Source organism: Primulina eburnea, chromosome 7, assembly GCF_022965805.1.
Source record: "Primulina eburnea isolate SZY01 chromosome 7, ASM2296580v1, whole genome shotgun sequence".
Classification (NCBI taxonomy): Eukaryota; Viridiplantae; Streptophyta; class Magnoliopsida; order Lamiales; family Gesneriaceae; genus Primulina; species Primulina eburnea.
The window spans coordinates 2,941,968-3,179,164 of NC_133107.1; the positions used below are offsets into that span (position 1 = coordinate 2,941,968).

Genomic DNA, 237,197 nt, shown 5'->3' on the forward strand with positions numbered 1-237,197 from the left:
GGGAGCTAAAAGAAGAACCACATCATTGGTGGTCCATAACAATGTTTAAATAAGTTTTACTTTAATGAACACTGTAATTAACTTACGGTTGAAAGGAATTATTCATTTTTTATTATTATTATTATTATTATTATTATTATTATTATTATTGTTAATCGATTTTATAGAGGGAAATATATGGGTGAGATCTCCGACAGCCAGCTGGCGAAGTGGTGGCTTCCCAACATCCACAGCTTCCTCCGCGTGAAACCTTTTAAAAGGCCATTCAATTATGCACGCTTTTATTTCAGGACCCCCCCAAACACATACAATATCATATAAATTAATTCTCTCTTCTCTTCCCCTTAAAATAAATCAAATCGAAAAATTCGACTATTTCGGTCGATAATCGAATTAACATAACTTTTAGAATTTTTTAAAAAATCAAGTTTTAATTATAATTTGGATTAAAAATAACTTGATAGTTTTTCATTAACCGAGCATCTAAAAAAATTGAATAAATGATTATATTCGAAATCTCATAATTATTCAATTTTTCAACATAATAATTCTAAAATATTTCAATCAAATGATTATTTTTCCCAAAATCCGCAACAAAATAGTATTAAAGTAAAAATCAAAACTTGAAAATTCACATGTATCATAAGTCAATATTATCATAACTCAAATAATAACAATTAAATATTCGATATAATTTTAGAGTTGTCGAATTTTACCTCAAAGTTGTATAAAAAAAATAGGTGGAGCTCGAACTCACCCTAGCCAACTGTGATTCCGCCTCCGCCCATGTGTATACATGATAGCGTCATGTTGCATAAACACATGCATATACAATTGTTTTTAAACTTAATTATTTAGTTTAATCAAACATCTGTAATTAGTTCGTGAAGTGGGTATGAGTAGTTTTGTAATTTAGTGTGGAACATGACAATATCGACATCCATATGTTATAGAATTGTGACAATATGATCATAATTTTTCAAAGTTGTACGACATCGTACGATAATTTAATAATTGAGCATAAAAATACGATACATATAAAAACTTGAAAATAACCTATTGACAAGGGATCATAGCAAAAAACCAAATTTTAGTTTTTAAGATGGTTAGTAAATTGAAGTCAATTAGAAACAAATAAACACAATTAAACCAAAAGAAATTCAATCATATAAACAACTGAATCAAATTATCGTATCAACAAAGATACGTCATCCTCTGAAATAGAAACTTAGTTCATAACAAAATGTAAACAAAAACAATACATGTTCGGAAGTTTAGACATCGCAACACAAGAAAATAAAGGTGGAGGAGTCAGATAACAAATCAAAAGTGGCGTCTCTGTCCTCAGATTCGTCGTTCTTCATCTTCGTGATCGATCTTTGCACTCCAGACCATCTTCAAGTGTGTGCTCTTGTTATCTCCTTGCGTTTCTTTTCCAAAACGGCAGCGTCTCTTTGTGAAACCATTTCCTTCTTTTATCTTTTCGTATGGGCTTGTAGATTGAAGCACATTCGCCTATTCTCGCCGTCAGTAGTGCCGCACCACTATTTGTGCAGCACCTAGGCGCCCGTTTCTCCAGTGTGTGGCGCATAGGCGCTTGTTTCTCGGCCTGGTAGCACCGCGGCTTTAGTTTACAACACCTAGGCGCTTGATCTTCGGCCCTCTTGGTGCAGCGGCGCCATTTCCTCAATAGTTCAACATCCAAAAATGCCCCTAACCATCCTCACTCAACTAATAGTCGTTTACCTCCTCCACGACACAAAAACAATGAATAGCAAACGTAATTATGTCCGAAACTAACATAATTCAAATGGATTCTCATATAAATTAAGTTCAATTATTGCACTTATCAACACACATTCCTTAAGTAGTTGTCACGATGTATATTATGTTGGAATTTTGATGCTTAATGAATAAAAATTAAGCAAATAAATCACTGTGTTTGATTGGAAAAATTCGAAACGAAGAAAGAAGCTTAATGAACGAATATTAAGTTCGATGGTTCTGAATAAAACTCGAGAACAAGTTCATTAAATGTTGAACGAACTTAAAACGAGTAGTCGGAATATGTAAGGGACGAAAATCGAAAAAAAAAGGTTGCGCATGAACAGTAGCAGGCGTGCACCCGCGCGCGTTTCTGCGCGCAGGTGTGCTTGCCTGTCGAGCGCTCTCGGCAGACGCTACCGAGAGCTGCTCGGCAGCGTGCGAGCGGGCGTGCGCCCCTGCGCGCACAGACGCGTCCCTTTGGATTTTTTCGAATTTCTGATGTTTTTTCATTTCTTTTGGCATTGTTTGATGATTGTGGTCAGTTACAAAGGCTAAGAGACACCCATATGAATGAAAGATCGTGTCTTTTGTATGAAAAACATTAAATGCTTGATATTTTGAAAATCAAACATTACATACACAACATATCATCATTTTGCATCTTCTTCTTCTTCCTTCTTCTACAAGAGAGAGTTCATCCATTTCTTTGTGATAGAACTTGAATATTTGAGTGCTCATTATTCAAGTGTTGTAGTTGTATCTTGAGAGAAGATTGCCACCAACCTCTAGCACATTGTGAGGGGCAAATTCTTCTTAAGGACAAAGTGTTCAACACTTGCCTCTACAAAACCATTCCTTTGATTTCTTCTTACTTATCCTCTCATATTTGAATACCACAAAGGACATATTCCATATTGAAATTGAGGAAATATGCTTATAATTTTGCCTTACAATTGAAACTACGTGAGAGAGCAGAGATGAGAATATTTGAATTATATTCTTGGTTTTTTTGTCGTGCATGCAAGCAAAGTTATCGGTTAACCCCTCATCTTTATTCACCTTAACTTTTTCAACCTGTGTTCTGGAAAATAATTTGAGATTTATATTTTTTATGATGAATCTATTAATGGGATTTTATACAACCACATACACACACCAATATATAATTAATTTTTTAAAAATTAATTATATTAATAGCTACGATAGTAGGTGTTTTCATTAAATATACAGTAAAGACATGTTGAGATATACATATGCGTAATATTAGGAATAATATGTCGATATATTTTAGTCAATTTATCAAGAATTAATATTGGGTGATGCAATGATATTAAAGCGGTATATCATCGACATATATTCTCAACTATTGAGCAACTCTCGAGTTACTCAAATAAAATATATAGTTTTCTTATTTTATTTACAGACATGATAGATATTTAACTTTTCGAGTAATCGTCAATCAATCAAATTTCATAATCATCGATCCAATTAATTAAATCTTGCAAACATGTCATTTAACCCCATTTTTCACATCTGCTCTTCTACTTAAGCAGCTATTAATCAAATTTCTCTATCCCTTTATTAGTTATTATTGAATTATACACGATCTCAATTTATTTAACAAGTAATCATAAAAAGAACTAAATTGCACTACAGTTTGGAAGCCCAATCGAAGTTCAAATATTAACTCGATCCAACCACAAACCAATAGCACGTTTTAATAAGAATCCACAGGCATGGCAGCGGGATATATATACATGCATGCTAGCACCCAACCATTTAATAGAATCCTCAAAACATATTCGAACTCAAGAAAAATATAGCAATTGCAGGACATATCTTGCATACTAGAAGACTGTTAACCGCGTAGTAATTTTCTCGATACATTATAGACAACTCAATCTTGTGATCTTCTTCTCTTCTATTTTTTTCGGTCAAAAATAATGGACGACGTTATTTGTATCAACTTACAATCGTACTATCACGATAAAATCAAGGGCTAAAATTTTAAGATAAAATAGAAAGGCTATGGATACCAATGTCTTATTTATTTATTTATTCATTCTTTTTTAGTTTGAGGAGGAGTTTATTACATAATTAATTGAGATTTGAAATTTAGATATTGTCTCAAACTTGATATTATGATAATTTGAAAAATACATTAAATTTTATTTTGAACATTATTACCTTTAGTATTTTTATCTAATTCAAATTATCTTTTTCCATACATTTACACTATCAAACATATTTTCTACAAATACTTCGTCAAGGATAATCTTATCTATATTATTATTATATTATTAAGTTTGAGACACTTAGAGTATGTTCAACTCCTGCTTGGTCTTTTTTTTATTTTTATCCTTTTCTATTTAATTTTTAAATTTATATATTAAAATTGCAGTGTAATCATTCACTATTTCTTATAATTACATTTTGATAATCATTAAACATAAACCAAATGAACTATAAAAACTATTGTACAAGCATGCAACGCGTGCGTCGATGTACTAGTATTACATTAAAAATATAGTAATAAAATCAATCATTTACCAACACAATTAACTCGAAAAAGATATGAGTTATTTATTTTTATTAATAATCATCCAATTTTGATTTTTTCTCACTTCTCGTAATTTTCACAATTTATAAATTTAATTAACCTCTAAAAATATAATATTTGCGATCACTACCCGAAAAATACGGACCCTAAAGCGTTGGCACAAACCGTTGGATTGACAACGACTTCAGCTGAAACCACAGGAACCGCAGGGAAAGTACAGAAGATAAGTGTCGGTCACGAAATCAATCATTTCTCCAAATTTTTTCCACCACTTTTCTATCTTCTGTTCCAGTCTACCTCTTTTCGTTTTGCCATATTTTTTTACTGTAGAAATTAAAAATCGTGCGGAGTGAAAGACTCTCAGCTCGGAACAGCGATGGCTTCCTCCTCAGATCGTGAAACCGCAGTCTACACCGCTAAGCTCGCCGAGCAAGCAGAACGCTACGATGGTAAACCCTTGATTTAATTTATGGGTGTCTCTGTACAGATGCTACTGAGAGGTTATGGATCTAAATTCCAAATTCTCTTTTTGTATTGTGGGTTTAGGTGGATTCGGAGAGCTTTTCTTTCAGTTATCGCTGATATATTTATTAAGCTGCTTACTTGTTTGAACTCAGAAGCTATGGTGTCCGCTGCAATTTTCTGAGGCATTGATTGGAAAGTTATTTCCTGTGTAGATTTCACCAAGTGTGGGTGTTGATTAATTTTGTTTTGGTTCCTTTTATTCAGTATAGAAGTCGATTTCTCGTGAGATGGAAATAGCAGACTTTAAGAAAATCGAAGTTTTTTAGATTAGACCTTATCGATTGTTGTTAGTTATGGTATGTTTTTGAGATGGAGTAAAAAGATATAAACTTGACTGTCGGTTCGATGTTGGCTGGATTTTGGCAGAGATGGTGGAAGCAATGAAAACAGTGGCTAAAATGGATGTGGAATTGACAGTTGAGGAGAGGAACTTGTTATCAGTTGGCTACAAGAACGTGATTGGATCTCGAAGAGCTTCATGGAGAATCTTGTCATCAATTGAGCAGAAAGAAGAGTCGAGAGGCAATGACCAGAATGCTAAGCGGATCAAGGAGTACAGACAGAAGGTTGAAACTGAGCTCATTAACATTTGTAAAGACATTTTGGCTGTCATTGACGAACATCTCATTCCCTCATGCAGTGGTGGCGAGTCCAGGGTGTTTTATTACAAGATGTGAGTCACAGCGTATCATTTGGTTTGCCGTTGTGTTAATGTCATGTAGTTGAGAAGTTGGTTTTCTTTTTCTTCGCAGGAAAGGTGATTACTATAGGTATCTTGCGGAGTTCAAGATTGGTAATGATAGGAAAGCAGTTGCAGATGAATCACTGAAAGCATATGAGGTATAATTTTGTTCTAGTATTGGGCTGTAATAAATTTTTTGACTCCCCTATCTATTACAGTACCACTCATACTTAGATATTGATCATATTCTCATCCGAGTCAAGTCCTGAAGGTTCACAGAGCTACTGCTTCGGCACTGTTGTAATTTTGTGTGTTTATTAATCTGTACGGGCACTGTCGGTGGTGGTGCGCGTGCTCACTGTTCTTTTGTTAGAGAAGTTATTGGAGCTTGAATAGAAAAATGATGACCTAAATAACCAAAATTCAAACGATAATGGGGATTTGTACAAGAAGTCTTTTGGCTGGTTACTTTGGTTATTCCCTGTGCTGCCAAACATGTTTGCTTCTCAATTTTGCAGTTAGGTTAATCGGTCATTTGAATTCAGAGGACCAAGGTCAGTTGGCGAATAAGGGAAGTGAAAAAAATCTCATTATGAGCAATACAAAATGGATAGATGATTAGGTGTGTATATTGTCTCGTGGTCCGATATTATGACTCATGATGCAATTAATAGGGTGCACACTCTTCTCCTGCATTAAAAAGTGTTCGCTTTCTGTCTTAATTTCCATGTTATTCTCCCATAAATTTGTTGCTGAAGCTTTTTTTGTCTCTCTGAATGGAGCCTCTAAATTGTTTGTAGTGAGTTTAGAATGATCGTCCTCTTTTTGGCAATATAAGTGTCAAGAATGAAGAGTTTGACTTGAAGTATTTAGAGAGTATCATGGACTTTTGAAGCCATTTTTGAACTTTGAATATTGGCATGACGCAGTCGCTGTCAACCTAACTACCCATCACCAGTTGTATGGTTATTTTACATTTTGAGACTTGCTTGCAGGCAGCTACCACCACTGCTGAGGCAGAGTTACCACCTACGCATCCAATTCGCTTGGGTTTGGCATTGAATTTTTCGGTCTTCTACTATGAGATTATGAATTCACCTGAAAGGTGCTGTCTTTTTAGTAATTTAGTTCTCGTTAGTATCAGTATGATATGGTTTGTCACCATCAAATCATTCACTTGTTTCCCAGGGCATGCCATCTTGCAAAGCAAGCCTTTGATGAAGCAATCTCCGAGCTTGATACCTTGAATGAAGAGTCATACAAAGATAGCACCTTGATTATGCAGCTTCTTAGGGATAATCTCACCCTATGGACCTCCGACATATCAGAGGAAGCAGGTGATGTAATTACTATGACCAACTTACACAGCTCAGAGTTTGCAGTTTTTTGATTTTTTTAATATTATATTTCTTTTTGTGTGAATTTTTTCTTTTGTGTCTATGTGTTTGCGCTCGTTTAAATTTCAGTGGGATGAAAAGCCATTAATCAGAACCAGGTAAGGCATATTGATCTATGACATGTAATTTTCGCGAGTAAATTCAGCCCATTACATGATTGATATGCACGTAAAATGTACTCGTGTTGGCGATCACACTGGCTACTGGGATTTGGGAAAGTGACGTCAGTTTGGGAATATAAATGAAGCCTTGTTTCTATTCGAATAATTAATTAATGTTATATGCAATTTTAGAGTATAATTTTCGTGTTCTTTGGTGTTTCGATACCAGCAGTTGTTATGTTGGCATAATTTAGTATAAAATGATTTTCGTCACTTGAAAAAAGGGGGGTCTTAGTGCCAATAGTTTGTTAAAGATGTCTGACACGTAGCATTTAGAATTGCTTCGCACCTCCTCACACCTCCAGCTATAAAATAGATTCAAAAAACTTGGACTCCTCTTCTGCTTTTAGGTTAGTAATAGGGTAGGAGATATATGTTCGAGAACCGAACTCTCCTACTCCCTCTTTGGACAAATGATTCATTATTTTTTGGTCAATCTTTAGAAGTCTCAACGAAGGAATCATCACCTTTTAATGAAGGAACTCGTGGATTCTGTGTACTTGTAGTTCATTGTAGCTTCCTAAGGAAGAACATTTTTCTTGTAGTATCTAAAATCGCTTTCTTGTTTACAGAAGAAGGGCAAAAATATGATGCTTCCACCAAAACCGGAGAGGTGGTTACCATCTTCTATAGTTTGTTCGTGGTTGTTTTTCACGGTTTAGCATATGCTTGAATATGTTTATTTCTTGTTTCATTGCAGTGAAACTAATGGACGACTAGGGCCTTCGACGTCTGGAGGACTCGAAGAACAGCTGATATGCTTTGGGAATGTTCGCTTTAATTATTAATAGTTACTTGTTTTTATGCGTGTGATCTTTGCATGGATTGGTCAATCTTCGAGATTGTTGTGTCGTCTGTCATTCTGAATGGAACTATGCCGATTTGATTTGGCCTAATAGGGTGGTTTATTTTTAGTGACTACCTTAGCCTACATAAGAAATTTGTGTGCGTCTGTGTGTTTGGAAATCTGGTCTACTTTTGTCCTCATTTATTGAACTCGACTGTCATAAATCCATCATTATTCACCAAAATAATAACTGGTTTTTCAGATTAAATGTTCGAACAATCCCTGCTTGTATAAACCAAAGGAGATATTTCATTTTGGCCCTTTCCCATTTGAATTCAGTCTTTCTTTTATTTTGTTCTCGACTCTTGTACATTATCACTAAGGCCCATAACGCTTTCAAATCTGATAAAGTAGATTTTATTTCATTTTTACTATAAATAAATGTAGGATCAATTTCATTTTCCTGCCTTTTAACTATAATAATCAACGGCGGACGCCCAAAAAATCTCTCGAGCTATTGATTAATTGATGTGGTGAAAATAGAAATACTAATGCAAATCAATACACGACAACCTCAAGATGAAAATTGTAGTTCAAACGTTGGATTCTTCCAACAGCGTTTGATTTCTAAGCAAGACTGTACATTTAGAGATGAAAAAGAAAACAAGTTTTCCCGACCATTTGATAAAAATAAGATTTTTTTATCGGATTATATGCGGGGTAAGAAAAACAAAACGCCATTTTGGAACAATATTCTGAACGTTAAAACAAGAAGCATGCAATGATAGTTACAAGTTGTATGTAAGATAATTAAGCAGTACTTCCTACTTCACGCTATACCGAGTCCCAGAACATAATAACTAAGCAAACAGAAGCTTAAAAATAAGCAACTATTCTAAACTCACTAAACCTGTACGTATATGCAGAGCTAACTGGAATAAACAAGCACTTTCGAGATTGATCGATGGCAAACAAATTTTTCCTGAGATTGATAGCCATTAGGCAGCCAAGTGTTTGCTGTTGCATTTACAAGTAACTGTCTGCTGCATCGAAAAAGAAACAGCGTCCAGAATTAGTTGTTAAACCAATATAGATAATGTAGAGAATGTTCCGGTTGTGTTGTCTACTCATATCGTCACTCTACCTCGTTCATTACTATGAAACCGTCAACAGATATGAGATGACAGAACATTGTCAAAAGGCATGACTGTCTAAAGAATGCTTATGTCTAAATAACAGAATTCGATTGATCACACCAATGATCCAAATCATCAACAAAAGTATCGTTCGAGTAAGGACCTTTTATTGCCAACACAACTAATCAAAAACTTGGAACTTTAAAACGCGTAAGAATGAACAATAAGAGGAGTCCTAAAGACAAGATATCTACGGCAACAACAGCAGAGTTGGGCGAGAAGAACAGGGGATTAATATCAAATTTCACATCTAAAATTCTCGATGAATTAAAGTTTTGAACCTCAAAAAAAAAAAAAATACATTAACCCATCAAATCTCTTCTAAATCATGCGTGTCACCCCAACTTAGTAGTAACAGAAAAAGCACCAATTCATATTTCATCAGTGGGCATGGTATGTATCAAATTTTAACACTCCTCAATCTAAACATTTTACATTAGGACCTGACATTGTTGACTAGAAATGAATTCATCAATGGGCATCATTCGAAACTATACGATTAGAAACCGAAGAAGGATTAGCAAAATCCGCTTGTGTGATTTCGAAAACATGAAACATAAACTCGAGCTTTAGAAAATCGGTTGGTGCTACAAAATGCAAGGTTAAATGGAGGTTCTTTAAGACTTACTACGTAAATCGTTGCTCTTAACTCGCTTAAGCTTCTCGAGCTGGACCATGAAGACCTTCATTCTCTGGATCTCTAAATCCTTGGCAAATTGCATTCTTTGCTTCTCCAACTCCAACATTTGCCTCTGCTTGGCCTCTTCCACCTTCTCATATATAGTTCCTAACCTCCCTATTGCATCCGCTAACTTCCGGTACCCCTCCACCGCCGTTGTCCCCTTCCTTTTGATCCCCACCGCTGGCAGCCGACCACCCCAATCATCAGAATCCTCATCATCTCCTTCTTCATCCTCTTTAGCCTTCATTGCTGCCGCGGCTGCTGCCATTAGTGAGAAATTCCTCTCAGTCAAGCTCGGCGGTCCGGAGCGCTTCGTCCTGGGACCTACCGGCACAGACCACGGGACCTTAAGCTGACTCGGTTCCGGACCTTTTATAATGTGGGGGATCATGTCCGGTGAACTTTCACGGTAATGGGTCAAGGTAGACGGTAACCGCGGTGGAGATGGAGAGACCTCCGGCGAATGGGAAACTCTCCGGCGGAGGTTTCTTCTATGACCATTAGAGTTGCTGTTGTTAATCTTGACGAAGGTGTCGCCGATCAGCGAGTCAAGGCTGTCGAAGTGTGGCCACGTTGAGGAGTATCGTCCGTTGGATTGGACGACCTTGGACTTCTCGATCTTGTACTTCTTCTTGATGGTGTCTACACGGTTCTTACACTGGACGTCGGTGCGGCGGAGCTTGAAGGACGCGCCGTGGACGCTGTTGACGGCGTCGGCGACTTCCTGCCAGTGCTTCTGGCGGAGGTTTCCTCGTTTGAGCACCAGGTAACGGGACCCCCAGGCTTCAACGAGCGTCCGGCTTGCATCCTCCGACCAACAGTCTTCTCGGGTGGGAAAAACAGAGGTTCGTGTAGCCGGCTGTGGAAGTTCCGGTTTTGCAGGTGAGGAAGGGGAAGAATTGACGTTTTTCTCGTCGTCGGAGATTGGGGAAGTGGCGGCAGAGAGAGGAGGAGAAGGGGTACGCGAAGGTGACATGTCGGCGGCTGGAGGCGACGTTATTCTCGGAGTTAAATTTTTTGGCCTTTGAGAAGGAGAAAATCAGCTGGCGGCCAGCACCGGTAACGGGTAGCCCAGGCCAAAATATTAAGGTGGGCCTTTCAATTTTTGCCATTCTTCCTAATATTTTAATTTAATTAATATGTATATAAATGCATACGTCCATATCATAACAATTTAAATATGATAATTTCATTCATTCAAAAAAAAAATTAATATTATATTATTATTTTGTAAATAGTTTTTTATAAAAGCAATTTTAAATTGTTTACGTGCCAATTCCATTTTATTTTCATTGAATCCATCGTAATATTTATAGTGAGATAAATAACAATTTATTTTAAATGAATAAGTAAGCAAGAGTAAATTAAGCCTTTTGAACTGAATGGTTTAATTTGAGTTTGACATGTAAGCATTTTGCAACTTTATCAAAATCATATTATTGGTAATGATATATCTCAAATATTTGAAATGGTATAATAACTCAAATATCAAGTTTGATTATTTTGAACAATCATAACACAAAAAATTTAATCGGCCTAACCTGCAACTAAAGATGAGCTGGGTCGGACCCTTTTGAAAATTTTAGTACATATATATTGATTGTTCAACTCACACTTAACTTACATATCAAATATAATATAATAAAAGCAAAAATTTGTATTAGACGGTCTCACGGATCATATTTTGTGAGATGTATATCTTATTTGAGTTATCCATGAAAAAGTATTACCTTTTATGTCAAAAGTATTACTTTTTATTGTGAATATCGGTAGGGTTGACCCGTCTCACAGATAAAGATTCGTGAAGTCGTATCAGAAGAGACAATAATAAATTACACGACATATTTTTATTATTCTTATTACACATTCTTGTCTTTCAGTCATCCCATATGCAAAATTCTTCGTTGTGCGATTTTATTTTCTTCACAACCAAGTTGAGCTTCGCTTTCAACGGAAGGCTACAAGTCTTAGTTCATTTGAACTTTGTATCTTATAAATTTTACTAAACATTATTCTAAAACAAATGATTTGAATTATTTCAATTAAAATCATATAAAAATCAATTGGTTCAGGAATTAATTCATCCATCCATGCAATCGAAATCAACCTGACGAATTTTTTGTATACAAATGAACCAATGCTTCTTCTTTAGTGCCGAAACATCATCCTTAGAGCCAACATTATATTGATGTTCTGCCGCCCATCGGGCAAAGCTGCCAGATTGTCACCGGTCTCTATATATTCATGTAATAAAAATGCTCGAGTTTGTATGATGATCCCTGCGTTTCTTCAACCATCGGGCACAAATTTTATTTTTAGTACAAAAAATAAATGCGCGTGTTCATACACAGTAATTCGACATCGATGGTGAACTTGGACAGCAAGTTGGATTTTCCAACGCGGGAATCCTCGATCAGTACAATTTTGAACAAGTAGTCGTATTCGTCGTCTGCTTGGTATGCGCCAATAAATGCGCGTGTTCATACACAGTATCTGCTTCACTCGATTTAGTAAGAGGGACCATACCGACAAATCTTTCCCCATGAACATCTATGGCGCTTCCATAGAAACAAAAAAATCACATGTATAAGAAGAAACCCCCGAGGTGTACGCACTGGATATTTCATGAGATAAAGTCCAAAAACTTCATGCAAAAGAGAGAAGGAAGGAGAGAGATGTAACAAATACAGCTGCAAAAAGATTGGAAATGATTGCTATAAATATAAATAAATTATTAATTATCTTTTATTTCTTTTATATTAACATATAAATAGTAGTCGGTCACTTCTGATTACAGAATATACATATGGTACATCACCTTGTTATTGCTAACATGAGAGAAAACTGTGGTCAATCACCACGTGTGTAATCCAAAATTGGAAAACATAAAGGGAGTATAGGTTACGGATTATTCCATCCTACCCTTGCAGGCACTGCCTGCAGGCCCATAAAGTGGAATCTCAACCATTGATATGGAGTGTGGACATTAACCTACACCCAGATCGAACTAACCTAGGCTTACTAAACTGTCGTACATTCAAACATCGCTATTTTAGGTCTTTTACTCATTGCCTTGCGATTGTTGACGTACGTCTAGGTATTTCTTCCTTAACCGGATAGCAGTAGGACTAACCTGAGTAGCAAAGAACGTGATTCCGATGAATTCATCTCAGTATACCCTTTTGCAAAAAGCTACTACGTACAGCAAATAGCGTAAATAGCTAAAGGGGTAAAAATCCCTCACAGAATCCCCGTTTATGTGAATGTTGTTCATAGAAATGTTATTATCGATGTCATCGAAGTTACTATTATCGTTGTCGTTGTTATTGCTCACGACGACCTTATTAATATTCCACCCCGTTTGTCCTTGTGTAATTGGTTTGTAAACTAGACTCCCTTGAGTAATCGGGACTTGGCAAAATTGATTTTTGTATAGCCTAAGCTCTTCTATACTCTCCGGTAGTCACCGTACGGGCCGAGCGCGGGATCTTTTTTCCACCTCTATTTTCTGATCTTTCTCCTTGAGATTCCTCATGATTTTCATCACTTTGCTCACGCCAAACACCTTGTGAATGGCTTGGAATTCGACGGTTTTAGTAACCGGGAAAATGGCACCAATATACACTTATCAGTGCATTTCTTTCTCTGATGCTTGCACGATGAGCATGCAGATGTAGTATTTGTTGTTCTTTGCATAATTATAACTATATAAAATTGATCCAAAAAATGTAAAAATTTTGTAATATAATAAGGTTTCATATATAGGAGAAAGATTGATGTCATAATTATTGAAGGGAAATATATTTTCTTTATTTAATTGATATAATTTCTTTATCTTAAATAATTTCCCTGATATTATCTTTGCTTGTTAATTTGATGGTCTATAATATTTAATGGGATTTTGTCTTTCTAGATAATGAGATAAGTATGCAAGTATTATCATAATAGGGTATCAATGTTTAAAAGAGGAGTTGATTTTTTAATCAAATTGTTACCTTATCTTATAGATTTGATTGTGAGGAATGTGATAAATAAGAGAAGCGATGATACTGATGCACGGACGCACTATCGATCAAACATACACTCATGCTCGTGCTTTGTGGAATTTCAGAGGAAAACATTCTTCAAGAGACGTGAAGTTTTGAAGTGTGCAGATACTACGTGTTGCCTTGAATGTTAGAGACATCTACATACAACATTTGTGACGAAGTTGGCTGAATATCGTTTTTGTTGCTCCTGTTGTGGCATCACATTTTTGTTTGCTTTTTTGACTACATTTATTCTAGTTATTTGTTTCATAAAGCTATTTATTTTTCCAACGTATTGAGGAAATTGATTTTAGTCATAATCACTAATGATTGGCTTTTTGTAAACGATTTAGTTTTCTAGTGATTAAGTTTTGCCATTGAGGCATCGCAATACTTGTGCATATTTAATCGTGTCTATCATATTTATTTAAAGTCAATTTGTGCTATAAATTTTAATATCCCGCTGCATGTTGTCTTAAATGTTGTAATATTTGATACAACACTTAATTCTGATTAAACACAAATTTATAATTTACACACATCTATCAAGCAATATTCTTAACAATTATGAATCTAAATAAATAAAATGAACCTCATTTAAATACTTTGTTCGTGTGAAAAGAATTGAAAGAGTGTCAAAATCGATAAGGCATGACAAGTAGAAGACTGGTAGTGCTCCAAAAATTGTTTAATAGAGAGCATGAAAGATGGTCATTCATTAAAGCCAAACTTCTTTTTTCTGAGTTGTAGGTGACACAAATGAAGAGCAACCAATCATAATTTTTCTACTTTCAAGAGATTTTAAGATACAATGTATTATGTCAAAATATAAATATTTTGGCAAATTTAACCATTTCCTATATATAGTATATAACTATATATTAGATAGTGTACTGTCAATAGTCGAAGCTATTTCCAGTCTCTGGAACTTGTTTACAGATTTACCGTATAAAATTAGCCATGAGACTAACGGGGTAGATTATGTTTTACGTTTTCATATTAAAAAATTCATATTTCTTTCTTACTTATAAATATTTCAATATTTTTTAAAACACAGACCACGATAAATTTATACAGGGAAAACATTTTAAATGTCCATGGACCTGCTGTTTTTAATCATATAACGTTAAAATGGCTTTGTTACAATCATCACTGTCTAGATTTTGGGATGATGACAAAAACTTAGAAGTGATCAGTTATGGTTCATATTTAGTCTTTTTCGATAAGACTATGCTCTGGTATTGAAGGCTTTAGCATTAATGCGGGTATCCGTTGATTAATGCTTTTTGAAAGTTTCCTTTGAATGTAATGAAAAAATGACCTAAATGACGACCCTTCGAGGTTATCTTTCTGACATGGCTGAGGACTAAATTGTTTATGCTGAATCAACGTCCAGATCACGGGCGTTTAAAAGGATCGAGGATCGTGGTAAAGGCTAGAGATTTAGAGTCTAATTTCGGGAAAAAGGATAATCTAAAGCAGCTAAACTGCGATACCTTTTGGCTTTTTGAAATGCGAATTAAACAACCATCGATTCATGCATGGATGAAAATTTCTCTTACTGATTGTATAGGCTAATCTTAATTTTTACGGCTTAAGATTAGAGTGCAAGTGGTGGTCTAAGTATCCTAGTTGTCCTGTCATGTGGTTCTCATGTGGTTTTGACCAGGCATTGAGAGCATATTCTTATGTTGCTTCAGTGGTTTCGACTTGTGTAGATTCTTTCTGGCACAAAAGAAGAGTGTGTGTAAGCACTTTTGGGACTTCCAAACCACAAAATTTTTTGTTGCATTATGCCTAGCTACTCTACTATTGTCTACTTTTATCGTGGCACTATTTCACCGCTTATTCTTTCGGTCTACAAAATTTTTTGGTCATCAAATGCGAGGGACGTTGGAACTCTTTAGCATAAATTTTAACTTGATTAATACAAAATGTTTATGCTTGGACAAATTAACAAAGAAGAAAAGGGTGCACAGAATATTCAAATGCATAGATTTTTAAAATCTTGGAAGGTGCTTTATGAACCTCGACATCATACTATTTATTTTTTCGCAAGCTGCGTGATTTTGATTTGTATGCCCTTGAGAAATTTATCTCCTGATTAGCTCCTTTGGCCTTTCATTTTGGCCTTTCATTTTGGATATCTTGGGCGAGGTGTTCTTACAAGAGCACAGTTATTAGATGCATAACACTTGCAATTTCTGGCAACTCGGTCATGAATAACGACTCTGACGGATTTTCTGCTTGATCTCAATTTAGTCAAGGATTTTTCAGTCGACATGAACTACCAAGTAGTACTTTCTTGTATCGCACAATCCCCAGCACCAATTTCCATGCCAAAGCGTTCCTCTTTGTCCGGGAGTGTCACATTTGTATGTCACCATACATAGCAATACGATATATGTCCTGGCCATCATTTTCCCCCCTAAAAATATCAGAATTTTTCTGTAGCCATCTGATAAAATCGTTAAGCAGTTTGTGTGTCTTGTGAATATTGGATTTATTTCATTAATTAATTTGAAATGTCACGAAAGAAAGCTAACACGTACATATACTAAAAATCACCGACCCCAAAAACTGATTCGCTATTTTTCTCTTATTTCTGTCTCGTGTGAAAAGAGACGACGATCACTGGAGTTATATATGATGACTGCTTGATTTTTTTTAGTCGGATGCTAGCTATACTACGTATGATCTTGGTTGGATTCCTCGGTAATGTCCCGTTATATTCATGAATTCCATTAATTACGACATTTTTATTTTTGTTGGAAGTCATAAATATTTGGATGCACACAATATTTCTAATAATAGCTTCTTTTAGTTGAATTGTTCATTTAAATGTCTCCTAGTTTTGAGTATTCATCTCACTGTTCCTTTAAATTCTCTTGATGTGTCTAACTTTCGCTATTTTAAATATATTTTCTACTTTTAAACATCTCACTATTTCCAACATTTGATACTTCTAATGATATCATTATTTCTTAAATTTTAACCAATTTAAACAGCAAATGTGTAATCAATTTTAAAATAATACTAATTTTCAGGTAAAATAAACTTAATTGATTTTTTTAACAATTTTTTGCATGAAACGAAAAAAAATCATTAAATGGGGAATAAGATGCACACACACACATATATATATATATATATATATATATATATATATATATATATATATATATATATATATTAATTTAACTGAAAAATTGGAACAATTATTAGGGGAAACTGGATAGTGATACACATGCACACTGCAAGAAACGTGATCATTGATATCTTTTTTACATGAAGTTATGGTTTGCAATGCACTAAAGTTTGTTCCCACGGGAGGGCATGCCATGTGATCCCATCGTCCAATATTATAATCACTGTTTTCAGAACCGGTTCTGGAAACTGGTCATGATCCGAAACATCTTAAAAAATCGTTTTAGCGATCAAACTTGTCAAACTCGATAAAAAAAACCTGTTGAACCGGCTGTAATTTTTTTTATTTTGTTATTTTATTTTTTGGAAAATAAAATTTTTCAATCTTAAATTTATTATTTTATTATATATATGTATTTTAAATAAAATATATAATATAATTTTATTATCGTTACATGAGTCACACATGAGAGCGTCAATATCAAATAATCAATCGTAATTGGATTTAATGATTTCAGAGAAAAAAATCAAATAAAAAAATTCAAGTTATTAGATAAAAACTAAATTTTCGAAAAAAAATGATCAAAATTCTAATTTTTTTAAGAAATAAATATGAGGATAACCTAAATTATTTATAAGCAAAATAGGGTTGGAATTCACAGAGGCATGCACGTGGTTTATGACTGCTTTTCCAGTAAATACCGTTGGGTCTCAACTTCCCTATTATCTACCTGTTTCTGGCTGTCCCAATTCTTCCCATGTGACCCCACCTTCATTCACACAATGCATTAATATTAATTCCCATTTGCTTTATTATCAAATTCATTATTTTATATTCTATAAAATCTGTTAATACATCGTCTAAATTACTCAAATTTGTTAATTTTAATTTAATTTATTGATTTTTTTTATGAGGATCGGAATATATATAATAATATGCGAAACACATGCACACGGAATAAACCTATAAAGGACAAAATATTTTATTTAATAGGTGATAGTCCCTACCCACGTGATGAGGCCTAAGTGACGTAAAGAATAAAATGCATCATTTCAATCGATTCTGAATTTAATTAAAAGTCCTAAAAAGTATATAAGTAATATTTGAATTTTAAATTCATTTTCGATGGGAAAATATTAGATAAATAATAAATGGTAATCAAAGTAAAGCTTGTGACAAAGGCCATATATATGATTTGAAAAGCAAACTAAAGCATAAATAAAGTAATCCGAACATAATTGGTTTTGAGTGTCTGTTGCATTATATAATATGTAAATATTGAATTTAGAACTTCTGTTGTGGTTGAAAACACAGCAAATAGTGCTGTGCACTTTTTACACAAGATGATCAATTGATCATCCGATTGACCTGACATATATAGTGTCAGATAAATTTGAAAAAATGTCGGATCATCTCGTTTAAAATAATCACAACAAAGGTTCAGCCACAACAGATGATCGAAATCCGTAAATATTGCTTGCCCTTTCGTCATGAATTGGGAAAAATGGTTGGGTTCATTTTGTGTGAGACATGTTATATATACTTGATATGAATACCATATGTGTTCTAGCAAACATGGCGCAGTTGCCTCCAAAAGTGCCGAGCATGACACAGAATTGGCCTCATTTTTCCCTGCAAAACAGGTCGAGTGATCAAAACTTATCCACAAACAATATTCTCACCTCAAACCCTTCATGGAACATCGACGAGTTCCTCAACTTCTCATCGGTTCGTCGCGGATCACACCGGAGGTCCACCAGCGACTCCCTCGCATTCCTTGATCCGCCAATGGTCGAAGAATGCAGAAGGGCATCCATAGCACCGAATGGGATCAGCGTTATGCTCAACACCAGCACCGACAACATCGGTTTCGAGAGATTCGATGACGACGAGCAGTTCGTGTCCATGTTCACTGACGAGGTGGGGCCCACGATGTCGTGCTCGAACCCTTCGTCGCCCTCGCCGTCCGATCATAACAGCATGGATGATCATGATGTACAGAAACTAGTAACGTCCCATCATCTGAAGCCAAAGAGTGAGCCTCATGAGGAAGTGCAAAGTTCATGCAAATCCGACGAGCTCGATGCTGTGCACGTTACTCCAGATCATTCAAGTGAGAAGATCTTTGATCCCAAAAGGATTAAGAGGTACTGCTCACCATGCTAGCTAGCTAGCTCTTGCACAATTAAATTTCACATCCCACATACTCAAGATTTTTGCATGAATCAAGTATAACCAACTTCAAATCATCGTGATTCTTTTTTTCTTTTTCTTTTTTTTGCTTCTTTGTTTATTAACAGAATTCTTTGTTTATTATCAGAATTCTTGCCAATCGGCAATCTGCTCAAAGGTCAAGAGTCAGGAAACTACAGTATATATCGGAGCTAGAACGCAGTGTTACTTCGCTTCAAGTATGTTTATCAATTTTATTGCCAATCTACAACATATATTCATTAAATCAAGCATATAATTAATTATATGAAACTCATGTGAAGGCTGAAGTTTCCGTGTTGTCCCCAAGGGTAGCTTTTCTGGACCACCAGCGATTGGTACTAAATGTAGACAACAGCGTTCTCAAGCAAAGAATTGCAGCTTTAGCCCAAGATAAAGTGTTTAAAGATGGTAAATATTTCATTTTTTTAAACCTAAATAAATGCAAACACACACACACATACACACATATAATTGGTGAAACGATGGAGCTTAGTTCTGAAGCTTCTGTTGTTCATGCCTATAAAGGATGAAATGATTTCGCATCAATGTAGGAATCTACTTGGCCTGGACAAAAAATGTCGGTCTCATTAATAAAAAAAAATCTAATTTTTATTTTGACTAATTTGCACTTTCCTTTTATTTTATGTTAGAATTTAATCAATTCATGGTCTTAGTTCATTATTTTGTATTTTATTCATCAGAGTGATGATGTGATCATGTTATTATTCTTCAGTGTTTGATCAGTACTACTCCCACAAAATTCAAATTACAGAATAAAAAATATTTTTTGTTTTTCTTTTAATTCTGTATATGTATTAAGAAAATGAGTGGAGATGATATATACTTGAATTGGCTTGCCATGTGATTCTGGATCAGCATTTGCTTGTGATGGCGAAAGAAATAAAATTTAAAACCCCACTCCATATGGACTGCTTTTTAGTTGTGCCCACCCACCCTTTCATCATATACATGTTTAACTACTAATTCTAAATAAATAATTCGAGACCTCGTCTTAAACTTGAGTGAGTGTGTATTGAGAGTGGAGGAACTGATATGAAGGCCTTATTTTGAATTTGACAGCACATCAAGAAGCGTTGAAAAGGGAAATTGAGAGGCTGAGGCAAATATATTGTGAACAAAATATAAAGAAAATGGAAAGTTCTAACGTGCCACTGCCGAAATCACCACAGAAGACTGCTGATACTAACTGTGCTTCTGAAAATATCGAGAAACTAGTCAACTGAGGGAAGTTTTTAAGGTATGTGTTTTATTCTATTTTATTAATATTGATAATAGGCACGATCAAATTTCAGTCTTTTAAGTCTTATATATTTCGATTTTTGACAATTTTAGACATTTTTCATTAAGATGGCTGATGAGACACTACACAAGTCAATGTCATGTCGGAAAAAATGACTAAAATTTAAAAAAAGAAACAAATATAACAGAGTAAAATTGAAATTTAATATCGAAATGAAAAAACATTGTTTTAAATTATGCACTAAATGATCATCATCATGCAGGATCATCATCATGTGTAACCCATCCTGCTAGCAAATTATGCTGGAAAAGGATATTTATGTCGTCAAATTACTCGATCGATAAGAAGGCTTAATTTCTTTTACTTTCGTTTTTTCTTTTTTATCCTGGGTTTGGGTAGATTACCCTTTTTCATTGTTATCTTTTTTTTTCTTTTTAAATTTAATTTGGATGAGTGTGGTTTATTTATTTATTGTCTGCCGGTCGTCATTTACTATTGTTGGATAAAAAAATGATATAACAATTTGCACAAGAAGATATCAATTCCCCGATCACATGCAGCAATTCAAGATAGTTTGGAGCACAAAGAGAATTACGTGGTTCAGCCGAAATGGCTTACGTCCACGGGAGAACAACCTGTTGGTTTTATTTATCACAGCAAAGATACAAGAATGGAAATTACAGAAGAATTCACGCACACACTATCACACAGAAACTCTCTTTGTACAAGTCCCTATTCTCGTGTGTGTTTCCTATCAATATTCTTCTCTCATGTAAGTCCAGTCTCTTCTCTCTCTCATATATATATATATATATATATCTATCTCTCCCATGCAGAATGAAGAGATCAACATATATCTCTCCTTGATCCAACCGTAAGTTTCCTTCCTTTACTGCTGGACCCCCAAGGTTGGTTGAGTTGTTGCAACCAACAATAACTCCTTTCCCATCCTTGACTTATTCCAGAAAGAAGAGACCTCACGTGCCTTACATTTGGGAGACACTTCCCTCAACAATCTCCACCTTGTCTTCCAAATACAGGCTGTTCTCCAATACTCCTTGAGTTATTTAGACTCCACCACATTAACCAAGTTCAAGCAATGCTTAAACTTAGCTTGTGGCAACGCCTTTGTCATCATATCAGCAGGGTTCTCAAGTGTTGAGATTTTCTCTACTTTAACCAGGCCCTTTGTCGTGATGTCCCTTACAAAATGTAGTTTGATGTCAATGTGCTTGCATCTTTCATGAAAAACTTGGTGTTTTGTAAGGTGTATAGCTCCTTGGTTATCACAGTGGACTGCTACCCACTGTTGTGTAATCCCAAGTTCTTCTAGTATTCCTTTAAGCCACATAGCCTCTTTTATTCCTTCTGTGAGTGCTATGTACTCAGCTTCTGTTGTAGACAATGCGACTACAGGCTGAAGAGTAGCTTTCCAGCTGATAGCTGTTCCATAAAGCTTGAAGATGAACCCAGTGAGTGACTTCCTGGTGTCCAAGTTCCCAGCATAATCTGAGTCCACGAATCCAACGAGTGGTTGTTTCTCATGTGTCTGTTGTCTAAACATTAGTCCCAAATTTGAAGTCCCTTTCAAATATCTCATTGTCCACTTCAACGCCTCCCAGTGTAACTCTTCTGGATTGGCCATAAACCTCGATTCTACACTCATAGCATATGCAAGATCTGGTCTACTGCATACCATGCTATACATTATACTCCCTACACCATTAGCATATGGCTTGTTCTTCATGACTTCCTCTTCGTCCTTGCTGCTTGGTGAATTTTCAGTAGATAACTTGAAGTGTTGGCCAATCGGTGTACTTACTTGTTTTGCTTCCAGCATCCTTGCTCTTTGGAGTACCTTCCTTATGTATTGGCCTTGGTTTAGGAACAAGGTTGCTTTCCTCCTGTCCCTTATGATGTTCATCCCAAGTATTCTTCTTGCTTCTCCTAGTTCCTTCATTTCGAACTCAGAGCTTAATTTTTCTTTTAGAACTTTCAAGTCAGTTTGGCTTTTACTCGCTACTAACATGTCATCAACATAAAGGAGTAAGAAGATCTTGGGTTGGTTTTTGTCATTCCTGATATACACACAGCTGTCAAAGTTGCTTCTCACAAAATTTATTTGTGTCATGAACTCATCGAACCGTTTATACCATTGTCTGGGACTTTGCTTGAGACCATATAAGGATTTCTTCAACAGGCACACCTTCTCTTTATTTCCAGATGTTTTGTAGCCCTCGGGTTGTTCCATGAATATGGTTTCCTCCAGATTTCTGTGCAAGAATGCTGTTTTAACATCAAGTTGCTCTAATTCCAAGTCAAATTGAGTGACCATTGCCAGCAAAATTCTGATGGAAGCATGTTTGACTACAGGGGAATAAATTTCGTTGAAGTCAATGCCTTCCACTTGAGTGTATCCCTTTGCCACTAACCTGGCTTTGTATTGTATTTCACCCTTATCAGTTCCAGATTCTTTTAGCTTGTACACCCACTTGCATCCTACCAGTCTTTGTCCCTTTGGTCTAGTAACCAGCTCCCAGGTTTTGTTCTTGTTTAACGAGTTCATTTCTTCATCCATGGCTAAAAGCCATTTATTTTTCTGTGAGCTGATCATGGCTTCTTTATACGAGGTTGGCTCTGAGAATTCAATATGCTCTGCAATGTTTAGAGCAAAGGAGATCATGTCTGCTTGTCCATATCGCTGGGTTGGCTTTATTTCTCTTTTCTTCCTGTCCCTGGTCAGCATATAGGAGTCATCATCCTTTTCAGTGATTGTTTCATTCTCAGTTGACACTGAACCAAGGTCAGTACCTATAGGATCTTGTGGAACTTCATTTGTATTATTATTAGAATTCTCCACCTCAATCTGTATTTCCAAGGGAAGTTCACTCGACAAGTTTGATGTCTCTTTCTGTTGGATATATCCCATTTTTCCTTCGTCAAATATTACATCTCTAGAAATGAAACACCTGGGACCTTTATCTTCTAGATTCCACATCTTATATCCTTTCACTTCATTAGGGTATCCAATGAAGATGCATTTTACAGCTCGAGGCTCAAGCTTGTCTCTTTTGATGTGAGCATAGGCCATGCAACCAAACACCCTTAGGTTTGAGTAATCTGTGGGGTTACCTTTCCACATCTCCATAGGGGTCTTAAAGTTTACTGCACTTGAAGGGCACCTGTTAATCAAGTAACAGGCTGTAGTCACAGCTTCCCCCCAAAAGACCTTAGGTAGCCCTGCATTTAGTAGCATGGATCTTGTTCTTTCCAATAGAGTTCTATTCATACGTTCTGCTACCCCGTTTTGTTGGGGTGTTCCAGCAACCGTCTTATGCCTTACGATACCCTTCTTTGCACAGAATTGATTAAACATATCAGAGCAGAATTCTAATCCATTATCAGTTCGAAGGTGCTTTAGTTTTGCATCCATTTGATTTTCATATAGTACTAGCCATTCCTTGAATTTTGTATATGCTTCATTCTTTGTTTTGAGTATATATACCCAGAGCCTCCGGGAGTAATCATCTATGATTGACATAAAATACCTCCCTCCCGCATGAGTGGCTGTCCTTGAGGGGCCCCATATGTCCGAGTGAACATACTCGAATGGCCTTGAGGTAGTGTGTTTTCCAGGTTCAAAGTTCACTCTCTTTGCTTTCCCTAGTATACAGAATTCACAATTGTCCATCCCTCTGATGCTGTCTCCACAAAGTAGTTTTTGTTTAGATAGTTCCATTAGTCCTCTTTCGCTTACATGACCTAGCCTTTGATGCCAAAGCCATGTTCTGTTTGTCTTATCTTCTGCCACAGCTGATCTTCCCAAGACTGTATTCCCCAGCAAGATGTATAGAGAGTTCTTCCTTACAGCTTTCATAATCACCAATGATCCCTTGAGTACCTTTAATTTTCCATTTTCTGATTTAAAGGAGCAACCATTTGATTCAAGTGTACCCAGGGAGATTAGATTCCTTTTGAGGTCAGGTACATATCTGACTTGCTGCAGGATTTTATATGTGCCATCATCCATTCCAAGTCTAATGGAGCCAATTCCTTTTACCTTGCATGATCTGTCGTTCCCTAGGATGACCACTCCCAAATCTGTTTCATGAAGAGTTTCAAACCATGACTTTGTGGGACACATATGGAATGTACATCCAGAGTCTAAAATCCAATCAGTTGATGTCCCTTGATCTGATATGGCCAATGCTTCTGCCGTGTCATATCCATCAGATGTCACCGAGGCTTCACCATCTCCATACCCTTTTTCTTGATGGTTCTTTCTTCTTTCTGGACAATTTCTTTTGAAATGTCCTTCCTTGTGACATATGAAACACCTATATTTGATTTGACTCTTGGATCTTGATCGTGAAGTGTTCCTCCTTTGCTGTCTTTTAGAAGGTCTCCCTCGTGTATGTAGACTTTCGCCTTGCCCATAACCATGAGAGTTCATTCCCTTCTGTAGTTCCTTGGCCCTTATTGCTGATTGGACTTCCTCCAACGAGATTGATTGCTCCCTGCCATAGAGGAGTGCATCCTTGAAGTTTTCATATGAAGTTGGAAGGGAGTTTAGCAAGATTAGTGCCTTGTCCTCTCCATCCAATTTAACTTCAATATTTTCCAAGTCATCCAAGATTTTAATGAATTCATCAATCTGCTCAGAGATGTTCTTCTCGTCAGTGATCTTGAATGAGTATAACTTTTGTTTCATGTACAACCTGTTGGCGAGGGATTTAGTCATGTAGAGTGATTCGAGTTTGGTCCACATAGCTGCTGCTGATTCTTCCCTGGAGACCTCACGCAGGGGTTTGTCTCCAAGACAGAGAATTATTGCGCTTTGTGCCTTTGCAAGATTTTGCACCTTTTCTTTCGGATCACCCATCATGGCTTCTTTTCCTTTCAATGCTTCCTCCAGTCCTTGTTGTATTAGGATTGCTCGCATTTTGATTCTCCACAGGCCAAAGTCATTCCTCCCTGTGAACTTCTCGATATCAAATTTCGTAGAGCCCATCTTCTTGATTGTTATTCGTTCTTTGTCGTGGCTTCGGTTCCCACAGACGGCGCCAATTGTTGGATAAAAAAATGATATAACAATTTGTACAAGAAGATATCAATTCCCCGATCACATGCAGCAATTCAAGATAGTTTGGAGCACAAAGAGAATTACGTGGTTCAGCCGAAATGGCTTACGTCCACGGGAGAACAACCTGTTGGTTTTATTTATCACAGCAAAGATACAAGAATGGAAATTACAGAAGAATTCACGCACACACTATCACACAGAAACTCTCTTTGTACAAGTCCCTATTCTCGTGTGTGTTTCCTATCAATATTCTTCTCTCATGTAAGTCCAGTCTCTTCTCTCTCTCATATATATATATATATCTATCTCTCCCATGCAGAATGAAGAGATCAACATATATCTCTCCTTGATCCAACCGTAAGTTTCCTTCCTTTACTGCTGGACCCCCAAGGTTGGTTGAGTTGTTGCAACCAACAATAACTCCTTTCCCATCCTTGACTTATTCCAGAAAGAAGAGACCTCACGTGCCTTACATTTGGGAGACACTTCCCTCAACAACTATGGATAGTGGGTTTTTCTTGGTGATCAGCGTCAGTCTATTGCACCTTTTTCAGTATTTTTTTCCCCTGCACTGGTGCATGTATTTCTTTGTATTTGTATTCTTTTAAGAAATAAAATAAAGAATACCTCGTGAATATTCATTCAACTTGACTATAATAAATAATCAATAAACTATTACAATTAGGATGATTTTTTTTTTGAGTGGAAGAAGATGTTTGTTATAATTAAATCTCGAACTCGATATTTTATCACAAATTTGAGATCTTGATTGACTTTAATAGTTCATCTCATTGTCCATTTACATCTTTATCTTGTGTGGAATATGTGTGATTACATACACTAGCGAATCATTTCAATCGATCAATTCAACTAAAATCGCATTGTGTGTGGTTTAACGAGTTTACGATAAACTGAGGACAAAATAAAATAAAGTGTTCTATATATTAAAAAAGAATAAAGTCAATTTTAATTTAACAATCTTACGCATAATATAACACTAACGGATCATGACATATTCGATAAGTGTATTTCAATAAAAAAAAATTTAAAGAATTAAAGAAGTTTTTCCTTAAAAAAATGATAATTATTAATTTTTGAAATTGGAATAGTATAAGAAAAAATTAAAATGTAAAAAAATTTTATAGCAGACGAACAATAATAGCAGACCAAATTCTGAAGCATTATCACACGTTTTAGCAAATTCTATAGGCCAAAAGAAATGTTTCAGAGCAGAAATCATTCGATTGGATGAGGTGTCGAAGCTTCATGGAATTTGTCTTCAGTTGGTTGAACATTTCGATTTCCATAGGATTGAATAAGTTCCTTAGCATCCGCCTCTACATTTGTCAACTTCTTATCAAGAATATTGATCTTATCCATGTATGCATCAAACTCATGCATACAGTGCTCTTCCGCCTCCTTCAACTTTTGTTCCACAAGTAAACAATTCATCTTACATTCTTCCTCCCGCTTCTGCTGCAGTTTCTCTCTTTCGGTTGTGCTCAACATAAGACCCCCAGGTCCAGTATCCTTGTATGTCGATTCTTCAGCAAGTTGAGCCCTCACCCTGTACTCTGCAAATGCCTTTTGGGTTTCTTTCAAAGCCTTACGGTAACCTTCCATGACACTCTCCACTAGATATAATTCACGCTCCAGCCGAAAAATCAGACCGTCTTTCTTTTGCATCTCTTCCATTCTACTCTTGTGGAAATGATCTATCAGGGAGTCCCGTTTCTGCAACTCATCGAGCAAGATCTGTTGATTCATATTTGCCTGTTCCAGTGCCTGTCCCCTCTCCTCAAACAACATCCTAGATTTCACCACCAGTTGCTGAATTTCTTCCATGCAGCTGTTAAAATCTGGAGGTTTATGGTTCCAGGAATCATCGATCCTCAATCTCTTGTTGCCATCATTGAGTGAATGGTGGTCGATATCGGTGTCATGTTCAATAACCCTTTTACCTGAGGGGTTAAAGAAAGATGGGCTAGGATCCATGCACCTCATACCATCCCTGGTATCCACCGAAGAAGGGTCATGAAGTCGCTCCTGTGAATTAAAGGAAACCTGGTTTGCTTCCATGGCTTGAAGAAAATTACCCGTGAGCCCTTCACCATCAAGATCATTAACAGCAGGAAAAACATCAAATCTCTGATCACCGCCATCAGCTTCTGTCTCCTCTACCTCATCTTCTTTCCCATCCTCAAGGCTGCCAAAGCCTTGACCATCTTCATCCTCAAGGTTGCCAAAGCCTTGGCCATCTTCCAAGCTACAAGGTTGTAAGAAATGCTCTCCCATATTGTTCTTCCCACGCAAAAGCCACTGTACTTGCTCCTTACCCACCTCCTCCCGATCTTCATCATCAACATCAACATCAACATCAACATCAACATCAACATCATCATCATCATCAACATCATCATCACCACCATTATCCTTGCATTTATCAACATCTGTCATCTCAACATCCTGCATATTTTCTTCCTTCTCACCATCTTGTCCAAGGGTGAGTTCAATGCTTGGCGCCTCCACAACACTACTTTTCTCTCCCTGATCATCAACCATTGCGCTACCGTCAAGCACATTCTCCTCATTGATTTCTTTTTCTTCTTCCTTAGTCTCTGCTTCCACCAACAGCTTTTCAGCCACCAGATCCTCCTCCATTGTGAACACTGTCTCACGCTGAAACTTCAACAAGTATTGCACATGTGATGCATAGTAGCAATCCCTCAACTGATCCCCCTGCTTCAACTCATTCTCCACCATCAACCTAAACAACGCAGCCCAATCCACCTTCTCAGGGTGTCTATCCTTTATAAACTTCAACCAATTCATAACCTGGTGCGGTGTCATCCACGTGTCTTCGTGCAAAAGAACCCAATCCGACACAAACTCCAGAATGAATCCTATCGAATCCTCTGACACATCCTCAGCATCCAACACCACACCTTCCACCCCACCCACGTTGGCTTTCTTTTTTGAAGGCAGCTTGAACGCACGAGCAAAATCACCCCTACTGAATGAAAAGCGGAAACCATTGATGTAACCACACTGCGTTTTGTGATCATAAGTAACAACCAACTGCCCAATCAAGTCCACCCTTACATTCCTATCGAAATCAACGTGAACAAAATCCCACAGGCCAAGCTTCTTCAAAAGCTTCTCATGCTTGGAGAAATCAAGAATCTTTACTGGTATAAACGGAATGGGATTAAACTTTACCTTCAAAGATTCCAACTTTCTCCGGATGGACTGCTGTTTTCTCAGGTTGGGCTTAGCCTTCTTTCGCTTGTTGGGTCCTCGGCGAGGGTTTGTGTTGTTGGAGGGTGACGCGAGGGTGACACCGGAAACTGACAAGTGGGAGTTAGCAATAGGCGGGACGACCTCGAGATTAATACCCATCTGAATTAATGGGTTTTGGAGGGTTTCTTCTTGTTCTTCCGGTTCCTGCTCTTCTCCTTCTCCTTCTCCTTCCTCGCCGTCTGGCTCTTGGATTGCGGGATCTGGGTCAGGATTCGATGGTGGGTCGGGTTGCGATAGCTTCAGGGAAAGAGGATCCTGAAATACGTCGTCGGATTCATGGATCTGTTGCTCTTGTGGGGGACTGGACATGTTTTCACTATCCCTTTCTTTTCCTTTTCCTTTTCCTTTCTCGCCTCCACTGATGTCCGTCTAGGCAACTCACTCCTGCTTAATTGTAAGACACTGTGGAAGATTCACTTGAAGGAAGACACTACGGTAGTTTTAGGTTCGGGTGACGAGGAGGTATTGATTATTTTATTTTATTAGTCAGTCGTTTGGTTCGTGTGATTATTTAATCAAATCAGTACTTCTTATTAATGATTAGATTATATTAGGTGAGTTAAAATAATACCTCCACATCCCTTAAGATTATTTATTCAAATCTTAATCTTTCTTATTTTTCAATTTTACCCTTCTCCTATATCCAAACTCACCACCACTTCCCGTCATGACCGCCGCCATCGGCCACCGCCCGCCGCCGCCCGCCGGTTGTCGCCGGAATACCACCCGTCGCCGGCGTCGCCGGCCGCCAGACCACCCACCGCCGGCGTCGTCGTCGGACTGCCGCCGTCGCCGCAAGAGTGGAAGAAAAAAAAAAGAAGGGGCAATTTTATCCTTTCATCAAAAAATTCAAAATTATCCCACACTTAAAAATCATACCAAACATAACACCATATAATACATTCTTACAACAATTATTAGTTTATTTTATCCTCCAAACCAAACGCAGCCGTAACGTGGATTAAATGGGTGAGTCACAAATATGGTCAATATGGTAACGTGTGGCATCGGAGGGGCATAAAGAGAAATCACCTTTAATTAAATAGATAATTGGTATTCTGGAGATTTGTTGTTTTGCTAAATGGGATCGGCAGCTGCTGTTCTTGGAGCCTGTCGATGGGCATACCGTGAGAATTCGGTCCTTATCTCACATGTACTGTTAATCATGTTTGGAATGCTAGAAACAGAGCGATGTTCGAAAGTAAAAATTCGGATGTAGCAGTTATAATAAAGAAAATCAAGATTCTTATATTTCGGTGAATCCCAAATGCGATTAATGTAATAGATATGTAGTAATTAATCAAGTTAGACTATGACTTTGTGGTTAATGTATTACATGTGTTGCAATAGGTTAGTTTAGATTTGATGTTGTTTGTTGGATGTTATTTGAGAATGCTCGGTGTATTTGTACATGTACTTTATTTTTATCTTATTTAATGGAAGCAATTTCATTAAAAAATTATTATTACTAGCATTCATGAATATTGTAGTTTTTTAAAAAATAGATGGAAGAATAAAATTAAATTTACTGACATTCACAAATTTAAAAATTAGAAAGAAAAAAAAAACCAATTATATAGAATGAAATTTTGATGTGAGTGTAAAATTACAATAGTGAATGAAGTAAAATTTGAAACAAGATACTTTTTTGATATTTTATTCATAAATTATTAATTAACAATAATTATTTTCAAAATTATATATTACGTGACTGAAACGGACCAAAATAATTTCTATAAAATAGTAAAGTTTTATGATATAAAATAACATAGTAAAGATTATTATTAAGAAAATTTAACGCTCTTTCCGTTTGGGTTGGCCCAAATATAGGAGTATGGCCGTATAGACCTAAAAAAACCCAAATCTAGATTGTTTTGATCTCGTTATAATCTATCATTTAAACTAATATAACTTTATACAAACAATATCATGATGGTCATTACACCTTAGCTCCCAAACAATTTGGAAGTGGATCAAAATTTGAGATTATGAAAAATATTTCACCTTACTATTTGCTTGATTAATGATTAATAATATAAAAAGTATAGATAACAACAATATAATATTGACAAAAACTTGTGTGACACAGTCTCACGGGTCGTATTTGTGAGACAGATCTCTTATTTGGGTCATCCATGAAAAAGTATTACTTTTTATGCTAAGAGTATTACTTTTTATTGTGAATATGTGTAGGATTGACCCGTCTCACAGATTAAGATCCGTGAGACGGTCTCACATGAGACACACTCTATAATATTTACGTAAATTTGTTTAGTAGATAATTATACTTTCGTCGTGAAGAATAATCCTTAAATATCGACAAGATTGAGAGGATAAATAGTTGCATCTGTAGTCTATAACTCACATACAAAAAAAGATTGATTTGATCCTTAATATTTACTATTAATCCTAGGCATATTTTGGGGAAAATAACGTTTTGTATTCACTATTTTGTCACATTTTTGAGTTTTGGTCAACTATAAATTTAAAAGTTCGATTTTTTTATTTTAATCGTATTTCATCTGAATGTTTACGTGATATCGAGAATATTAATATGATGCTAGAAAATACTAACGTAGTGTTGGGCACCAAAATAGTTAGAAATTAAGATTTAGTGTACGAAAATCAAAGTTTGACGACTTAATAGACTAAGATATGATATGAGACATATTAGTGAAACAAAAAGTTATTTTCCCTCTATTTTGTCGGTATAAATTAATGTTTTATTTCCTTGTAAAATTTTATTTTCTCTTAAATTGTTTTTGTCTAAAAATTCAGAAATTTGTTAAATTTTATAATTAACTAGAATAACTATTTAATTCGTTGAGATGTTTGTTTACACTAAAAGAGAAAAAGGGAAAAAAAAAGATTACTAACGAGGAAAGATAAAATATAGATTTTGAGCTTACCACGATCACCATTTTATATTATTATTATTATTATTATTATACAAAACTAATATGACACTATTTTACAAATAAATTTAGAGTATAACTCTTGTGATACGGTCTCACAAATTATTATATGTGAGACGGGTCAACCCTACTAATATTCACAATAAAAAGTAATAATCTTAACATAAAAAGTAATACTTTTTCATGGATGACCCAAATAATATATATGTCTCACAAAATACGACCCTATAAGACCGTCTCACACAAGTTTTTGCATATATCAAAAGTTATCGAGGTCTCGTCTCTCATGTTAAAAGAATGGCCCCATTTTATTATAAACTTTTAAAAATAAAATTGCTATACTTCTATGAATCTTTTTTGTATGTAACAGTAATACAACACCTATATTATTCCCCCTAAAATAATATTAAAATAACTTATGAATAATAAATCTTTATATAATTAAATTTAAATGCCAAGAAATTAGTTTCTGCAAAAAAAGAAACCCGAAGAAATATATATTTTTTAAAATAATTGATCAACATTTGAATAAAAAACAAATAAGAAATCTATAAAAATTAATGACTGATTATTGTAAATTAACAGAGATACGATTTCATTTTGATTCTGTCACGTTCCTACGACTTCTCATTTCTCTGAGGAACAAGTAAAAAATTAATACATGTTCCACTCACTTGTTCACGTGTGATTCGCGTGATTGGCGTCGGGGGAGAGCGACATCACGTGCTGCATGGATTCTCCTCGCCGAAAATCATTCATCATGTTCTTCAATTATTTTCTATATTTTTTTTAACAAAACAAACGTAACTCAGTCTGTATGGAATATTTATTCAAAATACGGCTTCTTAATTTATTATTCATTTTAACCACTACTTTCCGATTTCAGAATCCATTAAACTAACATGTGCTGTACGTTTGCCAACCGAATAATACAGATTGCAAAGATAATTTAATTATGATAATGGATAGGACGTGTGAGTTTAAATTATATCTCAACTAAAAATACAAACATAGGATTCAGATTTGTCTATGCTTCTATTTGATTTAAAATCGTGAGATCTGTTGGGAAATCAAATTTGAATGGGTAAATGATCTTTTGAGAGATCGGACCTCGTTTTTGGAAGCTCAGGCTGGACCTTTGGATCTAGGAACACTAACATGAACGTTAGAAGACGGTTGTTTTTATTTTAATTATTTGTATTTGTCATAATACCATCCTCTTTTTTGTAAACTTGTTTTTAAAAAAAATTAATATAAAAAATCATCGTTTGAAAGCAGCATCATTGATATTGAGACACACATGATGCACATGTAATGCAAAATATGAATGTTAAAAATCAATATAGATGAAAATATTTTTACAAAATTATTTTAAAAATGGATTACATCAAGATACTGCTTTCCAAACGATGATTTTTTATATTAAAAAACCTACGACATTATTTTTTTATTCCAATAAAAGTGGATCGTTACAATTGTTTAATACCTTTTTCCCCCTGCCTGCCAAGACAATATTTTTCTATATATATATATATATATATATATATATATATATATGTTACCAGTACTCATGACTACATCACTGGGGTGGTTGGTGGTGTGTAAACATATATTACACATCGACCTTCATGAAATTTTCTTAGAGTCAAAATCATTCAGAAGATATTCTACACCACGCATATATAGCACATTTTAAGATAATTTTGAACCCACAAAAAAATGGAGTCGTCATCGTTTCTAGATCAAGGAGTGAATGAATCTTTGTTGAAATCACAAAAACATAAGCCACAGGTGGTGGAGGTTAGCTCGGAACTTGAGGGCATCTTGTCGGATACAACCTTGTCACGGCGGCACCGCCTCCAGAGAGCCACTGCACTCGAGCTCCGGTATCTGTTCAGGCTTGCAGGCCCTGCGGTCATTGTTTATTTGCTGAATAATGTTATTTCCATGTCTTCCCAAATTTTTTGCGGCCATCTTGGTAATCTCGAACTCGCTGCTTCTTCTTTGGGAAACAATGGTATCCAGCTTTTGACGTATGGAGTCATGGTAACTACTTGGAACTAATATGATTTTGTTTGGTTAAACGGAGTTGAACTTTAACGATCGATTTATTAAATTTTCCCTTTTAATCTCCTCTACATGAGTAGCTTGGAATGGGAAGTGCGGTAGAAACCTTGTGTGGGCAAGCATACGGAGCGAACAAACCTGAAATGCTTGGAATATACCTGCAAAGATCAACAATCCTCCTTACGCTCACAGGCATCCCCTTTCTGACAATTTACATATTTTCCAAGCAAATCTTGCTCTTCCTCGGGCAATCAAAGAGGGTCTCATCTGCAGCCGCACTATTTACATTCGGCCTAATACCTCAAATCTTTGCGTACGCTGCGAATTTCCCCATCCAAAAATTCTTGCAAGCACAGAGCATAGTGAACCCGAGCGCTTATATCTCGGCAGGGGCATTGGTTGTGCACCTTTTCTTGACGTGGCTCGTGTTGTATGTGTTCAACTGGGGACTGTTGGGTGCTGGTCTCGTGCTGAGTCTTTCATGGTGGATCATAGTGGTGGCGCAGTTTGTTTACATTTTGCTATCGGAGCGGTGTAAGGAGACGTGGACCGGGTTCAGCGTGATGGCGTTTTCAGGGCTGTGGGGGTTCTTTAAGCTGTCTGTTGCGTCTGCTGTTATGCTGTGCTTGGAGGCTTGGTATTATCAGATTATAATGTTGATTGTTGGTTTGCTGCCTAATCCTGAAGTGGCACTCGACTCGCTATCTGTCTGGTAACCCAACAGCAAAACTACTCTTCTTTTCTTGAGTACAATTACGGATAAAAAGTTTTACATATCTATGATTTTTAGTATTTTTACCCTTGATTTTTATAATTATAATTTCCTCAACTTTTCTTTGATGCAAATTGACTTCATGCATATAATTTGATCAATATGTATGCAGCATGACTATCCTCAGTTGGGTATTCATGGTGTCTGTGGGATTCAACGCTGCGGCCAGGTTAGTAATAGTACATTCATTTTCACAAACTTTGAAATCGAATTCTTAAGTAGTCCAAGTATTTTTGCACCTCCGACAACTCTATTTTAGTACAATTCCTCCATATAATACAAAGTACTTCAAATCTTATCATCCCTTTTTATTTTATTTATGTTAGTTCTTATAGTTTATTTAATATCTATTTATATATTTAATAACATAATATATAATTGACTAGTCTTCTTGTTGTTTTGAATAAATAGTGTTAGGGTTAGCAACGAGCTTGGAGCAGGGCACCCGAAATCAGCAGCATTTAGTGTGGTGGTCGTGACTCTAACCTCTTTAGTTATTTCTATCCTTTTCACCATTTTCTCCCTAGTTTTTCGTCATCAACTCAGTTATGCCTTCACCCCCGGCAAAGTTGTTTCCGACGCCGTCTCAGATCTTGCACCGTATCTTGCCGGAGCCGTTTTCCTCAATGGGGTTCAACCTGTTTTATCTGGTAAACTCACATCTATATATATATATAGTATTGATTCGAAACTCAATTAATATATCATACTCTACCAGAGGGTATCAAATAGGCTTTGCAAAAAATGAGCATCACACCGGGGAAATTCTCAAATCTGCCTTAAATAGGGTTTAGGAAACACACACACAGAGACATATATATAGGCATTTATATATTTATTTTATATTATTATATGTATTTATAATTTATGATGAAATATGATTAAGGTGTGGCGGTTGGATGTGGATGGCAAGCATTTGTTGCTTACGTGAATGTTGGTTGTTACTACATAGTTGGTCTTCCATTGGGCGCTGTTCTTGGCTTTAAATTCAACCTCGGTGCCAAGGTACACACTTCACTCTTCTTTTCTCTTTAACGAATTAAATAGCTATTAATTTGGTAAAAGAAATGGTGATATCGAACGATTTTGCTGTAATATAGGGCGTATGGTTGGGCATGATCGGAGGGACAGCCATGCAGACCATAATCTTAATATGGGTCACCATTCGCGCCGACTGGAACAAAGAGGTACGTACTCATATCCATAAGGTGGAAGAATTCGACTAAGTAATTCCTTCGTATTCATCTTCGTTTCTGTGAAATCCATCGATCGATATTGGTAGAATACCTTTATTTTATACGGAATAGCTAGGAAGCTGAAGTGACTTCAAATCCACCGAAATAGTTTAACTGAATAAACCGAAACGTTTTGTTGAATGACGAATTCTCTCAATCGGGAAGTCAATGGAATTTTTAACATCTTAATAAATGAATGATAAAGCGCTTCAAATGTCAAAAGTGATGAAATTCTCCGTCTTGTCTGAAACTGACTATAAACAGGGACAGAGCCAGGATTAAAAATTACATGGAGATGACTCCGTCTCATGTTGTATTTAATAAAATAAATTATTAACTAAAAAATTTAAAATAAAAAATATGTAAACATTGACTTTATGAAAACATAGAACAAGAGTATCTAATATTTAATACTTTCAAAAAACATGGAACTAAAACACTACTGAAGTTGTGCTCTGCGATTCTTCTTAGAATAAAACTCGTAAATTATTAAATCATTATCAATTTTTTCAAACAAAATCTCGTTCGATGTAGATTACCATAGAATCTCCGAAAAACTTCTGCTTTCATCTTGTTACGAAGAGCTGTTTTGACAAGTTTCATTGCTCAAAAATTCCTGCAAAATTCCATAAATTCGCATTTACATTTTCTATAGCATCTAAACATCCAAATAATAAATAATCAACACTGAAAATTGACAATCCCCAATATAAAATCTTGAAATTCGAAATAATGCTCAAATAAATTCCAAAAAATTATCAATAACATCAATCAGCTCAAATATAGTATCTACAATCAACAATTTAATATAAATTTATTATCATAATTCAAAAAAACCAAATACTCAAATTTCGTAACACTAAAATATGAAATTACCTTTAAATTCGAAATCTAATTAAGAACAACAAGAACGAGCCGTAGAAAGTCTAACACTAAGATTTTCTCATGATTTTCGGTGAAAACGACGACCGATGGGAGACAGCTGATTTCAAGACGACAAAGAAACTTCGAAAATTTGGTATTAAAAGAAAGCTTATGTCATGGGCTTTCCGAATCTACAATCGATTTGAAAACTGGCGACCGATGATGAAGTTACGACCATTTGGAGTAATGAAAATTGTGATAGTTTGAGATAGAAGAATAAATATGATAAGTGAAAGAGAAAGAAAAAACGGATTGGGCCTTGGGACTAATCAATTTGTTTTAAAAAAATAAAACATAATTATTCTTTAAAGAAAATTAGGTGGGGCTGGAACCCAACCCAGCCCCTTATATAGCTCCGCCCCTGACTATAAACCTTCTCTCATTTTACTCGTCTGCTTACAATTTTGATCATATATATTCGTTTTCTTGCAATTATGTTTGCTATATTATCAAATTTTATTTAATTTTAGTTTGTCATGTTTGATTATTTTGATATTCTAGTCATTTTTTCATATGACGCAGATGTGACTTCAATCACGTGGAAAAAAAAGTATACATAACTAATATTGAAATTTATCAATATAAAAGATCAAAAAAATTATATATGATCAAAATTGTAATTTTTTCTAATAAAAAAACCTTATTTTTTGCACTTCTTCTCGCCGACAGATTAAAACATATGAATTACATGCTTAATTATGGACTATCCTTAAAATATGCTTTCATTATGAAATCTAGAAGTCGATTTCCTAATTTCTCATTATATCTAATTATTCACTAGTAGTTCATCTGAGCTATTGACTTCTTTATACTCGATAAATTTTAGACATTTCCTCTAGTGGAGTCTTAACGAGTAAGTATGTCGTCTATGAGTAATTGTTCTTATATCTTAATATTATTAGATCATATGATTTGTCACCATATGTTGTTGATAGTATGGATTTACTGTACAAATTATAAAAATAAATGATTTGGAAATGAGAGGCTAAATTTTGTTAATGTATTCTATTTATAAACTATGGTTGTTCATTTTAAAAAAATTCAATTTGAATTATAGCGATAATTTTGTTCTTATTGTCTGGCCAGGTGGAAAAGGCGAAGGGCCGATTGAACAAATGGGATGACGTAAAAGAAGAAATATGTGACGGATGACATAAAAGCACAATTAATTATACAAGTGTGCTCGACTTCAATTCATATCTTATTGTTGCAAATTTTACAAAAAAAACTTATTGGTTAGATGTCCAAGACACCAATAATTTCTCACGTAAAAGTCTTCAAAACATTCTTAATTATGGAGTTGTATGATACTTTTGGCATATTGAGATTACCTCAAAGTCAAATAACATAGATATTCCAATCGATGAATTTTGAACGTTTAGATGAGAAAATTCGGAATTTGTATTCGATTAGATTTTTATTGTTCCTTATGCATGATATTAGTTTTCTAATTTCGTAATATACTTTTTTTTAAGCATGTCCTATAAATAGAGACATGGTTTTCATAAATAAAATAACTTATCATTAAATTTGTGAGTGTTTCACGATATATTTTTTTTGCCAGTTATTCTTTGTGAATCAATAGGATTATTGTAAAGATCATTAACTTAAACTAAACTTCATTCCAAAAGCTAGTGGGAGATAATTGTCCAAGTCCAAATCCAGTCGATGTGAGACGTATAGCGCATCTCCTCCATGCCCAATAATGAACAACTGAAACATAAAGTTTACAATACATTAACGAGCAGCTCATAAATACAGTCCAATATAAAACATCGGTCTTATTTTTTATATCAAGTTATGATCATTGATGCATGCCTAACTATCCAGATACTTTACTAATTAATTAATGTTTGTTAAGAAAATTTTGAGACTATATTAAAATTAAGAATTTTGGAGTTTATTTTTTTTCAAAAAAATATTTTTGATAATTAATCAGAATAACTACTTTGAATAGGTCTTTCTTGATGATCTGGGAGAATGCATCAATTGAAACTCTAATAATTCACAGACTCAGGACTTTGTTGGGAATGGTAAGCAATTCTATATCAAATCGTTGATTAATATTGAAATAATTCACGAAAATATTCTAGTAAAGGTAATTTCATTTGATTCCCTTAAAGTTCCATCAAAATAAAATTAAATATATAACCCCACAATTAAAATTAAATATATGGTGCAATCTACTGCTTCAGCTTGTGAGAGACGGTCTCACGGGTCGTATTTTATGAAATGGATCTTTTATTTGGATCATCCATGAAAAAATATTACTTTTTATACAAAGAGTATTGTTTTTTATTGTGAATATCGGCAGGGTTGACCTGTCTCACAGATAAAGATTCGTGAGACCGTCTCACAAGAGACCTACTCATAATTCTATTCCCAACCTTGTGATTAATATTGGAAAAACATTTGAAATTATTTATATTGATCATCTTTAATTTTGGAGTAACAACTCACCGATTTATATGTTTGAAAATTATATTGGATCGTTCTTAATTTGTTATGAATGAAGTTGTTTATTTAAATTCGTACAATAATTTATATAAACAATATTTTGTTAAAAATAAAAAATGTTTGGTATGAATTAGTGTATAATTACACTATAATTTGGTCAATTTAACATAGCATCGAATCTTCTAATTTATGTTTATGTTGATGCACAATATTATAAAGACATGTTTGGATTTTAACATACTTAGAAGGCTGATTTAATTAATTAACTTTTTTAAAGGCTTGATTATGAAATTCTATAGAAGGCTATTTTAAAAAACATCTCTATATAATTTGAGCAATAAAATAAATAAACATATTTATATAATTTGATTAATAACATAATATGATTATGTTGTGTGATGTGATTATATGGATAAATCATATTAAAACTATTAAAATTAACGATGGATAAACAATGACATATTTACTTTGATGGATCAACTTTGTGGATAAAATTGTTATTAATTGACGAATTACAATTTTGTCATCTGTATATAATAAATAACCTTATTTTTAGTTTGTATTTGTAAAATTTGGAATGTGATTTTTATCGAAGAATGTAAAATATAATTTATTTGTATTCACTTAAATTATTGAGTATAATTATTTTAAAAAATAAAAATAAAAATAAAAACTAAAAACAATTCTCAAGAATAAAGATAAAATGATAAGAAAATCTTCCTTATCATAGCTAAGTAAACACAATATAGGTGTATTAGTTGGAACAATCAATAAGAAATAACATATTTTGGGATGAAATATCTGCTCCCTGAGTCGTTCCATCTAAAAGAAATACCATATCTCGGTATGAAATCGTCCCCTGCAGATAACAGCATAGTCAAATGTTCTACCACAATGAGATTGAAATTTTTCACGCCTATGTGGCGCATGGGACTGCCTGTTGTAAGTGGTAAAAAAATGGACGACCGAATTTATTTTAGGGGTAAATTTTAAAGACAAAAAAATATCTTACGATAATTCAATATCAAAGGCTTGATACCATTTGAGCGCCATAATGCGAACCAAAATTACCAGTCACACATGAATATCGACCAAAGAAATGAAGATCGAACGCCAAACAATAAACGGATCTCATAAACCGAGATGAAGACATTGTTTATAAAGACAGCAGTGAGGCGAAACAGAAGGATACAAGACTGAACTCAAGTTTATTCGTCACCACCAGTTCTTCAACTTTCACGTTATGATAAACAGAGAGCTTAATTCATTCCTAACTCCAAAAAGACAGATCAGCGAGTTTACCTGGGGAGATGAATCTAAATTCGGTAGCGACAAAAATATATTTACACTTAGTAATTACTTCTTCAGACCATGAAGGTTCAGCAGCAGCTCATCAGAGTTCAAGTACACCCTATTGGTTGAGGATGCTATGGTATGTGAAATATCTTTAGATGCTTCAATTTTTCGGAGGGTTATAAATGCCGGATTGTTGGCAATAGCTTGACCAATCAGCTGGGCACTCGCAGCTTCTCCCTGGTAATTAAGAAAGAAAGTTTAGCCATGTTTAAGTTGAATATTACTGGTTCAGGCAGAAAATAGTGACAAACAACAAAGAATGACATTGTTCAACGGAACTCTTTAGCTTGAAATCATGGGATACCATAATGTTATCTAACAAGCAGCAAACGAAACAGATGCATGAGTTCTTGCATGTGTGTGTGAGTGATTCAGATTTCTGGAAATGTGATTTTACAGATGAAAGAAAATAAAGTCTAAAAAACAAAAAATAAACAACAATATGTAAGGATCCATAAACTAACATGTGTAGTATAGTTTATACCTGTGCTCGAATGATAGCACTTTGTTTGTCTTGCTCAGCCTTATCGACAACAAACTTGGCCCTTTCAGCCTCTTGTGCAGCTACTTGTTTGGCTTCAATTGCAGCGGTGAATTCCATTCCAAAGGTTAGGCCAGTAATGGACACATCATCCAAAGCCATGTTAAAGAAGGCTGCTCTTTCAGTCAATATTTTTCGTATTTCTCTGCTAACACTCTGTGACACATAAAATTACTGTCAAATTCCAACTCCATTTATTCAAGAAATTCAAATCATAGCACAAGCTCAATCTGTGTCATGCAAAGTATGATCGGAAAGCATACTAAACTTCTGAAGTACTTCACAAAAATCCAACTGTAGCCACAGCACTTACATCAGATCACAGTCACAGAGTCTCTCTACATAAATGGACACAGTTTGCTTCACTCCATATGCTACCACAAAATGTCTTGCGAATGAGTTGGTAAAGCATTAACATACTTAAATTACAACAAGATTTCTTGAGAAGTTTACAAATCCTTGATATATTTAAATCCCCACATTGAGGATGCATAGTGATCAAACAACCATTTATATAAATAAAAGTATAAAACCAACAACCGTATAATGCATCCATTCCCAATTAAAAAGGCAAAGAAAAAATATTTCTCATTGGCCTAGCCACATACCTCTCTCTGGGTGATAAGCTGGCTAGCATTGTATTGGGCAACTACAGCTTTCAGAGTCTCATGGATAATTGAAGGCAGGACCCTCTCATTATAGTTCTCACCGAGGGTTCGATAAATGGTGGGTAACTGATCCGGCAAAGGACGAGTGAGAACCCGAAGACTAATTTTTACCTGCAATAATCAATTAGTGCCAGTTAACTTAGAAATGGTACATTGCAATCCTAATTCATGGTATAAAAAGAACTCTTTGAAAGATTTCAGAACAAATTCTTTGAGGTATATTTATCAATTATAGCACACTTCAGTTGAAATGACAAACACTGAAGAAGAAGAAGAAGAAGAAGAAGAAGAAGAAGAAGAAGAAGAAGAAGAGGAAGAAGAATTAATTTTCTTAGGCCATTACAATTTTTTAATTTCAGAGGAATTCTTCATGAACTCCTAAAATTTAGGAAAAGAGGAAATATTTGCATATCCTATTACCCTGCCTCTAAACACAGAACATTTCAAGCAGCATGCCAGTAGATCTAAAAGAAACTTGCTCACTCCTGTCCTAATAAAATGAGCTTGCACACTGCAAAAGTAAGGTTATTGCAGGCTTTGCAACCTACTCAGAAAATGCTGATGCACAACTTCTTTTCTTTCCATCAATGTGGGTTATGATTATGTTGTGATTTGCTTAATATGTGTTTTGTGTGGAGAGAGGAAGAGAAAGAGAGAGGTTCACCATCTGAAGGTCACGACTGCCTGAAGTGCTTTCCACTAGATGTGGCCGTGCTCGAACATCATAGATGATCGGCCTTTCAAACCATGGGATTATCAAGTGTGTCCCTTCTGGATACACCTGTTAATTGAGATTAAAATGAAAAATATAGTATCATTTCATGCTGAGCTCTGGTAACCCGCAGTAAAGGTAAAATCACAGACGCTCTAGGCCAACATGAAAGAATGCATATTTGAGCACTGGTAACCCGCAGTAAAGGTAAAATCACAGACAACAACTGTACAACATTATAAAGTATAACATAGAAACTAATTTTAGGAATTTTTTGAACAGTGGAATTAAATAAAATCCTTCTACTCCTAATTGATACATGACATTAAACTGCTGAAAATTGAAATCCCAGTTGCAGTCATTCGTTTTTATTCCAAGTGTTTTACCAATTCATCTTGGTAAAAATTCAGAAAAGACTATGGTAACTGCATTACAACAAAACCAACAGATACTCATCACACTTAATGAGGCAGTCCATCATGACCCAACTCAGCAAATAAACTTCGACACTCTTCAATTTTATGTACTGATTGATAAGCTAATAAAACGTGAATAAAATATCGAGCCGAAGTAAACAAACTTAACAAACTATGAAATCTCCAGAAACCAAGAAACACCAAGAGAGAATGTATTACGGTCAGACAGCCATTGAATAATCACCTTTTATAAGTAAAAATCCCAAGAAAACATTACCTTTAGTTAGGTTGAAAAGAATGGATATGCAGTTTAATTAAGTTTTTCTCTTAATGTAGAATACAAATGATTATTAGCTAAATAATGCTTCTTAAGCAAAAATTGTCAATTTCAACATGGTTCTGAGCTCATGGAGAATCTTCACAGCAGATAAATGTAATACAATGAATGGTCGCTCGAAAAGGAATGTCTATAACGGACCTCACCCCTTTCAAACCTATCTATAAAAAAGTTGTTAAAAATTTAGTGGCCCATTGAGCATTAAAGGCATTTTTCTCTCATAAAGTAGTTGATAAACATTTTAGTCACCAATCTCACGGCAGGACAGTAAAGTTGTAAACACGCTAGTTAAGCATGTATCATATATTCTCTAGGAGAACACACAGGAACATTCTCAACCCTAGTAGCTTTTATAAAATTGTGATGTCAGCGCAATATTGAGAGTAAACTGCATAAAATGTCAATTCTTTTTTAAATGTGAAATTTGGATTCTCATACAATTAAGTAGTGAAACTTAAAGTTCTTTAAATCCGTGAGAGGCAGTTCTCACAAGTTTGATTTGTCCAACTACACATGATGGACCTGAATTGAATGAATTATGTCTAACTCAAATTTTTCATGCAGGCTTCATGTCGGCATTGGATGCAAGCTTGAAGCAGCAAAGCAGAAATAATGGGTGATGGTGCGCTACACAAAGAAGGCAAATTCAAGATCACAACCACAACTGCTACGCCAATTTCCAAACTGCCACAGCTGCCCCATCCACAAGCAAGCTCAAGATAGTGCTAAAATCCCAATTCAATAGAGCAAAACCTTTAGCCAATGGCGCTCTCACCACATATTTGCTTTCTACGGTTAAATTTTTAAGGAAATATTAAAATAAAAGCAGCAAGTGAGTGAATGTACATTTAGGCAAATATTATTGCAAATGACCATGGAAATTCCATCTGTGTAAATAAGGCATATTATTCCACAAAATTTACTAAATGTCATGTTCAATCCAAAATATCAAGGGCAAACCTTGTCTTTAACCCCAATGATACGGTTGAAAACAATGGCACGGTGACCTCCATCAACGTTGTAGAGGCTATTTGTCACTCCATAGACGCCAAGCCCAGCAACAACTCCAAATTTGAGCAAGGCAGATACCGCACCTCCACCAGGCATCTTGGGAACTTTAACATTGCTAAAATTCATCTTCCGAATCCTGCATTATTTCACGATGATTCAATCGTCTAAATTATCAAATCCCTCAGTGAATCAAAAACAATATGATTCTCGTAGATAGACATCGATCAATCAGTAAAATGGCTAAAAAAAAGGCCCGAATAGCATAAATAATTCAACTATAAGAATAATCTATTTTCCATACCCCTATCCCTAAATACCTCTCTCCCTGAAAAAGAAGAGAAGAAAACCAAAAAAGTAGGGGAAAAAAGAGAAAGCACAATCATTTTGAATTTAAAAAAGCGTAGTAAGCAAGCAGGTTGAATAATACCACAATTATATAGAGAGTACAAAGAGAAATTGAGACATGAATCTGCTTACCTCGAGAGATAAAAATGGAGAAAAGGATAATCTGATCTATAATTGAGAAAACCGAAATGAAGAAAGGCGAGAAGTTTTGGGAAAGAGAACTCGGGGCAGGGTTTAGGATTAGGTTTAGGTTTAGGTTGGTTTACAAATCTTTATATAATAATATAAATAAATTCTATCTATATTCATAATAAAATATAATATCTATATATATATATATATATATATATATATATATATATATATATATATAAAAACAGAATTTTTGTCAAAAATAGTAATTTTTCGTCAAAATATCATTTCTATAAAAAGAAAGATTTATCATCAATATTGAAATATGTGCACTGCGATAAATGATCAATTCAATTATTGTTTGCATTGATTATATCAATTCATTTAATTCAATTTTGAATTTAATTAATTTTTATATTAATTCAAATGTAATTTATGTATTAAATATTTTTTTTAATTTTTTACTCAAATTAAAAATAAACTATATTAAATATTTTTGCATTGATTATATCAATCAGTTTAAGTAAAAACTATATAAATAAATTTAAAATAAAAATGATTGCAATGTTCAGTATCACTCATGAAGTAAATCATTCCAAAATAAATTTTGCTATTTTAAGTAATTTATTTCTCAAAATACTTACTAAAAAAATACTATATTTAATTAGTTTATTTAAATTTTCTAAAAATAAAATTGGTTGAGTGTTAAAAATTATCATTACAACAAAATATTCCAATGGACATTAATGTACTATTTAATAATCATAAATTTTTTATCCCAAATACATATTATTTCAAGATTACCTTAATTTTAAAGAATTATTGCATTGTAGTTTTCTTCCAAAATAATATATATATTGTATATCTTGATTTGTCTTCTTAAAAATTCAAATAAGATAGCACAAGAAATTAAAAGAGATAGATTCAAAAGAATTTCAAATGGACATTAAATTACTTTCGATACACATGTATATTACCCTCAATAATCAGAAATGTTTGACATTCAATGCATCCAATTCGGGATTTCCATAATTTAAAAGAGTTAATGTATGTTGTAATTCTGTCAAAAGCATCCAATGTATACTTTTTATCATTTGAGATGTCTTATTTGAATTTTAAATTATAAATAATGCAATATTGCATATTAGAAACCAATTTTATTAAAATTTATCTTATTAAATTTATCTATTCCAAAATTGAATTATGAAATGGCTATTCTTTTAAGCACCATATATGAATTGAATCCTTTTAAAATGTAATGTTCGTTTAAATTTAGATTTGTTCGTTGTTATGAAATACCTACATATGGAAACAACGAGACATTAAGTTTGAAATCTATTTTTCATGATCAAGAAATAAAAAATATTATTCTTCTATTTATACAAAATTTTAATTATTGTTTATTACTGATATGATAATTTTCTTTTATATTACAAAGTTCACGGATACATGATAGTATAATGTCACATAATTGAAATGATTAAACCAATTCTAAAGAAAGCAAACATCTTATTAGAAGACACCTTTTAAAATTTGTTCACATTATTTTGGAATACACATAGTAAATGTGAATAAAATAATTTTTCTGATTTATATATAATCTACTTATGATCAAATGTTTCATTTTTCTTTCGGAGTAATAGGCTGTTGTGTATATTAAGAAGAGATTTTGTAAATTAAATCACAACCCATTTGGATAAAGATATTGATGAAAAAATTATTGTTATCATTCAAATGTGTCAAACACGTGTCATGTCACAAAATTGTTTGTGAATGTGGAGACGAAATTACTGAACTTTTAAAAAAGTATTTTTATTAATTTTATTGAATGTGATTTAAAAATATTTTCTTATCATATATTAAAAAATAATAATATATAACTTCTCGAAAAGTAAATAATTAAATATGTATTAAGGTTGATGGCCGACATCAATACACTAAACACGATAAACATCATGTTATTGCCTTAGGCTAATACGATCTAAAATTTTGATATATGATAGTGATTATTATCCAAAAAAATTAATCGACATGCGTTGCGCTGCATATAAGAAACTTTTTAAAATTAATGAAAAAATAGTTTTCATTTTTATTTTTTTATAATTGTATTATTTTTAAAAATTTAAATATCTATTCATTTTTCACTAATTTTTAATAATATCATCCCGTGCATCGCACGAGTTAAATACTAGTTCTTAATATAAAAAACAAGACAAAAACTTATGTGATACGGTCTCACGAATCGTATTTTGTGATACAAATCTTTATTTGGGTTATCCACGAAAAAATATTACTTTTTATGCTAAGAGTATTACATTTTATTGTGAATATTGGTAGGGTTGACCCGTCTCACAGCTTAGGATCCGTGAGACGGTCTCACATGAGACTCACTCAAAAAACAATATTTTTTCATGAATGACCCAAATAATAGATCTGTTTCACAAAATACGACCCGTGAAATCATCTCACACAAATTTTTGTCGTTTAACTTTAGGGGTTTAGGTTTTTCTTGTTCCTTGAATCGAAGTTAGTTTTATTTCTCCTTGTTAAGTTCGTCGCACTTGAAAAACGATGAGCGTAGTGAAGAGTACATTGTCTTCCTATCCTTGAGTTATTGATCCATGTCATGCAGTACAATATCACAATATCAGCTAGAAAAGAAAAGATGGGAATTCCTCAACCCGTATAGTACTATTTCGAACAGCGACCAAAGTGTGCTTACTTGCCATTTTCTCGGCTAAAGCTAGCTATGTGATATGCTTTCTTTGTTCACAAGCTCTCCTCTCTCTGTTTAGGGTCAACTATCTTCTTTCGACATAACACCATAGTAAAAAAAGATTGTTTGTTCTTGTATTTAAGGTCAATCCTTGGATACTAAGCATGATCTTATTTTTAGCTTGGTGCTAAAATAATTAGTAATCCTAAACATCGGTTGTACCATAATAAGTCTCATTCTTCTACCCTTTCTCGAAAGTCGATGACTATTAATAGTTATTACCTTGACACCAAAGCACAATTTTATTCTCCTATCCTTAACTCATGTTTGTGAACAACCGTTCTAGCATCATTTTAATGACCTATTCTTTTCAAGATTAGCCTTTTCTTATCGAAAAGAAGGGTCTGAAGGTGATCCAGAAATTTGTCTACGATTTTTTCACTGCGGGCCTTACTGCTTGAGTGAGTAAGCATTCCAGATTGTTGAGCTTGACTCACTTCAGTTGGCTATTGCTTGTTTAGAGAGATTCTCCGAGAGAAAAATAGAAATGTCTCTTACGTCGAACAAAAACGATTTCGAACATCATATACGATAATTTTAATACAACGAAACAAATAAAAGTAAGTGAAAGGAATCATTGCAGATACACAAGACAATTTAATTTAAAAAAGTTTTGATTTAAAAAAAATACATTTTCTTTCTTTCCTAAATATAAATACAACATTTTATTTTTCATATATCTCAAACATATAGTATATGTTTCATACTAAATATCATTTTATTTGTTCTTTTAGCAATCTACATCTATCATTAAATAAATTATTTACTTTCAACAATTTTTATCATATAATTCAATAGTAAATATTCTTATTTTTCAAAACAATTTCCAGTCAGGATACTTTAGTGCATGTAAGTAGCATTGATGCCTCTAAGGACATCGGCATTGGTTCTAGTTATTAGTATATCGATGCACGTGTTTCGTATTTGTACAATTTTTTTTATAATTCATTCGATTTATATTTAAATGAGAATCAAAATATAATTATAAGAAATAATGATAAATTACACTACAATTTTGACAGAAAATAATTTTAGTGTATTTGTCTATAATGGAATAACAAAAATAAATATACATATTTTGGTGTCCTAAGAGATTTCTCTTATGTGGTCAAATTTAATAAAATAGAATAGATAACACACGTCACTTCATCAAAAATGGTAAGGTCCACTTATTATATTAACTATTACATTCTCTCTCATTCATTTTAACATTAACACTCATTATTTATGTGTCTTACTATCCATTTATTCATCTTTATTTATTCTTTTTTATATTAAACAAATATATTTTCAATTTTATTTACACGATTTAAATTATTATTACTTAAAATAAATAATATTATTATTTTTAAATATATTTATTACTTAATCAACAATTTTATTTTTTAAAATAATAATAAAAAAGGACGACACAGGTAATACAAAATAATTTTTCCTTGGTAAACACTCATAAAAACACGACACTAATATAATTAATATATCTCTTTTCTCATCTCATCATGTCAGTCAATCACTTCTTAATTTACAATTTGAGGGGGTTGAAAAAAATGGTTACTTGCATAATAGTTTATTGAACAAGACATTTTTTAAGCGAATTTTTTTCAACTAATTTTGGATAATTTTGGAGTTTTAATTAGTCCATTAATTCGTCATAATTTGGTTTTGGTGTGGTAAATTTTAATTTCATGCTATTTTCATCTAATTGCTGATATAGTGTCGGACGATAACAATTTTCAATATCATATGACATATGTTTTGTTATTTTAAATCGGCACGTAAAAGACTGAAAGTAAATTAAAATTAATCTTCATTTTTTCTTAAAAGAATATCCTCCAACCTAATGGATAATAGATAAGAGATTACACTGAATTTGATTAGAAACACATAAAAAAGTCATTAATTTGAGTTAATAAAATTATTAAAAAAATATAGTTCTAGAAGTAAAAACTTTACTAACATTCAACGTTAAATATTGGAAAATTAAATATGTTAAATACAATTCCTGGTAGAGTCAATGATAGAATTAAGAAATAGTATTAGAAAAGTGTAGATTAATGCTCATACAAATAAATAATTCATAAAAACAACTTTTTTAAAACATGCCCACTTTATTAATTTCTGGATATAAGTTTTCTTTATTACAAACCAAACGGATACGTGTGTAGAAAAATGAAAATTTAAGAAAACATTAATCAATAAATTTCATGATATTCTTAAATTAGGGAAAGATCTCAATAATAGCTCTTATTCCCAAGCAAGGAGTAATCTGATAGCTCGAGAAACCCGCAGTTGAAAAGAGTTGTTTCCATTGTTTCTCGGTTCTCTCTTTTCCGGTGGTCAAACTCATCATTTGTATATCACATAAGTATTGAGTTTCTGTTGTCTCATGTTCATCGTCACAATCCACAACCACCATCTCTACTAATATCACTTTTCCGCCATTTTCTTTGTCGGGAATTGCTTCTTTGCATTTCTTCAATATAGCCACGCACTCTTCATCATTCCAATCGTGCAATACCCTCTGCATCATCATCATCATCATCATCATCATCATGTCAAATTAACAAGCTCTAGATTAATGGCGAATCACATGATAAGCGACCACTAATACATACAAATATATGCTACCAAAATTGTTTTTTTTTATGCTATAATATTGTTATCGGAACTGAGTTATAGTCACGTATCTTTCTTCGTTTTTTTGTTGGCAATACTAGTTTTTTCTGGTGGAGTGCTTATCTTAGAACGTGATACTTCACATGTATGACATCATTTTTATATGAAGATTTATTAAAATTGCTATTAAAAAAAAGTTAGCTGACTAGCTAACCCAGAAATTCGATATCATGAACAAAATTGCAAATAATAAATATAAAGAGCCAAATTGCAATTTTCTTTGAAAGTTATATATAAACAATAAATATTGTAGATAGTGATATACTTGAAGGTTGAATTGATACCTTGAGGAATACAGCATTAGCACGAGGAACAAAATCAAACATGTCTCCACCGACAAAGGCAAAGTTATCAGTCCCTTCCAAGCCAGCAACAACGTGAGGAAGATCCAAAACAATACACTTCAACCCAGGGAACGCATCAGCGATAAACTTAGCCATGATTCCTATGCCTCCCCCAACGTCAACAACTGATTCCAAACCTTCAAAAACATGTTTGCAATCTCTAGAAAGCACACTAGCCACAAAACGTGAATCGCTAGCCATTGCTTCATTAAAGAACTGATTCAACCTCGGATTGTTTCCTGAAAGCTCCCAAAATGGCTTTCCATGAGCGCTGACACATGCCGTGGGAGTGTCGTTTTTAAACCACTCTCCCAAATGATTGCATGGATATACCAAAAGAGGGTCGAGCATGGCTGCTACAAATGGTTCTAGGCTCAGGGGATCTTCTTTTACCAGGAGACGAGAGGCTGGTGTTAGCCAATAGCCCTCTTTTTCATCGTCGTTGGAGATGGAGACCTTGACGAAGAACTTCGAATGGATCAAAAGGCGCATGAGACGATCCACATCATGGGATTTTTGTTTGTTGATTGGGAGTGCATGGATTAATTCTGAAAAGGTGATTGGTTTGCCATGTTTGTGGATGATATCAAATATCCCAAGTTCCATTGCACATTTTAGAGACATGGAGTTTACGAAACTGAAAATTTGATTACATACATGATCGCGAGCGTTAAGGAGTTGCTTAGCAGAAACTATCTCATCAGAGAAGGCCATTTCTTGAGGATAAAATTGGAAAACTGAAGATCGGTAAGTACCATTTACACAAGATAATCTTGTCAATTTATAGGACTCAATTACTTAAGAATATAATTAACATAATGCTCTTTTGTAATGGAAGGCGTCATTTTAAAATTCGAATAAAATTTTGATATGATTCAGATAGTTCCGTGTCCTAATAGATTTTTATTTAATATTAAATAAATAAAGGGTATATAACTTGATATTAAATGAAAGACGTTCACGACATCAAAAAGTTGGTCTCATGTGAGACCGTCTCACGGATCTTAATCTGTGAGACGGGTCAACTTAACCCATATTCACAATAAAAAGTAATATTCTTAGATACTGTTTGGTTCAAGTACTTGTAAGTACTAATATAAATAGTCATATCATATCACTTATTTTGTACAAGTATTGTTTATCTCGATCAATCAAATTATTAATTATTTATTTCCCATCAATCAAATACGTAATAATTTATCTCACATCAATCAAATCAATAATATAAAATTACGATATCACCCTTAATAAATAATATTATTAATATTCTATTAATATTTTCAACAATGACAAAATGGTAATATCATATTATCTTAAATTTAATCAATCAAATCAATTAAATCAAACACTATATTAACTATAATTTTCTATTTATTTTATTATTACAAAATATTACTTATCTCCATGCTATATATCTCATACCATGAACCAAACAGTACCTTAGCATAAAAAATAATATTTTTTCATGGATAACTCAAATAATAGATCCGTCTCACAAATACGACTCGTGAGACCGTCTCACTCCAGTTTTTGCCGACATCAAATTGGTATTTAAGGGGTTCAAGTTTAACGATATAGTATAGGCTTAATTTAAATAAAGTAAGTAAAATGGTTTTTCAATAAATTTAATAAATTGAACAATTCGTGAATTGAATTATTTCTTAATATTACATTTTAAATTTAAAATAGATAAATTGTTGATGAATCTTGTACTCATTGAAGAATTGTATCAATACAATGATTTAATTATTATTATTATTATTATTATTATTGAAAATGGTCTGAGCGAACATATTTGAATCCTCTGGTAAAAGCCGAATTTTCCAAGAGTATTTTGAACATGCAATTAGAGCCTAACACGTTATTTTTACTATGTGATACCTACTCATTTAAATAAATAATGTTTTTCATATATTTAATCATAACTATAATATTTAATATATTTTAAAAATTAAAAAATACACATATAATCTCTACGGATTACATAGTTAATATAATTCTATTATGATTATCAAAATAATAATTTAAAACTATAACAAAATTTTATTATATATATATATATATAGTCTTGTTATCCTGCATCCCTTGGGTGCAGGGTAACGAGGGCGCCTGCACAGCTGGTGATGTGTTGGCGCCCAGCTGTTTTTTTTAATTTTTTTATTTTTTTTAATTTTTTAATTTTTTTTAAAAAAATCTTTTTATTTATTTATTTAACAGAATCACGACAAACGCTCAAAATCACAGAATCCACATAAAAAAATTCTCTTTATTTTTTGTCATTACGAGACAAATATTTTATTTGGGTTATTAATGAAAAAATATTACTTTTTATTGTGAATATCGGTAAAATTGACCAGTCTCACAGATAAAAATTTGTGAGATCGTTTCACAAGAGATATATTCATAAAATTTATATCATTATTCTTATTATATTATGCTTAGAATATATTTGACATTGACAAATATAGAAGGTACGGAAATTACGTCGGAGACTAAGTTGGATTATCATTAATTAAATAACTCGTGCACAGAATTCAACTGCCTTTAAATAAATTCTCTCGGAATCAGTGAATTACATATTACTCTAACCTTTTATTTTACTCCTAATTATTTATTTACTTTATTCATAATTATAGAATTCTGGTTCAAGAAAAATCCTCATTAGATTAAGAGAGTGTGTTTAAAAAAAATATATTATCAAATAACATGACACAAAAACTGTGCCTCAAATGGAGAAAATATAATAAAGTTTAGCAAAAACTTGTTTGAAATTACAAGACAGATATTATATTATTTTAAAATATAATATTTTATTTAAAAAAAAATAAAAAATAAAAAAAAACAACTGGGCGCCAGCACAGCGCCAAGCTGGCCACGTTACCCTGCACCCAAGGGGTGCAGGGTAACAAGCCTTATATATATATAATTATTTTATACATATATAGTGTGTGCGTCGTCAGTTAATATTTATAATGATATTAAATTCTTTAATATTATTTAAGGACACTATCAATATTCAAAGTGTTAGGATCGAGAAAGAGTTTAGAGGGGGTGAATAAACTCTTTAAAAATATTTGTTTTAAAATTTGATTTCAACCGTTTTTGGACGCGTGAAAATTTTTCTCAAAGAGTTAGAAATATGAACCACTTGACACGTGTGGAAACCGATTCAATATTTTTAATGATGATTTCAGCGGTTGGCAATCTAATCAACAAGATACGGTTTAAACTGTAAGAACTTGAGGAAAGTAAAGACACACGATTTTTGTGGATGCTCGGAGATAAAACTCCTACGTTATCCCTTCTTCCTCTTTAAGAAGAATTCCATTAAAAGACTGTAGCTTTACAAAAATATTTGCAACAATCCACTCCAATCATGACTTATCACATTGTCTGTTTTAAAACTCTTAATGATCACTTTAGACTTCTGGATTTTAAGAACCCTCGGTTCACCAGACACAACTATTAATCGAATAACCAAAAGGTTATTGATGTAAATAAACAATCTTGCTTTGGTAGCACAAATATGATCCTTGAAAGATCAGATATCTTTCTATTGAGTGCGTGCTTGAATGAGCGATTGATGTATAAAATCTTTGACTGCACTCAGATTCTTGAAGTATGCAGGCTTGGAATAATTTCGTTGTTGAAACCTTGATGGTTGTGTATCTCGTTTTCTTTCGTCTCGCAGTTGTATACTTTCAGCTCTACTTATATAAGCTGTCATTCCAACGGTCGGAAAGAGATGAGCAACGTTAACCTGTAATATTGGAATGAAATGTCACTGTCAGCTGTAAATACATTAAATGTTCTTCAGCAGAGCATTTAGTGTTCTCTTTGCTAGCACAATTTTGAATCTCGTTCCTCGAAGAATTACTTTTAATTATCCTTTTATGAGAACTGTTTTTATAATCAGAACTTATAGGACATAAATAATCATTTTCTTTTGAGATAGTGACTTAAATACAGATTGATATATGGATTTGTGCATAACATGGTTGACTTGTGGCGATGCATACCCATTTAAATGTTTTGAACCGTTCAGAGAATGTTTTTCTTTAAGTGAGCAATAAATGACTCTTAAATGACTTCAACATAATGTTCTTTGAACAACTGGTTTGAACTTCTTCTTTAAATGGTTGAAACTGTTATGCAGCCTGAATTCTTGAAGCGTTTGGAAATCAAGCAGTTGAACTGGCACCTGTTATAAATAAGACTTTGCAGCTGTTTCCTGAAACAGTCAAGTGCTTGTTTTAATTTTATCGACCGCCAAAACTCTGTGAGTAATAATAATTTTTTAACACAAAAACTTACAAATATTTCATCCTGCTGGCAGTACAATTTAGAATTCTTGTCTCAAATTTAAAAAATAGCATCTCATTTTGAATTCTTATGTAAACATCAAATTGTTGTAGTGCATGCTCCTCAAAATTAAAATTAAAATCAGTTAAAATTGTATTAACTAAATAGTTTGAAATTTATTTTTCCAATATGATATTGTATGTATATCCCCATGACCGATATAATAATAATAATAATAATAATAATAATAATAATAATAATAATAATAATAATAATAATAATAATAATAAAATATATCCAACTATGAATATATATATATATATATATATATATATATATATAAAATAATTAAATATATCCAACTATGACTATAATTGGATATGGCCGCCCACCACTTTTGAATGTAATTTAATATCCGCATCTGATTTTTTTTCAATGAGAAATTTGGACTCGATAGGGTGGCTTCTGGAATTCCTGCTGGAATGAGAGAAATCCACTCAAAATTTACTTCTAATCTCAAGTAGTTATTTTTCAGTCTTTCTTTCAAAATATTAATTCGAATTTAAATCTCCTATTCAAATGAAACCGAAGATATACTTAATTATATCAATATATTTGAAATCATATATTTCAAATAAATTTGACAATCTCGAAAGAATTTATGTTCGTAATAAATTCTCAACAAGAAGTATACATATAAAAAAACACACCATTTATTTAATAAAAAAAAACACACCATTAATTTTCTTTCATTCACACATAATATATATTCTTACATTATGGAAAAATCTCGATTGGAGATCTCATTCCTAAACAAAGAGTAATCTTGTTAAAACCAGCAGCCAAAAAGATTTCTTCCCGTTGTTTCTCAGTTCTATCTTTTCCAATGACCAAAGTCTTCATCTACGTATGAATTAAAAAGAAGAGAGTTTCAGCTGCCTCGTGCTCTTTTATTATTATTACTCTTCCTCCATTTTCTTTCTTAGGGGCTGCTTCTTTGTATTTCGTCAATATTTTATTGATTCTTCGTCAGTCCAATCATACTACATCACCATGTCAATTAATTAGTTCTTAATTCACAATCTGAGGGTAGTTCGAGAAAAAATAAGGTTACTTGCATAATAGTTTATTCAACGTAACAAGACATTATATAAGGAAATATATATTTTTTGTTCAGCCTACTTTGTCCAATTTTAGGCTTTACTCTATTACATTTTAACTCGTTAAACTTTGGTCTAAATTCTTATGTGGTGTTGGAAATATAAATATTTTCTGTTGTCGCATCAATATAACCAATGTGCCACCAATAATTATTCTTCATTCATATATATATATATATATATATATATATATATATATATATGTAACACATATATAACACATACATTATATTATTAGGGGACGTTTGGTTCATGGGATTAGGTGGGTTAATGATTGTTAAACCCACTTAGTCAAGCGTTTGGTACGATTTTTATTTAACTAACTCAATCCCTTCTATAAATGATTATGTTATATAAGTTGTGATAAAATAATCACTCCTCACCCCCTATGATTATTTATCCAACTCTTAATCTATCTTATTTTTTAAATTTTACCCTTCTCTTATAACCAAACTCACCGCCACGACCGAGCACCGGCCGACCGCCGCCGTCTTCGGCCGACCGTCGCCGTCGCTTGACCGCAGGAATACCGCAGCCGCCATAGTTCGACCACCTCCGGCCGGCCGCCGCCTACTGACGGCCGGTCACCTCCTCCGCCGACTACCACACCGATGCCGCCGCCGGAGTAAAGAAGGAAAAAGAAAAGAAAAGAGCAATTTTGTCATTTTATCAAAAAATTCAAAATTATCTCACACTTAAAAATCATATCAAACATAATACTATTTTACATTTTATATTACATTTGTATCACAATCATTTTTTTTATTATTTATATACTAATTATTAGTTTATTTTATCCTCCAAATCAAAGTAGCCTTATATACATAATTTCAATGTGATAAATTAAGTAACTGAAAAGTGATATCAATCAACCATAAAATGATGAGCAAATGTGCAGATAAAGTAAAGTGCTCTCCAAATATACTGGAGTGGCTCTGGAAGGAAATGTGTAAATATTTTCAAACCTTTACGACAATCCAATGGAAAATGAGCATGCTTATAAATTATTCCCCGTTACAAGAAATGTCGCAGATTATTTTTTCCCCTATAGATGGTGCAACACCAAGTGAGCACCATGCTGGGGTTGAAGAGTTAGAGCGGTGTAAGGAGCATGAGTATACGACTTCGAAAGTTCAAAGGAGAAACGTTGCAGTATCATAGCTATAGCCATTTTTGCTTCTAACATCGCAAATGTTTGTCCGACACAGATCCGAGGCCCCCATCCAAATGGGAAAAATATGCCCTGCTTTTTTTGAGCCTTTGCTAATCCTTCGCTGAATCTTTCTGGCTTGAACTCCATTGCATCGTCCCCCCATATTTCACAGTTGTGATGAGATACTATTATAGGCAGCATAATCTGCACCCCTGCTGGCAATGTTAATTCACCCAATTTGGTTCCTTCGAATACCATTCGGCTAAGGGCTACCACCGGTGGATAAAGCCTTAGCACCTCATATAAAATCATGGTAACCTGCAATATATATGGTGATCACATTATTAGTGCTACATTCATATGTCGTCTGAATGTTATTGGTTTATATTCACGTGTTGATGGTATATATGGGTTTTCCTTACGATTTTTAGATGATTCAACCCATCGAAATCGGGTGGTTTGCTCCCAAACACTTGTGAAACCTCCTCTCGAGCTCTAGTCTGCCACTCAGGATACCTGCTCAGCAAAATCATTGTCCAAACGATAAGTACTGAAGTCGATTCCTGGCCGGCTAAGTAGAACACCTTGCATTCTTCTACTATTTCATCTATGCTCATCCCGTATTTCTTGTTTCCACGCTGTTCGATTTCTTGGAAATTTGATTCCAATAATATGCCCAATAAGTCATCATTGCAAGCTTCCCCCTTTTCCTTCTCCTCCAATCTTTTGTGGATCATTGCCCTTATTATTGATTGAATTTCTTTCTCTATGTTCTTCATTCTCTTGTTAGTTTTGGTCGGCATAAATCTGCTTAGAAAGAAAAGATCGAGTGATGTTGTAACAAAATAACTACTCATCTTATCCTATATATATATATTTATATATATATATATATACAAACTTTTGATATTAAGTTTGGTATCAGAACCAAAATGACATGTTCGATTCCTCTTAACTGCAAAATCAATGCAATTTATTATTGGAATTAAGAATTACTGTTGTACAGTTCAAAATCACTACCTCATATAAAGTTTGCTAGAACGATAACAACGTGTGGTCTTAACAAGAAATTTCAGTAAATCGTAATTGCATTTTGATATAGGTTATATTTTGATTACCTCCATCCTGGAATATACACAGATTGTGAAGCTTTGGTTCTGTACTCACCCTGCAACCTTTGAAGTTGGAATATCCTTCTACCTTGTTCAAAGTTACTACCGAATGCTGTTCTTGATATCACATCGCTAGTTAAAATTTTCAAATAAGGCCACACGTCGATTTCATTCGTTTCGTCCACCATAATTCGCTCTTCCAATTGGTTTATGACTTCTTGGCAACTAGAAAAGAAGGCAGGCATCATAAGCTGCACAAATAATGGCCATAGTCATGAAAAGTCAGCTCTTTAATTTGATAGTAGTGTTTCCAAAAACTTGTCATGTTCGATAACTCGATAACCTTCAACTTTTGGATGTGGAAGGCGGGGCTGACGATTTTCCTGTGTTTCGCCCATTTATCAGACTCGTAGAAAAGTAATCCTTGTACGAGCAGCTTGGCTAGCGGGTTCGGGTTTTTTGGCTTCTGATAGATAAAATTCTTCGACGTCACTTCTTTTATCAGGTCAGCATCTGTAATGAGTACTGTGGGTGTTTGACCTTTCCAAATGAAGCCGCCATTTCCTGAATTTTACCGTCCTTAATGCCATGTTTAAGCAAAGGATGTCGCACGTTCAAAAAAGACTTGATCCGCATTTCCCATGAAAGTGATCATTTGATAAAAATGAGATATGAATACATACCATATTTCTTGAAGGTTCTGTAGTAAAAGGGCATGACTCTTGGCTTGATATCATCATCAAAATTGATGGGCTTAGATATTGCTTCTTCATTAACATAGGAAATCTCTTTCGTGTCGCCGTAGATGAAGCGATACGAGCTCCCCCTGAGACCCTGCTGCCTCAGGAAATTTTCCAGTTTTTTAGGCCTACACCAACCCCAATTCACCACTCTCCATGTGCAAAATAGTACAACAACAGCACACCAGATAGAAAGACCGAGACACAGAATTTCCATTGTTACTCTGTCAGTATTACGGCTCCGCCAACCTCCATATATACGTTGTTCACTGAGAATTGAATTTTTTAGTGACTCCAAATTCTGGAAATTTGTAATCTGGCGCCACTAATATGGAAAAGACATTTTAAAAAAAATTCTCTTACAAAATCAAGTCAAGAGTTGATTTAGTATATAATCATAATAATATTGCGACAGATCTTTGAATTGAGTTATATATTTTATGTCATTTTATATTTAGATTTAGTATTGTTGACCTCAAAATAATTTTGTGCAAGCAATATGAGTAGATTTTTTGCAGCGTGTATTGGTAATTGCTTGGCCTCCTTGAACTCGAAAATGTAGACTCATTTTGGAGTAAATAAATGTGATTTACATTTGCCACGTGAAATGCATATAATTGACAAAAATACAACTAGAGATGTAAACTGATCGAACTATTTGCAAGTTGGCAAAAACTTGTGTCAGATGGTTTCACATGTAGTATTTAGTTTTGTGATCCAGATATCTTATTTGAATCATCCATAAAAAAATATTACTTTTTATGTTAAGAATATTATTTTTTATTGTGAATATCGGTAGGGTTGACTCATCTCACAGATAAAGATTCGTGAGACTGTTTCACAAAAGACATACTCTTGCGAGTTATTCGGAGCTTGGCTCGGTAAAAAACTCGTTCGTTACATGAATTTGTTTACATGAACACATTAGTTATTTATACGTTTACCAATATTATCTTATTTAAATTGATGTTCGAAAATAAATATCGAGTTTTAATATTATTTTTTTCTGCTTCACCGCATTTTGGATTTTGCAGCATTTTTTTCCTAAATGTTGATTGCAGAAAAGGCCACGATTGAGTTTTGATCACATTTTCTTACATAAGTTTCCCTTCGTTCAATGCGAGATCAATTCACAAGTTGATTGTGATAGTTTGTAGCATGCAAGAATTTTTTTTTTTAAATAATTGTCAAATTAAGTGGTTATATTTTATGAACTTATATTGTGTTCATCAAAATTATTTTCCTTCTATAACCAATATTGATCTTGTTTTTTCTTTGAAAGCGGATAACTTGTCAGACTTTTTTTTTCAAAATGATAATGACATATGTACAAAACAGGATTGTCTTTAAACAAATTCATCATTTTCTCAAATATATAAAAGAATTATAGCAATACTTATCATGTTCATTATCAATAACTGGATTTGCTTTCAGATAGACAAACTCTTTAAAATCAAAATTTAAGTTGTGAAATATTGCTTGTGATTGTGTCTTGCTTATTGTTGTCTATTTACAACAACAATTCTATTTTTTCATTCACATTTGAGTACTTTTTGTTTACTTGTTGGATTATCAGGTCCTCGATAATACAACTCTTGTTCATTTTCATTTGATCTTTAAATTGTGGAATAATTTTTGAAAATATTATACCATTAATCATTGTATCATTCAACAGAAAACAGAAGCAAATTTAGTAGTTTCAAGTTAATACAACTAATAATATCAATATGATAATTTCATGTACATATTTGCATATGAAGAGTATTTATAACAATATTTTTAGGAGAATGCATAGTAAATTTTTACCATGACTTTGTTTTGGCTCCAGTATTCATTTGAAAACTTACTTTTTCTTCAATGAATATCATCTTCCCAGTTGTTGTCGAACCTTGTTTTGTGAAGGTTTGATTTCCTTGTCGAAGAACAATCACTGTAATCCTTACATTATTTTCGTCTTCTTGCAGTGAATTGATAGGGAAAATAACACTTATCAATTTTCATTGTTGAAATAAAATGTCTGGATCTGTTTTATTTTTCTGAACAAATATTGGGAACTAACTTTAAAACACTCTGAATGTGTAATAATAGTAGCTTTCCAAGTGTTCCATTTGAAGGGGAAAAAAAGAGATTCTGAACATAGTGGCGCTTCATGTGTTCCATTTGAAATAGTTCCACAATTTCTCAAGCAAAACATAAGTAATTTACATTTATTAGGACTGTAATTCAGATAATTAAAGGCAATTTTAATTGTACTTTCTAGTATGTTTTCGAGTACTGATATCAACAAAATCGTTGTCGAGATGAGTTGAACCTAGAAAATTGTTGCGAAAGCCTTCCTTTTGCTATTGTTGACTTCATTGCTATCATTAATTTCTTAGTAACATAAAATACAAATAGAACAACAACTAATATTGAAAATATTAATGTGTGCGACTCTCAAAGATACATAAGACAAGTTCTTAATATAAGAATTGAAACATTGTCACAATTTGAATCCTTGTTAAAACAATTACCATATGTGAATAATGGTGAACATATTCAAGAGCACATTAACAACAAAATATGTCAAAACAAATATTCATTTAGACATAAAATATGTTTATTGTATAATTAATAAGACATAATGATAAAGTGTAATTTACATTTATGTCATAACAATAAAAAAAATATAATTCTAAACTAATAGATTTATTGACACGTTTAGATAGAAAATAAAAAAAATCAAAACCAATTTAAAAAAAAATTAAAATTTAGTTTCCAAACTATCAAAATTAAATTTCCAAATAATTTGATTTGAGTGGATTATTTCGACTTAACCAAAGTTTTGGTTAAGCAGGAATTCCTTTTCATCGAAATAGTGTGCGGCTCGACCAACAGAAAAGCGGTACGAGTTTTTCCGGAGTACTCGATTGGAAGGTGTCCATATCCCTCTCCTTTGATTTATGCTTGGCTTCAACAATGAAAGTTTTCTCTTTTCTTTTTCTTTTCCCTTTGTTTTTAGTTGTTATTTATTTATGTTTGAAATTATGAAGCTCTGGGAAACTGAAATTGATTGTGTATTGGACCTTCATACATCGGTACTGTGTCAAACCTGAGAATCTTGCTGGGTGAAACTGAAATTGGATTTTAGTTTCTGAGTTATGCTGTCGTGAATTAGTGGTGATCTTTATGAGTGTGTTCTTGATTTTGAGGTGATCTTTGATTCCTTTTACTTGCTTCATTAAAAATATCTTTTGTTATGCACAATTCGATGGAAGAATGAACGTTTATAAATGTTTAATGCTGAGATCTAATATCTGCTTCACAATCTATGTTTTAGTGGCTTACTCGATTGGGACTGGGAGGCTTTCCCCTCTCACCTGCCAGTCTAGTGGGTTAAGAGTTTTTTTTGACTCATTACGTAATTTTGGTGCTTTGTTTGAGAGACAATGCGATGAAATGGGTGACTTGGCAATGACTATTATCATGTTAACGTGGATAATTGGGCACGTGTCGATGTTATAAATTGAACAAAGGTGCATGAGCCGAATACTAAAAGGTAATGAAAAAACTCATCTTTGGTGGGCCGCGAGAGTGAGTTTTCAAACTGTATGTAGTGTTGGGATCCCATAATGGTTCCAGCATGAACAAATTTGTAATTGTTGATGAATTTGAGAGAGGCTATCTCATCTAAAACAGCTTCTCTTTTTGGGTTCAAGCTCTACTTTTATCGATGTGGTCCAATGTTCTGCCTCCAATTGAGAATCATGGTAGTGAATGAGCAATATCGGAAAGGTTTACCATCCGTTGAGTTCGGACAGTGTGAGCAATGTTTACATCGTAAAATCGATTAAAATGTATGCACCCAAATATGGGTAACTGAGGAAAAGCCATACAGAGTGGATCTTTGTGGGTTTCCTTTTCAACTAACTTGTAACTATGCAAATCCTAGTGCTCGCCTTTTCATCTATACCATGCCTTTGGAAGTACTAGGCTGGTTCCTGCAAGTCAAGGTAAGAGAATTGAAAGTCGGCAAATTAAATCCAAACATAAATCACTGGAACCATTATGGGACCTAATCGTAGGTGGCCAAAGTGACCAAACATTTAGAAGATGATCTTCTTAATTCCAACTCAATATGATTTGAGAATACTATGAATTTCTGTTATTTGCATATGTATAGGTTTGATGCTTATGACTCAATTGCGATATTTCTCAAATTGGACCATGTAGAGTTTAAATGATTCAAGAATTACAAAGGGAGTCCATGGACATTGATAATCCTAGAAAAAATGAAGGTAGTCCATGCAGGCCAAAGGAAAACGGTGTTCACCTCTATCCAGTATCTGTTAATGATTCTGGTGAAGGCCTTCCTTATGCTCCTGAAGATTGGCCTAATCCAGGGGATAAATGGGTTTGGAAGGTCGGGAGAAGAATCGCCGTGTCTGGATTCTTTCTGGACAGATACTTATATCTTCCCAGGCGTTTTCGCCAGACTGGTCAGGGAAGATGTTTTGCAAGTAGACTCTCGTTGGAACAGTACGTCCAAAAGCATTTCCCTGATGCGGATGTTGATGCTTTTTTTTCTTCATTTAGCTGGAAGATCCCTTCTAAAGCATTTAGGGGAGGTAAGCTTATGGCTTCTTGGTATTTCTGTACTTACTTTTTATTGTTAGATACAAGGCTTTAAGTTGTGTCTTGCTGATTAAATCAACACGACCTTTTTTGTCTCTCTAATTTTAACTCACATAACTTCTTAGAGCTGACATGTAATAGTTAATGTTATGTTTCAAGTTTTGAGTCTGCAGAAATAAATTTGATACTGTAGTATTTGGCTACCACACATAGTTTTATTTTGTTCTTGACGCTGTTGTGGTAGATTTCAATGTCGGATTCAAATACAATGGTTGCTATGTGATACTCACGGGAAATTTAGGGTCCGATCTATGCAAGCGTCACTAATCCAGACACGGGCTTCAAAATTACCTTGCGCCTGAAATCACAAATAAGACCGTTAGGAGAGGGCCAAGAGGGTGTCCTGGCGTAGCCCCTCCGACGCTCCCCTCCGACGCTAAAGTCAGAGACTGAGGATATATGGGGGGAGCAGCTAAGAGCGCTGCTGAAAACAATATATTGACTCTATAATCATACGCTCAAACCTGGTATTTATAGGAGAATACTGGGCCATTCACCTGTGGACCTTAGAGATGGACCGGGAGTTTGGGCCGGATCTCGATGGGTTCATCCCTGGGGTATCACTATGTAAATAAAGATTCAGGGGATGCCAGTTTTCTATAGATCAAGTTACATTGGATAGGCACGAGAGTTTTGCAAATCTTCATACAAGCTGGATATTATCTGTTGCTCTTCTTATCTTAAATTATACTCCTTAAAAGTTTATAATAGATATGCTGGTAAGATGGGGCAACTGAGTTGTATTTTGTTTTCACATACCTATTTTGAACGCATCATTTGAACAAAGTTGCGTCCTTAGGTTACATGATATACACATTTCCTACCATAAATATCCATTTATTTCGAAGTTATTTAGACCTTTTTGGCCAATTTTTTTTTTTGCTAAATTTAACTATGGACGTGTTGGTTACTGGTGTAGATGATAAAGAAATCTTCAGAAATATCAGTGACACTTCAGAACATCCAGAATCTGATTCACCTATGGGTGGTTGTAAGGCTGGAAACAAATTTTGCAGCGGCTTAGATACTGGAGAAGACTCTGTTTTAGAAATCATGTTCTGTGATATTTGCTGCAGTGAACCCAGTTTCTGCCGAGATTGTTGTTGTATACTGTGCAGTAGGACTATTAATAAAGCTCTTGGTTCCCACAGTTACATTAGGTGTGAAGCAACTATTGATGGATACATATGTGGACACAATTGCCATATTGACTGTGCTCTCCGTGCTTATATGGCTGGGACAGTCGGAGGAGGCATTGGTTTGGAAGCAGAGTACTATTGCTGCCGCTGTGATTCAAGGACAGATCTGGTTTCACATGTTTCAAAACTTCTACAAACTTGTGAATCAATTGATTCTCGTGATGATATTGAGAAGATTCTAAATGTTGGTATTTGTGTTTTACGCGGATCAAAGAAAACAAGTGCCCATCAGTTGTTAAACAGTATTGACGAGGCCATGTTAAAGGTATCCGAAGAGACTGTTAGATGATTGGTTGTTTGTTTTCTTGAAGAAGTTTTTCTTTGTTATTTATAGAGTTTTTTAAACCATCAGCATGACCAATCTGATGTTTACGTCAGCTTAAGAATGGAACATATATCGAAGATATTTGGAAGAAGGAAGAAGTCTCTGCAGTTGCTGATGGTATCTTGTCTCTCTCCTCTTTCCAACTTTAAGCATCTTTTATTGTTACGAGCCTCAGTCTCACACTTTACTGGAAAAGATTTCCAGTATATTAATCTTTTCAACGAAACTCTCAAATTTTCTCATGTATTCGTCTTCATCACGAGCAACTAAATAATTGTTTGTAGTACAGTAGAAAATGAACCGTTGCATTAACATATACATAATATTTTTTCACCGCATATCACGACTTCATCTTCTGTCATTAGTCTAAACTCTGTTTCATTTGGAATAATACAGTTTCTCTTGATTTTTTTAGTCTTTTTGAACCTTTGAAATGGTATGGCTGTCATCAGATGAAAATGGTGTCCCAGAATCAACAGAGGATGAGGAGTTACAAGATCGCATTATGGATTTGCGTCAATCATTATCTTTAACATTTGACCCTCGGGTTGAATCTCTTAAACTTGAGGATGAAATCGATCATGTTTTGAATGCACTAAGGAAGTCTCAGGAGCTTGAGTACATACTTGCGGAGGAACGGCTTTCCATTCAGAAGGATCGCATTATAAATCTCTATCAACAGCTTGACAAAGAGAGGCTTGAGCTTTCTCTAGATGCAGCAAGGAAGGACCAAGACTCAGTTCCGGATGTTGTCCTGTGTCGGATTAAACAGATAAAAAGAGAACTATCCTCACTCAAAGACATGGAAGAAGTTTCAAAGGGATTTGGAAGAGTTCCAAAACATATTCTCGAGGAACAATTTGATATCGATGTTTAGTTGCGAGATTGTAGAGTTTTGACAAGTTATATGTTACCTTGCAAATCACCGATATATTGGGATGAAGATCTAACATCATGGTTAAAATTATTTTCTTGATTTTGGTTAATATTTTTTTCATCAATTGGTTTCACGATTACCATTTTGAAAATGGAGTGGGGTTTCGAGGCAGTGTGCCATCCATGGAGGTGGCCGTGAGTGATCTCGAAGGATAGATGTGAGCATGCTTTGGGAATGAAAGTGTGTACAGTTTAGTGTGGATGCAAAAGATTTCAAATGCAAACAACCAACTGAACTACTACTGTAAGCTATGGATCTGGAATTAGCAATGCCCTTATCAGGGAGTAATTGATGTGATGTTAAGTCATCTACTTAAATTTTTATTCTCTAAATAAAATGAGTGTAATATTGAGTATGGTCGAATCCACATGAACGATGATGATTTTTTTCAGAAAAAATAAATAACAGAGTGTTTTGTTGGATAAAAACAAAATAAAATATTAAAACTAAAATTAGAAAACAATAAATATAATAAATCTAAACGAGAATTAAATAACATTGATGAATTATTAAGGAATGAGAAAACTCAATCTTATCGAGTTCTGATTCAAAAGAGTTCTATTTTCGATTATAGCATTGGTAATAGGCTAAAAATTATTTATTCATGTATTTCCAAACAATTAACCTTAGAATTATAAAGATAGTCACTAAAATCTTTATGTTTTCTTAATTTAATTGACCAAACCCAGCATCCAGTCAAAATTTATCATTAATCAACCATGCACGATAGCATTCTATATTAATTAAGATAACATTTTTGTTTAGTGAAAACAATTATATTTTATACTTAATTTTATCATAGTACGTAATTTTATTTACGTATCTTACTTGCAAATTAAAGTAGATGTCTATGTACGGACTAACTTCTATTATTATTATTATTATATAACTTTAATGGTGAAGGGTTTTTTTTTAAATTTTTTTCCTAAAATAGCATTTTTTTAAAAAAAAATCTTTCATTCTTATCTATGTTTATAGATATATGTTATAGATCCAATCATATGTTTATCAATATTTTTAAATATATAGATTATTACATATTAATTTAAAAATAAAAAAAATAATGTTTAAATAATTATTTTAAATATATAAACAAGCAACACGTCTAATTTTGAATAAATCATATGCTGGAACACATTTCTTTTGGAAATCAAAATAATAACTCCATAAACAACACATTATTGAAATTTTAATTAACAAAAGTCAATTAAAGTACATGTATGAGCAGCTGTCTGCTTTCATAATAATGAAAAATTTGAACCTTATCCTTTAAAACAATGAGAAAACTGCTATATATATTTTATATTTTCACTTTAGATAATGATTTTTCCATGTTCTTATACAGTTTTCAGGGGATCGGAAGGGACTGCTGCTTTGAAAATGATATCGAAGGCTTTCTGAACACAAGACTTGAACTCGTGAGATTGGATGTGCCCATCCTCAGTTCCCACAGCAATTCTCAGGGTTCCCATGTAGCTTACCATCGTTATTGTAAGGCTCTGTTAGAAGATGAATATTGAACCAAATTCAAACTTAAATGCAACGAAAATCTATATTTTCAATAATGAATTAATCTCATAATGGGTTGCTTCGATCTTAGGCATGAGGTCCACATATTCAGGCAACTAACTAGGTTGGAATTTTCGATCGTAATGAGAAAGTAGAAGAGTACCTGTGGAACGCCAGCGACCATGAAGTATATGCCTTTCACTGGTTGATTCGCCAAAGCCATTTGTTCCACTGGCCCTACTACATTCGAGATTGTCATGCTCGTGTTCTTCAATGTGCTGTGGATGTATGAAGCTGTCGCCTGACAAGATTAATGAACCCAATTCCATTCATCATGCACATACTTCATTTACCAGATAATGTGTATTAATTTATTTATATAATCATACCTCAGGCCCTCTAAACTTTCTCATTGTGTCCAGCAATTTTCCAGTCAGAAGCACGGCTGAAGAATTTCTTTTCCTATTAATAGCGGCCCGTGCTTTGAACACAATGCTCAAGGGGTTTGATAACTCTTCCTCGGTTAATACAGGGACAGAAACATGAAGGAAGGCAAACTGGTTCCCCCAGGGCGATTCGGCGTCCGGTTCGATCATCTCTGGTATCGATTTGTAGCCGGCGATGTTTCTGGTGTTGAGAAGAACTAATGCTGTTGAATCTGCATTTCTTGAATCGTGGCTCATTTCTTGCATGTACAGTCTTATTCCCATGAACATGACTCCACAGATCACGTCATTTAATGTCTGTTCAATTATTCATGTAAAAAAAAATTCAATATAATATTAATCCGTAAATTATCAAAAGTTACCTACTGATCATTATATCATATATAACGTTGAATTAATGAACGACAATAAATAAGTAATGAATGCACATGTTGAAAAATAATATTTATTTTAGGTGGTGCATGGGAATTCAGTCATTATCAAGAAAAGCTTTATTTGTAAATTAATTTTTTCTAAAAAAAATTAAAAATTGGGCCAAACATAACGTGTTAGGTCAGCCCTCATCCGTCCCATTTATATTGTCATGTCACCTTTTTATTCGTCCAAGTATATAAATTTGTATCTTAATTAGCAATATTTTTTCAACTCTTTTATTAATATATCTATTAACTATACTTTGAAAATTGTGCAGCTATTTTTTGAATGAATTAATAATATTTAGAATAAAAAATCTGTATGTAATTTTATTTTTCAAATGATTTTTCTAAATCCATATGTTAAAAAATACAAATATATAATTGAGACCGATGAAATAATAAACAATACACCAAATTAGTCAGTTTAGATATTCACCTTATATAACGCATTCCATGCAATATAATTTTAATGAGATAAAAATTTGTGTTGGGCGATTTGGTCGTATTTGTCATACGTGTCTTTTATTTGGGTCATACATGAAAAATTATTATTTTTTATATTAAGTGTATTACTTTTTATTGTGAACATTGTAGGATTGACCTGTCTTACAGATAAAGATTCGTGAGACCGTCTCACGAGAGACCTACTCTTATCATAAAATAAAATTTCCGAAATTAGAAATTTCGCTACTGAACGTTCGAATTTTTTTTAAAAACAATCTTAAAAAGATTTGTGTAGCAATATTATTATTTATTTATTATTTTTAGAGAATACGTAATAAATGTTGGAATTGATAGCTCCCACCAAAGTAAGCATCTTTTTTCTTCACAAGTATTTACGAGCATTCATTTGCCTACGACCGCACCTAATTCGGTGATATATAGGTGATAGCTTTTAATTCATTATATATATAAAAAATTTTTTTTGCTGAAAGTCAAATTGCAATCTACTACCAGTTCTGTTACATTAATATTAATTGTTGTTGTCTTTTTTACAAAATAAAATAAAAAATTATTTTTTTAAAAATAATACAACTTTCGTATCTCATTTTCATTTCATTTAATGTATTTAATTATTATATATAACGACTAAATGGAACTAATCTAGCTAGTAGAAAAAGTGGATGGAAACTAACCACATGAATATTGGACTTGATTTGCTTGATTTGATGAAGGGAGAAGGACAAGGTGGTGATTGTTATAGGCCGGAACTCGACTCCATCCTCGCCGGATCTTATCGGAGACTTACAATCCTTGACAAAAGTGCTCTTCAACAAACTCCATCCAAAGTCCGACAAAGTATTAATCGTCCCACAACAAATAGTCGATAATTTACGGAGAAAACCCTCTCTCTTTTTAACCTCGGTATTCCGGTTCAATATGGGAAAAGTGAGGGGGATCGAAGGATCATCTGCCCTTTGCAAGCATGAGAGAAGGGCTCCCATTAGAGAGAAGCCATCCCCTAATGAATGATGCAGCTTGAAAATTAAATTTCCACATCCATGAATTGTGGGATATTTGAAGATGTGAATTTCCCATAATGGCCTGGTCTGTGGGAACGGCTCCATCGCTATTTTTGACAAGTATTGTGTAAGACATTGTTGGTAGTATTCTGGGGATTTTCCCTCTTCAAATATTGGGGTATTGAGGTGGTCTTGGAATTTAACTTCAACCCTTTTCCAATGTTTCACTCCTTTTTGGTCTTTCACCTGTGGAAAGTAAATCAATGGAATTAGGTTTCTTGTCTTTTCCAAATTTATTGCATAAAAAATTGTAAAAAAAGTAAAATTTTGAAAATGATGGTAAAAATTTTAGTTTTACTTTTTTTAATGTTGTCAGACGATCGCATAAATCCATTGACTAACTAAAAAAAGTCACATCATTTATTAAAGTAAGCAAAAACTTGTGTGAGACGGTCTCACAGGTCGTATTTGTAAGACAGGTCTCTTATTTGGGTCATCCATGAAAAAAGTATTATTTTTTATGTAAGAGTATTACTTTTTATTGTGAATACCCGTCTCACATATTATGATCCGTGAGACTCACTCTTAAAATAATTATTTAACAAAGATAACTAACTATATATGCCACCATTAACCCAAGAATTATTCCTTACTTATAACAAATATGAGCATCACAATAATATTGTCATCACCACCTTAATTATTTACCATCCATGAACTTTTCAAAATCTATGATTTATCAAAATAACACCAATATTTTACAAAAATCGTGGAATTTTTTTTGTGAAAATTAAGAAGGATCGAATTTCATTTGCACCTCTTCAAATACCAAATATATATTAACAAATTCAATCAGACCATGTGGATGGACAGGGAAAACGGGGAAGGGCAGAAATAAGGGATCGAATAAAGTATATGATCTTCTCCATAAAAACTACATGTAAATTACAAAATTTTCAAGAAACCGAATTAAAAAGAGAGAATCGTTAGGTACCATAACGGAGGAGAAACGAGGATTAACGGGGAGGAAGAGGTCCCTGAGAAGTTCCATAGTTTGAGAATCATCGATGGGGATTTCGGATTCCATAACCCCAATAACTGAGACTGAGATTACAGAACTTGTGAAGTATTGTCCGGTTGGGCTAACTGGTTCATCAAATGGTATCTCCATTCGATCCTCGCTGTCTGAACTGTTGAAAAAAAAAACAATTTAGGTATGATGAATGAATGGGGTTGCCATGCTCTTCTTTAAATAATGGTGGGAGTTGGTTGCCATCATTTAATGCAAACAGCTCACATTCGATTGCAAATACACAAGGGCCCAGGCCGGGCCTGGATGGGACAACAGAATTGTAATTTTCATTTGCTAATGTTGAAAAGAAGAGATGATGCAGCAGTAGGGTATTGATAAACTTGGGAAATCACCACAAAATTAATAAATTATTATATAATAATTTTAAATTATACACATATCTTATATATCTAGAGAGGGCTGTGGGTAAGTTGACGTAGATGTAGAACTGTATGGCAATTCGAATGAGCAGGAAATTTCTTGGAGGTGTTCAATGCAGATTTAATTGGGTGGGACGCTACTAATAAAGAAAGTTTGAATATATATATATATATATATAGCAATTCAATGTAAGTATTTTGGGATGTGTTGAGTAGCCACTTGTTGCTATTTATTACAGGGGCGGCACCTGTTTTTTGTGTAAAATTAAAAATGATGTTATAAATATAGACAAAAACTTGTGTGAGACGATTTCAAAAGTCGTATTTTGTGAGACAGGTCTCTTTTTGGATTATCCATGAAAAATTATTATTTTTTATGATAAAAATGTTATTTTTTATTGTGAATATCGATAGAGTTGGCTCGTTTCACAGATAAAGATTCGTGAGACCATCTCATAAATATATTTTCGCAGACTCGAATGCTCCCGAGAAACATTTTTTTTGAGCGGAAAGGAGATTGTTATAACTGATTGTCAAACTTGAGACTTCGACATCGAATGAGTCACTACAAGTCATTGGTTCCCGAGCAATATTTCAGTATATGAGAAGTTTGTTGTTATGTTCATAATCCTACATCATACGTGCATGGGTCAAATGGATTTTTGTGTGAAACTTAATTATTTGAAAATGGAGTATTTAATTAAATAACCACAATACTGAAAATAAAATGTTATAAAGTTAGTATTGATTAATCAATGTAAATTTTGCATTCAAAAAATAGTTCTCATGTTGTGAAAGGAATATAATTTATTTTTTAAATTATATTTTCTTTTTGGAAATATTGTGCATATTAAATTACAGATTTTTAATTTTCTATATTATTGAGATATTTGATAAACTCTAAAGATGGTAGATTTATTTAAAAGATTTTATTTCATAATGTAATTTTTTTCCAAGTCTTGTGGAATTTTTTTCAAGAAATAAACTCTAAGACAAAAGAAGTTTATAAATAATCAAAGATAGATGCCAAGATCGTAGAATGAATATAGACGCCGCATGAGAGCAAGAACGAGAGTTGTTGATTTACTTCGAAGAGATCAAGTGATCAAGCCAAGATGTATATATTGTTGTGTTGTCGTGGATTTTATGCAAACATAACACCTAATGACAATACTGATTAATGTGTTCTTCATCAAACAGAATTTCAGCTTCACGAACGTTGCATCCATAGTTTTAGTTATTTGATTTGATAAGCATTTTGAATGCATTTTTTCCTCACTTTGTTAAGAGATTTAACTTTTTTTTATTCACTAGTATTGATTTTGTTAACAAACAAGTTTTTCTAGTGAATATTTTGCCATGAGACAATGCACGAGTGTGTACAGTTGTGTATGATTGATTCTGTCTTATTTTATTCATTAAAATCTAATCATGAGATAAATTATATAATTCCGCTGCATATTATGTTAAGGTGTTACGACACTGCACACAACACCTACATCTGATTCACAAAATCTCTATGTATTCAGTACTTTTATGTCAAATAATTCTTTCATGTTGCATTAATTTTTGTTTTATATCTCATAATTTGGTGCACCAAGTCCATTAATTTTCATGAAAATATGCCTAAATTAAACTATGGGATATGTATATATTTATTTGAACATGTATCTATCATAAGAAAAGTGATCAAAATATAATGGATTGAGACTCTCACAAAGAAATTTCTTCGATCTAATTTAATTAAGGGCTATTCTTTTGTCATTGTTACTTAATACATATATATACGTAATGAGTGCAGGCCATCAAGTAGTTCCATAAATTTGGTGGATGGATGAGCAACTGTAACATCAATATGGTTATCAATCCGAAATGTAAGCAAATGTGTGACCGACGTTACAAGATGATAAATGGGGACTATATATGCATGCATGGTCTCACCAGTTTAATTACTCTTTCAAGATATACACACTGACACAACACGTACAGGCTTAAGCTAGTAATATATATGAGAATTTATGACTAATTAAACAAGCCTTTCACCGTGCATTAATAATTAAACAAGTTTGTTTAATTAGTCATAAATTCTCAATCACATGCAAGACTTTTAATCATTTTATACTAGGAATAGCAAATGTATCAGAACTAGTGTGCGTCCAAGCATAGTCTACGAGGTTTGAGCTAGACATGCTTAACGGTTTCGCGATTCCGGTTTTGGTTTGGTCTCAAAACCGGTTCCGGCTCAAAGGTAAAAACCTTGGAACCATTACAAACTGCCGATTGGTTCTATAATTTATGGACCGATTCAGGTTTCATATTGGTTTCTATAATTTATGGACCGATTTAGGTCCAGTTCATATTGGTTTCGAATCCGAATTTTTTTTTATTTAATGAATTTTTTTTATTTAATATTTTGAGTTGAAACAATACTGATTAATCATAAAAATAAAAATAGAAATAAAATAACTTACAATTTGATTTTTACAATTGAACATCTAAAATTAATCGTAATTTATTTAAATATCTTTGAATACTCCAGATCTTCGTCGGAGCTTGAGTTTTAAAATTCGTCTATCGCTCAAGCGGTCCTATTTTTTTCCAGTGGTAAATTAATCTTGTAGGCATGTTAGCATGCTAAGTTTTTCTTACTTTAATTAGTTTTTTGTTTTACTTTCCACCAATCAAGAACATCGAAATTCTCTCTAGTATTGATATATCGACTTATATTAATTTAAATATCATTGTATTTTGTTGTCGCTCTACTTTTGTTACTCTCTGCCAGTCTCTTTCGGCTGTGCACTCGATTCACATTTTTCACTAGCATACAAATCAAATAATTATTGGAGAGAATGAAGGATTGACTTATTTTCACCGTCAACATTCTGCTGAATAAATAATGGCATAATATTTAAAAAAAACATGTCTAACTCATCTTAACTTTGATTAGGCCTGATCAAGTAATATTGCTAATTCATGCACAATCGGATGTTATCCAAATTTTTAAAATTTTGTTTTCCATATTTGAAACAAAATCATGCATAACAACATCATCATGATATCCAAAAAATTTATAAAGCATATTGAAAAGCAAATATATAAACATGGTTGAAGTAGGATAGTTAATATTTAATAATAAAAAATTCGGTTACATCTTAAAAAATTTCTAATAAAAAAACACACTTACTCAAAATATTTCAATCATCTTCATTCGATTTTAAAAACTATATAACAATATTATTGTAATATGGAGTAATCAAATCTTTAAAACGTAACAAAGTATTAATCAAGTTATAAAATTTTTTTTATCTAGTTTCATCAGGGGAAGAATTTTTTTAAAATGATAATATGACATGCACATATAACATTAAGCAAATTACTATATAAAGCGTTTTAATGAATCTTAAACATATTTAATCGCATGAGTATTGTCACTCATATTATCTCATGTGATCAACATTTAAAACATATCTAACTATAATCTATGCATTGTGTGACGATTCTATGATCTATCACTAAAATTATTTTACATAGTTCAAATGTTATCAATCCAGTTACATGTAACAACAAGATAAAATTAATATTTCAAATTAGTCTAAATATCAGTTGTCAAACTATCTCTACAAAAAATATTTGAAAGATGCGATTTTAATATTTTTTTTATATTTCCTTATACTATCAAAACGATATCTAAAATGCAAAACCTTATTTTTCAGTTATTATAAAATATTGATAATATTCCGTAATAAATTTAATGATGACTTTTTAAGGAAATTTATTTTGTGACTGTGAAAGTTTTATTACTTGGTATATTAATTTGTTGGGTTGATTTCTTGCCGAATTGTCGTACTTTGCATAAGTGATTAAAAACCTCCCCAAGAAGTGCAAATATCTAAAACTTTTTACTATTATACAATTGATTATTGTTCGGCAGCCGAGAAAACGACATAAATTGTGAATTTATCATAGTCTGCGATTTGTTTTTCAAAAAAGATTTTTTTTTCTTTCCATTTTTGTGTGCCATATGAACCGTACTGTCGTTGTTCCCTCTAAAAAAGGGAAAGAATGGGATTTAACAATTATTGGGAAGCTATGATTCATTGAAGCCCGTGCTCAACGTGCGCGACTCAAAGTTTAATTTGAAGAGTCAAGTTATACTCACGTAAAGAAGATTAACATGATTTATTCCATGCTACCATGGACGGAACTACCTCAAAGGCTGGGGTGGACTCCAGCTTGATCTCAGTTTTTTTCGTTAATATATATAGTGTAAATTAGTCAACTTCAAAAACTTAATTCAGTTCATGACAAATCAATTTTTGGGAGTAATTTAGCTCACTACCTCCTCTCAAAATTAAGTTTTAGTTTGTCTTGTGCGTTAAAAAATCAAACTTTTCCTATTGTTGTAATTGGTCTGTTGTAAGACGGTTTTTGGACAGTGAGACAGATCAATCATGTTCATATTTACAATTGTAAGTAATTATTTTGGCAGAAAAACTAATATTTTTTTTTTATGTGTGACTCAAATAAGAAATCTGTGTCACAAAATTGACTCTATACTATTAATTTTTTAAAACAGCTTCTTTATGCAGGACCTCTGTTTAAACTTTTGGCTTCACGTGAGCTATTGGATATGCAAGGGGGATTTATTATCCTATTGTAAAAAAAGGGTGAACCCCACCCCCGAGGACCCCACACAGAGCCGCCCCAAGCTCCGGCGTGAAGGGAGGTAAATCAAGGTTATGCATCGGCAGCAGATATCCAGAGGAGAGGTTGGCAGAAGATTTATTATCCTATTGTAGTATCGAAGTACGGATAAACATCACGTGATCATATCGATTTCTGATTGCAAGTAAATACAGTGAAATTATATACTGATGGCATTATCACCGGGGAATTATTAATGAACTAACTTTGTTGGAAGATGGCTTCAAACGTAATGCATAGGTTGTTAATTTTTGTTTAGTTCTTTAACATAACTAACTTTGATTAAGGTTAGGGTAAAGTTTCGTAGATAATTATTGATACCATATCATATTATATTATATATATATACATATATCATATTCAGAAAAAAAGAAAACATAAATCGAATTTAATTAATCCAAAACACTAGCTATTTAAATAATAAGACCTAAAATAAATCAATCAAACAAAGCTAGAATAAAGAAGGGAGAGCGCAAGACTGAAGATCCCCACAAACAGAGAAAACGAAGCGCTGAAGCATGGTGCAGCCGATGGTGCAGGCGCCGGGGCATGGCGAGGATACTCCGGTGAGCTTGCATGCGGCGAAGGGGCAGGGTGGTGGTGATTCTCCACATCGTCGCCTTTCTTTGGAGATTCAGCTTTTGAGGATGGTGACGGAGCAAGATGAGCGGCTGGAGAAGGAAAAGGGGGTATCTTTGGTGTAGATGGAGGTGGCGAATGAGAGGTTGGAGATCGTGTTGGGGTAACAGGAGGAGTCGGTGCTTGATGTTGTGGAGATGGGGATGGTATTGGTGATCGAGTTGGGGAGGCCGGCTGAGGAGCTTTACCGGGTGGTGCGGAGATTGTAGAAAGAGGCGGCGGCGCGTGTGTAGGGTTTGGGGTTGGTGCGGGGACGTGGTGGGATGAAGGAGGTGGGGACTGAGAAGGCGGTGGTTTTAGTGGTGGAGAATGGGTAGGGGGTGGAGAAGGGGCGGATGAAGCATTGTGGTGGCTGTCGGAGAGGACTACGGTAACAAGCTTCTGCCCCTTCTCACAGTGTTGTGTACGGCCGCTTATGAAAAAGAATGGGCCCGATTTGTGGAACTTGAATTCGGAGTTGCCATCCTTGAATACTTGCAGAGGACTATCCTTGTTGCATGTTTCGTAGTCATCTTTTGTCACCACAAGGACAGAATCGGATCCTTTCTTGTACTTGAAAACTGCAGATTTTAACAAAATATCGTAAAAGAAAAAAGAAAATTTGTTACTAATTTATGCATAAAACGATCACATTCATAAAACAAAATAGTTATGGAGAGACGGAAAGTGGGTACCGAGAGTGTCGTTGATTTGGAAACGATTCATTTCAGCCCAACGACTGTAAGAGATATGGGATGGATGAGGAATCCAGCCTTGGTCGCACCAACGTAGAATGTATATGTCTGCGATGAACACAAATATCCCATCGAAATCACTAATACAAGGCTCATCACACGAGAGGCCATTTCCATACGAAAGAGGCTGGATTTGCACAACCACTAGATTGATTAATTTAGTCGTGTGAAGAGTTTAGATTGAAAAATAAATTTCGAGACGATAGAGATTTCTTGAAGGTTAAGGTGCCGTTTTCATGGGATATGAATAGAAATTTATATAAATATATATCGTGGAGATCTTGAGAAATTTATTGCAGGATTTAGGTCTTATAATAATTACTATCGGCCCTTTCAAATATTATCTACCAATGTATTACGAGCAGTTCGGTCTCGTCAATTCGATCGATAATTATTATGAAAAGTAATAATTTTCACTAAAAATAATATTTTTTCATGAGTTAGGTTATGTCGAAGATTTGTATCACACAATTGACTCGTGATATGATCTCATGAGAATTTTTTTTGTTTATTTATATACATACATTATTATCATTAAAAAAAAAAATAATAACCACGTAACTGGCGTTACCTTTAATAGTGACCCTTGATTTCTTTGATTTCGGTCTTTCCATTTTTAATTCGAGTTTTACTTTTGTTTCTGGGAAAAAAAAAACAAAATTGTAGAGTATTTTAAAATATATATCCCATTAATAGAAACATTTGGCTTATTTTTTGAGTTTTGAAAAGACCACATTGGAGATATTGTGTCAAAAGACTCGTGACAATTTGTCCCAAAACTTAAATTTGGATTTCATTTTTTTATATAATTTATATTTATATTTTACTCCAATAAGTTTCCCTAGATTATATTTTACATATGTTGTTTTTATTATGATGAATTGAATGCAAATGGTTTCTTAAATTGCAGTCAAAGAGGGGGTGCACTATTTTCTTGAAATTGTTATTAATTAACGACTTCAATCTCGTGTTTCAGTAATAGGCAAAGAAACGTGTAGATCATAATAAATTTGAATTAAATGTTATTAATTTAATTAATTAACAAAATTAAAGACTGAGCATGCATATTTGTTTAGGAAAAATTCTTACTACGGTTTTTCATTTCAAAGATCAGTGTCTGAAATCCGAAATATTAAAAAGACGTAATTAAATAAATTAAATTTAGAAAGTAAAAAATATATGCAACGCACATATCAGTATTAAAAACGTGGGTAAAAACAGCTACAGAATTGTTGATTTTATCGAATTATTATTTTTCACGCGACTTGTTAATAATAATAACATTGTATTGTCTTCATATTAGTTCAAGTTGATGAAATAAATGATTGTTTGATTATTGTTTAGGAATACTTCGATTATCCCCACGAAAAAAGTTCATCATGACTTGTCCAGTATGGTTTATCTGACTAGTGTAGATTGTAGTTCCAGTGCACACCAAATAATATCATTCAATTTATGAAGTGAGTATTTTATCAATGTTTACGAGTTCAATTCTGTCTACATATATCTTTTCAGACGATCTTGTCACATAAGACTTACCCGATATGATTTATTTGGCTAGTGCAGGTCGCATGTTATTACACTAACTCAGACATTTACCCAGTGTATAATGAAAACTAGCGTCTACGAATTCTCTTGTTATAAAAAAATTTAATAATAACAACAACAACAACAATAATGATTTTTAAATGCAATTGTTATCGAATTCAGTGGGTTTCACAAAAATATGTACGTGACTCCTTGTATGTATAAACTTATGATAGCCCATAATTAATAGGTGTTGGGTAATTACCCCGAAGCGATGCCGATCACGATGATAATAGTACCCAAAAAAATGCGGAATAAAACAACCAACAAGAACACAAATATTTACGTGGTTCACCCAATATAGGCTACATCCACGGAGCACTGCAACTTTTATAACCGGGAGAAATATTACAACAAGTGTATACACCAATACACTCAATATCTCACGATCCCAACCCCGAGTATACCGAGAAAATATTTTCTCTAACTCACAAAAGAGAATTCCCGCACTCAAGAAAAAAATACACTCCTTTTTTCTATGCACTCTCTTTTCATCAAAGCTGAAAAGCTTTTGATTTTGGGATACAAAAAACAAACAAGGAAGGCTCAATTTATAACAAATTTTCCTCGTTCATTTTTAGAAACTTTCGATGTGGGATTCGTGATTTCTGAATATTTTATTTTGACGTGGGCCCCACCTTATTAAAATCCCACCTAACAATTCTCCCACTTGAAGACTTGATTTCAATCATGTCTTCACACTATCAGTGCAGCAGCTCATACCTCCTTTGTTAGTCCAGGAGACCAACTGAAGTCAAACACAACTTCAGTTTTTCAATGATAACAGCCTTCGTGAGCATCTCAGCTGGATTCTTGCTTTCAGGAAACTTCTCAAGCTTCAAGACTCCATTCACCCGATCTCTAAAGATCCCCAGTCCAAAGATTTGTTTTGCAGTACCCAAATCCTTCAAAGCAAATTCCTTTGATAACTCTTTTTCGAGTTTATCAATCTCCTCCAGACAAGCTCTTGCTATCAACATATCATTTACATATATCAGTAGTATGATATAATAACCATCAAGCTTCACATAACAACAGTGATCAGCCTGATACCTCAGAAAACCATCATTATTCATTACACCATCAAACTTCTTGTACCACTGTCTTGGAGCTTGTTTGAGACCATACAAGCTCTTCTGAAGTTTGCACACCATTTTCTGTTTCCCTCGTACTTCAAATCCCTGTGATTGATTCATTTCTTCATCTAGCTCACCATGAAGAAACATCGTCTTTACATCTAACTGTTCAAGATGTAAATCTTCTTTTACCATCAATCCAAGTACAGTCCTGATAGTAGTTAACTTTACCACCAGAGAGAAAATATCAGTGTAACCAATGACTTTCTTTTCACCTTTTACAACAAGTATTTCTTTGTACCGCTTGCTACCGTCATTTTCTAACCGGTACTCCCACTTGCTCTGTAAAACCTTTTTACTTTCAGGAAGTTCTGACAACCTCCACATGTGATTGGATGACAGCAAATCCATCACATCTTCCATGGCTAACTCCCACTGTTTAAAGGTCTCATAAACATCCGATTTATTTTTCACAAAATAAACCTAAAATCTCCTGCTCGAATCGTCAACAGTAGTGCCATAATATCTTGAGTGATCTCCAAGGAATGTCACAGAAGATGGTCCACATACATCAGTATGTACCAGCTCCAAATCCGCCGATATCGGTTCTCTGACCTCTTTTGAAAAGCTCACCTTTTTCTGCTTTCCAAAAAATACAGCTTCACACAGCTTGTGCTCAACGATCTTTAATCCCGGTAGCTTTCCGTTTGAAACAAGCATCTTCATTCCCTTTTCACTCGTATCCCCAAGCCTACTATGCCATAGACTTGAATTAGCTCCAGCATTCACAACCGCTAATTTATTTCTCAAACTGGAAGTCATATAAAGTGTTCCAGTTTTCTTTCCTCGAGCAACAATCATGGCTCCCTTTCTCACTTTCCAGGAACCATCACCAAAGGTCACCTTATGGCCTTCGTCGTCAAGCTGTCCTACTGAAATCAGATTGTGTGTCAACTTTGGTACATGCCTTACTTTGTTGATTTTCCAGACAGATCCATTTGTCATCTTCATCCGGATATCACCCATACCAATTATTTCCAAAGGTTTTCCATCAGCCAGGAAAACTTTTCCGTAATCTCCCGCAATGTAATTATCGAATACATCACGATTACCAGTGGTATGAAACGAAGCTCCCGAGTCCATAACCCAAGAATCAACAGGGCTTTCCATGGATAATAGCAGAGCATCATGTACCTCCTCAGTAACAACATTAGCGTTGTTCTTTGTTGATTTGCAATTCTTTTTCAAGTGACCAGTCTCACCACAGCTCCAGCACTTCACATTCTTATCAAAGTTGCTTTTGTCTTTTCCATTTCTTGACTTGGACCCACCATGCCATTGGTTAAAACTCTTTTCGTCACTCCTGCCCCTTCCTCTATTCTCGAGATTTAGAGCAGAACTTGATGATGTTCCTTCACCAGAATCCATCTTGCGAACTTCCTCGGCAAGAATTTGATCTCTGACATCATTGAATTGTAGCTTTCATTTTCCAACAGAGTTGCTAACCGCTGCTCGCATCGGTTCCCAATTGTCTGGTAAAGACGCCAAAAGAATAAGTGCCCGAATCTCATCATCAAATTTAATTTCAACAGATGTTAGCTGTGAAACAATCGTGTTGAATTCATTGATATGTTTAGCCACCGATCTTCTCTCATCTTCAAGTTAAATAACTTCTTCATGAGATGGACTTTGTTGTTTGCTGATGGCTTCTCGTACATGTCCGATAAAATGGACATCATCTCCTCCGTTGTTTTTGCCTCCGCCACGTTATGTGCCACGTTCTTCGTTAGGGTCAATCGTATTACACCTAACACTTGTCGGTCAAGAAGCTTCCAGTCATCATCCTCCATCTTTTCCGGCTTATTTCCAGATAGAGGTTGATGCAACTTCCTGCTATACAGATAATCTCTAATCTGTAACCGCCAGAACGAAAAATCTGTTCCGTCGAACTTGTTGATTCCCGGTCCCGATCTATCATCTCCGGCCATCACTTCTCTAGCCTTAACAGAAAATCAAAAAAATCTTTTCTGATGTGGAAGATCAGACAAAGCTGCAACCACAGAGCATACTCAGAATTTTTAAGAATTTTCACAACCTGGCTCTGATACCAGCTGTTGGGTAATTACCCCGAAGCGATGCCGATCACGATGATAATAGTACCCAAAAAAATGCGGAATAAAACAACCAACAAGAACACAAAGATTTACGTAGTTCACCCAATATAGGCTACATCCACGGAGCACTGCAACTTTTATAACCGGGAGAAATATTACAACAAGTGTATACACCAATACACTCAATATCTCACGATCCCAACCCCGAGTATACCGAGAAAATATTTTCTCTAACTCACAAAAGAGAATTCCCGCACTCAAGAAAAAAATACACTCCTTTTTTCTATGCACTCTCTTTTCATCAAAGCTGAAAAGCTTTTGATTTTGGGATACAAAAAACAAACAAGGAAGGCTCAATTTATAACAAATTTTCCTCGTTTATTTTTAGAAACTTTCGATGTGGGATTCGTGATTTCTGAATATTTTATTTTGACGTGGACCCCACCTTATTAAAATCCCACCTAACAATAGGTTCATGAATATTATTAAAAAAAATTACATTCTCAACGAGTCATTAATTTCTGAATTTTTTCGGTCAAGGGAGCAATTACTATTATTATCATAAAGCCATAACCCGTTTAATAAGCTGGTGAAAAATGGGACATCAGACATGCATGCATGTAGATGGATTCGGGTGTATTTGTTGCTTTTTGTTACTTTTATAGATTTTAGAAGTCCATAGATATTCAATTTAAACTTTTGTTTATTCTACGAAAATTAAGTTTTATTCGAAATATATTTTTTGTTGAATTTTAAAAAATCAGCTTCGACTTTTAAAAATTATACAAAAATATAGAGATATTAAAAAAATTATACAATATTTTTTTCCACCCTAGTTGTGAAAAACCAACACAGATAATGATTTTTCCGAGCTTTTAGAAGTAGGCATATGTGTTTTATTTATTATGATCATGCACTGTTAGTTTTTTATCTTCTGTGGTTCCAGGCTATCTTTGGAGCTTTAGTGCTTAGTTATTTTCATTGTCATTATATTTCGTCAAGTCCCTGCATTTATAAATTCTAGACTTTTGGAACATCAAAGAGAAGGAGTGAAGTTTTTATAGAAGTTGTATGGGTTGGAGGAGTTCTAGGAAATGACATGTAAGTTTCTAGGAGTTCTGTAATTTGGCATTAATGCTCAGCACGGTTTTGTCACCAATAAAATTCTTAGTTTTCTTGGATCCTTTCATTCTTTTCGTTGAGATTCCTGTAAATGACCCACATTCCCTCTCAAACAAGTTCGTTGTATACTCAACATTTTATATCTCAATTTTATTTTAAAATGAAAATATCTGAGTTATTCCTTTCAATGTTCCTGATTTCTACTGGGGCTGGTGGCCGGTCATGGGCTTAATCTTGTCAGTGCAAATCGTGTAATGATATTTGATCCGAATTGGAATCCTGCTCAGTATTTACAAGCTCAAGATGGTTCATTTCCTTTTGGTCAAAAGCGACACGTGACGGTTTCCGTCTTCTTGCAGCCGGTTCTCTCGAAGAACTTTGTCTATTTGAGGCAGATATATAAACAACTGCTATCAAATACTGCTGTTTCCGGGAAAATGGGTAAAGTGGTAGAATTTCCCTTTTGTAGTTTCGTCAAAATCCAACTAACAATTAATCCACTTCATCGACTAACTTGGAATACCATGTTAAAGGACTGCAAAGAATTGCAAGGTGAACTGTTTGGAATCTGCAATTTGTTCCGCGACCTCTCTAATAAGCTTTTCACTAGTGAGATTGTGGAACTTCAGGAAAATCAAGAAAAAGAGAACGATAGCACAAAACTTGATTTAACTGAGCTTGGGATATGTTTTGATCACCCTCAGAAAGCAATAATGTCGGATGATTGCTCAACAGAATCTGTAGGGACTGAGGCTAAAGATAAGAGAGAAACCACATTAGAGCCAGGGCTTGAAGATCTTGGTGAGTTTACTCATTTTCCTTGAAATTTTCTTCTTCAATCTTAGCTCTTTTTACGCCACAAAAACACATAATTTCATCAGTTAAACGTATCTGTTAGTTTCTGAAGAAATGGTTCATAATTCAAGATAAATGGAATGAAAACAAAATTAAATGATGGAAGCAGTTTATGATCTAAAGTCCGCACACAACGCATACAATTGTTTGTTTAGGTACTACCATTTTAATGTCCTTCTCCGTTTAATGAATTAATTTGCTTCATTTCTCTGTAATCATTTAGCTATCGTATACACCTATCGAAATGAGGACATCGTCAACCTACGGAGTATGATTCGGAAGAAGGAAAACAGAGCGTAATTCTCAAGGAAAGTATGTGAAGAAGCCTAGCCCCCCACCCCAAGAAGCAGAGGTATCAGATGCATTGGAACAAAGGTGAGCACAGATATCGTCGGCAAGTCAATGGAAAAGAACGTAACATGCTTCTCGCAGTTCTGATGGGCACGAAGCAAGATGAATTAAACAAGTTACTTTCATGCACTCCATCTTTGAGAATCTCTATACGCATAGGTTGTGTAGTTTTTTTCTTTTGTGGCCAGGTTTATGTATATTTGTACAAAAATATACATAGTGAATTAGACAGAAATGTTGCTTTTATGCCAAATTTTACATCGTTTCGGATATGTTGTTTTTATTTTTTGGTCTTGTAAATTGTGTTAATCCGATTCATTGGATCCATCTGATTGAGAACTATCCAGTTGGCTAACCTTCCTTTATTTCGAGTAACACAGGAGGGTGTTACATGAGTAAGATTTGAAACCAAAATGGGTGTTCCTTACCATCTAATCTAATTAAACTACAACACAGGTGAGATTTGAAACCAAAATCACACGAGTGTCTCATTATTGTCACTGGATTAAAGGGATTCTTGGCAAGATCTCATTCTTGTTATTGGGTTAAAGGGATTCTTGGGAACACATACACGCAGAACAAGTTTAAGTTACACGTTCTTACGGATCTATATCCATGAGATAAGTTCGCATTTTAAAAAAAACATTAGAGAGTATTTTTGGAAGAAAAACCAGGATGTTCCAAAGTAAAAAAAATAGTGAGTATATAGATCTTTCAGTTAAACCCATAAATAATCTTAACCTTCGGAGGCATTTTTGCAGATCTAAATATCGAGTAATCCAGCAAACTACAAATAGCAACCAAAAGGTGAGAATCAACGATTTTTCCAGATCTATGGCCGACACATTTAATGGTATTTAAAAAATGGTGAACACATGATATATAACATCCAAGATCATAGGTTTCCATACAAAACTAAGAAAACAAACCAAAACATTGAAGACAATCCCAGAAATTATATCCTCATAACAATCAATGATCCACACTAAAATCAAACAAAGAACTCGAAATATTGAAAAACAAATACTAAAACTTGGAGCATATATCTCCTCATTTTCTGATGTGCTTGATCTTATACCAACCCTTCTTGCAAGAATCGCCCACTATCTTGAATCCTTTCACGAAATATATTTTCAATTCTTTTGCTCTGTGCTTCACTTGCCTATCGAAGCTCCCCATTGAGACTTTGATGATTTTCTAGTTGCAGAGAAACCAAAAAACGTTTTATGTTAACGTTTGGGGGCTCGATCCGGATATTTTAAGGTGGTAGGAAAACAGTGGGATCCAACTCAGAGAGGGACACGTGGCCACTACAGCGATGGATGCTTGTTCCCTTCGATTCCGGAGGTGATAAATACTAAACAAATCGACCCATTTTCTTTTTTTAAAAAAAATTAACTTTTGTTTTTGTTGAACCAATAATTTCTCTAAATTAACTCGATAAGAATGAGACGTGAATGGGTTTTAGAATATTGTAAGAAATAATAAATTCAAATTCTACTTATACGAACAGTGCAACAATTTAGATAGAAAATTCGTCCACTCATTCTCATAGTATAAACAAGAAATGTATTTAAGACATCTGATAAAAAAAAATTGAATCATGGAGTCAGATTAGCTTGTAAGATAATGAGATTTCAATGATGATAATGGTTTTAATACAGAGTCAAATTCAAAAAGAGCAAAAAAACAGAGTGTAAATCAATATTCAGCGATCCCCAATCCCAAGCAAAGATAAGCAAATGCACCAATTAGTTTTCAGATTCGAAATGAATATTTAAATGAGAGTGAAGATTCTCCCATGTCTCAAAAGTTAGGAGACAGCTAATATTGGCTGGCTGTGTGTGTAATATAAATGTGCCCCACTCAACTATATTTGTCCAAAAAAGAACTTATAATCAAATGATGCCCCTTCCTTTAATTCAAAATGTATGATATTTCCTCTTCAGACTCTAAATCTTGACGGTGACAAAGCCGGAGGAGGCACTATCAGGAAGGGGCCACCGTCCCCTCTTTATTTTAAATGCTTTTGTGGACACAACAGATATATAATTTTTTCAAAAATTCGTATCGTAAAAATTTTATATTTCGAATCTAACCAGGGAATACTGATTTCGGCCTTGATTGTGATTAGTGGAGTTTGCGGCGGTATCGCTTGTCATGGTGGCTGTAAGTGTAACATTTTGTGTTTTGTATCTTCATCGTGTATATGAAAATGTTGCAGGGAATGTGATTCTCTCAAGCTCTTACATTCCTGAGAAGCACATGCATAAACATGAATTTCAAAGGATTCCAAGAATCTGTGCTGTTTTATTACCACATGCCAACTACTGGAATACTTGTGCTTCCAATTTTCAAATGCATGATGGTCCCATCTTCGACCGGAAGCCATTAAACACGCGCACAATCCAGCCGGTCGAAACTGGCTAATTCACACAAACCATTTTAATAAAAGTCCTTCTGACAAATGCAAGATATGGTTGATGGCTTGATGATGCAACCAACTCGGGATTCTTTATTTCAAATTTTTATTATCTCCCATATTCATGAAATTTTACTCAAGTTTCAAAGAAGTTAAAATCCCCATATGAAAAATAAATTAGCTAAATTTCACACGAATTTACGAAAAATATTGCCTGACGAGCTAGCACAGAATGTATATGTCCACGGTCCTGTTCCGACTAGCATAGTCTCTCCAAAACTAGAATGATTTTGTTCTACTGTTTCATTCACAGACAAGATGAAGGTTTGTGGCTTGATTCCACTTCTTGAAGATTGGTAACCAAAACAAGATTTTAAAAGTCATAACCACAAGACAGACTATGAACCACACATCTCTATTCTTTTCTCTTGCTAAAGTTAAACGAGTGGATTTCAATTAAAATCATTTCAAATGCTTGGTCCCTTGGACCTTCTGATTCAACGATGATAGCGGGTCGAAGAAATTTAAGTTTTCAATTATGCAAATACATCAAGATGAAAGGGTGTAAACAAGGCACTGGTTCGGCTCTTACTTTATTTTGCTTCTACATGACATTTAGCCGTGACCTGGATAAAAATTTCATCTCAATGCCGAGCAAGTGAACTTGTCCTTGCAACAAAACAGAATTCAATAATTCACAAACTACAGTCATAAACAAATAACTAAAATTCTACTCTAGTTGTCCTGAGAAAGGGGGAAAAACAATATGAACGGTGAGTTTTGAGAAGGGCGTCTATGACATAAACGTGGCAAACAATGTGAGGGCATTGTACATTGAATGAATAGCAAGAGAGGAACTTAGATTTCCTGTCCAGCAATAAGAGGATCCAAGAACGAGACCAACAATGAAAAGTTGCAAGAAATTCTCGACGGAGAAGTGAGCTGCACTGAAGATTATGGAGCTGATTATAACTGCTTGTTGCCATTTCATTTTAGAGGAAAGAGATGTTAGCAGAAAACCTCTGTACACAATTTCTTCGAGAAAAGGAGTGACGATGCAATAGATAAGACTGCAAACAATTACGGAGCTTGAACCACTTGAAAGAATTTGCTTGACAAAGGGATTGTTCACATCCTGAAATACCAATAAGATTTTCGAATCTGTAAGGCTATGATACTAGATTTTAGTGAAAAGACGATTCTCTAAACAAAAATCGAATTAAAGGATTAAATACAGTTAAACTATAGCAGTAAAGAAAAAATAAGCTAGAAGGTTTTAGCTGGCTTTAGATCGACGACATAGGATGTTTCAACTTAAGAGTCTCGAGCTTCAAATTTGCAACAAAACTTTCTTTCGTAGTATAACATAAAATAAAAAAGCAAACCATAAGAAAACATATTTTAACTTTCAACTAACCCTTTCCTACTCGAGTTGCATATTCTTTTCTTTTATAAATAGGAAAAGATAAATGACAAGTTACAAAGGGTGCTTGCCAAAAGTTAGAAAAATCGATCATACAGCATGCATATGCACAATAAAACGAATCCTTTTTAATCTATGTCCTTCCCATCAACAAATAGAAACCCTCAGTGGTTAAAAACAAAAGCTGCAATGCTGTGTGGATATCTCAATCCAGGCTTCGGCATAATTGAAGGTAGAAAAGAGATACTTAAAATCACAAACAAGAACTTTTGGCCTGTGATCATACAAGATAGTGTAGTCGGTATCTTAATTGACTAGTACTTTAAGTTTACATGCAGTCATGTCAGAAAAAGTACTTCAATTTTTTAATCTAGAAACACAACGTTCATAAGCTGACCTTGGGCACCATCAGTTCCTCTGCAATAATTGAGGTAATGAAAACCAGTGAGAAAAGAAATCCAAAACCAAGAACCGATGCCAGCAACCAACTCCTTTGAGGAGAAGTTTTTTTAATATTAAAAAAATCTAAAAGTTCGTACTGAGGCTTCCCAGGACATCTGAGAAGCAGCAGAACAATAGTAAGCTCCAAAATTTGAATTATAAGGATCAAGAATGCCTGTGCAGAAAAGGAAGAAACAAGGTAGAATATCGAAGTTGTATATGCTGATTACTTATATGCAATAGAAAAAGTCTCTGATGGTGATCAAATCATCAAAATAGAAGCTTAATCCAAAGATTGTCTTTTTCTATGGCTCAGGTACTTAATCCAGAAGTCGAGATGCTAAGAACATAAAATTTTTAGACTCGCAGAACAGATCTTCCGAATTGAAATGAAAGGTGTAGACCAAACATACAATACAACAGAATATTAGTAAACAGCATACTACTGACAGGAATTGAAATAATCTTAATTGAAGAAATTTATGGAAAGAAAATTACATAACTAATGTCTTCTAATCGAAATTAACTTCATAGGCGAAATTCGAAAACTAAAATGAATGGGAAACAAGCAACATTATACAACTTTAGTGTTCATATTCAGTTCCAATGCTCAAGCAACCAGAAATTGTTTCTCAATTTTGCATCTCATTACCTTAAACATCCAACAAAAACCGTTATCATATTGCTGAAGGAGAAAGAACAGAAGTTTAAAAAAAAGAAATAAAAGAAACGAAAAATAAATAAAATTGAACTCAAAATAGAATTCCTAATCTTTATGCACTTAACAGTCAAGCAGCCAAGCCCATTCACAAAAATTCACATGAACCAGGAGAAATTACATTACCTGAATCTGTGAATCAAGAACAGGTTGATGCAATATCTTGCTAGCAACAGACAAACCACCAAAACTCAGAGGAACATGGATGCTGAACATATAAAATCCTATAGAGCTCCATACACTCCCAACATCACAAGGAATGTCTGTTCTCAGGACCGAGAAAGCCTGTTATAAGATGGATAGATAAATCATACATGACCGCAAAACAATAGTCTACAAAAAGCGAGGAAAACATGTGACCAAAAGGTAAAAACATTGCTTATGTCTAGTATTTCCCTGTTAGCTTAATGAATCGTAACTCATGCATTTCACGATTGCATTAAAGCAGCGCTGTATCATAACTGTTTTTTAAATTCATATATGATCCCTTTTTAATTCAATCTCAATGAACCAACGGAAGCTAGATAACCACGATAAATGTATATGCTTTAAAAAATTTATTCATGAATCACACTTTACTAATCAGTTCTGCTCTAGCCTTCGGGCTTTTCATGACTATCCAATCAATTTCCATTGACTAGGTTCATTTGATATGGTGCACAAGACAAATAGATAAGTTAAGGGGCAACAACTACAAGTGTTGTCGATGCAAGTGTGGTCGTCTGGAAAGAACAAATAATCCAGTAATGTAGCACTATCCCACTGCCATGCGTAAGGTGCTGCCTCAAATATAGACGAAGATAACGCAATGAAGCTGCACAACCCCGTACACCAACCATGCCTGAAGCCACAGGTGCCCTAGATGATCGATAGCGGAATACCATTAGCTAAAGTACAGTATTTTCCGTATCTCACTGCTTTAAGAATAATTTTCCTGATTTTGCAGCCATTCTTTAGATATGTTAACACAACAGTAGAGTCTCTGTCCATCATTCGACTTCTTTCTTTACTCTACCTTTGCTACCAATGTGGCTCGAAGTATAAAAACCATAAATACTTCTCGAAGATTGAACGAATAAACAGAACCCACAAAAAAAAAATAAACTGCAAGAATTAGATTCAGAGGCGACTAAATTACCTCGTGGGATTCTGAGCTTTCATCATTTTTAATGCAACGGAACTTGGAAGCAGGTTTACTGGTGGGGAAATTGCAGCTGGGCAACACTCCGTCTAAATATTTAGCGCGATAGGCAGGGAAAAGGCAGAGAGAGTGGCCAGGAATCGTTGTAGCCATCTCCCCATACACTCAAAACAGCGCGTACATTTCCTGTTAGGTTTTTTATAGAAAGAGTTTTTAGCAGTAGAGTGTGTCTCATGGTCTCACGAATCATAATATGTGACACGAGTCAACCCTACCCATATTCACAATAAAAAGTAATACTCTTAGCATAAAAAGTAATACTTTTAAATGGGTGACCCAAATAAAAGATCCGTCTCACGAATACGACCCGTGAGACCGTCTCACACAAGTTTTTGTCTCAGTAGTATCTCGCTATTGTAGAATCCGAGCAAAACAATATATTTTGAGATTATAGGATATGGTGCACACTTGCCAAGACATCATGCGTTTACTTGGTCCATATGATTTACATACTGTTATATTGGTCTTTATATTTACTCAAAATTTATCGAAAATAGAGATCGCGAATTTTTAAGTTCATAAAAAATAAGTACACCCGATCCCATTGTTCTTTTCACACAATTCCCAGTATACATTTTCCGATCAACAGATTTTCTCCTCAATTTTTCATCATATGGGCAAGCTTGATATGACATGGAGCTAGAGAGAGAGAGAGGAGATGAGAGTGTAACTGATCATAGCACAGAGAGTGGTGATCAGGTAACGATGGAATTGGAAAGCACAAGCATATTCAAGAATCATCATGATTTGTTGGGTTTATGTATACCTGTGTCTCAGGCAGAGACTGAAGAAGATAAAGAGAAGAATAATTTATCGAGGGGAAAGAATGAAAGAGGAAACACAGCCCTCCATGAAGAGTTTATCAATGGTCGAGAATCGACTGTTCAATATTTGATCAAAGAAGATCCCGAGCTATTATTATATTACCGCAACAAACAAGGAATATATGGGTTGTACTTCGCGGCTGAAGCTGCTTTTGCCAACTGTGTTTCTTCGGTCCTTGAATATTCAACACACCATGAACGAGAAAATGATCGGTACCAGGAAAAGTCTCTCATTGAGGCAGCTACGAAAAACAAGGTATTTCAAATTTTGCATCTTGTTTGCGTTCTGAGTTAACATGTGACATCTAAAATATAAAATAAAAATGTTGTTATATCAACTTCGATAAACTCTCATTCTTTTGGCTAGAAATGTTTTCTAACATGCTGTCGGGGAGCACATTATAAATAGTTAAATATGTTATGAGTAGAAGCAAAAACATAAAGCTAGCCTATATGTTTTTGATTGTCTCATGCTTAATTTATAGTTGCCTGAAACACAGATCCGTTAAAAGCTATATTAGATTTGAATCCACGATTCATCAGATTACAAGATGGTCAAGGGAGGACGCTGGACACCATTTCATTAAGCTGCTTGCTTCATTAGGTTAATTATGTCGAGGTGGTTCTTTACTTGCTGAAAAGGCATGCTTCCGGTGCAACTCGAAGAGATAAAAGTGGCTCATTCCCCATTCATCTTGCTGCTTCCGAAGGTCATGTTGATATCATAAGCCTTTTGCTTAACTACTGTCCTGCTGATCCAGGGAGCTACTCGACAAAAAATGGTCGAAATGTTTTACATCTTGCCGCTAAGAATGGAAAACTTAATGTAGTTACCTACATTCTCCACAATCCTGAACTCAAAGAGCTTACAAATAGGAGCGATAAATCGGGAAATAAACCCCTTCATTTGGCGGAAAAATACAAGGACAGAGTAAACACACTATTGTTTGTATCAACTCTTGTTGCCACAATAAATTTTGCTTCCGGTCTCACTTTCCCTGGTGGGTATAGTACTCTGATACAAACGTAGGCATGGCAGCAATGTTAAGGAAAAAAGCATATTTTCTGTGACACTATAGCCATTTATATTGCTTGTTTTTGTTCTAGTATAAACCAATTTTTGCCTAAATCAACTTCTTTGGAGACATTAAATCATCCAACCATCAAGTTCTGTGAATTTTACTGTTGTATAGCTATAATGTATTGTATGTTTTATGTTACATGATTTTTGATCAAATTAATTATCTTCCTTGAATTTCTGCCATATCTTATATTGACATAAAATTTTGGTAAATGTTAGGGTTAGTTTAAAAAAGAAAAAAGCTGCATGAGAAAGATGTTGCTGCCCAGGATCGAACTGGGGACCTTTAGTGTGTAAGACTAACGTGATAACCACTACACCACAGCAACCCTTGTTCAACGTGTTGCAATAATATATATTAAAATAAATATACTGTATATCGGACAATGCGTAGATATTTGGGAAACAATTATTGACTTTTGTTTCTTCCAGCCATCAAATCCCGCTACTGTCAATCGATCAATTATCTTCAAAAAATTTGAGGGGAAAAAAAATGGGTCGTATGGCACGCAGTTGCACTCAGTCGCTGCTGAAAGCGGTGAATTACGCCTTGGGAATGTTTGGTGTTGCCATGATTGTGTACGCTTTATGGATGTTCAGAGTTTGGCTGCGCGACCGCGAATCCGATCATGCGGAAACACCTTGGTGAGTCGGAACATAAAATTCTTTTCCATTTGTATTGTATTTGTTGCTTGAGCTGGATTTGGAATGCAGGTTCACGTACACTGTACTTGGCTTCGGAGTTCTCATGTGCCTGATTACGTGCTCGGGCCATGTTGCTGCGGAGACTGCTAGTGGATGTTGCCTTTACTTTGTATCCTCCTCCATTAATGTTATTTTAATGCCTTTTTTCTTACATGGACAGCGAGCTCTCATATATGAGATTTTTTTATTGCAATTTGTCTGCTGACTTGTCTTCACAAAATGCTTTGTAGCTGAGATTTTTGTCATAAAGTGAACCTCTGACTGTCTTACGCTACAGTCACAAACTGATGCCTTGTGGGTTTTTTTCACTGTACTTCCGCGCATGAAATTGTACTCACTGTGCGTAAATTGACTTGGGAATGCAGCACTCTTTTTTTTTTTTTTTTGTTTACCTTAACTGGAGTAGTACATGGTTTTGGTGTTTCTGGTTTGTGTTTTTGAAGGTGCAGTCACTGCGGACGTATTTTTAAACAGCAACTGGGAGGAGGTATGCATGCCTGGTGTACTGGTTGAATCAAAACAATTGTGAGTTTTGCGTGACTAAGTATTAGTTTAACTGATTCTCAGGATTTTCCTGAGGACCCAACTGAGAACTTGGATAAGTTGAAGGACTTTATCAAGGATAACTTTGACATATGCAAATGGATTGGCTTTACAGTTGTGGCCTTACAGGTCTTCCACATCCCTTTTTCCCCGGCTCTCTCTCTCTCTCTCTTCTCGACACTCCCACATGCACACACTTAATTAAATTCTTGAATGCGTAAAACAAAATTGGACAAACGAATACTAACTCTAAGAGATAAGCATGGTAATCACTCTATATGTTTAGGTTTGTGTTGAATGCAAAAGTTGAGATGGTCTGGTTAGACTTCTGCAGTTTTCCGCAAACTTGGGCTTGTATCGAGATCATCTCTTATAGTGTTTGCATTGTTCCACCTGCTCAAAATCTGTTTGAGTAATTTTGTTTGACTTCATTTGTAAGACGATGGGTGCATGAGAATATGATCAGCTTAGTAACTGATGAATGGCACTGATCTTATAATGATTCCATTGTAAAACAGACATCATAAGTCATACCATTGATAAAGTTTGGAAGACTCCGAGTGATCCTGAATGGGAATGAATGGAAAAAAAAAAGCTGGAGCATGTTTTGGATAATGGATGCAGTTATGTTGTTAATAGTTTTGACTTGCCATTACTAATTCTGATTTATTTTCAGAATAACATAAAATGTGTCATGCACTCCCAGAATTTTGAAAGGATATCTATGAACGACGAAGGCATGAATTTCTGGTGTTTTACTTTGGTCTTGTCAATATTAATGCCTCATCGTATTTTCTACAAGTTACATTCATTTTGTTTTATATTATTTTCTTTACGTTTGGTTATACTGGTAATGGTATTGAATGCAGGGCATGGGTATATTATTGGCTATTATTCTAAAAGCTTTAGGACCACATCATGTGAGGTACTATGAAAGTGATGATGATTATCTACCAGATAGAGTACCTCTGCTCAAGAATTATGTTCCACACCAATCTTATGTCGTTAGTGACCAGTTTGGGCCAAAAACAAGATTCTCAGAATTTGAGAATCAACCGTAAGGTCAGTGTCATCCTTTTTTTTTAATTACAAGTTGGGGGAGAGGGTTTTGCTCTTACCAAGATTTGAACCCTGGCCTCTCCGACAATGGGGAGAGGGCTGTGTCACTTCTCGGTATGGATGGTGGCACATGTAACATATCATATTAAAGCGTGCTTGCTTATCCTGGCAAATCGGAATATTAGTATTGTTTGTCTGCACGGATAAGTTCGAAAAATTTTCCTTTATAAGTGATTATGTTGCTAGAATTTCCTGGATGCACCCCTGCTATTTTTACATGGTGTGAAGTTCTCTCTGCATTTATTGGCTAGGCATTTTGTTGAAAATGGTCCATCTTTAGACTTACAAGATTGGCTGTATCCACAAAATTAACAAAACCTTCCACAAAGCACAATGCTCATATACTATTTATTCCAGACTGAAATACGTCCATAAATCAACTTACAGAACTCCTAGATCAATATTGAATAATTTTTTTCTGGTCTTAGACGGGATTCACATTTCGTTTTATTTTGTACTCGGGAAATCGTACGCATAAAATGTGTAGTTATGGGTTTTTCCATGTCAGGCTAGAAGATCATAAACATCACGACACTGCAGATGAACGAAGGTAATGGAGCTTATCATGTCCCAGTCATCCAAACCTGCTGCTCCGAGTTTTCGGTTGTCAGTGAATTATTGTGAGCTTCGATTTCTCATGGGATCTTGCATGTATTATATGGTAATATTATTGTTTATAAATGTTTGAGCTTATTATTGATGAATCATGAATTATTTGGTGTGATGGAGTAGATAAAATGTTACTGTGAAGCAGATTAAACATCGAAGGAGATGATGAATTGTAGGTCTTGTTTCTTCAGCAAGTTAAATGGTTTACTATATGTATACCTGCGGTGCATGTGCAATCAATTGATGATGCCCCCGAATTGTTTGGACAATTTCTTTGAGCCAAAACTTCGTTCATGTGAATGGTAAAATGATATAGACAGAAAAGATGATCTTTACTTGATTAATGTAGAAATGCAGGTTTATGAGTCAAAATTCTTTGCATTAATAATTCTCAACCGATAACAATATCGTGTGTGTGTGTGTGTGTGAACACGAACATGTGGATCACACATTATGGTTTTGTTAGGACAAGTGTTTATAAATTTTTTGTATTATAAAGTTTTTAATTTGTTTTTGTAAAATGTTTTAAAAGTTGTTTTAAGAGTAAATACGTGTTTCAACAATTATTTTATAAAGTGTTTATATCGTGAAAAAATAATATGTTTTGATTTTCATTATTGTTTTCATTTTTTAAAATATCAAGAAATACCCAACATTTGATTTTTAAAAACTATACGTGAAAAATTTTTTAAATAAAAAATTAAAAATATTATTCAAACACATTCATTGATTTTTTTTTTCACTCATAAGTCTCTAAAAACGTTTTTATAAGTACTTATCCAAATTATTTGGATTTATTGATTTGAAGATGAGAATTTCATTTTTATAATAAGAAATTTATTAATCTGTTTAGGCAAATTAACTCGAAAATGGATTTCAAATATCAAACACTTGTTTTCTAATCATTGTTGTGGGTTTGAAAATATATTCCAACATGGATTTCAAATCAGAAATAATTGTTTAATCACTGTGATGAAAAAATTTTAAAATTTATCTAATCATTTCAGATCATTTTCGCAAATAGTCTCTCGTCTAAATTTTTCGATCCAAACACAGTCTTGAATAATTTCAAATATAAGCTTATAATAACAATTTTAGGGACATAAAAGGTATTCTTGTTCCATACCAAAATTAAGTTTTGGGAGGATTGACACGAAGATATCAGGTTCTTTTATGTTATTGGACAATAGGTTTTGAGTAAAAATATATGTACGTAAATTATTTTGTACGGGGAGGGATTGCTGGTATATATATTTGAGTGATTATATTATATTTTACATATAATAATCATATTTATTTTTTATGTGTGAGAGAGAATAGGCATTGACACCTATGAATGTCAACAGACACGTGGTTTTTGTCATGCGGATGTAACGCCTTAACTGTCCTCCGGTCCCACTTTGTAATGAATAATTAAAAAACCCCGATGGACCACTTAAAGTTTAAACACAAGTTTTAAATAGATTCGATACAACGACTTCAAATCTGTTGTGAACCAGTTATAATTATATTCAATGGAAAGTTATGTGCCCTGATTTTACACATTCTTTATTTGAAAAAAAATATAATGTTGCATAGAGAGTATATTTCAAGAATCGTCATCAGGATCACTTTTTTTTTTATTTTACAATATAGAATCTTAATTAATATCTTTTTTCAAAAAATAAAATAAAATGTAGCCAAAATGGTATATAGGAAAAGCAAACAGAAAGAGTAAAGAGCAGAGTTTGTTTAGTACAGTACATATACATAGAGTGGACAGTTCTAAGTGTTCTAACTGACCAACTTCACCGAAACACTGTCGGCAGACCATTCTTGGTTTGACGATTCACATCCCACATTATGAAGGGTCTACTCTACTTGCTTTTTGTTTGCATTCTGGTGGTCTCTGTTGGTGCAGTGGCCGACCTGCATTGGCATCCCGCGACCGCCACTTGGTACGGTAGCCCTGAAGGGGACGGCAGCGACGGTGGTGCGTGTGGTTACGGCTCTCTGGTGGACGTGAAGCCGTTCAGGGCGAGGGTTGGCGCGGTGAGCCCGGTGCTGTTCAAGGGCGGCGAGGGCTGCGGCGCGTGCTATAAAGTGAAGTGCTTGGACAATTCGATATGCACGAGGAAGGCGGTGACAGTCATCATAACCGACGAGTGCCCCGGCGGTTATTGTTCAAATGGTCGCACGCATTTCGATCTCAGCGGCGCCGCCTTCGGCCGCATGGCCGTCGCCGGTGGCCACGGACTGCTCCGCAACCGCGGCGAGATATCTGTCATCTACCGCAGGTAAACTAAAAAAAAGAATGGAATCATGTGATTCTACGAATCACGTTTCTTGATTCAGTGTTTTTTTAACGGTCTTCTTGTTTAGTTTTGTCATCTAGTGACGTGATAATTAATTGATTAGGTAATTATAATGGTCGCCATTTATATAATCGACTCTTTTATTGACCAATCAAAATCAAATCCCCCAAGAACAAAACATTCAGTTCTCAGTACGATTTCATTACATCGTGTGACCCTACACGGATCTATCTAATCTAAATAAACTGGTAAATAATTAAGATAATCTCAATGTTCAAGTTCTGTTTGCATTACAGAATATTAACCTCTCTATTTTTCGTGAAAATATTATGCAGGACTCCGTGCAAGTATCCCGGAAAGAACATTGCATTTCGGGTGAATGAAGGATCAACCAATTTTTGGCTCTCGCTTTTGGTTGAATTCGAGGATGGAGACGGTGATGTTGGGTCCATGCATATAAGACAGGTAAACTTATAATTCAATAGTAATACGAAAATCCCTTTTCAAGTGTGAAAGAATTGTAAGGGTAACCTCTATGTATCGAATTTTCACAAGGTTTTCAAAGACTTTTTTCGTTGCTTTTAATGAAAGTGCTATATTGGGACAATGAAAGTGTTTTTTTTTTTTTTGTTTCAAAGTCAAAAGGGGAGGGAGGGGCTTCTTGGTCTCTTGCAAAAAGTCTCCACTCGCACGACTATCTGTCTAAAAGGAGCCTCTTAAATGCTTTGCGACTAGCCAGTATTAAATCAAGAAACTAAAAGTAGCCCTTATGTGGCCCCTTAATCAAACCGCTTGCCTAACTTTGTTTGCAACAGAATTAAGCAATTAAGAACCTTTTCTGCTCTTTACAAATGCATAGATGATGATGAACTTAGCATAGCTATTTTTCTATACAAATGCATATATTTCATAATATGAACAATTGAATGACGAGATTATGTTTGTGTGCTACAGGCAAATTCAAACCAATGGTTAGAGATGACACATATATGGGGTGCAAATTGGTGCATTGTTGCTGGACCTCTTCAAGGACCTTTCTCTGTGAAGTTAACAACGCTGTCGATGGCGAAAACGCTCTCGGCCAGGGATGTGATTCCTAGAAATTGGACCCCTAAAGCCACTTACACGTCTCGCCTCAACTTCTTATCCTGAAATCCCTCATCTTTTCCGATCCGAAGGCTATAGGATCGATTCTGGTTCTTTAGTGTTTTTAAAAATTATATATAATGGAGTATATTTTCATTAATTTATACGATAGCTAGTTACTACCGGAGAAACAGTATAGGTGAACGGTAACTTAAAATTTGGGCTACTTTGTATAATATGTCATATCTCTATCAATCAATCCCCCCACTCTCTCTTCCAATGCTCTTGCTACAAGCCTAGTATATATCACCTCTATTTTTATCATCAAAAGTGTGCAATCCATTTATGCGAAATGTGATGAAACTGTATACTAATTCAACGATACTCGTATAGGTGCTCACTACGAACGTACACAATGTCGAACCTTGTGTGTTGGTGTCATTCTTCTTAAAGAAATAAAAATAATAATGGGACGCATGTGGGTCAAGGTAGAGCATGTGCTGGGAACATGCATGTTTAAAAGGGCACCTTTCACATTCACAAGTTCCGATCTTTTTCGGCCGACACTAATGGAATCAATAAACGTGGGTTCACACTCTATCCTTACAACTCTTGAGGTTGGAAACATGTATTTTTGTGTGCATTTTATGTGTTTTTCAACCTTACACGGCTTTATTTTCTTTTTTGTCAAGTTCTTGATTGATGTAATACATATATGCATGAGTGGTGAAATACAAAATACAACTGACATTCTTACTCGGGTATCTATATATAGTATGTTACAGTATTAAGAGACATATATTATAAATTAATTTTCCTAAAAATTACTGAATTTAATTTTATGTTTTGACATTGGGAACATAAATGACGAAACAAATCTAAATATATACTTTGTGCTGCTGTATGATTTAAAAAGTAATATACGATCGACTTTATTTTGAGGTGAAAGTGTGGAACAACAAAAACCCATTCATGCATTTATTTGTTTATTAATTAATTAATCGGTTGTACAACATATCATTACAAGTGAAGTGAAAGCCCATAAAGAAATTTATTTGGGCCTCCCGTTCCAAGTGTTTTGAACTCTTGAAAACAAAATTCCAAGCAATTTTGTAATGCTTGAATAAAAATGTTCCTGCCAATGCATGCATGCATGCATGTCAATGAGGATAAGGAACTTGGAAAATGACCAAGTCTAAGTGATACTTACTCCTCGTTTTATTACATAAAAAAAGCTAGGACATTGCCCGTTCGCAACCCAAACAAATTTGTCAAAACAGAGCTCCAATTGTTATTTCTTATAATGGTAAATCAAATAACATGAATAATAGACTAAACAGTAGAATCTTGTTATAAAGATACAATACTCGAAACTCATCAGACATTAGCAGGAGACTGTGTCTTCATGGACGATGTATCAGGGGTCGTTATTTTAGGAGCAGCATCGGCTTTAGTATCCGAATCAGGCTTGTCCCCTGCAGCAGGAGAAGCAGTTTGTGTAGCATTCTTCCCATCCTTGGACGGATTTGGCGTGGCTGAATTCGCATCCTTCCCTTCTTTTGCTTCATCTTTGGCTTCATCCTTTTTGGATGCAATCATATGAGGTGGAGGAGTTTGCTTCAGCTTCAGGAGGACTTGACGCATTCTGGACATGTCGGTGGGTTTCCCGGGCTTCGGTCCTTGGATGACCTCGACCGAAACTTTCCTTTGGTCTTCTTTTTTGCCTCTCCTCTTCTCGATTTTCGAAATTTCCCGGGGTATGATTTCCGCTATGGCTTTCCAGTATTGCTTGTCAGCTTCTTTGTGAAACTTCTCTTGGTTGGCTAGATAAAGCTGCACCAAAAAATAATAAAAAAGACTTCCTCATTTTTATGCCATAAATTTCTTAATACTGAATGTATGAAATAATGAAATTTGAAGAATTACTTTCTCTCTTTCCCGATTCTGGGCCTTATTACTTTCGCAATTCTGAGTCCTTTTCTCGTAAAATTGCCGCTTGTACTCCTCAGCTTCAGCGATTATCTGATCCCTCATTTCCTTCTCCTTCTTCTCTTTCTCCTCAAGATAAATGGCGTTTTGGCTGCAAAGAAAATAAGAGAAATGCCAAAAATTCATGCCACATAAATGTTTGTACTCTATATATGCTATTTGCTGAAAAGGATCATATACTAACATACAACTTAAAGAAGGATTAGACCAAATGTTCAGAACCGGATAGATTCAATTTTTTCGCCAAAAGCTTAAATTGATCTTACAGAACATATTACCAAGGTATTAACAATGTCTTTTCACTCAATTTTCTTAAAGATAATGATCAAAGCTGCACAAAATCTCTTGAAAAGTAATGAATGCTAAAATCCAACAGCAGCCCTGAATCAGGATCACCAGTTTAGACTCGAGACATGACGTCACATGATCAATAAATATTCATATTCAGTGATGAGCCTTCTTCATAGGAAAACACATTACACTAGCTCCAATTATCAAATGATCCAGGGGCGGAACCAATCTCTATAAGAAACAGTCAAATTTTGTTAACAAGTGAGGGAAGTGAGATGCATGGAAGTGAGCTTCGAATTACCTTGCACCCTCTCTACGAACTAGAACTTGCTACAAGTGGCATGAATTTTTTTATCATATGAGGGTAGATGTTAAATTGAAGTTTTTTGTTTTTCTTGGTTGAGAATCGGAAATGCCGTCTGATCCACCTAGAAAAACTCTCTTCACTCAAACTTTATGTAATTTAAAATTTTACAAGTTTTCACCACCAAAAGCGTAGCCATATTCCATTCCACTCGAGCTAATGGAACAAAATATGTTTGTGTGACTGACTGTGACTGTGAGAGACTTGACGATTTTAAATGAAACCAGCTCGAGAAAAATTCACGTATTTTGCAGCAAAATCAAAAACTAAGTACTGCAGTTAGACTCTGATTCAAAGCATTAATCAATCTAATATTCACAATCAATCAGACCCAAGATTCATGGAACGTAGACACGTCGGAAACTGTCCCCCCAAAAGGGTATGAAAATGATCCTGAACTTTGTCTCTTCATATAATATATAATAAATATAATCCAGGGAAAAAGGGTAATAAACTACCGACGCCATTCACGGAAAGCTGAGCTTTCGTCACGCATCTGACTGGGTTCCGGAAGCAGAGGTCCTCCGCCGCCGCCATCAGACGATGTGAAAATTATTTCATTATTGTCATCCGCCATAGCCATGCCGTATGGCTGCCCGTTCTCATCATCACCGTAGCCATAGTCATCTGTTGAGTAAAGCATGTCATTGTTGGTGCCCATTGGCGGTACCCCGACGTCGTTGCCACCTTCGAAACCGTACTGCATGCCATCTTGCGTGTCCTCAACGACGTCGTTCGCTGGATCAACGCTGAACCCACCATCATCAAACGAATCCATTTTCCTAACACCTGATCTTCTTCAATTATGTAAGAGTGTGTGTGTGTGTGTGTGTGTGTGTGTGGCGCTATCGGCAAGATTTAGATTGGAGAAGAAAGCGGTGCATTTCTTCAAAAATTATAATATATATATATATATATATATATATATATATATATAAATATATATATATATATATATCATTTGTTGGAAGACGGTAATTTGTTACAAGTACTTCTTGCAGTCAGAAATCTTGGATTTGTGCTTATGATTTATGTTGTGTTACGTCATACCATACTTATGAGAATGATATATTTATCTATAATTAAATAATTAAGTAAGTAATATAAAAAATAAAAATAAAAAACTTGCTTAGAGGTACAAATGAGTTATCGAACGAGTAAAATAATTCAAAAAAAAAAAATCCTAGATTTATTCATTTAATCAATAAATCCCATATTACTTTGTCGACTTGACTTCCATAAGAACCGATGATTTGTCATTTGACAAAACAAAAACTCTCCACAATCAAACGTGACACCATAATGCACAGCTCGATTTACAAAAAGAGCTGAACCACAATGAAAGGCTCAAACCGGTTACTCCATTCAAAATATGATACAACTCCAAAAGCTTGCCGAAAACACACGGAGATGTTTTTTAATGATCTCAAGTTCTTAATTTATTGGATGAGAAATGCATTCTTAAAAAACAAATAAAAATAATGATTGAAAAATAGCAAGCGTGGCAGCAGACACTGCAATGTGGCAGACTCGATGGCACATATACAACTCACTCACTGTGTTTTCAAAGAGAAAACACTCTCTTATTATAAGAGAACAAACACCTCACAAAAATTATAAAATTAAATACTCAAATGCGAGAAAAGATGATTTTAGAATGAAAAATTATTAAAATAAAAATCACGAGAAAGCTACTGAAAACGCGTTTTTTATAGGCGTTATTTCTTTTTGAACATTTCCTCGAACCTTCGTCTTTATTCAACAAAGACATCCTATCCCAATTCAACAAAGACAGCCCAACCACATTTAATGCACCTACCGACACCATCTTCCACCTCTGTCATTTTCACGGTCAACTTGTTTCCAGTTTCTCTCGTCCCTTGCTCAGAGAGAAAGAAACCAAAGAAAATGGCGGATCGATTCTTTCCTAACGAAATGCCGGATTTTTTACCCGAAAAACAAGAACAAGAAGCTGTGGATAGAGACAATCAAGGGAAAATTCGAACTGTGGCTCAAGGAACTCCAGAATCGCTGTTGAAGCTTCTCTCTCTCCCTTATTATACTCTCTCTCAGAAACTTCAACGCGCCGCCATCGACCTCAAAGAAACTGTCAGTATTTTTCCCTAAATTTTAATGTAATTTTGACCATATTATATTCCAATACTCCCTCGGCTACGTTTTTTTATCAGCAAGACGCTTACTTTGAACTTTGAAAAGGGATGGCAGTTACTAGTAACAACAATAGTAATAGCATATATGGAAACTGATTAAAGTTGTGAAATCTTATGTAAGATGGAAAAAATGTTGGCTCTGTTGTTTTATGTACAGATAGTGGCAAGTACGTGGGGTATCACTGAGCAGCACGTTCAGGATTTTAGCCTGTATGCTGGTAGTCTTGGGACTGCGTTTTTGCTCTTCAAATCTTTTCAAGTAACAGGCAACACCAGCGATTTGAGTCTTTCCCTGGAGATTATCAAGGCTTGTGACTCCTCTTCCACCCACTCCAAGTAAGCTCATTGGCTCCTTTTAACGCATACATTTTAATTGTTGTTGGTGGGTTGTTTGTTTTGTTAAAAAATTATATAATATTGTATGGGAATTTCTGTTTTTTGTTTATGATTCTTTCATTGTGGTCTGTAGATGCTCCGGGCGCATGATCTTTGGGACTCTAACTGTTCAACTATTTTACATGATTAACCCAAGTTAGTGGAAATGTTGTTCATCATACACCTTCATATGCATTTATATTGCTCAAAAGTTCTGATATGGAATATGATATGAAAATAACCACAAATAATGATTCGACGATTTCAGGGCATTACAAGTCATGTAAGGGTGCCCTGTGATTTTAAGTTTGTGCTTGGGTGGAGGGGTTTGATTTGATAAAAAAATTTAGCAAGTAACTCTTATCTTGCATTTGAACCTACAACAATCACACACACACACACACACACACACACACACACACATATATATATATATATATATATATATATATATACACTTGAACAGATGTAGTTTAATTCATCCGAGCAAATCAAAGGTTTTAATAATTCCTCAATCCAAATGCATCCTGAAACAAATTTATAATCCTTTAGGAATTATGACATTGTGGGTAAGAGAATGAAGGTAATTTTTTGAACTACAAGTGTAAACTCATGATTGATTGGCTATATTGCAGCTACGTCACTCTGTTTTTTATATGGCTTGCTTGCCAAAAGTTATATTATTGGATCCGAGTCTCTCACAGTGACGTGCTGCTGTCAGGGATGTAACTTTTCTGTGTGGAAGGGGTGGCGTATGTGCTCTGGGAGCTGTGGTCGCGAAGTATGCTGGCGCTGATGGTTTGCTTCATTATTATATGACCCAGTTTAAAGAGGTTGGCTAAAGGCCTCTTTTTCTATTTTAATTTGATATTACTGTGATTTAAAATAGAGAATTTCATCTTCAATACAGATAAAGCTGTCAAAAGATCTCCCAGACGAGCTGCTATATGGTAGAGTTGGATACTTATGGGCGTGTTTATTTCTCAATAATCATTTGGGCAATGAAGTATTACCTTCACCAACCCTGGTATTTGTATTTCAGAAGATCGTTTCCTATCTATTGAAATATGCTTTGAACAAGCTACCAATGATTTTCCAAATGGTGGGTAGGATGCTGTTGTGAGAGAAATTATCAAGAATGGAAGAAAACTAGGTAGAACGTCGGGGAGTCCGTTGATGTTTGAATTGCATGGCAGTAGATACTGGGGTGCAGCCCATGGGTTGGCTGGCATCATGCACGTTTTGATGCACTTTGAACTCTCATCAGACGAGCGTGAAGATGTCAAAGGAACTCTCAAGTACATGATCAATAATCGATTTCCAAGTGGGAATTACCCTTGGAGTGAAGAAAATAGGAAGATAGATGCCCTTGTACACTGGTGCCGTGGAGCTCCAGGGATTGCCTTCACACTCATTAAAGCATCTGAGGTATTGGATATGATTTTTCTTCAATTTTTTGAAGGCTTTATATTAGGCTAGTTGCATCTACTTACCTGATGCTTCTTGAATTGTAGTAACCTCCATAAAAGTCATGACCATTTCTTAACATTTTGGTGGTGTAATGCGTGTGTATGTCTAGTCCTACCATAGAAAGGAAAACGTTGTTTATGTGGAATGAGCAAATCAACTTCCCTTTTCAAAAAAGGCCCCTGTGAAAATTATTAATTTCTGATACATGCATATTTTTGAGTGTGCATACCAACTTTTCCTTCCAAAAAAGGCCCCTAATAAAATTAAAATTGTGCTATTATCAAGACACACTCACACATGCACATGATATATTGTGACAAGTAATTAATAATTGGTTGCCACGTGTATCAAATTTCAACAGCTTTTCTAACTACATCATGATTATAAAGTTGTCACACCAATAAAAATTTTACATATGACAATGAAATGTTGTAGATTAAATTTTTCCAGAGTCACCCTTATTTAATCTGATTTAGCCATTATTTTTAAATTTCCTAGATTAGTTCAAATGCCGATGACGATGTTACATTAATTAACTAATAAAAATGATGCCTGTTGAAATAATTATTTAGAATTACAATGATTTAATATTTATAACACTTTTGCAGAAATATTTGGTTTGTATCCATGCAACCTGTGTGTATGATGTGTAAGATGATGCGGAATATGTGGTAAATGCACTAATGTAGTTGTTTCTTACCCATAGTTGATGTGCGGGATTGTAGTTTTAGTGAGAGGTTTGTTCAACTCGGGCCTATTCCAGGGAAGATTGGTACACAATTTATCATGTGCAAGGAATTCATTCATAGCTGATATTTCTTGTTATTCTTCATTAAAAATTTAGCTTTTTTTGTTCTTTTTCACTGCCATAGGTCATATCATCTTGCTGTTGATAGTTTCTTGAAAAAAATGCATGTAAAATCCAGGTATTCGGAGATAAAGAGTTTCTAAAAGCTGCCATGGATGCAGCAGAGGTAGTTTGGAATCGTGGGCTCCTGAAACGAGTCGGGATTTGTCATGGCATCAGTGGAAATGCATATGTGTTCCTCTCCCTGTATCGACTGACTGGCATTGTAGAGTATCTATACAGAGCTAAAGCATTTGCGTGTTTTTTGCTGGATAGATCTCACATCCTTATTTCGTCTGGAGAAATTCATGGAGGAGACAGGCCCTTTTCACTGTTCGAAGGCATAGGGGGTATGGCTTATCTTTTCCTCGACATGGTTAATCCGAAGGAGTCTAGGTTTCCAGCATATGAGATGTGACAATATTTACCCGTGCGTGGATTACATGAAAATCTGTTAGGGTAATCACTGTGTTCGAGTCTCGAAATACTGGCATATTGGTGAGTTCTATCTTGGTTGTCACTCTTGAATAAATTCAGAGACTAATAATCCTAGTAATGGATAGTCCTTGTGTATGTCTATATTTCAAAATAATTAATCTCAAAATGTTGTTTAGTTTGAGTGATAGGATAAGTGAGTTTATAGGAAATTGAAAGATATGGATAAGTAATACACATGTAATGAGTGTGTTTGGTCGATTGGATTAAATAAGGATAGATGAATACTGAAGACCAACCGGCTGATTAATTTAAGGAGCATGAAAATCTTCTTAGTTTCGTCGAAACACCTTGCCAGATCATGTCATGAAAATTGTATACCCAGTCTTATATACTGTGAATGGTAAGATCGAGTATTGAATTACACGTACATTTTCCTTGTATCTTTTTTTGCGATGTCTTCTTTTGGTCCAATGTCTGCGCACTGGCAACCACCGCTTCCGGCCTTCATCTCCGGCTCAGCCCGAAGCAACGATAAGCGAGCAAAATCACACAACCAACGTTCTTGTACACGATGTCAATCCATGTTCTTAATTTTTTTTCCCGTCAATATCAGGCTGGTACAGTGATACCGAAACACAAACGGAAATTGTAAAATTTGATGCTGTCTTGGATAATTCTCAACTGAAATCACAGTGATCAATAAATGAAAAAAAGGTTCAAAAACAAGAACATTAAATTCAAGGCATTCACATTAATTAATTTGTTTCAAACTTGAAAGAAAATAATTATTACTCCTTGAATGACTAATTTTAGGACTTGTCCATTTCACTCACGTGTATGTAGCTTGGAAGTAAATTCTTGATTTTTATTACTTTTCCTCCTAAACGTGTGACTCTTTCAAATGCACCATCGCTAAAAGGGCTCAAAGCCTGTGACCCATCGTCACTTCCTTTACTCCTATTTTCTACTTTATAAATATACTAATTAATTTGCACTTTCCAAACTTAGACATTCTATTGTCCTAGTACTTTTGAAGAAAGTGGTATTCGACATAGAAGATGATGAGTTTTAGAAGTGTGGTTTTTATTCTCGTTTTGCTTAGTGTGCTCGTACATGGGAGGCATATACGTATGATTCTTTATATCTTCACCAATTTTTATTTTTTTTTTGTTCATTTCTCATGCATGTTGCTTTTTGAAACTGTATGTTTTACGTGCCAATTCTAATATACATAGCCGGCTAACTCCAACAGATTACCTTCACCGTGAACAACCTACTAAAGAAGAGTCTGCGGCGAAACCCGATCTCTACCAGGTAAAAAAGTGGCATAGAAGAGGTGATCCGCAGCAGATCGCCGGGTCCAGCTTGCCGGATTGTACTCACGCTTGTGGATCTTGTATGCCATGCCGATTGGTTATGGTTAGCTTTGTGTGCTCGTCACTTGAGGAGGCTGAGACGTGCCCTATGGCTTATAAATGCATGTGTAACAATAAATCATATCCTGTTCCTTGAACCATATCTCCTGCATCTTCATTATTTTTATTATTATTTAAAAAAAAAAAAGAAATTTGTTTGTTTCGATTTGGGATTTGTAATTTGTGCTTTATTTATTAAAGTAGGAAAGGCCGCAGTGTAAGAAAAAGAGTTATTCAGTGCACTATTTTGCTTGATAGAATTTTTGTTTTCCTGAGATATGTATTATAAAAGAATATCAAACCCATTTTTTGTGTCTAAGTTTGGGATTATCCTGAATCCTGACGATTGACACTTGAATATTAAATTATTTAAACAAAAAAAGAAAGGATTATACAGTGAACATTATAGAATAGTTATTATTTAAATATTTAAAATATAATATGATTTAATTATTAAAAATAATTCAATTTCATTTTTTCTCATGCTAATCGTAGGAATTGAATAAATATAACATTGCATTCTTATATATCTTCATTCCATTCCAAATATATATAAAACAAAGGTGTGTTAATTTATCAAATTTTTAAGACAACATAGTGGCAAATGATAACCCAATTTAAATGGAAATATCAAGCTTAAGTATTTTTAATTAAAGTCATTCAAACAAATAATAATCAATTGTATATATATATATATATATATATATATATATATTTAAATTGGGTTATATATATATATATATATCTTTGGTCTCACGTGCTAATAAATATGAAAATAAAGAATAAATTGGACACCGAAATTTACGTGGAAAATCGGGTAAAAATCACGGGCAAGATGAAAAGATTTCTACTATAATATTTTATGGTGTACAACTCACTCACTGTGTTTTTAAAGAACACACTCTCTTAATACAGGATAACAAAACACCTCACAAATATTATAAACTAAGCACTCAAATGCTATAGGCTGAGAGAAAACTCGAAGAAATCATGATTTTGGAATGAGAGGAGAGGAGCTCTATTTATAGAGTCTCTTGTCCGTCTTCTATCAAACTTCCGTCAAATTTGACAAATAACGCATATATATATATTTATATATATATATATATATATATATATGATCAAAAGAATATGACTAAATTAGATTACAAAACATATGTGAATCAACATATTTCGTGTAATCTGATTTTTAATATAGAATAAAATCAATATGTTGTGTAATCTGATTTAGTCATAATATTATAAATCAAAATCCATATATCGAGTAAATCTGATTTAATAAAATTTACCCATTGCTTAAAGAAGACTGCTATAAAACGAGGATCGGAGATCACCACAACAATCGATGAACGCGACCAAACATGGCGGTCCTGTACATAATCCTTTCTGTTTGTTCTGCTTTAGTGTTGCTATCCTACGCATGGATGGTGGTGAACATAGCTCTGGTTAGGCCTAAACGGCTGGAGAAATTGTTGAGACAGCAAGGTCTCAGAGGGAACTCCTATCGCTTCATCTATGGAGACTTGAAAGAATCGGTGAAGATGATTCGAGAAGCCAAGTCCAAGCCCATCAATATCCATGACGATATCAAGCCCAGAGCCGTAGCCTTCTTCGTCGAAACCATCAAGAAATATGGTATTATATGCTGCTCTTATTCAGTTCCGGCTCCAGGAAGACTGCCTAGCCTCTAATTATATATATGCGTGTGTATTTTGTGATATTTCAACGCATTCGAAATCGTTGTTAATTTTTTTCTATTTTTCTCCTCTTTTTAAACGAAAATAAAATATTTCTTCCTTCGTTCAATTGATCTACTATAGTATGTTAGATTTCTCAAATTGGGTAAATTATATATCTTTTCTATTATTTTTTTTTTTTTGTCTGTTTATGTATTGTTTTTAATTGATTTGGTTTTTTATGTATATGATCTTTGAATTTGCTTATTTGTCTCGTTACTGCTTTTTGCTCAATTCACTCATAACTGTAGGGAAAAGTTCATTCTTTTGGGTTGGTCCAGTCCCCACAGTGATCATCACTGAGCCTGAGCTCGTAAAAGAGGTGATGACCAAGTATCTTATCTACCATAAGCCGCAAAGCCCGAATCCACTCGCCAAACTGCTTGCTCAAGGCGTGGTCAGCTATGAAGCAGATAAATGGGTCAAACACAGAAAAATCATCAACCCCGCTTTCTATCTTGACAAATTAAAGGTCATATTTCTTGCCTTATATATGGCTCCGACTGAAAGTTGAGCCTAAAACAATTTCAAGCAGAGTTGAATTTATCTGCCAATGTTAATCTCATTCAATACGAATGGAGCTTGAATTCTGACTAAATTGTTGATTTCTCTACTTATATCGTGTAGTATTAGAGCTCGAGAATTAAAAATAATAATAGTGAGTAAAATACTTAACATTAACATCTCAGAATGTCACAATTTACAAAACTGCTAAAAACACAGCTTTGAAAATGTACTACATAAATTCTGGATTGGTTTTGTGCAGATCATGATACCTGCTTTCATTTCAAGTTGTGAAGAAGTTATGGGAAAATGGGAGAGCTGTGTCTCGCCTAAACAATCATGCGAGCTCGATGTGTGGCCTTATCTACAAAATTTATCAAGTGATGCCATATCGAGAACTGCATTTGGCAGCAGCTATGAAGAAGGAAGAAGAGTATTCGAACTTCAGAAGGAGATGGCTGAGCTCGTTATCAAGGCTTCACAGTCGATATATATTCCAGGATGGAGGTATTGTGATTTATTATACAGGAAAAGGGTTTTTGGTTCTTTTGCAGCAATTTCGAGTTATGACTTGTTTATGCATGTGCAGATTTGTGCCAACCAAAAACAATAAGAGAATCAAGGAAATAGATAGAGAAATTCAATCCTTAATAAAGGGTTTGATCAAAAGAAGGGTTAATTCAATGAAATCCGGGGAAGCATGTAACGGCGATTTATTAGGACTATTGTTGGAATCGAATTACCAAGAAATAGTACTCAAAGGTAACAAGAGTTACGGTATGAACATAGACGAAGTCGTGGAAGAGTGCAAGTTGTTTTACATTGCTGGGCAGGAGACCACTTCAGTATTGCTTGTGTGGACACTGTTTTTATTGAGTATACATCCAGACTGGCAGAAAAAAGCCCGATGTGAGGTTTCACGAGTGTTTGGGAGTCGAGAACCAAATTTTGATGGGCTAAATGACCTCAAAATAGTAAGTAAATTGCTTGGTTTGTTCCCAAAAAAAAAATCCAATCTTTCAAAAGAATCACAAAGAGTGTGTCATGTGTTTATCTTTTTTGCACAGGTGACTATGATCTTGTACGAGGTTTTGAGGCTTTATCCACCAGCACTCGTTCTTACTCGTAGAGTAATTGAAAAGACTAAACTAGGGAAACTAACATTGCCAAAAGGTGTGGAAGTCTTACTTCCTATTATTATATTACATCATAGTTCTGAAATTTGGGGAGATGATGCAATGGAGTTCAAGCCAGATAGATTCAGCGAAGGCGTGTCGAAAGCGCAGAAATGCCAAGGTATTTTTTTCCCCTTTGGCTGGGGACCTCGGATATGTGTAGGACAAACATTTGCCATGATAGAAGCGAAAGTGGCCCTCTCCATGATTCTGCAACGCTTCTCCTTCGAGCTTTCGTCGTCTTATACGCATGCGCCTCATTCGATTTTAACTCTTCAACCTCAACATGGTGCTCACTTGATTTTAAGCAAAATATAGTGTATGATGGTTAGCAGGGTAGACCAAATCCATCAAAATTTATTTGCAAGCTTATTTAAAAAAAAATAGATGAGTTTTCGTCCATTTAAGCAAAATCGTGAGTCTGTCCCTATAATGTAATATAAAAATCATCTACTTGGAAAGAGTACTCAGCGTGTGAATGAATGTCTGCCATTGAAAATGATTTTTGGTGCAATTAATGAATGTAATTAACACACATGGATTCGTTATTTTTATTTGGAAAATTATGATTTGTTATACTTTTTTTTGTGATTTTAATAATAAAAAATGTATAGTCATTTATATATATATATATATATATATATATATATATATATATATATATATGTGTGTGTGTGTGTGTGTGTGTGTGTGTGTGTATATATATATATGTATGTGTGTGTGTGTATATATATATATATATATATAGTACTGTATTATTAAACTTATCACATCATATTAATTAATTTTGGTATGTCTGTGTAATAAAGTTCTTTACAGTTTTATCATTTATTATATTTGTTAAATAACTTTGTTGTGTGAGTTTATTAATAATTTTTGTACATATCTCTATCTTTTTTCCTATTTTTCTCTAATTTATCTAATAATTGAAACTATCACAGTAAATCTCATCTAATCACTAATCTATGAGAATCATACCTTAATAACATAATGAAAAAAAACTTATATAGACGGTCTCACGGGTCGTATTTGTGAGAAGAATCTCTTATTTGGGTTATCAATGAAAAAGTATTTATTTTTTTGTGCTAAGAGTATTACTTTTTATTGTGAATATCGGTAGGGTTGACATATCTCACAGATTAAGATCCGTGAGACGATCTCATATGAGACCAACTCTAACATAATATATTTTTTTTTTGCACAAATATTATCAAACACAATAAAGTTAATATGACACACGTGCCACGGAACACTATTATATATAATAAAGAGAGGGCAAAAAACTATGGTTTGAATGATTTAAAAAATGGTGAAAATTCGAGTAAATTATCGGATTATTCCGTACGATCATTCTTATTAATTTTTCTCAAAGAATTATATGTATTATTAGTCATTTACCTATTTTCTTAATTATTCAAAAATTATCCACTATCTTTCTTATAAATACAAAACAGGTTTAATATTTCTGGTATTATTATATACATGTCCAAAAATAACTATTTGTCCTTTTTACTATATCACATTTTTTTTCTATAATTTTGATAACAGAAAGATATTATAATAGTAAATCTATTAACATCTTTAAATTTCATTTTTTTTATTTCACTCAAAAGACTTAAATGATCTCCCAATCAACAAAATATCGATATGGGCCTCCCAAGTGTTTTACGTTTTCAAACAATATAGTATAGAAGTATAAATTTCTTCAACCTCAAATTAATGTTAAATAACCAATATTACGGCCTTAAATTATTATACGAAATAAATAAATTTATTGATATAAAACAAATTAACTCGTGAGACGGTCTCATAAGAGTTTACGTGAATTATTTTTAATATTTTTTATATTCAATAAAATAAAAATGTATAAAAGACATTGTATGTTTATATCAATATTTTAAAAATTATTTGAGGAGATTTTATGTATTTTAGAGTAAAGAAAGAAACATGAAGTCACTCACTCCCTTAAATGTTTCCATTGATCGTATCATTTTATTTAATTTCGATTATGGTTTTAAGCTTTGTGTTACTTTTATTTATTTAGTTCTTCGTACTCTCTAAAATATTAAATAAATTATAAAAATATTATATAATATTATGCTTTTTAACTTTTTAGAATTACTAAAATTTTCAGAAAAAAATAAAAAAACTAAGAATAAAATTTGACAATATATATAATAAAAATCGTAAAAAGATATGTATAAAGAACCAATAAATAACTCGCCCATGTATAATTTATCTTTTAGTCAAGTTTGGATCAATTCATAACTTCGCGATGTAGTTTGGTTAGTGGTCGCGTTTTTATGATCCAAATCAAATTAATACCTGGACCAATTTTATAGTGCATTTCATTAACGCAGGAAGTCAAACTGTTGTCGAGGTCAACTTTATTTTTTATTTTTCTATTGGAAGATTTTGTCCAGATTTGCGGATTAATTGCCGCCAGTAATAAAAAGGTCATAGAGTTTTGTTCATGTTATTTATATGTATAATTTCTTATCTACTCTACACACACACACATATATATATTGATTAATCACTCATTACATCATGATACACACACACACACATATATATATATATATATATATATATATATATATATATATTGATTAATCACTCATTACATCATGATGTCATATGTATTGAGTAGATAATGACAATATCCACGTGGATATCAGCGGTCAAGCCTATGAAAAACAGCCCATGCGATTGCACAAAAAATTAAAGCGAAAACATATTAATAATTATTTTATATCACAGTTTTCTTGTTTATCCAGCTTTTTCTTATTAATTATTATCGCACCATGACTAAAACAGCACACACAAGAATTTCCAGATAACAATCGAGCTCTAAATATTTAAAATCTACAGTGTTATTTTAGAGCCTCATTTCATGACTATTGTTTTTCGACTAAATTTTCAACACAAATAAATATCATTTTTAAATAGATATTCCAAATTTTATGTTTCGATTGTTCTTCTAGCCGTTATTGTAGTCAGAGAGGTCGGGTACGTCGAACCATCCCATCGTGAAAAATTGCTAGGTTGATTTATGATTTTAGTGGCCCCTTTGGAGGCGATCTTAGACTGGCCGTAAGTTGTAACGATCTTAGACTGGCAGTAAATTGTGACGGATTAGGCAGACCATCCCACTAGTTTTTTTTTAAAAAAAATATTACTTTTCATTGATTTTATGAATTGTTCCATTACAACGCTTATTTTTAGAGAATATTGTTTAAAATTCTAAAATCTATGTAATTTTTAATGTCTTATATTGGCATTAATTTTTACAATTAAAATGTTATTCATGTTATTTAAGCAGCTGATTTATATACAATATATAATCGATGACATCAAAATTTTATATAATTTAGTTGATAATGATATTTTTTATTTGTTATTGTGTAATTTTGTAAATATTTTTGTTTGAAATATCAAATATTATTGTTACTTTCATATTTCAATTATTTCTTTTTGTGAGTTGACTTTCTTTCCTGCAACTTGCAGCTAGACGGGTTGACCCATTTGACAGCACCAGCACCTCAATGACGGACTAGGTCCTGAACCACGTGCTTTGTAGTTTGAATGACGTCATATTTGAAATCTATTTTTCCAGCCTCAAGACTTTTTGTCATGGTATTTGTATTCCTCCAAAAAGATTTATATTTAAAAATATAATTTATATTCAACTCGACTCTACGAGATGTATCGCAAAAACTTGTGTAAGACGATCTCACAGATCGTATTTTGTGAGACGAATCTCTTATTGAGATCATTATGAAAAAATATTACTTTTTATACTAAAAGTATTACTTTTTATTATGAATATCGATAGGGTTACACGTCTCACAGATAAATATTCGTGAGACTGTCTCACAAGAGACCTACCCTACTACAAATTAAAGTTTGAGTGTATGGAAAATAATTGTTTTTAAACTTAATTTTTAGTTAAATCACAATTATATACTAAGATAATATAAAATAATTCTCTTTTAATTACCTAAAATTTGACACTCACATTATCAAAAATGTGTTTATATAATTATTATTACATTATGACGATTTGTATTAAAATTAATATATTTTTTTATAAAATGACTGTTTTAAAAAAATATAAAATTAGTAAAAATAAAAACATAAAAAATGAAAAAATTTGTATAAACACACAAAACATATATAGAAAAATTTTGAAAATGTAAATTATATAAAAATACAAAATTGAAGATTAAGTTGATGTGAAAGGAATTTGAACCGGGAACAAAAAGTCAACATGATGGGCTCCACGCCAATTTGACCTCAGATTCTTGTCACACACGATTTGGACCTACTTCTTCCATGACCCTAATAAAAAAAATATTTGATATCATTTTCTCAATTACTCAACCGGCTTTATTGTGAATATCCGAAAATTAAATAGGTTGACGATGATTAAATAGTTTTTGTAGGATTAAAAGGTTTTGAAATACATTTAGTATAAAATGTACGTAAAGATTTTTTAAGACAAAAACTTGTGTAAGACGGTCTCACAGATCGCATTTTGTGAGATGAATGACATACTCATTTTTTATACGTGGTGGTGGAGAACTTGTCCAAAATGTATTGCCACAAGAAGTAAAGATTGCTGTAATTAGTAAAATGAAGCTATTGAAATCTCAAAAACAAAAGGTCAACCAATCGTTTAATGGATGCATTCATCTCTAGCGGGCAAAAATTTCAAACAAGAGAGTAGATTTCGACCTCTGCCATGTAAATCTCTCATTCTCCGCGGATGCCGACAAAGCAAAAGGGAATTTTTCCTATGCGATTCAATATATTTTGGGTTTCAAATTCTGTTAGCTAGCCCTGCCTAAACCACCCCATGAAGTAGTTGAAGTCATGGTGTTGAACCTGCAATTGCTTTAACCAACAATCTGCGGCGCCCAAAAGTGACGCTAGCCTTTCTCCATCTTCCCCATTTTTGTCTGAAATCCATACATCAACTTGCATTTTATAGGTGGCTAATCCAAATGGCCGGAGAGAGATGCTTTCTCCTCCTAATTTTCTCCTCGCCTCAAAGTTCTCAATGTTATCTTCCAACTCCCTGCTATCTGTTCCATTATGCATTCAAGTATTGTTTGTGAGACGATATAAGTGTTAATATAATGCATGGGCAGGCGAAAAAAATGTATCGGAATGTAGATAAAACCTTGAAAACAAGAGGAAAGGGTGTGGTACGTGAGAAAGCATGTTTGAAAGTTTTTGATGGTTCGTCCCATAGGAATGTGATAAATGGGGTACCTGTGTTCATATTACAATTTACATATACATGAATTTGATCCCTTCAACACCAAATATAGGATGCGAAAAGGGCTGGAGAGAAACTAACCACGAAACAGCCATCCAACTAGCAGGCAAAAGATCAACACTTCTATACGTTGTTATTCCCCGGTATCTTTGAGAGAAGCTATTTACCTAACAAGTAAATGCTTGGATTTTTCAAAATATCTGTTGAATCTCTACAAGTCAAATAACAAGACAATGCATGAATGTTCAAGATTCTCACTGGAATCATACATAGTTTCCGTGCACAAAGAGAAATATTCTTCGGTAAAAGCTGGAATATGTTCTTGAGTGCAATTATTGGGGATAAAAAATCAGTTCCCATATAAGGAAGAATCGTTTGCCATCAAATCGCCTAACGAAAATCTGGAATTAAGACCAATACAATATAGACAAGACAAATATATATCGATTCGCCTTCAAAAGTATAAAGTTCCACGTCTATTTATTAGATGCTTATCAAAAAAGGAACTTGATTGATTCTATCATATCCACGACAACTTGCATCTCCTTTTTCGATTCTCCGGTGCACTTCCACGCTATCATCTTTTTCAAGTAACAATTCAAGATACACCAGAAGAAAAGATACAGAGATGTCTAAATTAATCCATAGATACACTAAAAAATAAGAGATAAACCACCTTGTCCACCAGAGGAACTCTTCCATAAGGAGATGATGTCTCGAAGTGCTGAAAGTAAAGATTACCCAGTCGTTCATCGGAATTCCGAAAGCTGTCTTGGTAGACTAATCCTTCTTCGGATGAACAACCATCCCATCTTGAGAGCTTCTCACTCTCACTCTCGTCACTGAATGAATCACTGGAAGAATTCCTCGTCTCAGTACTTATTGAGTCCATATCCTCCCTATCCCTAATATAAATCATCAATTCAATGTATCATCATAGACTATATTCGGAACAGACATAAGAAATGTAACTCAACTCTAGGCTAACTATAGGCTCTTTCACTGCCTTGATACTTCTTCTACAGACTCCACTCTTTATAATCGCAAGATTAATTTACATCATGAACACGCGCAAAGAATCAATCGCCCATTTGTCGAACTAGAAATCACATTAACAAAGATCACTATTTCAATTTATAGAAGAATTGGGAAATGCGATTACCTTAAGTCGATTGTGGTGAAAATTTGAATAGCAGAGAGATAAGGCACAAAATACTGGGTTAAATTATGGCCACCATCTGAAATAATTGGAACTCCAAGCCCACACGCACTCCATTCATCAAAACTATCCCAAAGATCGCCTAATGTGAAGAACCGGACAACTTTCTCCCTTTCCCATGGATATAGCTTATTAAGCTTCCTCATCTCACTCTACATAAACAAGTGAAACCAGAAAAAGGAAAAATATGCATCGGTCAGTAAAAACTTACAAACATAACCTAAATACGCCAAAAAAAGAAAAAAAAGAGCCAAAAATAATCTTTAAAAACAAAACAAAACAAACCTTGGACAAGAATTGAGATGGGACCACGGGTGTTGTGCAATTCAAGAAGCTGTCAAGGTTCGATTGTTTCGAAACCTCCTTGTCGAAAGACAGCATTATTTCTTCAAACACAGAAACCAGAGAGGCGGGGAGAGAGCGAGCTTGCTCTGAATCTTTATTTTGGAGAAAAGAGAAAATGGAATAAGTCGCATACAAGATTACAAGGCTTGGAGCTTTGTACAAACTAATGGGGGAAAAAAACGACCTGGAGTCCTTTTCAACTGTATATCATTTATCCTTGTTATTTTAAGGAAAAAAAGTGGGACAAAATTCCACTCCTATCTGATTTCCGGTTTGGTCGACGCTGGGTGTGGGGGCACTGCCCCCACACCCAATCAATGGTCCAGATCATTTCATGGGTGGGGGGGAATTTTTTTAAAAAAAAAAAAACCAAGGGCCAGAAAAATTCTGGCCCTTGGATCTGCCCCTGCAGGCACTGCCTGCAGGGGCAGGGTCGAATTTTCCCTGATTTCCGATCCAAGGGAAAGCGCATTCAGACAAGATTTTCTCACAAGGGTCAAGATCAAATTTTTTTTTATTGTATTTTGAAAAAAAAAATCTAGAAAAGCCAGAAGATATGAATAAAAATTGAGAAAATTATAATCAATTGACTCGTTGCCTATTTACAAAAAAAAAAAAAAAAAAAAAAAATTTCCTTATATATTGAAATATAAAATACGGTACCCCAAACAACAAGTAAATTTACTTAATTTCGAGCTTGATCTGTAAGTAACTAAAATTAAAGTTATTTATATAAAGAATTTTAGAGAGATCACACTCCTTGATGATATGTTTTATTACACGCATCATCACATACATGCCAATATATTGAAGAGTGGGTCTCATGTAAGACCATCTCACGGATCTTAATCTGTGAGACGGGCCACCCTACCGATATTTACAATAAAAGGTAATACTCGTAGCATAAAAAGTAATATTTTTTCATTGATGATCCAAATAAAGATCCTGTCTCACAAAATACGACCCGTGAGATCGTCTCACACAAGTTTTTACCTATATTGTATGAATAATATTAGTTATGTGATTATTCACATACTAATTATATATATGTACCAAAGAAGTAAGTCCTCTCACTCTCATTGCCTAGTACTCTTCGAGTATTTTCGATGTCGCCTATGAACTCTCATCGAAATTGGTTCGGTCCGTTCGGTTTTTATTTTTACAAATATCAGTTAATTCGGTTTGGTTTCGATTTTTAGTATAAAAATCACGTTAATACTGTAATAATAATAATAATAATATATTATGATTGTTAAGCCATATGTTAATAACCTTCTCCAGTATGATGAAAGTAGAGGAAATCTTTAGGAAGTTAATGTTCAGTGTTTCAAGTTTTTAGATCTATATGTGATAAATTTTAAAACTTGATCATATGATACATGGAATATTATGAAACTCGAAAATACGTTCATTTCACTTTACTGAGTGACGATCATATCACTCACATCTCTTAGAGTGAGTATCATGTGAGACCGTCTCACGGATCATAATATATGCGACGGGTCAACCCTACCCATATTCACAATAAAAAGTAATACTCTTAGCATAAAAAGTAATACTTTGTCATGGGTGATCCAAATAAGAGATCCGTCTCACAAATACCACCCGTGAGATCGTCTCACACAAGTTTTTGTCCATCTCTTATATTCCGTTCAGACGATTATAAAATTGAATAGGAATATAATCAATCATGTTGTTGTTTTCTTTGTTTCATGTTAGTTTAGAAACTGTTTTTTATGAATCTGAATAATTGATTAGTTGATTTCCGTAAATTGTGGATTTTGTTCCATCATGGGGTTGTAAAACAATTGTTCTATTTAGAATAAATTTCGTTAGATTCGTGGTTATCTTGACTTAATGTTCTTTCGGTAAATTTTAAATTATTAAATTTTGAGAACAATCTCCATGCATGTCCAACCATCAAGACCGTAAAAAATTAAAAATCACTTCTTCTCCAAGGTTATTTTCGTCATTTCATGCATGGAGTGGCTTCCCACCATTTTATTGAAGCATGCAGTAGTATACGTGAGTTCATGAGTAATTAATTGTCTTTAGTTTTAATTTGAATTCATAAAATACGTTAGTTTAGACATTAATTTACAATTTTGAAAACGTAGTATGGATGGAGCAATGTCACGACCACAATCAAGCAAATTAAGACCTAATGAACATGATTATTTTTTATTTCTTTTTTGGGGTGCAGAGAGATTTCCTATAAACATGGAATTGTATTGTAAAACTCCAACATTATGTGGTACAAAAGACCAGCTCCTATATAAATTACATACATATGTAATTGGGAAAATTACATTTTTTGTCTTATATGTTTGTGTTTTTGCGATTTTAATTATTTATTTTGTCGATTTACATTTATAGTTTGATATCTTTATTATTATTATTTGAAATTTTAATCCTTTTCGACGTGACGCAGACGTATGTAACGCTCTCGATTAAAAAAAGACTAAATTCTAAAAATCGGAAGATGCATGACCGATACTGAAATTTTATAATATCGAAGATCAAATTCGTAATTACATGATGTTGTCTGTAGGATACTCCTCGTTGAGGGAACAAAGGTATAAAATTTGTCTTGTTATAATATTTTTAAGATAAACAATATGTACTGATAAATATCGGATTCAAGTAAGAAGAGTGTGAAACTAATTAACTAAAAGTGATGTGATAGTAGTAGTGGTAAGAAGAAGTTATTTAATGATACAAAACATGTATATATTCATTGTTATAATTGTACTTGTTCATTTACATTTGGGAAAAATGTATTTTTGATTTTAATATGTTTGTCACTTTGTGATTTTGGTCATATATTTTATAACATTCATATTTCAATTTTTGGTAATTTAGTTTTTTTCATACAGAATATTGATGTGACACTATCTACGTTAACTATATATACATCATTACTACATTTGTGTCACATAAGTGTCGCGTTAAAAAAAAACCCAAATTTGCTATAAAAAAAACAAGATAACAAGCTAAGACTGAAATTGGACCCAAATTGAAAATTAGACATACATACATACATACACTACTCTAAGATCATGACTTTGAGAAAAATAAAATATTGTTACTATAAAACCCAAGATTTTGTATAATTGTGATAATGATTTTTTTTGGTAATTTAATTGTACTAGGATTATGCAATCTTCGATTATCTATCTCATTATTTAAGATGTAAAATTTTCAAGATTATCTAAAGTTGTGTAGATAATTATATCGTGTACAATATTTTTAAGCTCAAGATTTAAAATAATATTATATATGCATATATTTTGAACTTGAGATAATAAATAGACCACGATTTTAGGAATTAAATAAGAAATATTTAAATATGAGCAGGTAAAGTTTGAGATATAAATTCAAAGTTAGAAAGATTTTTATCAGATAAAGATCTATGATTTGAAATGATATTGAGATACTTGGATGAAGATCAAGCAAAGGATAATATGATTCCTAGATTTCGAAATTCAAGGATGTATATAATGTATAATTTTCGAAATATCCAAGGGATGGATATTTAAATTTCGAAATATTACCTAAGATCACGGATAAAAGAATGATAATTATCTTATATTTAAAGTCTGATTCGAAAATTCAAACGCGAGGATAATGCACGATCATAATAAAAATCAACTCCTATAAATAGGAAAGCCATACCATTCAAAAATCACACCTCAGAATTCATCAATATTTTCGAGTTTTCTCTCTAGTCTCCCTAGGAATTTCGAGAGCTTGCTCTCCTAGTGTGCCGAGTATCGGAGCGCTCCTGCAGTCCAAATCCGGAGCAAGAGTTCGAAATTTCCAAGACCCCTTTTGCATGTTTTTTTCCTTTATTCATCAAGATCCAAGTAAGTGAGCTTGTTTTAAAGATTTAATTTCGGTTATATACATTTTCTTTTTTTAAAAAAAAAATCGGTCGAGCGTAAATTCTTCTTCTACCCTCTTCTGGTTACGATTTTCGCATGATATATTTGTTGGCACTGTGAGGATTCAACTTGATATGAGAGGGAATCCCTAATATGATATGACCCTTATGCGGTGGGGATGTAACCGTTATATGGACATCGCCGCCTTAGATCTCTAAAAATTAGGGACTGATATCAGTAAACCATAGAAAGTAGAGGAATCTAAGTGTCTGGTCAGTGATACTCATATGATATGAGTCATGTCATGCATGGTATGTGTTTCGAATTTTTATACATTTTGTTTTGTTGTGCTCGAACGGTTCTCATTTGCTGAGTGACGACCATATCACTCACCTCTTACTCTTCTCTCCCCAAAAAAATCCGAAGAACGAGTTGAGGAAAAGTAATCAGAACAATTATGGGGCTGGTGATTTCTCGAGACCAGTAGTGCATAGGTTTCGAAAGTTTTTTTTATTCCTTGTAAAACGTTTCCACATTATTTATTTTTCAGTTGTAAAGACAATGTTCTTTCTTGAGAATTTATGAAATAGACTTTTATATTGTATTATGAAGTTTGTTGTTTAACAATTATGTGATTATTGAATAACGTCGATGTCAATTAACTTTGATCTCGACGTGACTGTTATACTTAAAAGTGAATTCTTGAATGCTAATATGCCCTTGTTAAGTAGAAGGGGTCAAACGAATATTTTCATTCTTTGAAGCAACTTAACCGTGAAACTATATGTTTTTTTTTTATAAAAAAAAACATATAAACTATGTATAATAAACAAATATATATGAAATATTGTGAGAAAAACGTGTTCCAATTATGTGAGAAATTGGATGAGAAACACTCCGCAACTGAGATAGCATTCTTGTCAAAAAAAAAAAAAAAAACTGAGATAGCATTGGTTTTACAGCAAGGATCTTGTTTTCATGACAATTGTAGATCCAGTGTCACTTTACAACAAATTTAATTTCTTCCCGATCATCGAACAACACTGAAGAGATGAGATTTCTCGCCTGTTTTAGCAGGATTCTCCGCCACAACTATGCTTCCACCAAGCTGTTGGTGCTATGCTCTCTCAGGTTTCATTTCTTCCTACAGAGATTTTTATTTATTCATGGATTGGATTTATGAGTGACGATTGTTCGTAAATATGTAACTGTGTTTTGTTTCCGGGAGGTTCATATTGCTTCGATTTTGGAATTATTATTGTATAGTGTAATCCCATTTTTGCGTCCTTCGTTTTGCTTGTTTTTCCAGATCTTGCTTTTCACTGTCTACCTTCCCCCCCTACCTAGTGTTCTCCACTGGAATTTTTCTGCTTACCGATATTAGGTTGTTTTTTTTTTTGGTAAATCGTCGACCCCATTTCAAAATGATTTCTTTTGCTTCAAGATAATATGATGATTTGAATTTTCGCTTAAAAGTGTGCTTGATGGAGAATCTTTTTTCTGAAAAATGTTATTATTATTAATTTTCAAAAGATGCTTTTAAGTGGTTTCTTGATGTTTGGACGAGTTTTTAACTCCTTGTCGAGCATTTCGTACAACAAAATGATGTATTTTATAGGAAACTAAACTTAAAGCTTTTAGTGCTTCTTCTTGAGCTTTTTAAGAAAATATGGAAAAATATATTCGACTAGCTTGTTTAAATATAAAGCCGCTCCAACTTTTATTTTAAAAAATTCACTTAAAAAACCTGCTACATAGAGCTTTTCTTGATTTTGGTGCTTTTGTGTTCAGACTCACCATAAGTTGTAGGTTATAGATGGTTAATAATTCTATGCTCGACTGATTTTTGCATTAGCATAAACACATTTTAAAAGTTTTGACACGGGTTCACACAAAGTTGAATTATTACAAGGGCTACTAACATTACGATTTTTTTAGGTGACAACTGAGGAATTAATTTCTCGATGTTGCCTGAGAAATTATTTGAATGTCCTAATTTAATGCTCTGAAGATATACAAAAGTAGCAAAAAAATACCCGAAGTCTTGTCCCTGGTTAAATCTAACTTGGATGGTTAGCATTCGATTCTGTTTCGTGAATGTTCTATCAGTTTGAAAACTTATGTGAAAGTCAGTCTTTTGTTAAAGTTAAAATGAGCTCGAAAGATGCAATCCTGGTTGATAATTTTTTAATGCATTTTTGAAAAATTTATATTCAGCAGCTTTATTTTCTAAATTCAATTTCAGTTCTCAAGACAATATCCTACCCGTTTATTGTGAAATATTTACGCTACCTCTTGGATGAATATAACTGCTTCTACAGTTTTTTCTTGTGGGAATTTCAATTGAGACTTTACGTAGAACTTAGTCAGCAATGTTTAGTGCATACATCGGATGTTTCAACTTAGTTGATTGTTGGGTTGACAAATACAAGCAATCTTGATTTTGATGATTACAAAACTTGTTATTATATCTGTAACATATTTACTCAAGAATGAAGTTGCTATGTTAAGTTGGAAGTTGAAATTCGAAAGCACAAACTAAAAATCTAGCGTAGCTGCAGTTTTTTGACGATATCTCACAGCTAGGTGATGCAAATGACAAGCCGCCAAGACGATTGAGTAGAAAACTCAATTGTACACAAGTTATATGTCACAATAGCTCAGTTAATTCAGACGTTATCCAGGCGAAATATTAGTTGCAAGATCGAGTTGATGGAAACAGAAACAACAACGAGCTCAGTTTGACCAGTTCTAGTATATTGGTCATATCGCAACTCGATTATTCAAATGGAATGTTTCGGTATGTGTTACAATGATACGAGAATGATTTACAAATCATCTTCACAAATCAAAGTCTGAATCAGATCATAAGAAGTTGATAAACCATAATGAAATTGTTGATTCTTCACTGAATGAAGAGCAGGTTCAAGATTGCTAACTGTCTGATCTGTTGAGCATCTCTCTCATACGAACTAGGAATTGAGTGATTCTTGATTCCATAAAAAGCTAATATAAAGGACTACAACTTTTATGTTTACCACTTTGTCCAAAAATCGATGAATCAAGAGTTATAATAAAAAGAACATAGCAGCTTGACTTGATCAGCTTGACTTGGTTCAGCTCAAGTCAGACCAAACAGATCGGCCATATCAGACCAAAATGATCTGATGGCAGAACAAATCAGACCCAAGCGCATCAGATCAGATCAGACCATCAACAACCCAGTTTCGCAAAATGGCCAGAACACGAATTTGACAGTTGCAATGTTAGAATCCGTACACAAGATTTCCAAATGGTCATATTCTTGTATCTAATGTCTATATCACTATTGGATGCAATAAATACAACCTATTGAAGGTCAAATACAAGCTTTGGAAATAGATTCAAAGCATGAGCATCATATATGAAGAATATTAGCTAGAATGAGAGCAAACCCAAGAAGGGAAGTCTTAATAGATTTACTAGCTTAGTGAGAGCTTTTCCTTTGTGTGTGGGGATACATTTGAAAGATAAATACACACTATAATAGAGTAAGTACTCACACACAATCACTCAAATGTATACATGAGAGTTGAGCTTTAAAGTTTAGATGAGTGAGTCTTCACACAAAGACATAAAAATTGTGTTTGAGATATTGACATAAGACACGGTAAACGTAAAAATTCAAACATTATTGGATAAGTCCTAAGTTGAAATAAATTTATACAAGGAGTTGTATAAATCAAAGTCTTTTAGTGAATCCTTCTTAGGTGGAAGTTGGGGTGACGTAGGAGTTGTTAATCTCCAAACATTCATAAACAAATTCGTGTCTATTTATTTATTGCATTTAATTATTGTTACTATTTTTAAGATGCAGTATTGAAATATTTTATGTGTTCTTCAGATAACAAAATATTGCATATAAAGTGTTTGATAAATGTTTCAACCAAAATATTTTTACACATTCAACTTGCATATCTTTCAAATGTTTTTTCAAAATATTTAATTGTTTTCTACGAAGGATTATTTTGACTATCTTTTGTTTGATTTGAAATTAAACTCGATTTAATTTATCGGTGTTCAATATTTTAAAAACCGAGTTATTGTAGCTCAATTATTACCCAATCGATCATATCATTGATGCTTACATGAAACTATCCTTGCAAAGTTGATTTGTTACGGTACTATGGTTCCTGATATTAAGATTGATAGATGTAGGACCGATTCATTCATCGATCACATTGTTACTTTTCCATGATTATATCACTCATTTAAGAATATGCAATTTCTTTTATCCACTTAGCAAAGTTTCAATTTTATATGTATTCTTATTACGTGATTTACATTAAAAGTACATGAACTTAATCATTCTCTTCATGTTTTCAGCAAATTCAAATTGTATATTTGCCTTTTTTTTTCTGCCTGTTCACAGTAGCGGAGGCCTGATTGCATATGCAGAATCACCTTCAGATGGTGGTAGATCAGTGACAAAAAATCTAAATGAAACACAAAAGAAAAGAGTGGTAGTGCTTGGAACAGGCTGGGCTGGTGTTAGCTTCCTGAAAGATCTGGATATTTCATCGTATGATGTTCAGGTGGTTTCACCCAGAAATTACTTTGCATTTACCCCATTGTTACCTAGTGTGACATGTGGAACAGTTGAGGCACGAAGCATTGTAGAACCAGTTCGGAACATGATAAAAAAGGTAATTTATGTTTGAAGAAATTTGTTTATTATGTCTCGTTGTTCAACTTTTCATGGCGTATTTCCTATTTGTTTTGTTATCTGGGTATGTTTTCAACTAATTTTGGTTGTCCTTTCAATTATTGTTGAATGATTTTACATGTTTTTCATAAGAACCTTTTTGTTGTTTTGCATAGGTTTTTTTTTCTTAAATTGATTGTAGGATATTTAGCTGTTTGTTTTCTACCATTTTTATTGACAGAGAAATGGAGAAATTAGGTACTGGGAGGCAGAATGCCTTAAGATCGATCCTGTGAGCAAGCACATTTTCTGCAGGTCCAGTGTTGATGGAAATTTAGCTGGGAATAATGACTTTTCTTTAGAATACGATTTCTTGGTTATAGCATGTGGAGCACAAGTAAACACCTTTAATACTCCTGGTGTATTGGAGAACTGCCACTTTCTCAAGGTATTGTCCATATTCAAAGATTGAAACTAAGATGTTCTTTAATTAATAAATTCAGCTGCCATGTGCTTTTATACCTTTTACCAGAAAGTTATTAAATTTCATGCAGGAAGTAGAGGATGCTCAAAGAATTCGGAGGACAGTGATAGATTGTTTTGAGAAAGCCGTGCTTCCAGGGCTGACTGACGACGAGCGACAGACTAACCTCCACTTTGTGATAGTTGGAGGGGGTCCAACTGGTGTTGAATTTGCAGCAGAGCTGCATGATTTTGTACATGATGATTTGGTAAAAATTTATCCATCAGTTAAAGATTTTGTAAACATAACCTGTGATCCAATCTGGCGATCACATCTTGAACACGTAAGTAATGGTAGCCATACTTTTTCAGTGTTTCTTGTTGGGAAGCAGAGAATGACTCAGAAACTGTGGTATCTCATGTGTCTGCAGGTTTGATGAAAGGATTAGCTCATTTGCCGAGCAGAAATTCCAAAGAGATGGTATTAAAGTTTTAACAGGACATAGAGTCATGAGCGTTTCAGACAGAAAAATCAACATGAAGAAAAAGGTTTCGGGGGAGGATGTTTCTATACCACATGGAATGGTTGTATGGTCAACTGGTGTTGGGACTCGGCCGGTTGTGAAGGACTTCATGGAACAAATTGGCCAGGTATGTTTTGAATTGTGATTTATTCTTTTTACCTATCATATATCTGCACACATTGTTATTGATTAATTGATTCCGGGTCATCATGTACTCGCTTTTGTTAATTGTGGTCCAGATGAGTACATACACACAGTGACTGGCCGTTCTACTTGCAGGGCACCAGGCGTATCCTTGCGATTGATGAATGGTTGCGAGTGAAGGGATGTGAGGATGTATTTGCCCTTGGTGATTGTGCCACTGTAGATCAACGTAAAGTCATGGTAAAGTTCTATTTGCACATTATTTTGTCTATTTATAGGCAACATTTGTTAGATTTGAATTACCATGACACCTTCCATCTTACAAATTCATTCTCTGATAATTTTATAAAATACCAGAACACTGAATACGTTTGTACCTTCTTAGTAAGTCATCCCTCTTTCCAGGTCACTTTTGAATTATATTTGTAAAGCTTGAGAAACAACAATCAAAATAAGCAGTTTCTTCTTGAGTTTTAATGACCAACATATTAAGTCAGCAGGAAAATGTACTTGAGTGCTTTATATTAAGCGGAATAAACTTTTTATGAGAATACTTTTCATTCACCAACTGTAAATACACTGATAACGTATGATCTTGAAGTTAGGATTACAGAAAGGAGTACAAACAAATGGAAATATAGGAATATATGTGCAGAAACGGTTGTTGCCTTCTCCTTCTATTTATAAGCAGCCAGTGCACAGTGTAACAATCTTATTGTAGTTGCATAAAACAACTTCATGTCCTCCATTAGATTTGTTGAGGTAGAATATAAACCTCCAGTTTAATACTCTAGGTTACAGGAGTAGATTTTTCTATAGTACTGCATTGCCATCATCAACTGTTGATTTTTCAGGAAGATATATCATCCATATTTAAAGCTGCGGACAAAGACAATTCTGGTACCCTAACTATGGAAGAATTTAAAGATGTGATTGAAGATATCATCATACGTTACCCTCAGGTGGAACTGTATTTGAAGAGCAAACATCTGCTTGAAGTTACTGACTTCCTGCAAGATATATATGGAAATAATAAAAAAGAGGTAAATATTGAAGAGTTCAAGTTAGCACTCTCAGTCTGTGATAAACAGATGAAGAGCCTTCCTGCTACTGCTCAAGTAAGTTTGCTGGGCTGTCCATTTTATAATCCTTTTGGTTCTCACATACCGAGTTTCAATTTAGTATCTTATGTACAAGGTTGCTGCTCAACAAGGAGCATACCTTTCTAGGTGCTTTAATATGAGGAAGAAATGTGAACAGCAGCCAGAAGGTCCTCGAAAGTTCAGAAGTGGAGGTCGACATGAATTTCTCCCCTTTCAGTAAGCTTTTCTTGTCATTTGTTTTTTTTAATCATGGGCATCTCTCGATTTTTATTCTGAACACCATCATACTGATTTTTAGTTCATACGAATCAATTTTTTACATGAACATCGATTTCTTTAGTTCATTTTAGTAAACAATTTTATTTTATTTTTTATCCTGAAATGAAACTATAGGCCACTCAACTGAAAGCAGAGGAGATTAAACATTTTTCACTAAGTATTAGTAAATGTGACGTAAGCTATTTAGTGATCATTGGGATGTTTATTTGAGACAAAGTCCAACGGAGAGGAGATGACCTTGCCGATTACAAACAGAAAGTTGGAATTTAATTAATTAAACCATGCCATTTGAGATAAAATATAGTTTCACCTCTTGTTTATGGTGTATGCAGTCCTGCCTTGTGCCCTTTCTAGCTTTCTCGCCTTTTCCTTTTCTAAACCTCAGACAATGCTGCATTCTTTTTTCTGTTTATGATCGAGCAGTATCTATTTCCTTTTTTGAAAAGTTATAGATTTCATTAAAGCATAATGAATCCTTCGATACAGAGACTAAATACTTGGCTTTGACTTATTCCATTAGCAAAAATCTTTATGAAGCATAAGAAGGAGACTTGAATCGACGCTGAGAAGAGGATAATTCCACGAGCTTTCCAATGGTCCTACTACGAAGATCTTTAAGAAACATCTTAAATGAATGGAAATACAGATGGATTGGTAAACTTGAATTTGCAGCACAGGGATTGTGAGTTGGAGTTAATTTGTAATATGAAATGACGGCATATTCATGTTAGAGTCGTTCTCAATGAGAAAATCTTTTTCGGGTGTTCGTTGACTAGATTTTTGGAAAACTATGTTTCGTTTCATTGTCAGTATGCTTTTTAATCTTCTTTATTTTTATTTATGAATACGTGTCAAGCCCAATAAGTTACCTAACACTAATGTGCTTGGTTATGGGATTGAGAAAATAATTATTTGCCAAACTGGCAAATTTGATAAAGATGGATAGACTATGTTTAGCTAAGTTTAAATTTGGAAAGTAGTGTGCTCTGTCATATTTCTTAGTGTACAAAGATGTGCGGGTGGCTACAGTAACCAACTCCTACCGCAGACGGTTTTCGTGAACAAAATCTACATTGATCGACCTAAGAGGTTCAAGAAGTGGGAAAAGAGTTCCAAGTGTCTAGCTCAAGACATTATCTTATGGCTTGAGTACCTTGATAGATTTTATGTTCAAGGAAAGTGGAAGAATTTTTTGATGCTCTCAATGTCCATGGAAAACATCTTGTTTGTGTGTCTATGTCCATCTAAGTGGTTCTAGAAAACAATTGAGTTCATGACTCATAACCCTGTAGATATTAATATTTGAGTTCTATCAACATTCTCATTTTAATTAGAACTCAAATGTTTATATTAGGGAAGACAACCTGTATCAACTCCAAGGATTTGAGAGATGCGTATATGTGGAATCTCCAGTAGATTTACTCTGAATAAGAAATAGGGATTACTACAAATTTAAACCAAGAATGATATTTTGCTCAGGTGTATTAAACCTATTGTAAGTTTAAACTTGTCTTGGATGCATTTCCAGCTGAAATCTGTCTCATATTGAGCCAAATGATGTCTCTCTTATTTGCTTTTCATATATTATGTGGTTTTGTAACATTAGATCTCAAAATGCTTCAAATATTCTGAATTTCAGGTATCGACATCTTGGTCAGTTCGCACCACTTGGTGGGGAACAAACAGCTGCGGAGCTGCCTGGAGACTGGGTTTCCATGGGTCGTAGTACGCAATGGCTTTGGTATTCTGTGTATGCAAGGTCAGTAATTAGCTTTGTGTTCAATGAAGCTAATGATTTTAAACTTGGATGGGTAAATTTGTCGATTTATGGTGAATTATTTGCATGCAGTAAGCAAGTTAGCTGGCGTACACGGTTTCTTGTAGTTGGTGACTGGTCGAGGAGATTCTTGTTTGGTAGAGATTCAAGTCGTATCTGAGTGCTTAGAAGAAAGACTGGTTTTGAATTATTTTGGTGACTGGAGTTTACTTTTTCTGCTGATCGTGTCTGTATCTATGTGGTTCTCGTTCTGCATCTCATCTCAAATATGAATGGATCCGCTGTATGGTTTTCAAGATTTACCACTTGCGTATTTTATTGTGCAAAAGTCATTCTGGTCATGACTCACATACATGATTGTGAAATACATTCAATTTTTGCAGGTTAAATGTGCAATGATCTCTAATTAGGAATAGTGTCATCCTCTTTAGTTTGATTAATAATTAGGTTTCTATCTTTATTCTTGTTCAACTACTCTATGGTTTTATCATTGTCATTTTTAGGGGTGAAATTTATTAATTTGTTTGGAAAGATAAATTGAAGTGAATTTTAAATTTATTTTATATTAAGCTGTACGACTTCAATAGAATTATGTGGATTTTAATATGAATGTTGAAATATAACTATCTCGTAATACAAACAAAAATTGATGATGTCCGACTAAAATGGGTGAGTTTAGTGTAGAATTTACTGGGCCTAACTATTTTCTTGCGAATGCTGGTGATCAGGCAAAAGGGCCTTTTTTTTGGGCCCAGAGTCGATGTCTGTCTCGATATACTCAAGCAGTGGTCAAGAGGTGAGGGCATAGACAAGGTCTTTGATCTATTATCTTGGTCTTCTTACATAGCTTGGACTAGGCTCGGAACTCAGGCTTGTATGAGTGTGTTGGTCTGATCATCTTCCCTTAGTCAGATATGGTTTATATAAAAGCACTTTCTTTACCCGGGTTGATTATCCCCCTGATAGGCCCAGGCTCCCAATCTATTACTTTGCTTGAGTCCGAGGATGACCTGGGTTCTTTCCATGGCATCACTACTCTTTCTTAAATAGTCGAGTTAGAGTCTTAGTCGCTGTCTCAAATGGTAATATTGAACTTGGGCGGAAGATCAATTATAGTTTGAATTTTAGGTGGGTTAGGGCTGATGGAAATGTGACGTAAGCTGTAACAGTTGAAAATAAAGAAATCTGAGAGATGTCGCTTTATATTCATGACTCGACTTTTCGTCTTCTCGGGTGACCAGGTTCAATTTTGGATGTGCATCTCGTCCGTCCATTTACTTCGAGATCAATGGCTAGGACCGGTCATCTCTCGCTTATAAATACTAATTGTCTTGCTTCATCTCACACTTTTCCATTATCGCGTTCTTGTTCTCTTGCTCTTGTGATTCCGACGTCCTTTGCTTCTCTTCGACAAATTCGTTTTGTCAATTATGGCTGCTTTCTCATCTCCTTCATTCTCGTAAGTTTTCTTTTTCCTTCTAAACATATCAAACTCTACCTCCTCTACTTCGAGTGCCAACGCTCATGGCTCCTTGGACCTAGAGTCCACCACGTTGCACTCCGACTCCACCCCCTCATGCGTCTTGTGCTAGCCTCTCCCCCATTACCTCTAAGAAACCAGTCGTCGCACTTCTTTCTAAGACATCCCAAAAATTGAAAACTGTCCACCATGCTGTCTGTGAGAAGGGTAAGGGCAAAGTTCTTGCTCCCTCCAAAACAAAGACCGAGGCCCCGGGTATCCCATGGTTTTCTACTATGGCCAGTGCCCTACGTCCGGGGGCTGACAAAGACCTTCAAGTTCTCGGATCTATCCCTTCTTCTTGCTACCTACTCATCTTGATCCCTCGGACCGAGCAGATCGGTCCCTGGAGGGGTTCTATACTTTTTTCGCGACCAAGCCCATAGTAGTATTTGGTTTCACATCCATTCTTTCTATATTGAGATGTCTAGTTTTCTTGAGGTTCCTTTAAGTCAATTACATCCCAACTTCTTCCGCATAATGACATCGACCTATTCGTTCTTTAAAATGCATAATCTCTTAATTAACCCCCTCATCCTCCATTACTTTTTTTTTCCGACGACCTTTCCTTTTCTCAGAATGCTCGAGTAAACAGCCAATTCCTTGATGACATCTCCTCTTCATTGAAGGGCTGGAAAATGACGGTGTTTTTTTTTATTATTAACCTCATTTCTTCTCCCCAGTTGCCCGATTGGCTTTCAATCCAAGTTTACAGCCCAGCCTGAGCTCCTCAACAACTATAAGGCTTGAGAACCTTATGTTCGAAGCCAGGAGCTCGTGGAGGGGCATAGTTTTCTTCTTCTATACTGATTTACGAGGAAAATCTGATGGCCTACGAGTTGAGTGCTCGTGCTGAGAACCATGTAGATAGGTAATTGACGAGTTCGATGCCTTGGGTGGTCAACCCCTGTATCTCTTCTTTCTTTTTTTGTCTTGTTCCAAGGATGAGATTCATCATGAGATCCTTCTTCTTGGTGCATGTGGCGACTACGAGGAGGCAACTTATCTACTATAACTTTTTGGACAGCCACTACTATACACAGAGTCGGCTGCTCTGGATTGATAGCAAAAGTTTGCTGATGAGGCGGATTTTCTCGGGATACCTCTGAGTCCGTGGTCTCCTTTCTGGAATCATCAATCCGAATTGATTTTAGAGTGGAAACTATATCTACGTCTATAGACGTGACTTCTAACATACGATATAGTATTTGTTTTACAAAAGTGTTCGAATTGGTATTTTTCTAAAAGAAAAGTTTAAAATATATCTTCTCGCACTTTCTAATGGGGCTTTTAGGAAATATATAAAAAAATACAATCATATAATTTCACTAATAAAAAACCAGTCTTGTTTTCATAAAATACTTGTTGACAAAATCATGAGTGTGTGGATAATTATTATTTATACAAAAAAACGTTAATCTCTTTCCAGTAATTTATCATAGAGTCGCACTAATGACATTAGCTCTGTCTTTCTTATAAGGAGCTGAGCTCTTTCCTCTCGATTTCCCGCATCGTGACGTCAAGTGAAAAATGGGCAAGGACAAGCAGCAAACCGCCAAAGCGGCCATCGGAGCCGCTCCGTCAGAACACCGCCACCGCACGTCCAAATGCAATTATGATTCCGAGTCAGAACCCGACCTAGACTCCGATTCAGACACCGACCTCAAAGAGGGATCTAGAAAATCAGAAGCTAGGAGAAAACGAAGCATGAGCAGTAAGAGTAGAACCCGAACCTCCGGTTTGAATAGAAAACGGTCTGGAGACATGTGATTCTCGTTCGTCATCTTCAGATTACGATTCAGAGTCGGAATCCTCTGAATCGGAATCCGAGTCTGACTACTCATCGGATTCGGAGGAGGACAGGAGGCGCCGGAGGAAGGAGAGGAAGGAGGAAAAGCAGAGGAAGGAGAAGAAGATGAGGAAGAGAAGAGTAGAAGAGAAGAAGAGGAAGGATAAGAAAAGGCGTGATAAGAAGAAAGAGAAAGATAAGGGGAAGAAAGGTGCCGTCACCAACTCGTGGGGAAAGTATGGAATTATCAAAGAAACTGATATGTGGTGCGTTTACTCATTCTTTTATTCTTCGTAATTTTAACATTAGCTTTCTTTTCTTCTCTCTTTTTCTGGTTGAGAATAGGTCATGTATGTAGTGTTTTGGTGTGGATTTTTTTTTTCTTGGTTGGTATCGGTAATAATTTGAAGCTAAAAATGGCGCTCGGAAGTAAGAAGCAGCTGAATGTGGTTGTCTGTTTCTGCTTCGAAAAATGAATCTGCAGATGTTTTTATATACGAATTGAGACGAGCTAACAAGCGAACAAGGCTCTGAAAGAGGCTCGGTCATAGAGTAAGGGTCTGAAAGAGTTGAAGTTCGTGCAGACTGTTTAAATGGTGCAATCATATGCTGCCTTGCCAGGATTGCTTGGATGTTCACGTCTTTCTGTCATAAAAGTTGGTCCCAAATTGTCATAATTATTTTGTAGTTCACCTTTATGATGTTTCGACGTATGTCAGTCCCTTCTCTATATGTAATGTAGAGAATTCAACCAAATTTCTACATTGAAAATATATGGAAAGATCATTGATTAATAAGATGAAATATATCTCTATTGGTATGAGATCTTTTGGTAAAAAACAAATACACGAGGGTTTAGGTTCAAAGTGGACGATATCATTATATTGTGGTGAGGTGTGGTTTTATTGTAAAACAAGTGGTATAGAGCTACGCATAGATCGAGTCATGTGGATGTAATACATTATTATTTTATTACTTACACAAAGTAGACGAGGGCTCTCAGTAAATCCGTGATGAGCTTACGAGATTGGGGCGGTTCAAGTATTTCACGTAACAGTGGGAGCTCTCAGTAAATACGCGATGAGCTTTCGAGACTGGGGTGGTTCAAGTATTTCACTTGACACCGGGACCATGAGAATAATGATGGTGCTTTGTTCGAGGAGAGGATTGTTGGAAATATAGAGGGAAGATAATGTGTTAATAAAATGTAAAGATATCACCATTGGTATTAGACGTTTTCGGTAAAATACAAAAACAAATCCATGAAGCTTTAGACTCAAAGTGGACAATTCCATTGTGCAACATGTATACGCATTATAAAATGAAATAGCAGTGGAAGCTGCTGCATTATTGAAGGTGAATGTTTCAATAGAATTTAGTGAGAAAACTTGCATCCCCGTGAATATTTTTTACGGTAGAAGAAATCCAGCGTGAATTTATGTCTGGAGTGAATTTGTGGAGAACAATTGCTCAGACTGTATATTTCACCAGTTAACTATTTGGTTGAATTGGATTATTGGATAATGGTGACTTACGATGTCTTATATGAGGTTCTTAATCTCTCTGCTGTGTTGGTAGGGCAAGCACAACTTGGTCATTGTCAATTCGAAAGTCTGACACTGCTATTTTACAAATGTAGATATTTTGTTCTTTCAATTTCCTGGTTCATGCAAGATGTAGGGCCTTTTAGTCCTGCAGATGTTTTTTTGATATTTGATGTTGTATAGTTTGGCCGCTTTTGAGACAATTGTTTGACAGAATTGTTTTATTTCAGTAATAAAATGCCAGAGTTTATTGCGTGGTTAGTAGAAGTGAAGCAGGTAACCCTTTTTGTCAAATCTGAGTTTTTTTTCTTCCTGGACCAGAAACATGTTTCCGTGTGGGCTATGTTTACGATGTTCAGCTGAAATTCTAGTGCACTTGCATCCCATTACAAATTTCGTGGCATTCACGTTTAATGATTTGCTGTGAATCATGCACGCATGGTGCCATTTCATCTGATCCATTAGATTTGTGAGATACATAAGCTTTATGCATCAGTTATTAAAGTACTTTCTCGGGTTTACCCTGATTAAAAATCCAAAACTTTTACTATGTTTGGACAGGTGAATTTGAAAAGTCTGCCTAATTGGGAAGAGAGGCAGCTGTTTAAAGAGTAATTTTCATTATTTTAGTTAGTATTGACGAGTACAGTGGTTTGATAGTTGAATAAGGATGGCTTTAATGTTGTGTTGAGGACCTTCACTATTATCTAACAGTTGATACATATATGTATTTGCAGTTTCATGGAGGATCATAACACGGCTACATTTCCATCAAAAAAGTGAGGCCTCCTTTAATAATAATTTGTTGGTTTTTCAAATCTATTATTTTTCTCCTCTCCCTTGTGATTGTTGGTTTTTCTTCGTACTTGGGTTGTGATACATTGTGTTAGCCCAAGGAGTGAGGGGTGTTGTCTTATAGTTAGAGAGCATCCTTTGCTATTTGCACCTCCCAAAAATATTGCTGAAAATGAAAGAAATAAGGCACTGTTTCTTCTGGACTTTGATTTTCCCTCTATTATTCATGGTGCAGATATTATGATCTTGATGCTTACTATCTTGCTAAAATGAATAAGGAAGAGAAAAGGGGATATTCAAAGGTTCAAGACACAGAACAAACTGTGTTCGATGATGAAGAACAGCGGAGGTTAGTGTTAAATTTTAGCAAATGTTTATCCACTTCCACATTCAGACACTAACCATGTTATCCGTTTGCAAAGAGTTCTAATGTGTAGGCTGTGGCCAACGAACTATCTTCATTGAATTTGTGTTTTATATAGCAGATAATTGATTTTGGCTCTATCTTTGAACTCACACAATTAAAATAAATAAATAATATGCTTTCTGCTAAACATTAGGTCAAAATACCGTGCATCTTCTTCCATATCTAATACTATGTGGTTGCTATGAAGTATAGTGCTAAATCTCTAGCGGTGATCATATTCTTATTGTTGTCTTAATATTTTCGTTTAACCAAGACTGTTTTCAACAAATGGTGTCTTATTCGCTGTTTTCTTCTATGCCTGATTTTCAGGCAAGAACTTCGGATAGAACGGGAAAGACAGGAGGAAGAACAAGTGGTAGCATTAAAGGGTTCCATGTGAAGTGGAATGGTATCGTTTATTCGATGATTCTTATCTCTCTCCATCCAACTGCATATTTGAAACACATGGATCACTTGTTTCACTGTCGTAATTTCTAGGCTCAAGCAATGAAAGAGCCAGCTCAGCTGAGGGAAGAGATGGCGTTCCAATACAAACTTGGTAACGTCGAGGTGAGACTAACAATGATTCAGTTTTAAAGGAGTCTTTAGTCGTGGTCTCAACTTCGAATTCGTAGGCGGCGGCTGCTATCCAGAGAAGGCTGGACCCAGATATTGCTATGTAAAAGGTCAAGCAGAACTATAGTTACTAAGCCTGAGTGTAGTAATCTTGATTCCATGTTCCTTGTGTTTCCTAGTGCTTATCTAGACGTGGAAGCCACAGATGTTTAGGCGACCCATTACACTTTTGTGTGGACACCTTTTCGTATCCTAATACGTATTTTACCTGTTATTGGCTCATTAAAAAGCAGTAAAAGATCGATTTAGTTGGTGCCTCAATTACGTCTTATGATGTAAGAGCTGTGTAACAATCACCTAAAAAAAATTTGTAATCATAGAAACCCTCTCCGACATGGGTGGATCGAGCCGGAGATAATTTGTGTTATTATATTACATCTACTATCTCTTTCGTTAAGACGAATATTCAATTTTAGAATGTGTGATTTCATAAAACCCACGAGACAATGACAGATATTACGAGTAATAAATAATTATTTCCCTCTCCATCATTAATTTTAGAATGTGTGATTTCATAAAACCCATGAGACAATGACGGATATTACGTGTGACAAAAATTTAGTCCCCTCTCCATCATTTAATCCGAACCTTTCCCGCCAATATTTATTTCATATTTTGTCGGAAACCTCCAAGACCACGTGTTAAAAAAAAATAAAAATTAATTATTGTTCTAAAAAATAATAATTATACGAAACATAAATTGTGTTGATAAGTATTTATGACAAGGGAAGCTAAAATAAAATATTTTATCATGAAAATGGTCAAAGAAAGTAGAAGTTGGTGAAAAATTCTCAATCAAAATATTTATTTGGGTTCACTCCTTACCACAAAATTGTGGTACTATGTCATACAAATCATATGAAATGTAGTATATTTCACGTGAAAATGTGATATTAAAAAAATACCCAAAAACTGAACACGATGGTCGGGGACTGAAGACAATTTGCCATTAAAGAAAACCGCTTTCAGACACGCAACTTTCATCCCACGCGCTACTCACCCGTTATCAGGTGACGGCAGGAAGAAATCGAGCGAGTATGCGTGGGGACTGGAACCCACGCGGTAGGCGTGGCGTGTGGGTATCTGGAAATTTAACTGCTGTACAAAGCAGATAGCTACGTCTGACTTTTCACTCACTCTCATCTCATTAAGCATTTGCTTGCTTTTCGGGAGAGATAAACTCGAAGAAAAGAGCTAGCACCTCTCCCCGACTTTATTGAAGCTTTTTACCCGTTTCCACATAAATCTAAAGGTGCTGCTGCTGCCTTCCCTTTTTCCTTCTTTCTTTATTTCAATCTTTTGATTTTTGTTTACTTAATTAATACTACGTGAGTAGTTCAATCCTAATAATTTGTGTTATTTGTTTTTTTCTGGGAGTTCATGGATCATTAATGTTGGGTTCCAACAATGAGATATATCTGCATTTGTGATGGTTTGCTTTAAATTTTGTTAGTTTCAGTTTTCCTCATTTATTATGGAACTGTTAAGTTCGGCCTTTTTGGTTTGATTGATTTGCGGTTGTTGTCATAATTTTGTAAAGCTGCAGATTACGTGGTTTGCTCCAGAATGGGGATTTTTGCTGAGATATTTGCATCTGTATTTTTTTCTTCTTTTCTTTACGATTTACTTTTTGCAGACTGGACCGGCGTGGTATCTATTGGCTATGCGGATTGCTTTTCCAGGAGGTAGATTGGAGGTAAATGTGCGGTAATTTGGATCAATGGGTGGGAACAAATCTGGTGTGAATTGCCTCGGTTTCGAGATCTTGATTGGGTTTACTTTGGTTTGCGCTATCCGAATGTGCTTTGGATTTACCAATCCTAATGATGGTGAGCGATTTGTTGTTTTGCTGATTTGTTTGCTTCCTAGTGAGGCTCAAATATTAATTCTCAGAGCGAACAATCTTGCTGAAGATTGATTTTGTAATTTATCTTTGATTGTTCGGATCATTCGACAACTAGTAACCAATTTATCAGCATACTTTGGTGGTAAATAAGAATTTATATCTATATTTTGAGTATAGAGATAATGCTGTTTTTTTTCTTTTTTGAGTTTGGGAGATGAGTTTGTTACCAATCGAGTCTTGAACTTGAGTCTCAAACGTTGGACCTTGGCGCCAGATGGATTATAGCCATTGGCAGATAACGTTGTTATGAGACTGCACTCATCACTGTTTTTGTGAAAGGTAGCAGTTTGTGCTAAGATGGAATATCGGAACTAAACTAGCCCAGGGTGGGGCAGAACCAGAAAATGAGATAGTGCGGGCAACTCAGGGGTCAAAATCTCAAATTTATTCTATATGTCATTTATATAAATTACATGTTCTTGTCTTCATGCTGCTGTTATTAATTTCTTTTTATGACTTCTTGGCTGACCTTTTTACAGGATGAAAAAATAATCAAATGTTTTTTTCTCGATCTGTTTGATGCTTTATATGTCCACGTTCTCGTTTGAATATGCAAGTTATATTCTTAATCCAGTTGATGATCCTAACCACCACAACTTTGCTTATTTCGAACTAGTTGCTGCTATCAATAGCTTATATGTTTCATTGGGTTCTCCCTCTCTTCCGGGATGGGTTGCTGCTGGTGGAGACCCATGTGGTCAACCTTGGCAAGGTGTTGCCTGTGATAGTACGAACTCGTTCATAATTTCAATGTATGGATCTCTCTATTTTAACTCGCCTTTTATGGTAGTTAAAGAGAATTTAAGTGCTCATAACATCACATCTCATTTTGTAGAAAACTTATTGGAGCTAATTTAGGTGGAGAATTGGGTGACAATCTCGGAGCTTTTTCCTCCATTCAAGATATGTGAGTGCCACTAACAATCACATTTGCATTTTTCATCCAAGAGTAAATATATACTGGAATTGTTTCAGCGTGGGGCAATATATCATTGGCGCATTAGTAACCATCGATTTTGCTTCTTGATGTGATTCCATGAGAATCACATGTTGGTCTCACTTGATCCAACATTTTCAATCCTCCCTAAGTATTTTGCTTGTTGTTATAGAAAGAACCTTGTAATTTATGTTTTGTTGCCTATCTTGGGGTTGACAGCTACTTGGTTTTATGCAGAGAACTGAGCAACAACCTTATCGGGGGCAGCATTCCTAATAATTTACCTAATACTTTGGTAACCTTGTATGTTCCGACTCATTCTGAATTAAACTGAAAGAAAATTGTGAAAAAAAAATGAAGCAGAATTCATATGCTACATTACTAATATTTTGTCTGATGCGAGTTATTTTATGCGCCTATCCAAGGGAGAAATGTGATCGATTTTCTTTACGTTCGGCAGTTTTCTTTCAGATAACAAGCTGACTGGAAATATACCTAGTTCTTTATCATATCTGAGTAGCCTATCAGCAATGTAAGTATTGATAACCACTAAGTTGGGCTCTGGTTAACTCGTATATTTAGCTGTCATCTTCCTTAGCAGTCGTTTCCTTCAGGTCTCTTAACAACAACGAATTAACTGGAGAAATTCCAGATGCTTTTGAAGGCCTAACACTGCTGGTCAATTTGTGAGTACCAAATATTGAAGCATTAATTATTGGGACAATGGTATTATGATGTGTGTATGTAGTGGATCACCAAATTTTCTTTCGCAGAGATTTGTCGAGTAACAATTTGAGTGGGAAGTTGCCACCATCAATGGGAACTTTGCCGACTCTTACTACCCTGTGAGTATACTGCCTTCTTCTGATAATTATTATAATGGCTACTAATTTCGTAATTGGCAGTCATTTGCAGAATAATCAGCTCTCTGGAACTCTTGATGTCTTACAAGCTCCTCCTCTTAAAGATTTGTATAATTCTTGTCATATGATATTTTGTCATCCTTCGTGATTTCCGATAACAAGCCCGCTTAATCTCTCTTTCAATCTGACAGAGATATACGCAATAATCTATTTTCTGGACCAATACCTGTAAAGTTGTCGAGCATTCCCAATTTTCGGTAGGTCTGAAATACTCAACCTTTTTTTCAGCATGTTTTTTGACCAACAGTGAAGCTGATAAAATTTCCTTTTGTTGAATTTATACCCGTCATATGCGATGTGTGCATCTTCGTATTCAGTTATCTTATTGCATGAGGACTGAATGTGACAATATTTCTTAATCTATCAAAAGATTAACATCGGTACAGGAATGAAGTTTTGCGTCCAAATTTATAATTTAGGTTTATGTAAAATTTTACTTGCAAATTGCATTTTTAATTAGTCGCCTTGGATTGCAGAACAAAACGGTCACCAATGATCAGTTATCAAACAATAAAATTTACATGGAAATGAAATTGTAAATGAAGTTGTAGAAGTACTTGTGTTTGTTCCACCCTTTGATATATCGGAAAACGTAGATATTTTCGTGTCTTTGCCCCTCCTTGTGGGGAAGTGTATTGTTAGAGCCTACAGTAACAATAACTCGAGCTCTGTTGTTGCAGCAATACTTCTGTGCCCTAAAACACACGTGGTTAAATTCAGTAGCATTTAAAATAAAAAGTTCACAATACTATCCTGTAAAAACTACCTGAATATCTTAACATACTATTTTTGGATCTGCTTCCTAATTTTCTTTTCTGACCTGCAGAAAAGATGGGAATCCATTCAATGTTGACATTGCACCATTACCTCCACCGATTTCCTCAGGACCACCAGCACCACCATCTTTTCCAGGACCAAATTCTGATAAGACGCCACCAACTTCCAACAAATCACCTCCGACTTCTGGACAAAGACCTGGAAAACAGGCTGATGGGCCATCTGCTACAGAGGAATCAAATTCTGGAAATTCAAAAAATTCTCCGAGCACAAAAAGAATTTTATGGATCTCCATTGCATCTGTGTTGTCGTTCATAATACTCCTACTAGCAGCCCTACTTTTTATTCCAAGATGCCTTCGTGAAAGAAGGGAAATGTATAGAACCCCAAAACGGCGTGAAGTAACTCCATATAAGGGAGCTAGAGAAAATCCTCAAGGCGGTGGTTCAGTTGTTCAACCTAGAAATGATGAAGCGAAGGGTAATGCAAAGTTCTTATATTCGTATATTTGCATGTACTAAAGCACACTTCCTTACAGAGCCTGCGATTGAAGCTTCAGTTCCTAAATATGTTTCAAGTAGTTTAATATTGAATTTTGACCACCTTATAAAATCATGTATAAATTTTTGTAAAACTAGTAAAAATGGTTAGTTTTGCAAGCAATTTTTTTTTTTTGGGAAAATGTTCGCGTTTATATTTTATATATATGAAAACAGAAATTTTTTAAACTATTGGACGGAAACATGGAAATTTTTTCCATGCCAAGAGCCCTCTAGCGTTACACGATTTTTTTATTTTGTGAACAGGTTCACCTCTTGTTCTTCTGAGGGCAAAGGAAGAAAATCAACCAATAGCATTACGTTCAATTCCCAAACCACGTGGTGATGAAGAGGAGGTTAATAAGAAACAGATGAGTGGAATGCCTAGGAAGAACTATCATGAAATAGACTTGAGTGGATTTGATTTAGATGTAAAGCCGCCGCCGCCTCCACCCCAACCTTTTCCACTACAGAAGGTTATTGTAAACCCTATTGCAGCAGTTGAAGCCACAGCTGAAAAGCCTATGCGTCTTCCTGCCACTTCTGTGAAATCTTACACGATAGCGTCTCTTCAGCAGTACACAAATAGCTTTTCACAAGAAAATCTTGTCGGGGGTGGAATGCTAGGAAATGTTTACAGGGCAGATCTACCTGATGGAAAGGTAAAACTTTCAAATTTGTACAGTCTCAACCAGTTAATAATTATTTTTTGTTTTAAGTATCAGATTTTTTTTCCTGTAATTTGAATATATATTGAGAGACATCTGGATTTCATGCTGACTTGCGATATGATGTATGGAAGTCAGAACTGTGTATAAATATATATATGGTGAACACTGCATGATCTTATTCCTTTTATAATTGTAATTGATAATATTATCGTATTCTAACTTTCTTTAATAATCTCATCATCAATTCCTCATTGTGGCTTCTCTGCATTCATTTTGTTATCCATCCCTATATGCACTTCCAGTGGTCTTGAAATCAGATGTGCGTTGTTGCTTTCACATCCAATGGAGTTTTTGTTGAGATTGGTAGGTGTGGATGGTGGCTTTAGTGTCGCGGAAAATCATGGGCAAAGGGATTGAGAAACCTCAGTTTCTATCTTTACCTTGTGTCTCCTCCTTAAGAGAGTCGTTGAAATGAGACAATTAACTCGGTTTTTCCGAACGACACTTCGAACAATTTTTTTTTTGAAAAAAAATCTGCCGGACTATAACACATGTATTATCTGTTCAATGATTAGCCAAGGAAAATAAATTTGATTGCCTTTGCATCTAACTTCTCTTTGGTTTGATCACTATTCTTGCAAACCAAAATGCAAACCAATGATGCTTGAAAGATACCGAGTATCCATGTTGGAAGATAGAATCCAGGTAAGCCACGGAAGGAAAGTGAAAATGGAAAATTATTAATGCGACATAAAGCAGTCAAGAAGCATAATCCTCTTAGCAGTTGGAACATAAGCTGTAAACATCAGTTAACTTAGGACTTCAGCTCTCAGTCTGTATGCTTCCCAATAAGCAATGATGTTTAAATAGTCATTCTTTCGAACTGAGAATAATTTGCTAATAAGAATTCGATCTGACCATCTACCCAAAATATTCTCTGTTTTCTTCTCTCTCTGATTATTTCTTTTCTGATGGTATACAGGAATGGTTACAACAAATATTTTTTCATTCCTGCAAATTTTATCATTTGGAAGAAATTTCAACTCTTATTACTCGAAAGAAACTGTCTGATATTCAGTTCTCTCTCGTTCTTCTTTAGTTGCTTGCAATCAAGAAATTGGACAAAAGAGTTACCAACCAACAGAAGGATGATCAATTCATTGAGTTGGTTAATAATCTCGATAAAATTCGACATGCTAATGTTGTCGAGCTCATGGGTTATTGTGCTGAACATGGACAAAGACTGCTCATCTATGAATATTGTACTTTCGGAACACTTCAGGATGCTCTGCACTCTGACGATGAATTTAAGAAAAAACTTTCATGGAACACTCGTATCAGGATGGTACTTGGAGCTGCAAGAGCATTAGAGTAAGTCACATTAACCCAATACACATTATTACCATTTAAAAAAAATGAAATATGAAATTAAATTTAATCAACCTTAATTTAATCAACCTGTGTCTGATTGATTGAAAATTTGTTTCTTTCCATTGACTATGGTCTACAATATCTCCATGTCTCTCTCTCATGGTTTCTTTCTTTTCTCTTGGCAGAATTCTTACATATTTAAGTTTTTGAATTTCCTCGCATGTTTTTCTAGATTTTAAAGTTTAGGTTTCCGAAGGATATATAACATATATGGTCTCTGCTGTTTGTCAATTATCAAGTTTATAATTCTGCCTGAGCTGTTTCGTGAAGGTATCTTCACGAGGTCTGTGAACCACCTGTAATTCACAGAAATTTCAAGTCTGCTAATGTTCTACTCGATGATGAACTCTCTGTCCGCGTCTCTGATTGTGATTTGGCTCCATTGATATCCTCTGGAGCTGTAAGTCAGGTAATTTTAATATTTAATTTAGTATCTCAATCAAACATATATATTCAATGCCTTACGCTGATAATTTAGTGGAAATAATATGACAATAGAAAAAATTTGAACTGCATTAGCTGGTGAATCCGGTGAATATGTTAAACACAAATTGTTTCTGAATCGCCTGTTGATATTTTCATCGTGTTCAATCCTGGTGGTACTTTCTGGGATTCTGGTCTAGTCCCAGTCAAATGAACCCACTACATGCATACTACTGTGTGTGATCCATTAAAAAATGTTTGATGCAAAGCAGAAATCTTTGCGCTCTCTGCATTTTAAAGGTGGAAAAACATTTCAACCAAACAGGTAAGGAGCCGCCTGAGGACCAGATGCTGTGAACAGTGATAATTAGAATTACAAGTTGAGGAAGGAAAGGAAATTTCATTTATCTGCAGACTGTAAAAACCAACACATGAACGGTGAACCTCTGTAAATATCATGGTATTCATAATACTTCATTTCAAGTACCTATCAATATCATGATTAACATTGGAAATCATGCTAGGTTTATTTCACGAAACAGTTAAATTGACCAAAAAGCCATCTTTTACATTCTTAAACAACGTGTGAAAGCATTAAAATTAATTTTTCTACTGAAAATTTATGGGATTTGCCACCGAAAAAAGTATGCTAATGACAATTCCACTTTATTTGTAGTTGTCAGGCCAGCTTCTCACAACCTATGGATATGGTGCCCCCGAATTTGAGTCTGGAGTATACACTTCAAAGAGTGATGTTTACAGTTTTGGAGTTGTCATGTTGGAACTGTTAACGGGCAGAAAGTCTTACGATCGGTAAGACTTCATTCTATGAAGTTGCTAAGTTTGTGGTGTGTCCTTATATACTTGTTGCCTTACTTTCTTCAAATCTTACCTAGGACAAGGACTCGAGGAGAGCAATTTTTGGTAAGATGGGCAATTCCTCAGCTTCATGACATTAATGCCTTGTCGAGGATGGTTGATCCTGCTCTGAGTGGAAATTATCCGGTGAAATCTTTATCACACTTCGCTGACATTATCTCCCGCTGTGTCCAGGTGAGCAGATTTGATGTCCCCTTTCATTTGGTTTTATAGTACTCACGAATGCTTAAGATCATACTCATTTTCTTTTTTCTTTCTTTTTAAAACAGATCATACTATTTTTCTGCTTCACTAAAGTTTTGATTGAAATGTTTAGTAGTGAACTAGTGATACATTCCAGATGTATTGATTACGTCTAGATTATGGCATATGATCCATTATAAATAAATGTACTCATTGTGGCAAAAACGTTGTAGAGGAGAGCAAGTAACCCAGATCTTTTTACTTTTCTCTTTTAGTAATTCATTATTCTTCCAAATAGCACCTTACCAGGTTTCCTTTGGTTACTTGTTTACATAACTGAGATTGCACTTGCAGGCGGAACCTGAATTCAGGCCACCAGTGTCTGAAGTTGTGCAGGACCTTACACGAATGATAAGGAAGGAATCTCCTAGTAGATCGTCGGAAGGAGATTAACTTGGATACATGACACCACGTGGTGAAAATTGGTTACTTTTGACGTGAACTAGCAGTCAATCAAAGCATAGATATAGCTTGAAGGGAAAACAAGCTGTGGGATTATTGTGCCTTCATACACTAGAAGTTATCGCGGTGCCGGCTTTCTCGTGAATATATCCATGCAACGACCCACGAATGGCTATCCATGATGGTTTGCCCATGATTTAATTCGTTAATATGGGATAAAAACAATTATTTCATGATTACTATCATTCTTAGGAGCGCAATTTTTTAAGTGTATATTTTCCATTCGTTTGAGTACTTTGTGGTGCCCTGAGGCATACTGTATTTTTGCCAGACCGCAAGGCAAGGGACACTATTAATTGTTTCTTATGACCAATAAAATCATAAGTAATAAGAACATATTCGACAAAAATGTGCAAGTTGTTTCTTTTATTCAAAAGATAGTTAAGTGAACAAGACAATAATTTTATAGATGTTTAAATTGTGTGTAATCCTTTCCCCATATTTGATGGATTCTTTTTTACTTGCTTAGCTCTAAGATAAAAAAAAAATAAAAAAAATAAAAAACAATTTTGAGCTGGTGAATTGGCTCGTTAGCAATAATTTTCAAGCTCGAGAATCAAAAATTGTTGGCTCAAAACCAAACGATTCTCAAGTCTCATACGAGGTCGACTCATCTTAGAAAGAAGTAGCATTAGATTGAAAGATACCTCATCATGTATGAATCAATTTTTGTAAGCAACAAAACATAGGAGATAAAAAAAATTCTTAAAGAATAAATAATATTTCGGGATTGAAGAGCTGGGATGTCAATTGAAATCGTGTATTTATTCACATTTAATGCATGATAATTTTACTAAATGTATGTCTTACATTAATTTATGTGTGATATTATTGTCAGAAACAGAATTACTCGAGACCAGGCTTGTAGTTCAGTGGTATCACCCCGTCAGATTAGCTGACTCCCTTCCCCGGATTCGATCCCTTCTCCCCACGTGTGTTGTAATAAAAAAAAAGAATAGAATGCTAAGCATTTAAGTTATAGCAGAGCACGCGTGAGAAATAAAATTTAATTTCATTTGATTTTTTAATAAGAGATTTTTATTTATTGATTTGTCTTGATATAGCAATAAAATTAAAGAACTATATACTTTACTTAAAATTGAATTCAGCGTTAATTTATGTAGATAAAGGAATACATAAGTATAGAAGAATAACCATAAGAACCAGTATAAGGTAGTTAAAACAACTGATTATAATTCATAATTAATAAGGAAGACCTCAAATAATCATGTTATGGGAGACATAAATTCAGTTAAATATTAACACGTAAAAAGTGTGAAAGACGGTTCAATATTTCTAATGATATTTTCAACCAGTTGACAATCTAAACAACAAGATATAGTTTGAAGAGTTAGTCTCATGTGAGACCGTCTCACGGATCTTAATCCGTGAGACGGGTCAACCCTATCCATATTCAAATAAAAAGTAATATTTTTAGCATAAAAAGTAATACTTTTTCATGGATGATCCAAATAAGGGATCCGTCTCACAAATACGACCCGTGAGACCGTTTCATACAAGTTTTTGCCTAGTTTGAAATGTAAAAACTTGTGAATAGTAAAGACACGGGAATTTTATGGATGTAAAACACTCACACGCCACTCCTTCCTCTGTAAAAAGGATTCCACTCAAAGACTTATCTTTTATATATATATATATATATATATATATATATATATATATATATATATATATATATATATATATATATATATATTTATAAGTGCGATTAAAATATTTAAACTTCTTATTATAGCTAACTATTTTAATTTTTCTATCAGATTCGTATTTTATGATATTATTAGTATATTAAAATTCATAATTATTGATATAAATTCTAATAAATAATTTATTAAATTCTTTACTTTCAATTCTTAGTTAAAAAATAATAAAATATATTAGTATTAAATTTCATATTATTATATTATTATATACTTATCATGTTATTGTACTATTACATATATAATTATTTTTTTCTTATATCTTCATGTGATACTATAATTTATTACTTAATTAGAAACTACACTAAAATATAATTACAAAATTGCATTAAAATAATAAAATAACATGTAGAAAGAAAATTAAAAGGATAAAATATTTAAACTTAGTATAAAGATGGATTATTTGAGAAAGTTAATTTAGGAATTACATTTTATTCTTGAAATGATATAAATTATTACAATCAATGTATTTTGTAGTGATAATTCATTAGCAATTGTTAGACTATTAATTATATATGATGTGCTACTAATTAATTATATATTAGGTGGAAGAAATATAAAAAATTGATATTTTCTTTTTACACTTACAACAATTAGAAATTTACAAATATATCTTTATTGAATTTTTGGATTTGTATTGATGAGGATGTCATTTTTATCTTTTGACAATTGAAAAAATTGTCAATTATCTACACTTACGTAGGTTTATAGATAAAAAAAATATATTTTTATTATCAAACATATATTCATTTTTAATGCATAGATTTCCCATAATTTATGTAGAAAATTTCCATGCAATTAATCTAACAACACACCATTTAAGGGGATGGTAGAAAATTTACAATGAAAAACTTTGTTATTATTTTTATACTTTTATAAGTATAATAGTTAAATATATATTCTTTTAATATTTTTAATGATTTTTTAAAATTAAAAAAAGATATTGTTTTAATATTTTTTCTAAGAATTATGTATCAAGAAAATATTATTTCTCTAATGTGTTTTTATTATAAAATATTTATTCAATTTTTATGTAACATTATTCATATATCATGTTTATGAGAGAATTGAATATATATGAGAATAAGAAAGTTTCCAGATTGATACAATGAATTGCGAGGGCATAAATTTTGTAATGGTGGAGGTGGATCCCAGGCATTTAAAAGTTTTTTAGGATTTAGAAATAACGTAAGTCATAGAATCATTTCAATTAAACCATTCGTTGCTAAATGCTAATTATTTCTCATTCATCAATAATAATGAGTACTCCACAATTAATCCTTTCTTGTGGATCAGATTTTATTTATGCTACATCTAAAAGGGTTTAGGCATGTGTATACTCGTAATGAATCTTGGTTTCATTCTAATGCAGCCACAGATCTCATTCCTTCCTGTTTTCTCTTCGATGAAGTGGCTTGCATGATACAATTTAGGATCTATTGCTCTTTGTTCCAAGAAACGAGGCTTATGAGGTGGTTAGGTAGATTCAGGTTTGCTCTGGCTTTGCGTATATTGTTGCCAAAGATCTTTTTTTGGAGTGGTGGAGATGTCTATTGATACTGTCATACTCTCATTCTGTCAAAACTCTGATGAACACCAGGGAACAGTTCAATATGCAACTCCGTTGTTCATCCATCCTCAAAGACAAAGCAAATAAGATGCAGAGACTTACCCTTTTTTTGTGCATTCTATTCGAAATATCGTTTTCGCTATCTTGTACTTGTAAAGTTTTTGTATATGATATAATTGAAATTGAAAGCTTTATCAGTGACAATCAGTTTTTTCATATCAAGACATGTCAAACACGTGTGTCATATTGAGTCTGGACTAAAAAATAAAATATACAACTTCTCATTTACTTTATAAATTTAAAGCATGGCCTTAATTCTGTAAATATAATTTATTACAAATGAGGTAATAACCAGGGGATTTTGGTGAAAATTTTTCGATCAAAACATTTTTTTAGGTTTATTCTTTACCCACAAAATTATGGTATTATGTGATATAAAATGTGGTACGAAAATATGATACTACAAAAATACTCAAGACTGAGCGGACGACTGAAAACTGAAAGCTGATTTCCCGTAATAACGACTCTGGTTTAGATGCCTCCCCCAGAGCCCAAAGGAATCGCAAAAATCGAATGTTAATTAGCTACTGTTGAACCGAGAAAGCGGATCCGAGTTATTTTGGCTGTTGGGTCCGGGGGACTTCAATCTTCAGGTGAAAAACACAGAGATCTGCGATCTAAACTCCGACATGGATCGAGTCCTAAAAGCTGCACGGGCATCCGGTTCTCTTAATCTTTCCAATCGCTCTCTCAGGTTCCCTTTTTTCGTAGCACATGTTTGAATTCAACGACTTCTTAGAAATGAATACGAATCACGTTCAAAAAATATGTATAAATTTAGAATTTTCTCTTACTCTCATTTTCATTTATTTTTTTTATCATGGCAGGGAAGTTCCAGATGAGGTGTACAGAAGTTTGGATGCCGTGGGTCAAGATGAGAAGTGGTGGGAGGTATTAATAATATCATGGTTTTTTTCCTGTGTCTTTATTTCATAGTTTAATTTCTGATTCTTGTTTGCCACTGTTCCGTGAGTGTTTTCAGGCGGTGGATCTTCAGAAGCTGATTTTGGCGCATAATTGTATTGTATCACTGAAAGAAGACCTTAGAAATTTATCTTCATTGTCCATATTGAATGTCAGTCACAATGAGCTTTCACGCCTTCCTGCGGCTATTGGAGAGTATGTTGTTATACCTACTCACCCACTTAATCTGTGAGTTATGTTTGTATCTTATCTAACATTGGATATTGTACATTGTCTGTGAAATGCTTGATGCCTTTTGACAGACTCCAGATGCTTAAATCGTTAGATGTATCATTTAATTCAATCGTGGAGATTCCAGAAGCAATTGGATCAGCAACCTCTCTCATTAAGTATGCACATTTTATTATATATTGGTTGTTCATAATCTGGACGGCTTATATGTATTGCAGATATCATGCTTGTTATTTTCTCACCATCTTTAAAAACGTCAACACTCAACAGACATGTAATGTTGATTTCCCTTCTGAAAGGTTTGACCTGTTTGTTTTTGTTCCAGGTTCGACTGTTCTAACAACCAACTCTGCTCTCTCCCAAGTTCCCTAGGAAATTGTGTGAATTTGTCAGAGATTAAGGTGCGCTTGCAGTAGTATTATAGTTTTTAGGCATATTGTTGGTTTTGTTTGTTGAATAACTGTGTGCACTTTAGATACGACATTATTTGGGACGTGTCGTCTTTTTTCGATGATATTTTAATTTATCTGTCCAACTTATCTCTACACGCTGTCGGTATGAGCACCACGATAGAAAACATAGAGTTAGAGGCTCTGTGAGGAAGCACTCGACAAATCCTCGTCAATGATGAAGTTAGTCTTCACCTTTCACAGAGACCAGTGATACTCCTGTCTATTGTGGGGGCCGCATAGATGTGAGGTTACTCCAGGTGCAGCATAGTCTACACACCATTTGTGGGGATGGATAGGACCAGTGACAGGGATATGATAGTATCAGATTCTTTGCATATTCCAAATTTTTGAAATGTGCTCTCATATTTTCCACCTTGATAAGGTGTCCGTTTGGCTTTGATTATTTATTTTCACCTTATTGCTACTAGTTCTGGCAAGTAACAAAATTAGCTTCTCAATACTGATTTTCTTTACCTTAAAAGTAAGGTGTTTGGCATTCTCAATCACATCCTTGCTTGCTCTCTCTTTAGGCGTTTCACTAAATCCATTCAATCAAGTTGTCTTTGTTACTTAAATTGTTATATTATAACTGTCATAGTTATTCTAGTTGATGCTACCTACTAACAACTTTGATCTTCACCGTCTCATGGAACAAAATACTTGGTTATTACCATACAATTGAAATTACTACTCTTAGACTGAGCATCTATGTTTGCGCAACTCTGCACAATCGCAATCCTCAGCTTTAGCATTATATTTCGGTTGGATATATGCTTATGAGAATTGCAAGTTTTCTAAAAGAGGTTTTTGTGATCTTATCAGGTGTCAAACAACAATATATCTTACTTGCCAGAAGAACTAGCAAATTGTTCGATGTTAACTAAGTTGAATGTTGAGGTAGTTGAAGCTTCATCTTTTGTTGATTTATCTGTTATTCTTTATTTATTTTGTCAATTGTTATAATCTGCTAAGGATTTTAAGAATGTTATTTATTCTTTCTCCAGGGAAACAAGCTAGAAACACTATCCAATAATGTCATTGCATCATGCACTATGCTTACGGAACTTAATGCATGTAAGACCTATTCCTGCCTTCCACTTTGTTATTCTGTTTCTGGAACTTTAATTACATTACTGAATTTGAACTTTTTTAAAGCAAAAAACATGCTAAGCAGCATTCCTGAGAGTGTTGGATGCCTTTCACGTTTAATTCGGTTTGAGCTTCACCAAAACAGTGAGTAAACCCGGTTTGTAATGATCTATCCAATGAAATGCTCTAAGTTTAATGAAATTCCTTTCACTCTCTTATTGGTTTCCCGTACATGTGGCATTGGCTGAGATTCTACCCACACATATATAATTCCACAGGACTATCCTCAATTCCATCATCAATTAAGGGTTGTTCATCCCTGTTAGAGTTTTACATAGGGTTAGTTTGATTTCTCTGTCACAATTCAATTATCAGGGTTTTCTGGACTATTCCTATTTTTGGTTTGAAAATGATTAGCATAATTTCCTTCTCTTTGATTTTTTATTTTTACAGGTGTAATGCTTTGACTTCATTACCAGCAGAAATTGGATCATTGACTCAGTTGGGGACATTTGATTTGCAATCAAACCAGGTAGCTATTCAATACAGTGTTCAAAATTCTACAAATACGTCCTAACTTTCTATATTACCTGGGGAAATACGAGTCTCTTTTTCATTTCTGCCAAATTTGATGAAGCTTTATTTCAGTATTAACTGGTTGTAAGGAGGTGATATCATCGGTCAGTTAACTCTTTTATTGTAAATTAACCTCTTGTGTGTGGCTGTATGCAGCTGAAAGAGTTTCCTGTGGAGGCATGCAGTCTGCATCTTTCAGTTCTAGACCTGTCTAATAATTCATTATCCGGTTTGCCCCTTGAGATCGGTAAGGTTAGCATATATATATATATATATATATATATATATATATATATATATATATATATATATATATATATATATATATATATATATATATATATTATATATTAAGCGAGAGGCCCCTATACTAACCGAATTTGGTATGGCTTGGTGTCACCCAACTAAATTTCCATATCTAAATCTATAATTATCGTATCTCACCTGCTTTTAAAATTTTTTGAAAGTACTAACATTTTGTTGTCTTATCTAAACTTTTAAATATTTAATCATCATATTACTCCTAACTTAGAAAATATATTATAAAAAATATAGATTTAAAAATAATATTTATTTAACGTTAAAAACTTTTTTTATATATGTGCACGCATCCCGTGCACCAATTAAACATAGGTGTACACTAGTTAAATTCTCATGCTGTGGATATTTTGTGGTACTTGAATTGCTTGTATCTCTTTAAGATAAACCAATTTTTCCTTGGGATGACTTATGATCAACATAACTCAGCATTAGGTTTGGAATTAATATTCTGCACTTTATCTATTTTTGTCTTGGCTTGATGCAGTCAACAAATAATGTTGGCGTTTCCACTGCTTCTTTTCTGGAACTGGAGTTTTTACTTTTTCGTCTTTTTTGGCTCCCTGTAGTGTGTGTGTGTCCCTAGAAGAGGTGGTTTTTGCATTTAAAATATTTTGAAATATATTGAGATCTCTTTACAGAGTTAAGAATGAGTCAGTGCTAGAGAAAATCTGTCACTGATGTTAACTGTCATCCTTTACTGAAAATCAGTAGAAAATTTGCTACAAGCCCTCCTAGCTCAGTGGCACTCAATGTCCTAATATAGAACAAGGTCCCCTCCCCCCAAAAGAATATCCAAAAAAGAAAATCAATGGAAAATTGATATAACTGGATTTTACATGTTTTTCATGTTATGTGATGTCTCATTGTGTTGCACACGAGGAGGAGCATGGGATCGGTAGCAGTCTGATATGTCTGGCTCACAGCCTGCCACTGTAACTGGTGGTCAGCAAATGCTGCAAATTCGTCCATCCGATCCTGGAGAAGGTGACGTCGAGGTCTCGGGGCCGGTGGTGGGGGCTGTTGTGGCAGTGGATCAAAAGTCAAGGCGTCCCATAAGGGGCCGAACTGAGGAAAAACCTTCCGCCGTACTGCGGTCTTCTGTACCCAGCTCGCGTCATCCAGGGCTTTTGTCGGTGGCGACCACTCATCATCATCCTGGAAAACTACCCCGGCGGCCGCACACAGCTCGGTGATAATGTGAGGAAAGAACAAAGCCACATTAGGATTGTGAATGCTCGGTTTGATCTGTGAATAGATAATCTTTCTCACATTGATTGGTATAGCGGTCATCAGCACATAAAGCAACACCCCCTCTCTTCTGCACGTCGCTAGTGTGCCCGACTGGCATCAATCGTGTGTCCAAAAATGCATACCACATCGCAACGGAGACTAACAAATACTTCTCAGCGAAACAAGTGTAGGATCCATGTGTCTTCCCCGAAGACCCCAGATAGCAAATTCTGCGCATCATCAATTCGAAGTCGGGGTTTGCTGCCCATGCCAAATAAACCGAATCATCCACAGCATTGTGTGTTTCAAGCAACTTATTATTCTCTGCAGAACTATAATCCACCAGTTTCCCTCGCACAAATGCTTTATTATCGTCTCGCTCAGCCGCATTGGCATAAAATTCTCGAATTACCGGTGCCACCGCGGCTTGCGGTTGGGCACAAAATTTTTCCCATCCTTGATTCGAAATCTGATTTAGATTTGAAGGTTGGGCCACAAGTTGAAAACCACGCTCTCGAATTGGAGCTCGATGTATTTTGGCATGTTCATAAGTTCTTTAGTGGCTTCATTAACAAACGAACGGGAAATACGACAGGATGACGAAGAAACATTATGACTTACCTGTGCTTTCTTCGGAGGCATTGTGGATGATTTGTGAAAAAAGAACCCGGAATAGGAGGTATGTTGTCGGAATTTGAATGGCTCGCCGGAATCCGGGAAGAGAAGCGTCGGAGAAGCTTGTGCTTGGGGAAACTCTTGCAAGACCGAAGCTGACTGGTAAGAGAATGGAAGGAGACGACGTTGCCGGAGCAAAGGAGGAGACGTTGCCGGAAACTCGGTGATGGCCGGAAAATATAAGGGGGACGCTGGAAAAATCACGCCTTGGTGCTAGGTAAGATGGTGACACGAAATTGGACCTGAAAACAGCAGAAAAATGGTCACGTGAGTGAGAATTAGAGTGTAGGCGGCAAAATTGAAGAGGGAGAAGGTAGGGTTCGAATGGGGGAAGAAAATGAGTAGTCTGAAAGTTAAAAAAAAATCCGTGATCCGTCCGGGCGGATATCTTTCGGCCTTCTTCTCCAACTCACATCTTGCAAGCGCCCGGGTGGTTCAAAGTGTTGGCCCAGGCGCCTATCTCTCACACTTTGATCACTTCTCTTCTTTTTATTCACGAATTGCCTGCATTTTCAACCACGAGACATATGAGCAACTAAAAAAACATAACATGTGACAAAACACCACAAAATGCATGCAATCTAAACGATATGTGCAACATAATGAGACATCACATAACATGTAAAATTCACCTATATCAAAAATCCTCAATGTCATTGGTTTGACTGTGAAATAGCAAGTGTGGGTTAAATACATTCTAACAGCTTAACATCAGCTAAAGCTTAAAACTAATCCCTTACTTTCCATTCTCACCAAATTACCTTACTTTTCTTGAAAGAATCCATGTATATCTTTTTGTTTGGTTCCAATCAGTTGCGTTATGTTAATTCATTACCTAATATTAGCTATAACTTGATATCTAGGCTTGATGACAACACTGCGCAAACTTTTACTCACTGGGAACCCACTGCGAACACTTCGGAGGTTTAAGCCACTGTTTTGTTCGTTTGATTTGGCATGCTTCAAGGTTGTTCAGGGGTTGACTGCACATTTTTTTCTTGTTCAGTTCCTTGGTATCTGGACCTACACCTGCTCTATTGAGGTATCTTCGAAGTAGACTACCAACTGATGAAGGTGCGTCTTGTTTCTAGAGTCAGAGTTATTCTCCTCCAAGGTAATTTTTTACCATATCTTTTCACATGAATTAATCATGCTGTGGTGCAGAGTCTGCAGCTACCACATCAGTGAAAGAGGATGTTGTTTCCATGGCTGCTCGATTGTCTCTGACATCAAAAGTAACCTCCTATAATATAGATGTTTGGGGTTAATCTCGTTTTTCAAAATTAATGCTTTTTATTCGTGGTATATTCGAGCCTCTATGATATGTAAGAGAAAGGTCTAAAAAATTAAATAAATCTATGGATGAGCCTACAACGCAAAATTCAATATAAGACTGTCAAATATTTGATTTAACTAGTCAGTAATCACGTAGTGCACACATTTTATTTCATTTAAATATCAAAACTTGAATATTTTTTACTAAAAATTAGAGATTTTGGTTAAATCTAATGATGATATATACAATGCTTAAATAAATATTAACCCCATCTTGGATAATTAAAAAGAAATGGGTTGTGCACACCAATCAATAACACCTTAGAGTGGCGATGCACCAAAGGTATCACTCTAAGGTCTTCTTGTTTAATATGTAGTGTACATGCATGCTCTAACAATTTTTAATTTCTTTAGTTTTTTTAATTGTCAGGAAATTTCTTTAACTGAACTTAGCTTGGATGTGATCCCACCTGATGTATGGAAGTCAAGTGACATTACAAAGATCAATCTTTCAGGGAATTCAATTGCAGAATTACCCTTGGAAATTAAGTCCTGTGTTTCTCTTGAGGTAGTCATTGAATCTATTACATTCTTCTTCTTTACATAAAAGCCTAAAGAAATATGTTAGCTTTTGGATGTAAAGATTTTTTGGATGCATCCATATAATAAAACCCAAGTTCTGTATTCAGATTCTTTTGTGCTTTTGATACTCAAATGGACCGTAATCTCACGAAACTTGGATATGGTTAAGTTTATGTATCCACCTTCTTGGGAGTCCCAACTCCCTACTTAATATGCAGGATCATCTAATTTTTGTATGTTTATTTTTGAAGTGCATTACCTTTATCTACCATTTTCAGAAGATGCTGTTTGTTGATGGATATGACTGATAATGTGATGTTTTTGATCCTTTAGATTACCTACTTCTTAAGCTTTCAGTATTGATATGATGCCGTACAAAAACTTAACTGAAGTCTGCATCATGATCTAGAATACTGCCTAGGAAGGGATTAACTGTTTTTGAATTGATCATGTTTTTCTTTATTAGAATTATAGCTAGACTTCTATTTCCAAGTTAGCTGCCATGTGGTACTTTATAATATCTTTTATTGAATACATTTTACTGCAGGCCTTGATTTTGTCGAAGAACAAGATAGTAGAGTGGCCTGGTGCAGTTTTGTCATCACTTCCTAAACTAATATGCTTGAAACTTGATGGAAATCCACTCAAAAAGGTGAAATAATGCTACAAAGTTTTTTTTTTTTCTTGTACTACTCTACCCTTCCTTTTTTGGTTCTTTTGGGGAGACGGGGGCTAGGCGCTTTTCTTGTCAGTCAAGTAAAACTTTTGCTTAGTAAATGAGTATCTTTGTTCAAATTGCATATTCTTTCTCCAAATGCTGGTGTTTGAATCTTTATGCTGTCTCCCTAGTTATGCTTGTTTCTCATATAAAACATTTACACCTTCCGACTGTGAGAGAACCAATTAGTTTTTGAATAAAGTCATCAATGCCACTCTTTAATCAGTTTGCAAGCCAGTTAGGTATGTGCTGTTTATCATTGATTTTTTGGTCTATCCATTTTTTGAATTGGTCATTTGGTACCAGGGATGACTGAGATGGAAAAATAATGAAAAATAAACATATAGAATTCTTTTCTGGTGTATTATTGTAAAAGATGAAACCAAAGGAATTATAACATTCCATAGGAAGATGGGAGGTAGATTTTCTATCTTTCTTTTTTATGTTTTCAATGCTTAAAACTGTAAGAATCAGATGGGAATAGATTTGAAATTTTATGAAAGGCTAGATATTTAATTGTGAAGGTGCGTCCCTGTATTAGCAGAAAGATAAATTACCGTTTTCAATCTTCATTGAACATGTGGTAAAAGGAACCTTTTCCAGGGATAATGATCTGTAGAGTCTCATGTTTTACCCCGAGTTGCACATGTTTGTTTCTTCTAATATCTTAAGTAAAGCCTACTTGCTTCCTTTTTATCTCATTATATCTGCTTATTTCTTATCCTTTTTCATAATAGATTCCATCAGATGGCTTTGCAGCTGCCTCCAAGCTCCAGGTTCTAGATTTGAGTGGGACTGCAGGTTCTTTACCAGAAAACCCAGGATTTTCAAGTTTATCAGAGCTGCAGGAACTTTACCTGAGGTCTGTTAATTGAATATTTATTTCTTTCGAACTTCTTTCATCTGCATGTTAAATTTCTGTTGTTTATCTTTCTTTTTCTACTTGCTGGGCAGACAGATGCAAATTTCAGCATTTCCTTTGGATATAATTTCCTTGCAGCTTCTAAGGATTCTTGATTTGAGTCAAAATTCCCTTCAATTGATTCCAGCAGTAATATTTTCTCACTGAATAATTTATTTCCTTTCAACTTTAGCTATCCTGATCTCCACTTGAATGTCTGCTTGATGTTTTGGATCCCCCTCATATATTTACGGCTTTCTTAATGGTGTTTCCTGTATCTTGTATGTATATTTATAGATTGAGTGTTGTACTACATTGTCCAAGCTTATAGTGCCTGCAATTCTGGGGCATTGTGTGACTTGTAAGTTGTAACCAACGAGTTAGAAATTATTTAGAAATTCCCTTTGAATGCAATTGGTTGGAATCTAGTCTGTAAGCACCATTGGCAGCTCTTCATAACAAAAAGGAAATATTGAAGGAATACATAGCGCCCAGGATTCTTCTGATAAATCTAATTGAAAAAATATTGGGAACAAAAATCTGTCCTCAACTTTAGGATTCTCCTTTTCACCTTAAAAAATATTTTTGATTTGAAAGACAAAAAAATATGGTACTATCGATGAAGATAGCTCCGATGAAGTTTAGTTTTGCTGCCAACAATGGATAATAATAATAATGGCCTTTTTTCTTCGAGTATGATGTTCCTTAACATCCAATTGAGCCATAGATTGAACTTGCTTAAACAAAAGCAATAGAGACAACACACTGTTAAATTAAAAAAATTAACCATGTATGTGTAGTTTTGCAGAATATTTAGGTTCAATCAGTATCAACAGAGTAGATGTCAAATCCATCTGATAACATTCATAAGCGTCAATTGTGTATGAATATTCACCAAAACCTTGAATTATGGAATAGATTTGATATATATAGCTTCACACAGCCTGTATGGTCCTCGTAAACGAAAGCAGGTGACATAAAATTTCCAAATTGATTTCCTATAGATCTTCAGGCACAAAATTCCTATGTAGATAAAAAGATTTCAAAAGATATTCTCCTTTCGTTTGATATCTGCAAAGTTACTTTATCAGATAAGCAGATAAAATACAAGGTCTGTGAATTTTTTTGGATTTTTCATGCTGGATAATGAATTTTGATCAGATGGATCATAAATCATTTACTAAATTTGATATAACTTCTGCTTATGATATTATTAGTATTATTGTTTCTACTACTCGGTTATTGATAATAAAACTTTATGGTTGTTTATGGTATGATTACTGTATTACTAGTCATAGTTAATATTAATACTTCCTCTCCCAATTGTTATCTTACTTTTGTAGTTGTTCTCTTGGTCTCTTGCACTATCTCTGCTACCTTTGTACTTGGAATCTTACGATACTCGGTGTTTAGCCAATTAAACTACAAATTACACCGACTCTTCCATATTTCATGTTCTGCAGAGCATAAAAAGCCTGACTTCTCTTACAGAGCTTGACCTTTCAGACAATAATATTTCTTCAGTTCCACCAGAACTGGTTAGCACCATAGCCCTTAAAGTTCAATCTTGTTGGTGTTGTATTTGCATGAGTGGCATGGTTCTTGAATTCATTTGCACAAACATTTATTATATCCACTGTAATGATGATGTTCTGTACATTATCCAAAGCTTTATATATATTTTTTACCTTAAATATTAATACTATTTTCACAAGATAATATCAGGTACGTGAATATATAGAAGGCATACTTGATACATTTGATAAATTGTTTCCATAGCATTTTATCAAAATCCCCGTTTCTGCTTACTGCAGGCCAATGAAGAACTAAGCATGCGGACTATTTCTATGAAGTGCTAACTTCTAAAAATATCGAGTTTCCCCTGAAAATATTTTAAGCCTAGTAGGAGGAAAGAAAAAATCGATGTACTACTGTATATATTTTCCTTGCTAGTTTTTCCCTCGTCTCCCATACCTTTTTTGGAGAGGGATTTAATTTATTTAAATATTTAGCAATGGCTGCCTTGATTTTTTGGTTTTGCAGGGAATATTTAGCAATGGCTGCCTTGATTTATTGGTTTTGCAGGGTTTGCTCGAATCCAGCCTGCAGGTGTTAAGACTTGATGGAAACCCATTGAGAAGGTACAAGTAAATTTAGAGAGGCCTAGTTTTTTAAAAAATAATTGCCCAGACCCATTTGTGCAAATCTCCCAATACATTTCAAAACTTATTCTAGGGTTTAGTGTCAGTCAAACGATAAACATAGTTTAGAGCTATCATAAATGACAAATATGACTGATATCAAGCCGCAACCAGAATTTTCCTCACTTAGTAAAATTGGATTTGAGCAGGCAAATCTACCCAATTTAATTAAGAAACTTAAATTTCTAGACAAAAATCACCATTTGTGATTGGCTTACAAACAATTTCCACTGGAGCAGGCATCACACTTTCAGATCTACACTCCTATTTACTTTACTTGTGGCATGAGTACCTGACTTTTGCTTACAAATGACTGCAATAAATTTTTTTCATTCTCTGTCAGATTTGTGATCTCTGTTGCGTCAGGTATCATCCTGACATTTGGAATCTTATAACCATTATTCACTAGGGTCTAGGAGGAAGCATAAAACTTAATGAATATTTAGATGGAATGTACAGGAATCTCTTTCACTGGTAAATGACCTTCAGTTTAGTGAATAAATAAAATAAAAATCATGTGGACTGCAGATTTCAAGTTGTTACCTAGAGTTTCATGTTAATGCTTTCCAAAATGTCCTAAAATAATAAAATATTTAGCTATTTCCTGAAATGATGTCATTCCATCAACTAAATTTTTGTTTACATTAATTCTTCTATCTGTTTCTGTTAAGGTTGGCATTATCTTGATGAGTAATACCTGAGATTTTTCCATTGAAGAATAACCTACTTAAATGGTTTTTGATTTGGCCCTTCCCGCTTTTTGTGATCCTCCAATTTTTTGAATTATCTTCTATCTATTGGTCCCTTTATAATGTTAGGAGTTTTTTCTGTCGATTTTTATTTTGAAAATACATCGAAGTTCCCTTTTCTTGGAACATTTAGCGGATATAATTATTCCATGGTTTGACCATTGTTGAATTCCATTTAAAATATTAAGTTTTACAATCATGATCCATTTCTTGCTTCACGCATGTAGAGATTGGCTCGAATTTATCGAATATTTTAAACTTACGTTGTTGAAGCATGTCTTTTAACTATGGTGGCAATTTATAGCAAGTTTGTAATGATGTTTGTATGGTTTGAACTATTACTCCAGCATTCGGAGGGCGATTTTGGACAGAGGAACAAAAGCTGTCTTGAAATATTTGAAGGAGAAACTTGTTGAGCAATAACAAGGCTGCATCTTCCAGTATGATTATGGATTGATGAGTTGAGTTGGAAAACAACTTAATTTTTTTCCCATGTGGTTGCTGGGGTGTTTTATGCTGCATCTCTTGAGTTCCTTCGTCCAATGAATGTGATGTATTGTTTGTGTGTGCGCTATGATTTAGATCTTCCGATCTGTGATACCAATTACCACATTCTTGCATTTAATTTATCATGTTACAACGTTGAGTTGGAAATTTGATATGCGTTTAAAATAGTTGAACTTTATATCGATGTACTATGAAATTTTGTCGTCCCATGGAGTATTGTTGTCCAAATTGTCCATATCTTTCTGCTAGTCTCGATATGATCTAAATTTTGTTAGGACTCCCAAAAATACGTTATATTTTTTTGGAATTCCTGGCATACTTAAAGTGTTCAGATTTAGATGCTCAGCATACCCTTCTAATTGGTTTGACTTTTGAAATTTACATATTTACTGTAAATCCACAGAACGCGTGTGTAGGCAATGCTGCCATGCATGCCAAAATATGTTTATCGGTAATCTGTGTGATTCAAAATAATTAGTTTTCACTCGTTATTCTGGAACCACGTCCCATACGGATCTCTGCTATTTGCTGGGACAGAATACGATTATTTTTCAAAAGAAGAAAAAAAGACTAGATACCGGTATCTTTACATGTTGCCGATAGTTAATAATTCGCCGATCATGCACTCGGGTAATAATAGATGTTCCAAATATTTAGAAGAATATGTTATCAATGATTGACACTTTGCGACCACGATATGGAATCACATCCCAGAAATAGCGATGCTTGGAGACTTGAAATTTATTTAGGTATCCCTTAGTTCAGGGATAGGATATGTGTAAGATTTGTAAAGACAGTGATATGACTATGAAAGCACTGCTAGAAAATATTCAATATTCTCTGACTTAAAGAAAAGGATGAAAAAAGCACAAGTAGAAAGTGGAATGATAAAAGGGAATAGCACAATCAAAGAATGCGAATATTCAGAAAGAAAGAAAAAAGGATTCAAAGATGCTTTATAAATTATGACTTAGGGTTGAATATGCTTTGGAACTTTTTTAAAAAGATGGCAAAATAATGCTCTGCTCATGCTATCTTGGGCCAACATAAGCCACACCGCATGTGATGGAACAAGTGCATTTGACTTTCTAATCAACTTATTTTAGTATTGCTTTCTAAAAAAAAACATGATGATGTTAGATATTTGATATGCTCATATGTTTGGTTGCACGATGTCCATTTTAGTTGCCATTTAAACAAAAGGTGTGTGTGATTGAATACTTAACTGCTTCCTGAAAATTACTTTAAATATGTTTTAAGATTTGATTCAGTTATCTTACTTATATATCTATAATATTTTATTATATTTGAAACACTTAAATTAACTAAATTTGGTGTCATGGTCTGTTTTAATAATTATATATATTAATAAAATGTTAAAATTTTAATGCGAGTTGTGTGTAGTTCAGCGGATAGAGTCATTGTTTTTTTGAGTTTAGGTTATATAAGTTCGATTCTCACTGATGTTATTTTTTTTATTTATTTATTTTTCAATTTATATATCAAAATTATAGTGTAATCTCTCACTATTTCTTATAATTATATTTTGATCCTCATTTAAATATAAATCAAATTAATTATAAAAAATATTATATAAGCACGCAACTTGTGCATTGGTCCACTAGTATTTAATTAAAGTTGAAACTCCTGTACTAACTAACTTTTAATTGATTTAATGAAATCTTATTTAAAATTACAATTATATCCTAATTATATCTTTATTGATAAAACTTTTTTTCTAAAATAGTTTTTTTAAATCTCCAAACATCTCTTTATTAATATTTTTAAATACAATCCTATTTATTTTTAATTTTTTAATTTTTCTCTCGCTTTTAACAAAAAAAATATATGAAAAAATCTTTAATTTTAAAATAACAAAAATTATCATATTTAAAGATATAGTTCAACTGTACATGCACAAATCTAAACCGTGTAATATCTCTTATTACACGGGTTTTTTTTTTATTACACGGTTTGTTACCTAAGATAATTTTCCAGATGCAAGGACTAATTTTCATCTAAAACCAATTTGAACTTGACCCCACAATTATTAACTATTCATTGCACGATGGCATCAAGAACCTCTTATTTCGAATGACATAAATTTATATATTATGAATATAAAGTAGCATCATGTATTTTTTAAAATAATATATTAATATGCATCCTTCACTTGATATGCATGTATAAGAAAGAGAAGAAACACAAAAGTTGATTAAATGATTAAAAAACACCCCAAGTTCATTCGTAACTCCAACATGGTAAAGTACAACCTAATAAACAAATCCAATCATAGGAGAACATCAAATAAATCCAGACAACCAGTCTGATTCGGTGTTCCTTTGTTCCATTATTCCTACTTCCAAATTAAGTGCTCTAAAATTTCACAAAAAAAAAAAAAAAAAAAATTAAGTGCATATTATTCATATGTATAAAAATGTCTTGATCCTTCCTATATATATATATATATATATGATATTAAATACCGAATTTCCAATTCATGAAATGATGCGACTCCATAACCAGAGGGCCGGTGCAATGCAACATGTTTTGTTTGCTCTAAAGCAATAACACATGGTTGTGGTCCCTACTCGGAAAGAATGCTTTTCCCGCTGTGTCTTTTGGAATTTCGACAATTTCACGATAGTTGCAGAACATTTTTGGTCATTTTTTTCGACTTTTTCCTAATTATCTCAATTAACTTTTTTCCAAATTATATGATATTTCTGTTTGTATTATAAAAGTACTCGAGACTTTTCCGCGGAATGTGAATGAAACTGAAACAACCACCTCCACGACCACGAACCATGCTTACAGCCACTCCAATGCTGACTGTATAAAGAAATTCTAAAATTGAGAAATAGAATATTGTATAGTGTATACATACATATATTATACTAGTTACTCTGCACATGCGTTGCGTGTGTGTACAATCTTTTTTATCATTATCGATATATTAAAGTGAAAATTGACAAATTATGGAAGGACTAAATTGATATTTGAATGATTGAAATAAAAATAAAATGTGTGTTGAAATAAATAAAAAAAAAAACAAAAGTATAATATTACTATAACTGTAAGGGTAAAACTGGAAGAAAAAGATGGTGTCCTCCTTGGCAGTTTTTATAAGGTGCTCAGCCTTTATAAATAGTATAGATATAGGCAAAAACTTGTGTGAGACGGTCTCACGGATCGTATTTGTGAGACGGATCTCTTATTTGGATCACCCATGGAAAAGTATTACTTTTTATGCTAAGAGTATTACTTTTTATTGAGAATATAGGTAGGATTGACCCGTCTCACAGATTATGATCCGTGATACGTTCTCACAAGATTCACTCTTATATATATATATTATATATGAGCACTAATAATAACTATAATTATGAACTATTAAGTACTATATTACTCTCCATCAAACTGACAACAAAAAGACAACGCCCGCCGATAGGCAAATCCACCCAAAGACTTTTAAAGCTCAAATCAAACGATTGAGTCGTAAAAATACGAATTCAGGAGAAATGGTCAAAATTTAAACAACTAAAAAAAATGATATTGATTGTTAAAGTTTGACGATATATTTCGTGGAAGAAAAAACACGACAAATCCAAATATGATGATAGCTAACAATTTCATAATGTTTCCCAATAAGATACAATTTCATAAGATTAATATGTCGACATCATCACAATTTGTTTCCACCAATGATTCACGCAATAATATGAGTAAATATTTTTTTTCTCTTTTTCAACTATTAAAAAAAAAAAAACACACACACACACACACAAACTCGGATCATATCATCTTATCTATGAGCAGTGACCAGAGTCTCTATGAATCTCAACCCATCAAACCTGGGCGCAAATTTATCCGAAGACGAGGCGCCCTGCACTGCTGAATTCTCGTTACTTTTCCTTTGGAAACAATCCTACAAATTAAAAATCGTTATAAGATCGAAAAAATCCAAAAAAAAAAAACAATTAAAACAACAATCATATTCATCCATTTCATATAGATCGTGGTAACCGAATAGAAATCATATTAATTACCTCATGAGGAAAGTGAATTTTTGAAGAGGAAGAACAAGAATTGGAGATGGCAGTTGCGGAAGCAGCGGCAACAGAAGCTGCGAAGATTCCTGATTTCTTCATGACTTCGTTAATCTCCCTTGTGAATTTTGATGAGAGAAATTTGTTGGTTTGGGTGAAGAAATTAATGGGAGGCAGGCAGAAGGGAAGTTGGGGGAAGAGCGAATAATTAATTAAATAGGAATGAAGAAGTTTTGAGTCAAATTCCTCAAATATATACGCGGCAACCATTTCGGTCTTTTTTCCCCTCTCGCCGGTTTTCTTTATTAAAATTTATTACACTCTTACCCCTCCACCCTCTTTTTCATCTTTATTAATTAATAATTTATAATTATGATTTCATCATATTCTATAAACCATTCATTTCATCGCCTCCACTTTTCTTATCCCAACTTTCGGTGCTACCGATTACATGACATTGCATCTATTACAATTGAGGCAAAAATTTGTGTGAGACGGTCTCATGAGTCGTATTTGTGAGACGAATTTTTTATTTAGATTATCCATGAAAATTTATTATTTTTTACACTAAGAGTATTACTTTTTATTGTGAATATCGATAGGTTGACACGTCTCACAGATTAAGATCTGTGAAACGATCTCACATGAGACAATTAAAGTTGAAATGAACTTGAACTTAAGGTTATAAAATGTATTGGTATTTAACTTTTGTTTTCAAACATTTATCACCTCTTCACGATCTACAAATTTAATCACTTCTCTAAAATTACAATTTTTTTTATAATCACTCTTAATTGAGATTTTCTAGATTATCGTATCCATTTGTGATTAAAATGCAATAAAAATAAAATCTTAATAAATACTTTTTTAAAATATAAATTTTAATTAACTTTGATGAAAGAAAACAGACGAGGGGCAGTTTCGTGAAAACACATGTCATGGGGATTGGGGGAGTTAAAGGTTTTCCACGTCGGGCGTTGCTGATCATTGATTGCGGAGCATGAAATCTAGCAAAGCTGTCCCCTCGTTCATTGAGCCGATATTTCACCTACTTACCAATTACGGATAACCACGTGTATGGACAACATAAGTGAACGTGTTTACCTTGGGCCCTAAGGGATGTGGACAGCGACAAGGCATGTCGAATTTCCAAATATGCCCATCAAATTCTTAATTGTTTTTTTAGTATAAAGTACTTATTTTTTAATGTTATATATATTCGAAAATACCCTTGATCAAACAAAATGGGATAAAATTAGAATTTGAAAATATTTTGAAAAATAATTTAATAATTACATGTCAATCACAACTCCCTTCAAAATGACGTCGTTAACTTCTTGATTGCCACTTGTGCCTTCAAACCATATACTATATTATTTTATATTATTTTTTTCAAATATAATAATAATAATAATAACTAAACAAAATTTGAGACCCTTTTTCCTCAGTTATGGGTTAAAAAGTAATTAATAATTCAATTACTCGTGACTTCTTAATATAATAACAAAAACTTGTGTAATACGATCATATGAATCATATTTTATGAGACGGATCTCTTATTTGGATCATACATGAAAAAATATTATTTATATGCTAAGAGTATTTTTTTTTATTGTGAATATCGGTGGGATTGACCAGTTTCGTAAATAAAAATTCGAGAGACCGTCTCACAAAAAACCTACTCTGTTATAATATGTTTATTAAATATATAAGCAATGAATATTTTTCCCTACATCTTGGAACTATCTAATCTACTTGAGATTTTTTGAGCGTGAGTTCAAAGGTGACCCCTCATTTTATTTTGAGTATTAAATATCCGCCAATCGATTAAACCACTTAAACGAGCACCACAATTGTTTATTTATGAGTTTTAGTTTTTGTCCTCGATAATGTTTAATTTTAAAAATATATATATATAATGGACACGTACGTCTTTACATATCTGATTTAAACAATCAACATAGTCAGTGAAGTATATGAGAACTTGATATATGAATAGAAGTTTGATTCTTCTTATCAGTACTTTTTTATAACGAGATTGTTAAACATGTTTGCTCAGCGTCGTTTACATGACCAACATTATTTGAAAATTATTGTGTTAACATGAAGTTTATATGATATGCGCCGGATGCTAATAGCTGTGAGTTCCATTGTATTTTAAAAATTATTCAGCTACTCATTTCGTATAACTGTTGAAATATTATTACATTATTAGGGTCGTGATACACATGATGCATATAATTAGAAGAAAAAATAGAAAAAGAAGTAATTTTTTTAAAAAAAATTATGAGTTTTAAAATTGAAATGATATGAAGAAAAGTAAAATGAAAAGATAAACGTGAGAATTTAGTATTTAAATGGTATTTTTAAAATTACAAAAAGATTTCGTAAACGCACAAAAATTATTTACTCAATAGGATTTAACTCTAGTTAATAATACTTGTGATTTGAAAAAAAATAAAAGTTATAGGTTTTTGAAATCGAAATGATCAGAAAAAATATAGAATATAAATAAAAACATTAAATTTGAAGTTGGATAGTCAAGAGTATTTTTTAAATTATAAAAAAATTCATAAACAAACCGAAAATTATTCTACTCTATAAATTTAAATTTAATTAATAATATTAAATATAAGAATATTGATAGGAGTATGACTTCTAATATCACGATTTAACTCAGCTTTCTCGGCATTTTTTTATAATAGACATAAGACAATTATACGGATTTATATCTATAAGACAGATCGACTTGCTCATATTTATAATGGAAAAAATAATTTTGACATAAAAATAATAATTTTTCATTAGCCTGATAGGTAAGACGGTCTCATAAATTTTTTTTTTTAACCATAAAAATTAAATATTGGTTATGTGATTTATAAACTTTCTTTGCACATAAATAAAATATATTTAGGCTCATATTAAAGTTTCATAACATCCAATAAAAAAAGCTCAAATAGATTGTTCTGTTATAAATTTCACAGAAACCGTTTTAAAAAATTTCTAACTTAAATAAAATTTAGACCTATCGTTCAAATATTTGGTTATTTTTACAAATTTCTTCTATTTTTCCGCCTATAGGTAAACAAATAATTCTTCTACCTTTTATTTAAAATTATATTAAATTATCCCACTTGGTTAAAAATCATTCTCGTATCCGTAGCTGGCAAGGTTCCACGCTTAAATTTTGATTTTTTTTTTTCTGTTTTTTATATATAAAAAAAAATTTGCAATGGTAATCAGCCACCATCTAGAATCTGAAACGTGTGTGGCCATAATTTAGTCATTTTTAAGCTGAAATTAGTCAAACTCGTATCACATAATTTCACCAATTTTTGCTGCTAAAAAATATAAACCATCAATTTGGCTTACTTCGCATATTTAATTTTAATTGTAGATAATACACACTATTTCAAAATTAGATTTTTTTGTGAAATAAACGTCATGTGTGAATAATACTTTGGATGGATTTAAAATTTTAGAAGTAATATTATTTTTTCCATTACGACCCAACAAATTTTTTATGCTTTTATATAAGATCAAATCAACTATTTTTATGCTATTATTTTTTATTGTGAATATTGGTAGAGTTGACCAATCTCACAGATAAAGATTCGTGAGACTGTCTCACAAAAGACCTACTATTTTATTACACCAAGTGAGGTTTATGAGAGTCACTTTCACATTTTATATAATTCTATGCCCGACTAACCTAAGAATAACCTAAAAACAGTGCATAAACCTAGATAGTACTGATTAATGGGTGACCCAGTTGCCTTTTGCTGAATGCAATATCAAAATGTAACCACCGAAAGTTTAAGTGAGGGCAGAAAGTTACATAAAAATAATATAATTATTATTTCAAAATCATGCCAATTTATTTGAAAATTAAAAATAATGGACAATCATGACATAAAGAACTACTTAAAAATTTCAAGGGTAAATTATAAGATTTTTTTTATAATTATATCGAATCAATTATTTAAATAGGCAATTTTTTTGTTATTTTCGATTGATATAGTTATTGTGTTAGACTATGTCCATACCATGACATTAAGTGAAACATATATGGTAATAAAATTTGCAAAGCCTGTCCAAAAGGGGGAAGGAACGTTGACGACAAGTTGAGAGACACCAACCAGAAAGAGATAGAATGGGAACAAACAACAAACAATACGTAATATATAGTTCCTCAAAAAGGTGGTCACTGTCGGAGGAGATGAGTTTGAGCAGACAACCCAATTTACATTTCAACTGTATATATCTTATCTTGATTAATCATTTTTGAAAAAGAAATGACGATTATAGAATAATCGCCCGTGGGTTCATTGTGCAGTCACGTTTGTGTCTGGAGCACAACAGGAAATGAATGCTAACTAGTGTATTTCATTCACGAACATATGCTTCAGAATTTCTCAAAATCTGCAACTGTACTTGAAAATTTCTGAAATATCATTCACTCGTGTCGAAACCTTTGAGCCTATTTTATCTAGGTGGGCTAAAATTGAACCCGAAATAGGACTCATCCGATCAAACGACTCCGCTTTCAGCTACAGATTGATCATATAAAATTGGCAGAGCGCCGCGACCTCGAAAATTTAGACTTTATAACCTCAAACTCAGAAGGTGAAATAAATTTTAAATAATGGTTTTACCGAAATATGTTAACGAGCATGATTCAAGCTCCATACGCTTGTTAATTCTCACCTTTGTTAGCACACCTTTCAATTATAATAAATAGCAAAATTATCTTCAGAAGAGAATCAACTTGCAAAGTTAGAGAAAATAAAGTATTTTGAATTAAAGCTCCCTGCTTTCGTGTATGCAACACGGCAACACCTATACTTCAACGAACATTTCAAGAACCTTGTTTTAACAGACAGCGCTTCCCTCGATTTTCTTTAAAACATCATGTCCGCGTCATATCTAATGATTTTGATCGCAGTCCAACGAGGCGTGCAGTAAGCACAAGGCTCAATATAAGCCATGGCTGACCCTCCCCTTTGATGAACATTGCAGTTGAAGCTACAGCTTTGGTGCTCTTTAAAGGCTCGAAACTCTTTTTTAAACACTTCTCAAATCTAGGGATGGTGTTACACATCCAAGCAAAGAAGTATTTCTTAATTGAGACATTCTGTAGTAAGTGCCATTATATCGACCGAGATGATGTATGGCAAGCGGAAGTCTTCAATATTTTATTAAAATAATTTAATCGATGTTCGAATTTTTTACCCCTGCAGAACCAAATTAGCCAAAATATTAAGCCGTATTTCGAACTAGAATTATGATTTTCAGAACAGACGGTGCCTAAAATAAATCTTGCCGTTGAATTATGCATGCATACCTATATTAAATATACAAGTCTTTTCTCTGTTGATATATGTATTTCTAGTGTATGTCTGTATGTCATTCGGTAATATAAATAAACGAAGAAATTCAATTGTTATTTAAAACACACACGTCACGCTTGTCTTCTGGATGATGTCAATGCATGGAGTCTGCTAGGCTTCCTAATTATTTGGATAAGAGGTTAGAATTCCAACAGTCTATCCCGGGGAATCCTAGAGACCTGCGATTAAATTAAACAACCCTTCGTCTCCCTTTGCCTTCTGCAAATACTAATAAACAAACCCAAGAAAACTTGTCCTTCAATACATTAACAATGCCGTCTGGACCGAAGAAGAGGAAAGCTGCCAGGAAGAAGGAAACTCTAGGAAACAATCAATCATCTATTGAAGGTAAATATTCTTATTCTTATGTATTGATAAAACAGCAGTAGAACGTGATAATAGTTTTTTTCTCTTTTGCACAGAAGACTCCGGTAGTAAACTCGAATCGATTAATGAAAACACAACAAAGCCTGCAGTTGATAATGATGGGTTGGACTCAAACAAAGAGAATTCATCTCTTTCTGTGGTTGAAGAGACGGATGAGTTGGTTGGCAATGACCATGGCGAAGTTTTGAACTCGGATAAAGAAAACCCAGTCGTTGAAGCTGGCATGGGATTAAGCTGTGTTGACGATAGTGTTGTGGTGGTTCAAGAATCTGATCAAGCTTTGTTGCAAAATTTGCACGCCCACCAGATTTCAGAGCAGTTGGAAGGATTGAAGAAGATGGTTTTTGAAGTACTCTGTGAAGTAGACAAAACGAGAACAACTCTTCATGAACTACTTGATGGTTTTACTAAAATTCAGCAGATTATTGTTGAGCAGTAATTGAGAGAGAATGAACTTAAATTTTTCGCTGTTACTAGAAATATTAATGCATTTCCTTTTGGTATTTATGGAACGTAAAATCAAATGAAAAATCTCTGAATTTGTATGGTGCTAATCTTGCCTTGCTAAGATGAATATCTTTCTGTCCCCCTTTCTTCTTCCGCTCTCTCATTTTTTGAGATCCTTTGTTAGCATATCCTTGTTGAGAATCGAATAATATCAAAAGAGTAGAATCTTGACTCTTAGAAAAGGAATTAACCTGAACTATATCAGTTTTGTTTTTGCGTCCTCTACACAATTCTTTAAATTGGCAATGGCCATCACTCCACAACTCTGGCATACGAGAACTTTATATGCATCGCTCTGATTAACAAACGTTCGTTCAAAAAGTTTGCTGCACGATGTTCTATCATGCAGTCGCCTTCCATCTCTCCCAACCGTCGACCAGCATCTCGTGATCTTCCTTCATCAGGCTGTCCGTTGAGGATTTGCATAGGACCTCTACCACAAGAGTGGGTCTTATCATCCACCATGTGCTTCAGCCGCTGGTAATATGTTGGCCCCAGTAATATAAAAGATGACAGTATACGCCCTGGGTGCCCAATGTACATTCTTTCAAAGCCACGCATTTGATAACATTATTTATGAAGAGCTTTGTTGAATGTTATCCACCTGATCAGGAAACATGGATCATCGTAAAAAATGAAAAAAATCTGAACTAACACTTGGAAACTGGGAGTATATTGTGTCTGCACTCACGGTAACATCCGTAAAAGGAGTGGCGCCTCCTTCCTTTCCCATTTGAGCAGCCACCTTCCCCATAACACACTCAATAAGCTGAGACCAATTGTCACGCGTGATGGAATGGCATGAGGGTTTACTATTATATCAGGAGTAATACCTTCAATTGTCCATGGCATGTCTTCCTGTGAGCAACTCATTCGATCCTATCTTTCCCTTCTGTGCGTGTCTGCTACTAAACTTGTCTCCAATTGGAGGTGTCCTAACAGATCGCAACCGGACTTTGACAAACCTCAATCCATCAGCATATGTGGTCAACGCAACCTGATATAGAGAAAAACATCAAACGACACAAAGGTAATGAACAAATGGTTTTAATTAAATAACCAAAGCTTCCATCACCAGGACAAACTCCTTAGTCATTTCTAGGTGAACACGTATCAACTGAAACACAACTTGTAGTTGCGAATGAAATTGCAAATTTCAAACCTGGTCCACAATTCCACTTTCACTGTGGCGTAAAGAACAACTACAATCCTGGCGGGTGTATTTTGATTTGAATATTTTCCATGAGCTTCATCTTGCGAAATGGTATTGTCTTTCCAATAATGACATCATTAACAGACAGTCGTGTTCCCTGATACATGTAGAAGATCCTAATAACATCAGAAAATAGAAAATAGAGTAAGAAGTGAACTTTGTGCAACTTTGAGCAGGGAATGAACTCTGGAGGAAGTTGCCTCTTTAACTGAAATAAAGAGAACTAGTGTAGTTTAATATGAGAAATGCAACTTTTGCTCCTTCCGTGTCCATCTCTTTGGTTTTTGTAAATTGATTGGGATAATGACCTCTTAAGTCAAAGTCCTAGCAAGTTCTCTTGATATCTACATCGTTTCAAATGTTATCCATGATAATGCTGATACATTTGAAAACTGTAAAACAAAATCAAGTGAAACAGAAGAAAACAGAAGTATACGTGTTAATAACATTTATTCATTGATATCATTGTTGTTTCCTTCTCTTCTGTCTCATATATTCAGTAAATCCTTTCCTGATAAGGTCGTGCCATCCATATTCTTCATGGGATTCCTGAGAGAAAGCCAGCACTATTAATCACAGGCAAAAAATGTAACAGATCATTAAGATCTATTATGTAATCACACTCTTTGCTGTAAGGCAAGAATATCTTTCTTTTTTATAAGCAACCTTTGTTTTCCCACAATGAATAACGGCCGACTGCAACGGCGGTAGTCTGCATACAGTCGAGGTTCTCTAAGACGTATATCACGAATAATTCCAACTTCTGTATTGACATCCGCCTATAATAAATTTAATCCATTCAAATTTTCATGTCTTTAAATAAAAAGATCTAAAAGAAGCCAAGTAATCAGATGTTTACCTGTCTCCTCAGCTGTTCAAGAGTCTTGACCAACATCTCTGGGTTAGGGTGAATACCAATACAGCTACCATTAACAAAATATTTTGGTATCTTGAGGAATCACCGCTGGTGGTATTTCCTATATTCACAGGTAAGAATAACAATATTAGTTGTCCATGAATTATATTATCAGCACAAAAAATAACTTTGGAAATGTTTGAACCTCAAAGATTCTCTGTACTACACTTGTCCAAAAACTCTAGAATGGGGTTTACTGCTGATCCCACTGTTATGTACACCACAAGTGCAAGGTTCTTTACCAGTCCACTTGCCTGAAATTAAACCAGTGTAAACTGCCAAAACATCATAATGCATAATCATAACTGGGTTCATAATAGTACCTGTCCTTCAGGTGTTTCCGCAGGACACATCACTCCCCAATGGGAATTGTGCAGTTGTCTCGGCTTAGTCAATTTACCTAGTTTTAAAGTTTTAAGAATAAGCAAATGACAACAACTAGGAAACGAAGAATCAAAATGATCAGAGTTTAATTTCCTCAGATGGGTGAGGCGATTACGAACCTGGTTCAACAAATTCACATGAACAAAAATACAAAGGTAATACTGAACAAACGACCTGAGAAACTCCTCGTCTGGTACCGGCTCCATTTGCTTGCCCCCACTTCCCGGTAGCAAGAGAATACTTGAGCCCACTTGTCGAGTACACACTGGTTCATTCACACAAGTGCTCCATTCTAAGTCGTACGAGCCTTAAATGTAAGAAATACAATCAATTGTCCTAAGATGCTTTTAAATAATGGAACCTTTTGAACATGAGATCTCACATCCCCTGATTAATTTCCTGAATAACTGCACTAACAGTACCAATGAATTACCACATAAATTTCATCGAAGTTGTCCAAAAAATATCCAAATATTAAAATTGCATACCGTCCTAAATAAACCGCGCATAGTAAAGGACCGGCAAGGTCCCGTCTCTAGTTCAGTCGGGTCGAGGATTCGTCATATAAAATTATCATCTTATTTAGTTTTTGTGTATATAAAAATGACATCAATTATGGACCTCTTTTAATTTCCATCATGGTGTGAACGTACGAAGGAAAAATGCGTCAAGTTTGGACACAAAAGTCAAGCCTGAGTAAATAAAGAACAAGAAATAATATGTACATATCCTGCATTTATCACGTGTTTATATGAAATTCCCTATTAAGTTGAACTGTGATTCAGATGGATCGAATGAAAATGTCAATGGATACATTAAAGTTTTTTGAATCATGAGTTATCGAATAAAATAATTCAAGTTTAAAATCCAATTAAAATTATATCTGAATGTTTTTTAGATCGCTTTTGATTCGATAATTTCAAATCAAATTGAATATTTTTTAGTCGTATGTAAAAGATCGCAAATCGAATTGTTTTTTTTTATGTTTAATTGGTGATATTAATCAATTAAATTTGAATGTTAAAACTCAAAATTTGATACATGCATACACCATGAATCAATTTATTGTATAGTGAATATAAGATAAATATGTTGACAAACATGCTTAAGGATTCGTCGGTTCCGAATAGTTACCAAGCATGTATCTCAATTTTTTTAAAATAAATTATATTTATATTATGTAAAAATGATATTCATTAATAAAAATAAAATATTATTTTACCACTACTTTCCATTCTTCTTAATTCCCAAAATTTTAAATTAGAATTATAAAATTTAAATTCTAAATTTTAAATTACAATTGAAAAAATCTTAAATCTAAAATTCTAAATATTTTCTTGCCCCTCTCAATTGACTACTAACAAAATACAATATTTTTGTTATAATTTTTAATTCTCTAATATGCTAGATATTGCTATTATTATTTTGTATACTCTTATTATTTTGAGACCGTTTGATAAAATTAATTCGTGAGATAGTTTCATAAAAAATTATATATTACAAAAATGTGGGGACCCGGACGCTAATCATCTTCTTAATCATCTTTGGGATTTAATTATCAATTAAGATAAACATGGTCTAAAAATTTTTCTTTTTAAAATATAAGTGCGGAACGTAATAGAATTTAACTAATATACATCTCAGTATAAAAGTACAATAATGTACAACAATTATTCAAACTAGTCTAAGGTTCAACTACTAAATTCCAAATATTAAACCAAGTCTACATCCAAGTCCGGAATCACCACTCTAATCTCGATCTTTCATCATCCTCTTGACCCTGATCCTGCCCCACCTGTTGTCATGCACGCATACAAACAGGACAATAGCCGGATAACTCCGGTGAGAATAAATCCCAGTATAAACAATGTATACATGCAATTAACTGAATTAACATAAAAGTATGAATTATATCTTTTCACATGTATCATAATCGAACAACATGTATCAATGTTAATCTGTAAATAAAACATGAATCGTAATCTACGAAACATAAATCAATACGGATCTGTAAATCAAATTCTAGTCTCAATATCTAAGACTCGACTCACCTCTCATTCTAATCTAGGGATCCCGTTGAATAAGAACGTAACAAGTCTACCACCTACTACTACCAGTCGCGGTGGCGGTACGTTCTTATTTCTGGACTTTGGTCTAGCTGTATCGAATAATCTACAATAAGAACAATATCTATATCTTAAACATATCGATACACCAAACGTCCAGTGCCTTGGCGTATCTACCAAGACTAAGCCTAGTCTGACAATGTGCAATGGGTCAGTGACTATACTGTCAAAATCTAACCCCTCTGTCAGTAACTCTCACTCAATTGCTCTCTGTTTTCTTCTTCTAATTCAATAGAATAAACATAATCATTAAAACACAAAGATATAAAAACAATACCATACAAGTATGTGGTTTAGGGAAACTTGAGTAGAATCTAACTCAAGTCGATCTCCCAGTTAACATCGATTTATACCTTTCTCTTCTCGGTCTGATGAAGACGAAGTCTCGTATCCCAATCTGTCCATATCAAATCTGACAATGACGATCGCATAAATACAATATCAGTATATAACTCAGTTCAAAACATGTTCTGATCAATACTCAAATCAAACACAATCTGATTAATTTCATTGACATAACAATACAATCACAATCAATACTGAATCTGATCAATATCAATCAACTGATGTTTCGACGACATAACAATACAGTCTCAATAATCCCGTCAATTCAACATCACAGATATAATACTAGAATTTATAATCAATACCAGTACAGCTCATACTCTGAATCAGTGTTTTTATAACCGGACCGTTAATCGAACCGGTCAAGCCTTAAAAAATGGTTCAACCGGTTCAACCGGTTCGACCGGACGGTCGAACCGGATCAATAAAATTAATATTTTATTTATTTTATATAATAAATAAAATAGTAAAATATTGATTATTTATATTTTTATAGTTTTTATTTAATTTTTAAGATGAAAATTACAACAAATATCAAAATAAACATCACTTTTCAAATTCAAAAATCCAAATTACACATAACATGTAACCAAATAGTGATGACCAAGTTTAAGTGCCCAAGTAAACATCAAGATTAATTATAAAAAAAGTAGTAAACATCAAGTTTCTTATTAAAAAAAGTAACCAAATAGTGATGATCAAGTTTAAATGTCCAAGTAAACATCAAGATTAATTATAAAACAAGTAGTAAACATCAAGGTTCTTATAAAAAAAAAAAGTGTATAGTTGCAAAAACCGTCGCTATTTAGCGACGGTTTGAAAAAACCGTCGCTACATAGCGACGGTTATTCTTAACCGTCGCTATATAGCGACGGATTTTGAAATAACCGTCGCCGATCTCTGGGCAATTTTTTTTATAATTTCACAGACCCGGCCGGTTCCTGAAGACCGGCCGGTTTCCGGTTTTCCCGGTTGAACCGGGTTTTAACCGGTTTTTTCCGGTTAAACCTGTTTTCCGGGTTTTTATTTATGTCCGGACCGGTCTGGAGACCGGTTCGCGGTTGAACCGGTCCAACCGGCCGGTCCGGTCCGGTTTTGAAAACATTGCTCTGAATAATAACTCAACTCTGATACAGAATCTCAACTAAATCAACTCCAAAAATCATAACAAATACATAAACAGTCTATTCTTTAATCCGACTTCAGTTATACAATGCCTACTGTAGCAGAAATACCATATCTGATTCGTATTCAATTCTGACAATATCATAAATTCAAATCATGTCTAAACGTAACAAAACTTACGTCCAGTTGTAGCCTGAGTCGATAGGGACACAGTACCGAAGTCAAATTCAAAATCAGACGGCCGGATTTTACGTGACATAACATTCAATTTCTCACCCGAGAGACTTGGAGCTTCATTCCTCGATTCTTTCCTTTTTAATCTGAAGGCTTTGCAGGTATATATATATATATATATATATATATACACGTCCCATAGGTAGGAGGCAAGTGGCGTCGTGCATGTTCTGCACGTTGCGCGCACAAGGTCGCGCATATGCGCCGGTAGTTCAAACCAGCATTCTGTCAGCTCGCTCATATGGCCATCTACGTCGCGCAAATGCGCCAAACATTCTGCCCATCCCGCGCATGTGCGCCATCTACATCGCGCATATGCCCGAAAGGTTCTGCTTTCCTCGCGCATGTGCGCCCAACACGTCACGTATGTGCGCGATGACTTATCCTTACATCTCATGTCAGTTCTTCTTTCGGCTCTCCCAGTCTGATCCGTTCCGTTTATAATCATATCGATTAACAAATAAATCATTTCAAAATCATAACAAATACATAAACAGTCTATTCTTTAATCCGACTTCAGTTATACAATGCCTACTGTAGCAGAAATACCATATCTGATTCGTATTCAATTCTGACAATATCATAAATTCAAATCATGTCTAAACGTAACAAAACTTACGTCCAGTTGTAGCCTGAGTCGATAGGGACACAGTACCGAAGTCAAATTCAAAATCAGACGGCCGGATTTTACGTGACATAACATTCAATTTCTCACCCGAGAGACTTGGAGCTTCATTCCTCGATTCTTTCCTTTTTAATCTGAAGGCTTTGCAGGTATATATATATATATATATATACACGTCCCATAGGTAGGAGGCAAGTGGCGTCGTGCATGTTCTGCACGTTGCGCGCACAAGGTCGCGCATATGCGCCGGTAGTTCAAACCAGCATTCTGTCAGCTCGCTCATATGGCCATCTACGTCGCGCAAATGCGCCAAACATTCTGCCCATCCCGCGCATGTGCGCCATCTACATCGCGCATATGCCCGAAAGGTTCTGCTTTCCTCGCGCATGTGCGCCCAACACGTCACGTATGTGCGCGATGACTTATCCTTACATCTCATGTCAGTTCTTCTTTCGGCTCTCCCAGTCTGATCCGTTCCGTTTATAATCATATCGATTAACAAATAAATCATTTCAGATTACTCCAGATTACAGTAATAGAATCTCGGGCCTTACAAAAAGTTTATTCTAAATATTTTCAAACATTTAACTAATAAAATATTTAAAAATTGTACATAAAAAACTAAAAAATCCAACCAAGCTCTAGTCAACATCAAAGTCGGTGCACGTTTTCATCTTTATCAGATTTGTTTTATTTATCTTATCATTTTACATTTAAAAAAGCACGCTTTTCACATGCTAATAGAATGTTCCACTTCCCAATAAAAATAATAATTTACTCAAACAAGTCCTTGTTCATCTCTCATTTTCAATTGCTCTGAAGCTAAGCAAATATAAGTACCCATTCCCTCTCTCCCATACTTGCTATCCATCCATCAATCTGGATTCTGGGATTGTTAATTCTTACCGTGTATAAGCGGCTATGGCATCTGGGTCGTTGGGTCGAGGAGGCAATTCTGGCTCCAAAGGGTTCGGCTTCGGGTCTGACGATATCCTTTGCTCATACGAGGATTACGGCAGCAATCAGGGTGGGAATAATGGAACTCAAGCCGATTCTTTTATTGGAGCGAATTCCGGGAAGGTAAATCTATTGGATTGTTTTGTTGTGATTTTTGTTTTTCTACGAGTGTGGAAAGGATTGATTCAAGTGCTTGTTGAACCTTCCTTGTTTTTGTGGGTTTCGTTTTGATTCAGGATTTGATTTTGTTCAAGGTTTTGACTTTTGTGAGTTTTTTATATTGATATGGATGTATTGTTTCTGGGGGATGCTATTGCAATATTGACTTCTTAATCATTCCTTTTCTCCTCATTTGCCTTTTTCGTTACATGATTTATTGAATAAGTAAGCCTGAAAAAACACACACATATATATATTGTGTTAACTTTAATAGATGCTAAGATATCATGGTCATGCATTTATGAAGACTTTGGTTTGGGAAGAACCAAGCGATGGATGTGAGATGAGGAAAATGTGCCAAAATGAATTTGTAAGGCTAGTTATAACACTTGTCTATGATACTTTATAGCACATTTTGCGCATTAGTGGCAGCAGGGTCTCGTCTGCTCGTACTAGGGTGACCATTGGTCACAGTTGTAAGAATTTGACTTTAATAGGCTGTGCTCCCTTCTAGTTTCTGGTTGCTGAGGTCTGAGTATGGGGAACAAAATAATTTAAAAGGATCTGTAGCTTTATTATTCACGCTTTTCTTATTTGGGGCATGGAGACAAAAGAGCTGCAAATGAGCTCATCTTTCACTGATTGACCGACTTTGTAAATGCTGAAAATTTTGTGGAAGTTTTGATGTGATGAAAAAGAAACAAACTTGAGATGCTTCTTCAATGTCAATTGCATATCTTCGCCATTTCTTTGATTCTTTCTTCATTGCTCTTTTATCAAGAATCAGAAGCAGGAATTTAATTGTTTAAGTTTTAAAATATAAAAGTGTACCCAAGCCGCATTTTTTGCTGAAATCCTTTAAGCATGGAACTAATTACGAGTTTTAGTCTTGCAATTTCATTTTTAAATTAGCAATGATGTTTTACCTGAAATTCAGAACCGAATTCTTTGGATCAGAAAATATTTAGAATATTAAGAAAAAGCAAAGATGGGAAGGAACTTGTTCTGAGAAGCATGTAGTAACTCAAAACTCTCTGCTCAAGGGTTACCCATTTTCTTTCAATTGAATGGTGATGTTTAAACAGTTACTATATTTTTAGCAACTTTTTTCTGTTTGACTTGTTTTCGACTGCTACTCCTAATTTGTTGTCTAATTAATCTTGAGCATCATTATGGGTTTCTCCTCTAAATTAAGCAGGATTTCCAAAATGCCGAATGAAAAGGACATCTGTTTTTCATGCTACCACTTGTAGCCCACCTGACGTATTCTCTTTTAATCAGGATGTTATATTTATTGTTGAAATGACCATGAAGAAGTACTCTGACGATCTCATGCGTTTCCTTGAGGGAATCAGCTCACGGCTGTCACAGTTGGAATTGCATTGCTACAATCTTGAGAAGTCTATCGGAGAAATGCATTCTGACTTAGTTCGTGATCATGATGAATCGGAGACAAAACTCGAGTCTCTGGAAAAGCACATTCAAGAGGTCTATTTTTACACTGTGATTTTGAATTTTTTATTATCTGTATGCTTCTCGAGACTCTGCGGTAATGTCGGTGCAATTGCTGTATGGTGTCTTCTGGAAATATTTAAAACCTGTAAGAGCTGTTTTTACTGCTGAATATCTCCGGGTTTAGTGCATCCACATAGTGTGAATCCTGTTTTGCCTTTTGCATATTTTAACTTCACAAAATTACCTTGCTTTTTGAGGCTGCTTTATCTGTACTAGTGTGAGGTACATGCATAGTATGTGCAGACTTTTTAATTCTGTGTGAAGATCTTTTTTTATGGATAAAATAAAAATTTACCTGGGCAGTTGATTCGTAATGTTTGGCGACAAATACTATTATAGTTAATCTAAGGTTATCACCTCTTATTAAACCATGGATTGGCATAATTTGTGTGAGCATAGTGTAATGGTTTATTGTTTCAATTGGTATTTTAATGAAATTGTATTAAATTCAGGTTCACAGGTCTGTACAAACCCTAAGGGATAAGCAGGAACTCGCTGATACTCAGAAAGAGCTAGCTAAGCTTCAGCTTGCACAGAAGGAATCCTCTTTAGCTAGTAACACTCAAGAGAATGAAGGGAAAGCCTCGCCACCTCCCTCTGAAGCAAAGAAAAGTGAGAACTCTTGTGATGTGCATGGTCGGCAGCAATTGGCTTTTGTGCCCGTGCCCCATCAGGTAGTCCCTCAACTTGCCCAAGCAGTCGAGCATCAGCAGCCTACTACAGGAGTTCCATCATCGATCCCTTCTCAAACAATTTCCCAAGCGCCGACATTTTCCTTGCCTTCTCAATTGACCAATCAACCAGTCCTATCCCAAACACCTCAAAATCATTATCTGGTTACACAATCTCAACTTCAAGATTTCTCGAGGATGGCGCTGCAGCCGACACAATCTCAACTTCAGGACTTCTCTAGGGTTGCGCCACAGCAGGCGCAATCCCAACTCAACCAGAGCTCTCAGATTCAGTCATTAGCTCCATATCAGCAACCATGGCCCCAGCAACAACAACAGCCTGTTCCACCATCCATTCAGCCAGTTATGCAACCAACTATTAGATCCCCATCACCTCCTGTTTACTCGTCCTATTTGCCTAACCAATCCAATCAATCACCTGCAGAAATGATTCCCAGTAGTATACCTATGCAAGTCTCTTTTGCTGTAGCATCCCAACCTGGTTCTGTAGGTCCAGAGACAATACCTTATGGTTATGGTGCCGCAAGCAGACCGATTCAACCGCATCCTTCAATTCAAAATCTCAAGGTTAGTTTTATTTCGCAATCGGGAGACGGATATGTGCATAGTGGGCCTCGTCCAACACTCCCCCCTGGAACTGCCTATATGATGTTTGATGGTGAAGGAGGAAGGATGCATAATCTGCCCCCACAACCTCATTTCCATCAAGGTGGTTACCCTCCTACAAGTTCCTCTCTGAACCTATTGCGTGTACCAAGTGCTAATATGGTAGTTCCTCAGAGTCATCCCCACAGTGAGTTGATTGAGAAGGTGGTGAGCATGGGTTACAGGGGTGATCACGTTGTTGGCATCCTTCAGTGGATGGGGGAGAATGGTCAGCCTATTGATTTCAATTCTGTGCTCGACAGGTTGAATGGGCATTCTTCTGGTGGTTCTCAGAGAACATGGTCTGGATAAAACGTCTTGGAATTCACCTGACATCTGGTACTGTTTCGATGGTTTCGGTTTTCTTATGTTAAATAAAGGAAGGTTGATAAGACATGCATGGATATGTGAATACAGGGATATAGAGAGCTGCTTTTTTGTCACGTAGTCTCTTTCCCAATGTTGTTACCACTTGGTATATTACATGATTAGGTTCATGGCATTGTAAGAACTGTATTATTGCATGTGAGAATTGTAATGGTTCCCTTAATTAATTGTTGAATTCGGTATTTGTTTTAAATTTTAATCAGTCTCTCTTTAGAGAATCAGATGAGAATTGTTATTGGGGTGTCTTAATTCACCGGGGCCATGAAAATTGATCGATGAGATATAAGATTAGAGCTCATCAACGAGACAAGTTCTTAGGTGCTCGCTTCTAGAGCCAAAAATAAAGGCTAGGAAATCTAGGCCATGCAAATTATTGCGTGTGTATGATCATTGCTTAAAATCGTACGAAATCTTTTACCAGTTGACTCTGCTGTCCCTTTATCGATCACATAAGCAATGACCAAAAAGTCAAGAAAATTGGTGCACCATTAATTTCCTCGCTCGAAAATGATTCCTCAATGTTACAACAATTCACCAGTCAGTATCATATTATATATACTAATATGGTCACAACCAATAATGTTATAATAAAACAAATTAAACTGCTCGCTCGACATGTTCGGAAAATATCATCGGACTTCTTTTTCATTTTTTTGTTGTTTGTGACGATAAAATTCGAAACAATTTTTTGATTTTTATTTTCCGGTAGAATCCGAAACCTCGCTATCTTTGGAATAATTCTTATTATGTCGAGTGTGAACACTAAACATGAGCTTCGAAGTCTTCAACGGTTAACTTAACCAACAAGTTTATAAAATTTAGAGTTCTTCAATAAGCCAAGTGGAATTAAATTTCAGTAATCAATATTCGGGCGATTTAGTCGTGGAATTAAATAATGTGAATCATGCATGCATCCATCCATCCATCCAAACGCGTAAGATCCGAATTTTCCTTTTGAACAATCCACGCGTTCTTCTCCATACAAAATTTGCTTTCATTAGTAAATTTCATTGGTTTTATCAATTTGGGTAACTTTGAAAGAATTTATACATAACTAACTGCAAGCCATAAATCTCCAATATTCGGGAACTTTACTTTTTCCATACTAGAATCCAATATTTTTCTTAAAACAAATGTATAAAAAGGCGTAAATTGGCGTTACATACTTACAATCTATTATTAAAAATACTAACAAAGTGGAGGAACTTTGTAAGAAAACCGACTAATATTTTCATTTATTACTAAATTTTTTATTTGTTGACCAAAGACCGAGTGAGCTGAGGCTAAAATGCAAATTTCATGTACGACAATCAGAGCACGTTCCCATCGGTCCGCCATTGTTATTTGAAAACAAATTCATAGATTAATCCCAAATTCAATGTAAACCCAAAAACTTCGTTAAAAACCCTCAGAATTCTCAGATCTATCCGAATGCGACGATGAATCAACGGCCTCAGCCACTCTCTGCCAAGAACGACGACGTATACAACATCATCCCCATTCACAATCTCCTCGACGACCACCCTTCGCTCCGTTTCCCGGAAGTCCGGGCCGCTGCGGCCGCACTTCGGGCCGTCGGTGACCTGAGAAGGCCGCCTTTCTCAACATGGGAGCCTCACTACGACCTTCTTGACTGGCTCGCGCTCTTCTTTGGTTTCCAAGCTTCAAATGTCAACAACCAGAGGGAGCATCTCGTACTCCATCTGTCCAATGCTCAGATGCGCCTCTCTCCGCCTCCGGACAACATTGATACTCTTGACCCTGCCGTCCTCCGCCGCTTCCGCCGCAGGCTCTTGAAAAATTACACTAGCTGGTGCTCTTACCTCAACCTCAAGTCCAACATCTGGCTATCTGATTCCTCTCGGAACGCCTCCGGGGATCACCGCCGTGAACTTTTATATGTTTCTCTTTATTTGCTTATTTGGGGTGAGTCTGCCAATATACGTTTTGTCCCGGAATGCATTTGTTATATATTTCATAACATCGCTATGGAATTGAACAAAATCTTGGAGGATTACATTGATGAGAACACTGGGAGGCCTTTTTTACCGTCTGTTTCTGGAGAGAACGCCTATTTGAATAAAATTGTGAAGCCAATTTATGATACAATCAAAGCTGAGGTGGATAATAGTAGGAATGGTACAGCTCCGCACTCTGCTTGGAGGAATTACGATGATATAAATGAGTATTTCTGGAGTAAGCGGTGTTTTGAGAAGCTTAAGTGGCCCATTGACCTGGGGAGTAATTTCTTTGTTAGGGGCCATAAGGGGAAGAAAGTGGGGAAGACTGGGTTTGTTGAGCAGAGGTCGTTTTGGAATCTGTTTAGGAGTTTTGATAAGTTATGGATCATGTTGATTCTGTTTCTTCAAGTAGCAATTATTGTGGCATGGCAGGAAACCACGTTTCCGTGGCAGGCACTGAAGGATACACGCATTCAGGTCAGATGCTTGACTGTGTTTTTCACGTGGAGTGCACTGAGGTTCTTGCAGTCGATGCTGGATGCTGGAATGCAATATAGTCTGGTGACGAGGGAGACTAAATCTTTGGGAATTAGGATGGTTTTGAAAAGTTTGGTTGCAGCTGCCTGGATTGTGGTGTTTGGTGTGTTCTACGGAAGGATATTGAGTAAGAGAAATGCTGATAGGGGTTGGACATCTGCTGCAAAAAACAGAATTGTAAATTTTCTTCAGGTCGCTGTGGTTTTTATTGCCCCAGAGCTGTTAGCCTTCGCCTTGTTTGTTCTTCCGTGGATTAGAAATTTTTTGGAGAATACAAATTGGAAGTTATTTTATTTGTTGTCCTGGTGGTTCCAGAGCAAGACATTCGTGGGTCGGGGCCTTAGGGAAGGTCTTGTGGACAATGTAAAGTACACCCTTTTCTGGATTGTGGTGCTTGCAACAAAATTTGCTTTCAGTTACTTCATGCAGATTAAGCCTTTGATTGCTCCCACAAAGACATTGTTAGATCTCAAAAATATTGATTATGAGTGGCATGAGTTCTTTGGTCACAGTAACCGATTTGCTGTGGGACTGTTGTGGCTCCCAGTTATTTTGATCTACCTCATGGATATACAGATTTGGTATTCGATTTACTCTTCATTTGTTGGTGCAGCAGTTGGGTTGTTTGATCACTTGGGTGAGATTCGTAACATGCAGCAATTGAGGTTGAGGTTTCAGTTCTTCGCTAGTGCTATTCAGTTTAATCTGATGCCTGAAGAGCAGCTTTTGAATGCGAGAGGAACATTTAGCAGCAAAATCAAAGATGCCATCCACCGGTTGAAACTGAGATACGGGCTAGGACGGCCCTTCAAAAAGCTAGAATCCAACCAGGTGGAGGCTTACAAATTTGCCTTGATATGGAATGAAATAATTAATATATTCAGGGAGGAAGACATTGTCTCTGACCATGAGGTGGAGCTATTAGAGCTGCCTCAAAATGATGACAAGGATCCAAAATGTAACTGGGAAATTCGAGTGATTCAATGGCCATGCTTACTTCTGTGTAATGAGCTGTTGCTTGCTCTCAGCCAGGCTAAAGAGTTGGTAGATGCTCCTGATCGGTGGCTTTGGTACAAGATAGGCAAGACCGAGTATCGGCGATGTGCAGTCATCGAATCTTATGACAGTTTGAGGCACTTTTTGCTGGCCATTGTTAAATATGATTCTGAGGAGCGTTCAATAATCAGAATCTTTTTTCAAGAAATTGATGAGTGGATTCGGCTGGAGAAATTTACGAAAAACTACAACATGACAGCACTCCACAGAATCCATGAGAAGGTTGTCCATCTTTTAGATCTTGTACTCAAGCCTAATAAAGATGCCGATAAGGTGGTGAATTCTCTTCAGGCACTTTATGAGACTGCAATTAGAGATTTCCTGAAAGAGAAGAGAAGCAATGACCAGCTAAAGGAAGATGGTCTGGCTCCTCAAGGAACAATGTCTGATAGATTGCTTTTTCAAAATGCTGTTGAGTTACCGAGCGCAAGCAATGATAAATTCTATCGTAGAGTTCGGCGGTTGCACACAATTCTGACATCTCGGGATTCAATGCAAAAGGTGCCTGAAAATCTTGAGGCAAGACGCCGGATTGCCTTCTTCAGCAATTCCTTGTTCATGAACATGCCCCATGCTCCACAAGTTGAGAAAATGATGGCCTTCAGTGTACTGACTCCATATTACAGTGAGGAGGTATTATACAGCAAGGAACACCTTCGAACTGAGAATGAAGATGGGATTTCCACGCTTTTCTACTTGAAGACCATCTACGCCGATGATTGGAGAAATTTCTTGGAGAGGATGCGGCGAGAAGGGATGGTAAGTGAAAAAGAATTGTGGACAAATAGATTGAGAGATCTTCGACTTTGGGCATCATATAGAGGCCAGACACTGACTCGCACTGTGAGGGGAATGATGTACTATTATAGAGCCCTTGAAATGCTGGCTTTTCTAGATTCTGCTTCTGAGATGGACATGAGAGAAGGATCTCAACAACTTGATTCTATGAGGCATAGTAACAACGTGGATGGTTTAAGCTCAGAAAGATCACCCTCCTCGAGAAGTTTGAGCCGAGCTAATAGTTCAGTCAGCTTGTTGTTCAAAGGCCATGAGCGTGGGACTGCTTTGATGAAATACACTTATGTGGTAGCATGTCAGATTTATGGTTCTCAAAAGGCGAAAAAAGACCCCCATGCTGAGGAGATACTATATCTGATGAAAACTAACGAAGCACTTCGTGTTGCCTATGTTGATGAGGTGTTGTCAGGAAGGGATGAAAAAGATTATTACTCTGTCCTGGTGAAATTTGACCAGAAATTGCAGAGAGAAGTTGAGATATATCGTGTCAAGTTACCTGGTCCAGTGAAGCTTGGAGAGGGTAAACCGGAGAATCAGAATCATGCTATTATCTTCACCAGGGGAGATGCAGTTCAGACCATTGACATGAACCAGGACAACTATTTCGAAGAGGCTTTAAAGATCCGGAACCTTTTGGAGGAATTTACTCGCTACTATGGTATCCGGAAACCTACCATCTTGGGAGTTCGAGAACATATTTTTACAGGTTCTGTATCGTCACTTGCTTGGTTCATGTCTGCTCAGGAAATGAGTTTTGTCACCTTGGGGCAGCGGGTTTTAGCTAATCCCTTGAAAGTTCGGATGCATTACGGGCATCCCGATGTGTTTGACAGGTTTTGGTTTTTGACTCGAGGAGGGATAAGCAAAGCTTCCAGAGTGATTAATATCAGTGAGGATATTTTTGCTGGATTCAATTGCACGTTGCGAGGCGGAAATGTTACACACCATGAATATATCCAAGTAGGAAAGGGAAGGGATGTTGGGCTAAATCAAATTTCTATGTTTGAAGCTAAGGTTGCCAGTGGAAATGGTGAGCAAATTCTGAGCCGAGACGTGTACAGATTGGGTCATAGGCTGGACTTCTTTAGAATGCTCTCGTTCTTTTATACTACTGTTGGCTTTTTCTTCAATACCATGATGATTCTTCTTACTGTGTATGCCTTTTTGTGGGGCCGGCTTTATCTTGCCTTGAGTGGAGTAGAAGGTTCTGCATTAGCAAATAATGCAGATGATAATAAAGCACTTGGTACGATATTGAACCAGCAATTCATAATCCAACTTGGTCTCTTTACTGCCTTGCCAATGGTTGTGCAAAGTTCACTTGAATTTGGCTTTCTGAATGCTCTGTGGGACTTTATTACCATGCAGCTCCAGCTTTCTTCAATATTCTATACATTCTCCATGGGAACCCGTGGTCATTACTTTGGAAGGACTGTTCTGCATGGTGGTGCAAAATACCGTGCAACAGGGCGAGGTTTTGTGGTGCAGCATAAGAGTTTTGCTGAGAATTATAGATTGTATGCCCGAAGTCATTTTGTGAAGGCTATCGAACTTGGTTTGATACTCACAGTGTATGCTTCCTACAGCCCCGTAGCTACAGGCACTTTCGTGTACATAGCATTGACAATTTCCAGTTGGTTTTTAGTCGTTTCCTGGATTTTGGGTCCTTTCATTTTTAACCCTTCTGGTTTTGATTGGTTAAAAACTGTGTACGATTTCGATGAGTTTATGAACTGGATATGGTACAGGGGTGGCGTGTTCACGAAGTCTGAACAGAGCTGGGAAAAGTGGTGGGATGAAGAGCAAGATCATTTAAGGACAACTGGTCTTTGGGGAAAGGTACTGGAAATTATTTTGGATCTCCGTTTCTTCTTCTTTCAGTTTGGGATTGTGTATCAGTTGGGCATTGCTGCTGGAAGCAAGAGCATTGCTGTTTACTTGCTTTCATGGATCTATGTGGTTGTGGCTCTTGTACTTTATATGGTAGTAGCATATGCCCGTGACAAATATGCTGCAAAGGAACACGTCTACTATCGTTTGGTGCAGTTCCTTGTTATTATTCTTGTGATAGTTGTGATAATTACATTGCTGGAGTTTACTCATTTCAAATTTATTGATATCTTCACAAGTTTACTGGCTTTTGTCCCCACCGGGTGGGGATTTATATCGATCGCACAGGTGCTAAGACCCTTTTTGGAGAAAACAATGCTCTGGCAGGTTGTTGTTTCGTTAGCTCGCTTGTATGACATAATGTTCGGAGTTATTGTGATGGCTCCTGTGGCCCTTTTATCATGGTTGCCTGGGTTCCAAAATATGCAGACTAAGATTCTTTTCAATCAAGCATTTAGTAGGGGCCTTCACATATCTCAGATTGTGGCAGGAAAAAAACCTAAGGCTGATCTGTGATTTAAGGTACTTTATTATTTAATATTTAACCATATTTTGGAAATATTCGAGTTTACAGTATGTGATGTTTTCGAAATTTAGATTTCTCCATTTTCGCACTTGATTTTTATCTCTTAACAAATTCAGCCATTTTTAGGCTGATCTATGATTCTTTTTGCTTTTTTGGGTAATACGCTCAAATTCTGATTGTAATATTATATATAGTTCTTTCACATTTCAATGTATCTATGAACGTCCATTGACATGTGAATAAAGGGAAGAATGTTAGTGATTAAGTTACTTGAAAAATATATGTTCGAAAAGAGGGATCATGTGATCATGGCTTCAGAATTTATGACAGTATGCAGTTTGTGTGCACCAATTGACATCAAGGCAGATGGCTTTTATGAGATGGTCTTGTCATAACTCTCTTGTCAGGACACAAGAAATGCTATCTAGAGTTTCCCGACACATTGATGTTAGTCAATGAGTACCTGCCTCTGTTACCTGATTTTGATTTTAGATTTTAGTTCTAAACTGACATTGTTGTGGCGGTTCTTTGAACTGTACCAACAATCACTTGTTAGTAGATGCTGCTGGTTGTCTTTCAGTTTGCTAATCTTGTGAACATTACTTATATTTTCTGAACCCAAAGGAATGCTTACTGAGTTTCGTTCACATTTTTTCAGTTTGCTGCACGGCTGCACCATTGTACATTCCTTTTTCAAAGCAATGCCTAAATAAGTTAAAGCAATCATGTGCATACACAGCGGGAATTTGATTTATTTTTATTAATTATTAAGAAGTGTAAAAACTAGAAATTCAAAGTTTAGTAATTTGACCTTGGTGATTACGCATTTATATATTCTTCTTTGTTATCAAGTGTATCCCCATGTTCTAGCCTGAAATTAAACTTCATCTACTGGAAGAATATGAAAGAAGTGAAATTACAGATTATATGACACACTTGTTGAAATGAAAGTAAAACTGGGATGCACATGACTATCAACTGGACCTCAAACAATAGAGTAGTCTCTCTGGTACCCAGATCTGTATCAGTCTGGTCTGGTGTTAAGTGCAATTATGTGGAGTGACGAGATTCTGCTATATTTTGGAGATAACTTTAGGGTGCATTATTTCGAGTGACGAGATTCTGCTTTAGTGGCTGATATTTATAATTTGGTGCGACAAACTTCGAGATATATTTATATATTCTTTTTAGTTCTTCACTTTGTCTTTATGGTTGATGCACAGTCCTTTTGATGCATAGTCGTTATTTATTGTGTTTGCAGGTTTAATGTTTTGTGGCATAAAGGTTTGGAGTTTGAAGTTCTATGGTTGTATTCTTGTGAAGAGTTCATAGTAGTGGATCGTATCAGGATTTACTTCCAAAAATTTCTTTTGACAGCCAAGGGGGAAGAAGATTCTGATAGGTTTTCTTTCTTTCTTTTTTCTCTCTGTGGTCACTTGATATCTTAGTTGGCCAATTCTTTTCACGTTTATAGCTTCATTATTTACCTGCAGTTGCCGAAGTTTTGTATGATAAGAATTTGTGTCCATTCTATCCGAGTTAATATAGTGTAAAAATTGCTCTGGTTTTTTTTCCTTCTTGCAAACTCCAGGACTGGAATAGCTCAAATCTTGATATTTGATACTCAGATCTTTTACTCGGGCTCACGTGTGATCCTTGAGCTTTTCTCTTTCCATTGATGGCGCTCTCATATTACTATGGTGTGCTGTGCCATCATTTCTAAAACTTAGAATGTAGTCTATGGATTTCTTGATACATATTTTGGTGAACTTGCGGTACTGACTATTGAATTGTTGATCGCTTGTTATGGTACCCAAATCTTAAATATATTACCTGTATCTAATTTTGAGTAGGTGTCGGTTTGGTAATTTATTTAGATATGTTCATTTTCTAGTCGACACATAAAGTTGACTCTGCACTTAGTCGTTCCGTATGTGCAGGCTTAACAGGGTATCTGTCTAATCTAATCTATAATCAATAAAGTTTGCGAATTAAATAGTGTTATGCAAAAGCTTATTTTAAGTGTTTTATCAGTTTTTTTATACAATTTCAAAAAATTTAATTGGTTAGAAGCTTGGAAATACTTAAAATAAGTTCTCGCAAATACTGTCACTCTGTCCACATCCTTGTTTTAGGGAATTGTAGCTTTTATATACTGTCCGATCAACGACTAAATTGATGTGTATATATATGAAAGATTTGTTTGTATACATGTGTTGGTTCGTAGTATAATATTCAAGTTGCCTGTGAAGCGAGTTGTCATTTACTTTTTGCATGCATATTGGGTTGGATTTTTTCCCCGAGTGCTTCTATATGCCCGTATTATCTATATTTTGAATGAAAAAAGATGGGATTAGTGGTTGCTTGGGTTAATATTTTAATATTTCTTAGTTCACTAACGTATTTATATAATATTGTTTGTACCTCGCTTTATTTACAGTTCCGTTTAATCTTCTTAATTTCTTTATCAGAGTATTTTTGCAGGTTTATTTATCATTCCATTTCAGTTTCAAAAAAAAAAAAAAAATTCCTTATAATTGATCGTTATTTTACTCGCTTACGTATTTATATGAGGATCAAATAATATGTTAATACCAATTAACTATCGTTTCCCCAACTTCTATGTAAATTGGTTGATTGTTTTGAACATGACTTTGTTTCCAATAGAAAAAAGAACTGGAACCAAATCTCTTGAGTAGGAATATAGTTTTAGTTATAGTTTCATCATTACTATTTGAGTTAAAACTTATTCTTTTAAATTTTAATAATTAAGGAAAAAATGATGATGCTAACTAATTAAATATAATTTTGTGAATGTTTGTGTTTTACTAATATTCAGATAGTCGAAAGTTGAAAAAAATAGGTTGCCTGTGTATTTCAAGTTTTTATAATCGGAAGTTCTTACATTTTGGTTTCAACTTCAATTCCTTGGTTCTACTTTCTGATCGAGGGAAATCATCATCGGGTGTAGACTTTAACCACGGTTCCAGGAAACCAGAATTTTGTCTCAAAAATCGATATGCAAACTCAAATCGGATTAAACTGTGACCGGAACTGGAATTCTTAGTAAATGGAACCGAGACCGTTTAAATTAGAAAACGGAACCAATAATATTGAATAATAACATGAATGTTGCATTTCAGCCATAAAGTAGGAACTTCATAATATTGTGCCTATCAATGAAAAACTAATTTATCCACAACTAAAGACAGTCGTTTCTATGTACCAAAATGCTGGAAAATATCGTGATGACTCGAGATGTATGATTCAACTATCCCATGGTAAAAACTTACTGTTGGAGGCGAAACTGCTCACAGTCCTGTGAGCCATACCTTGTGAAGTTTGAAACGAGACCGTTCAACATTCTTCCAACCGCTTCCTTAAAACATGGCGATCCCATATTCTGAGTTGCAGTTCCATCTGGGACGCTTCCATTGACCAAGGAACCAACTAAAGCACCATCCATATATGCTCTACATGCAGATAGGATAGCATGGGCATGGGAACGAAAATGGCCAGACACAAGATCCTCGAAATGCTACAAGTGCGAAAAGATTTATATCAGATAGCAGTATGATGACAATAATATGTTCAAAAAAGAACAGAGTTATAGATCATAACTTGTACCTTTGGTGGCCTTCTAAGAGTGTAAATCATTGTCTTCAACGATAGAATGAATACATCCTCGTTATATGAATTGGATTTTCTCTCTCCTTCTTGGCCAACATACTGAGTGTCGTATCCAGGCTCGTTAAAGAAAGGCTTTGCATTCAAAATAAGAGCCTGAATAGACACCAATACCTGCAACATGGTGGATGATTTCGGCAGCCACTTTTCGCTGTCTCTACCAGTCCAAGTGTTCAATAGACTGAGGCACACTTTTCCACAATCATACAAGTTAGGGTTTAGCCGCAAGCCACCAGAATAATAGTAAACCATCTACAAAGCAACAAAAAGCGGATGCACAAATAAATAAACGAATATATATTTGTTCCCAAAATAAAGATACTGAAAGACGTACTGGTGGTACATCAGGATATGCGGGAGGGAACAGAACATCAAACACAAAAAGACCATCATGGTAGGGAGTGCCTTGTGGTCCTGTAATAACAGCCCTCAAAAGATCCATCCTTGATTCATAAACTCTTACGAATACCGAATCTGCAAAAAGGAAGGGAAACAAGAATGACATCAATTTAACCATCAGAGATGCAATAATTTAGACAATGATAGAGTTGAGAAAAAATTTACATAAGCATAAGTAGAAATACTTTGAGCGTATACCTACTCACTCTCTTTATAAAAAATATCCTTTTACCAACAGTAGCAGTTTATATGCAGTTTGTGTTTATCAATTTTAATATTTTTTGGTCTTTCATTAACTCGTTCATAGAAACAAATCAGGAATACATGCCTACTCAAATAATCTCATTATGGTGATGGGGATAGCTTCTTGAATAAAAGAGATCAACTACTCTACATGATGCCAGCAGCCAGCTACAGATAAAAAGAAATCAATCCTTAATCTTACAAATTCAGAGCTATAAACTTTAGAATCCCTCTCCAAATCCACCAAGGGTCTCTTAAGAGGGAAGTGATTAAACCTTGCCACAGATAACAAAAACAAGAAGAAACATTTTCTTATTTTAATTTTATTATTGGTTTGGAGGGATAAATCACAGAGAGTATTTGGATAGAACAGTGAACAGTTTCAAAGAAATGTCATACATTATTAGGAAACACACTACTTAAATACCCCACCCCAACACACTCAAGCAAAGTATTATTTTCCATGCAAATGAAATCAAAGTTGTCATCAACATTCCAGGTACGATTGTTTCACCAATTCGAGGATTGGATTGAAGATGAAAATAGAATTCAGTATTATAAGATCCTAGCAAATCCATGAATTAAAGCATAAAATGCAAAGGTTCAACTTTGAATGATTCGAGTTCACACTTCCACACACTTACATGTATGAGTACTTTAGGATTTGAAACTGAATGCATATCCTACTAAGAATAATGGTACCCAATCTCAAAACATTCTGATATTAGGAATCACATGTATCAGTCGGCTTACCAGGTAAATCCTTCTCCAAAATTTTCCACTCCTCTTGGATTTTCTTAGTCCATGCCCTGGACGGCTAACGAGATAAGAAAACAGAAAACCCAGAATCATTAAAATATATCATGAGAAAGTTTAAAGAGTGTTGCATGCACAAATACAAACTGCAAAAAAAGTTACCTCCTGCCCTTGGATGCGCGCATTGCCATAGTGATGGTCTGAATAATCATCAACAACATCAAATTGCTTGAAAGCTTCATATTTGCTCAAAAGATCAACCCCGTTGACTTCTTTCTCTTTCCCACTAGAGCTAGATTCTATACACATTGATGAATTGCCTGAAACAGTGGCCTCACATTTGCCATTAAAAGGAACTGGGACAGATGCTGTCACACAGGCAGAAGAGCTGGCGGATCCACATCGCGTAGGAGCATTGGAACTCGTGTCCTTCAACCAAGTAACTGATGCCTCCACTCCAGGAGGTATATCCACATTGTCGAATTGTGCCTGCATACTTGAGTAATCATCATCATCATTGTCCTCATAAAAATAGTTTTCGTCACTACAATATTCCAAAACATCACAATCATCGATAAATGCATCATCTTCATCATCCAGATCACCCTCATTCTCATCCTCCTGATTTATCATATCTGACTCATTAAAATTCTCTGAATTGGGAGATAGAGATGCTGATGCATCTATGCTAGTAGAATTAATGACATTCTTCTCTATAAACACCTGGAAAGATTGAAATAGTGAAAATTAAACCGCACAAAAGATAATATTTTGAATAAATCAACAAGAAGTTCAATTGCGTAGAAACCAAATCAAGTGTACAAAAAGGAAAACAACAAATCTAACAACGTGAAAGAAATCCACACAAGCAGGAAAGCAGATATAGATATAATAATAAGAGAATGATGAGTGCACATTCACCATCAATATTAAACGTAGCTCCAAATGATAAAATTAACGGACGCTCATATAAGTGGTCAGAAGATACAGAGACATTTGCCTTGGAGGAATCTAGTTTCAAGTCATCCTGCGTCGTAATTAGGTTCAACATCCGAGACAAGCATTAATGAAGCACCACAAATGCGATCAATCATTCTAAAAAACGGTGTTTATATCAAATTGTGTATCAGTATATCCAAGTCAACACAGAAGCGATCAATCATTCTAAAACCGGTGTTTATTATGAAATCGTGTATCAGTATATCCAAGTCAACACAGAAGGGCACTAAAATTAAACAAAACCGTTAAAAAAGATAACACGTAAATTCCTATTTTTTTTTTTTACTTAATTGCCTTCAAACTTCTGGCTCCGCCCTGGCCTGGGAGGCTAAATTTCAGGTTTCAGTGTCCACTGAACTTCGCATAAATCTCTCCGATCATAAATCCTTGAGCTTAAATTTATCACAGGAAATCTCTCGAAATCAAAACATCAGAGAGCGAACTTTCGATCATATATGAAATTATAGAATATAAATAACCTAAGAACAACAGTAAATCCCAGGGGAAAAAAGAAAAAGAAAAAGAAAAAGAAAAAGAAAAATCCTCTCCCTTCTTACCTCACCGTGTTTAGACTCCTTCGGAATCGAGTCGTCGGAAGCCAAAATATCGGAATCAACCTCCATTAAATTCCCCCGATTCCGCCAGCAAAAACCCCTTTACCTGAAGAAAGTCGAGACTATGCAATACAGCGTGCAATGCTGTGCGTATCGTGTGAGAATGTAATTTCCATATAGAGGCGGACTCTAGAGAGAGAGATTTCGAGGTCAATGTGAAAGTGGGTCCCGCACTCCGTATCACCTACGCTTCCGATCCAACGGTTGATACGAGCTTCCGCTTTGTCAGAAACGGTAAAGTAGACCCTATCCCTGCGGGCACTGCCCGCAAGGTAGATCTAAAATCCGAGCCAAATTTTTTTTTTTTTAATACATGGTGGTGGGCCCGGATCACTCATGTGGATTGATCCGGACCGTTCCTTTCCCGTGCAGGTACTGCCTACACCGACAGGGTGAAATAATCCGTCAGAAACTGGGTCCCTCTGCCTGAAATAACGTTCTATTATTATATTGTTGAATATTATTATATGTTAATTTTTTATTTTACCATCTATTGTTTTAAAAGAAATATTTATGTATATGGATGAATTATGGTTAAAAAAAGTATTATCGAATTTGCTATAAGTTGGTTTGAAAATATATCTAAAATATTTAATAATGTGATTTATCTTTTTGAGCTGCTATAATATGGTTTTAAACTTTGTTTTATGGAAAATTAAGACTCTTTAAAATTTGTTCTATAAGTGAAAAAAGTTAAATCATATGTTCGTATAATTTTTTTGTAAAAATACGTTTAATTTTTTTTTAAAAAAAGTGTCATCCAAGTATAATTTTTAGAAAAACAATTGACAAATGTTTAGATATAATTTATCGTATCAAATCAATGAATATCACTTCATTAATAAGTATGAACATGAACATAATGAATGAATAAAATATCACAACTGACCAGAGCACTGTGTGATATGAGAACTATATTTTGATTAGGTGGTCTTTTGTGAGACGATCTTACGAATATTTATCTATAAGACATGTTAATCCTACCGATATTCACAATAAAAAGTAATACTCTTAGCATAAAAAATAATATTTTTTATAGATAACTTAAATAAGATATTCGTCTCATAAATTACGACCTGTCAGAATGTATATTTTTATATTAGCAATCTCATCATGAATTATTAAACAGATTTAACGTAAAAAAAGAGTTAAAAATATAAGAATTGTAATAATCGACGATTGCACGGATGGGATTCGATCTTTCGAGGGTTAGAACTAAAATGACCAAACCATCCCATGACAACTTTTTTTTTCAAAGAAAGAAGCAGAATAAACGAGGTAATAAAGGAAAGAGTGGACAGCTCTGTCCCAGTATCTTTCTACAGTCGTAAAATTGAAGGCTACCCATAAGAGGAAAGTAAAGCAAGGGGGAAAATTCTCGACTTAGATCTATGGCAGAAAACGCCGTGAAAGAAAAACCCTCCACAGCATCAAGTGTTAAGGACAATCCCGATTCGCCAATCCTACTGAGGCTCGTCGGCGAAAGAAGGACATGGGTTTGCCTGTTTGTGTCTGTTTACTCCATGTTACTTTACCTTTCTTGGAACCTCTTGACGTCAGTTCTTAATTGGTACGAATCTGAATCATTGGCTGCTGATTCTTCTTCATCATCAGCTTCTTCAACTGTTTTGTCAGCTCTTTATGCGTCGCTTCTGTTGGGGATGGCTTTCGGGGTTCTTTCAATGGTGGCGGCGCTGGTCGTGGCTGTCCCGGCGACGCTGGTGACTTGGATATCTGTACTCGTGCTATTGGCTTTCTGTGGGAAGCCCAGGAGGATCTTGGTGGTGGAGGGTAAGAAATTGACGGCTGAGATCGGTGGTTTTGTTCTTAAAGTGTTGATCAAGGAAGGGAATATCGTGGCTGCTGTATGTGCGATTCTTGGGTACTTTGCTCTTGTTAGGAATCACAAAGAAAGCCTCGGAGGTAATCAATTTGAATGAAGAACAAAATCATCGAGGCTCGGGATTTGGTCTATCCAATTACGTACAAGCTTTCTGGGATATACGCACTTATGGAATTAAAATTGCAATTTTCTCCGATCTTCATAAGAATATATATCAGGATTCTCAATTAGTTGATGATAATTTTCCACTTGTTTTGCAAAGAATTACGATACCCTTGTAAATTGTGAGGTATTTGTGGATTACTCCGACTCTAGTATCGCGATGTACTTCTATAGTTACTGTAAAATATTTCTCGCATTTCCGGTGCAATCTTTTGGGCATGAATGTAGATGAGCTGAAAATGTTCTATATTTTAATTCACAAGAAGAAGCACTCCGGTGACTCAACCCCTCTCTCATTTTCTTGATGCTTCTTCCTAAAATATATATAAAATATAATATAACAGGATGATGGCAGCCAAGTGTCGATCAACTTCTAATCGAATAATATATATATATATATATATATATATATATATATATATATATATATATATATATATATATATATATAATACTGAAAATATTATAAAGTTCGAACTTTTGATTGAATAATCAAAAGGTTGACTCGTTAGTTTTCTACGTACGCGGCTACTAACGGCGATCTCCACTTGTAGTTTCCTCTCATATATTAAACACCCTACCAACTATTTAATTGCTCATATGTAATTTAGATCTGTTCATGTTTCCAAAACTTCACCATCTGTTTTGTTTCATCGTAGGAAACAATTCGTTATCCTCGAAACAACTATTAAAAATTTCGATGTCTCATCATTTTTCAAGAGGATTCTATTATTTTATGATGCATATATCAAACATTTATCGTGATTTTTTTAGGTATTTGATTTATTGTAAAATATGTGTTCTCCCCAATTGAAAATATCATTACATGTTAATTAACTACTTATCTAAAATTATTTGTACAAACACATAAAAATATGCCATTAATGTTGTATTCGTTCATATAACTTCAACCGAACCAGTCTCGATATATATATATATATATATATATATATATATATATATATATATATATATATATATATATATATATATATATATATATATATATATATTTCAAGAATTAATGGACAAGTATTAACAAGTTAAAACTTTCAATTATATCTGTAATTACCTCGATCATGCAATCTTCCATTATCTGACCTCTGCGTTGTGAGAATTCAATTGCTATATATTCATGTTTGCTTATAAACTTAGACTTGATAATATATCAACGAATAGATTATAGATTACTCCAAAAAAACTTACGTTTTTGTGATTACATGTTGAAAAAGACAATGATCTCTCAAAAAGTTACATGCATCGTGTATGTATAGAGAGATTTTTGTTTAAAAAGATTATTTAGATGTGTTCACAAATAACCCTAATAAAATCCTGCTTGCGAGAATGGTACTTCTTGGATAACCAAATCCCAAATATTGGATTCTATGCCATAATCCCACACGTTTAGTTGTGATTCCGCTACTTCACTGCTGCTACTCCCGCAGATCAATCCCTTCAGCCTTCCTGTAGATGTTTCTCCTCCATGACTTGATTTCGACTTCTCCACCTGCATTTATAGTTAGTCAGGTCACCTTGAAACATGAAGTAATTTTGAATGAAAAAACGTGTAAAATGGCACGATCAACTTTGACTATCACTTTGTCATGGAGAACATGGATACTTGAGCTCCCACGCACAGAAAAGTTAGCATTTGCGACCTCCGCTCCATCTTTACGAAGAAAATTATGGATAATGGCAAGAAACATAGAGTAATCCGCCAGCCCATTCGCTAAGATCACGTCCATATTCGGTCCCATGTCTTGAACTTCAACAAAAGGTGTTGAAGTTGGTTGATATTGGTCAGTAGTGAGGATTGATTCGGGTGTTCTAAAGTTTGATCGCGACAGGGATTCCTTCTTTTGCCTCATAATCTGAAGCTTCGACTTCGTGTCTTCTATATATTTCACGGTTTCATCTATCTGATCCGGTAGTGCCAACGCTTCCTGCATTCATTCAATTACAGTCATTTAAACAACATGCATGCACCGAGTAGAGCGAATCCACAGATCATATTACTGTATGTATTAACATGAAAATCATAAAGAAAATTAAACAAAGAAAAAATTGTAAGTGAGCTAGGTACCCTGGAAGCTTGATTGCTGGGAAGAAGAGAAAAGAGCTCAGAGTAAAGGATCTTGAGTCGATTTCTCCTGTTCTTCTCTATCACTTTCCTTTCAATTTTCGGAGCAGCACCACGAATGTAAGAACATGATTTAAGCTTAGTCTTTCCCATTGCTATGATATAAAAAATATGTTATAATAATTATAACAATTGGTGAAAACATTTGTGAGTTAGGTGGATATATATATAATGTTTGGTAAAGTTGAGGAAATCGTAATTAATTTTGTTGAAAATTCGTGGGATTGTGTTTAGTTTTGGTGTGGCGGCCGGTGACGTTGTTCCTCAGAAATTTCCTGCTCAAGTGTGATTTCTTTAGTTTACTTTTGAGCTCCCAGCGGGAGGACTGCGCGAGGAGGCGTATGGCATGATCGATGTGAGGCTCGGGGTCGAAAAATACGTTGGAAAGACTGGTCTTGATACAATAGGGACAGTCGTTATACTTGGCGTACTTATTTGTTCTGCCATTTAATAAAAGTGGTAACCCAAGTTGTTACGAGCAAGACTTATCATGCGGGTGTTTTCTTTCTTTATTTTTTCTGGCTTTTATTTCCTTAGTATGATAAGAATAACTCGATTCTACATCCAAAATTATCATGCCATCATCATGTATTCATATATACTAGAAAATGTATCATTGTCAATTTGATCCGATCATTTGTATTTTATTTTATTTTTATTCATGATATTTTCGCTTAATAAAAAAGATATAATACTAGGTTTAGGATATTCGAAAATTGAGGACTTTATTAACGAAACTTGTATGGATTTATATTCCAAAATTTGAACTCACCCCACACCTTTTTTTTTTCTGAGTTATTGACCGATTTCAATTTTTAATGTGTTTGCTGCAATTTACACGATTACTATAAATTAAGTTAGTCATATGAGAGGGGCTTTATGAAATTGTTTAAAAATAAGAATTTAATTTGTAAAAAATAAATAAATAAAACTCAAGGGAAAAATGATCAGCTATAGTTCTTAATTTTTTATTTCTTTCGAAATGGAAAAGTAGCTGCTTTCATTACTCAAGGAAACATAGGAACATTGGCAGAGCCTGTAAGAATGAGGGTGGCTCATACCAAGTAAATGAGAGCAAGGATAATGTAAACAAGATGATCTATCTCATTTGCTTGTCTTCCGACCTCACCTACCAACCATTTACATCGTCTAACTATATCTCCAAACTCCGAATCAGTTTCGAAGATGACTCTCTTACACTCGGTAAAGCCGTATGTTAAATTAAAGGAGGTTCTGGCATCCATGAATTTTCCTCAGTCTTCGCAAATCATCATGCCAAAACCTAGTACTGCTCTCTGTAGTAAGTTTGAATTCATGAATTTAAGTAAATGGTGGGTGTAGAAGTAGAATCACTGTGCGAATTTCGGCTCCACGACCAAAGTAGGCAGCAAGACTTCTGAGTCTAATAGTCTTTGATTTATAATATCAGCACCCATGAACTCTCCCCAGTCAACCGAACAGAATTAGAAACGTTGACCGCCAATGAGTGATCGACACGTGCACACGTCAACAGAACTGGACGGTGCAAGCACATAACGAGGAAGAGACAGAAAATTATTATTAATTCATGCTCCAAATTACGGCGGTCAAGATTAATGAGACAGATAATCAGACGGGAGACAGAAAGTGTTTTTTTTTTTTTTTTTTTATCATTTAATTTGTTTCAACTGAGTAATGCGATGAATTAAAATTTATTTTATCAAGATTAAGGGATTTTTTGTTGAAATTTTTATGTATTATATTTGAGATTGAGATGAAATTATGATATGATAAATTATTGAATATCATGGATTTAGACGGATATCAAGGAGAGATAATAAAACCAAACAAATGAAGGATAGCTATAATCGAAGGCTATTGTAGATATTTTATGCAATATTATTTTGTTAAACAATTCAAAAATATTTAGTTATTACAAAATTAGAATTTATAAAATTTGAGAGAGTAACTCGTTACATCGGAAATAAATCAAACTTCAATTGAAAGTAATAAAAGAAAAGTAAGTAGGTATCTTGTGAGACAAACTCACGAATTTTTACGAGTATATCGATATTCACAATAAAAAGTAATACTCTTAGTATAAAAATTAATACTTTTTCATGGATAATCCAAATAAGAGATCTCTCACAAAATACGACCTGTGAGATCGTCTCACACAAATTTTTGCCAAAACTTTATTAATAAAACAAAGCACGACCAATTTAAAAAGATAAATTACATCTTTTACATGTGCGATATTATCCACATCTATAGTTTTGCGTATGCTCCTCAAAAGCAAACGAATAGCTAACTTAAGAGTATTTATAACCAAACAATCAAATTGGCAGCAGTTAGCCTCTGTAACAGCACTCAGAGCATTACCTTAATACTGATGTTGGATAAATGAACAGGGGAGCAAACCTCCAAGAACTCATATGATGCACTAACATAAGAAAGCACTCAACATCTCATATAACATGATGACCATTTTGTTTTTCTGCCCACAACTCAAGAGGCTTGAAAACGCAATGTCCGCGTTCTCGTCGATCCAAGTGAAATTTTATTCAACAGAGCTTGAAGTAACCAGATGTTGCAAGAACGCACGCTACAATCAAAATATCGAAGCATGAAAAAAGGACTACTACTTGCAACATTCAAGAATCATTTCAAGTCAAATGTATGTAATGTACTTCAAACCGATATAGTCTTAATTCATTCTTCACGTATGATCAAGACATTGAAAGTAAAACACATATATCATCCATCATTTGAGGAATATTTAAAGTGTAGGTAAATCTTTATAAAGGTAACAAGAAACTGAGATCAGCAGACAAATAACAAAACTTCCACTGATCTAGTTAGACCAACCAACTTGTGTTGCCGAACACGAGCCAGTTCCTGATAATTTCTCATATGAACCAGATGTCCCTTCAAACATTTCTGAAGCCCGCATTGAATTCCTTATCTTTTGTATAACAATAATATACAATCCACTTGAACTGTACCCTAGTTTTTATTCTTAAGCTCCATTAAAGCAATCCTAGTTCATGGCCTTAAGTTCCATACCGCAGCCCATAAAAGTTAGGACTCTTAAAATTGCAAATAATTTAACACTAATCATACTTCTCTATCCACGAACACACAAGAAAGAGAACCCAAGAAAGTCCCAAAACAATATCACCAACAACCAGTCTCAACCAATCCAGCCCGAGAACTTCAACCTTCCTCTCAAAGTATATTCTCCAAATCGCCATTGCGACATGGAGAATTACACAGCCTTTGGGGAAAAAACTATGAAACTCCCTGTCATTCACAAAGGCCACCATAAACAACAGAATCCCAATAGCAAACAATAGCAAACCAGAGAACGAATCGGATGTCCGAATTAAGAGCTGATCATGGGAAGTTGAACCCAAAAGCTTGCTAGCATGCTCCTTTCCATGGCTAAACACAAACACTTCATCGCTATAGAACATCATCAGGCCTCCACATGTTAAGGCCACCAAGGAATGGAGAATACAGATTAGAAAAAAACCAGGGGATACCATTGACACTGACAATTCGTATCCTTCCGAGCCACGTGTAAATCAACAAATGATTCAATTTTTAGGCGTCAAACACAGAACCCAAATAAACGCGTATGCTTATTCCAAAAACCCAGATAAGTGTGCAATTGACATCATTTCAACTCGCTCTGCCAACCTAGATCCAATTTATCCATGTATATTTCTGGGAAAACAGCGGAGAACCCTTTTTTACTTAACAAGTAAAACTTGATCTCGCTACACATACCTGAACAAAACCAAGAAATAAACATTCCAATAAAGCAATTGGAATTTAGACCACAAGGTAACCACAAGCCAGCTGCTTTCTAAATCCCAGGCTTTGGATTACATGTAAATAAGAGTTGTTGATATAAATAAAAGGTTTTGAAGGATGGGCGAGAAGAATCCAATATATTGAGGCAAAATCCTGTCGCCTCCGAGGTGGATAAAAAATGGGAGTCTCCGAATTGGATAACTTGTTCGGAGAGCAGCAGAATACGATAGAACGAGAAAAGTTCAGGGGTCCTTACAGTTGGTGAATGGCTGTTGTCGCAGGGACAGGGACAGTGACAGCTACTACGATACTATTTACTACAGATGATTTTGTATAAATATATTGCCATCCAAAAAGAAGATGGATGCCTTGGATCTTTCCGCTTTAGAAAGGATAAGCGTAAAAAAGGAATCAAACCCCAATGAATCTTGATAATAATAAATGAATATAAGATTTAAAAAAAAATTAACGAACTTCTGAAGGTCGAAAGACCATTTAATTTAGAAATGATATTATTTCGTATTGATGGAATATATTTTTACTCAAACAGAAAACATAACATCTTTTGTTTATGTTTTTGTTTTTGTTTTTTTAAAAAAGATAATACACACTTGAATTTCTAAACCATGTAAAGTGCAAATTTTGTTGATTTTTTATAAATCAGTTTTAAAACTTAAAGCGGAAATAATTGAAGGCCGAATCAAAGGAACAACTTGTTAAGATTAAAATTTTGATCTAACTCAACATCGACAGTTAGTTTAAAGAGATATGATTATTCAAGTCTGATATCACAGAAATGGACTCATCAAGATCAGGCACAAACTCTCGGTCCATGCCATAGATGGCTCATGACAAATTCATGTATTCTCTTATAAATACCAGATTTATGCGTACGATTCATTCATTTACTATATTATTTTGCAGCAGAACCTTAGATACTCTCTACCTTTATATCTTCATTCTCTGACTTGAACGTCAGATGGACTACGCCGGCCCCTTTCTAACTGTCTTCTTCTTGATTTCAAGCTCAAAGCAAATTCGAAACATGCGTCTTGACTAATATCACTTGCTGGAATCAGACCCCAAATTTATAACTACTCCCAAAATATTTTATTTTTTGCAATTATTTTAGGTTCTTTTATCGCGGATATTTGATTTCAATTTTATTTAAAAAAAAAATTTGGTCAATATCCAATACAAATCCCCAATGAAAGTTATTATTTGTTCACTTTATAAAATGAAAATCAAATAATATTTTCACAGAAAGTAAATTTATAAATAAAAGATCGATAAAATAATTTGGTTATTAATATATCGGTCTCACGATAGCTATATTTCTTCTATTATGTGCCAATATCCTTGTCAATCTTTATTCCAATAATTTAAGTTCCATAATTGACGAGTATTCTCCACCTTATATAAATTAGTCAATATTAGACAAATGTACCTTATATTGTGTTTGGAGTGAAAATTTTGAGTGAATTTGATTTTAAATTCCCACATCAAATGCATGTTTCTATTTTGTTCAAAATTAAAATGAAAGATTTGAAATATCATATGTTAGTTAAGAACATTTTTATGCTTTAATTTTAAATTTATACCACAACTTCATCATTTCAAATTCATGGATTTCAAATTTTTTAATGTCCTGCTCCCACAAATCTAAATTCATCGATTCAAAGTCAGTCATACATTTATTTTCCTTGTATTGTATAATAACATTTTGGCTTACTTGCATTATTCTTGTATTTATATATGCTAACGTGAAATCGATTTCAGGTGATTTGCCAATCTGATTTTCACAACAAGGGATTTGCTCTGTTCCACCAATCTTGGACTCTTCGCCACTCTATTGGAAAGCCACCAACCCCACTCTTTCACCAGCTCATCTTCGAGGTGAGTCCCTTGTTTTGTTGCTTGAGAGATAATGTTCAAGTCCATGTACGCGAATTAATTTGATACGGACGTTGGTTTTCGAGTGTGTTGGTTTTTTCAGAGTTACCAGAATTCACCCGCAGTGTGTACGAAAAGGACCATGCTCTGATTACTCCTGAAAGTCGTGTGTTTAGCCCTTTGCCCGATTGGTACAATTAACTTGGTGATTTATTTAGTTTTCTCATTCATTTACCAGGCTTGATCTTTGAGTTTCGGTTGGTTTCACAAGATTGACACTCCGGGTGCTTATCTTATTACTCCCCCCATGGGTTCACATTTTGTATTGTATCTGGCAAAGATGCAATGTGTGATTAGTAAAATTACTCTATAGATTGTGATAGATTCAGCAAAGTATTTTCTTTATTTGATGTTTGGGAATGTTTGCAGAAAATTGGAAATCAGGACTACCTCAACTCTCAGTATAATGTCTGACATAAATCATGAGCTAGAGGTAATGTAAAATATAACTTATATATTTCCTTCTTGAGATGTTCAACAACCATTAGGATTATACGGTCCACACATTATATAATAAATATAAGCAGTAATCACGTGCATTTAAAACACATGAAATCCTTTACAAATTCGTTGATAAACGATATTTTTATGGTTTCCTAAGAAACATTAGCTGATGTTAACCGTAAAACTTGTAGGTTTGATTCGTACTCCTATCTTCCTCCAAACTTGGAACATTCCTTGAAATCTGATCATTCTGCCGAAAGAAGGTTTGTTTTAGTTGATTCTCTCACGTACCATATTGCTTTTTTTCTTCAATCTCCAACTTTGCTGGGAAAAATGATGTTGGTGCAAGAATTTATAAAAATTACTCTTCTTGCAACTGTAAGTCCCGTATATTGTTCCTTTTATCTCAGGCATGCCCATTTGGAAAACCATATGGCCGATCTGATTGTTTGTTCAACCGATAAGCAGCCCCTTCTTGAAACCCCGGGTGAGATAGATTTATGTTTGAGGACCTATGATCTGTCTTGATTCCACATATTATAGTTCTGATACCACTGATATTTCTTCAGGTTTTTGAGCTGAGAAAACTTCTTCCAACCTCTTTGGCTTATGATTTCAACATTCATGTAAGTCATGTCTTAGACAATGCTTATATGATATTGCAAATTACATAGATTTTGGTTTCTTCGATGCATGTCTCATTTTAATTATATTAGTTTTTATTCTTATAGTTTTAAATTCAATGTATATCTTTTCTATTATCTTTCCCCTCATTTTCCGTCTTGCTTGTGTTTTATTGATATTTTTTGGTGAGTGCAGATCATGGATTTTCAGCCGGGTGAATTCCTCAATGTTAAGGTATAATGTTGATTTTTTTTTGTAAATAAATAACATTAAATTAAATTTTTTTGATGTTTTAATTGGGTTGGTGTTTTGCATATTGGCAGGAAGTTCATTATAATCAGCATGGTCTGCTGATTTTGGAAGGGCAAGGCATATACCGCTGAGGGAACAGCTGGTAAGAACAAATAAACGAAAAAGTCATGTGTATATATGTGTGTGTGTGTGTGTGTATGTTTGTGTATAATATATATATGTATGTATTTTTCTTGTTTTGGAATATAGTTGTTGTGGCAATAAATTTTCATAATTCCAAATGCGTGACAGGTATCCAGTTGAAGCGGGTGATGCAATATGGATGGCCCCATTTGTGCCTCAGTGGTAAGTGGTGAACAAATATGATCAATACAGAGGGATCTTTATGATGCATCTCACTTCAATTTCATTATTAATTAATAACCAGGTATGGTGCCCTTGGCAAGACCAGGTCTCGCTATTTGCTATACAAAGACGTCAATGGAAACCCCTTTACTGTGATAATTGTCATTTTACTTGAAGCTGCATTGCTTGCACGTACTTACTCTTGTACATACATCATGTTGAACCAACATCAAGCGCATATAAATGCGATCTGGAAACGTGTTAACGAACTATCAATCTTTTCTAACTACCCCTAATCCAGTTTAATAATGGGAGTCAGTCGCCCACATGGGCTTAGCTCAGTTGGTCAACAGCAGTAAATCTTGGAGCAATGACCAGGGATCGAGTCTCGCAAGCGGCAGTGTGGGAGTTAAATTCCCTCCAATGAGGGAGAGCTCCTTGTGCGCGGCGTAGCATAAGGTCTAGATGCTGCTGGTTGGCTGAGTCACCATGATTTACCTCCTCTCACATTCCTGTCGGGCCGAGGGGTGAGGGACACCTAAGGTGAGCGATTTCACCTTTTGAAGCAATAATGAGAGTCAGTCAGGCACCATTCCCTTCAGAATAATCATCAAACCATCTCATACCAATGCCTTAATTACTTCATCTGGGGTGCTTCTGATTCCATTCTGGACAGTAGACTAAATCATTTGATGCTCTCCGTTTTCTTTGCCATATGATTGGATTGATTAAAAAGAAAGGAGGCTTAGGGTAGTACCTAAAATTCCTAAAGAATATCACGTGAAACGATCTATTGGACACGTATTCGGATTCATGTCCATGAGGGGTGTGATATCCATTAATGGCTGTTGGTTAAGTTTATTTGAAACCCAAGAATGACCATTTGCAGACCCACGGCAGTAATATGGAAAAAGAACCATCAACATGAGCCAACCGCAATGAAGACACATCGACAGTTTCAAAATTTCCCGACATATTCATAAAAACCAATCGAGTCTGCCATAAGCCCCAGAACCGTACCCGGCTAAAAAAAGTTCTCCACTGACTGTAAGAGCCTCCTTTTAACAGTTTCTCTAAGCTACCTCAGATTTCAAAATTCAATCCAAAATCCAACCCAAGTTGTGTATGATCATGAGAATTTATACAATGTATATGCACATAAAGATTGGTGCATATATCTTTATTTAATAAAAATGAAAATGGGCAGAAGAAAAGAGAGTCGCATATTAACCCTTTGCCTTGCTGAACTTCGTGGGAAGTGGTAGACCATATCTACTTTTTTTTTTTGTAAATGAACGGAGTTTATTAATAATTAGTTCTGTCACTGAAAAGTTGAACTTATATTCTGCGTCTATTGTTATTTATTTGTATAGAAGCGAAATAAAATGTTGTATGGGCAACTGAACTCCAATTTTATTATTAATTAACGACTACTAATTAAGAGAAAATAAGAAAGGGTAATTAATAAAGAACATATTTATTTGGTTTTTATTAATGAATGGAATGTAATAGAAAAATAAACATTAAACGTGATAATAGTGGAAGAATATTAATAAAAAATAAAATTCAGTAGTAATTATTGTACTTCCATTTCATCAGCGCATCAAACGTTGATGGGATTGCACTTGCACAGAAACAAGAGAGAAGAGGGGCTCGCCGTCGCTGCCGCGGTCGAGTCACCACCTATTCTTCCGCCGCCGAGCAAAAACCTTTCATAGTAGTCCACACAGAACAACGACAAAGAGAGCTCCACCTCATGCCTACTCCACTCGGCGTCCAACTCCCCGCCGCCACGCACCCTCAGCACCGGCTTCACGCACACCATGTACAGCCTCCGGTATCCTCCCAACGCCGAAACCACCATCCTCACGCCCTCCGGAGGCGGCGACAGGTGCCTGAAACAGAGATGCATCCAGAGGGAATCGTTGCGAGTCAACCCACACCACAGGCGGCACACGCACGCCGCCACGCCGAGGGAACGGTCGTCCAGCCTTTTGAGTATCTCGATCAGCACGTCCATGTTATCATTTATGCAGAATTTGACCCTCTTCTCCACCTTGTCCTCCGCATCATGCACTCGCACCATCTACGTTTCTCGACTAAGGTATATATTGTTATTATCTATTCACTTCCAGGAGAAATGAAAGATTATGACGAGTATTTATAGCTGGTAAGAAGAAATAAGAAGTTTTGATCGATTCTCCCCCTCTCTCTAATAAAATCCACAGTGATATTATTACAAGTGCGTGTGAGAGAGGAGAGGGTATCCGAGGAAGAAGGGAAGAGGCCAACCAGGAAGATGACAGTGGGAAGCACTGGAACCCAAAGCTTTAATATATATAATGCCGCGCCATTCAATAATATTGTTTTGTTGTTTTGCACGTGTGTTTGATATGTCAATCTATACATACACAACATATATATATATATATATATATATATATATATATATATATATATATACACACACACGAAAGAGTACCGTTAGAATGTGTGTAAAAAGTAAACGTTGTGTGTTTGTTTGACTAATTTGGCTGATTTTGCAAAACTACTTGTTTTTATTTAAATTTGCATAAACATCATTATGCTAAGAATTTAGTACATAGATTCGATTCCAACTATCTAATTGTACATGAGATCATCTCACGGATCTTAATCTGTGAGACGATCAATCCTACCCATATTCATAAGAAGAAGTGATACTCTTAGCATAAAAAATAATATTTTTTCATGGATGACCCAAATAAGAGATTCGTCTAGCAAATACGACCCGTGAGATCGTCTCACACAAGTTTTTGTCTTAATTGTACGAGTCCAAACCATCATTATATTTATATATGATTTATGTAGTTTCCCAAATTGAAAAGATAACTAATCAATGCCAACACATAAGTTCCATGATTGTACCTATTTTGTTTTGGTTGAGCTTAGGTTAGAGCTCTTAACGGTTGTTTTGATGATTTGTATTTTGTCGCATTAATATTTCATATGTTCTGAGATATGAACGTGGATGCATGAACAGTTTGTTTTATATGTTTTTCTTCGATTCGAAACATCTTTTTTTTTAATCCAATTACATAAATATAATTTGTTGATTATCTTCGAAAAAATTATGCAATATCTATGTAATGTTTTTAGGAGGAGGATCCAATCAAATCAAGAAATGAGAGGGTAGCTTTTAGATATTATTATATAATTTGTACATTTGTTGTCATTCCAATGATCTACATCTGATTTGTCTTATGGTGTTTGATTTTGATCCTCGGAGAAAAACCCCAAAGTCCATGGGACAGAAAGCATAAGTCCGATGCAAATTACACATCTATTACAATTGACATTATATATATTCTTTCATACATATATTACAACCATAATACAAATTAATAGATGCATGCTTTGCCCATATCAAATTATATGAATTCGAATTATCTATCGACATCGATTATACACACACACACACACATATATATATATATATATATATATATATATATATATAATTCTAACATGCATGATCAAATTACACTAGAATATTGAAAAACCCCAAAATATAATTTATGTTTTCGTGAAAAAAAGTTAATGTTTTGTCAGAAAGTGTGTGTTTTGTATTGTGTGGATCTTTGTTGGTTAATTTTGATTCAATTTGATGGTGGGAAGCTTACAAGTAGATACGGACCCGTAAAGTCTGCTAAGCCCTTCACTCACTTCCTCAACCTCTACCCCTGTGGTAGTACTCTGTTTCTTGGTTCCATTTTTTTGAATAAAAAGTCAAAACACATCATCAATATATATATATTACATATTTTGTAATTTTTCTCCTAGAAATTCACGTGTGTCACGTACCCACAAAATTTGATTTGACATCTTGAAAATAATAATAATAAAAAATATATATAATTATTTGATTTGACATCTGTATTCACAGTGGGTAGGTATATCAAGTATTTCTTGGTCTACATGATCTCAGCTTGTGAAAAAACAAGTGACTAAAACTTGGATGAAAACTGAACAAAATATGAACCACCAACAGATACAGGCTAAGCACAAAATGTGCTTTCGAAACCAAAAAAATAAAATGGTGCACATGAAATCCTAACTACTCTATAATCAATATCAATATTTTTTGTGAATTAACTACAGCTAATGAAATACATACAAATTAAATAAATATTCTAAAATTATTAATGATATTGTTTTTAGCATATCGAAATGGTTGTATAGCAATCTCTTGCTTGATTGGTCTTATTTACGATGAAAGGGTTCAATGCACCACGTTTGATTCATCTCTGAAGATGTTTACATCACTACGCCGAGAGTTAAAATTACTTTTTTGCACAAAAGAAATCGTGCTTGTTGAGTCCTTATCACCCACCATGATTTATGCATTACAAAACAAACGTATACAAAAGTCCGTGATGGGTCGCAAGTCTACAAAATTATATATCTATCACTTACAAGTCATGCTAGCTAGACGTGCCCCCTACCTATACATGATAACGCGAATCTCTGCAGGTCTCCTTTTTTTCTTCAAATTAATTAAGATTTGATTGAAATTTATTATTTAAAACATTATCTATATATATGTTACGTATATATATATACAAACTAGCTACTGGATGGTTTAAATATCTGATAGCAAGTTTTTGTCGTGTACTTTTTACACATATTAATTAAATACTGTATAATGATATTATGTTAAAAAAACAAACTGTGTAATCATTTTGGAGAAAGTACTATGATTATTTTGAAGAAAAACAAACCACCATCTCCAGATTAATTCTGAAGAGGAGAAGCATAATTTCAATTTAAAAATAATTAAATGGTTTTCTAAATTTCTTTCGATGGTAATAACACGTAACAAATAATACGTTCGAGGAGTTGTGCGAATTCATGAACGTAATTAACACATTTCCTTGGAAATCAATTATTCTTAAAATAAAGAAAATATACATAGGAGATTTCGAAGTGATTATTTGCAACTATTACTCGGAGGAAATTGTCTGCGTAATATGCCCGAATGTTGGACTTTTTTACAGGAATAGCAGTCCAGTTCAAATTACAAGACACTACCTTTCCATTTTCATTTAGTGTCGCTTAATATAAGACCCATTAGCCATTACTTCATGCGGCGACCGATATGCAAATATGTAAGAACCGAACACGGTTTTCAGCTTTTGAAGACAGCAACCGGCGAGACAAGAAACAGACTGTAAAACGTTGCAACAATGTAGTGCTTAAATGAAGAGTGACATCTATTAGCTACAACTAGTTGGATCCACGTCTGACAGTTTCCTCAGCTCGTGTGAGGCCGTCTGTCAACACGTCCACAGTCCAATCCTTCAGATTTTCCTGCAAGATTACAAGAAAGCAATCAAAGTTTTTTGGATGATTATATTTACAAGCAGACTTGAGAAAAATATAAGGCTACAACTGAAGGCAGTGAGTTTGAGCAAATGCCGAATGATGCAAGGTGGTTTTAGAGTTGCAGCATCGGCATGATTTCAAAGGAATAATGGTATATATCATATGTTACACACAACTAGATAAAATTGTAGTGTGTGCATGTTATTGTGGATGCATAAAGGAAGAAGCATTGATACTGGTTTGTTGACAAATAGATTGCGTATATAAAATTGCAGGTTGACATATCCACCGCATGCAACATTTGAGTGCCATGACCTGTATGGTGAGGACTTTCAGACCATGGCTCGGGGAAGAAATTTTTTTGAAGTTTATCCACAGCATGAATTTCCTAGATCGGCTGCATTTATGAACAGCAGCTATCTCATTAGATCATTAGCTAGACAAAACCATCTAGGGATAGTTGGCTGAGTTTGGTTGGTCTCTCGCACAGAGAAACCATCTCATCTCAAGCTGGCCAATATTTGGAATTGAACAAGTGGAGATACCAATTAAAGAACTATGTAGTAGAAATCGTTCTTATTTCTTATTTTGAGGTAAGTTTTGTTATGCTTTCTTTTATAATTTCAGGATTTACACTAGTACATTCCTGCCAACTCTCCCACCTAACGCTAGTGGCTGATAAATTAGCATTTAAACCACAAATTTGATTTGCCATAGGAATATCACATAAAAATAAAACATAATAGTTTTTTGACCCATATCATATCATATCATATCAAGAAAGTCGGGGAAAATTTTTATTTACCAAGTGCACAGGTTCGCCGGTCCTTATTTGTGCATTTGAACGAGCAAGCTTGGACTCAAATGGAGTCCTTGGCGGAAGATCTTTAATTACTTCCCACTCCTCACGAGTAAGCATTCTAACTGTTCCCTGACCAGGAGGGGCATTCTTTATCTTTCGCTCCAGTCTTTCCTGGGACGTGGACTCGTCATACTGCAGACAGAAAAATGAAGCTATATTGCTTGCATTTATTCCAACATCTCAATGGGAAATTACAAATTGAAACCTAAACAAACAAACCCAGAGAATTCCAAATAAATTCAAACAATCTATTAATTCTGAAAATCCTGAGGGTTCTTCAACAAAATCAAGCGCTAATATTTATTAGCTAATGAAATTATGAACTCAAAAGCACTTCAGTGCTTGTGAATTTTTAAAATGTTTCGATTCAGCGCATTAACTGTTTAGCAAGTAGCATTCGTTCCAAGTGGTAAGATCAACGCCCTCAACGGCAAATAGAATGAATATCTTAGATTTTGGGTCGAATTGACCAATTTTCATGGAATGTTTTAATGATCAACAATTTACAATTTAAGCAATACCATCATAAGGAGCTTCGCGAATAGAGCAGTTCCCACAACCGTGAGTATCATTGGCATGGTTGCTGTGTCGAGAAAAGCTCTTGACTCTGGAACTTCCACAAAAAGTTTATTTTTCTTTGGATTTCTTGTTTTTTTGTTCTTTCGTATTTCAGCAACCTTCATCTTCAAGGTATCACTGGGCCTATCGCGGGGTATTGTATGCAGTTGTCTACAAATTTGCAGTAATATCCGGTCAATTCCACGCATTTCTCACCCTGTGGTCTCGTATACCCCTTGCTTGCCATGATTAACCAAGCATTTGAATATCAATAAGAGAAATAGGCAAGTCCAATTGATGCATAAACGTACAGACAGAGATATATGCATAAACGTACACATATTTGGTCTTTGGTCCACGTGCAAATACATACTTGGACTATTTACCAGCACAGGTGCAAGGTCAACTAAATTAGTTTCTGAGAATGATGAACATACTCTGATACATATCTTTTTTGAGCAGCCGTGTTGGTGCCATAACAACATAACTTAAGCAATAAAGCATTTCATCGAACATGTAGGGTGCAAATTGATAGATTCCTAGATCACACAGAATAACTAAATCGCATTGAATAAATTTCGATATTAGCTATCTATAACTTTTGGTAGCATATATTTCAAAGAAAAGACACACTAAGGAACAACAACAAAGACAATAATTATCAGTACCTGGACACAGTAGTAAAGTTGAATACTGGGAGTTAGCTAGAAACCGTTGGTTGATGAGTTTTCAAGCAAATCCAGCCATCTCCATTGTCGTTGCACAAATTTTGATCAGTAGGCTCTACGTATAGGGTTCATCGCATCTTAATGGGGCTTTATATAGAAATGATGATATTTTTTGAAAGTGTCTCAAATAAATTTATTTTATTCATTAATTGTATTATCAATTTTTGTAAGAATCTTATAACTTAATTTTATTTTTTTTTATTTTTGTTACTTCTTTTTTATTCAAAAAAATTAGGGAAAAGAAAGAAGCCTTCTTATGTTAAAATAATACATAATGAAATATATTTATTTTAATCACTTTGAAAAATAAAATCATGGAAAAATGCGTTCATAATTGAAATCTATTTACATAAAATATCGATTCGGATTGATTCGATCGAAAGGTCAGACCAGAGCATTGTTATATTATATAAAATAATAATATATTTGAATGCTAAGATCATAAATTCATATATAAATAATAAAAATAATATTTACCAAGGTTTAAAAATCAAATAAGCTTTTATTCTACTAAAATAATATTTTTAACCAAATTCAAATAATCACGTATATAACAAAAATAAAATTTAAAAATGTGAACTAATCCAATCGATTTTAAATCGGTTCACGGTTCAGTATTAGTCCAACCGGTTCTTGCCAATTTTTTATCGGTTTGACCGATCAAATATTTTCTGGATGTATTCCGGACCGAAGGCATGATCGATTCTCCATCGAACGGTTGTCCCAAAGTTTGAATTTATCATTAATATTTGTCTATATAATATAAAAAAAATTTAAATTACTTTTATGAAATAAATTTTCAATTAACTGATAAAAAAATAATATTTTTATGTCAAATATTAAAAACTATATCACAAAAATGTATTCAATTATAAATATGATTGCTCAAAGTTCGGATTTATGATAATTTTGTATATATATGCGTGTATGTTACAAAAACCGTCTCTTTTACATCCAAAACACGTATTCACACTCACTCTGTCGCCACCCTTCTCTGTTTCTCAATACCCAAGTCCAAGTCTATCTCTATAGCTAATTTCTTGAAGGTTGTATCACTGCACCCATGATATTTATTTGTTACATACACTTTTTTTTTGTTGGCATACGATGGATACATGCATATTATAACATATATATGTAATCGACACTCGGGAAATTGAAGAAGAAGGAGAAGGTGAAGAGCAAACGAGCAGTGGAGTTAGCGTTAAGAAGACAATCGGCAATATCAATGAGATCACTGGGCAGAATCACAGCGAGGATGAGCTTTATTATTCAATGCTCCATGGACCCCAACGAGACTACACTAAAGCTCCTGCTTCTTGGTAACTTTCTGTCTCTTCGTTTCTACTGGCTTTTTTCTTTAACGTTGACCCCGCTTCTGTTTTTCGTGAGCCAAAATTGCATGGGGAAAAATCCAAGTTGCTATGAATTTTCGTGTTTCTACTTTATTTTTTTATGGTTAATGACTCAATTTAATTATTCCTGAATTTCATACAAAGGACAATGGTTTAATTTGATTACTCAACCCATTTGCCTGATGAAATTCGGGCCAAACACAGAGATCAACTGGCTCTCTTGTGGCCATATATTCCACAAGTCGTGCCTCGAAAAGTGGTTAAAATATTGGAATACCACGTGCTCCCTTTGTCGGGATTACATGATACCTCAAGACATGGAAGAATACGAGTGTCTTATGTGAGTAATTCAACAGAATCCTTCAGACAGTATACTAGAATGCACAGTGTCCATAATATATCAAGCATGTATATGTTAAGCTATCTGCCAATATTTTGCGTCCTCTTGTAGTGATGGGTCAGCGCTGCTGGTTCTGGAATTCTTTGTATCTGACTGTTAAACGGATGCCTCCATTTGTTCCCCGCAAATCATCATGCTTCAACTTCGATGGTATCCAAGTAGAAACTTCTCGGCCACTCAATTTTCATCTAATTATTAAATGTAGAAAGATAATGCTGCAACAAGAATCTTAAAATAAACTTGGGGATTCGTAGAATTTGAGCATGATTGATAAACTGGATGATATACAAGCTATAATAACATGCAAGTCCAGAGTAATATGATAACAGTAAGAGTGTGTTTGGTTGAGTGGATTAAATAATGATAGATTAATAGTCAAATATTTATCGTTAAAATTTTAAGTTGTTTTAATAATCATTTTGACCCGGTTTAAGATCCAATTTTATGGATAACTATTTGATTAATAAAATTGGATCTTAAACCGGGTCAAAATGATTATTAAAACATCTTAAAATTTTAATGATAAATATTTGACTATTAATCTATCTTTATTTAATCCACTCAACCATACACACCCTTAGACCTATTTGAGCTGTTAAGTTTCTTCATATTTTGGTGGTTAACTCGGAGAGCTTGGAACCAACAGAGATGCTAGTGTGGGAAAGACCACCCTCGTTTCTGTGGCGTCGACACCTGAAGGAACCGGCATGCGTGGTTGGTGAGCACAAGCAGCTGTATTTGGTGCTTACCGACTTCCTCAGGGCCATTGGTGAGGTTGGTAGCGAGGATGAGGAGCGGCAATGGTTCTTCTTTCTTACATGAAATGGTACTACATTTATCTTCGATTTCTCATGCTTTCCGCTTGCACGTGCTCCTTCTTCCATTCTTTCCTGAATATAAATATACATGCATACATATATATACGTATAATCATTCGTCAGAAGAATATTTCCATATAATGTCTACATTTATATACGTTATTTTCGAGCACTTGCAACAGGAAGGGCATAATTAAATCGTTAAAGGAACGTGAGAAAAGTAGTCCGTGTTCATTGTTATTTCTCCAAACTTCAGCGAAGTATTCGTTAACTGAGGCTTGGAAACAGAGGAAAGAAGAAATAGTATTTTATATGCTAGACGATCTTGAAACAAAGAATAATTGGAATATGCATTGCGAAAAGGATGGATTTTGTAAAATTTGTTACACATAACTAATAATAAATGGGTTGCATTAATCATGCTTATATAATTTACCTGCACAGATTTTGAGCTGCAAGATTCTTAGAAATCTGGTAAATTTGTTCTTATAATGTCAATGAAAGAAACAAATTATTTTTATTGACTTTTTCTCATTTAGATTTTCTCCCAGGTTGTGGTTAATCCTAAATTTTAGGCCATAAAAATGCTGTGTTTATTATTACCTGACGAAAAAATTGTATTGAGGTCTTACACGTGGACACATGACAATCTTTTCGGGAATTTAAATATACAAGATTAGTGATATATGACAGTCTTTATTGCTGGCTGATTACAGATTATTTTAATGTGAGATTCTATTTTTGGCTCTTTATCAGGTAATTTGAGTTTTATTTTCCAGAAAAATTATGACCTTTACAAACATCGGTACATTTTTCAGCAGCCTATGTTTTTCTCTTGTGCTTTTAGCCAAAGCTACGGATCATGCGAGATCACTGAGATTAAATGAAAGAGACAACTACATAATTAGATGGATGATAAAAATTTTACAAAGAACGTACGATTTCTAGTTTATAACGCAAGAAAATGCAAGTGTCCTTAGGAAACTACAAATACAGATATATATATACACATATTATGGGACAAACAATAATATTGCATAAAGTATCGATCTAGTTTCTTGTTTTCCAGAAAAATAACAAATTCAAGAAATCGTGGAAGAAGTAGCGGACAAGAAGATTGAAAAATAAAACACCCGATACAAAGGCTAACAAAGACAGCAATTTACATCTGGAATACTAGGATTTAAAGGAAAATGATTGATTTAACCTATCAATAAGGGGAAAAAAGAAGTAAAGAAAAGCAACACTTGAAGAGTACACATCGCCAAAGGTTCGCAGGGAAATATGGATATATTAGCTAGCAGAGGTGCAGGTATTGATACCATCCTTGCAATCTTTTGTGAGATCATTGAAAGTTTCAATCTGTATTTTGCCCCTCAAGAACACTTCGGTGTCCACAGAAACCCTCATGTATCCATCAAACTCAACAGGATTTCCCTTATTCAGCTTTGTCATTTCTTCATACCAGTCACTATTTTGATCCCACAGATATTTATATTCATCAAGAAAGTGTGTGGAGTACTTGTCTTTTAAAGGATCAAAGAAGGAAGCCTCTGGTTCGTTTGTTGCAATATAAAGGTTCCTTCCGTCCTCAATTTTGTCAGCTAAACTGGCCAGAAGAGCTTCTGGTGAAGTATCTCTATCGACATTAGGCCACAGCTCCTTGTTGCTAGCTTTCTCACCTCTCTCAACGTGAACAGAGTCAAAATTCCAGTTCATTCTTGACGCAATAGCTGATGCCACGTCCAACAACCTTCTACTCTTCCAAATCATATGCCATGGCCGTTGGATAACTGACTCTGCTTCACCTTCACACACACGGTACCAGTAATTGTCAGGCTCCACAGAGCCAAACTTCCTCATAATTAACGTATCCTTGACAGCAGAAAGCTTCATTGGCGTGGTCCTGAAATCCTCCACGAGATGCAGATTTAAGCCATCTTTGAGCTGCCACTTGTTCCAGTCCATCCAGAACTGAGTCTGGTCCAGCACAGATGTCGAATCCATCAGGTGCTCGAAGTCAAAGTAAAACCTGAAATCTTTTCCTTCCTCATCCTGACCAGACGAACTGTATATCTTAGACAAGCACAAATTCAGATCCATGATAAGAGTTCGATTTAAATACTGCGCCTCCCCCAACATACACATGAAACTCCACAAGTATTGTTGCATGCTCTTACACCTATCCCCACCGCCAGAATAAATCAAATATCTTCCACGACTGAACGAACCCTCTGATTCCACCTCAGGAAGTGCGTCGTTAACAGTTTCCCCAACTTCTGGTAAGGCAATAGGGTTAGCCTCCACCTTTGGCGGCACCTTCTCGAACACCTCCTTATCCTTTTCCTCGTTCTTTCCCTTCCTCTTCCTCTTCCTCTTCCGCGCATTTCCACCCGAATGATAGTTACCAATCTTAACTACACTGAGAGTGCAATTATCAGATCTCTCAAGCATAAAACTCCTATAATCCTTGTAAAACGCAGCAGCCTTGCCTTCCTTGGGCCTGAATCGCCATGCCATGTGGCAAGATTTTTCAAAATTCCCCGGAACAGGCTTTCCAAACCGATAAAAGTGAATGTCCTTGAAGTACTCAATGGCAGACCGCATCATTAAATGGAAAACATCTGGATCACGACAGTCAATGGGATCGTTGACCCTGCAAACAGTTGTCTCAGAAACAATATCAGGATCTCCAACTTCACTCAGGGCAGCAGATTCAACATCAGTGATGTTTATAAAAGTTGCAAATGCAGTTTGATTGGAAGCTACAAAGTCTTCCCCGGTCTTCACTACAGCGATATCTGATTTAAAGGTGGCACTGGATTCTGATGTGAGGAAAGTAGTTATCTTCGTGGAAGGGTGAAACAATGGATCTTCAGGCTCATACGTTGCCGCAATTATAGTGAAAATCAAGACCCCGATCACAAATAAAGAGAAGCAGAGGTTCCCTATCATCGCCAACGCATTTTGACCTAAAGTTTCCGGCCTGAAACCTACATTCCTCGGAAAAGTGAATGAAGAACGACTCAACATTTTCTTTCTTTGTTCTTTTTCCCTGATGCCACAATCGCCAAAACATAACATTTGAAGCTGAAAATAGAGAATTGAGAAATGCAGAAAACATAAAATAGGCCCCAATTAAAGACAATGGTGACTACTGATTAGAAAAAAATAGCAGGAAAAACCTTGAGCTTGGCAGATCTGTTATGGCTGTAGATACATTGATCCGTATCAATTAGAAGGAAGATCTTGTCACCTGCAGCGAGGAGATTTTGGAGCAGCTCACCTGAATTCCTCGATCTGAGATTCCCCAGAGCGAAAGGGAGCTCGGAAATGCTTTCAAAGTCTGGGTCGTGGAAGCTGATGGTAGTGCAGTGCGCGGAGTGTCTCTAAAACGAGTGGTGGGTGACATTGACTGATGTAGTGAACCCACCGACAGTTAAAAATGGTAGGATAGTCATTTGACAGTAATTTAAATGTTTTGAAAAATTTAAAAAAAATTCTCGTGATACCATTTTAATATTTAAATATCGATAATATCATATTCACTTTCAATCAAAAAATATTTCTTAGCCATAACTAATTAAAAAGTTGACGAAACTTAAAAAATGTATCTAAGAAAATAGTTCCTTTCATTACCATATTTCTGAGACAAAAATTTGTATGAAACAATTTAACGGTCTTATTTTATGAGACAGATCCCTTATTTGAATCATCCATGAAAAATATTTTTTTTATCCTAAGAGTATTATTTTTTATTATGAATATCGGTAGGATTGATCTGTTTCACAGATAAAGATTCGTGAAATCGTCTCATAAGAGACATACTCTATTTCTGAACAGATCTTAGATAACTTTTGTTGATGATATTGCTAATGATATTAGTGATGATATCAATGGTATTCTTAATAAGTAGTTAGAATTGTTAAGTATAAATATAATGTAACAGATATTATATCATTTTACAATTCGAATAACAAAAGTAATGTCTTGTTGTATAATACGAATTCCAAACATCCATGATCGATGGATCTAATTATAATAAAATGTCAAATAAAAAAATTTCTTCATTTTTTAATCTCAATTTTTAACATATTTTTAAACTTGATCTCCAGTTAGCATAAATGTCAAAAAATACTAATTAATTAAATAAAAAAATTAAGCATCTATTAATTGCTAGTTGAACCGGTCTACCCAAAACCGAATCGATCCAAGGTGAGTCTATGTTCGATTAGAGAGCTTCTTTCGATCATCCTGAGTCCACCGCCACCGAACAGCCGCCTAGCATCTCTCCTCCTCCGATTGGCTCCGTGATCAACAACGAACAATCCAAACATCTCGAAGAAAGGCATGGCTGATCGTTTCTTTCCAAACGAAATGCCAGATTACATCCCGGAAACTCCACCACTAGAATCAGACGCGGTTCCTGCCTCGGATTCACTTACCAAACTTCTCCATCTCCCATTCAGAACCCTGTGTCAAGGCCTCACGAAAGAAGCTTTACACCTCAAAGAAATAGTAACCCTAAGACTGATATTTTTTAATCATCATTTGTTTGTTAAATGCTATCTTCCCCTGCCGAAGAAGAAAAAAACATTACTATTATGCTCATTTTATTTGTTTCTACTATTAAATTTCTTGACTTATGGGGTGCTTCTTTTAGATCGTGAATGAGACCTGGGTCGCTAAAGGAAAGCGTGTTGATGATTTTGATCTGTACACTGGGTCTCTGGGGACTGCTTTCTTATTGTTTAAAGCATATCAAGTGACCAAAGATAAGAATGAACTTGCTCTTTGCTCTGACATCATTAAGGCGTGTGATTCTGCCTCCCGTGGCTCGAGGTGAAGTCAATTTTCCTCTCTATATGGATGGAAGTATGAGTTTGTGGATGAAATATGTTGTCCCTGGACTGGTGATTTTTCCTACTTGCGTCAATTGTTGAGCTTTTTGCGTCACAGTAGCTAGGTGCAGAGCAATTGACCCGATGACTGAAAAAACTAAAATAGTTTTTCGTGTTTTGATGGTTTTAGTACTCTTTCTTTAGCACTATGGGATGTGATAACTTAGTCAGAAATCAAGAATTTGGTATTTGGGAGAATTGTCTAGTGCTCTGGCCCTTGAAACATCTATATTGCCTAGTTAAAAGAAATAGAGAAGCACATTGAAATTTGAAAATCTTAAAAGTCCAGTAATTATGGAAATTTAGATTTAAACTCATTGACCAAAATTGCTCCACGTGTTAGCACAATTCAGATTTTGAAGGGATTGATCATTCTGAGTATATGAAGTTAGATCTTCTTGTTTCCCGTTTAATTGGAGGTCATCTCCAATTCGACACATGTTTCATCTTGGTTCGCCACAAAAGTCTACATAAAAAAAACTGAAGAGTTATATTTGCAGCCGTGTGACTTTCATATGTGGGGTAGCTGGTGTTTGTGCTCTTGGTGCAGTAGTAGCAAAGCATATTGGCGATGAACACTTATGTCAACGGTACTTGACACAATTCAAACAGGTATTTCATCATTCTGTTGCTCTGTGTTTAAAGCAACTTTTCCAGATTTCCCTTTGTATTTCAATGTTTTTATTGTTTCAATGTTTGAGTTCAGATCAAGCTTTATAAGGATCTTCCAAATGAAATTCTGTATGGGAGAGCAGGGTTCTTGTGGGCATGCTCTTTCTTAAACAAAAATATCGGTGAAGGCACCATATCTACCGCTAGAATGGTATACCCCTTTCATAGTAGTACGGTTGAGTTTCTTTTGCAAGCATAAGACAGCCTAATTGCTTTAATTAAATTTTATCAGAGGGATGTTACTGATGAAATCATCAAATCTGGTCGAAAATTGGCTAAAGGATTATGTCCTTTGATGTATGAATGGCATGGAAAAAAATATTGGGGAGCAGCCCATGGGTTAGCTGGAATTATGTACATGTTAATGGATATGGATCTGAAGGCAGATGAAGTGGAGCATGTAAAGGGCACACTCCGCTACATGATAAAAAATTGTTTCCCTAGTGGAAATTATCCTTCAAGTGAACAAAGTGAAAAGGATAGGCTTGTGCATTGGTGCCATGGGGCTCCTGGTATTGCACTTACTCTCGTGAAAGCAGCCAAGGTACATTTTGTTCCATTTTATACTTTATATCTGACCCCGGTAACAAAACCTGTAAACTGGCGCAATGAGGGGAAGAAATTAATAGGTGACAAAATAATGATTACATTTGCTCTCTGAAAATATCACAGAGTAGCCCCTCTCATGCTTTAATCTTTTTAATTTTGAGTATGAAATTCAGCATTGTAAACAGTGAGAAACGTGATAGATATAATTGGTATGATATAAAAATATTAATTTGAAGGAAATGTTTTAAAAAATGAAGCTTCTTCTGGGACTGTAGCATATGGTGGACAGCTTCATAAGAGAATGAACTTGAATTCATCCTCTACCTCCATGGAAGTAAATTTTATTCAAAGCTTTTCTTGAAGAGTCTTGCATTTAAAGTTCCAGCTTTTTTTAGGCCAACATCAGTAATCATTTAATCAATTTACCAGGTTTTTGGGAGTGAAGAGTTTCTACACGCAGCAATAAGTGCAGGGGAAGTGGTCTGGAATCGAGGTCTACTTAAACGAGTGGGAATTTGCCATGGCATCAGTGGAAATACCTACGTATTTCTTTCGCTATACCAATTAACAGGCAACCCAAAGTTCCTGTACAGAGCCAAAGCATTTGCTTGCTTTTCTCATGACAGGGCTCAGACTTCCATATCCGAGGGTATTATGCATGGAGGTGATCGACCCCACTCGCTGTTTGAAGGCATTGGAGGAATGGCTTATCTCTTTCTGGACATGAACGACCCATCTCAGGCTAGATTTCCAGGTTATGAACTCTAGTTTTCTTTATACATACATGAATTTTGTGTATATTGTTTACTTTTTGAGTATTTATGGAAAAAAAAATCAGTGTTATAAGGACTGGGTCCTAAATTTAGACGATTTGTGGTCTCCTAACCTTTTCGTCTCAATATTCAGGGGACAATATCAATATAGTGAAGGCATCTGCAATAAATAGTACAGTAAACGTAACATATGTTGTTCCTAATCTACGATGGCCTTTATAGATAATTATAATATTTGAATTTTATTATGAAAATAAAAGGTCAGGATAAAAAAAATCAAATAAAATATATAAATTAATTGTTTACCCCATTTCAATGTCGGGTTCAGTACCCGTGGTGGTTTAAACATTTTTGACAATTATATGCCTACCACTGGTATCCAGGAAAGGAGACCAAATCAAATTGCGTATTGCATAAAACATCCAGAGTAAGGTTTTATTACCACTTTTTCAAACTTAGTTCAACTATTTACTCCTGTCTGCCTACCCAGCACTCGCCGATGTACTCCTTTCTTGAACAAGGCAAACACAGCGCATGGTTCTTGCATCTCGTTTCACATCCCATCTACATCACAAGTTCATAACAACACTCTGGCGTTGAGTCCGTAAGCATGAAAATAATAATACTTCTTGACAGATTAATATTAACTTTGAGAAATTGGTATTGATTAATTACCTTATAAATTCGAACATTTCGATTCTCTAAAAATGTTACGGGCAAAGGCCCCAAATAGCCAATGTTACTAAACAAGTATAATGATATTTGAGTAGTAAAACATGAATATTTCTTTGAAATATAATTAAAACATTATAGATTACTTTAGTGTGACAGCCACAATCAATGACGAGTACATTTGTCTTTAATAAACAATGAAAATAGTAGAACTGGTAAAGTATTATGTATTATCGTTTGTTAAACTTGACTTGCACGGTAAAACAAGTGGTACCTGCATAACATCTATTAAATGTATAGGTTAAGAAATCTCTCTGTTTTTACTTGAAGTAATCTTATTTGAATAAAGAAAAATCAGCCTCAATGCCCTTATCAGTAGGATATTAATCTGGCTCACTTATATGCGGCCATGCCAACTCCTGCTTCGCCTCCATAAGGACCGAAACTTCCCCGGGCCCTCGAATAACTATAGTAAAAGAACTCCGAGATCAGGGCCGTGAAAAAAATGAAAGCCGCCCCTGCTGCAAAGACTCCCTTTCGAACAGTCTCGCAGGAAGGCGGGTTCTCAAAAAAGTCAGTCCTATATTTTGTGTGATAAGCATTTCTCACCGAAGCAGCCAACAAGCAAACCTCGGCAATGAAGAATGTTACCCTGCACTAAACAAAAGATTGTTTGGTGATTAATAAAATATTAAATTCGTAAGCTTCGTCGATCCTCTAAAAGATTCTGCCTCAATATTGCTGATTCTCACAGGAAGTTAATTAGCGTTGCATGTGCAAGGAGCTTATGCGTACGTACCAGCAGATGATGAAAAGAAGAACGGCACAAGCCCTTGAGCCACCTGGTTTCAGTGGATCTCCGCAGCAGAAGCATTTCGTCGTGACTATGATAAGTACTTGACTGGCCATGAGGAATAAAAACGCACCGACGCCGTATTCGGTTGCGATGTCCGAGTCATAAACACAATAGTTATAATTGATCTCGCTATCAGGCTTCGATATTCCCTGTCAAAAGTTAAAAGTTTTCTGACATTAATAAGAAGCAGTGATACCAGTAGTATTACATCTGAAGCCTGAGGCATGGCATTACATTATCTGCAAAGGATGAAGCATCCCGTTTTTCGTTGAAGGCTGTATAAACATGATGCAACACGAAAAATCAGGATGACAAAAAAAAAGTAGAATAACTTGTTAATACCCTCTATTAACAGATCCGAAAAGGCATATCTATTTCAGGATTTTCAGATTTGAGATCATCTGGGATTAACTTCAGCTAGATTCTTGGTTGTTGATGTTGGGCAATTGTGAACTTGAATGAAAATTGCGGCTTCGTCTCCTGAATTCTTACAATTGGAACTCGAAGCTATCTCAAAATGACTGTTGGCAACTCATCCCTGACCTCCCCAAACTCCAGAAAGAATCTCAAGAAAGATGAAACGACGTTCAGTATTGTTCGGTTTGGTTTTTTCATTATGTATAATTATTAAAATTATATTTCTAAACATTATACTTGAGAACATAATAAATAATATTTTCTGTAAAGACATTCGAACTTGATCTATATATGATCGTCTATTAGAACACATTTCTATTCATTGCATAAACTAATCAAGGACAAATAAAAGACACAGCATAAAGTTCGCAGATGGAGCAATGACTCATTTGAATTCAGGTGTTTCAAGAAAATCCAATGTAATGAAGTCGGAAAGGAAGGGACTAAATATATAAGAACTTACTGTACTTCTTCTATGCTCAGCGGCAACAGCCAACCCAAAAGCAATGAGATCCAGAACGAGGACAATGATCATTACCACTTTCGAAGCCATTTAGTTTCGGTTTGGCGAACTCTGATCACTTCTAAACTCTATATATTGACGGGCTATATATATGTACTCCACTCGAGTGATCAACAAGTTAGGGAAAGTTACACGACAGAGAGAGATTGGGTATCGACCCCGACGGCGATACCTCAACCATCGTTCATCATCAAGCAAAGGTACGTACTAACCACCAACTGATACTGCGGTGCATTGTTTGTTAAGAAAACATTGTCATTGTTTGGCAGACTCTAGGGACATATGTTGACACATCAGGGTATGTCTGATGTTCTAAACCGTTGCTTGATCATGTCACTACAAAAAAAAAACGGGATTAGCGACGGTCAAAACCGTCGCTAAAACCGTCGGTAATCCACAAGGCGACCGTTTTAACGACGGTTCAACGAACCGTGACTATAGGCCGCGTCGCTTTCTAAAAGCCACGGTTTTGAATCTCGCGTCGCTATATAGCGACGGTTGAATCGATGAACACCGTCGCTTCTATTTGCGACGGCTTATAAAAACCGTCGCTGTATGAGCGATGGTAAAATCGTTGCTAATATTATAAAGACCGTCGCTAAATTAAGCGACGGGGTTTTTAAGAATGCCGTCACTATAATAAGCGACGGATTTTATAAAATCCGTCGCTATATATAAAATCCGTCGCTATATTAATCAGCGGTTTTTTAAAAAAACCGCCGCTTAAAAGCGACGGTTTGTAAAAATAAAATGAATAAAATAAATATTTCAAAACTATCTAGATGTGAATTGTGAACCAAATTTTATATATTTATATTTCGCCTGCATATCTCTTGATACTTAATACTTAATAGAGCAAGAGATTTTTATGAACCAAATTTTATATATTTATATGATATTTCAAAACTATCTAGATGTGAATTGTGAAGAAAAAAATAAAGGGATAATCACATTTTTTGTCCTATAATTTGCATTTTTCTCTTTTTTGTTCTTTTAACGATGAATATGTAGTTTTAGTATTATAACTTGCGTGTTTTTTTCATTTATATTCCTGTTATAGTAAATGTTTAAATTTAATTATATAACTTGTATATATATTTGTAATTATAGCTCTCACCGACATAATTGAAAAAACCAATAATAATCTGAGATATAAATGTTTAAGAAAGTTATTTATTTAAATTTTCACCGTATAGTATCATAGTTTTCATCGAGATATTTTAAATAAAGAACTTTGGTACGAGGAAAGAGTTTTGTGCCGGAAGTTACCAGCTACATATGAAAGCAGCGCATCGCTGCATATACGTGCGGCGGCGCGAGAATGCCAAGATCAGTGAGCCTTCATGCCGGTATTTTCGTTTCGCCATCGTTTTAGTACTCGATTCATTCCTATTCGGATCTAGACCTTTAAAACACATTAAACATCAATTATTACCTCTTGAAGATGTCCTTTTGGTTGATCACAGTTGTAATAAAGCTATATTAATTTCCGTGCATTACATATCTCGTTAATGTAAAAAAAAAAAAAAAAAAACTAAAAGTAAGAGACAAATGTGATCTCTATATATATTCAGTAGTTGGATTCTGAAAATGCTAACAATTTAGATTTTGATGAAAATAAAATTTGTTATTATATTGCTATCATATTTCGTCAAGTATGTAGTTGGTAAATCAAGAGTAGAAAGTTTTGGGAAGCTGATATTCGAATTCAGCATAGCTTGAAAATTCAGAATAACAGATATCAGCTTGTTTTAGTAGACATTCGCTAAAAATGTGTATTTGGTTGTTGAATTCCAATTTCAGCTTATCAAAACTTTAATGTCTCTTTACTTTATCACACACTTATTGTTGTTATTTTGTAGACATTATTGATTCATTTTATGTATTCTACAAGATACCAAAATTTTGTCAACGAAGTGTTCGATAAAAATTTTCAAACAAACATTTTTATACATTCAACTTGTATATCATTGCATATCTTTTAAATGTTTTACAAAATGTTTAGAGAGTTTTAGAGGGATTCTTTTTATTGTTTTTCGTTTTATTTGAAAACAAAACTTGATTCAATTTCTTGTTCAATGTTTCAAGAACCGAATAATATTTGTAGCTCAATGGTTCTCTCTCAATAATCCTAATATACTCGAAATCAAAGGAAATTTTCATATGAAAAGAGATCTTCGTGCTATATTATTTATGAATTTTGAAGTTCTATATAACAATTAAAACAAATATGGGTATATTCTGAAAAATGTGGAATACGTATTTTTATGTGCTAGAATTAATAATTAAGCTTTTGATTCAGAATTAATTGGTACTATGAAAATAGATCTTCGTGCCAAATAAAAAAAACCAACCTTAGGAAAATATATAACAAAAAATGTACTTAATTTTCTGAGCAAAAAATTAGATAGCAAATTATTTTGAATGAAATCATCCCCTCCATTTGTCTATTGAAAGATCTCTTTATCATTAACATCGTTTTCGTTGCAGCAATGATTTTGGTCCTGGTCCTGGTCCTGCGCCTGCTTTTCTTGAGCATATTCTCGCCTGCAAAGAACTTCGATAATTGGTTATCAATCCAAAGTCTTGGACGCACAGCCAAGTTGGAGCACCTGCGAACCGTCCAATGGATTCCTCAGCGCGGACGCTTCACTTTGAAGCTGTAATCATTAATGGTATACGTAGTATGGGACTGACTGAACTTTAAGATCAACAGGTTTCAGTAATAAGATGGGAGAGTTATTAAATAGGTAAATTTTTGTGGCTCAGGGGATTCGTTTGAGAAATGTGTACTTCACTATTTGAATTTTTTCCTGAATACGTGCATGTCTATTATCGCCTCTAGTTTTCTACATGCCTTGATCCATCATGAATGTTTCCTTACGGCCCCACGGCCTCAGGCTAGGGTCACCGTTTATACCCATTAATGAAACTATCGAATACACCGATATTATACATACATATTCACCCCGTGTGTGGTTGGATTCGGTCAAGTTGAGACTATGAGCTATTTTGTGGCGGAAGCGACAGACTCCGCAACTTTTCGATCTGGTCTCTTCCAAGCTGCGTACGTACTCAATTAACAATGGTTCTATATCATTTCCCGAGACCTTGGAATGAGAGCGAACATGTTTGAAATTGAGCAATCTCTCTCCGTTCCTTTGGTCCCCTCGAATTAACCAATAATTCTCGCTCTAATAATGTGGAATCATGAGGAAAACGGTAACCCCACCACGTCTGCATTAGGGAGTTGCAGGCCCACACACCGAAGTATATATTATTATTGGTGTTGTTTGGGATCCATCGTTTCCTTTTTTTAATCTCCCCAAATTAAGCACAGAGCTCTATGCTGAGCGGGAATGGAGAAATAAGATAAAACCTGTCACATGGAGAAAAAAATTCTGAAGAGATTTGTCGGCATCGGTGGGTCAATACCCGAAACATCGTATTCTATCAACCAACCAACGGTCCGAATAGGCCACAGTTGATACCAAAAAGCACGTGATCCCATAACACGACAAACCGCCCAAAGGGGCAGCCTGCTTCTCAATTTACCATTCTATTATCACCATTAATTTTTTTTTTTTTTTGAAGCTATCATCGTTAAATTTTTTAAAAAGAAAGAATAATATAGAATTCCACCTGAGGTTTTTGACTTTTTCCTCTTCTGCCATGAGGAACTCGTCGGCGGGTAGGGAGTACTCCAAACTGCCTAGCATTTTTATGCCCAACATGATCCTCCAACCCTGAGTTATAGGTCGATCTTATCCCTGATGACTTCCAGATCCGCACCGCGCCTCCATCGTGTAGAAAGCTTTTATATAGTTTTTTTTTTAATTTTTTTGGATTTTTTGTTTTAATCTTTCTTTTATTTTCACTCAAAATTTTTATTTTAAAATATTTTTTAATCTTTTTAAAATATATTATAATTCTTTTTTTTTTTTGATTCTTTTTGTTTTGAAGTAAAATATATTTTATGTTTTAATTTTAGTTCTTTTGGTATTTTTGATTCGTCCATTTTCATCGATAATGAATAAAATTAAAAATTTGTCTTTTGTTTCGTCATCAATCAATTCTATCAAAAAACATCGAATTTTCATTAATGTGGTAAACACTTGATTCTACAAATAAGAAAGTGAAAAAAAATTATAATATATTTTAAAAGGAGCCAAAAATATTTAAAAATAAAAATTTTGAGTGGGAGTAAAAAAAAAGATTAAAACAAAAAATCCAAAAATAAAAAAAAATTTAAAAATAGGTATAAAAGCTTTTTTAAAAAAAAATTTGTGGCACATCATCCTCTACTTAAGGATCCATAATTAACGCCTTAGCCCTAGGCTTCTAATTTTCTATTAAGACAAGTCATAATTTCATTACTTTTAAACACAAGAGGACAGCTAGTTTTACGTCTCAGCTTGCTCTAACTCCAAGTTCTTCGAGTGTTTACCTAGCAACATAAAGTTTTGGAAACATGACTACTACTTCTTCATCAACCTCCCTCGTGCCTTGGAAGTGCGTTACCCAATTGCAAAACAATCTTCCTACTCCCCCTAAACTTTCTCGCTTCCTAAGAACACACTACAAGAAAAACGACTTTCCGCAACACGTCATCAACAACGTGCATTAAAAGCACGCTGCGAAAACTACTTTTCACGGCGTGCACCCACCTGTGCGCCGTTAATAGTGTTGCACTTGATACTATTAACGGCGTGCATTAAAAGAACGCTGCGGATAGTACTATCGGCGGCGTGCATATAAAGCCCGCTGCGGATAGTAACTTGATACTATGAACAACGTGCATTAAAAGCACGCTGCGGATATTACTATGGACGGCGTGCATTAAACGCACGCTGCGATTAGTGATATTTGCAGCATGCTTTTTGTGTGCTGTTAATAAATTATATAAACGACAGCGCACAATAAATGCACGCCGTTAATAATATTATTAAGACGTGCAAGTTTATGTGTGCTGTTAAAAATAAATCATTTTTTTAAAAAAAAATCGTATTCAGACATTAACGATGTACATTAATCGCACGCCGTTAATAGTATATTAGCACGCTGCCGAAAATAAGTTCGAATTTCGATTTAAGGCCACATTTAGCGACGGTTATCGAAAACCGTCGCCGATTTCCATCGGCGACGGCTGCGGAAAATGAGTTCGAATTTCGATTAAGGCCGTATTTAGCGACGGCTAACAAAAACCGTCGCCGATGTACATCGGCGACGGTTAATAGATAACCGTCGCTAATAGAACGACATCGGCGACGATTTACTAACAAACCGTCGCAACAAGACGCAAATTATCTATTTAAAGCCGATCTTCGTTCCATTATCTTCCACATCAATTAACAACACTTAAAATTTTTCTATTGTTATATGATTTTAATTTCGATTTAGATACCTGTTTTTGTTTCATTTTTGATTAATTTTTAATTTAATTTTTCATTAAAATTTATTAAATTATAAAAATAATTTTTTTTATATTTACGCAAAATTTAGCGACGGCTTTTGGAACTGTCGCGAAATTTTAAACCGTCACAATATTATAAGACCGTCGCTATTGTAGCAACGGTGTTTAATTTCGGAACCGTCGCTGATTTGCGACGGTTTGATCTAAAACCGTCGCTAGTATTTTGTTTTTCTTATGACAATTAACGGCGTACGCATGCACGTTGCGGAAAGTTGTATTAACAGGGTACATATGCACGCCGTTGATAATAGTATTAACAGCGTGCAATGCACGCCGCGGATAATCCTCAACTTTTAACGGCTTGGAACTTTGCAGGGTGCAATGCGCGCTGCGGAAAGCTTATATGCACGCTGCGGAAAGCCGTTTTTGTTGTAGTGACACGTCCCAAGATCGCACCAAGAACTCTTAAATATTTGGATAGGTGGCATAATAATTATCATCATTGATAAACTGACTCCCATGTTCGCTTAGAACAAGATTCTTTAGATTTGACTAGACAAGATGCCAATCACAGAGGGAAAAAAAATTCAAGATTTCACATTGGAAAATTGAAGTAAACAAAAAATTTCCATATGCTTAGATCGCATTGATTTTAGTGAATATTATCGCCTCTCTCGCTCCTTGAATTATTGAGACCCTTGTTTGAGCATAACAATAACCTTAGGTTGTATTTGGAGTGATGAATTTGAAATTCATGGATTTTCATAATAGTTTTAGTATTAATAATGAAATAATAGATGAATCTTAAATCTATACATTAATTATTTATACAAAATATAAAGGAAGTCAAACGCTTCAATTATTGGTTGAACTTAAATTTATCCCGATTAATATAAAATTGTACTTAAACATGCAAGTGTGAGTATGAAGTTTATGAACTTGCTTATATAAAACCACAAAAAAAAAAATTTACATGTATTCGAAATATGTTAGTTTAAAATAAATCAATTCAGATACAACTTTAAATTTCATCCCCAATAATGAGCTCCCCCCGTCCTAGATGTTGCATATCAACCCTCCTGCTGTCCATGCTGATAACTCCCCCTTGCATTTATTGATGTTTGTAGATGATAAAATAAAATTAGATATTTCTACGTCGCAATATATAATTTTAATATTCTAAACGTCTTTTTTTTCGTACCTCATAAACGCTACAAAATGTTTATGTGAATATCATGAAAACATTTAATATAACATGTTTCTTGATTCCTAAAAAGTGTTTGAGAACAACTGATGTGACATTCTACAATATATTCACGTGGACATCTTGCAGTGTCCATTAGACAAAATCCAACAAGAGGTGTCCAAAATATCACATTTATATATGTATATATATTGTAGAATGTCATCCGTATAATTACGTATCATCCGTATGTTAAACGATCGTCATGAAATGTCGGTCGAGATGACCCTTTCCGGGCTACAAGACACTGGTCAGGTTAGAGGACCCTAGTCGAGCCAGATCAGTACCATGTCCGGGCTAGAAGACCCTAGTCGAGCGAGAGTACCATGTCCGGGCTAGAGGACCCTGGTCGGACAAAAAAACCATGTCCGTGCTAGATGATCCTGGTCGGGCGAGAGGACCATGTCCGTGCTAGAGGACCCTGTCCATGTTAGAGGACTTTGATCGAGCTAGAGGAACCTGATTGGACGAGAATACCATGTCCAAACTACAGGATTATGTCCGTACTGGAGGACCTTGGTCGGGCTAGAGGATCCTGGTCGGGTGAGAGTATCCTGTCAAGGCTAGAAGACCCTGGTCGGGCGAGAGTATCTTGGTCGGGCAAAAGCATCCTGTCTGGGCTAGAGGACTTTGGTCGGGCTAGATGATCCTGTCTAAATTTTACTCATGTTCTACTCTTTAGAGAAATTGAAGTTTGACTCAGTTAAGTTTTTTTTTTTCCTGAGTTCAAGAATGACACGAGCCCTTTTCAGAGTATCAGAAACCAATACGCAACAAAAGTTTGAGCTCTTCTGTGATTCCATCCAAAGCTTCTGAAACGATATTCCAAATCCTTTTTTTTTTTTCCAATTCGTGCAAATATACATTAGTTGATTCAGACACGAAAAGGAAATCATATCTCATGACCTATGTTGTAGATGGATTCCTAAACTAATGGACGAATAGATCTACCTCAATTAATAATTATTTGATTTGAACAAACTAGAGATATTAAATATTGATATCTACTTGACATAATAATATTATTTTTATTAAGTAGTAAACAAGTTTAAAAATATAATCAATAAGAAACAAATTTAACCATTATTAATGTGTGCACAACTACATTTATCTTGCATCATAAGAATCTCGATATATTTATTGTACAAATTAAATTCCAAGAAAATATGATTTTTTTTATTAAAAAAATCGAAACTGTACAAATACGCAAACGTGAGTAGGCTAATAAAATATTTTGACCTCAGCACGGTATGA

At 34.7% G+C, this 237,197-nt stretch overlaps 35 protein-coding genes, 4 long non-coding RNA genes, 2 other non-coding genes and 2 pseudogenes across 64 annotated transcripts; 22 read left to right on the plus strand and 21 right to left on the minus strand.

Annotated features, from left to right (window-relative positions):
- Positions 1 to 4,529: 4,529 nt before the first annotated feature.
- On the plus strand, positions 4,530 to 8,079 carry LOC140836614 (14-3-3 protein 9-like). 2 transcript variants are annotated; one of them, XR_012119149.1, is made up of 8 exons: positions 4,530 to 4,776; positions 5,219 to 5,525; positions 5,605 to 5,692; positions 6,530 to 6,639; positions 6,723 to 6,871; positions 7,001 to 7,029; positions 7,665 to 7,705; positions 7,793 to 8,079. XR_012119149.1 is itself a non-coding variant. In XM_073202266.1 (7 exons), the coding sequence occupies exons 1-7, from the start codon at positions 4,704 to 4,706 to the stop codon at positions 7,793 to 7,795; spliced, it is 771 nt and encodes a 256-aa protein (XP_073058367.1). In that variant the 5' UTR covers positions 4,530 to 4,703; the 3' UTR covers positions 7,796 to 8,079. The 2 variants fall into 2 exon arrangements, 1 of the variants encoding a protein (XP_073058367.1); XM_073202266.1 differs by lacking the exon at positions 7,001 to 7,029.
- Positions 8,080 to 8,594: 515 nt separating this feature from the next.
- Positions 8,595 to 10,859, minus strand: LOC140836615 (uncharacterized). 2 transcript variants are annotated; one of them, XM_073202267.1, is made up of 2 exons: positions 9,704 to 10,859; positions 8,595 to 8,922 (listed from the first exon to the last, which is right to left on the minus strand). In XM_073202267.1, exons 1-2 carry the CDS (start codon positions 10,731 to 10,733, stop codon positions 8,906 to 8,908), a joined length of 1,047 nt encoding a protein of 348 aa, XP_073058368.1. In that variant the 5' UTR covers positions 10,734 to 10,859; the 3' UTR covers positions 8,595 to 8,905. The 2 variants fall into 2 exon arrangements, with proteins under 2 accessions (XP_073058368.1, XP_073058369.1); XM_073202268.1 differs by having other exon boundaries at positions 8,596 to 8,919.
- A 7,517-nt stretch (positions 10,860 to 18,376) lies between these two features.
- On the plus strand, positions 18,377 to 20,917 carry LOC140836617 (basic leucine zipper 34-like). 2 transcript variants are annotated; one of them, XM_073202269.1, is made up of 5 exons: positions 18,377 to 19,080; positions 19,254 to 19,344; positions 19,429 to 19,555; positions 20,228 to 20,405; positions 20,671 to 20,917. In XM_073202269.1, the coding sequence occupies exons 1-4, from the start codon at positions 18,464 to 18,466 to the stop codon at positions 20,389 to 20,391; spliced, it is 999 nt and encodes a 332-aa protein (XP_073058370.1). In that variant the 5' UTR covers positions 18,377 to 18,463; the 3' UTR covers positions 20,392 to 20,405; positions 20,671 to 20,917. The 2 variants fall into 2 exon arrangements, with proteins under 2 accessions (XP_073058370.1, XP_073058371.1); XM_073202270.1 differs by lacking the exon at positions 20,671 to 20,917 and having other exon boundaries at positions 20,228 to 20,538.
- Positions 20,918 to 26,606: 5,689 nt separating this feature from the next.
- On the minus strand, positions 26,607 to 29,219 carry LOC140836618 (uncharacterized). Of its 3 annotated transcripts, none has more exons than XM_073202274.1 (2): positions 27,880 to 29,219; positions 26,607 to 27,831 (listed from the first exon to the last, which is right to left on the minus strand). In XM_073202274.1, exons 1-2 carry the CDS (start codon positions 29,098 to 29,100, stop codon positions 26,728 to 26,730), a joined length of 2,325 nt encoding a protein of 774 aa, XP_073058375.1. In that variant the 5' UTR covers positions 29,101 to 29,219; the 3' UTR covers positions 26,607 to 26,727. The 3 variants fall into 3 exon arrangements, with proteins under 3 accessions (XP_073058375.1, XP_073058374.1, XP_073058373.1); XM_073202273.1 differs by having other exon boundaries at positions 26,607 to 27,834; XM_073202272.1 differs by having other exon boundaries at positions 27,874 to 29,219.
- Positions 29,220 to 33,290: 4,071 nt separating this feature from the next.
- Positions 33,291 to 38,068, plus strand: LOC140836620 (protein DETOXIFICATION 40-like). The gene is made up of 7 exons (XM_073202275.1): positions 33,291 to 33,752; positions 33,854 to 34,485; positions 34,658 to 34,714; positions 34,957 to 35,195; positions 35,432 to 35,550; positions 35,646 to 35,732; positions 37,791 to 38,068. Exons 1-7 carry the CDS (start codon positions 33,426 to 33,428, stop codon positions 37,854 to 37,856), a joined length of 1,527 nt encoding a protein of 508 aa, XP_073058376.1. The 5' UTR covers positions 33,291 to 33,425; the 3' UTR covers positions 37,857 to 38,068.
- A 1,806-nt stretch (positions 38,069 to 39,874) lies between these two features.
- On the minus strand, positions 39,875 to 44,798 carry LOC140836621 (prohibitin-1, mitochondrial-like). Of its 3 annotated transcripts, XR_012119150.1 has the most exons (7): positions 44,680 to 44,798; positions 44,152 to 44,338; positions 42,391 to 42,507; positions 41,667 to 41,837; positions 41,002 to 41,214; positions 40,464 to 40,694; positions 39,875 to 40,020 (listed from the first exon to the last, which is right to left on the minus strand). XR_012119150.1 is itself a non-coding variant. In XM_073202276.1 (6 exons), exons 2-6 carry the CDS (start codon positions 44,326 to 44,328, stop codon positions 40,518 to 40,520), a joined length of 855 nt encoding a protein of 284 aa, XP_073058377.1. In that variant the 5' UTR covers positions 44,329 to 44,338; positions 44,680 to 44,798; the 3' UTR covers positions 40,262 to 40,517. The 3 variants fall into 3 exon arrangements, 2 of the variants coding, with proteins under 2 accessions (XP_073058377.1, XP_073058378.1); XM_073202276.1 differs by lacking the exon at positions 39,875 to 40,020 and having other exon boundaries at positions 40,262 to 40,694; XM_073202277.1 differs by lacking the exons at positions 39,875 to 40,020; positions 44,680 to 44,798 and adding an exon at positions 44,504 to 44,526 and having other exon boundaries at positions 40,262 to 40,694.
- Positions 44,799 to 49,543: 4,745 nt separating this feature from the next.
- Positions 49,544 to 51,247, minus strand: LOC140835982 (8-hydroxyquercetin 8-O-methyltransferase-like). Its single transcript, XM_073201398.1, has 2 exons — positions 50,416 to 51,247; positions 49,544 to 49,976 (listed from the first exon to the last, which is right to left on the minus strand). The coding sequence occupies exons 1-2, from the start codon at positions 51,187 to 51,189 to the stop codon at positions 49,674 to 49,676; spliced, it is 1,077 nt and encodes a 358-aa protein (XP_073057499.1). The 5' UTR covers positions 51,190 to 51,247; the 3' UTR covers positions 49,544 to 49,673.
- A 5,673-nt stretch (positions 51,248 to 56,920) lies between these two features.
- LOC140835983 (cytochrome P450 CYP72A219-like) lies at positions 56,921 to 59,309 on the minus strand. Its single transcript, XM_073201399.1, has 5 exons — positions 58,886 to 59,309; positions 58,546 to 58,766; positions 58,209 to 58,453; positions 57,513 to 57,897; positions 56,921 to 57,408 (listed from the first exon to the last, which is right to left on the minus strand). Exons 1-5 carry the CDS (start codon positions 59,157 to 59,159, stop codon positions 56,983 to 56,985), a joined length of 1,551 nt encoding a protein of 516 aa, XP_073057500.1. The 5' UTR covers positions 59,160 to 59,309; the 3' UTR covers positions 56,921 to 56,982.
- A 2,438-nt stretch (positions 59,310 to 61,747) lies between these two features.
- Positions 61,748 to 66,432, plus strand: LOC140836622 (uncharacterized). Of its 3 annotated transcripts, none has more exons than XM_073202278.1 (5): positions 61,748 to 61,858; positions 63,155 to 63,549; positions 64,536 to 65,080; positions 65,194 to 65,257; positions 65,593 to 66,432. In XM_073202278.1, the coding sequence occupies exons 2-5, from the start codon at positions 63,162 to 63,164 to the stop codon at positions 66,015 to 66,017; spliced, it is 1,422 nt and encodes a 473-aa protein (XP_073058379.1). In that variant the 5' UTR covers positions 61,748 to 61,858; positions 63,155 to 63,161; the 3' UTR covers positions 66,018 to 66,432. The 3 variants fall into 3 exon arrangements, with proteins under 3 accessions (XP_073058379.1, XP_073058382.1, XP_073058380.1); XM_073202281.1 differs by having other exon boundaries at positions 61,749 to 61,826; XM_073202279.1 differs by having other exon boundaries at positions 61,756 to 61,858; positions 63,105 to 63,549.
- An 817-nt stretch (positions 66,433 to 67,249) lies between these two features.
- Positions 67,250 to 71,137, minus strand: LOC140836623 (wax ester synthase/diacylglycerol acyltransferase 11-like). Its single transcript, XM_073202282.1, has 5 exons — positions 70,906 to 71,137; positions 69,585 to 70,157; positions 67,976 to 68,329; positions 67,750 to 67,887; positions 67,250 to 67,576 (listed from the first exon to the last, which is right to left on the minus strand). Exons 1-5 carry the CDS (start codon positions 71,080 to 71,082, stop codon positions 67,415 to 67,417), a joined length of 1,404 nt encoding a protein of 467 aa, XP_073058383.1. The 5' UTR covers positions 71,083 to 71,137; the 3' UTR covers positions 67,250 to 67,414.
- Positions 71,138 to 76,500: 5,363 nt separating this feature from the next.
- On the minus strand, positions 76,501 to 77,585 carry LOC140837363 (uncharacterized). The gene is made up of 2 exons (XM_073203500.1): positions 77,470 to 77,585; positions 76,501 to 77,266 (listed from the first exon to the last, which is right to left on the minus strand). Exons 1-2 carry the CDS (start codon positions 77,555 to 77,557, stop codon positions 76,509 to 76,511), a joined length of 846 nt encoding a protein of 281 aa, XP_073059601.1. The 5' UTR covers positions 77,558 to 77,585; the 3' UTR covers positions 76,501 to 76,508.
- A 10,009-nt stretch (positions 77,586 to 87,594) lies between these two features.
- Positions 87,595 to 90,906, minus strand: LOC140836624 (uncharacterized). 2 transcript variants are annotated; one of them, XM_073202283.1, is made up of 4 exons: positions 90,688 to 90,906; positions 89,676 to 89,834; positions 88,788 to 89,006; positions 87,595 to 88,102 (listed from the first exon to the last, which is right to left on the minus strand). In XM_073202283.1, exons 1-4 carry the CDS (start codon positions 90,841 to 90,843, stop codon positions 87,761 to 87,763), a joined length of 876 nt encoding a protein of 291 aa, XP_073058384.1. In that variant the 5' UTR covers positions 90,844 to 90,906; the 3' UTR covers positions 87,595 to 87,760. The 2 variants fall into 2 exon arrangements, with proteins under 2 accessions (XP_073058384.1, XP_073058385.1); XM_073202284.1 differs by lacking the exon at positions 88,788 to 89,006.
- On the plus strand, positions 90,790 to 92,333 carry LOC140836626 (uncharacterized). Its single transcript, XR_012119151.1, has 3 exons — positions 90,790 to 90,909; positions 91,095 to 91,830; positions 92,075 to 92,333. It is a non-coding gene; the product is annotated as an uncharacterized lncRNA (long non-coding RNA).
- A 578-nt stretch (positions 92,334 to 92,911) lies between these two features.
- Positions 92,912 to 92,984, minus strand: TRNAV-UAC (transfer RNA valine (anticodon UAC)). Its single transcript has one exon. It is a non-coding gene; the product is annotated as a tRNA-Val (tRNA).
- A 73-nt stretch (positions 92,985 to 93,057) lies between these two features.
- LOC140836625 (tetraspanin-19-like) lies at positions 93,058 to 95,849 on the plus strand. 2 transcript variants are annotated; one of them, XM_073202286.1, is made up of 6 exons: positions 93,058 to 93,300; positions 93,370 to 93,469; positions 93,767 to 93,847; positions 93,928 to 94,032; positions 94,773 to 94,965; positions 95,539 to 95,849. In XM_073202286.1, exons 1-5 carry the CDS (start codon positions 93,149 to 93,151, stop codon positions 94,962 to 94,964), a joined length of 630 nt encoding a protein of 209 aa, XP_073058387.1. In that variant the 5' UTR covers positions 93,058 to 93,148; the 3' UTR covers position 94,965; positions 95,539 to 95,849. The 2 variants fall into 2 exon arrangements, with proteins under 2 accessions (XP_073058387.1, XP_073058386.1); XM_073202285.1 differs by having other exon boundaries at positions 93,060 to 93,300; positions 95,531 to 95,849.
- Positions 95,850 to 96,875: 1,026 nt separating this feature from the next.
- LOC140835984 (expansin-B16-like) lies at positions 96,876 to 99,287 on the plus strand. The gene is made up of 3 exons (XM_073201400.1): positions 96,876 to 97,907; positions 98,261 to 98,390; positions 98,880 to 99,287. The coding sequence occupies exons 1-3, from the start codon at positions 97,474 to 97,476 to the stop codon at positions 99,075 to 99,077; spliced, it is 762 nt and encodes a 253-aa protein (XP_073057501.1). The 5' UTR covers positions 96,876 to 97,473; the 3' UTR covers positions 99,078 to 99,287.
- A 931-nt stretch (positions 99,288 to 100,218) lies between these two features.
- On the minus strand, positions 100,219 to 102,485 carry LOC140835986 (clathrin light chain 2-like). The gene is made up of 3 exons (XM_073201401.1): positions 102,114 to 102,485; positions 100,938 to 101,091; positions 100,219 to 100,844 (listed from the first exon to the last, which is right to left on the minus strand). The coding sequence occupies exons 1-3, from the start codon at positions 102,431 to 102,433 to the stop codon at positions 100,389 to 100,391; spliced, it is 930 nt and encodes a 309-aa protein (XP_073057502.1). The 5' UTR covers positions 102,434 to 102,485; the 3' UTR covers positions 100,219 to 100,388.
- A 982-nt stretch (positions 102,486 to 103,467) lies between these two features.
- Positions 103,468 to 107,137, plus strand: LOC140836627 (lanC-like protein GCL2). The gene is made up of 6 exons (XM_073202287.1): positions 103,468 to 103,764; positions 103,984 to 104,162; positions 104,923 to 105,034; positions 105,112 to 105,228; positions 105,312 to 105,629; positions 106,598 to 107,137. Exons 1-6 carry the CDS (start codon positions 103,564 to 103,566, stop codon positions 106,934 to 106,936), a joined length of 1,266 nt encoding a protein of 421 aa, XP_073058388.1. The 5' UTR covers positions 103,468 to 103,563; the 3' UTR covers positions 106,937 to 107,137.
- A 697-nt stretch (positions 107,138 to 107,834) lies between these two features.
- Positions 107,835 to 108,500, plus strand: LOC140835987 (protein EPIDERMAL PATTERNING FACTOR 1-like). Its single transcript, XM_073201402.1, has 2 exons — positions 107,835 to 108,084; positions 108,209 to 108,500. The coding sequence occupies exons 1-2, from the start codon at positions 108,015 to 108,017 to the stop codon at positions 108,466 to 108,468; spliced, it is 330 nt and encodes a 109-aa protein (XP_073057503.1). The 5' UTR covers positions 107,835 to 108,014; the 3' UTR covers positions 108,469 to 108,500.
- A 1,172-nt stretch (positions 108,501 to 109,672) lies between these two features.
- On the plus strand, positions 109,673 to 112,243 carry LOC140835988 (cytochrome P450 CYP72A219-like). The gene is made up of 5 exons (XM_073201403.1): positions 109,673 to 110,006; positions 110,359 to 110,579; positions 110,874 to 111,118; positions 111,201 to 111,585; positions 111,679 to 112,243. Exons 1-5 carry the CDS (start codon positions 109,733 to 109,735, stop codon positions 112,102 to 112,104), a joined length of 1,551 nt encoding a protein of 516 aa, XP_073057504.1. The 5' UTR covers positions 109,673 to 109,732; the 3' UTR covers positions 112,105 to 112,243.
- A 4,212-nt stretch (positions 112,244 to 116,455) lies between these two features.
- Positions 116,456 to 118,837, minus strand: LOC140836628 (uncharacterized). The gene is made up of 6 exons (XM_073202289.1): positions 118,578 to 118,837; positions 118,236 to 118,444; positions 117,750 to 117,978; positions 117,155 to 117,240; positions 116,975 to 117,066; positions 116,456 to 116,876 (listed from the first exon to the last, which is right to left on the minus strand). The coding sequence occupies exons 1-6, from the start codon at positions 118,671 to 118,673 to the stop codon at positions 116,626 to 116,628; spliced, it is 963 nt and encodes a 320-aa protein (XP_073058390.1). The 5' UTR covers positions 118,674 to 118,837; the 3' UTR covers positions 116,456 to 116,625.
- A 4,621-nt stretch (positions 118,838 to 123,458) lies between these two features.
- On the plus strand, positions 123,459 to 131,846 carry LOC140836629 (external alternative NAD(P)H-ubiquinone oxidoreductase B1, mitochondrial-like). Its single transcript, XM_073202290.1, is given in 11 exon segments — positions 123,459 to 123,652; positions 126,933 to 127,206; positions 127,447 to 127,653; positions 127,760 to 127,978; positions 127,980 to 128,011; positions 128,099 to 128,318; positions 128,471 to 128,575; positions 129,190 to 129,453; positions 129,533 to 129,654; positions 131,357 to 131,476; positions 131,567 to 131,846. Coding segments are annotated over 11 exon segments (1,731 nt in total). The 5' UTR covers positions 123,459 to 123,572; the 3' UTR covers positions 131,655 to 131,846.
- A 2,614-nt stretch (positions 131,847 to 134,460) lies between these two features.
- On the plus strand, positions 134,461 to 138,347 carry LOC140836630 (uncharacterized). Of its 4 annotated transcripts, XR_012119152.1 has the most exons (8): positions 134,463 to 135,068; positions 136,577 to 136,622; positions 136,908 to 136,957; positions 137,084 to 137,125; positions 137,377 to 137,490; positions 137,878 to 137,956; positions 138,046 to 138,117; positions 138,183 to 138,347. XR_012119152.1 is itself a non-coding variant. In XM_073202291.1 (7 exons), exons 1-6 carry the CDS (start codon positions 134,929 to 134,931, stop codon positions 137,945 to 137,947), a joined length of 462 nt encoding a protein of 153 aa, XP_073058392.1. In that variant the 5' UTR covers positions 134,464 to 134,928; the 3' UTR covers positions 137,948 to 137,956; positions 138,046 to 138,347. The 4 variants fall into 4 exon arrangements, 2 of the variants coding, with proteins under 2 accessions (XP_073058393.1, XP_073058392.1); XR_012119153.1 differs by lacking the exon at positions 137,878 to 137,956 and having other exon boundaries at positions 134,461 to 135,068; XM_073202291.1 differs by having other exon boundaries at positions 134,464 to 135,068; positions 138,046 to 138,347.
- A 1,180-nt stretch (positions 138,348 to 139,527) lies between these two features.
- Positions 139,528 to 147,802, plus strand: LOC140836631 (protein STRUBBELIG-RECEPTOR FAMILY 3-like). Of its 4 annotated transcripts, XM_073202293.1 has the most exons (16): positions 139,823 to 140,012; positions 140,706 to 140,841; positions 140,925 to 140,996; positions 141,264 to 141,329; positions 141,487 to 141,558; positions 141,641 to 141,712; positions 141,800 to 141,871; positions 141,932 to 141,997; positions 142,081 to 142,146; positions 142,776 to 143,206; positions 143,533 to 143,927; positions 145,036 to 145,307; positions 145,638 to 145,776; positions 146,467 to 146,603; positions 146,687 to 146,843; positions 147,207 to 147,802. In XM_073202293.1, exons 1-16 carry the CDS (start codon positions 139,904 to 139,906, stop codon positions 147,303 to 147,305), a joined length of 2,361 nt encoding a protein of 786 aa, XP_073058394.1. In that variant the 5' UTR covers positions 139,823 to 139,903; the 3' UTR covers positions 147,306 to 147,802. The 4 variants fall into 4 exon arrangements, 2 of the variants coding, with proteins under 2 accessions (XP_073058394.1, XP_073058395.1); XR_012119154.1 differs by lacking the exons at positions 146,687 to 146,843; positions 147,207 to 147,802 and adding an exon at positions 146,091 to 146,250 and having other exon boundaries at positions 139,528 to 140,012; positions 146,467 to 146,602; XR_012119155.1 differs by lacking the exons at positions 146,687 to 146,843; positions 147,207 to 147,802 and adding an exon at positions 146,116 to 146,250 and having other exon boundaries at positions 139,528 to 140,012; positions 146,467 to 146,602.
- A 3,362-nt stretch (positions 147,803 to 151,164) lies between these two features.
- Positions 151,165 to 163,334, plus strand: LOC140836633 (plant intracellular Ras-group-related LRR protein 6). 2 transcript variants are annotated; one of them, XM_073202295.1, is made up of 21 exons: positions 151,165 to 151,419; positions 151,553 to 151,616; positions 151,708 to 151,844; positions 151,952 to 152,038; positions 152,206 to 152,281; positions 153,155 to 153,229; positions 153,337 to 153,406; positions 153,488 to 153,565; positions 153,700 to 153,760; positions 153,875 to 153,953; positions 154,154 to 154,244; positions 157,087 to 157,147; positions 157,230 to 157,297; positions 157,388 to 157,458; positions 157,929 to 158,066; positions 158,628 to 158,732; positions 159,536 to 159,660; positions 159,753 to 159,849; positions 161,163 to 161,237; positions 161,785 to 161,840; positions 162,997 to 163,334. In XM_073202295.1, the coding sequence occupies exons 1-21, from the start codon at positions 151,355 to 151,357 to the stop codon at positions 163,070 to 163,072; spliced, it is 1,755 nt and encodes a 584-aa protein (XP_073058396.1). In that variant the 5' UTR covers positions 151,165 to 151,354; the 3' UTR covers positions 163,073 to 163,334. The 2 variants fall into 2 exon arrangements, with proteins under 2 accessions (XP_073058396.1, XP_073058397.1); XM_073202296.1 differs by lacking the exons at positions 161,163 to 161,237; positions 161,785 to 161,840; positions 162,997 to 163,334 and adding an exon at positions 160,704 to 161,148.
- Positions 163,335 to 166,760: 3,426 nt separating this feature from the next.
- Positions 166,761 to 167,494, minus strand: LOC140836634 (uncharacterized). The gene is made up of 2 exons (XR_012119156.1): positions 167,206 to 167,494; positions 166,761 to 167,084 (listed from the first exon to the last, which is right to left on the minus strand). It is a non-coding gene; the product is annotated as an uncharacterized lncRNA (long non-coding RNA).
- A 5,261-nt stretch (positions 167,495 to 172,755) lies between these two features.
- LOC140836636 (uncharacterized) lies at positions 172,756 to 173,421 on the plus strand. Of its 2 annotated transcripts, none has more exons than XM_073202298.1 (2): positions 172,756 to 172,943; positions 173,018 to 173,421. In XM_073202298.1, exons 1-2 carry the CDS (start codon positions 172,868 to 172,870, stop codon positions 173,419 to 173,421), a joined length of 480 nt encoding a protein of 159 aa, XP_073058399.1. In that variant the 5' UTR covers positions 172,756 to 172,867. The 2 variants fall into 2 exon arrangements, with proteins under 2 accessions (XP_073058399.1, XP_073058400.1); XM_073202299.1 differs by having other exon boundaries at positions 173,021 to 173,421.
- Positions 173,025 to 176,591, minus strand: LOC140836635 (DNA-directed RNA polymerase II subunit 2-like; annotated as a pseudogene).
- Positions 176,592 to 181,253: 4,662 nt separating this feature from the next.
- Positions 181,254 to 185,011, plus strand: LOC140836637 (uncharacterized). Its single transcript, XM_073202300.1, has 3 exons — positions 181,254 to 181,537; positions 182,855 to 183,061; positions 183,541 to 185,011. The coding sequence occupies exons 1-3, from the start codon at positions 181,379 to 181,381 to the stop codon at positions 184,735 to 184,737; spliced, it is 1,563 nt and encodes a 520-aa protein (XP_073058401.1). The 5' UTR covers positions 181,254 to 181,378; the 3' UTR covers positions 184,738 to 185,011.
- Positions 185,012 to 186,105: 1,094 nt separating this feature from the next.
- On the plus strand, positions 186,106 to 193,255 carry LOC140836638 (callose synthase 12-like). Its single transcript, XM_073202301.1, has 2 exons — positions 186,106 to 191,576; positions 192,842 to 193,255. The coding sequence occupies exon 1, from the start codon at positions 186,252 to 186,254 to the stop codon at positions 191,568 to 191,570; it is 5,319 nt and encodes a 1,772-aa protein (XP_073058402.1). The 5' UTR covers positions 186,106 to 186,251; the 3' UTR covers positions 191,571 to 191,576; positions 192,842 to 193,255.
- Positions 189,208 to 189,288, plus strand: LOC140837582 (small nucleolar RNA J33). The gene has a single exon (XR_012119410.1). It is a non-coding gene; the product is annotated as a small nucleolar RNA J33 (small nucleolar RNA).
- Positions 193,256 to 194,647: 1,392 nt separating the features above from the next.
- LOC140836639 (putative ubiquitin-conjugating enzyme E2 38) lies at positions 194,648 to 198,378 on the minus strand. The gene is made up of 6 exons (XM_073202302.1): positions 198,222 to 198,378; positions 196,828 to 197,388; positions 196,663 to 196,726; positions 195,602 to 195,741; positions 195,208 to 195,519; positions 194,648 to 195,118 (listed from the first exon to the last, which is right to left on the minus strand). The coding sequence occupies exons 1-6, from the start codon at positions 198,285 to 198,287 to the stop codon at positions 194,870 to 194,872; spliced, it is 1,392 nt and encodes a 463-aa protein (XP_073058403.1). The 5' UTR covers positions 198,288 to 198,378; the 3' UTR covers positions 194,648 to 194,869.
- A 1,174-nt stretch (positions 198,379 to 199,552) lies between these two features.
- LOC140835989 (uncharacterized) lies at positions 199,553 to 200,577 on the plus strand. The gene has a single exon (XM_073201404.1). It carries the CDS (start codon positions 199,670 to 199,672, stop codon positions 200,216 to 200,218), a length of 549 nt encoding a protein of 182 aa, XP_073057505.1. The 5' UTR covers positions 199,553 to 199,669; the 3' UTR covers positions 200,219 to 200,577.
- Positions 200,578 to 201,512: 935 nt separating this feature from the next.
- LOC140835990 (transcription factor bHLH162-like) lies at positions 201,513 to 202,548 on the minus strand. Its single transcript, XM_073201405.1, has 3 exons — positions 202,367 to 202,548; positions 201,882 to 202,226; positions 201,513 to 201,790 (listed from the first exon to the last, which is right to left on the minus strand). The coding sequence occupies exons 1-3, from the start codon at positions 202,514 to 202,516 to the stop codon at positions 201,605 to 201,607; spliced, it is 681 nt and encodes a 226-aa protein (XP_073057506.1). The 5' UTR covers positions 202,517 to 202,548; the 3' UTR covers positions 201,513 to 201,604.
- A 2,621-nt stretch (positions 202,549 to 205,169) lies between these two features.
- On the minus strand, positions 205,170 to 206,618 carry LOC140836640 (uncharacterized). Its single transcript, XM_073202303.1, has one exon. The coding sequence runs from the start codon at positions 205,948 to 205,950 to the stop codon at positions 205,516 to 205,518; it is 435 nt and encodes a 144-aa protein (XP_073058404.1). The 5' UTR covers positions 205,951 to 206,618; the 3' UTR covers positions 205,170 to 205,515.
- Positions 206,619 to 209,066: 2,448 nt separating this feature from the next.
- On the plus strand, positions 209,067 to 210,154 carry LOC140837365 ((S)-ureidoglycine aminohydrolase-like; annotated as a pseudogene).
- A 305-nt stretch (positions 210,155 to 210,459) lies between these two features.
- LOC140836641 (F-box protein SNE) lies at positions 210,460 to 212,248 on the minus strand. Its single transcript, XM_073202304.1, has one exon. The coding sequence runs from the start codon at positions 211,923 to 211,925 to the stop codon at positions 211,443 to 211,445; it is 483 nt and encodes a 160-aa protein (XP_073058405.1). The 5' UTR covers positions 211,926 to 212,248; the 3' UTR covers positions 210,460 to 211,442.
- A 2,514-nt stretch (positions 212,249 to 214,762) lies between these two features.
- LOC140836642 (uncharacterized) lies at positions 214,763 to 217,459 on the minus strand. Of its 4 annotated transcripts, none has more exons than XM_073202309.1 (4): positions 217,292 to 217,440; positions 216,587 to 216,794; positions 216,009 to 216,197; positions 214,763 to 215,188 (listed from the first exon to the last, which is right to left on the minus strand). In XM_073202309.1, exons 2-4 carry the CDS (start codon positions 216,746 to 216,748, stop codon positions 215,105 to 215,107), a joined length of 435 nt encoding a protein of 144 aa, XP_073058410.1. In that variant the 5' UTR covers positions 216,749 to 216,794; positions 217,292 to 217,440; the 3' UTR covers positions 214,763 to 215,104. The 4 variants fall into 4 exon arrangements, with proteins under 4 accessions (XP_073058410.1, XP_073058408.1, XP_073058407.1 ...); XM_073202307.1 differs by having other exon boundaries at positions 214,764 to 215,188; positions 216,587 to 216,862; positions 217,292 to 217,459; XM_073202306.1 differs by having other exon boundaries at positions 214,765 to 215,188; positions 216,587 to 216,858; positions 217,292 to 217,459.
- A 1,717-nt stretch (positions 217,460 to 219,176) lies between these two features.
- Positions 219,177 to 220,498, minus strand: LOC140835991 (uncharacterized). Its single transcript, XR_012118958.1, has 3 exons — positions 220,361 to 220,498; positions 219,690 to 219,996; positions 219,177 to 219,321 (listed from the first exon to the last, which is right to left on the minus strand). It is a non-coding gene; the product is annotated as an uncharacterized lncRNA (long non-coding RNA).
- Positions 220,499 to 221,019: 521 nt separating this feature from the next.
- LOC140836643 (uncharacterized) lies at positions 221,020 to 223,323 on the minus strand. Of its 2 annotated transcripts, none has more exons than XM_073202312.1 (2): positions 223,110 to 223,323; positions 221,020 to 222,979 (listed from the first exon to the last, which is right to left on the minus strand). In XM_073202312.1, the coding sequence occupies exon 2, from the start codon at positions 222,955 to 222,957 to the stop codon at positions 221,218 to 221,220; it is 1,740 nt and encodes a 579-aa protein (XP_073058413.1). In that variant the 5' UTR covers positions 222,958 to 222,979; positions 223,110 to 223,323; the 3' UTR covers positions 221,020 to 221,217. The 2 variants fall into 2 exon arrangements, with proteins under 2 accessions (XP_073058413.1, XP_073058412.1); XM_073202311.1 differs by having other exon boundaries at positions 221,020 to 223,014.
- Positions 223,324 to 224,119: 796 nt separating this feature from the next.
- LOC140836644 (lanC-like protein GCR2) lies at positions 224,120 to 226,911 on the plus strand. The gene is made up of 6 exons (XM_073202313.1): positions 224,120 to 224,442; positions 224,588 to 224,766; positions 225,326 to 225,437; positions 225,532 to 225,648; positions 225,730 to 226,041; positions 226,476 to 226,911. The coding sequence occupies exons 1-6, from the start codon at positions 224,275 to 224,277 to the stop codon at positions 226,812 to 226,814; spliced, it is 1,227 nt and encodes a 408-aa protein (XP_073058414.1). The 5' UTR covers positions 224,120 to 224,274; the 3' UTR covers positions 226,815 to 226,911.
- Positions 226,633 to 229,465, minus strand: LOC140836645 (uncharacterized). Its single transcript, XM_073202314.1, has 3 exons — positions 229,228 to 229,465; positions 228,291 to 228,496; positions 226,633 to 228,143 (listed from the first exon to the last, which is right to left on the minus strand). The coding sequence occupies exons 1-3, from the start codon at positions 229,315 to 229,317 to the stop codon at positions 227,885 to 227,887; spliced, it is 555 nt and encodes a 184-aa protein (XP_073058415.1). The 5' UTR covers positions 229,318 to 229,465; the 3' UTR covers positions 226,633 to 227,884.
- Positions 229,466 to 230,496: 1,031 nt separating this feature from the next.
- LOC140835992 (uncharacterized) lies at positions 230,497 to 232,119 on the plus strand. The gene is made up of 2 exons (XR_012118959.1): positions 230,497 to 230,636; positions 231,778 to 232,119. It is a non-coding gene; the product is annotated as an uncharacterized lncRNA (long non-coding RNA).
- The last annotated feature ends 5,078 nt before the right edge of the window (positions 232,120 to 237,197 follow it).

What these genes read in the sequence shown, in the direction of transcription:
- LOC140836614 (XM_073202266.1), top strand. Translation starts at nt 4,704, where the DNA reads ATGGCTTCCTCCTCAGATCGTGAAACCGCAGTCTACACCGCTAAGCTC. An exon ending in AGGGTGTTTTATTACAAGAT is followed by an intron (nt 5,526 to 5,604) that starts GTGAGTCACAGC and finishes TTTTCTTCGCAG; the next exon opens with GAAAGGTGATTACTATAGGT. An exon ending in ATTATGAATTCACCTGAAAG is followed by an intron (nt 6,640 to 6,722) that starts GTGCTGTCTTTT and finishes CTTGTTTCCCAG; the next exon opens with GGCATGCCATCTTGCAAAGC.
- LOC140836615 (XM_073202267.1), bottom strand. Translation starts at nt 10,733, where the DNA reads ATGTCACCTTCGCGTACCCCTTCTCCTCCTCTCTCTGCCGCCACTTCC.
- LOC140836617 (XM_073202269.1), top strand. Translation starts at nt 18,464, where the DNA reads ATGTTATATATACTTGATATGAATACCATATGTGTTCTAGCAAACATG. An exon ending in GATCCCAAAAGGATTAAGAG is followed by an intron (nt 19,081 to 19,253) that starts GTACTGCTCACC and finishes GTTTATTATCAG; the next exon opens with AATTCTTGCCAATCGGCAAT. An exon ending in GCAGTGTTACTTCGCTTCAA is followed by an intron (nt 19,345 to 19,428) that starts GTATGTTTATCA and finishes ACTCATGTGAAG; the next exon opens with GCTGAAGTTTCCGTGTTGTC.
- LOC140836618 (XM_073202272.1), bottom strand. Translation starts at nt 29,100, where the DNA reads ATGTCCAGTCCCCCACAAGAGCAACAGATCCATGAATCCGACGACGTA. An exon ending in ATGATGATGTTGATGTTGAT is followed by an intron (nt 27,832 to 27,873) that starts GTTGATGTTGAT and finishes GATCGGGAGGAG; the next exon opens with GTGGGTAAGGAGCAAGTACA.
- LOC140836620 (XM_073202275.1), top strand. Translation starts at nt 33,426, where the DNA reads ATGGAGTCGTCATCGTTTCTAGATCAAGGAGTGAATGAATCTTTGTTG. An exon ending in TTTTGACGTATGGAGTCATG is followed by an intron (nt 33,753 to 33,853) that starts GTAACTACTTGG and finishes CTACATGAGTAG; the next exon opens with CTTGGAATGGGAAGTGCGGT. An exon ending in AATTCAACCTCGGTGCCAAG is followed by an intron (nt 35,551 to 35,645) that starts GTACACACTTCA and finishes GCTGTAATATAG; the next exon opens with GGCGTATGGTTGGGCATGAT.
- LOC140836621 (XM_073202276.1), bottom strand. Translation starts at nt 44,328, where the DNA reads ATGAATTTTAGCAATGTTAAAGTTCCCAAGATGCCTGGTGGAGGTGCG. An exon ending in TCATTGGGGTTAAAGACAAG is followed by an intron (nt 42,508 to 44,151) that starts GTTTGCCCTTGA and finishes CTCAATTAACAG; the next exon opens with GTGTATCCAGAAGGGACACA. An exon ending in GTGCTATCATTCGAGCACAG is followed by an intron (nt 40,695 to 41,001) that starts GTATAAACTATA and finishes CTTAATTACCAG; the next exon opens with GGAGAAGCTGCGAGTGCCCA.
- LOC140835982 (XM_073201398.1), bottom strand. Translation starts at nt 51,189, where the DNA reads ATGGCCTTCTCTGATGAGATAGTTTCTGCTAAGCAACTCCTTAACGCT. An exon ending in CTAATGCTGTATTCCTCAAG is followed by an intron (nt 49,977 to 50,415) that starts GTATCAATTCAA and finishes ATGATGATGCAG; the next exon opens with AGGGTATTGCACGATTGGAA.
- LOC140835983 (XM_073201399.1), bottom strand. Translation starts at nt 59,159, where the DNA reads ATGGAAATTCTGTGTCTCGGTCTTTCTATCTGGTGTGCTGTTGTTGTA. An exon ending in TCCACATCCAAAAGTTGAAG is followed by an intron (nt 58,454 to 58,545) that starts GTTATCGAGTTA and finishes TTATTTGTGCAG; the next exon opens with CTTATGATGCCTGCCTTCTT. An exon ending in GTGTATATTCCAGGATGGAG is followed by an intron (nt 57,898 to 58,208) that starts GTAATCAAAATA and finishes CTTTCTAAGCAG; the next exon opens with ATTTATGCCGACCAAAACTA.
- LOC140836622 (XM_073202278.1), top strand. Translation starts at nt 63,162, where the DNA reads ATGATTCAAGAATTACAAAGGGAGTCCATGGACATTGATAATCCTAGA. An exon ending in TTCTAAAGCATTTAGGGGAG is followed by an intron (nt 63,550 to 64,535) that starts GTAAGCTTATGG and finishes TTACTGGTGTAG; the next exon opens with ATGATAAAGAAATCTTCAGA. An exon ending in AGTCTCTGCAGTTGCTGATG is followed by an intron (nt 65,258 to 65,592) that starts GTATCTTGTCTC and finishes GGCTGTCATCAG; the next exon opens with ATGAAAATGGTGTCCCAGAA.
- LOC140836623 (XM_073202282.1), bottom strand. Translation starts at nt 71,082, where the DNA reads ATGGAGATACCATTTGATGAACCAGTTAGCCCAACCGGACAATACTTC. An exon ending in CTCGTTTCTCCTCCGTTATG is followed by an intron (nt 70,158 to 70,905) that starts GTACCTAACGAT and finishes TACTTTCCACAG; the next exon opens with GTGAAAGACCAAAAAGGAGT. An exon ending in GAAAGTTTAGAGGGCCTGAG is followed by an intron (nt 67,888 to 67,975) that starts GTATGATTATAT and finishes TAATCTTGTCAG; the next exon opens with GCGACAGCTTCATACATCCA.
- LOC140837363 (XM_073203500.1), bottom strand. Translation starts at nt 77,557, where the DNA reads ATGGAAATGGCCTCTCGTGTGATGAGCCTTGTATTAGTGATTTCGATG. An exon ending in GACATATACATTCTACGTTG is followed by an intron (nt 77,267 to 77,469) that starts GTGCGACCAAGG and finishes TAAAATCTGCAG; the next exon opens with TTTTCAAGTACAAGAAAGGA.
- LOC140836624 (XM_073202283.1), bottom strand. Translation starts at nt 90,843, where the DNA reads ATGGCTACAACGATTCCTGGCCACTCTCTCTGCCTTTTCCCTGCCTAT. An exon ending in TTCTTGATTCACAGATTCAG is followed by an intron (nt 89,007 to 89,675) that starts GTAATGTAATTT and finishes TTTTCTGCACAG; the next exon opens with GCATTCTTGATCCTTATAAT. An exon ending in AGGAACTGATGGTGCCCAAG is followed by an intron (nt 88,103 to 88,787) that starts GTCAGCTTATGA and finishes TTGGTATTTCAG; the next exon opens with GATGTGAACAATCCCTTTGT.
- LOC140836625 (XM_073202286.1), top strand. Translation starts at nt 93,149, where the DNA reads ATGGGTCGTATGGCACGCAGTTGCACTCAGTCGCTGCTGAAAGCGGTG. An exon ending in GTGGATGTTGCCTTTACTTT is followed by an intron (nt 93,470 to 93,766) that starts GTATCCTCCTCC and finishes TAACTGGAGTAG; the next exon opens with TACATGGTTTTGGTGTTTCT. An exon ending in TTACAGTTGTGGCCTTACAG is followed by an intron (nt 94,033 to 94,772) that starts GTCTTCCACATC and finishes TATTGAATGCAG; the next exon opens with GGCATGGGTATATTATTGGC.
- LOC140835984 (XM_073201400.1), top strand. Translation starts at nt 97,474, where the DNA reads ATGAAGGGTCTACTCTACTTGCTTTTTGTTTGCATTCTGGTGGTCTCT. An exon ending in ATATCTGTCATCTACCGCAG is followed by an intron (nt 97,908 to 98,260) that starts GTAAACTAAAAA and finishes AATATTATGCAG; the next exon opens with GACTCCGTGCAAGTATCCCG. An exon ending in GGTCCATGCATATAAGACAG is followed by an intron (nt 98,391 to 98,879) that starts GTAAACTTATAA and finishes TGTGTGCTACAG; the next exon opens with GCAAATTCAAACCAATGGTT.
- LOC140835986 (XM_073201401.1), bottom strand. Translation starts at nt 102,433, where the DNA reads ATGGATTCGTTTGATGATGGTGGGTTCAGCGTTGATCCAGCGAACGAC. An exon ending in GCTTTCCGTGAATGGCGTCG is followed by an intron (nt 101,092 to 102,113) that starts GTAGTTTATTAC and finishes TTTTCTTTGCAG; the next exon opens with CCAAAACGCCATTTATCTTG. An exon ending in AGAATCGGGAAAGAGAGAAA is followed by an intron (nt 100,845 to 100,937) that starts GTAATTCTTCAA and finishes TTTTTGGTGCAG; the next exon opens with CTTTATCTAGCCAACCAAGA.
- LOC140836627 (XM_073202287.1), top strand. Translation starts at nt 103,564, where the DNA reads ATGGCGGATCGATTCTTTCCTAACGAAATGCCGGATTTTTTACCCGAA. An exon ending in TCCTCTTCCACCCACTCCAA is followed by an intron (nt 104,163 to 104,922) that starts GTAAGCTCATTG and finishes TGCTGCTGTCAG; the next exon opens with GGATGTAACTTTTCTGTGTG. An exon ending in ATATGACCCAGTTTAAAGAG is followed by an intron (nt 105,035 to 105,111) that starts GTTGGCTAAAGG and finishes TCTTCAATACAG; the next exon opens with ATAAAGCTGTCAAAAGATCT.
- LOC140835987 (XM_073201402.1), top strand. Translation starts at nt 108,015, where the DNA reads ATGATGAGTTTTAGAAGTGTGGTTTTTATTCTCGTTTTGCTTAGTGTG. An exon ending in CGTACATGGGAGGCATATAC is followed by an intron (nt 108,085 to 108,208) that starts GTATGATTCTTT and finishes TAACTCCAACAG; the next exon opens with ATTACCTTCACCGTGAACAA.
- LOC140835988 (XM_073201403.1), top strand. Translation starts at nt 109,733, where the DNA reads ATGGCGGTCCTGTACATAATCCTTTCTGTTTGTTCTGCTTTAGTGTTG. An exon ending in TCTATCTTGACAAATTAAAG is followed by an intron (nt 110,580 to 110,873) that starts GTCATATTTCTT and finishes GGTTTTGTGCAG; the next exon opens with ATCATGATACCTGCTTTCAT. An exon ending in ATATATATTCCAGGATGGAG is followed by an intron (nt 111,119 to 111,200) that starts GTATTGTGATTT and finishes ATGCATGTGCAG; the next exon opens with ATTTGTGCCAACCAAAAACA.
- LOC140836628 (XM_073202289.1), bottom strand. Translation starts at nt 118,673, where the DNA reads ATGCTGTCTTTCGACAAGGAGGTTTCGAAACAATCGAACCTTGACAGC. An exon ending in GAGTTCCTCTGGTGGACAAG is followed by an intron (nt 117,241 to 117,749) that starts GTGGTTTATCTC and finishes TTTACTTGTTAG; the next exon opens with GTAAATAGCTTCTCTCAAAG. An exon ending in AGTTGGATGGCTGTTTCGTG is followed by an intron (nt 117,067 to 117,154) that starts GTTAGTTTCTCT and finishes ATATGAACACAG; the next exon opens with GTACCCCATTTATCACATTC.
- LOC140836630 (XM_073202291.1), top strand. Translation starts at nt 134,929, where the DNA reads ATGAGGAAGAGAAGAGTAGAAGAGAAGAAGAGGAAGGATAAGAAAAGG. An exon ending in GCTACATTTCCATCAAAAAA is followed by an intron (nt 137,126 to 137,376) that starts GTGAGGCCTCCT and finishes TTCATGGTGCAG; the next exon opens with ATATTATGATCTTGATGCTT. An exon ending in GATGATGAAGAACAGCGGAG is followed by an intron (nt 137,491 to 137,877) that starts GTTAGTGTTAAA and finishes CCTGATTTTCAG; the next exon opens with GCAAGAACTTCGGATAGAAC.
- LOC140836631 (XM_073202293.1), top strand. Translation starts at nt 139,904, where the DNA reads ATGGGTGGGAACAAATCTGGTGTGAATTGCCTCGGTTTCGAGATCTTG. An exon ending in TTTTCCTCCATTCAAGATAT is followed by an intron (nt 140,997 to 141,263) that starts GTGAGTGCCACT and finishes GGTTTTATGCAG; the next exon opens with AGAACTGAGCAACAACCTTA. An exon ending in CTAACACTGCTGGTCAATTT is followed by an intron (nt 141,713 to 141,799) that starts GTGAGTACCAAA and finishes TTTCTTTCGCAG; the next exon opens with AGATTTGTCGAGTAACAATT.
- LOC140836633 (XM_073202295.1), top strand. Translation starts at nt 151,355, where the DNA reads ATGGATCGAGTCCTAAAAGCTGCACGGGCATCCGGTTCTCTTAATCTT. An exon ending in AAGATGAGAAGTGGTGGGAG is followed by an intron (nt 151,617 to 151,707) that starts GTATTAATAATA and finishes GAGTGTTTTCAG; the next exon opens with GCGGTGGATCTTCAGAAGCT. An exon ending in GATGGAAACCCATTGAGAAG is followed by an intron (nt 161,841 to 162,996) that starts GTACAAGTAAAT and finishes CTATTACTCCAG; the next exon opens with CATTCGGAGGGCGATTTTGG.
- LOC140836636 (XM_073202298.1), top strand. Translation starts at nt 172,868, where the DNA reads ATGCCGTCTGGACCGAAGAAGAGGAAAGCTGCCAGGAAGAAGGAAACT. An exon ending in CAATCAATCATCTATTGAAG is followed by an intron (nt 172,944 to 173,017) that starts GTAAATATTCTT and finishes TCTTTTGCACAG; the next exon opens with AAGACTCCGGTAGTAAACTC.
- LOC140836637 (XM_073202300.1), top strand. Translation starts at nt 181,379, where the DNA reads ATGGCATCTGGGTCGTTGGGTCGAGGAGGCAATTCTGGCTCCAAAGGG. An exon ending in TTGGAGCGAATTCCGGGAAG is followed by an intron (nt 181,538 to 182,854) that starts GTAAATCTATTG and finishes TCTTTTAATCAG; the next exon opens with GATGTTATATTTATTGTTGA. An exon ending in TGGAAAAGCACATTCAAGAG is followed by an intron (nt 183,062 to 183,540) that starts GTCTATTTTTAC and finishes TATTAAATTCAG; the next exon opens with GTTCACAGGTCTGTACAAAC.
- LOC140836638 (XM_073202301.1), top strand. Translation starts at nt 186,252, where the DNA reads ATGAATCAACGGCCTCAGCCACTCTCTGCCAAGAACGACGACGTATAC.
- LOC140836639 (XM_073202302.1), bottom strand. Translation starts at nt 198,287, where the DNA reads ATGGAGGTTGATTCCGATATTTTGGCTTCCGACGACTCGATTCCGAAG. An exon ending in CGCGCATCCAAGGGCAGGAG is followed by an intron (nt 196,727 to 196,827) that starts GTAACTTTTTTT and finishes TTATCTCGTTAG; the next exon opens with CCGTCCAGGGCATGGACTAA. An exon ending in CATATCCTGATGTACCACCA is followed by an intron (nt 195,520 to 195,601) that starts GTACGTCTTTCA and finishes GTTGCTTTGTAG; the next exon opens with ATGGTTTACTATTATTCTGG.
- LOC140835989 (XM_073201404.1), top strand. Translation starts at nt 199,670, where the DNA reads ATGGCAGAAAACGCCGTGAAAGAAAAACCCTCCACAGCATCAAGTGTT.
- LOC140835990 (XM_073201405.1), bottom strand. Translation starts at nt 202,516, where the DNA reads ATGGGAAAGACTAAGCTTAAATCATGTTCTTACATTCGTGGTGCTGCT. An exon ending in CCAGCAATCAAGCTTCCAGG is followed by an intron (nt 202,227 to 202,366) that starts GTACCTAGCTCA and finishes GAATGAATGCAG; the next exon opens with GAAGCGTTGGCACTACCGGA. An exon ending in TCCATGTTCTCCATGACAAA is followed by an intron (nt 201,791 to 201,881) that starts GTGATAGTCAAA and finishes CTATAAATGCAG; the next exon opens with GTGGAGAAGTCGAAATCAAG.
- LOC140836640 (XM_073202303.1), bottom strand. Translation starts at nt 205,950, where the DNA reads ATGGTATCCCCTGGTTTTTTTCTAATCTGTATTCTCCATTCCTTGGTG.
- LOC140836641 (XM_073202304.1), bottom strand. Translation starts at nt 211,925, where the DNA reads ATGGTGCGAGTGCATGATGCGGAGGACAAGGTGGAGAAGAGGGTCAAA.
- LOC140836642 (XM_073202307.1), bottom strand. Translation starts at nt 216,832, where the DNA reads ATGCGTGGAATTGACCGGATATTACTGCAAATTTGTAGACAACTGCAT. An exon ending in TCGCGAAGCTCCTTATGATG is followed by an intron (nt 216,198 to 216,586) that starts GTATTGCTTAAA and finishes TTCTGTCTGCAG; the next exon opens with TATGACGAGTCCACGTCCCA. An exon ending in CCGGCGAACCTGTGCACTTG is followed by an intron (nt 215,189 to 216,008) that starts GTAAATAAAAAT and finishes GTAATCTTGCAG; the next exon opens with GAAAATCTGAAGGATTGGAC.
- LOC140836643 (XM_073202311.1), bottom strand. Translation starts at nt 223,008, where the DNA reads ATGTTATGTTTTGGCGATTGTGGCATCAGGGAAAAAGAACAAAGAAAG.
- LOC140836644 (XM_073202313.1), top strand. Translation starts at nt 224,275, where the DNA reads ATGGCTGATCGTTTCTTTCCAAACGAAATGCCAGATTACATCCCGGAA. An exon ending in TCTGCCTCCCGTGGCTCGAG is followed by an intron (nt 224,767 to 225,325) that starts GTGAAGTCAATT and finishes TTATATTTGCAG; the next exon opens with CCGTGTGACTTTCATATGTG. An exon ending in CTCTCGTGAAAGCAGCCAAG is followed by an intron (nt 226,042 to 226,475) that starts GTACATTTTGTT and finishes TCAATTTACCAG; the next exon opens with GTTTTTGGGAGTGAAGAGTT.
- LOC140836645 (XM_073202314.1), bottom strand. Translation starts at nt 229,317, where the DNA reads ATGGCTTCGAAAGTGGTAATGATCATTGTCCTCGTTCTGGATCTCATT. An exon ending in CTGAGCATAGAAGAAGTACA is followed by an intron (nt 228,497 to 229,227) that starts GTAAGTTCTTAT and finishes AACTTTTGACAG; the next exon opens with GGAATATCGAAGCCTGATAG. An exon ending in CTTCTTTTCATCATCTGCTG is followed by an intron (nt 228,144 to 228,290) that starts GTACGTACGCAT and finishes TGTTTAGTGCAG; the next exon opens with GGTAACATTCTTCATTGCCG.